The following is a 288,358-nucleotide window of genomic DNA, read 5'->3' on the forward strand; positions in this document are numbered from 1 at the left end:
TCTATGAAATGATAAATACATCCAAAGAAGATGGTCCAATAAACCAGGGTGATAGGTTGAAATAAGCATCCTAATTGGTTAGTTTTGGAATGAAGTTTGACTCAGAAACCAAATATTCATTGGCAATCAGATAATCTCATTAGATAAACTTTTTGCAGTAAAACTTATTAAAAAGTTAATAGTAAACTATCCTTTTGAACTTGGCCTATAAGAGTTTTAAAGGTCAGATTAACAGAAAGGAAAAAAAAAAGAATTTTTCGTAACTTGGTGGCATTTTTATGAATTTGTAAAACAAGTTTTTTATAATTTTACTAATCAAATTAGTAACATACATACTTAGGAATTAAACCAAGCAAGTACAAGATTACACATGAGATAATGAAGAAATGGCAGATGTTTTAAGATGGAGATTAAATGACTTGATAAGGAGTAGCAAAGAAGAAAGCTAAGAATTAAAGCTATGAGCTTTAATTTAGCTATGAGTTAAAATGCTAAAATAATAGTCACTATAATAAATTTTAATACTTCAAGGTAGCTGACATCCATCACTATAGATTTCCTATTAGTAGGACTATCAGGTTCTTGATAAAGTTACAGTACTTATTGAGAACTCCCAGGAGGTGATAAAGATTTTCTTTTTCTTGATACTTACTATGAAATGTTCTTTAGAAAATAGGACATGTTCCAAAGGCACCCAAAGATATGCGCACTGCTGGATTCACAGTCCTACTACTAGACAAGCTACCTTTCTGGGCTTCCTGAGCCCTTGTTTGTAAAGTGAAGGATTGAAGTAAGAGCACCTACATGTAGACCCCCTTTCAGCTCTAAAGTTACGGCTACACCAAACTGAAAACACTTAAGGTTTTTTTTAGTTAGGGATTTCACATCTAAACAAGTCCAAGGCAAAAAAGAAAATGAATGCAGAATTGTTAAAAAAAAAAAAATGGATAGGGAAGTTTAGGAAAATTTCTTATTTTTCAAAACAAATAAAACATTATTTAAAATGAGAAGATATAACCAGTTCCTTTTCCATCTTCATTAAGGGGTTCTCATGACAGTCAGATTCCTTAGCATTAACCATCTATCAACTTTAAGGAGGAGGTACTCCCATGAAGTAAGGGTAAACAGTCATGACTCTTTGGCTTCAAGAGCAAGCTGGGCCAGAGAGCTATGCCAGAGATCAGACCCTAAATACCACACCCAAGTTTTTTTTTTTTTTTTTTTTTTTTACTTTTTTAAAAAAACAAAAAAACAAATGCGATAAATGTATAAAAAGCACTCCAAAATCATATTTGGTTGTTGTATCCTCACTAATTCAAACAACAATTTATTGTAAGCACAGCAGTTTGTTAACAAGATGATGATAATACCAATATGGAGAAATATTTTTCAAATATTATATAAATAGCAGCAGCAAGGTTGAGATATAACATTGAGAGCACCTCTGCACATCCTTGAGTCCCTCTATCTCAATCCCAAAGAATATGTATGTTTTCAATGTAGAAAGGAAAACACCTAAAAACACTATTAAAAAATTTAAAAATTCATTGGCTTAAGATAATCAATCCTGAAGTACAGCCATAATCCTACAATTTACACACAAACAAAAAACAAATAGAATTCACAAATGCATCATGTATATTCTAAGAACAGACAGAAAATATGACTGGGCAGGTAGAGTATAATCTTTACTATGCACATCAATGTTTAATAGTTTGCTACCCTATTAGTAAACTACCAAAAGTTTAAGAACTCATTTATTTATCTTTTAGTTTTTAGAAGCACTGTAGTCTCAAGTTTTATTCTGCCAATATTACTGACAAATATTAAATAAATAGCCTCATATAGAATGGGGTGCATTTACCATCAAAATCTTCCAAACAAATCTGGTTGGTACCCAACATCTATAAGAAATAAGAGATGGAGTGTATACCTTTCACGGTAAGGTTAAGGTTAATTGCATAAAAATGACATATGTCAAGTAGGCAAAATTAATAGTTTACATACTGGTTTCCCTCCATTATTATTAATTACACAAGTGCTTGACAGTGTGTGTGTTCTCACTCCTATAAGTTACAGACACAGCAAACTTTCAAACTTTGACACTGCTACTGTCATCAGGCTATTCAAGTTTTATCACAAAGTTTTCCATAGGTTTTCCAACAGATAGCACCTCAGGTACTTTACCAAGTTGTCATAATCAGAAAACCATTCTCACACAAGTACTTTCAAATGAGATGTCTTCTTATAAAATTTGGGCAAGGCATATAAAAATGCTCCCCATATTTACCCTCCTAAACTGCTGGATGATTCATATTCTAGAAAGACTCAAGAACACTGCCATCTTCCTTTTTTCACAGGGGTAAAAAAAACCCATGTGAATAGAAATTAAGCTGCCAAGAAGGAAGGAACAATTGTAATTGCAATTAACAATGTAAACAACACCTTCCCACCATGTGATGCTGAGTTAAAAAAAAATTATTTTCTCTTGCAGTTGGTCATAAGGAAAAATATTGAATATCAAATATTTTTTTTGGGGGGGAATGTTTTTCAAGTTCATTTATATCCATCTCTATTTCTAATGAATTTCTGCTTTCATGTTCTAGATTCTAAAATAGCACTTACATTTTAGAAAAAATATAACTAATGAGTCCTTTTAGAAGCAAAAACAAGTTTTAAAAATGCAGTTTCTTAGTGAATAGTGAAACAATCACCATTTACAATACCTATGCAAAAGAAATGCAGGCTAATGTTTAAGTGACTTCTTGAGTTTTGGCTTCTACGTTTTCTTTTCTTTCTTTTTTTTTCTTTTCTTTTTCTTCTTCTTCTTTTTTCTTTTCTTTTTTTTTTTTTTTAAGAAAAAAGGTTCTTTCATATAATGGGTACAGAAAATTTATTCCTCTCAGTTCAAAGAAACTTTAAAGCATTTAAAAGAGATTATAAAAAAAAAAACCCTGTACTTCTATTATTTATCTTAGTACATTTTAGGAATATTACACTCTGAATATGAGCAAAAAAAAGCAACAGCAGAAACCTGAAGAAAGGGTCAATAGAAAAGTAGTTAAAAAGAAAAAGTGATACTAAAGCTAAGCAAATTATTCATGAGAGTAATTGGATATTAGTACTTTAGTCTGAAAGAAAGGGGATTGGAGATAATAAAGCAAAAAATATATAGATAAGACTAAAAAAAATCCAAGCAAAATTCTTTAAAAATGAAAACTATTCTTAAATAAAATCGTGAAATCTGTAAGAACTAAAAAAAAGCTATAAAGGCAAAAGTATAAATAAAATGGAACAAATAGATAGTATTTCCATTTCTAAGGAAGCCCAACTGCATTCAAGAACCCACATAATGCTGTGGGTTGGGTATAATAGGATCTGTTCAAAGAATAAGTGGCTTGTGAAAGAGAAAAAAGATATACAAATAATCTTTTTTTTTTTTAAATGGACTGATTAGTTGGTATATTAAGTTCAAAGAAGCAAATACATAAGACCTCAAAGATTTACTATTTTACCTTCTACTCTTTGATTTTTTTCTTTAAATAGAAATAAGTCAAAATCCTTCTTTCAAACTTTAGTGAGCCAATGAACATTCTAGTTATATTTAAATTTGTCAAATGTCTACAAATTGCCATTACTGACCTTCATGTACAGATTCCTTGCAAAAGTGGGCAAAACAGTATTTCTCTTACCCCACATTTCATAAAGTTGCTTGCTGCAATGCAAGCTTTTTGACAAACTTTTATCTTCAAGATGTACCCATAATTTGAAGGAATTAACAGAGAAGAAAACCAGAATTTCCAAGGTAGGAAATGTATTGTTCTAACTATAGTTGCAAAGAAAAGCTCATTGTAAGCAAAAATTTGCAAGGAAATACTTAAGAACAGCTCTTCTGGACTAGTTGATTTGGGGGCAGAAAAGGCAGTATTTTCCATTTGTTTTACTGAACTACCCTTTTTAGTGAAAAAAAAATTTTTTTTGGATATTTATTGATATTATGGTCAACTATATATATATATTGCTCATATATATATAATATATGATATTATCCTGAACATTACACTAAAAATAATTATAGTGGTTGTAGAATGAATTCTTAACCTACTTACTGTCCAGAAAAGAAGATAATTTTTTGAAATTTACTAAGTTTTATAAGAAATTTCCTAAATTATCATTATGACAAAACTGTAATATAATCTAAGAAGGCAAAATGCATTAGAACTGAAATTCTTTTAAAGGTTTTAAAAATCACTTTCAAAAGTGATCACTGATTTAAATTGCATCAAGTCACCAAAATTAAGAAACAAAAATATTCTGGAAAGTACAGTGATTAAATATTAAAAAGTAAATGGGCTTAAAAAGGATAATACCTATGCAGCTTTCTAGTTAAATGCCTCATAAGCAAATTTCATAAATAATGAATTTTGAAACACTACTGACAACTTCAAATGTAAAGTATTAACATACTGTTTCTGCTAACAATGAGACACACCTTTTCCTAGTAATATCATAAAATGTTCAAAATCTATTCTACCACAGTATAACATAATGTTTTTAATATCTGTAGAATGAGCAGAATCATAACTGTATATACCCTGACTATAACTACACAAATGCATGTATGTATACAAGTAATTCCAAATACACAAAACAAAAAACAAGAAAAACGAGGAAAGCCAAAGGTAGAATTACTTTTGACAGAGGTAGAAGGGGAGATAAAACAATTTTTTTTTTTTACTGCCTATTAATATTCATTTGGTTCTACTTTAGGAAATAATGTGGGTTTTATTTAGGGATTTATTCCTTACATGCAAGGAAACATGTTAAATTTATCATTAAAAATATACAAATATTTTCCAACTACCAACACCAACAGGTTAAGCCCAGAAAAAATTCTAATAGGATGTAGGCCTTTAAAATAATTTAAATTGATTAGGAAAGGCACACAAAGTAGGATGGCCATGTCTAAAAAGAGTTAAGTGGAAACAATACAAATTTATACAATATCTTACTGTCTTTATCTTGAGTGTTTTAATGCTTTAGTTTTATATTACTGATAACTGGGTCTGTAGGGTTTTCTAATAAAGAACATTTTCCTCCTCTGGAGGTTTGATCCCTCATAAATTAAATACTGTTGTCTTCCCCCAAGGGCTGTTCCCTTAGTCATCTACATTAAAATGAAAATTAACCTAATATGTCTGTTGCTTTGCCTTTATGGTTTTCCTTTAAACAAACCAAAGGAAAATATTCTCCCCTTATCTTTCAATTTTAAAAACTGGCTGTCTGTTTCTCAGACTGCCCAGTTCTCCATGTCACTTATTTTGGGGGTGTTCTCAAAATGCAGTCATTTCAGATCTGTTCTCTCATCTTTTCCTGTCCCATTTTAGCCTTATTCTCCTCTTATACCCAATTAATAACCACTAGGTAATTAGCTAGCAGTTGGGTTTTTTAAAAGCCAAAATAACCCCCAAAATGAGTTTTATCATTAATTCTAGCTTTTAAGTTTACTAGACTGATGACTTAAAAAATTTTAAATTTGACAATTTTGCTTTTCATTTTTTTTTCTTTAAACTAAACAATTTATATACTAGTAAGTTCATTTTTATTTTGACAAGCTTCTCTAGCACAGAAATAAAAAAGTATATTGGATTATTTGTCTTAAACGCTACATGGACCTATCTTACTATGTATTACAAATATCTCTATATTATAGATAATTTTAAAAAAGAAATTCCCAAACATCTTACTATGTGCCAATGAAATTACAGGTAAAGAAAAAGGGCCCATATAGCAATAAACTTTTGGGTAAATCAGAAGTATTAGTTACTGGTGGTATAGTGCTCCATCATCATCCAGAAAGCTAGGAGAAATGATTTTATGTTTAACTTAATACATTCTTAACTACCAAGAGTGACTCTTTCTCAGTCTCTATTCCCAAGATCCAGATTTATTCAATATGAAGGTTACAGGCTGGGATGGTAAAGGAGAGAAGGGGAGAAGAAAGCCTTACTCTTCATATATGTATAAGGTGCATTTACACATAGGAATGAAACATGTTTCTATGTGCACACATATATTTAACATATGGACATACAACATATTGTTATGTCCAAGAGTAGTTGTCTGGTCCCTAGGATTAGCCCCGTGCTCCTACTCTGACCTGGCAGTTTTGATTATCTTTTGAAGACTAAATTCTCCATGGTCCTTAGGTATTACTTTACAACAGTTCTTAAGTTCAAACCAAAACAAACAAATGGAAAATACAAGTGATTTTATCTGTTTCAAATATAGTTCATAGTTAAATAACTTTAAGAGGATTAAAACTAAGAGATAGATGAAAGGTGTTCTGAGATGTTAAAAACTCAGTGTAGACTTCTTAATAGTAAAAGAAGTCTGAGTTAAAATCCTCACATAAAATACCATGGCTAAACATACTTCTTTTAGCCTAGACTACAACTATAATAATAAAATATTCCTATTTTAGAGAACTAATTTTGAGAAATAATGAATATTTCCATAAAGACACTGTGCTCAGAATTTTTGATTTGCATAGGTATGGAAAAAAAAATTTAAACATAGGAATATCTAAAACTAGATCCTATTACCCTAATGTAAATATCTACAATTACCTCAAACAGCTAAAGATTTTTTCCTGCAATTTTCCTATGGTGTTAAAATCATTTCAGTGTGTGTTCACTCTGAATTTGGTGGCTTAGGTTTTGGGGCAGTACTGGGCTACTGGGGATTGTCAGATGGTTAAAAGCACAGATATGTTCATAGAAATACTGGTATTTATTGGTAAATATTGGTAACTTACAGCCTCCTTCACAATTAATTTAAATTAGAAGCATCAAATTGGAGGGCCCAATTTTGAATGAATCACATAATGGTAGAAATTATAAAGAAAGCTTAATTAATATTGCCAGTTTGTATCATACAACAGTCTATACTACATACTAGTCACAAGACTTTCCAAAGACTGTAGCAGAAGGGCTTTCTTGTGCAGTGTAACAACATGAATCATCATGTTAAAGAGGAGTGGGTGAAGGATAAGCCAAGAGTAGTTGCATTACTTCTCCCTCACTTCGAAATATAAGCTCACTAAACATTTTTAAAAACCTAAGTACCGTTTAAATCTAAAGAAAATTGCCAAGACCAGAGCACAGAGCAGCAAGCCTGACTATAAGTTAGCAATGCTTTTTCTCTTAGCTAGGAAGCTGAAGTTATTTTCTCTGGAAATTCTCATAGTCATTAAGCTAACATTTTAGCAGCAGCAGCAGCATTAGCTTATCTTCAGCCAAAGGTCAGCTTGTCTTCAGCCAAAGCAGATCATCTCTTGCAAAGTAAAGGTAAAATGACAAGCAAGAAATCAAAGCCATGTTTTTGGTAAAGGAAATATTATTGCTGGTGTCACCACAACTCAAAATTGTGTTTTCTTTTTGAAATTCATGTTTTTGTTCATCTGTGTCGACAATGACAAGAAAACCTTGAATTTCTCACAATACATCAATGAGATGGACTAGTTTTGTCAGCTAACCTCTTATTTGTTTTAATATTTAAATTATAACAATACAATAACTAGAAAAAGGTCAGTGCTTCAATGGCTTTAAACCATTTCAATTCCAATTTTTTTTTCAAAAATAACGATGCAATTAAATCTACACTTCTGCATCAGTAGTGCAATACAGTGTCCTTTCCTGAATAAAGGAGCTGAGGTTTATCCACAAGAGAAGCTTTAAATAAGGTAGATTGTTGCCATCTTTCTATCAATTCTGCAAGTCTGACATAAGATACAATGGGAAAGCTTAAACTGACTTATACAATCTATTCAGCTAAAGCTTCACCTAAGCAGCATTAATCATTGGAAATGAACATCAGAGGTGCACTCAATATAAAACACTTTTCAAAACTACTGCAAAGAACAAATGACAAAAATGGCTAAGAACAACAGAACATCTGTTGGGTGTCCCAGATGCAAAGAAGAATGGGCCCTGCAATTACTTGCACTGTCTGAATATGTGATGGAGACCCGACGCCTTAGTCCACTTCCATCTCTCCAGTAGAAGGTTTAGTATGTGGGGAACTTTCCTTGGCTGCATCAGGCTTACTTTCAGGCCCACTCTGTCCATTCATTGGTCCATTGTGTTCACCATTCGCTTTCGCTTGGTCTTCAGATACCTCCACTTTGGGTTTGGCCTTGTAAATGATGGGGTTACAAAAATTATCCAGCTCCTAATGGCATTAAATTAAGAGAAATGATTACATTTAATACTGAATATTTCATTAAAATGACTACATTATGTTTGATGCTCTTAAATGCACTTGCGTGCTTTCCTTTTTTTAAAACTTCTAATACTAAGTATTCACTACATGAGATGATGTGTAGGTTATTTAGTTGTATTTTTATTATGCTTCTTCCCAATCCCATTCCCTTAAAAATTTTAAGAGTTGCAATAACATAATTTTATAAGTTCTAGGGCATGGAATCAGTTTTGCTTTAAATTTTTTATTCTGAACTTAAATACCAAATAAAGCAGGAGCTTCCATATACATAGAATACAAAAAACAATTGGACATAGAACTGAGGTTCTTCATTATGTACAGCTTCATCTTTAAATATATAATGACCTCACCACATCACTTTCCTCTAGTGTGATCCCTTCTAGGCCTTCTTTCTGTTCTGCAGTTAAAAAAAAAAAGCTTCAACAATCATCCTCTCTTCATCTGTGAACATCTGATCCTTTACCACCTCCCCCCCAAGTAAAGGAAAAAACCCAAATCCTTGAGTATTATTATCTATATACTTGTGACAAAATCCAAAATTAGGAGGCAGAATGGTTTCAAATACTATCTCATATGTTCAAACAAATCACTTAATACCTCTTGGTCTTCAGCTTCCTTGATCGTAAAACGAGGAAACTGGATTAATCCTCATTTTATACTCGAGGAAGCTGAATTAGCTAGTATCCAAAGTAACTTCCAGATAGTATATTACTCCATGTTTTTTCATTCTTCACCCTATTAATAAAGCTCCTGGTTTCTTATGCTCTCTTATGTTTCTTTTCTCATTCCTCAATTTCCAAATTTCTTGCGTGTATCTCAAGCATATACTGTTTATGGGAAACATTTTTTTCTCTTCATCTACCCATAAGAATTAGCAAACTTTAAAAAATTCCTTCTATGATATTTCTCTCGGGTTTTTCAGGTCATTGTTAAAACTTTACAAGTCAAGGAGGGGATGGAATTGTCTAATCTTGAAATATGAATTTTACACTTACCTTTCCCAATGTTCTTCCACAAATATGCTCCCTATTAATTTGGAGAACTTATATGTCATTTTGAGATTTTACTTCTTGGATATGAAGTGCCATATACTTGATTAAAAAATGAGAAAATTCCAATGGGGAGGAAATGAAGGCACTTTCTCAAGAGACCAACATAGACACAGAGAGCCAATGACCAAAGGAGTTTTTTAAAAAACACTTAAAATCAGGGACAGGTAATAAAGGAAATTAAAAAGCATGGCACAATCATCTAAGAATGGCGATAGGAATGCCAAAGCTGAAATAAGTGGGAGGCTGGCAAGGAATGCTAAGGAAAGCAAAAAAAGGCTTTGCTAGATTCTTAAAACTAGATTGAGGAAAAACAGCTATATCTAAGAAGTCAAAGGAATGTCACTTTGAGCAGATGAGGGAGAAAAGGCATCGTTAGTCAATCTTGATTTTGCTTCTTTGCCAAGGAGATTCATCTTTGAGCCGGACAGAGCACAAGTGCAGGTTAGTAGTACTCTGGATCATAGGAAAAAAGCCCTTGATAACCGATGAGAAAGGAGTGCTTAGAGGCATTCTGCTGGGATGATAGTAGGGTTGTGAATGCTCTCTGACTCAAGATCCTCCAATGGACATTGCTCCCATCCCCCAACCCTGTAGACACCATGTCTACTTTCTTTGATGGTCAAGGACTGAACACCCAGTGAATATACACTGCCAAACCACTGTCTACATAAACATAATTCCTCTGCTCCAAACAAGTGAGAGAAGCATAAGGACTTGGGTACAGTAGTCTGAAACTTGAGGGCCCTACCTTACCTCCCTCCCCGCTAGGATCTTACCTTGGACTTCGCAACTATTTCTGCTACTTTCACCACAGGGTCTTGAGTGAGGCTTAATTTATTCTGTGCATTCATCTTACTATTCAACCAATTCATAGCTTCATTAATAAATTTTTCCACCTTTTCCATGTCAGCTGCATCTAAGTGATCATATTTTTCATCCTAATTTAAAAAAAAACAACTTTAAAGTATGAGGCAATCCTCAAAAATATATGTATTTTGATCATATTAACAGGCTTTGTGAGAAGACGTGACAATTTAGGTGTGGGTGCACACATTTTAAAAAACAGTACCTATAACACTGTTTACAAAATAATATATAAATAAACACAAGTTGGCAGTATCAATGTCTGTAGCAACTGAAAGAGACAAATGAACAGGATGGACAGGGGCTAATTAATTAGGAAAGGCTTCCTGAGGAAAGCATGAATTGTTCCAAGTTTCTGAAAGGCTGGAAAATGGTGGGATTCTCTCTCTACAAAGGAAAGGTCACACACAAGAAGACATGAAGATGTAGATCAGTAAGGAACAAAACTAATAAGGACATTAAAAAAATTGCATGAGAAACCAGGTAATCAAGATAGTACATATGATGCACTAAATGACATTGTCCTATGAAGTCAAAATTGGTCTCAGCATTTTTTTAAAAAAAGGCTCCACACTCTGGCATTATGATGATGCTTGGTTTGCTAGGATTTATCAGCTTTACATGTATTACGCCAGGACAAGAAACCTAGCTTTAAAATTTCAGTTTGGCTTAAACATAAGAAAGTAGGATCTTCTCTGGCAATTCTGTAACAATTTAGAGCTAATTTATTCACATTTGCCTTGAAAATTAATATGTAGGCTTACAAATAAAAATGTGATATCCCCCCTGCCCTCTCCCTTTTCTTCACAAATGTAGTACCTTATTCTTGAATGCTTCTACCACTTTCATGAGTAGTTGGATCTTCTTTCCCAAGTCATTTAAAGCTTTCGGTCTTTCTTCATGTTCTATGTACCTAATTTGAATAGGCTGGCCATATTTCTGTAATCAATAGAGAAAGAAAAAAATTAAGTACATTTGAGGCTTTAAAAATACAAAAAAATGAAGCACAATGTTGTGGCTTGGTTATCCAGGGGTAGCATTAACTTTCAAGATAAATAACAAAACCTCTTAATACAAGACAATTATTTTTTCTAGTCTTAAGAGATTCTCTCAATATTCCTTAGAACCGAGAAGGAAGACCTTGGCAAAATATTAAAACATCCCTTTCTTTAGTTTCCTAGAAGGAACATGATTAGTAACTTTTGGTTCTAAGAAATCATCCCATTAATCAAATCAGAAGGCAGAGTCCAGAAAATCAACTGCCTAGAATTTCTGTCTGTATTAATATGCCATGTGCTTTTGAACAGAAGTCTAGGAAACTTTACTGGATAAGAGCAAATGCTAAGTGTATAAACTGCTTTTAAAACAACAACAAAAATCCCAACCTAGAGAACTTAAAAGTGAATCTATCTTATTGCACTCAAGACATAAATGGATCTTGCTTCTCACTAATTATATGACAAATTGCACTAGAAAAAAAGACTAACCATGGCTCTATCCTTGGCTAAAAATTAAGCAAACAATACAATATAAAGTTAAAAAAAAACCCATGTAAAGGCCAAGAAGTCATAATTTTAAGTTCAATAGCCTGTTATTCTTATTCAAACTTTTTTTTTAACGAAAAGAATGTAAACTTAGAAGTTTAACCAAAAATATATAAAGAAAGAAAAGTTTAATAGATGGCAAAACTACTCTAGAAGATTTATCATAACAGAGTTGTGAAACACTGAACTCTTGGAACTTTTCCAATGTATTCTGCAGAACTCTTAATGACAAAAGATCTCATTATATATATATATATATATATATATATATATATAATATATATATATATATATATATATATATATATATATATATATTATATATATATATATATATATGAATGTATTCTGCAGAACTCTTAATGACAAAAGATCTCATTTTATATATATATATGTATGTATGTATGTATTTTTAAGAAAAGGCAGCTGGCTCTATTAAGACCCCAAAAGAAAGGTACCAGAAAAATACTGTCGATTAATGAAAAGATCCTGACTGGAATAAAGTGAAATATAAAGATTTTATGCTTTCTAATCAGAAATTTTTAGAGACGTGTTCTCCCTGCCTCCCTTCTATAATGCACAGAAGCTGCCAAAAAAAATTTGTCTACAATACAGGTCTGATCCATGTCCTTCTTTGGCTGGAAATTCTGCAGGAGTCTTCCCCTAGTATCACCCCCAGAAAAAATAATAGACTCTTTAATCTGACACTTAATAATCTACACAAGCTAGCTCCAACCTGTAAAGTGTTTCACAAGTGGAACACCTCATTGACACTGGATGCTAGGTCAGAGCATTGGCCTGAGAGTCAGGAAGACCCAAGTTCAAACCCAACCACACCTCATATCTTCTCATTTATCTGCCTCTCTTGTCCTAGGCACTTCCATAATTCCGATTTTGACTCAAGGCTGTGGACCTTTATCTTAGTCCAAACAGTGATTAAAAGTCAGTGTGCTATTCAATACTATTAAAAAACAAATGATCAACCCCAAACGTCAGTCAGCCAGGATGGGTCAGGGATGGAACTTGAACCCAGGCCACCCGGATCTCAAAGCTAGTGTTCTATCTACTTTGTGTCTGTCTTGTCATGACCTAATTACAAACATGATTACCTTTAATTCATGAAGTTTATCCACATAAATTTGTTTTGGTTGATCTTCTCCATCTTCATAAAGCCAATTTTCGGTATCTTCCAACACTGAAGACAGTTTATTTGAATCCTAAGTCCAAAGTTTTTAAAAAATTGATTGAAAATGTTTCCTTGGAAAATCCTTGCAATCGCACTTCCACCCATAAATGATACAGAAGGCATGCTGCCTATGTCATTTTTAAGGTTTTAAGAATGGTGCTTTAGCATATCCTACCATTAATAAAGAAAATGGTTGATAGTTGTGGGGGTCTAGCAGCAATGGGGCAGTTATGATTTATGTCACATTATGGACAGATCCTATCTGCAGAAAAGTTTGGGGAAAAGGAGGAGACATTATACTTTCTCTTAGAAGAAAAGGGTTGCTATTTCCACTCTCTCAGACTCTTAATTCTGTCTCACGCTGGACTCGCAAAGAAATCTTTGAATTTCTCCTTCTAAAGAAGTGGCCTCTATAGAAAGGGACCAAACTAGTTAGCTAGCTGATCTCACTGAGACTCCAACTCCATCTGGAGACCCTTATCTGGCCAGGCTTGTCATTCTCTGTTCTCTCTTGGGGAGGAGCTCACCTTCTCAAACTCCTTAGCTAGAAGCTTGTCACCCAGACCCTTTAAATAGCCTACCACTACCTTCAATAATTTAATTTAATTTAACTTAATTTAAATATGAAGGTAATCATAAGTTTATTAAAAGAATGGTTCGTTTACAAATATGTACTTTTTAAAAACTTAAAACAAGTAAAAGACCAAAAAAAAAAAAAAAAAAAGAGGACAAAGAAACTCAAAAAGGCTGTATTCTTACTTCTGCAGTGACAAATTTTTCATAGACATTGCACAGCTTGTCTCTGAAATCATACACATACTCTTCAACAGCATTCTTGGCATCATTTCTTTCTTTCTCTAACTTGTCCTGCATGATCATCTTTCCCTAGACAAAAAAAAAAAAAAAAAGATCCAGACTAGTTTCCAACAAAAGTTCCATTTCAGTATTTATTTAACAAAATATAAATATTTTTTAAAAATAAAAACAATCTCCTCCCAAAGTTTATCATTTCTCTCTCTAGAGAAGGGGATAACATTTTTCATCGTGAGTCCTTGGAAATTTTCTTGGATCACTGTATTATTATGTTTTAATTAATTTTTGATAGCACATTTGCTTTATGAATCATGTTGGGGAAGAAAAATCAGAACAAAAGGGAAAAACCATGGGAGAGAAAAAACAAAAACAAAAAAGAAGTGAACATAGCATGTATTGATTTACATTCAGTCTCCATAGTTCTTTTTCTGGAAGCATTTGATATTCAGCATTTTCCAACCAAAGTCTATTGGGAGTGCTTTTGGATTATTGCTGTTATTGTGTATAGTAACAGTTCTGCTTGTTTTGGTAAGCATCAGTAATATGATGTAATTATACTAATTATATTAGTATATCATCATATGATAGCATATCACACTTTATTCAGCCATTCCCAAAATGATAGGCACCTACTCATTTTTCAATTCTTTGCTATCACCAAACATTTTTACACATGTGGGTCTCTTTCCCTCCTTTATGATTTCCTTGGGATACAGGCCCAGTAGAGACTCTATTGGATATGGGTATGCACAGTTTGATAGCCCTTTGGGCATAGTTCAAAATTGCTCTCCACAATGGTTGGAATATTTCACAATTTCACCAACAATGCATTAGTGTCCTAGTTTTCCCACACTCCCTCCAACATTTGTCATTATCTTTTCTGTCATTTTAGTCAATCTGAGAGGTGTGAGGTAAAAATCATTTTATTACTGATCAAAGTAGCCAAGGTTTTCATGGTTAATCATCTCTACAAAATGGCTGTTACTATGTACAATGCTCTCCTGCTTTTGCTCACTTTAATATGTATCAGTTATTACAACCTTCCTAGATTTTTCTGAAAGCATTTAATTCATCATTTCTTATAGCACACTAGTCTTCCATCACAATCATATACCATATACCACTTGTTCAGTTTAACAGTTTTCGAATCCTTTCAAATTCTAATTCTTTGACACTACAAAATGAGTTTCTATCCATATTTTTGTGCATGTAGGTCTTTCCTTTTGGGGGATGTGGACATGATTAGCAGTGGTACTGCTAGGTCAGAGGTCCAGTTTTATAAACGTTTGGGCATAGTTCAACTATTCTGGAAAACAATTTGGAACTATTTCACATCTCCACCAACAATTCATTAATGCGCTATTTTTTCCCACAGGGATTTTCTTTCTTTTTATTGATTGTATCTCCAGTGTTCAGCAGAGTGTCTGGTAATATATTAACAGGCACTTAACAGATGCTTACTGGATTGGTTTCTTAGATATAATCACTGTAATTTTTAGGGTTTTTTTTTAAAAATTTTGCTTTATTAGAGGCAAATAATCTCTTGGAAAAATACGTACATGGTTCAAAAAACAACCCTGAAAAACAAATCCCTCAAAACATATTTACATAGTCCAGTAGAATAAATTTCCATATTAGCCATATCCAAAGTTCTAGGTCTTTCCATTTTAAGTTCCACACTTCTCTGGCAAGAGCTGAGTGAGTGGTATATAAAACATACATATGGTTAGCAGAAGTAGCAGAGAAATGACTTTGCAGTCAGGAGACCTGAGTTCAAGTGTTACCTCTGGCACATATTGATTGTATAATCCCAGGCAAGTATCTTAACTACTAGGTGGCCTGGTGACTCTTCTAGATTATAAACTGCAGATGGAACAAAATTGGAGTAGTATTGTTAAGAGAATTCCATAGATTCATACACTGATTTGAGTTGAAAGAGGCCTTAGAGGTCACTGAGCTCAACCTCTTCATTTTATAAAGGAGAAAAAGCCCAGAGAATTTTAAGTTACTTGCCCAAGGTCACACTAAGAAGTATCAGAAGCAGGGTTTGAACCTAGGTTTTCCTAACCCCTGAGCCCAGCACCTGCATCCTCTTATCTAAATGTTCTTTTTTCAAATGAAATCACAAGTCCCTGTCCCTTTCTCTGAACATTATGGTGGTCACTCCTAACTTCTCAATGGGCCATTCTATCAAAGTCCATGGTTGGGAATTCAGAATCTATAATCACCAAACTATAGGTGGTAAGTGATGCTCCTGTTTCAGTCTTTTCTACATATTGTGTATCTACAATTGCTCAATGTATTAATACTATTGAATCTAGCCACCATATAAGAAGTGCTTCTATGAGATACCACATTCAAAGGTGTCTAGCCCAGGGTACTCCACAGCCTGATTTATCCACTAGCTTTGTGACTAGCAATTCCCCTGGCTCTACACCCATAAGAGAGGAGAAGGCTATAGATAGACAGTAAGAGAGCAAGAATGGTGGCTCCAAAGTGGGGAGTACTGGAGGACACCTCACTCCCCTCCCAATATGCATGAACAAGCATTCCAAAGGCAGTTCCACATCTATCCAGCATCATTCTCTACTCCCACTACTCCCCACTCACCCAGATCCCAGAAACTGATGGTTTCTTTACTCACAATTTGTTACTGTTAACTGGGGTGATTTTTTTTCTATAGCTTGATCATGTCGTTCTACATAAAGGATTATGTCTTCCCCTATTAGATAGTCCCTGCCCTCAAGAAGTTTACAATCTTTTTTTTTTTTTTTTTTGGCGGGCAGGGGAGGAAGGAAAGGGGGGGAATATTTGTATCTTAGCACTTACTCTGCACAGTGCCCAGTGCATAGCAGACATTTAAAAAATGTTTGTTAACTTGACAACACAGTTATCAAGTCATGGAAGAATTGTTTTACTAGGAAGTCAGGGAGGTTAGAATCTAAATCCAGTGTAAATCTTGAAAATAACTAAGAAAATATTTAGTGTATGTGTGTGTGTGTGTGTGTGTGTTTATATATAAAATCTTAAATAATTATTAGTAGCTAAATTTTTTCCCTAAAAATTGAAATCTAAGGAGTTAAGCTATGCTAAATATTTTTTACATGTGGGGCAGTATAAACAAATTTCATAAAAAAATTTCCAAGTTGAAATTTCATAAAGAACACTAACAATGCTAACACTGATCTCAAGAGTACTACCTACCTCATTTTCTATGTAACTGTTGATGAGATCTTGGCCCAGCTGTCTGTACAGGGTACTCTGGATAGGCAAATCAATACTCTTGACTTTTCCTTTTTTAACACTTTGGGTTGCTCGATCTTGCTTGTCTGGATGCACTGGCTGTGAAAAGCAATGTCAGATGAAAGAATATCTACTTGAGTCATTCTGTCTAAACAAAGGAAAAGCTCTTAGGCAAAGAAAAAAGTATACAGATTTTCTTTAAACTGGAAAATACCACATTACTTAAAGTGCCCTCCACAGATACTGTAGCATCTGTTTTAAGAAATTTGTTTCTTTGTACATAGGTTACACTGAAACATACACACAAAAATACTCTTTCTCACTATATCTTTCAGTTAACTTTCTCTGTTTCCAAATTACAGACAAGATGTCAATAATCTATTTGAGTAAAAAATGTTCCTTATTGGGAGCTTCCTACATCAAAGAAATAAGATAGATGCATGAATAAACAGATGCAATTTGAGCTATGCAGCAGTACCACCCTGCCCTATCCATTGCCTTGCAATAATCCCAACATTTACTTGACATTATATTACATAAACTACAGATTACATACTATTCAAATAATAAAAACATAAACACAAAAAACATTTTGGAAATATATGCCCAAATTTTACATTGCAAAGGGGACTTCCATTTTAAGCTTTAAAATTTTACTATAAAATGTCTCAGATAAAACCAAAGACAGTACATGATCATAAAACATGATCCTATTTCCTTTTATTTTATCATCACTGAAAATTTTTGTTATTAAAACTTAAATACTAGAAAATTTTCATTATGTTGTTTCATTTCTTAATATTCTAGAAAATTTTAATTATATCATTTTTTTCTTAATTTATTTATAAAAAAAAAGGTTATCCTATCTTGTTAATTCAGTCTCAACTTAACTGAATGAAGAGTAAATTAGTGGTTCATAATTCTCTAAGTTCACTTACTGTATACAGAGAGGAGGGAGAAAATGAAATACAAACCTTTGTCTTGGCACCCGTGTGATCAATTTCCTCTTCTGGGGTATGCTCAGCATGGCCTTTTTGATGGCCTTCTTCTTGGTCAACTTGCATTTTGTCCTAGGAAGGAGGTATATAAAAATGGACAGTAATATTGCTGCAAGGATGATTTTTTTTAAAGAAACATAATTATAAGTCCTTATGACATTCAAAAAAAACTTCAAGAAGACTGACACATAGATGCTATACTTATATGTATTTTTTTAAATAACTACAGCTACAGAAAAAGCAAATTGACAAAGCCTATCTACACTGCTGCAATGACTCTATCATTTAAGAACACATTAAAAAAGAAAAAAGCTACCCCACAGTCAAATTTCCAAATCTGAATTCACCGACTAGAGTAAAAAGCTGACAGGCACCATGGCACCATCACTATTCAGGTTTTATTTTACACTTGGAAATATGCAATATGGAAAATGAATATTTTTTTTCAGCAAATTCCAACATGGTCCAAACAGAAATGAAGCACGACAAAACCTAAAACTGCTTCTCTCTAGTGAGGAGGCCAACATTGATTGATGTAATTTGCCGATGATTTGGATACCATTCTCCTTGGGGAAAAGTATAGTAATAGCAGGAAAACAATTAAAATTGTATTAAAGAGAATAATTAAAAATTTACATGAAAAGGGTGCAGTTTATGTAGCCAAACTGGCTATAAATGTATTTGTGGCTATTCTCTATACAATTAAGCAGGGGTAAAAGGAAAATTACAATGACTGCTGCCTTAAAAATCTGAGTCATACTGCCTGCCATCTAGGGGAGGGAGGACAAAAGGAGGGAGGGGAAAAGTTGGAACAGAAATGAGTGCAAGGGACAATGTTAAAAAATTACCCATGCATATGTTCTGTCAATAAAAAGCTATATTAATAATTAAAAAAAAAGAAAATGGTGGGGGTGAAAAAAAAAATCTGAGTCATAATACTATATAGCCCTTAACATTTACAACTGGTTGTGCAAAAATTTCAGTCTCAAGTGTCTCTAGTGAAGCACTTAAGTTTTAAGAACAAAAAAATTGGCTGTGTCAAAGAACTGCTTCCAACACTCTTCATTAGGAGAGATTATTTTGGAGATAATTTCACATACCAAAATGTGTGTGTGGTGTGTATGTATATATTTAAGATGACAACACAGTTATCAAAAAGTCATGGAAGACTTGTTTCACTATGAAGTCAGGGAGGTTGGAATCTAAATCTGGTGTAATCACTAACAAGCAAACCACTAACACTCACCTACAAATTAAGAAGTCCTCCATTCACTATAAATTATATCAACGCTGTAAAAATCCAGTAAAATTCAAATTTCAAGAATTCATGAATCTCACATTCAATTTGTCCTTAATATTTTTATGGTAAATTTTGGTTCCCAAATGGGTTTTTCTTTTTGTATGCATCCATTGTTTCCCTCTAGTTGTGATACCAACCAGCTCTTCCTCCACCCTAAAGTCACTCTTTTTCCTTAGTGCTATCTAGTTTGACTCTAGTTCCCTTCTTCATCCTTAGTTTTGGAGATATTATCCTCTACTCTTTTTCTCCACCTATTTCTCAAACCACACCTTTGCCTCTTTTGCTACCAAGTATTTCTTTCTATCAGCTGACCATCTTTTTCTGTGCCCTGTTGCTTTCATCATCTCATTCACTTCTCCATGCACCATTTTCCTCAATGGGATCACGATTTCTTATTTCATCTGCCCACCATTAGCATTACTATGAGATTATAATGGACTCTTCCTTGGTCCTTATTTAATACCTTCTTTGTTATTAAATTTTGTTAATTTTAATCTTGTTTTAATCTGCCAACACCCTTGTTCTTGACCACCACTGCCTCTTGCCTGTTTGAGTAATTCACAGGCCTTTCCACCTACACATTCTCTTCTAACTAATTTTCCTCACTGTTGCCAGACTAATTCCCCTTATCTTTTTGGACCATGTCATGCAGTTCTAATGCCTTTCTACTCAGGCCACTTTCTTTGCCTAGTATTTACAGCATTCCATTAACCTGGCACTAGCTGACCTTCCATATTAATTCCTGATACACTCTTGTAATTTCTGCCACACTCTATCATTTTCACTTAAAAATAACTTTTTAGCTCTCTTTAGAATTCAAATAGCCTCTAATCTCATTACTTCATGATATGAAAATCATCTGCTCTAATGAAGGAAATCCACCGGCAGATTTATGTGGTATACGGTTACTATGACTAAAATTAAAAAAAAAAAAAAGCAAAAACTGATGCATATTTGTATTTCATCTTGAATTTAAAAATGTACATAATGCTTCTTATGTTTTTAATGTCTGTATTTCTGTTTGCACTGCTGTTATCACTGAAAGGAAAACTATTCCAAAGTTGTTGCCATCCTTCCCTTGTACTATATATCTGGATGCCACCAGATATCAAATAGGACTATTTCAAATTCTATTCTTATGAAACTCCCTGACTCCAAATCCCTTTATTATGTACACATACAAGACATGCCATCATGAAGACTTGTTCAAAATATCAATAGCAAGCGCTTATATATGTGACAGGCACTATGCTAAGAAATTTACAACTGATTCCTCATCTGATTCTCACAACAGTCCCTGGAAGTGTATTACATAATATATAATAACTTTATTTATAATTGAACTGAGGCAGAGGTTAAATAATTTGCCCAGAGTCACTCAGCTAGTAAATAGTTGAGGCCCAGTTTGAACTCAGGTCTTTCTTGACTCCTGGTTAAATGAGCTATGCACTCATTGGCAATCATCTAACTGCCTTGAATCTCTTAAGCCTTTATTTTATTCATTATATAAAATTTCACTCATTTGCTTTTGCATTGGGCATTTTCTTAAGTATTTTTCATATAGGAATACTGAATTTGAGAGTAAAGGTCCTAATAAGGAGGGAGCTATTCTATTTTTTCCCTATCTCTTCACAGTGCTTCATAAAGAAAGATCATTCAACATTTCTCTAAAAGCAATGCCAGTTTAAAAAAATATATATATATATATTAAAGATCACTGAGGCAGAAATTGCCCTTACTTGATATAAAAAACCAATTTAACATTTAGCCAAATCTAGTCAAATCAAGTCAACAAGCAATTATTAAGCACCAACGATGTTCCAGACATTGTGTTAAACACTAGGAATATAAAGTAAGATTAAAAATAGATCCTATAGCTCCTGCTTTCAATTTAATGGGGAAGATAACTTGCAAATCATCATGTACAAAACAAGATGGGATAAATTAAAAAAGAAGGCATTAAGGAGAATGAAAAAGGCTTCCTACAGAAGGTGGGGCAGAATGGAGTCAAGGGAGCATTTTAGGCAGCGGGGACAGCCAGAGAAAATGCTTAAGAGAGATAGAGTATCCTACCTCCAAGCAGCAGTCAGGAAGCCAGGATCACTGGATCCAAGAATATGTATATAAGAAGGATCCTGTTTTGAAGGGTTACTCCCAATATATAACTTGTGTGAAAGGCTACTTGGCCAGAAGTCAGTTTAAGCAAACTACAATGTGGAACAGAGAGTGACTCTAAAGAAAGGAAAGAGTGCAGGTACCCTATGCACTCCTCATGAACAGTACAATCCCTCAGGCCATTCTCATTTTAGAAATCATTTGGACAAGTCTGGTTATCCTGCTTCTACATGGGGAAGCATCAGGATAGGGGAATACAAAGAAGACTGGTGTTCACACAGAAGACATCTGAGCATTAATTATAAAAGGCTAAGTTAAAAGCTATGCTCTCTGCTTAAGAGGCAAAGCAAAAAAAATGCTGAAAGAGATAAAATATCTATTATCTGAAAAAAAGTCACTTTGGAATCCTACCACCTTCATTCATCCCTTGGCAATGCTGAAAAAATGACTAATGCCTTTTAATTGTTTCATACAGTCTTGTATATCCATGTTTTCTTTTTAATGGACATTCCAGACAAACAAAAACATTTCCACATACCAAGAAAAAGAGATAGCTGTACATGGAATTCAAGTTCTCATTATTTGTAACTTCTTTTTCTAATTTCAACATGATACTTGACATGACCGTGCCAAAACAGCCCTGATGCTCTGTAAGCCTCCTTCAGGACTGACTAGCTTTCCTTTCTTTTTGCCCCAAACTACATTTTTAAGTTAGGAGACATCACAATTTGTAAAGAATGGAGATGGTCCAGAACGTAGATAGGGGAATAACTTTTAAAATGGATAGATATTGTTATCATTATATAACTATATTCTGTTGTATATCTGCATGAGAACTACTCTTTTTTCTCCAAATAAAATATGAATTTAAATCCATTCTATGGAAGGAAGAATAATAAAAAGGAATCTTCAAGAATTTAAAAACAAAAAACCCAAAACAAAAATCCTATAAAATGGACATACTACTTCTCTCTTCTGTGTATGTATATTCGAGTATCTATTATTCACAACAGTTCCAGTTGACTGAGGTTGTGCTCTTCTGATTGCCAAGAGCTCATCACAGATAAATTAGGCCCCTGACTGGCCATAATACACACACCTTAGTCACCACTCTTCCCTTTCTTGTTCATCACTTATTCTGACAACAACCACCAAATCCATTTAAGATTCTTAGAAACTCTATCTCCATCAAATTGCCTCTAATCACCATCTTTATGATTTCTCAGACAGGTAATCTGGCTGCCACCTTTCTTTCCCATATGTGTTATCTTTGCCTGTATAATTTCTAAGGTGACAGGTTGTTCCTTAGATGTTTTCTGCCCATGTATGTATTTCTCCAGTGCTTGGGACAAGGCTTGGCACATATAGAACAACCTGAAAAATGCTTTTCCATTCCTTCCAGGTCAGAGATCAATGTAACACAGATCTATGAACTTTATTACAAGGATTCTAAGTTCTAAGATTTATTTTTTGCTAAAATGTTCGTGGACAATTTTAATAGTACAAAACCATAACAATTTCCTTCTGGAAAAGATCATAGGTAGGTTTTTAAAGTGTGCTAATCAATTCTGATTTCTCATTTTTTGGTGTCTATCTCATTCTAAACCTCAAATTTTTAAAAAAGGAAACCAAGCATATCATAAGTAGTAAAAACACCAGCATTTAAACAAATCAAAGGAGTGTGATTATAATGGAGAAATGATCATAAAAGTTTCTGACTGGAAGTAGTTTTTTATAAAAAAAAAATCTAATATTATATAGGATACTTGTCAGAATGAAATCATTAAATTCAGAAAGCAATTCTTAAGTCAAAAGTAAGTTAACATAATTTGGGACCCCCTCCATGTAACACTATAATATAAGCCTACTAAGAGGATGACATACAAACAAGTTACAAGTTAAGTAAGTCACATTAAATTTAGTACTTTAGTAATGAGAAAAGCAAGAGATAGCAATATTCTGTACAACAGCTGTCTCTGAAGAGAGGCACTGCTTCTTGGGTTAGAACTCCCTTTTAATAGTTTTATATATAGTACTTTGTTATTAAGCACTTAGCAGACATTTGTTGGATTGACCACTTCTAGAAAGGTTTTATGTTAACAAAAGCAAACAAAATAAATCAAAATATAATCCTTAAAATGGATCTAAGCATTTACATTCAAGATGAAATACGAATGAACAAATCCAAAAAAACCCTAAACTTTAGTCCTAGTAATTACACATTGTGAAAAATCCCAAAGCTATTTACTCTTTGCCAAATGCCACAATAATTGCTCCAAACGAGGAATAATAAAAAAGTCATAATTTATTTAGCACAAATCTAGAAAGTATGGATAGATCAAATTCTAGTTTAAATATATGTACATATGTACTTCAGCATGTCATTTTGAATGAACTACATTTATTATGGAAGCTAAAAAGATAGCTCATTATAAACTACATTGTTTTAACTGTTGTCCTTAGAAAGAAAACTAGCTATGGTCACTATATATGGGATATGGGGTGAACAATCTAGAACTTACAAAGAAAAATACATTATCCCCTAAAAAAAGTCTTAAAATTTTGAAGAAGAGAGATTTAAATGCATTGCTTCTTTGATATTATTACCTGGTGATTCTTAAAGGCAGAGAAATTCTGCAAACTTTTAGCTCAATACTTCAAAATTCAGACTCTAAATAATGTTATCTCAAATAGATTGCTTTTAAAAGACTAAAGTATTGATACTAGAAATATTGTCTAATATAGGAGTGTTGAAAGGGCATTTTTACATACCATCTCATCTTTGCCTTCATTCTTAAATGATGATTCTGTTTCCATGGGTATATCACTGTGATCCCCTTCCAAACTTTGCTTCTCAATTACCGATGCACTAGCCACACTGAAGATACCATGGATATTAACACGTACTTTAACCTTCACTTTGGAACTGTCACCATCAGACTGGGGAAAAACATTCTGAATAGTGAAGTTCCCTTCAGGGAAAAGAAGGTTATAAAGCTTTGGTCATAATGTGTTTAAAATTCTAGCATGTCTTAGGCTGACTCTGCAATCAACACAACATAGTCTGAGTTAATATTATTCAAAAACAACGCCGTGAAGATGGTAAATTATCACAATCCTGGTATCCCACAAAAGCTTACAGATTCTAAAACTGACACTGTAAGGCATGAAAAAAAAATCAAAAGAAGCCATCCCCACGTCTTAACATCTCTACTATGTTATAGAATGGCTGGATTTCAGAAACAACCCTGTTTTCCATTTTAAAATTCATTCCTTTTCCATTCAAAATTAAAATGAGAGAAGACAACAGCCTAGTTAGCTAACTTAAGTTATAAAAAGGCTTTAGGGTGGTCTTCAGTCAGGTCCACTGTTCCAAACCCTCCTTTTAAAGAAAAAATAACATTTCTCATGTTGCTCCCTTAAAATTTTCTACCCAAAGTACTAAGAAAAACTCAAGGGTTTTTCTATATTTTGTGGCATAATTTAAGATAACATTATTTCAAAGCAGCAAGCAATGAGCACATCTTAGATATGTAATTATATTAATTCTGTAATGAGATTAAGTTTATACTAAATTCTCTCCACTGAAAATCATTATGATAGCCATTTTAAATAGTTTTTAATCCATTATCTGTATAAGTTATTTGAAATTCACTGACAGTTAACATTTTGCTTTGACCAATTATCTCCTAAATGCCAAACAAACCTCCTTAAAATGAAGATTTCTTCTCTCTATAATTTTACAGAAAGGAGGTTTATTGAGCCCTTCACCTCTACCCATATGTTTACAATAGTAGTTTGTAATTGTACAAATACAACAGTATTTGACCAGAGTTGTTTTATTTTTCCCCACTCAATTTTTTTTTTTTTGCTTTTTTCTCTGACTTTGCTTTTTCATTCAGGCATTTTCTTTATCCCACAGAAACAAACATTTCCCCCCTTTCCCCAAGTTCTCTATTTACCATTCTTTTTTTGGGGGGGGAGGGGAAGGGGTTAACAGTATTCCATGACACTCATGGATCATGATTTGAAGGCACATTTTATTTTCAGCTTTTTCCTTAAAATAATCATGCTATGAAAATGTCTGTACATTAATTTCTTCTTGTATCTATTGGGACAGTCTCAATATTGTAATATTGGCAATGAACAATTTAGCTATGGGCATGAACAACTTAGTGACTTTTGTGGAATGATCTCTAATTATTTTACAGAATTGCTGAACCATTTAATAGCTCTATCAATAATGAATTATAGTAAGAATTAGCAGCAACCTGGACAGCTTCATGGACTTGAGATGACTCAGGTTTTAAAAGTCATATTTCTATGTTTATCGACAACCTAAAACATCTTTTCAGGTAATTATAAGTTTTTGTATATTTTCTTTTGAAAACTTTTCAATTATCCTTCAGTCTAATGGAGAAATGGCTTAGTCATATATTTTGTATCAATTATTGATTTTGGAAGTCATACTTTATAAAAAATTATGAAATTCTGTTAAGTTTTTTCTCAAACCACGTTTCCTTCTAATTCTATCTGTACTGATTTTATTTGGTCAGAAACAACCTTCAATTCTCCTTTTTTACTATGACTTTTTAATATTCAGATTGTCTATATAGAATTTACCTTGTTATATGTTCTAAGATGTTGTCTTAAAAACTATTTTAAATTCAATCTGAAGTTTATATAATTAAAAAAATTAAAAGTATTACTCTTCTCAAATACTATCTGTCAAGTCATACTGGGGGAGGGGTTCCTCTGGTCACAGAAGAGCACAGCTGAAAATATGGCTATAGGCTCTCAAGCTCACTAACATGAACTACAGGTAATATTTTTATATGATTAATCAAACAGTACTTACCCCAGTTACTGCTAATCACAAAGTTGAAGTGAGGGGTAGAGGGGAAAAGTGTTAAAAATACCAAAATTATAAGAAAGCAAATTCTGCTTATATGTAAAACAGTAATATATAACTATCTGACTGTAGGACCTCAATTACTTTTTAGATGAATGGTTTCTTAAATTGAGGACATTTAAATAGAATATTCACAAAAGGGATGAAGATAGCCTAAACTCAACACATATGAGTAGATATTTTACATATGAGTATCTACTCCCTCAAAAATAGTAAAAAACAAAAATGCCCACTGAATTCTATGTAAAAAAATCAGCAGTAAGTCACTTTATTTTGTAAAAGGAGATGGTATGTGAAACCTTGCGTATACTATCACCTATCAGGTTCCACTAAAGAATTAAATTTTTTAAAAATTGTTTTTTCACCCCTTTTAACATTTTTTGTGGCAGGGTTTAGAGTTGGGCATTAAGGTAAAGGGATACACTCAAAAGTAAAAGTGATGTAAAAACAGAACTTATCATCAATATATTTTTTAAGGGACATAAAATCTTAACGGCAGAAAGGACTTAAATTAAATATTGAAGATTCACATTTTATAGTCTTGCAGCCTTGGACCAGATCAATTTCAAACTATCAGTAATGGTGTAAAAAATTTTCTTTTTATCATAAATACCATCCTCTTGAATTCTCTCTTACCAATTCGGGGATCAGGATAAGGCACTTCATGTGGATTCGTATAATATGCTTCTAGTTCAAATGGTTCCTTCTTGTGAAAGGTAATAACTTTTGAGAATGGAGCAGGATGGTTCTTACAGAACACTTCACACTCCCTAAAGAAAACAAAGTTTTTTTCCTTTATTTTAAATGACAGATGCCCACAGTGATAATTATTTACATTTTAAACTTTAAAGTGTTGAGCCATTGCAAATACCTAGTTATAATGATCAAAAACTGAAAGATTATCCTAAGTAACTGATGTCATTCAATGTATATCTGAATGTTGATGTTCTCCTAAAACAAGGCACAGAAGTGCTCATCATATATAAGATGAAGAAAAAGCCATAAACTTATTAACAGGAAATTCTTTATTACTACCAATCCCTTCTTCCTTTCTCCACTTCCACAAGCTCAGAAACAAAGTATTAGTTGTATATCTTTTAAATTTTTTTCCCTTTATTATATCATGTTATATAACTGGGAAACAATACTTCCAAATACAAAACAGATAAAGAATGCATATAAAACTGAATCACCTCTACTCTGCACATCTAATTTCTCTAAATAGCATTTATTGTATTGAGCCTTAATGTTTGAAAAGCACTTTGAAAAGCAAATGTGTTACATCTCACAAAATACCTTGCTGAAGCAGGTGCATTTTTAATTATTTCTGTCTTTTAAATAAGGAAACTGAGGTAGGCAGAATTGAAATGACAGGGTTATACAGCTAACATCTGAAGAAAGATTCAAATTCAAGTCTTCCCTTCTCCAAATCTAACACTCCACCACCTTAGGCTACCTTCAAGAATATATTAATATGTATGTATACATATATTGTATTTAACATATTCTTTAACATATTTAACATGTATTAGGTCTACCTAGCATGGGGGGAGGAAGAAGGAGAAAAATTTGGAATAAAAAGTTTTGCAAGTGTCAATGTTGAAAAATTACCCAAGCATATATCTTGTAAATAAAAAGCTATAGTAATAATAAAAAAGAATATATCAACATGGTAGTATCACGACTACCTTAGCTGACTACATCTTTTTACATTCTACATTCTCTCTATAATTTTTTTCAAATTTATCTTATTTAAAGAAACAGAATAAGAAAACAGAAAAACAAAAAAGGAATACAAAATGATACAAAAGACAACACTATCATGTGTCTAGCAGAACATTAGGGAGGATTCAAAACATGTAACAACAAATTACCAGTTCAAGAAAGTACATATAAGAAAGTACATATATTAGTAGAAGACATTATATTCACGAGTGTCCATCTTTTCTTTACTTTCTTGTAAATTGTTCTTTTGTTCTCTGTTGTATACCTTTTTTACTCTTTTTAATTTTTTCTCCTTTCATCTCCTCCCCACCCCTAAGCAGGCTATAGTTTTAAGATAGGATATATTTTTATATACATATATAGATATACACACATATTTGCTCACCTCTGGCCCCCACATATGCATATTTTTCCTAAGCCTTTTGACTCTTAATTCTGCTCCTTAACTTGCCTTTGTATTAAATTAATCTCTCCCCACCCATGAATCCCTCCCCTTTGCTTTCCCATCTGCCCACCCCTCTCCTTCATAATTTGTTTATAGATTTTGGAGTGAATTATACCCTTCATGGTATATATGTAATGTTGCCAATTTAACCCATTCCCAATGTGAGTTACCTTCTCTGTATTTTAAAAAATGTTTCATCTATAATCATTGGGGAGATTATCACTATTTGCATGATTTTAACATTTTAGTGGAAAAGATATTCAAGAGACATTCAATTATTCAATTAATCCAACATCCTCATTTTAAGGTGGGGAAAATACAAATCAAGAAAAAGGGTATGGGGATCTGGGGAAAAGTACAGTAGTAGTAAATAGTAAGTTAACTTTCACCTAACAAATGGATTTAGAAAATGCAGAATCCTGATTGGGAAATCCAAAATGGATGGAAAAATAGAGAATAATCACAGTAAGTCAATTTCCCTGCCCAAGCTGGCATCAGTAGACAGACAAAAGAGAAGTTTGTCCCCAAATATACAAAGGCCATGATCATAGGCAAGGAACTAGAGGCAGATTAGAAAGGTCTAACTCTGTGTAGTATCCAAAGGAAATTAAATAGGAAGAGGAGTGGGAAAGTAGGGGGCTGGAAGAGATCATCTGCCTAGGGGAGTAATTCTGAGGCAAGGAACAGTAACAAGAACTATGCAATATATCAAGCTGCAAGAAGCCAACAGAAGTTCCAGCTTACAGCTCAGTTGAGGGTTGCAGAAGAATAACTGGAGGAACAATCCCAGATCACAGGGGAATCTATGGTTCTTTCCTCAGAGCCAGCAGAGCTTTCCAGATAGAGAAAGAGAGGCTGAGTTTAGCAACATCTATTAGAACTCTGATCTTTGCTTAGATACAAACCCAGGCCAGGGACTTGTAGAATTCAGACAAGAGGGTAGTAATCACTTTGTCTTTGACCCAAAGCACTCTGGAATTACAGAACGCTTGCAAGTCCCTAGTCTAATCTGTCTCTGAGATATTGGAATGACATAACATCCCATATCCCAAAAGTTAGCAGGAGCAGCCAAGACTTTCCCCATAAAAATTTGGAAGCCCTAATATCAGGAAAAATGAACAGATAAAAAAAAATCCCAATTTATCATAGAAAACTATTATGATGCCAGAGAAATTCAAGACACAAACCCAGAAGAGAATGATTCCCAAATATCTTCAAGCAAAGTTTCAAAGAATAAGAGCTTGGGCACAAATTCTATTAGAATCTCTGGAAGATGTGATGGCAGGGTTTTTAAGTGTTTTTAATTAATTAAATGAAAGCTATTGAGGAAAGGAAATAACAACTTAACACAAGAAGTACAAAATCTTGTCCAAGCAAATTTGTCCTCCTGAAAATTGGAATGGATCAAATAGAAGCCAATGACTCCTAAGAGACAAGAAAAAATATGAAAACAAAGTAAAAAGAAAAAAAAACTGATACAAGTTCAAGAAAATGTAAAGTATCTCATAGTAAAAACAACTGACCTGGGAAACAAAAAAGAAGGAATTTAAGAATCTCTGTATATCTGAAAATCATGAACCTTTTTTTTTTTTTTAAAGAAATTTTATTTCAAGAAATTCTAAAAGAAAACTGCCCAGATCCACCAATCATCTTCTGAAAGAAACCTCTCAGAAACATCACAGCCAAAATCCAGAGCTCCAGGTCAAGGAAACAATGCCATAAGCAATCAGAAAAAAAAAAAAAAAAAAAAAAAAAGATTTCAAGTACCAAGGAGCCACAGTAAGGTACACAAAAGATATAGCAGCCACTTCTATAAAGTAACAGAGAGCTTGAAATATGGCATTGCAGAAGGTAAAGAATCTAGATTATTAAAATAACTTACTTAGCAAAACTGAACCTAAACTTACAGGGGAAAAGAATGGACTTTCAAAAATAGGTAAATTCTAAGCATTCCTGATGAAGACCAGAGCTATGAAAAACCTCTGCAAGGTAAACATGAAGAATCTACAGGAGGTAAACAAAGAAAAAGGACTAATATTAAGAAGAAACTGCTTACATTCTAATTTGGGGAGAGGACACATGTCATCATTGGGTCCATAGAGGGAATGTAATCACATAAGACAAAGGATTAGTTCTGTTATATCTTCAAGACCTTAAAATGTAAATATAAAGAGAATGGAAAAGGAATGGAGAAGGAAAGGGGCAGGGAAGAATGAGAGATGAATGTTGGGGGAAATTATCTTAAAATTTTCAGAATGCCCAAGATGAAGGCCATACAAACAAGAGTATGAAGTGGGTGACACTTCTTGAACTGCCCTGTCATATGAATTGGTCAAAGCAGGGAAGCGTATATACATGTTTAATATATAAATACATGTCACCCAATAGAAAAAATAAAAGAGAAAATGAAAAGGATGATAAATTAAGTGAGCGATTAGTTTTAAATAAAACAAACTCTAAGAATGCATCAAAAAAATTTAAAGTAACTCTTTTGATTGGCAAAGAACTGGAAACAAAAGGAGTGCCCATCAACTAAGAATGGATGAACAAGTAATGGATGGCTGTAAGTGTAGTAGAAGATTGCTGTGCTATAAGAGAAGATACAAGGGGGTGGTTTCAGAGAAATCAGAGACTTGTAAGGGAAACAATAAACTGGGAAAACATTTTTACTGTCAAAGGTTCTGATAAAGGCCTCATTTCCAAAATGCATAGAGAACTGACTCTAATTTATAAAAAATCAAGCCATTCTCCAATTGAGGAGTTCATATCAAAGGATATGAACAGACAATTCTCAGACGAAGAAATTAAAACTATTTACAGACACATAAAAATATGATCCAAATCATTATTAATCAGAGAAATGCAAATTAAGACAACTCTGAGATACCACTACACACCTGTCAGATTGGCTAGAATGACAGGGAAAGATAATGCGGAATGTTGGAGGGGATGTGGGAAAACGGGGACACTGATACATTGTTGGTGGAATTGTGAACACATCCAGCCATTCTGGAGAGCAATTTGGAACTATGCTCAAAAAGTTATCAAACTGTGCATACACTTTGATCCAGCAGTGTTTCTACTGGGCTTATACCCCAAAGAGATACTAAAGAAGGGAAAGGGACCTGTATATGTGCCAAAATGTTTGTGGCAGCTAGGAGCTGGAAAATGAATGGATGCCCATCAACTGGAGAATGGTTGAGTAAATTGTGGTATATGAACGTTATGGAATATTATTGTTCTGTAAAGAATGACCAGGATGAATACAGAGAGGACTGGTGAGACTTACATGAACTGATGCTAAGTGAAATGAGCAGAACCAGGAGATCATTATATACCTCAACAACGATACTGTATGAGGATGTATTCTGATGGAAGTGGATCTCTTCGATAAAGAGAGCTAATTCAGCTTTCAATTGATCAAGAATGGACAGAAGCAGCTACACCCAAAGAAAGAACACTGGGAAATGAATATAAACTGCTTGCATTTTTGTTTTTCTTCCCGGGTTATTTATACCTTCTGAACCCAATTCTCCCTGTGCAACAAGAGAACTGTTTGGTTCTGCACACATATATTTTATCTAGGTATAAATACTGTAACCTATTTAACATGTAAAGGACTGCTTGCCATCTGGGGGAGGGGGTGAAAGGAGGGAGGGGAAAAGTAGGAACAGAAGTGAGTGCAAGGGATAATGTTGTGATAAATTACCCTGGCATGGGTTCTGTCAATGAAAAGTTATTAAAAAAAAAAGTTAAAAAAAAAATCAGAGACTTGTATATGCTGATTCAGAATAAAAGGAGTAGAACTAAGATAACAATTCATAAACTGATAACAATATGTACAGACAACTAACTTCTGAAATCTGATTAGGATAATAATGATTATTATCCTAATAATCAACTATAACTCAGAGAACTCATGATAAAGCATGCTTACCAAGCTCCTGGTGAAAGGTGATGTATTCAGAGTGCAGATTGCAATATATTTTTTTGTACATGATCAATGTGGAAGTTTGTTTGGATTGACTATACATATTTTAGGTTTTGTTTTTCTTTCTTTTTCAATATGGAGAGGAAGGCAAAAAGGGCAAGGAGCAGCAGTGAGGCAAAGAAACTGGATTTTTTATTGATTGAAAAAAAGAAAATTTAGCTTAGAAGACAATGTGTGATCTGCTAGTTATTTGAACTTCATTTTTCCAATCTATCAAATGAGAGAATGGTACTAGATGTAAAAAATTTTTTGAGCATGAGCTTTTAGTATGTTCATATTTATTTATAAATCATAAATTTGTACTGCTATATTAGTAATATATTCTGTTGATTATCTCTAATTTATTCTAAATGCTTTTTTTGAACATGGTCTCCCCCATGAAAACTTCTAGAGGGAAAAAAAACTTTTTGTCTTTGCTCATATTCCCCAGTGTTTAGACAGTGGCCAACAAGAACAGGTGCTTCATAAATGCTAGTTGACTAATTGGATAAATTGGATTATCAAACTTAAAAAATTCTGAAAGTTAAAAAAAATGAAATGAAGAAGAAATAATATCTGATCCTATATTCAATGGGGAAGAGATGTTTGTTTACTTAATAGTTAAGTAACATGCTCAAACCAGAGCAGCTGGGTGGCTGAAGAATGAGACAAGAGAAAGATAAATTAAGTGGCACTTGAGACAGTCTAGGTGAGAAGTGATGAGAGTCTGAACTAGTACTGGTAGCTCTAAGAACAAAAACAGAAATGAGACATATAGAGGGGGAAAAAAATAAAACTTGGCAATGAATTGGTTATACGGGGTAAGACAATTAGGAATTGAAGACATTTAAGTTGTAACTTGGAGAAAGGAAAAACTGGAAGGATAGTATTACTTTAGATAGTAAAGTAGCCTGGAGAAGGAATAAGAGTAAAGATATGAAGATGATGTAATACATTGCTTCAATCTATCCATGCCTGCTGAAAAAATCAACTTACTCTGTACTACTCAAAACCACTACACTGCTCCAGAATTAAGAACCTGACCTCTGAGGGACATTTTCCCTCATGGGGTAATGCAGAGTATATGCTGAAGTTAGGGAACATTTTTCCCAATGGGAGCTGCCGCTGTGAATAGTATTTGAGTTGGGGTTAAATTATAATGGCCACAAGAGATCAACACTCAGCTAAGAAAGAGTAGGGTCCATAACTTGTATAAGGGAAACAGTGGACAGAGTAGAGAAGTGTTATGGAAAAGTATATTTTGTTGATATTGGTTTTGGTGAAGACAAATCCCATCTTTCCCATTTTCTGATTTGTTGATCACATAACACTTGGGAGGCCACATACTAAGATGATCTCTCTTGAGGGCTTATGACATACAGTCCTATAAAAGAAATTTGATGGGATTTTGCCAGAACTAGGACAGGTGTATTCAAGCTGTCCTTAACAAACAAATTATATTCTAAAAACTTTTATGAATGAAATTCAAAAACACTTTCCCTCAGAAACATTATATTAGCCAGTCAATAACTACTTATTAAATGTCAATTATGTGCTAGGCATTTGGGGACTAAAAGAGAAGTCACTGATCAGAAAGAAGTCATACAAAACCCAAGTGAACTGATAACATAGTTGAGAATAGAAACATTAAATAAAATACTATCCTCTCTCCAAAACAAAAAAAAAAACTTGGGTAAGGAAACTTTTTTTTTTTTTTTGGGGGGGTGTCAACCAAAGAATTAAAAGAAATAGCTCTGTAGTAGGCTTGAGAAAATTTTAAATATTAAAATTTCAACTTTTAAAATTTTTTTTTACTTTACACAGATATAACTCATTTTGCACAATAGCAAATACAATTTTTGTAAAATTTAAGTTAAAATTTAAACTATTAAAGTTTAAGTTGGAAAACTTGCTACTTAAAATTTTAAAAAACCTGGAAGAAGGCCTATTTTAATAAGAAAACAGTTTAGCCTAGCTGTACCAGATCTAAAATTATATTATAAAGCAGCAGTTACTAAAACCATCTGGTATTAGCTAAGAAATAGACTAGTTGATCAATGGAATAGGTTAGGTTCAAAGGACAAAACAGCCAATAACTTTAATAATATAGTGTTTGACAAACCCAAAGACCCCAGTTTCTGGGATAAGAATGCACTATTTGACAAAAATTGCTGGGAAAATTGGAAATTAGTATGGCAGAAACTAGGCATTACCCCCACTTAACACCGTACACCAAGATAAGGTCAAAATGGGTTCATGACCTAGGCATAAAGAATGAGATTATAAATAAATTGGAAGAGCATAGGATAGTTTACCTCTCAGACCTGTGGAAGAGGGAGGAATTTATGACCAAAGAAGAACTAGAGATCACTATTGACCACAAAATAGAAAATTTTGATTATATCAAATTGAAAAGTTTTTGTACAAACAAAACAAATGCAGACAAGATTAGAAGGGAAACAATAAACTGGGAAAACATTTTTACAATCAAAGGTTCTGATAAAGGCCTCATTTCCAAAATATATAGAGAATTGACTCTAATTTATAAGAAATCAAACCATTCTCCAATTGATAAATGGTCAAAGGATATGAACAGACAATTCTCAGATGAAGAAATTGAAACTATTTATAGACATATGAGAATATGCTCCAAATCATTATTAATCAGAGAAATGCAAATTAAGACAACTCTGAGATACCATTACACACCTGTCAGATTGGCTATCACTCTAGCCAAGGCTTCCTCTAGCCAAGGAAAGATAATGTGGAATGTTGGAGGGGATGTGGGAAAACAGGGGCACTGATACATTGTTGGTGAAAATGTGAACACATCCAGCCATTCTGGAGAGCAATTTGGAACCATGCTCAAAAAGTTATCAAACTGTGCATACCCTTTGATAAACCAGCAGTGTTTCTACTGGGCTTATACCCCAAAGAGATACTAAAGAAGGGAAAAGGACCTGTATGTGCCAAAATGTTTGTGGCAGCCCTGTTTGTAGTGGCTAGGAGATGGAAAATGAATGGATACCCATCAATTGGAGAATGGTTGAGTAAATTGTGGTATATGAACATTATGGAATATTATTGTTCTGTAAGGAATGACCAGCAGGATGAATACAGAGAGGACTGGCGAGACTTACATGAACTGATGCTAAGTGAAATGAGCAGAACCAGGAGATCATTATATATCTCAACAATGATACTGTTTGAGGATGTATTCTGATGGAAGTGGATCTCTTCGATAAAGAGAGCTAATTCAGTTTCAATTGATCAAAGATGGGCAGAAGCAGCTACACCCAAAGAAAGAACACTGGGAGATGAATATAAACTGCTTGCATTTTTATTTTTCTTCCCGGATTATTTATACCTTCTGAATTCAATTCTCCCTGTGCAACAAGAAAACTGTTTGGTTCTGCACATATATATTGTAGCCAGGATATACTGTAACCTATTCAACATGTAAAGGATTGCTTGCTATCTGGGAGAGGGGGTGGAGAGAGGGAGGGGAAAAATCGGAACAGAAGTGAATGCAAGGGATAATGCTGTAAAAAATTACCCTGGCATGAGTTCTGTCAATAAAAAGTTATTTAAAAAAAAAAGAAAGAAAAGAAAACAGTTTAAATTCAAATGTAACTTATTTAAACTGTTTGAGAAACAAAAATATAAAATTAGAGTAAGTAATTCACTTTTATGAGGTTAGAATAGGATCTGACAACCTACATTTTGCTATTTTCTTATTTAGTCCTAAAACTCAAAACTTCAAAGTTACAATATCATTATTTTTCCTTTTTCTGAATGGTCTGATTTTCTGATGTCTTAGAACTTTTTTAAGAAACTGAGGCTTAATTAATTTATCTAACTGATTTGTTAATTGCTAAACACGAGTTTTAAAACAGACTTACCCAGTTCCATCCTCAAAAGATGACTTCCATCTTAATGTTATTGAATAGGGAACAACATCTGTGATGGAAAATTCACGAACTTTAAAGGCTGGTGATAGAATTGCACACTGAAAAATAAAGCATTAATATAAGTCGCAAGGAAAAAATACTACTTATGACTGAGTTATCTACAGAAATTTGCTTCAATAAAATCTAACATGCATTTTTCTTTTTTTAAAATTTAAAATTAAAAAAAATTTAGGTGGTATACATTAATATTAATTTTTTATATATTTCCATGAGTCAGGTAGAGAAAAATCAGAAAAGGGAAAAACTATGAGGAGAAAAAAAAAAAAAAAACAAGAAAAAAGGGTGAAAATAATTTGTTTCAATCTGCATTCAGTCTTCATAGCTCGCTTTCTCTGGATGCAGATGGCATGTTCCATTTTTTATTGGAATTGCCTTGGATCATTGACTTGCTGAGAAGAGCCAAGTTACTTGATCATACAATCCTGAAGTGTATTTTTTCAAGTTACTTCTCATAAAAATTAGTCCTCTGTAAGAGGACAAGATGGTCAATTTGTCTTCTTTCAAAACCAATAAAATAAATATTTTGGAATTTCTTAAAGGGAGAACCTGGGTTTGACCAAGTTTTTGCTGTTACACTTGGAAATCTAGTAACTAAGGCTCCGAGAGATGAGTAAATTGTCAAGTAACAGTGAATTTCATGATCAGGATTCATTTGGACTCCAAGGCCAGTCCTCTGCACATTATTATCAGAAGACTTCTCAAAATGAGAATGTGACAATGGAGACTAAAACATGAAATCAGAGATCACTCCTACTGGTTTTTAAGATATGACAAAGTCTAATAGCATGAGATTTGAAGGAAACTTATAGCTGGAAAAATGATCAACTATCAATCACAGCTCTTGAATTATATTGAAATAAATCAGTGAATACGAAATCAGAGGATATAGGCTCCAAAGCCCACCTGTAACTTTTCTATAGTTAGCTAACTTTGGTCACCCTCCTAATGCTCCACTGGTATTTCCTCCTGAATGAATTATTAAATAAAATCTTCTTCTGGTATCTATAAAACTGGCCCTTCCTAACTTCTCCATTTTTAAAATTCCTTGTCCCCTCCTTCCCTCCTCCAGTACTGTCTCCTCTCTTCTTTGTCTTCCGTCTTTGCATCTTATGTGTCACCAGCCTGCTTTTGCTGGTTCTTTCCCCACTCCACCCAGTTATTAGTCTGCTCATTTTAAATTATCTTCAATCTATTTTGTACAAACTCTTTACCTGCTGAGTTAAGTATGAGAGTTTGCTCCTAATAGAGAAATGGTCCAAACTCTTGGCTATCATAATATGTGCTTGATTCTTTCTATGTAATAAACAGGCTGGAGAGGAATTGGTACCTAGCTATCTGAACACTATCTCCTCTTTTAGAATGCTTTTTATCATTCTTCCAGTGCTTAGCACAATGCCTGGCACATAGCAAATTCTTAATAAATGCTTGCTGACTGATTGGAATGTCATCTTCATCTCTTGGAATTTTGTCCCTTTCTTTGTGAAATGGGAACAATAATCCATATGTAGAAGCTGAGAAAAATATTTTGTAAACTTTAAAGTACTATATAAATTGGGGTACTGCTCAAAAGAAATTCTAGGAGAAATGGTCTGGAGGAACCATACGGATTAGTGATGAAACCAATGAAAAGTTAAGAAATGTGCCCCCAAGAAGCAATAAACTGGGAAAACATTTTTACAGTCAAAGGTTCTGATAAAGGCCTAATTTCCAAAATATATAGAGAATTGACTCTATAAGAAATCAAGCCATTCTCCAATTGATAAATGGTCAAAGGATATGAACAGACAATTCTCAGATGAATCAATTGAAACTATGAAAATATGCTCCAAATCATTATTAATTAGAGAAATGCAAATTAAGACAACTCTGAGATACCACTACACACCTGTCAGATTGGCTAGAATGACAGGGAAAGATGCGGAATGTTGGAGGGGATGTGGGAAAACAGGGACATTAATACATTGTTGGTGGAATTGTGAATACATCCAGCCATTCTGGAGAGCAATTTGGAATTATGCTCAAAAAGTTATCAAACTGTATATACCCTTTGATCCAGCAGTGTTACTACTGAGCTTATACCCCAAAGAGATCTTAAAAGAAAGGAAAGGGACCTGTATGTGCAAGAATGCTTGTGGAAGCCCTCTTTGTAGTAGCCAGAAATTGGAAAATGAGTACATGCCCATCAATTGGAGAATGGCTGAACAAATTGTGGTATATGAATGTTATGGAATATTATTGTTCAGTAAGAAATGACCAACAGGATCATTTCAGAAAGGCCTGGAGAGACTTACATGAACTGCTGCTGAGTGAAATGAGCAGGACCAGGAGATCATTATACATGGCAACAACAAAACTATATGATGATCAATTCTGATGGACCTGGCCCTCTTCAGCAATGAGATGAACCAAATCAGTTCCAATGGAGCAGTAATGAACCAAACCAGTTACACCCAGCGAAAGAACTCTGGGAGATGACTAAGAACCATTACACTGAATTCCCAATCCTTATATTTTTGCCTGCCTGCATTTTGGATTTCCTTCACAGGCTAATTGTACAATATTTCAGAGTTCTATTCTTTTTGTACAGCAAAATAAAAGTTTGGATATGTATACTTATTTTGTATTTAATTTATACTTTAATATATTTAACATGTATTGGTCATCCTGCCATCTAGGGGAGGGGGTGGGGGGAAGGAGGGGAAAAATTGGAACAAAAGGTTTGGCAATTGTCAAGGCTGTAAAATTACCCATGCATATAACTTGTAAATAAAAAGCTATTAAAAATTAAAAAAAAAAAAGGAATATGCCCCAAGTCTACCAAGATCTGGCCTGCCTAACTCAAGCCACACTTTAGTGGCCTTCTATAGTGGGATTGCTCTAGTAATATTTTGACTCTCAAAAGACTGATTATTTCTTTGACCCTTCTCCATTGAAAAGATCCATTGTCAAGATGGATCACAATGCCTGATGGCCATCATAGGGATTAGTGTTTCCAATCTAGGGTCCAGGAATGTTGTTTTAAAACAACAGCCATCACATAATATTCTGACATTCTTATTACTTTACAGTGTATAATCTTGAAAAACATAATACTCTGAGAAAGATTAGTCAAAGGCCAAAGGGGTGACACAAATAGGGAGAACTCAGCCTGTGCTGCCAACCTGGTGATCAATCAATGGCTCAATCCCCGGCATGGTTCATCCTCACAAGAGATACACAGACAGACATCCACTCACAGAGAACATCTGTCCACAGGCACGCTTCCAGGCCCAGTAGATTGGTACCTATTTGCAAACCCTGAAGTGCCCTTCAGCAAGCAGTATCCTGGGACCAATAAAAACATTCATCTCTAGGCTTTTCAAGGTTTACAAAGTACCTTATTCACATCACATCAACTCCCTGAAACAAGTCATGCAGATATTAGTCCCATTTTACAGATCAGTAAATGAAGTTCAGATAGGGTGATATGCCCATAATGGCACGGGTGAACTTGGGTCTCTAGTTTCAAGCCAAGATCTACTAAGCCAGCACTGCAGGGAGCGAGACAAGACTAATACCAATTTTACCAGAAATAATAGAAAAGGCCCCAGCTCCAAGCCCCTATACCTGCAATGCACATCCTCTTGCAACAGCTTCATCAGCATTTAAGGTGGTGCTTATATCTTTAAGAAAGAACTTGGTGATCTGCTCCTTCACTGCAGGGATTCGAGTCGCACCTCCCACAATTTCTATACTATTTATCTCGTCACGGCTCAAGTCTAGAAAAGAAAAGAAAATTTTTTTGGTTAGATTCTCATCACCTTAAAATATTTTTTCTAGCATATAAAGGCAAATAATATGTGTGTATGTATCTACATGTATGCATCAGTTGGCAACAAATTATTCTTTAAAAATACACAAATGATCTGGTAGACAAAGACCAAAGAGGAATAAAGGTGTCAAATGTCTAAACCAGAAATGTGGACACAAAGACATTGTCTGGCAGAAGCAGCTATACCCAAAGAAAGAACACTGGGAAATGAATATAAACTGCCTGCATTTTTGTTTTTCTTCCCTGGTTATTTATACCTTCTGAATCCAATTCTCCCTGTGCAACAAGAAAACTGTTCAGTTCTGCACACATATATTGTATCTAGGATATACTGTAACCTATTTATATGTAAAGGACTGCTTGCCATCTGGGGGAGGAGGTGAAGGGAGAGAGGAGAAAAATCGGAACAGAAGTGAGTGCAAGGGATAATGCTGTAAAAAATTACCCTGGCATGAGTTCTGTCAATAAAAAGTTATTTAAAAAAAAATTGTCTGGGATTTAAAAAGGATTAGAAAGAAAACAGACCTGACCCCAATAAGAAAAGTCACAATTTGCTATTATAAAACCTTGGAGAGGTCAGGTCACTTCTTGAAGACAGTTATGCTAAACCCAATCTACAGGCAACTTACTTATGTACTCACAGACAATGATGAATCAGAAGACCTGTAATATCATACAACCAAAATGCAAATAGATTTTATTTTAGTCATGACAATTAGGGGCCCTGTGACAGAAAAGCACTGTGAATAAAAGGTGGCAACAAAGGAAGAGTCATTGTTCAAATTCTGATTTGTAGTTGGACTAGAGGGGACTAGATGAGGGGAGGAGAGACCACCATTTAAAACTAATTTTTTTCTCAACTAAAAAAATGTTACATGTACATATAAACTATTTTGGATGTCTGGCTTTGAAGGGAACGATAATTTTATTTGAAAAAAAATCATAAATGTTTTAAAATAAAGATTGATGGTTAGTGACCATAGAAGTTCTTTTTAATATTATTTTCAAACAACAATTAGAAAAAACATTCGTTTTAATACACAAATGTCAAGTCTTTGTAATGCTGATTTGTTACCAAAACCATTAAAATTATTTACTATGAAATAATGCTCTCAGACATTATCATTTACTTTCATGGAATAGAAAATTGAATCACAGTCTGGCCTATCCCACTCCCCACTACTCTCCTTAGAAGGAATAGAAATCTACCAAATTTTCATCACATAGTAACATTTCTCCTACTTCTACCCACAAGTACCCACACTATAACTATAATAAGACGAATTATAACATGACAATCAGAATATTTCCAACTTACTTGCTTGTTCCATTACAGCTTTTAAAGGTGGTTCCACTCTGGCCAAGAGAGAAACAGAAAGCTGTTCAAATTGACCCCTGTAAAAAAAAAAGTATTTAGGCAAAAATAAAAGAATTTTTAAAAAAAGAGTAAGGATACGGTATTCTACAGTTTTAGAATGAAGAAATCATATGTGACCTAAACATCAAATTAGCAAATACTTTGAAAAGTACCTGTTCATTTTACTAGAAACATCAAGGTCATTCATGAAACACTCAATGTTCAGTGGAAGATCAGATGCATTAGCACTCATCAGTTTCTTTAGTTTTTCACATTCCTGGTATAAGCGCAACAAGGCTCGAGAATTATCTTTCACATTCAGTTTATACTTTGCCTTGAACTCGTCACAGAAGTAATCTACTAAAGCATCATCAAAGTTCCTGCCACCCAGATATGGATCAAAAGTAGTAGCCAAGACCTGGTTAATTTAAAAGAAAAAAATTAAATGTAAATTCAAGTAGCTTTGATTGTATTTGCCATGTAAAGAACAGTATTTATCATTTAAAAATACTTTACAAATGTTCTCAAAGCAGCTATGTATGTAGATATACACACAAAAACATACACACATATGTGTATAAATAAAAGTATATGAAAATAAGATATTAGGCTTAGATCAACATCTTACACCATATTCCATAATAAATATACAATTTGCATTAAAGATACTATAAAAAATGCTAGTAGATATCACATATATTTCACATAAAAGATGAATTTTTAACCATACAAGAAACAAAATTTATTACTGGAGAGATAATTCTGACTACATAAAATTTCTAACAAGAACAAAATTAATGCATCCCAGGATAAGGCATACAGTCCCCTGGGTAAAAAAAAAAAACATCTTTAAATCAAATTCCTCAAATAAGGATTTGGTATCTAAGAGTCACAGATCAAAAGCCATTTTTCTAATAGTGGTCAAAGGATATGAATCAAAATTTCTCATAAAAAGAGATATGCTAATCAAAATTAAATTAATCAAAATCAAAATCACCTCACTAAGCAAAGATAACAAAAGAGATGGAAATGGTCAATGTTGGATGAGCTCTGGAAAGACAGGACACTAATTCGTTGTTGGTAGAGCTGGGTATTAGTACATCTATTCTGGAAAGCAATTTATAATTATGTAAATAAATCCACTAAAATCAACACTCTTTGATCCAGAGATCCTTCTGTTACTGTGACCAACTCCTCCTTCATGACTCCATTTGAGGTGTTCTTGACAAAGATACTTGGAGCAGTGTGCCACTTCCCTTTTGAGCTCTTTTTATAGATGAGAAAACACTAAAGTAAAAAGGGTTAAGTGACTTGCTCAGGGTCACACAGTTTATAAGTGCCTGAGGTCAGGCTTGAACTCATGCCTTTTCCCTCACTCCAGGCCTAGCATTCTGTTTGCCATGTCATTTACCTGCCCTGAGAGATTCTACAGCAAAGCATATACCACAAAGAGGTCACTGACAAAAAGAATGGCTCCAAATATGTGCCAAAATATTTACAACAGCACTTTTTATTGTAGAAAAGAACAGGAAAAAAGTAGATGCCTATGGATTGAGAAGTCAAATTATGGTACATAAATAGAATGGGATATCATTATGCTATAAGAGACTTGACTTATATGAACTCTGCAGAACGAAGAAAACATGTACAATGATTACAGTAACATAACTGGAAATAACTATCACACCAAACAACCGAACAAATTCTGAAAAATTAGTAAGAAAAATTAGCTCCAAAGAACAGAACAAGAAGATACTGTTTCTTTTTTCTTTCTTTCTTTCTTTTTTTTTTTGCTGAGACAATTTGGATTAAATGACTTGCCCGGGGTCACACAGCTAGAAAGTGTTAATTGTCTGAGGTCAGATTTGAACTCAGGTCCTCCAACTTCAGGGCCGGTGCTCTATCCACCGCGCCATCTAGCGGTCCCAAGAAGAAACTTTCTTGCCCCAAATGCTTTTGCGTAAGTAGAGACCATGAATGTGGAATATGATATCTAATGATAGCATATTTTAAAATATATTAATCATTTTGCAGATTTTTTCCTCTTTATAAAAAATTGTTATAAAAGGTATTTATCTGAGTGAGCAAAAAGAAGGAATAAAGGAGAAAATTTAGTTGAGCTAAATACAAGATACTAACAAAAATTTATTTTTCTAAAAGCTTTTTGGCATAGATTAAAATATAAAAAAGCTAATCAGTGGAACAGATTAGGAACAAAACATACAGAGGAAAATTAATATAAGTAGCACAAAGACTGCTCAATAGGGTAGTAAAGACTCACCAACAAAAAACTACAGAAAATCTCTGAAAAAAAAAATTGACTCAGACAAAATTTTTATATCATATAAATTTCAAAAGAATAAACATATCATAAAAACAATTAGAGGAAGAAAGAAATTACTTCTCACAGACCAGCAGCTTTTCAATAAATGAACCAAATCAAGAAAAATGCAAATCAAAATAACTCTGGGCAAAGATGACAAATGAGAGAAATTGTTGTAGAGGCTCTGACTGGACAAGCAAGGGGCACTGCTAATGGAACTGTAAATAAGCATAAACAATCTGGAAACAGCAGAATTATCTCTCCAATATCTATGCATTATGAACCTTCAACCCCACAATACAATCAGTAGGTATATAAATCAAAGAGATCAAAAATGGAAAAGTATCCATAAGTATTTTTTATTGTAGTAAATGGAAACAAAGGGGAATGATTGTCAAATTGGGGAATGGTTTATGGTATAAAAAATGTGATACAATCTTACAGCACCATTAGAAATAAGAAAAACCTGTTAAGATTTCTATAACTAATCAAAGCAAAGAGAACACAAAATCAGGAAAACAATTTATACAGTGACTACAATAAAAGCATCAAAAGATTAAAAACAAGGCTTCAGAACTGATTAACATGGGGCAATCTAGGCTCAGTAGGTTGATGTAAAACAGGCTTCCCTACCTCTGCTCAGACATGGATTATTTTCAGACATAGCTGATGTAGATATTTGTCATTCAGGAAAGCTTTCACTTGGAAGAAGGCTAAGCCATATGAGGAAAGTGGTGATGGGGAGGAAGATATACATAGAAGAGTTCAAAGAGGATACAGACAAGTACGGGAATGGTAATATTATTCTGTTTAAGCTAAATAGATTCTTAAAAAAAAAAATCTAAGAGATACAGTTTCATATATAACTTTTTTTCCAGTTCTTTGTGCATAGAAAAGTTCGTGTTAAATAAATGTTTATTAACTTCATAATAAAAAAATGGGAGGGGAAAAATGATGACATTCTACATGTCTAGATACCAGTTTTAAATCTATTCTTTTGATTCATGAGATTCAAAAGTTCACACCACTGTCACTTTCACTACATTTTCTATACAGATCAAAACTACTCTGAGTAAAGATAACAAATGAGATAAATTGTTGTAGGGGTCTCTAGATGGACACAGACCATTTTAAAATTCATCTATTACTGATGCTAAAGAATGTATGCAAATGGTTTTTCTCATAATAAGAATTACAATTTTTAAGGAAAATTTTCTGCAAAGACTTACATGAATTGATACTGAGTTAAGTCAGCAGAACCAGGAGAACACTGTATTCAGTAACAAGATTATGTAAGGATCAACTGTGGTGGATTAGACTCTTCTCAATAATGCAGTGATTCAAGGAAATTCTAATAGACTTGGGACAGAAAATGCCATCCACATCCAGAGGGGGAACTATAAAGACTAAATGTGGATCAAAACATAGTATTTCAACTTTTTTCTTTTCTTTTCTTGGGACTTTTCCCCTTTTGGTCTTTTTTTTTTTTTTTTTCCAAACACAAGATGACAAATATAGAAATATGTTTTAAAAAACTGGACATATATATTTAACCTATATCAGATTGCTTGCTAAAATAGGGAGGGAGGAGAGAAGGACAAAAATTTGGAATAGTAAATTTTACAAAAATGAATTCTGAAAACCGTATTTTTACATATATTTGTAAAAATAAAATATTAAGGAAAAAATCTGTTTTCAAGAATACTTGAAAAAGACAAATAATTTATCTTAAGTTTTAAAAAAAGGTACAAAAACTAGGTTTCAAAAAGCAAGTCCTTATTCTCATGTCTTTTTCAATTAAATGTATAATGTAGTACACACACACAAAAAAACTACCTTTTGACAAAAGTCAAAGAAACCTTTCAAATTCAAGATAATCTTACTAAGTAAGGTTTTACTGTATTAATCTGGTATGCAACCTCCTTTCTGGCAGAATTAAATTTCTAAAAGAGCTCTGAGATGGGAATGGATGGTGATGAGAATAACACAAAAATATTTAGTGCCAGAGAAGCAACTTTCTATCTAGCAATAATGAAAACAATAGACACATGAGAATGGCAAAGGAGGAGGGAGAAAAAAGAGGAGTTTAAGCAAGAGGGAGAGAAGTTACAATTTGTTCTCCTCATCCTCCTTCTCTACTCCATCTTGCAAAAAGATAAGAGAACAGAAACCCAGAAGGGCTCATAAGCAAGAGAACTTTAAAAGTTTCATGTTGTAATGAAACATATTATCCAACTCCAGAGAATGAGCTGATGGGAATTTGAATGCAGACTGAACATTCTTTTTAAAACTTTCAAAAGTCAAAAATTTTAAAAAATGAATGTCAAAAATATATTTACATCTAACTGGAAAAAAATATTTGAAAAAGTTACATTTGAATTTGTAATACACTTAAAAAAAAAGGAGGGTCTATATAAAAGATTCAGTTTCATATACAAATTCTCTTGGCCTCTTCACCAAGTGAAAATATTCATTTTATTCAAGATTTGTTAAAACTCAGGTAAAAATAAAGTAGCCAAGTACTGAAAAGTAAAAAATACAGGTAGGGATAAAGACACAGCAGACAACAGCATGGCAACAAAGTAGAGTGAGGAGATAGCCAGGAACTTAAGCTTTTAGATTGCTCATCTAAATGGATGCAGTAAAAATTGTTTCTTCTGTTAAGAGTGAACATACTCCCAGGGCAAGAACTGTTTTGGCCTTATTTTGCATTTCCAATCCAAAGCACAGTGCAGTACCTGGCACATATTAAGTATTTGATAAATGCTGCTAGATAAATGCTTCTTGTCTGACTTGAAGTACTTTCCAAAGAAATGTTTTTGGCATGTGAGAAAGCCTAAGCCTGAGCACAGCAAAACTACATAAATTATAATGTATAAAAATGTAAGATAAAGACATCAGAAAATGGTATTCATTAACTCCTACCCAAAACGTTTCCAGAAATAAATATTAAATGTATTAAAGGAAAAGTAACAGGGCACCAGTGGATAGAGTAAACCCTGAATCTAAAAAACAAACAAACAAACAAAAAAACCCATTTGGGTTTAGGTTTCTACTTGGATCAATAGGAAATCTATATATAGCAGAGAAGACTCTAACTTGCCCTAGCAAAGAAACATCTTGACTGGTAGGAGCTCCTTATGCCAATAAAGGCCTAACGGTCTAGTTTTAAGGCAGGATATAGGAAACTCATCTTCAAATTCAAAAGAATTTGCTTCATTTCAGATTTCCAACATCTCCAGATTTTGTGAATATCATCCAGTGGTTTGACCCCTCAGTGGCCTAAGCTATTCCCTAACACCACAAGTTACAGAGGAAGTGCACACCTGCACTGGCCAAGAAGTTTCCTCCTCTAGAAATTCTCTATCAGTGAAATTACAAGTCCACTTCCTAATCTTATTACAACAAGGCACTCTATTATTTTATCCTATTAGAAAACTACTTCCTATCGCTATTGATGCCTACGTCACAGTTGGCATCAACTTTGGAGTCTGGCTCTGGAGTACTAGGTTCTGAGGGATGAATCCTCTACCTGGCATATCAGAAATCAAGTCATTCTCATCCCTACTTGACCTTCCCTAGTTTTTGTATCATCTTAATTCCCTTGTCTTTATGTGCTATGTTTCCATACTTGAATGTAAGCTCCTAGAAGGCAAGCCTGAATCACCTGCATCTGCACCCAGTATTTAACAGGTTCCACTTTGGAGTAAATGCATAAGAATTCTTTACCTATACATTACCTTTATTAAACCAATTACATGAATTTTTTTTAGTAAGAGATTAATAGTCAAATATAGAAAATTTTTTACTTACCTTAAGTTTTCCCTTGTTAAAAGCACAAACTGAGACTTGGTAGGCAGAATGCCCCATATCAATAAATACTACATTTCTTGGTTTCTCCTCTAAAGGTGGAAGATCTTGCTTATAAATTCCATATGCTAATGCAACTGTAAAAATAACAACAAAAAAATTCCTATGATTTCAGCCATTTTGGAGATCAATTACCACTAAATTATTTTATTTAAAGTTTAATGCAATAAGAAAACATTATTATTTATGAAGAGAATGAATTTATTTTATTTTTGGTTATCTGCCAACTTATTTCCCTTTCATTCTACATTTTGACCAATGCACATCTTAACATTAAAAACAAACCAAAAAAAAAAAAAAAAACTTATTGAGGCTTCCAAAAGCCTTCTGCTTAAACTAAGAGTTAACCACTTCCAAACTAAAATCCTTACAAAATGAGCACATCAGAATAAGTTTGAAGGCTAATGAAATCCATTGCATTCACTAGAAAAAAAAAATCAACAGCACATTTTTGCTAGTGAGCATTTACCTGCAGTGGTTTCGTTCATCAGCCTTAAACAATTTAAGCCAGCAACTTGTGCAGCTGCCATCACGGACCTTCTCTCAGCATCAGTGAAGAAACTAGGAATCTAGCATTTGAGAAACAGTGAGTTAAGTTAAATAGTTCTATATAACATAATTTAACTTTAAGGTTCCAATTATGAAAAGGGCAAAATTAAGTAAGGTGATTATACAAAATTTAAGGCAACATCAAGAATCCACTGAGACTCATTAAATGAGAAAAAAGAAATAATCAAATCTTGTTAAAATTGTGAAATGTACATTCTATGATTTGGATAGAACTCAAAAACAGAACATAAGTGTGATTTAATTTCCAAACAAACATAACACATCAAACAAGGTCCAAAGGAGCTAAAGAGTGAAAAATATCGCTAAGTATCTTATTTAAATTAATAATAATGATATAGTCCTTACTATATAATGCAGACATCGTACTAAAGTTCCTTAAAATTATCTCATTTGATCCTCACAATAAAGCTGGGAAGTGGGCATTATTATTCATATTTTACAAATGCAGAAACTGAGGCAAATAAGATTAAGTGACTTGCTTAGGATTAGAGTTAGCAATTGTCTGAAGGCAAATCTGAACTGAGGTCTTCTTGAGGTCTGAGTTCTATCCATTTTACCATTTAGATTTGAATATTCTAATTTTCTTAAAAATAAGTGTGTAACACAGCAATATTATAATGACAATAAAGTATAAAAATCTTTACTAAGTTCAATACAATTATCTAAGACATTTCCAAAGGACCCATGAAGAACTATGCTATCCACCTCCAGAGATAGAACAGATGAACTAAGCAAAGACAAAAGTATACTTTAAAAAAATTTTTATTTCTTGCTTTTCATGGCTAATACATAAATATGTTTTGCATAAAATAAGTGTGAAGTTTATAATTTTATTTTTAAAAATTATATTTCTTATTGCTGTTGGTTTCTAATAATACAATAAAATATTTTAAAATTTAATTTAAATGGCAAACCCTACCCTAACCCTGAAAATTAGAACTCTCTGATCTATTCAATTATCAATGAATTTTGCTAAATAATAAGCACCACTGAAAATTCAGATTTAATAAATGACATTTTACAAATACCTTCAAGGAACTAATTTATAAAAAGTAAACAGTTTAATATGTTTATATTTTATTATTATATTTTGGAAATCCACTTTTTATTTTTGTATTTACTTAAAAGTAGATCTACTCAGTATTTTGATGTGAATCTATCAGTTAATTTAAATTAATATGAGGTACATGTCCACGAATTCTCATATGAAGCTAGAACACTATGGTGTTAAAATATCTAGGGCCTGTCATTTCCAAAATATATAGAGAACTGACTCTATAAGAAATCAAGCCATTCTTCAATTGATAAATGGTCAAAGGATATGAACAGACAATTCTCAGACGAAGAAATTGAAACTATTAGTAGCCATATGAAAATATGCTCCAAGTCATTATTAATTAGAGAAATGCAAATTAAGACAATTCTGAGATACCACCACACACCTGTCAGATTGGCTAGAATGACAGGGAAAGGTAATGCGGAATGTTGGAGGGGATGTGGGAAAACTGGGACACTGATACACTGTTGGTGGAATTGTGAATACATCCAGCCATTCTGGAGAGCAATTTGGAACTATGCTCAAAAAGTTATCAAACTGTGCATACCCTTTGATCCAATAGTGTTTCTACTGGGCTTATACCCCAAAGAGATACTAAAGGGAAAGCGACCTGTATATGTCAAAATGTTTGTGGCAGCTCTGTTTGTAGTGGTTAGAAACTAGAAAATGAATGATGCCCATTAATTGGAGAATGGTTGGGTAAATTGTGATATATGAATGTTATAGAATATTATTGTTCTGTAAAAAATGACCAGCAGGATGAATACAGGGAGGCTTGGAGAGACTTACATGAACTGATGCTAAGTGAAATGAGCAGAACCAGGAGATCATTATATACCTCAACAACGATACTGTATGAGGATGTATTCTGATGGAAATGGATTTCTTCGACAAAGAGATCTAACTCAGTTTCAATTGATCAAGGATGGACAGAAGCAGCCACACCCAAAGAAAGAACACTGGGAAATGAATGTAAACTGTGCATTTTTGTTTTTCTTCCGGGTTATTTTTTACCTTCTGAATCCAATTCTTCCTGTGCAACAAGAGAACTTCAGTTCTGCACACATATATTGTATTTAGGATATACGGTGACATATTCAACATATATAAGACTGCCATCTGGGGGAGGGGGTGGAGGGAGGGGAAAAATAGGAACAGAAGTGAGTACAAGGGATAATGTTGTAAAAAAAATTACCCTGGCATGGGTTCTGTCAATAAAAAGTTATTTAAAAAAAAAAAAAAAGGAGAATAGGTGTTAGAATTTTGTGGATAAAGGTTTAATATTACATTCCAGTCTTCACTAAAGAAAATTGCTAACAGGCCCTAGATATATATATATATCTATATATAAACATATATATAAATATATATGTTTATATATAGATATATGTAAATATATTTATATATATCTATATATATATTTTAATAACTTTTTATTGACAGAACCCATGCCTGGGTAATTTTTTTACAACATTATCCCTTGCACTCGCTTCTGTTCAGATTTTTCCCCTCCCTCCCTTCACCCCCTCCCCTAGATGGCAAGCAGTCCTTTACATGTTAAATAGGTTACCGTATATCCTAGATACAATATATGTGTGCAGAACCGAACAGTTTTCTTGTTGCACAGGGAAAATTGGATTCAGAAGGTATAAATAATCCGGGAAGAAAAACAAAAATGTAAGCAGTTTATATTCATCTCCCAGTGTTCATTCTTTGGGTGTAGCTGCTTCTGTCCATCATTGATCAATTGAAACTGAATTAGCTCTGTTTATTGAAGATTTCCCACTTCCATTAGAATACATCCTCAAATAGTATCGTTGTTGAGGTATATAATGATCTCCTGGTTCTGCTTAACACCTATTCTCCTAATGAAAGAGAAAATATTTTAGTACTGCCATGATTTCTGAGCCTTAGTAGTTAAGTATTATTGCACAAGAGTAGGGACACTATTTAAGTGACAACACATCCTTTCTTTAAAAAAGTAAACATTCTTAGTAAGCCACAAAATTTGAGAAGCATTTCAATAAAATAAGAGCAAACAAAATCATAGTTATTTAGGAAAGCTCTGATTTAAAGGCACTAAAGCTAGTGACTAAACTTCTTTGAAAAGAAACTAGCTATCCTGTGAGAAAATGAAATAGCCCCTGGAGTGATTTCTCTTGTAGCCCTTTCCTCCTGAGCCTTTTCTGTCTAAAGAAAAGAAGAGGCTGAGCTGCTGGGCTGACTATTTGTTCTCATTCTCAAGTACAGTGAAGGAAAAGAAACAACATCTTTGAGAGTGTTTAGGACCGGCCTTTTATAACACAAGACCATCCCTGAACAGTTAACACCCTGCATGATCTTGGACAAAGCACTCGACCTCCCAGAGACTCTCAGTTTCATCATCATCTCCAAACAGGAAAGAGCATATTCCCATTGTGAGGGACATTCATTCATTCATTCCTTCATTTACTTATTTTATGCCAGGCAATTAAGGGTGACTTACACAGGGTCCCATAGCTAGGAAGTGTTAAGTGTCTGAGACCAGATTTGAACTCAGGTCCTCCTGACTTTAGGGCTGATGCTTTTTCACTGTGCCATCTATCTAGCTGCCTCTTGTGACAGATTTTTATTAAGTTACCAAGCTCTAGGACAGTGCTGGGAAAATACAGAAAGGTGAAGCTACTTGCTCTGCCCTGTGAGCACAAGGATGGAAGTGGGCTCTTCCTGGCATTCTCCCCTGTTCCAATCAAGGCCTCACCACCCACCCCTTTATGGATTTTGGTTCCCTCCCAAAAAATCTGGGGTACTGATGCAAGACTGATATTGGCTCCCAGCACCTCCAACTGCACACAAGTCTCTAAATCAGAAAATAGAAAACCATTTGGCAGAATGGCATAATCATGAAGATATATCTCCTATAATCTATCTGCTGTGTATATGGTACTGAACTCTTAAATTGGGCTGCAATGATAAATGGAACCAGTATCTCCCCACCCCTACTCTGAAGGACTTATCATAGAACCAGACAGAAACAGAAGGAAACTTGAAGGTCATCTAATTCCACCCATTTTATAGTAGAAACAACTGAGACTCCAAGTAAAGTGACTTCCCCAGCCAGGGCTTGAACCATAGCACCTTGCCTACATCCAACCCTCTTTTTACTGAACATATTATGATTCTTTTAGAACAAGGTTTTCCTAATGAGTCAGGTACTCTCAGGAAGGAAGTCAGGTACTTAACAGAAAAAAAAAAATACGATAGTAGAATAAGCATTCAATAAATCTGCTTCAAAAAGCACCTTGTCTCTAAAGCATAAATGAAATTTTCTGACATCTCAGATTTTCTTTAAAAGGAATTCAGCATAGGAGGCATGCCATAATGATCATGATAGCCTATATATTACAAAGTGATCCAACTTCTAAAAAGAGTACAGAATTAATGTTTCAATGGGTATATTTTATGAAAATCCCAATTTCTCTTGCATATCATCTCCCACTTTAAAAAAGAAAGATAAACTCACTTTTGCTGATAACTTCTGGGGCGAATGGTTTAGGGACACCTGGTGGTGTAAAGGTTTCAGAAAAGGGTGGTGGTTATACTGAATGTACTCTTGGGAATTCAGCCACTAAAATCACCAATATCTACTGGCTAATTGTAACCGACAAGTTGAAAAATTTTAAGCTATAACAAAAATGAATTTTTTTTTTCCTTTTCTTAACACAAGAAGGATCAGACACATAACCCAATGGAAAAAAATTTTTTTATCACCATTTTATTTTGAAATAAAAAATTTCATTGTATCTCTATTTTCTTTGCCTCATGAACAAAAAAAGAAATGTTCTACTTTAATGGACACAGCTTGTTCCTTCAAGATATTCTTACATTCCAGCTCTTCTCATGTTGAAAAAAGACGTTAATTGAATTTAGCAGAAATGAATAAAAAATGAAAACAGAAAGAAAAAAGAATCAGATCCTTACAATATAGAACATATAGGACACTAATACAATAAAAAGTAATATTAAATAAAACTAGCACTTTACATAAGTTATCTCATTGGAACCTTACAACAATCCAAGAATGGTGTTGATTTGATCAAAGTAAACTTACTGAAATCACACAATCTGCCACAGGCTTCTTCAAAGCATTTTCTGAAGTCTCTTTAAGTTTGGCCAATAGCATTCCAGTGACCTGCTCGATTGCAAAAGGCCTATCTTCTTCTAGGTACCGTACCTGAAAACAAAGGAAAATGTCAGTGAACAAAACAAATAAATATTTAATGAAGCTATCAAGTTAATTCCAGAAAATTTAAAAATAAATGAATAAGCTATCTTGAAATACAAAAACAATCTTTAAAATATTCATTTCAACAAAAATGACTTTTTAAAACGTGTTATTCATTCCTTATTTTTTCCTCCACTTTCACAAGAAGTTGCTTTTATTTTTTAACAATAAAGGCAAGAAAAATGTAAATATAAACTCTCTACTAGACTAGTTTTAGCTAAATTTACTATATCTGCATGATTTCAGAGTACTTTTCCTCATAAAATATTCATTTATAATATGAATTTCAATAAAAAATTAAGCAAAATACAAAAAACTAAATCTTAGTTTAAAAGGAGCAAAGAGAAGGTATTTTAGTCTCAAGGTTACATTCTGATAACATAAATAACTTACATGTACAATAGCTTTGAACATAAAAGTTTCTTTTTTTTCTTTTCTTTCTTTCTTTTTCTTTTTCTTTTTTTTTAGCAAAGTAAACACTTATGCTTGCTTTTAAAAAATCTTAACAGTAGTACCAGCCCTGAAGTCAGGAGGACCTGAGTTCAAATCTGACCTTAGACACTTAACACTTCCTAGCTATGTGACCCTGGAACAAGTCATTTAACCCCAATTGCCTCTGCAAAAACAGAAACAAAAACAAAACAAAACAAAAATATGTATATATGTATATATATATATATATGTAAATAGATGCCATTCAAAAATGTTTCCTTTATTTAATATCTTTAACATATCTCAAAATATTTCTGCAATAATTACAAATTTTTTTTTTCAAATACAAACCTCAAACCAGTTTGGTCCTTTCCATAATTAGCAATAGCTCGAATTCTCCCTACCCCTCTGCAATTTCTAAGAGTCAGTTTTATTATCAAATTAAGTAAAATAATCAAATATTTTTGTCTTCTCAAAAACTTGATACAAAAAAATGTTGATACACTTTTTTACCACTTGAATAGAAAGGAACTGAAATCTAGGTGAAACTATTTTAGCTGCCAAGAAAATGTGACTAAGCAAAACGACATGCTCATAGTTGGATTTTTTAATTATTGATTCTATCAAGTTATTGTATTGGATAGGTACCTTAACTCCTGTACTTCCATTTGGCATTTTCTGAAGTTCATAAGGAAGCTTAACCCTTTCAGTTTGCACAATGGGATCATCAAAAGACCGTCCATGAAGTTTTTTGAAGCCATGTAATGTATTTCTTACATTTGTAACAATCTGTTAAAAAATATATTTTTATTAATCAAAGTATATCACCAGACCTTTGCCCTTTACAAGTAAAAAACAAAACCTGTATTTCCTGCATATCTAAATTTTAAGATAAAACATACATAAAATACATACTTAATATCAATTCTCAAACAACTGAATTATCAATGGTGCAAATATTTTTTCTTCCCACAATTCTTTTAAAGCTTTTGCTCCTTACTTTGCTAAGATATAGAAAAAGTTCAAAATAAATGTATTTTTTATAAGGAAGGATAATAATCTACATATCAATACCTCTTGTCAGTTATTTCTCATCTTCTTTTATTACTTATAAAAAGCAATGTTTGGGAAAGTGAATAAAGTACCAGACCTGGAGGGACTTGGATCCTACTGACTTACCAGATCCATGACTAAATAACAATCTCAATGACCTTGGAACAATTCAGATTCTTAAATTAGACCTGTGGTCATTAAACTAAGAAATCCACAGGTTGGTTCTGTCTATTCCCACAAGCACACCTCTCCAATCTTTGCTAAATTCTATATTCCCTCAAAGCAAGATTCAACTTATGATTAAGCTTCTCATGTTCTGCACATAATTCCTAACTTCTAAGGTCCCACTAAGAGAGCATCAAATCCTACATCTATGACCCATGAGACTTTCTGGAAGTCAGATTTCTTTTAACTAAATATATTTCTTATGGGGGATGCACCAGACTTTAAAAAAAAATTGAGTAACAAATCAAAGTACAAATTGCAATAATTTTCAAAGAAAACAGCCATAACTTTCAAATCTAAAAAGGATGAACTTTGGTTTCTAAATACAATTTATCATTACATGGCTAGAATAATGTTATTTTGTCCAATGTCAAGTCAGCCTGCTATTTAGTAAAGATGACATGACTGTTTTCCTCAGAAAGTGTAAGAATTCTGTGATGTATCCAGAAATTTAGTCAAACTATCATGCCCACACGCATTAGAGTTGGGTGAGCTCATAGTCCAATTCTGAAATGGAACTGAGAGTGAGCCTAATTTTCATCCAAATTGAAGTATTTGCAGAAAACAAATTTATTGAAACTACCTCCTCCCCCCACCCTCCCAAATGGTTAGAGATACAAGGAAAGAAAGGGAGAGAAAAATATTTAAACAGAAATTACCTACAAATATAAGTAGAGCTTTAGGCTAATAAAGTTATATTGGTGATAGAGAAAGGGAAAAAAAGATTCAGGCAGGTACACATTAAAATTCAAAAGAATTCAAGAGATATCAAAACTGAAAAAAATAAAGTTGAAAGGAAAATCAGTTATAATAACTAAAATACAAAATGTTTTATTATTGGTGAACATACACAACTCAAAAATGTTAAAAAATACATTCTACATAAATTAGTGACAGCTTCAATTATTTTCATCTCTTATAAAGATTCTCTAATTTTTTTTTACTTTTTCCTAATATTCTCCCCATAGATGAGAATTTCTTGTCAGGATACTCTTTTAGGTATGCAGATATGGTCTTACATAAAATACATAAATCTTAACATTTAATTATGTTTTAACATACATTACCAGCATCACAACACAATTATTTTGGAAAAATAATTGTGAACTATTTTGACTAATGTTATAATAATATAATTATAATAATAATGTTATCAGACCATAAATCTATTTCTATAGAAATTCTATAGAAAAATTTCTAGGTTAACAGTAGCTTCAGGTTATGTTTATGCTTTATTCAAGCTCAAGGTTTTTTGGAAGGAATGTGTACAAAATACAAATAAGAATTAAAATATTATGGCCAAAAACCAAATGTAACACAAAATTATAATTATAGATTTTGTTTTATGCATACCTTTTTTCCCTCCTTTTCCTACTGAGTATGATTAATAAGGATTCCCCCTTCTTAATCTAAGATTTTTCTATAATTTGTATTATGGCATATTTAATCCAAAATTTATGATTCTAAGCAACCACCAAGATTAAATTTAATTTACCTGACTTTTGGCTGCATTCCCAATGGTTCGAGTTTTGGATCCTAAAGATATACAAGCCCTAGAAAAGAATAAATAGTCAGATTCTACTAAAAGTAATGATAACTCTGGAGGGAAAGAGGGTTAACAGGTTAAAAAAAAACCAAAATAAATTTTCTAGTATGTTTGTAATTTATTCTTATGCATGTGACTATAAAAATCAACTCTTTAAGGATTAATATACAATCATGTAATTAATGCAACTTATAAAACATTTTAAGATGGCAAATCAGTTCTTTTATTTCTAACAAACTTCATTCCTAAACAATAGATCTCAAAATATATAATAAAGATGATTTATAGGAGAATATGAATCTAAAAGATTCATTCTAAAGTACATAAGCCCTCACTATTTGTAGCATAAATCTTATTGTAAAGTACTCTGCTAGCACATATTAACTGACTGTGAAAAACCGATTAAACTCATTACATTTTACAAAAAAATCCTCCCATCTCAACCAAGAAAAAGTTTATTTAGTAACAATTCTGAATAGATTCAACATTTTACATATACTAAATACCTACAATCTACGAACCACTCAAATGAATATATGGGTGTACTAGATCAAATCCCTGATTTCAAGAAGATTATCATCTACTTGATAGGGGAAGAGATATGAGGCAGCCTACTCTAAAAGGCACAAATTAAATGCCCAGAGGAATACAGAATAAAAGTTGGACAATAATCAGTTAGACTGAAGACTGAAAGCCAAAGAAGTACTGAGGTTTTAGATTTATTTTTAACATTTTCACAAAAGTACCATAAAAAAATACATCACACAGGAATAAACTTCCATAAAACCTTAACTTTTAACAACAACACGATGATAGCTACTAACAATATAGCCTTTTACAATTATTATCACTTTTAATCCTCATGACAACTTGGGAGATTGCCATAATTATCTCCATTTTACAAATGAGGAAACTGAGGTAAACAGACTGTTAAGTGATTTGCCCAGGGTCATATACCTAGGAAACAAAGCTGAATAAAATGATTTAACAGACCAACACTCTCCCCCACCCCAACCTATCAGGATATATATTTGGTTCTTTGCCTCTATATCTATCTCTAGATTTGCTACTTTTCACTTTGTTCTTGTGAGGGTGTGTGTGGGGGGAGGGGGAGAACAGATCCCATGCACATGTAGGTATCTACATTTCTGCAAATTAGCTTTGCTTCATGTCATATATCTTTCCATGTTCTAGAGTATGTTCAATATTCACCTTTTATGACATCTTGATATCACAACTCATCTTCCTGAGTTCAAGCCTCACTTCCTAGCTGTGTGACCCTGGTCATGTCACTTAACCCTGTTTGTTTCAGTTTCCTCATCTGTAAAATGAGCTAGAGAAGGAAATGGCAAATCACTCCACTATCTTTGATAAGAAAATTCCAAATAGGGTCACAAAGAGTCAGGATGATTGATAATTGAACAAATATCACAACACTTTAATTGCTTGTTTTGACTAGTCCGTAATTTTTGGATACATAGATTGTAGTTTTTTGATATTATAAACAAGGAAATCATTAATATTTTATATTTTTGATGCTCTTCTTAGTATTCTTAAGATGTCAGTTAATCAATCAACATTTACTAAACACATACTATTTGCTAGATGCTAAATGCTAGGAACACAAAGAAAGGTCAAAAACAGTCCCTGCTCTCAGGAAGCTCATATTCACTTTACCAAGGAAATGTGATTAGTTTTGTGACTTTTTACTTTGTATTTCCAAGTTGCTCTACAAAATATTTGCACCACACTATAGTGGCAAATAAGTAAAGGAGGAGGAGGAGAAGGCATTTCAGAAAAAGGAAACTGTATGAACAAAGCTATGAGGTCAGAATGCTTGAATAATATTTGGGGAATACAAAGTAGTCATTGGAGCAAAAGTGAGATATAAGATTTGAAAGGCACGTTAAGGTCAGATTTGATGCTGGCTGCTATGAATGCAGACTAAGAATTTTGGCATTACTCAGTAAACAATTCAAGGTTTTCTAATTAAGCAGTACTCTAGAGTTTAATGTTACTTTAGGACAATTAACCTGGGAAGAACAGAAAAGCAGTTAGGAACCCAGAGGAATAGTTTAGGTATGAAACTGTTAAGAACCTGAAAGGAAGCCAAAGTTCAAATAATTTAAACAATACTGAGATATAATAAAATAAAACTGAGACAAGAAGAGGACCACCGTGACACTAGGTGCAGACAAAAAAAGTGAATAGACACTATAGGGAAAGCAGAAAATATAGTCTTATTCCTTGTCATTTTCAACTATCCTCCTTGTTCTACCAGTTATTCTAGTGAAATGGATGGAATACAACTTTCATGTATACTATAATGGTTATGTATAATTTCATGGATCTAAGAGATAAGGAAAAATTAAAGTTTCCCTTGTCCTCAAGTCTTCATTCCAGTTTTTTCCATGACAGAGAGAATGAATATTTCTTAAGTACTCCCTTTGTCTTCATATAGATTTTCTTTTAAAAAAGATTTTTGATCTTAGAAAAGTCAAAGAGTGAATCAAGAGAGATACACATCATGTCAGCCATACTAATAATTGTTTTAGATGCATGTCTACATGAGTAATTGCCTATGTGTGGGTATATGTAGCTATGTATGCATACAGTTCTATGCATGTGTGTGAGGGGTTTGTGGATGAGTGTGAATATAATATATATGTATGTTGAGTATGTTTATATGTGTCTATATAAATATATGTGTGCTTAAAACTGTAGCTTGGTTTGGGGGAGGTTGGGGATTGAAAAGGAGGGAGGAAAAAAAATAAAGTAAAAAATGTATGTAGCAGAGAACAAAAGAACAACCTATAAGAAAGCAAAAAAAAAAAAAAAAAAGATGGGACACTCATGAAATATAATTTCTTGTAATATATTTTGAATCCTCCCATATATTCTGCTGGGCATGTGAATGTTTTGCTTTTCTTTCTCTCTCTTTTCTAGTTTTGTATTTAATCCAATTTTTTAAAAGGCTAAAATCAGATTTTTGAATATAGTTATAAAAAGATATTTATCAGATGGTTAAGGGTGAAAAAAACACATAATGAAACAGGGCCTCTTGCAAAACCCTTTATTTACCTGTTAAACAAAAATTTTAAGATATACATTATCTGCTTTAATAATTCCAAAAACACTTTTGTTCATGACTATTCCCACTGGAGTACTCATAAAGTTTCTGCATCCAAAAGAAAACTGAAATGATTGGAAGACGCGCGCGCGCGCGCGCGCGCACACACACACACACACACACATCTATCTATCTAATATACAATTTCTAGCTTTTCTAAATGATGATGAGTGGCTGAATATTGAGCCCCAGGTGTTTTTTCCCCTTGGATCTTGTAACACTATCAAAACAGAAAATTTAAAAGCATGAATCCACCAGCCCTGAAATCAGGAGGATCTCAGTTCAAGTCTGGCCTCAGACACTTAACACTGCCTGGCTGTGTCCCCTGGGCAAATCAATTAACACCAATTGTCTGGGGGAGAAAAAAGGGGAACAGCATGAATTCTAAAATTTCCTTTGTCCATAACTTTTAACAGCTCACAAAAATATATAATTTCTAATGGGGAAAAATTTAGATATATCAGAGCACTTTAAGTCTGATAAGAACTGATAAGAAATCACCTAGACTGAACTTTTCATTTTGCAGATAAGGAAAATGAAACCCAGAGTAACTGGAACCAAAGTACAGATTCTAACTCAAAATCCAGATAATTTTCAGGAAAAAAAAAAAAAAAACTTAGCCAAGTTATCAAGATATAATTCATGTATAATGAGAATCAGTTCATTTAAAAAAGTTTTACTCTGAACTTTTAAATACCCCTAGCCTCATCCCCATTCCTACATAAAAGGGAACACAAAAGAAGACTCAATGCAAACATGAGTCTCCATTTCATGTACCTTGGTACTGCAAGGATTTATAATACATTCTACAGGTTACTTTAAAAACTAGCCTGCTTATCCATGCTTCCTTTGGTTCTCTTCTGTGCATTTTTCCTTCATTCATTTTTATCTTTTTAGTTCCAGATTCTCTCCTTCCTCTTCCCCACCCAATTAAGAATACAAAATCCAGTACCAACATGAAATCATGAAAACTAAATTTCTACATTCACCATTTTATGAAAGAAAAAGAAAAAAAACAAGAAAAAATGATTCCATTGATTTTATTCAGAGTCCACCTTCAGCCATCCCTGTAATTGTCTAAGAATTCTAAGGCATTCCCTGATATTCTAACTCTTTGTGTTTTTTTTTTTTTCCCTTTTACTTCTTAAAGAGTCAGATTAATAAAATTTGTTTTCCTTATAGCTATCCTATCCTTAGTATTACTTTCTCTCTGGAGGTAGGCAGCATTTCACTTCATGACTCCTTTGTAATTGTGGTGGATCATTGTGTTGATCAGAGTTACTGAGTTTCTAAATGTTGATTATTTTGAAAATATTGCTGTTATTGTATAAACTGTTCTGGTTCTCTCACTTCATTTTGAATCAGTTCATAAAAATCTTCTCAGGTTTCCCTGAAACAATTCCTCTTCATTATTTCTTTTTTTTTAATTTTTTATTTAATAATTACTTTATATTGACACTCGTTTCTGTTCCGATTTTTTTTTTCCCCTCCCTCCCTCCACCCCCTCCCCTAGATGGCAAGCAGTCCTTTATATGTTGGATATGTTGCAGTATATCCTAGATACAATATATGTTTGCAGAACCGAACAGTTCTCTTGTTGCATAGGGAGAATTGGATTCAGAAGGTATAAATAACCCGGGAAGAAAAACAAAAATGCAGATAGTTCACATTCGTTTCCCAGTGTTCTTTCTTTGGGTGTAGCTGCTTTTGTCCATCATCCTCTTCATTATTTCTTAAAGTACAATTGAGATTATATGTCATATATACATCACAATCATATATCATGACTAGCTACATCTCAATTGATGGGCATCTTCCTCTAAGTTGCTAATTCTTTGCCAACACAAAGAGAGCTGTTATATATTTTTTATACATATGAATCCCTTTCCTTTTATTTATTTGGGGGTATAAATTGCCTTCTATGCATTTTTTAAATTAATTTTTTTTAAAAAAATGAAAAACTAAATCTATTACATACTCAAGCAGAACAAATTTCCAAATTGTATTTTCAATAACCCTCCTTTCTTTTGGTGTTATGGATAACTACCCTTTGTGGTTTGACCCTTCCTCCCCCATTAATCAAGAAGGGGTCCAAGGGGTGGAGGAGAAATAGATGTAACATAACAGCCATAAACAGTCAATCTACACAGTATCTTGTCTTTTTTTTTGCACCTTGTCTCTAACACCACTCTTCGAGAAGAGATGGTAACAAGCTTCATTTTATGTCCTTTAAAGGCAAACTTAGTCATTACATTGATAAGAGTTTTCCCACTTTTCAAAATTACTTGTTACAATGTTAACTATGCCTAAATAAACTGTTACCTTGGTTCAGAGATCACTGTACTCTACATCTCTTCATCCGCTCCATTATTCTCTGCAATAGCCTTTCACCATCTCTTCCTGAGCAGGAATATTCTGTTGTTCATATATCATCATCTGTTCTACCATTCTCCCCCCCACTCCCCAGTTGTCTAAGAAATCTAAGGCATTCCCTCATATTCTACCTCTATATATTTTTTTTACCTTTTACCTTCTAAAGAGTCAGATTCATAAAGTTTGTTTTCCTTATAGCTATCCTATCCTTAGTGTTACTTTCCCTCATAATCTACCTGTTTTATATTCCCCATATTGTGTCTGATGCCTTTCCATAGGTAAAGCCTTTTTGCATATTGTGTTCAAACTTCCTTTGTTTTCATTTTAAGTGAGGTTCATCTAATGTTTACTGCTACCACTACTCCTCCTCTTCATGTCTGGTTTTCTCAAATTCCCTTGATTTATGAAAAACAGCAAACACACACACACAATTCCTCCTTTAGCCTCCATTTTTTTTTCCTTGTAAAGCTCAGAAAAGAAGCAACTCGCCCACTAGGATCCATTTTTCTTATTTAAATCTTTCAACATAATTGATATCATTTCATTTTAGTTTTGAAAAGGTACTATTTTCTTCTTCAATTAGAATGGTATCATTACATCATGATGTGGCTTCTTTCTAACACCTTAAAAAAACTTTACCTTTCTAAGTTCCTCTGGAATTTTGGGGTTTTATTTCAAAGCTCCTACTCAGATCTGATCTTTTTATTATAAATGTTTGAAAGTCCTCTTTTCCATTAATGGCACTTTTTTTTTCTCTTATGAAAAAGTTTTGCAAGTTAAGGTATTTGTGATTATAAGCTTCTCTTTAGCTTTTCTGAATACCATATTCCCAGATCTTTCATGGTAGCAAATTATCAGATCTTGTGTGATTCCGTGGTCTCAATATCTGAGTAGTTATTCATAATTTTTTCTTCGATGTGAACGCTGAATTTTTTCTAACATTCCTGGGACTTTTCCTTTCAAGAAGTGACTCCTGAATTCTATCTTTATTTTGCCCTCTGGCTCTTAATCCTTAATTTGGGTATTTTTCATTTTAACACTTCCTAGAATATAGTGTTGTCTATGCTTTTTAATTGATGACAATTATAAGAGAGTCCAATTATTCTCAAATATTCTCTTATTGGTCTGCTTTCCAGGTCTGTTTTTTCTTGTTATCTGACCTCAGATTAATATCCCCTCCTCCTGTGTACTCCCCCCTTCTCCCATTCTGATTTTGTTCTAATTTTTTATTGCAGTCTCATGTTTAATCTATTCCAATTTTCAGATAGTCTATTACTTGGGTAGGATTTACTTAGTTCTCTTTTAAAATAAAAGTTTTCTTCTAAATTCTTCTGGAATTTTGGGGTTTTATTTCAAAGCTCCTACTCAGATCTGATCTTTTTATTATAAATGTTTGAAAGTCCTCTTTTCCATTAATGGCACTTTTTTTTTCTCTTATGAAAAAGTTTTGCAAGTTAAGGTATTTGTGATTATAAGCTTCTCTTTAGCTTTTCTGAATACCATATTCCCAGATCTTTCATGGTAGCAAATTATCAGATCTTGTGTGATTCCGTGGTCTCAATATCTGAGTAGTTATTCATAATTTTTTCTTCGATGTGAACGCTGAATTTTTTCTAACATTCCTGGGACTTTTCCTTTCAAGAAGTGACTCCTGAATTCTATCTTTATTTTGCCCTCTGGCTCTTAATCCTTAATTTGGGTATTTTTCATCTTAACACTTCCTAGAATATAGTGTTGTCTATGATTTTTAATTGATGACAATTATAAGAGAGTCCAATTATTCTCAAATATTCTCTTATTGGTCTGCTTTCCAGGTCTGTTTTTTCTTGTTATCTGACCTCAGATTAATATCCCCTCCTCCTGTGTACTCCCCCCTCCTCCCATTCTGATTTTGTTCTAATTTTTTATTGCAGTCTCATGTTTAATCTATTCCAATTTTCAGATAGTCTATTACTTGGGTAGGATTTACTTAGTTCTCTTTTAAAATAAAAGTTTTCTTCTAAATTCTTCCCTTCAGAATTTATATTTTCATTTTTATCTTTTTCCTTCCTATACCTTCATCTCTTGGTTAGACTCCCCTGTATCTTGGGATTCAAGCAATGATTCTGAGCTTCCAGAACTTCCAATATTTTTCCTTTGGGTCTCTGCAGATAGCTCTCTTGCTGCCTCTGAATACAGAGCCTTAAAAATTACAAGTGTATTAAGATCTCTCTCTCATAGAGCTGGGATGTCTTCTATTAACCTGGCTGGCTGCCCTCAGGCTTCTTGTTTTCTATGAAATTCTGGAATGGAAAACTGTTGCTTATTCTAGTTTCTCGCTGTATTTCTTGATCAGCTTGCTCATGCTAATGTCAGCATTTTGACAAAGTATTTTTAAGTAGAAGCTGGTCCATTTAGCTTGTTCAGGCAAACCTCCTGGTCAAAAGAAACCAGGTTTTTCTTAAATAGCATGGAAGAAAGGACACTTTTCTTCATTGACTCCAAGTTTTGATTATATGTCAGGCCAGGTCAAGCTTTGCCTAAATAAAGCTTTCTAAGTCACGACTCTTAAGAAATATACTAAATGGAGTATTAGTGTGGCCTAAATATAGGAAATTTGGTTCTTCCAGTCTGTTAATGTACATGTATATTCATATGTATGTATGCCTATGTCCCCACAGTTACATAATATAGATTCCTAAAAATGTATGAATTACTTTTAAAGAAGTAAATAAAAGGCTACTGCCAATTTTTAAAGTATTTTAAAGCATACACTGCTAATTTTAACTACCTTCTTTATCCAAAAGTTAGGTCTTAAACAGTACTTTCCAAGTTTAAGAGTCAAAAGCATTTTTTTAAGACAAGGAGTCAATGTTCTTTGTATTATGAACTTTTGAGACACTAAAGCTTTATGAATCTCTCTTCTCAGAATGTTTAAATGAACAAACTAAAATATATAGGATTACAAAGGAAATTAATTATATTTAAAGTTATAAAAATTTTAAAACAAGTTTCTAAAGAACCTCAAATTAAGAACTCCTGTGGGTTGGGTTGTTGTTGTTTTGTTTTGTTTTTTAAGATATTAGCTAACACAAACACAAATGAGGGAAAATTTAAAGTTTAATACCAAATTGTATTCAAAACCCACTGGAAAAATCTCATCAAACCTCAATATCTACTGCACAACTACAGTACATAAGCTAGGAGAGGTTTCTAAAAACACTTCCATAAAGGATCTTAGAATTCTAATTTGTTGCTTAGAAACAAAGCTAGGAGACATAGTGGTTAAGAATGAAGGCCTTAGTTAGGCCATCAAGTTCAAATCCTACTTGAGATATTTGCTCTGCTGTGACCCTGAGCAAGTTAAAAACATTTTTTGCTGTTTTTCTCATTTGTAAAATAAGGATAGTAACAGCAGCTGCCCTATATCATTATTGTGAGGATAAACTAATATATACAAAATGATCTGCAATCCTGAAAGTACTTTATAAATGCTATCTATTATCATCATTATTGAGAATTGGATGTGAAACATTAACTGGGCAACAATATTTATTATTAATAATTAGTGCTTTCATTAGGTAATTTATAACATGTCAGGATAACAGGTGAGGAAAAATAAAGAAGATACATTAGAACTCATATACTTGAATTTAATGAAGGCAGAGACCTGGTTCTCAAGCCATCCTACTTGTGAATCCTCTGCTCAAGAGCCAGAAATGCTGCCCCATTTCCTCCAAAAGAAGAAGGAATAAAAATGTACATGTATTAAGTGCTGACTAGGTGGCTCAGCTCCTCTGCTTGGCACCTGAAGCTTGTAGCCTGTCTTTCCCTATAATATTTATTCCCCTCCATTTATTCCCTCTTAGTTTCAACACAACTGAAAAATCAGTCTCTAACATCAGAACAGGAGGTACTCAAACATTACTTTTCCTGATTCAACAAATTATTAAATGCGTACAACCTACAGGCCACTAGTGATTCAAAGAGAAACAGTTCTGGTCCCTAAGGAGATAAATTCTGCCGAACAGTCAACAAATATCAATGACACCAGGGGCCCTAGCTATCTACCTCTTATAGGATTACACACCATATCCCCAGGCTAAACACAAATTACAGGAGAGCAAAGGCTGGCTGGTTCTGGGATTTTTCATCTGTGGATTCCCATTGCCTAAATACAATTTCTTTAATAAATACAGGTTGGAATTTTTTTAAATGACAGAGACAAGACACAATCTTTGGATCATTATAATCATGATGCATTAACATTTGTGGAAAAAATGAGGTAATACAAAATAAGACATAAAAGTTTACTCCCCCTATTTTATCCCCCCCTCTAATTTTTTGGATGGTCCATCTTGACCACAATCATCAATCCATTGATCACCTCCATATCCACTTGCTCAAAACCCTTAACAATTATCTCCTTTAATTCTCACTACCAATGGGATGCAGGTGCTATTATTATGCCCATTTTACAGATGAGGAAACCGAGAGAAGTACCTTGTTCAGGATTTACATTGCTCCTAGATGGCAGAAATCTTTCTGACTCCAGGCCCCTGTCTTGGGAGTCCAGGAAACCTTATTCTGTTTTCTGACTTCATGTCCTTACCCCCCCCTCCCCCACCCCCCCAATCACCATCTGCCCTTAGCTGGAACAAAAACTGCCACTTCCCTTTTCTCCAAAATGCAGCTCACATCACTACCTCTCCTACTTTCTCTTAAACTTTAAGGCCAACAAAATATTTCCATGCACTTAAATAATTTCCTATCTTGAGCTACACTATAGCGGTGTAATTTAAAGTTCTTTTCAGGGTATTTTTCTCCTCAAACATTCTTAGCACCTAGAATACTGCTTCACATACAAGGCCCTCAATCAATGTTTGTGGCTGAAACGAATTAGGAAGAGTACAAAATTTTTTAAACAAAAGCTTAATTTAGAAATGTTCTTAAACCAGGCAATTTTGTTGTCCAGTTGTAGCTGACTCTTTAAACCATTCGTGGTTTTCATGTCAGAGACACTAAACTGGTTTTGCCACTTCCTTCTCCAGTTCATTTTACAGATGAAAAATTGAGGCAAACAAGGTTAAGTGACTTGTCCAGGGGAACACAGCTATAAAGTGGCTGAGGCCAGATTAGAATTCAAGTTTTTGTTCCTTGCTTTTATTTTTTCTAGATGTGTACTATTGATACATATGTATTCCTGAATAGTCTGTATCATACTATTGGCCACTCTCCCTTCTTGGAGTCTTCTCTTTCTATGAAGTAGTAACTTCTATTTTTATCAACTCCTTTCCCAGCAGCTTAGGGTAGCTGGATTTTGTGCAGATACATATTAAGAGGCAATGGGTTTTCAGAAAGCATTCATTGTCTTCCTGTCCAGAAAGCTGGGATAAGACTAGAAAGTTTATGGCCTTTCTTTCTGCAGGCTCCAACCATGAAATAGAGTTGGGGGGGAATTCTACATCTTTACAGGATAGAGACTGAAATGACAGAAATTCATCCATTTTCATACTCAAAATACTTCTATAGTAGATACAATACACTAGTTTCATAAAGACTGGACTTGAAGATTTGGATTATTTCATTTTAACCCTGCAAAACCAGCTTTTATTCTCTGTAGTCATGGTGCAAAGGTTACAAATGACAAACATTGGCTTTGGATCAAATTCCTTAGACTGGGAGCTCTTTGAGGGCAGCTACTATCTTTTGCTACCTCCCCCCCCCCACTTTTTTTTATTCCCAACACTTAGCACAGTGTCTGGGTACTTGAGAAATCCTTGCTGATTGACTGAAATCTTTTCAAAATTACTACTTGAGGATCTTTGAACAAGTCAAGCAAAATTCTGAGCCCCACTGTCTTCTGTGATTTGGAGGGGAATGAACTTGATGGCCTCTATGAACTGAATGAGAATTTAAAAAGAGATTTATATTTTGTGAGAAAGAGAGCCCAAATAGTAAAGAAAATTAAACTAAGAAATATGAATTAATAAACTTATATAGCATTTGAAATTACAAAGCACTATATATAATACATGATCTCAGATCCTGCACTCTATGCATTATGGCACCACCTAGCATCCCCCCAAATAAGCAAAGTGCAAAAGTTTTAATTTTCCTCTTAGTTTAGTTACAGCAGTCCAGGATACCTGGACATAGATACTGCAGGCCACAATACTTAAAAAGAACACCTTGTTTCAAAGGATTATGTGCAAGGCACTGGGTTTAGGACAAAAGGCAAAACAGTTCTAATCTCAAAGAAGATAGAGGAGGGTAGGAGCACAAAAATCCCAATTTTATTGAAACGCTAAGAAATAATTTATATTAACTTGTCCATGTTCCCACAGTAATATGTCCAAAACTAAAACCTAAGAATTCTGATAACAATTCATCTCCTAAATTTACCCTACTGGACTTCTTTATTTAATGAGAATGAATTGTCTGTATAGAACAGATGCCAAATGAGTTATGGAAGACCTCATAAAGTATAATGGATAAAATTTTAAACTTTTAGTTATGATACCTGGGGATTTAATGATGCCTCTAATACATATTACCTATATATATACACACAACTCTATCTTGTCTCCCCTATTAGAATTTAAGCTCCCTGAGAGTGACACACTTTTTTTGTTTTTTCTTTGTATTTCTGAGTTTTGCACAGCACCTGGCATTTAGTAAGTACTTATTTGTTGCAACATAATAAAGTCCTTACATATATCTTTCTTAAACAACATTTACATCTTGAAAAACTGAAATACTGTTAGATACAAATAATCAATAGATTCTTTCATTTTTACAAATTTGTTAGTTTTTTTCCCTCAGAAGACAGCTAATTCAAAATCTGTGATGAAATATCTGGATGTTTTTAGACAATAATGGGCCCCTATCAAATTTTGCCTTTCAGATAGTAAACATTCAAGGAATGTTTGTGGAAAGAATGAGTGTCCAAAGATAGAAGGATGGATAGACAGATGGTATAAATTCTGAAATAGATACTGTTTAGAAGTACAATTACAGGCAGAGATTAGTGAACAACCACAATATCCTCTCCAAACTTACAGCTTCCATTTTTGTCATGGTAGAAAGAATTAAGTTCTGGCCTGGGAGTACAAATAAAAAACCTGAGTTTGAATAATGCCTCAAATACTTGCTAGGTAAGTGGAAAATCACAACCTTTCTGAGCTATTTTTTCCATCAGTAAAATAAAAACACCTGCCTCACAGGGAAATTTTTATCAAATGAGATCATGTATTATAAAGTGCTTTGTAATTTCAAATGCTATATAAATTTATCAATTCATATTTCTTAGTTTAATTTTCTTTACTATTTGGGCTCCTTTCTCACGAAATATAAATCTTTTAAAATCCTCATTCAGTTCATAGAAGCCATCAGGTTCATCCCCCTCCAAATCACAGAGGACAATGGGGCTCAGAATTTTGCTTGACTCGTTCAAAGATCCTCAAGTAGTAATTTTGGAAAGATTTCAGTCAATCAGCAAGGATTTCTCAAGTACCCAGACACTATGCTAAGTGTTGGGAATAAAAAAAGGGGGGAGGGGCAGCAAAAGATAGTAGCTGCCCTCAAAGAGCTCCCAGTCTAAGAAATTTGATCCAAAGCCAATGCTTGTCATGTGTAACCTTTGCACCATGGCTACAGAGAATAAAAGCTGGTTTTGCAAGGTTAAAATGAAATAATCCAAATCTTCTTCAAGTCCAGTCTCTATGAGACTAGTGTCCTCTATTTACTACAAGTATTTTGAGTATGAGAATGGATGAATTTCTGTCACTTCAGCCTCTATTCTGTAAAGATTAGGTAGAATACCTCACCTCAATTTGCTATTTCAGAACTGGAGCTTGCAGAAAGAAGGGCTGTTAGCTTTTCTAGTCTAGTTAGCTTTTCTAGCAGAAAGTCCCAGCTTTCTGGACAAGAAGACAATACATGCTTTCTGAAAACCCATTGATTCCTAATATGTATCTGTACAAAGTCCAGTTATCCTGCAGTTAATGAGCTGCTAGGAAAAGAGTTGATAAAAACAGAAATTACTGCTTCATAGAAAGAGAAAACTCCAAGAAGGGAGAGTGGCCAACAGTACAATACAGACTCTTCAGGCATGCATATACATTAATAGTACACATCTAGAAAAAACACTGAAACCAAAGAACAAAAAACTTGAATTAGGTAAATTATTGTGCTTCAAACTCAAAACTAGTACAGAATTTAAGTTGAATAAAGACTTTATGACTAACATGACCAAAGAGTATCATGATCTGAATGAAATTATAACCTATAGGTAAGAACTAGTTTCTCTGGGATAAATAGCTCTTAGTAAATTGCTACATAATACAAATTTACAAATAAATGAATTATGTACCAATCTGTGGTTTTCTTTTAGGAATTTAAATGCATTATTTTTAAAACTGCACAATATTCTTTAATAATAAAGCAATCTACACCTCTATGACACATCTTTCCTCACCCACATAAACCTCTTTGTCAACAAACTTCCCAGGCAAGCAGTGAAACTTGTGGAAACACTTTCATCAATCTTTAGAGTCACTGCACAAGCATGAATATATAACAAGATGACACACATCTCCACTGCCTAGTCTACATAAAAAGCCTTATGCTTCAGTCAGTATGAGGAATAGATTTCTACTATAGCCATCACCAAAAGTTGAGAAACTAACTCTTGCCTTAATGATTCCATTAAAATGGGTGCCATCACTTTAGATTCCCAAGGTCATAGGAGATCAAACACAAAACTCCCCATTAGATCCCAATATACTTCCTTTCTGGCATAGGCTGGGACTATAGGCAGTTTTATGTGACTCCAAAACAGGAATGCTCCTTCTAGGAGGGAAGTCTGCTGCCCCAAAGGCAAAGAGAGGCTGAAGAGGTGACACCGAAGGACATGGTGCTGAAATAACATCTCGAATGGATGCCTAGCATGTTTCCCTCTGGCTCATCTCAAGTGCCACCTTTTCTTTCCCTTCGTTTCCTCATCAACTCTCCTATCCTTGTTTCCCAGTCACACAGAAGAGTCTCTCCTTGTATTGACTCAGCTATGAACCATGTGCCCTGGGTAGACTATACGCTCCTTGAGAACAGGACTGGACTCCTTTTTGTGTATTTTCTGAGCATATACGGAAATGCTCCATGAATAATTTCGGAGCGCACGATACAGGCACCAGCAGGCAGACCCAGAGACTAGAATCCTCTAGTGACACAATCTGGGTTCCATTATATCACACACCCCCTCCTCCCCCCGACACACACACACACCACACACACTCTGGCTTCATCAGGGTGGGTAGGAGATTGCAGAGGAGTGAAGACCAAGCTATGGATGCCAACCAGCTAGAGGGCAATGGGAGGAGGGGCAGTTTCCTTAAGTGCAGCTCCCCCTCACCTCCCCATCCACGGAGGCAGAGACAGTGTGTGTGTGGGGGGGGGGTAGGTAGGGGAGAAGCAGGAATTTAAGATGAGGAGTCTCTTAAGAAGGGAAAAGACTGGGGTGGGGGAAGGTCACCGGCTGAGGAGAGATGGGACATCTCGATCTGTGGAGATGGAGTGCCGGGTGAGAGCCTGGGCAACATAAGTGGGGTACATAGAAGCATCGGGCAGGCCGGGGCAAAGTCCCGGGGAACATGGGGGATGGGCAAAGGAATGTCGAGAGATCAAGGGCAGTGTCAGGGAGAAGGGACCGTACCGGAGAAGGTCCTGTTTTGACATAGACGGGACTGCACTCGAGGGAGATGGGGGGAGTGGGATTTGTAGCGGGCCAGTGCAGTATCCCAGGGATGATGAGGACGATATCCCCGCAACGGACAAACTCTGCGCAGGGAGCTGGGATGCAGTGGGGCGGAGGTCTGGGAGCACTGAAAGCCCTTTGAGGGGAGGCAGGAGCTGGGGAGGGGCGGGGGGATGTTCAGGAGCACTGAGGGAGGCCGAGGAGGGGACCCCGGAAGAAAGTGGTCACGATGGGGTGGACTGTCGGAGAGCAAGAAAGGGGGAGACTCAGAGGAGCACAAGGAAGAGGTTCCCGGCAGCACTAGGAGGGAGGCCCAGAGAAGAGCCGGGGGGGGGGGGGGGAGGGAACCCGCAGGAGCACGAGGGGGGGAGTATCGGCCCCCCGCGGCAGGGGAAGGGAGTCTGGACAGGAGTGTCCAAGCGGTACTCACGGGGTACACCGGTCGCTGTACTCATTGGCGATGGTCTCAATGCCGCCGCTTCGCGCCACGGCGATGTAGCAGTTGAGGAAGCCGAGGTCGATGCCGACCACAGACATGCTGCCGCTGCCGCTACCGCCGAGCTGGGAGGGGCGCCTGCTGCAGGTTCGCCGTCGGGGCTGCGAGGGGCAAGGAGGGGGCGGTGAGCCGGGGCCGGGGCCGGAGCTGAGGGCCGGAGCCGAGGCCGGGACCGAGCTAGGAGGGAGCAGGGGCCGGGCTTGGGTCGCCGCAGCTTGCCTCGAAGCGTCTCTCCCCCACTGCGGTTCAGCAGCCACCAACCGGCAGTTACTGGGCTCTGCGCCTGCGTGCTCAGTCACCGGGGAGGCGCGCGCGCCGCCGCTCCGAGCCCTCCCTCCCACCCCACCCCCAGCCCTACGGCCACCCGCCTCGGTTTCGGCAGCTTTCGTCAGCTCTCGGGCAACGGCGACTGCTGGGTTCGAGAAGGATCTCGAAGATGTAGGCGGCCGGGTTGGGGCGGAGCGGGGCTAGGAGAGGGGTGGGGGTGGAGGGAGGAACTGGGCTCCTCGGCTCGCTCCCTCTCCTCGGCTCAAGGTGCTGGGAGTCCGACAGGCACAGAGGCCATAAAAGAGGTGGCTTTCCGCAGCCGCAACCAGTCGGCTGTGGGTGCGTAGGCCCAACCGAGGAGGCGTCCTGAGCGGCGAACCCGGGGCTCCTGAGGTCGCCCACCTAGACCCACTCCCTTAAATCCTTCGGGGCTCAGTTCCCCTATCTGCAAAATGTGAGACTCTAAGGTTCCCTAGCTTTGGTGACCCCATGAGGGGCATCGAGGGCGCAAGACATCTTCCCCCACCCCCTCATCCCCAGGAAAATGGGCATAGGAGCGCAAAGATCAAGGGGACCTGGGATTCCAGCTCGTCCCCCTTCCCCCAGCCTAACCCACCCAGGGAAGTTCACCGGCACCCACCAGCCAAAGGGGGGTCTCCTTGTCCCCTGCGAGCCCATGCACCCCCTGATGCTGTGGCCCTCTTCCCCAGGAGGGGAATTTTCAGCCGGTGCCAAACATGGCAGTTTTTCCTAATTCCATCTCTCTCTTTTGCACTACTGGGGTCGTGTGAGCCAAGACTTGTGTGATGAGGGCCTTGTCATGGGGGCTCTGTGAGGTAATCACCCCCATTATCCCGAGCAGTGGTCAGGACTATCTAATTTGGGGTTCACCCAACTTCCTGAGCTACGGGGACCAGGAGGAAGGCCATGAAAGAAGGAAGAGGGGAGAAAAAGGAAGAAGGAACGGAGGTTATTAGGTGTAAGAAGAAGGATAAAGGGTACAGGTGGCTGTAAGCAAGCAACCATATTGTATTCCGTGAATATCAAAAAGCTATTACGAAGTTCAGCCTTTAGAGGCACTTTTCTTTTTCTGTGTCTGAAAAACTGCAACTTGAGATGGCCCCTGTAACCCACAAGATCCTCTTTCTCCCTCCCCTGGTGATAAGAACAGTGATTTAAAAGCAAATTAAGGCTTGCTAAATTTCTTCCTTCCAGAGCAGCCTTTCTGTACGTTACCAACAAAACCCAGCAGGAATAAATTGAAAGAAAAATTACAATTCAAGCTAACGATAAAATGTATAAATATTTAGGAGTCTACTCATCAAGACATACAAAGGAATAATATGAACATAACTACTGAAATAAAGACAGACTTAAATGATTAGGTGTTAATTGCTTGTGATTGGACCATGCTAATATAATAAAAATGGCAATCCCAAGTTACTCAATGCTCTGTCAATCATACTATAGAACTAGACAAAATAAGTTTATCCAGAGAATATTTCGTCAAGAATCTCAAAGAAATAATGAAAAAAGCAGTAAAATGATCTAGTAGTAACAATATCAGATCGTTTTGAAAATGTTCCTCTTAATAGGAACTCAGCTTTTAATTCTTGGTATGGTGTGATAGAATGAACATCTACCAAGGATTCCCTCTGCCCTAACTTCCCCCACATTTAGTCAGAATTTAATATTCACACAACTATTTTAAAAGTTCTTTTGAATTCTTATGTATGCTACCATCCTATTCCAAGTACCATAATTTCTTTTGTTGTTTTTAAATTTAAACTTAAATACAAAACAGGAAAAGGAAAATATTGCTATGTGCACAGTAGGACATAAAAAATTCAAAATAGAGTAATAAATTTCCATTTCAAGAAAGTTTAAATAATAAATACTACATATTATGTTGAGTGCTATCATTGCTTTCTTGTACTTTGATTTTGTTCTCTGATGTGCACTTTTTATTTTTTCCTTTCTCCCTGCAAAGAAGGCTACAATTAAGTACATATGTATATATACATGTGTGTGTTTGTGTGCATATATGTATATATGTACATATGCATGCAAAATATATACACATAATAATACTCATTTACATTCATATATGTGTAATATGTACTGTTATTCTTTGGACATTATTGACATAATTGAAATTATTCTTTGTCCTGTTTCTCTGAAGGTGGATGACATCATCCTTCATAAGTACCAAGTCTTTCCCTAGTTTTCTAATTTCACCATTTCATTTCCTACATAGCATTACTTCAACTTTATACTGTCAAATTATTGTATTTTAAAACAATATTGATCAAAGGATATGAACAGACAATTCTCAGACGAAGAAATTGAAACTATTTATAGACATATGAAAATATGCTCCAAATCATTATTAATCAGAGAAATGCAAATTAAGACAACTCTGAGCTACCACTACACACCTGTCAGATTGGCTCGAATGACAGGGAAAGATAATGGGGAATTTTGGAAGGCATGTGGGAAAACAGGGACACTGATACATTGCTGGTGGAATTGTGAACACATCCAGCCATTCTGGAGAACAATTTGGAACTATGCTCAAAAAGTTATCAAATGAACAGACAATTTTCAGAGGATGAAATTGAAACTATTACCACTCATATGAAAGAGTGTTCCAAATCATTATTGATCAGAGAAATGCAAATTAAGACAACTCTGAGATACCACTACACACCTGTCAGATTGGCTAAGATGACAGGAAAAAATAATGATGAATGTTGGAGGGGATGCGGGAAAACTGGGACACTAATGCATTGTTGGTGGAGTTGTGAACGAATCCAACCATTCTGGAGAGCAATCTGGAATTATGCCCAAAAAGTTATCAAATTGTGCATACCCTTTGACCCAGCAGTGTTTCTATTGGGCTTATATCCCAAAGAAATACTAAAGAAGGGAAAGGGACCTGTATGTGCCAAAATGTTTGTAGCAGCCCTATTTGTAGTGGCTAGAAACTGGAAAATGAATGGATGCCCATCAATTGGAGAATGGCTGGGTAAATTGTGGTATATGAATGTTATAGAATATTATTGTTCTGTAAGAAATGACCAGCAGGATGAATACAGAGAGGACTGGTGAGACTTACATGAACTGATGCTAAGTGAAATGAGCAGAACTAGGAGATCATTATACACTTCAACAACGATATTGTATGAGGACATATTTTGATGGAAGTGGATTTCTTTGACAAAGAGACCTGAGTTTCAATTGATAAATGACGGACAGAAGCAACTACACCCAAAGAAAGAACACTGGGAAACGAATGTGAACTATCTGCATTTTTGTTTTTCTTCCTGGGTTATTTATACCTTCTGAATCCAATTCTCTCTGTGCAACAAGAGAACTGTTCGGTTCTGCATCTCAAACAGTATCATTGTTGAGGTTCTGTATCTAGGATAAACTGCAACATATCCAACATATATAGGACTGCTTGCCATCTAGGGGAGGGGGTGGAGGAAGGGAGGGGAAAAATCGGAACAGAAATGAGTGCAAGGGATAATGTTGTAAAAAATTACCCTGGCATGGATTCTGTCAATATAAAGTAATTATTAAATAAAAATTTTTAAAAAAAGTTATCAAACTGTGCATACCCTTTGATCCAACAGTGTTTCTATTGGGCTTATACCCCAAAGAGATACTAAAGAAAGGAAAGGGACCTGTATGTGCCAAAATGTTTGTGCAGCCCTGTTTGTAGTGGCTAGAAGCTGGAAAATGAACGGATGTCCATCAATTGGAGAATGGTTGAGTAAATTGTAGTATATGAATGTTATGGAATATTATTGTTCTGTAAGGAATGAAAAGCAGGATGAATACAGAGAGGACTGGCGAGACTTACATGAACTGATGCTGAGTGAAATGAGCAGAACCAGGAGATCATTATATACCTCAACAACGATACTGTTTGAGGATGTATTCTGATGGAAGTGAATCTCTTCGATAAAGAGAGCCTTAATTGATCAAAGATGGACAGAAGCAGCTACACCCAGAGAAAGAACACTGGAAAATGAATATAAACTGCTTGCATTTTTGTTTTTCTTCCCGGGTTATTTATACCTTCTGAATTCAATTCTCCCTGTGCAACAAGAAAACTGTTCGGTTCTGCACACATATATTGTATCTAGGATATACTGTAACCTATTCAACATGTAAAGGACTGCTTGCCATCTGCGGGAAGGCGTGGAGGGAGGAAGGGGAAAAATCGGAACAGAAATGAATGCAAGGGATAATGCTGTAAAAAATTACCCTGGCATGTGTTCTGTCAATAAAAAGTTATTAAAAAAAACAATATTGATTATATAATTAACACATTTTTTTCTTTTGATTAAATCTATTTTAGCTTTAACTTTGAAATCATGATTACTACCCCTGCTTTTCTTAAATTATACATCCTACTCCTGATTTTTTATGTTTGTGCATATCTCTTAAAACAATATTGTAGATTTAAATGCTAGGATTATAACAAACTATACTACTAAATAGCAATCATTTCGTCAAAGATATTTGGCATTGTTTAAAAAATAGAAAAGTTGATTAGTGGTATAGATTAGGAAAATAAAACTGAGAAGCAGAAAACAAAAACATAGTAGCATTGTGTTAAAGTCAAAGACTCCAATTAATGTGATGAGGATTAATTATTTACCAAAACCACAAGGAAAACTGGAAAATAATAAAACAGAAATTAAATTCAGAGTGCTAACTCACACTCTATACTGCAATAACACTAAATGCCTCTATGACTTAGAGGTAAAAGGTATCATATACTAGAATGGAAAGGGCTGGCTACCTTTCAGAACTATAGAAAGGGGAAAACTAATTGTTCAAACAAAGAAAATAGAGGATCATAAGAGATATGATATAAAAGCTTTTTTATGGAGCTAAGATTAGATAATGCAATTGTGATATCCAAGATATACAAAATAATGATTCATATATATGAAAATTATCTCCAATAAGTGGTCAAAAGATAATGGATAGGCAGTCCTTGAAAGTTCTTTAATAACTATATGAAAATACTCTGATAATTAGAGAAATGCAAATGACAATTCTGAGGTTGGCAAAGATGACAAAATGAGAAAAAGATAATAGTATTGCATATATGTATACATATACACATAAGATTCATTTACAATATTCTTTTTTCAAATTTCCAGTTTCAGTATTGGAAATGTTCATTGTCAAGTTCAGAATTACACAATGTTTGAAAGAAGTGAGGGATCTTCAAAGGATATGAACAATTTTCGGATGAAGAAATTGAAACTATTTCCAGTCATGTGAAAAGGTGTTCCAAATCATTATTGATCAGAAAAATGCAAATTAAGACAACTCTGAGATAACCACTACACACCTGTCAGATTGGCTAAGATGACAGGAAAAGATAATGATGAATGTTGGAAGGGATGTGGGAAAAGTGGGACACTGATGTACTACTGGTGGAGTTGTGAATGGATCCAACCATTCTGGAGAGCAATTTGGAACTATCCTCAAAAAGTTATCAAACACTGCATACCTTTTGATCCAGCAGTGTTATTACTGGGCTTATATCCCAAATTGATATTGAAGAAGGAAAAAGGACCTGTATGTGCAAAAATGTTGTGGCAGCCCTTTTCATAGTGGCTAGAAACTGGAAATTGAATGGATGCCCATCAATTGGAGAATGGCTGAATAAAGTTACAGTATAAATGTTATGGAATATTATTGTTCTATAAGAAATGACCAGCAAGATGAATACAGAGAGGCTTAGAAAGACTTGCATGAACTGATGCTAAGTGAAATGAGCATGATCAGGAGATTATACATTTCAACAACAATACTATATGATGATCACTTCTGATGGACATGGCTCTTTTCAACAATGAGAGGATCTAAATCAGTTCCAATTGATCTGTAATGAACAGAACCAGCTACATCCAGAGAAAGAACACTGGGAAATGAGTATGAACCACAACATAGCATTCCCATTCTTTCTGTTATTGTTTGCTTGCATTTTTGTTTTTTCTTCTCAAGTTATTTTTACCTTCTTTCTAAATCTGATCTTTCTTGTACAGCAAGATAACTGTATAACTATGTATACATATATTGTATTTAATATATACTTTAACATATTTAACATGAATGAAACTATCTGCCATCTAGGGGAGGGGGCGGAGGGAAGGAGGGGAAAAGTCGAAATAGTTTTTGCAAGGGTCAATATTGAAAAATTACCCATGCATATGTTTTGTATATAAAAAGCTATAATAAAAAAAAAAGAAAAAAGTGAGGGACCTTACTAGTCATCTTTTGTTATTAATGTCAAAAAGAATAATGTCAAAAGAATAAAAATTAGTAATCAATAAACATTAAGTGCTTTCTATGCCAGTTACTGTATTAAGTAAAAGATAACTTCTTGGAGACAATTTTTGTGCTCTATCTCCAAACAATAGAAAAGAAACCTGAGAATTACAAGCATCCAGAGTGTAAGCATTATGCTTGTATAAGCTCTATCAATGCCTGAGATGTTCCATCCTCACCCCCATACCTCCATTCTTCTGCTTTTTGGTTTCCCTGGCTTTCTCTAAGACTCAGTTCTAATGCCATCTTCTATAGGAACCCTTTCCTAGGCCTCCCAGCTACTTGTGTCTTCCCGTCTCATATCTTTATTTACATGGTTTGTTAGAATGTGAGCTCAATACCACTATAAGATCTGTATCCCAAAGAGATCACAAAAAAGGGAAAAAGATCTACATGTACAAAAATATTTATAGTAGGTCTTTTTATGGTGGCAAAAAAATGGAAATTGAGGGAATGCCCATTAATTGGGAAATGGCTAAATAAGTCATAATATATGAATGTAATAGAATACTATTGTGCCATATGAAATGATTAGCAGTATTCTCTCAGAATAAACTTGGAAAGACATGAACTGATGCAAAGCAAAAATGAGCAGAACAAGGAAGAATATACAGTAACAGCAATGTTGTGCAATGTTTATGAATAACATCTCTTAGCAGTACAATGACCCAGTGACAATTCTTGACATCCAAAAATGTATCTTAAATTGCTGTCACTAATACACATGATGGAGATAAGAAACTAACTCCATAAACTTGCTATTTTATGAAAAAAAGGCTTGGTGTTTTTTTGGGGGGGGGTTAGGGATTGTTGTTTTTTTTTTGTTTTTTTTTTGTTTTTAGTTCCTATTCAGAACCTTTTTGAATTTTCAGAAAGGTCGCTGTTCTGCTCATTTCACAATCCATTTCTCCTCCTTCTCCAAGGAGCATAAGCTTTTTCAGGATCATACAAATAGATTTCCTGAGAAAAGTCTAGTTCTTAAGAGTCAGTTATATAAGAGTTCAGAAGCCTATGGCCAAGATGCTTCTCAGGTAATAGCTTTTAGCATAAAGCCAAGCCTCAGAGAGTCAAAGCTCATTCATGTGCTCCTGAATCCCATCCCTGAATAAAAGTTATCAGCACATTTTTCCAATGGATATTGTATATATTTGTGGGACAGTACCCACCATGTGATTGGTAAGAATGTTTTGTTACAGCTGTTTTTGCTATGCCATCTGAGTAACTGCCTTTGCTAAAAAGTAAGGGGAAAAAATGTGAGCATTTTTTATCTGCTGCCCTGATCTCAACTCTGGAACAATATTCCCCTTGGTGTGGAGAACTCCCTGACATTCCATTTTCCTTTAGATTATAAATTCTTTTGAAGGTAGGGACTGTATTTTTGTTAATTGTATCCCCGTCGATTAGCATAGTGCCTGGCATACCATTGGCACTCAATACATTTTTTTTGATTATATTAGATTGGTTGAGATTGGATTGAATAGGGTCTGTTTTTACCTTTTCTAAATCCCTAGAATTTAGTACCATTATTGACACATAGTAAGTGCTTAATAAATAAATGACTTGACGGTTGCACAATGGAAAGAAGCATTGCTAGACTTGATATTAGGGAGAATTAGTGTTCAAATACTGATTCTACCATCCATGTGATTTTGGGTGAGTTATGCTGTTTTGGGGTCTCACCTTTAAAATAAAAGGCTAGATAAGATGACTTCTTGGAATTCTTTCAGGACTAAATCTATGACATTATCATCAACAACAGAACACAATCTTAACCTCACAAATGTTGTGGGGCTTTCACAAATCAAGGGGCACATTTTGTACTTAAAACAGGGAGGTAGCCCGGTGGATAGAGTAGTAGAAGACTTGAGTTCAAATTTGATTTCAGGAACCTCCTAGCTGGGTAATTCTTGGGCAAGTCATTTTGTGACTGTACCTTAGTTTCTTTAACTGTAAAATGGGGATAATAGCATTTGTCTCACAGGATTGCTGTGAGGATCAAATGAGATAGTATTTGTAAAAAGCATTTGGCACAGGGCCTGACACATAATAGGCATTATATCAATGCTTCTTTCCTTACCTTCCCCTTTTATATCAAACTGATAGAATTTAGTGATTCTTCCTTCTGTCCACCCTTAGTTCTTATGCTTCTACTCTCAAGTCACGTGGGTTGGTAGGAACAGATGGTAGATCCTGAAAAGAAGTCAACCTTGCCAAGGCATCACAATTGGTGTCCCCGATGCTGGCATCTGTGGCCGCAGAGGCTGACTGTAATCATGCTGCTATGTCAGAGAGAACATTGAGCCATGTATGTCCTTGCACTACCCTCAACCCCCTTCTACATTCTGAGGCCCTCTCCTCAGCCCTGCTTTTCTTTTCTTTTTTCTTTTTTGCTGAGGTAATTGGGGTTAAGTGACTTGCCCAGGGGCACAGCTAGGAAGTGTTGTGTCTGAGACCAGATTTGAACTCAGGTGGTCCTGACTTCAGGACTGGTGCTCTATCCACCAGCCCTGCTTTTTTATCTCCCCAAAAGACACTAGAGCAGAGTCTTCCTATGATATATTCTCCTTACAAACAGCAGATTGAATATGTCAATTTATGTCTAAGTCATTGTGTTTCCCAAAGAGCAAAAAAACCCAGTGCCATTGGATCCCTAGATCTATGTTATTTCCATTCTGCTGCCTACAATTCAACCAGTAATTAATCATCAATCCACTTGGTCATTTATATGGCCACTCAGCAAAAGTAATCCTTCTGGATCCTCCAGCATTAAAGATATAAAAATAATAATAACAGCAATGACGATAACAAATAATAACAAATAATGAAATAGCCTCCCTCCTTAGCTAGAGAAGTGAGGGACTGTGGAATGTTGCCACTGTTCAATGTAGCCAATGATTCTACCCTAATGTTTCTCCCTCAACCCCCTCACCTCAAAAATTACTTTGTATCTGTGTTGTAGTCATTTATCTGTATGTAGATTTGTTTCTCCCTAGTAGAATCTAAGTATCTATGGATGGTTTTAAGGATTTTTTTGTCCTTCTGTCCTTAGTGGGACATATAGCATATCTTTATAAATGCTGGTTGAGTTGAAAAGATGGTTTTTATCTTATCCAATTGGCACACCCATGTTTTTCTTGGCATTCTTCTCTAGACCTGAAAGTTTCATTCACATTTGAAGTCCAAATTTAAGAAAATGAGTCAAAGTCAATGAAAAGATTTTTGTAATTCATATTCATGCCTTCTTAAGTTTAAAAATTTCTTCCTCTCTACTAACCCTTTGAGCTTAAGCAACTATCTTCTTCCTCACTTTTCTTTTTCACTGACAGATTTGTCCAAAGAGTAGTTTACCATCATTGTCAACCACGCATTCCTTCTTCAATAGTATGCAATCTAGCTGCAACCTCTATTTTAGCAGGGCTACTCTTCCAACATCACCCATCATCATCTAATCATCATGAAATCTAATGATTTTCATTAAGTCTTTATTTTTATTGACTTTTGTTAAGCCTTTGGAGCTTTTAATGAACCAAATTAAACTCTTATCCCATGGCTTCCATGACACTATATGATCATGGTTCTTCCATTTCTCAGATCACTCCTTGGTCTCTTTGGATAGTTTCTCTTGCTCTTCCTAACTCTTATACATCAATGTTTCCCAGAATATTGTCTTTGGCCTTTTTCTGTTGTTTTTTGGTCCTTTGGTATTTTTCCCCATCTGATGAAGTAAATGACTCCCAAACTCTAACCCATTCTGACCCTTCTCCCCAGGTCTAGTCCTGCTTTTCAAGATGGCTGTTCTGCAATTGCCCTTCTTGGCACATGTTCCAAATCATCAAATGTACTTATTTATTTCTCTTGTAATGATCTGTTTCTGCTGGGTCGTACTGATCTTCCAGTGAAGTAAATTCTAATCATATAATTATAAATCCTAAATCATATAACTAGAAATCCTATAAATCAGAGGTCATCTAGTTCAAACCCTTCATTTTACAGATGAAACTGAACTTGAGAGGAATGTGACTTGTGTTACACAGCAAATTATTTGTGGAGTATGGACTGAACCCCAAGCCTTCTGTGTCCAAATCTGGAACTCCTTCCATTGTACTCTGCTATCTCCTTCTCATTTTTGCTTGTCTCTACATAATCAGTTTGCCATGTCCTGTTGATTCCACTTCTGAGATGATTCTTTTATCTATTTCCTCCTTTTCATGCACATTGCTACTAATCTCTCATCCTTGACAGCAGGGACTATTTGATTGTTCTATCTGCAATCCCCAATGTTTCACACATAGTGTGAATGAAAAATATTTCATTCATTCATTTATCCCTTCAACCCATCTTATACATTATACCAAATTCATATTCTTATAACTGTTTCCATCATGTAAATTTCCTGCTCAAGACACCTCAGTGTCTCCAACTTCAGCTTAAGTGTTCTGGGAATTTCCTTGCTCTAACCCAAATCTACACATCCTTTAATCCCCTTCAAACACCTTCCCTGAAAGTCTAATTATCAGGTTTCTTTTCATTTTTGACTTGACTTATAATATTCCAGTACTCCCCCTGGAATGAACCCATCTCTTAGCAGCAGTCAAGTGGCACAATGAATAAATAGAATGTGGGTATGAAGTCAAGAAGTTCAAATTAAACCTTAAACAACTAGATATGTGAACTTGGACAAGTAGTTTAACTACTGACTACCTCAGTTTCTTCATTTGTAAAATGGGGGTAATAATGATAGCACTCAGGACAGCTAAGTCATCCAGTGGGTATAATCCCAGCCTTGGAGGGACCTGAGTTCAAACATTTATTAGCTCTGTGACTCTGGGCAAATCACTTTAATCCTATTAGCCTCAATTCCTCATCTGTAAAATGAGCTGGAGAAGCAAATGACAAACCACTCCAGTATCTTTGCCAAGAAAAACCCCCAAACAGGGTCAGGGAGCATTGGATACAACTGAAACAACTCACCATGGACAACAATAGTAGCACTCAGGGTTGTTGGGAGGACAAATGAGATCATACCTGTAAAGCACCTGGTGTTGCGCTTCCCATCTCTTTGGCAAGAGGGAAGGGGAGGGAGATCAGAGAACGCATCTGTCTCTCAGTCTCCTTGTATTGTTACCATCCTCTCACATGAAAGGATCTATTCTACTGGTCAGAATTAGATCTCCAGCAGCCTCTGCTCTAGCAGGTGGCTCCTGTAAACCCACTACGTGTTTCCCCTTAATATGCATAAAACATGTTCCCATGTTCAAAAATGGTGGAAAACTCCTCCTATGGGGTGTGTTATTTAATATTAAATTAGCCTATTAAGCAGGCAGTAGTGATTCGGTCAAGTCCTGTTACTGACCCCAGTTAGTTTGGGCTGGATTGACTATTATCTTAAGTTTGTAGTTTTCTCAAAACCACAAGACTCTTTCTTATTGGCTGAATCCACTTACCCCCCCCCCCCCCAATTCCTTGCTTGCTCACAGCTTCTATTGATCACTTAATTGTTCTGTGAATGCTAACTTACCTTAATTTCTCACTTTCTGAAAGCCTCTTGGTCAGTGTACTTCTTATCCCACACTACTTCAAAGCGTGAAACTCTGTGAAAACCCAACTCTTCAGCATTTCTCACATCAGGAGAGAATAGTATCCTGAAAACCTAGAGAGAAGAGACTCACAAAGAGAAGGTGACTGAGAGGTCAAGAAGAGGGAGGATAGAGAAAATGCCATTGGATTTGGCAACTTGGAGAAAAATGGTAACTTTGGAAAGGGGAGTTTCAGTTGAATTATGAGGTCAGAAGCCAGGTTTAGGAGAATTAAGAAAAGTGAGAGGAAAAGTGGAGGCTCCAATTATAGATGGCCTCAAGCAATTTAGCAACAAAAAGAAGAGAAAGGAGAAAAGGGTTATGGAAGATGATTGGATCAAGTGAAGGGTTTTATGGATGGTAGGGAGGAAAACAATCAGTAGATAGAGAAATAGTGAAGATCAGTGAGAGAACAGACTATAAAGGGGGTAATTTTGCCTCCTCAAGAACTGGAGAAAAAGAGATGGAATGGGATCATTTGTGCAGGAAGAAAAGTTAGCTTTAGTAAGGTGTTAAGACCATCTCTTCATGTGAGGCCTTTGAGTGATGTGAAATGGAAGAGAAAAGAGGGAGGGAAGCCATTCAGTGAATAGCTTCATTTTTTCCATAAAAGAGGAGGCATGTTTCTCAGAAGGAGAGAGGTCTGGAAGGCTTGAGGAAGAATGAACAACATGCAGACCAGTGAAGCTGAATTAAAGAATCAAGGATATGAAGAATGGAAAAATAGACAATTGTTGGCTGTTTGTGAAAGGCTTCCCTCCCACCTTTAAAAAAATTAATATTTTATTTCCTCCCAATTATATGTACAACAAATTTTAACTTTCATTTGATCATTTTTTCTTGAGTTCCTATCACCAGTCATGCCTGTGGTGTTCATACCATCTGCTTCCTTTGTTTCAACCACATGCTACTAAAAAGGCTGAAAAAAAATCATGACACTGTATAGATGGAGGTCCACTACAGATTTTACTAACTAATCTCAGCTGCATCTTCATTGCAACATAACTGATTTCCTGCTCTAGTCACTGAAGCAGCTGGTTGTTCCATACTCTCTCTTCTTTCTTGCCATTTTTCTTCCCCTTCTAGGCTTAGAACCATAATCCAGATTTCACTGAAAAAACCTGAGGCCATTCTCTGAGAATCTTCTTTTCTTCTTTCCTACTTCACTCATACACCCTTGACATTAATCTTCTCTCCTTAATGATGTGGTCTTTTCACTTATTATGGCCAATCCCTTATTGTTCTCTTGATCCCCATCCCTTAATATCCTCCCTAAATGATCACTCTCATCATTATGCCTATTTTCAAATTTTTTGTAGTCTTTCTAGACATAAGACTTGGTGGTCCCTTGAAGGATAGTTCTGTGATACTTTTTATGTATTGGGAAACATGACTCCTGATTGGCTGAGAGACTTTTGGGTGCGAGAAAAGAAGTGACAGGAGGCAAGATGCAGACTATGAATGGCTAGGAGAGTCCCTGGAATCACAGATGTGTGAGGAAAAGCTGGCTCTTCACTATATCCATCAATTCTCCATGCTTGCAATCTAGGGAACTGCTAATAGTAGATGCATACAGTGAGATTATTTTCTCCTCAGTTGAGGTGAGATTTTATCTTCCTACCAACTGGTAGACCCTGTGTGACAACAGCTTTGGAAATAGCCATAGAGATTCCCCACAGAGGCCTGCAAAACAGTCCTTTCACATACTCAGGGATTCTCAGACACAATTTAATCTAGAGAAGTTGTCCCTCTCTAAAGCAGACACAGAAGATGCCCAATCAGTCACACGTTCAAGAAATAAGCAACCCCTTCAGAGGGAGCTTCCTTCTTGACTTTAGGGTCCAGTTCGTGATGCTACTTGTCTTGATGAAGACTTAGGAGGTCTGTAAAATAGCACAAGTATCCCTGGAACACACACAAGACAGTAAATCCAGCCAGCTGTATTGAGAGGCACTTAAATTATCAAGGCCAGTCAGGGAGGACAGTGGAAACAACAGGTCAGTTCTGCTGGAGCACCCTTGAAATTGAGTACACCCTGCTGGGGCCCTGCAGGGTTAGGGCACCCTAACCAGTCAGGCAAGTCTGGTGGGTTTTTCTGAGGTTCTTGTCTAACAGGACCAGGTACTAGGGGAAGGGAACAGAATGGCCTGGACCTGGGCATTGGTGCTGATTCATGCTAGTAGGGGGAGGGAAGACTCCTGGGCATTTGGCAGCTAATTGATATTTAAACTCCCCAAGTTGGGAAAGGAGCTTTAAGGCCATTATTATTGGTTTTACTTGGATTGGGTGATTTAGGACTTTTTTGTTTTTTCAGCCCCAGGACTTCTTCATTTATGGAGCTGGGAAGTTGCTGGACTCATTACACTTGATGACTTAATCACTTCTCATGGGTGCATTAGCTTTTTTCTACAGATGATTCCCAGATGTTCATATCCAGTGCTGGTCTCTCTCTTGAACTCTAGTCCTAGACCATCATGAGGATTGAACCAGACTTCCTATAGGTATCAGAAATCCAATATGGAAGGAAGACCTGAGTTCAGATCTTTTCTCAGATGCTTATTAGCTTAGTATCTTGGGCAAACCATTTAATTTCTTTCAGGCTGATTTTCCTCATTTGTAAAATGAAGAATTTGAATCCCATGACACATAAGTCTTTTCTAATGATCTTAGGATCTCATGTCCAAAACAGAATTTATATTTCCTCCAAATTCAGCAGTCCTTCCCCAACTAAATCCATGATATTCATCATCCCAATTCATTCCACCTCAGTTCTTTTGTCCACTGCAAGTGTACCATTACTTGTCAAATATTGTCGTTTCCTTTCCTACAAGGTCTCTCAAGGCAAATATGAGTGGCTTTGCACTTGCTGTTGTTACCACTCTTAGAATGCTTTCTCTCATCACTCCCTCACAGAAGCTCTGGTTCTCTTTAAGACCCAACTCAAGATCCCTCATCTATGGGAAGCCATTCCTGCTCCTCCCAACTGTTGCCGCTTTCTCCATCAAAACTACCTGCCACATACTCTCTATAGCTCTTATACGTATTAATTGATATATATGTTATCTCCCCTATTATCATGTAAGGTCCTTGAAGGGACTCTGGCCCCCCATTTCTTTTTTTACCTTTTCTTTGTATCCTGATTTTTTTAACTGCTTAATATATACTAAAAGCTTAAGGAATGATTGCTGACTGGCTGAGTTGCATGATCTATTCTTGTAAGGAAAGTGCTTGCAGGAATGTGACTTACTTATCCTTTTAAATCCTAGCTCACTGTAGGGTATCAAAAGGTCACTCTCAGTGGAGATCTCCTTTAAATACTGTGCCTGGCACCTTGGCTGTCTTTGCTATTTTAAATTCAATAACTTCCCTAGAAAGCCCTTTTAACCACTATGCAATCAATACTCCAGCTCATTGCCTGCACTTTTGAGTTTAGCTGTGACCGACTTCCAGTGTCCTAATTCCAGGATTTTAGCCCTCCCTAATTCTTCTCCCCCCCAACTTGTACTAATGCTCACTTGACACAAGTGGAGCTGATTACCATAGGGGCTCAGTCAAGATGTATTTGCATCAATTTCCATTCAGTAAATACTGAATTGAGCATTTATAACATGCTAGAGCCCATGCTTATTTGAGGCCTTGGTGGGGGGTGGTGGTGGAGAATGAAGGTAAATAAGATTGTTTCTCTTCATAAATTATTCATATGTCCATTAGATTTGGGGTTCAGATCTCAGGTATGTCACAAATGATCTTCATGATCTTGGGCAAATCATAGCTCCTCTGGACTTTGACTTCTTCATTTACAAAATATAGAAGTTGAACCAGGTTTCTACTAATTATAAGTATGATTCCATATGCAAGGCATTGAGAAAAATAAAAATAGTCCTTGCCTTTAAAAAACTTATAGTTCTAGTAGGAGAGATGAATCACACAAATATGACTCTTTTTATTAAAATCACATAATGCACTTATTAAAATGTTTAATATGATGCATATGTAACAGAAGTGTGTTCAAAGTCCATTTGCATGTAACTTTTTCTCATTGATAGAGACTGATTTCTCAGTTCTCCCTGAAAGCTCAAGGGAAAAGAAATCCTGGTCTTATTTCTGGCTTCCAGCTTTGAGAAAGAAGACATGTGATTCCAGTCTCTCCTCAGGTCTCTGAAGGCAAAGAACGACTGAGAAGAAGCCAATGTGCATCAGAGCCAGCACTTCAAACATGGCCCTAGTTTACTGTAGATGTTCAATTAAGTGGAAACTGATACAATTGGAGAGGAAGAGTTATGGCTGAGGGCTGAGGTTTCCCCCAAACTCAGGCTGTTTTAACTCACAGCAGGACCATAGTGAGAGATGACTAATTGGCCATATGCCAAAGGTGTCTTAATCTTATTTTATGTCTAATGGATCCCTTTAGCAGTCTGGTGAATCCTAGGGACCCTTTCTTGGAATGTTTTTTAAATGTATAAGATAGAATTACAAAGAAAAACAATTATAGTGAATATCAGAATATAATTTTTAAAATTAAAATAAGTAAGTTCATAAACCCCAGGTAAAGAACTTGTACCTTATAATATAGCTAACACTCATATGTGTTTTTTAATTTGGGAAGGAGTTTGGCATACTTTTCTTTTTTTATTATTAAAGTTTTCTTTTTCCCCTAAACATATGCATGAATAATTTTCAACATTCATCCTTGAAAAACCTTATGGTCCAAATTTTTCCCTTCCTTCCCCCATCCCTTCCCTAGACAGCAAGTAATCCAATATATATTAAACATGTGCAATTCTTTTATACATATTATCACAATTATCATGTTGCACAAGAAAAATCAGATCAAAAAGGAACAAAATTAGAAAACAAAATGCAAGCAAACTAACAAAAGAGTGAGAATGCTATGTTGTGATCCACACTCAGTTCCCACAGCTCTCTCTAGGTGCAGATGGCTCTTTTCATCACAAGATCATTGGAACTGGTCTGAATCACCTCATTGTAGAAGAGAGCCACGTCCATCAGAATTGATCATCATATAATCTTGTTGCCATGTACAATGATCTCCTGGTTCTGCTCAATTCACTTAACATCAGTTCATGTCTCTCCAGGCCTCTCTGAAATCATCCTGTTGGTCGTTTTTTACAGAACAATAATATTTTATAACAGTCATATACCATAATTTATTCAGCCATTCTTCACCTGATGGGCATCCACTCAGTTTTCAGTTTCTTACCACTACAAAGAGGGCTGCCACAAACATTTTTGCACATGTGGGTCCCTTTCCCTCCTTAAGATTTCTTTGGGATATAAGCCCAGTAGTAACACTGCTGAGTCAAAGGATATGAATAGTTTGATAGCTTTTCGAGCATATTCCAAATTGTTCTCCAGAATGGTTGAAACAGTTCACACCTCCATGAACAATGCAGCAGTGTCCCAGTTTTCCCACATCTTCTCCAACATTTGTCATTATCTTTTCCTGTCATCTTAGCCTGACAGGTGTGTACTGATATCTCAGAGTTGTCTTAATTTGCATTTCTCTGATCAATTGTGATTTAGAACACCTTTTCATATGATTAGAAATGGTTTTAATTTCATCTGAAAATTGTCTGTTCATATTCTTTGACCATTTATCAATTGGAGACTGGCTTGAATTCTTATAAATTTGAGTCAATTCTCTCTATATAGAAATGAGGCCTTTATCAGAACCTTTGAATGTAAAAATTTTCCCCTGGTTTATTGCTTTCCTTCTAATCTTGCCTGCATTGGTTTTGTTTGTATAAAAATTTTTAAGTTAATATAATCAAAATCATCCATTTTGCATTCTGTAGTGTACTCAAGTTCTTCTTTGGCCACAAATTCCTTCTTTCTTCACTGATTTGAGAGGTAAACTATCCTTTGTTCTCCTAATTTGTTTATAATATCACTCATTATATCTAAATCATGAACCCATTTCGACCTTATCTTGGTATAAGGTGTTAGGTATGGATCCATGCCTAGTTTCTGCCATACTAGCTTCCACTTTTCCCAGCATTTTGTCAGATAGTGAGTTCTTATCTCAAAAGCTGGGGTCTCTGGCTTTGTCGAACACTAGATTGCTATAGTTATTGACTATTTTGTCTTGTGAACCTAACCTATTCCACTGATTACCTAGCCTTTTTCTTAGCTTTATAATATAGTTTTAGATTAGGCATTTTTTTTATTAATTCTCTTTAAATTCTTGACCTTTTGTTCTTTCAGATGAACTTTTTTTTTTTTTGGCATACTTTTATCACCCCAACCTTCTCTTCCCAAATTTTTCCAGCACCACTTTGTTGTCTCCTTTCATTAGAATGTAAGCTTATTGAGGGCAGGACTGTTTTGTTTGTATTTCTATCTCCAGCACTTGACATCCCCTGGCATGTAGTAAGTGCTTAATAAATGCATTATCTATCTAGACTCAAGGGAACTGGTACAATAACCAAGAGTCAGAAATAAAGGACTTTTTTTTTGAGAGGGGAATAGAAAGATAAATGATAAAGGTCCTGTATTCAATCATACAATTTTAATGTAATCAGAATAATTCCTTGGGCACCCTTGACCATCTAAGATAAAAGGAATTATCATAGAATCATTGACTCTTAAAGAGTTTGAGAAGACCTAAAAATTCTACAGACTATGAAAGTGAATCCTAGAGAAGTGAGCTAACTTGGTCAGAGCTCAAGCCTGGTTCTTGTTTTTGTTTTCTTTCAAAAAAATTTTTTTTATTTTCATAATAGCCTTTTATTTTGAAAACACAAGCAAAGATAGTTTTCAATATTCACCCTTGTAAAATTTTGTGTTCCAAATTTTCCTCCTTCCCTTTCCCCACCACTCCCTTAAAGGTGCAACCCAATATATATCAAACATGTGCAATTCTTCTAAACATATTTCTACATTTATCATGCTGTACAAGAAAAATCAGATCAAAAAGGAAAAATGAGAAAAAAGGCAAGCAAACAACAAAAAAGTGAAAATATTATGTTATGAAGTCTCCATAGCTTCCTCTCTCTGGATGCAGAAGGCTCTCTCCATTACCTCATTGGATTTGGCCTGAATCATCTCATTGCTGAAAAGTCATGTCCATCACAGTTGATCATCACATAATCTTGTTGCTGTGTACAAGCCTGGGTCTCTTATTAAGTTTGTGATCTTTGCTTTGTAGCTATCCTCGCAAAAATATATCTGTTCCACAAAAGCAGCAAGGCACTTTTCAGAGAGCCATGCTTGTGGAAGATCTGGATTCCTCTTGTAAATAACCATGAATTTTAAATTACTCAACATTTAGCTCATAGATTGCTGAGGTTCAAATGAGATAATGTATGAGAAATTGAAATATAAACCACATAAGCTATTGCGCAGTGTTTAGGATATCCATGAAATATAAAAAGAATTAGGAATTAGATTTTGAATTTTGCTGCAGCATTATGGATAGGACAGGCAGGGTCTTTGAAGGAGACACCTTGGCCCAGATTTGAGATGGGGTTACATAACAATTTCTTGGATGAAATGGGATTGTGAGTGTTTAAGTTTAATAAGTCCTGGTATAAAGGCTTCCTCTCTTCTGCATTCCCCCTCCCCTCTCCAACAGGTATGTAGGAACCTTTCATCACCATCCCTGTTATATCTGCTTTCTTATCACCCCATTCTTTATTTAGCCTTCCAGGGTTTATACTGAAGCTTCTACTGTGTTCCAGCTTTGGGGGCACTGACAGAAACCCTCTGCTAATTCACACTCAGGTCCCACAATCCAAACCTTCACACGAAGACCCTCTTCAGATAACTATGCAAATACCTTGGATCGAATTGATACTAAGTTATCTCCACCACAGCTCCTCCACTGGGACCTTTCACTTGTCAGCGTTCTTTTAGGACTCTAAATGGCAATTCCTATCCCTGGCCAGGATTACATAAATGACTAGGAACTACATTTCAGATCTTCAAAAAGGAGGGCGTCAAGACTGAAGCCGATGACTCAGGAAGGGCAGCTCCACTTTATTCAGAAGTTAGATCTGATATCAATTGATCAGTCAATTCTGTTACATTAGTTTTATTTGACTGAAACTGACCCAAGATTAGCTGCACAGATGAACACATTAAAAGGTAAAACTGTGAATAGAACATTGTTGTAAATAAGTCGTTGAAAATAACAAAACCGGTAAGGCTGCAATCGGGCACCCAGGACGTTCTCCAGGTGTCTCTGGGTGCCTGGGAGGCAGAGCCCAGATGTCCCCAAGCTAAGGACCACTGGGAAGATTGCCGTGAGAAGGCGTCTTCCCCAAGCTCCCCACTTCCCAGAGGCAGACCTGGGACACAGCCATGCTTCTGTCCTCCTTCCTTGGAGAGCTCTCCAGCAGACAGGCAACAAGGGAGGGGATGCTCCCAAAGCCCTAGGCTCACGCTGCCCCCCTGATCAAGGGGCTCTGTTCTCAGCCCCTTTTTGACCCTATTAGATTAGAGAGGAGATCAGAAGGGCTCTTGCAGACTCCTTCCTTGGGGATTCCTCATCCCAATGAAATCGCAGGTCCAGTCCCCAGACATGAATGTTTTCATCATGACTGTTCCTTCTGATTTCTGTCTTGGGTTGGTTTTGACCTAATTGTTTCCTGCTGTCCTCGTACTGTCCATCTGGTAGCATGACTTCCTTGGCAGCCATTATCAATCACACAAATGCTTGGTAGACATCAAGAAATTTGTATTATCATTACATGTGCAAAAACCTTAGGGGAAAAAGCGTCTGGCGCAAGTGAATTTCTTTCACCTATCTTTTAGTTTAGTTCAACAAGGTCATCTTCTGTCTTAATTCTTACCAAGTCCTCGGTCACTGAATGGTATTGCTTCAGACAAAATGAGTTTAGAATGGTACATCCTGCGCCATTGCCAGTTTTGACCTTTGTCTTGCCACTGGCCTGAAGACGCTGCTCTCAAAAACAAAGGGCCAATGACAAAAATGGTGGCTTGCTCTGGCAGTAGTCATGGCTCCCGGGAAACCCCTTTTGTCTTCCTGGGATTTGGCTTCCTGATCTGTGGCATCTATAGTGACTCCTCTCTGACCTTTATCTGGCTTTTAACTCAGAGGCTAAATGTTATTTTTCATTGTTTCTCTCTGCTCATAACTGCATTTGTTTACAATGAAACTCATTTTCTACATTTCTGTCCATCCAAAGTTTATTTTCCTGTATCTTATTACCTCTGCCTTAGCATCCCTCATACAATCTCTGAAGGATCTCATTTGTCCTTGCATTTTGTTTCTTGCTTTAAGCACTTCCCCTATAATCAAATATTTTCTCATCCTGACATGATGTAATCCAACCTCACAATTTTGGAGATGAAGAAAAGGTCTTTGGGAGGAATGGGTCCAAGGCCACAGTTCTTTGGTCTTTTGTTTTTGTGGCATGCCATGCTGCCTCATAGCTTTTTAAAAGTTAGTGAATCAAAAACTGATTTATAATTGTTTTAAACTTTACTGTCACTCAATAAATAAAGTACAGAAACTCAGTGTCCCAAGATGTATAACACAGCAACAAGACTCTTAAAGGCGACAGACTAAGAGACAAGCCTTAGAGCAGGGGTCCTCAAACTTTTTAAATAGGGGATTAGTTCACTCTCCCTTAGACTGTTGGAGGGCCAGACTATAATAAAAACAAAAACTTTGTTTTATGGGCCTTTAAATAAAGAAACTTCATAGCCCTGGGTGAGGGGGATAAACGTCCTCAGCTGCAGCATCTAGCCCGCGGGCTATAGTTTGAGGACCCCTGCCTTAGAGCTTCTGAAGCCAGAGAATTGAGAGAAGTTTGCCTTCAAAATAATTCTTGGACTTCATTAAACTCTTGATGCTTTATTTAAGGGATAAATAAAGAAAGCTTGGACAAACAGAGCTAAATGATGACATTGTTGGATGAACTTTTAAAGAAATGTTTAATCAAAGTATAAGATTTTATATGATTTTGAAGGACATGTTAAAAGAACATCAAATCTGAAAGGAAAATAATACCACTGATCAGATTCTAAACATACATTTTAATTTTTTATAATAAAAATAAAATATTTTATATCAATAGAAACAGCAATATACTACTGGTGGGGAAAATGCAAAATGTTTCATGAGAGCAAAGAAGCACATAACTATCTGACTGACAGTATTTAAATCCTTGTAAATAGTCAGAGCTTTATTACAGAATTAGCAATTTGAGAAAATACTGATATATGTAATAACAAGCTAACAATTATACAAATGATAGTTCTATAATGTATACATAACACAAGGAAAATCTGTACTTGTGCCTATTATTCTGATGAACTGCCTCCAATGTCAATATTGAACAGCTCTTTGATTTTATCATACAAAACCAGCACTAAAGCACCACCAGTGCCTCTCAGGACATTGGAGAAGGCTCCACGGAAGAAAGCCTTTGAACCTTCATGCTGATAGATCTTCATGAAACAGTCAATAGTCCCCTGGTATTGGCGCTCAATTTCACCACTCTGCAGCAAAATAAAGACTGATCAACATTTTTTTGTCAAAACTTAAAATCTAGCTCAAAACATTATCTTTGTAGTAACAAACACTGCCTATAAGAATTATTTGGTTTTCAGTAAGTCATGTTAAAAAATATAATAAGTATTTTTCTTTCTAAAATATCATTTAATTGAAGTTGTTTGTCTCACATGCAATTCAAACTTTTAAGGGGAATCAGTATCTATTCTTTGCTGTTACCAAGTTATGCCCTTCTGTAGAAAGTTTCAGACTCTGGTAACAAATGCCTATATTATCCCAGCCTTGGAAAAAGCAAGCAGAAACAAAGGAAGTTTGAACCAAGCTCCATTTGGATTCATCCTGCTGCTGTTCCTGAGTATGGAGATCTGACATTTAAATACTCTTTGCCTTCCCTCCTAAGTGAACCAAGAACCTACAGCATAAGAAGGCCAAGATGCATCTGTTTCTTCCCATTCTGAAGAGGAAACTACATGGAACTGGGGCTAGATAGTTCTGTATGAAAGTTGGTCAAGGCCTTCAGAGCTACTATTTTGGGAATGAGATGGATTTAGTTTTAGGGGTAACCATTATTGCCTCACTAAGCCTGAAGGGAGGTGAATGGATGTTGAGCTTCTAAAAGTTATTTTTGAGTATAGAATTCCAGTGGAGACCTTCAAACAAAGCCCACTCACTGGCACATTATAGATTATCATCTGATAATGATTCAAAATGTCCCCCCCCCCAAAAAAAAAAAAAAGCAGCTTGGTGGCAGTCTAGACAGATAAGTGGGGTCTGAAACCAGGAAGACTCGTTTTTATTGGTTCAAATCTGGCCTCAGACACTAATTGTGTGATCTTCGGCAAGCCACTTTACCCTTTGCCTCAGTGGAGAAGGAAATGGCAAAGCACCCTGTTATCTTGCCAAGAAAATCCCAAATGGTAGATGAAGAGTTGGAGGTGACTGAGGTTCCCGTTGCATGTTTCAGCACTTTTGGTACCATCCCAGTCACACTAATGTCCTTTCCCTCAGCCTCCTTAGTCGCTCTGTTTCTTTCTCCTGCTGCCATCTCTCCATTCCCAGGCTTTCTCCCCTGCATTAAATGAAGTCTTCTCAGTGTTCTCCCTCCTTCCTCTCTCCCCTTTGCTACAATGTACCCCTTTGAACACACAAGTCTGATCCCCTGCTCAGAATGACCAGGGGGAACTCCTGAAACTCTCATAAAACTCCTTTAAGGAGAGTCTCCTTGAATTCTGGCCTCTGTAAAAGACCCTACCTGAGGGAAACAGGACAAATAGCTTCATTCTGTTATGTAGGTGGGGCTAGTTGAGTTGGAGATTCTAATCCCATTGAATTGGAGATTAGTCCAAAAACACTCATTCAATTCCAAGATTTTCTCTGATTCCAGATCAAACTACACCCAGCCCCCATCAAGAGCTGCTAGCCAAGGCTTCTATTATAAAATGAGTCAACTTGAGGCTCAGTCCTTGCAGAGGATCTAACATGCCAAGGAACCTCGGTCTCCCTGGCATAGTAGCAACCCTCTGCCCACTGAAATGATATTCTCTTTCAGTGTTACTCTCTCTTTATCTTTCTCACCTATTTCCCTAACAAGACTTTATATATAACTCTGTGGGATTTCTTTGCTAGAAATTTTACTTCTCTGCTGGGACCTTGCCATCAAGGAATTCAGTCTTTTTATTCATGAATAGCAAAGGCTGACTTCCCAATGTCAATAATAAACTTCTTTTACCAATTTAGCTTTTCAGATTCATAAATTCTTTTACAAAGGACCTCTGCACCACCAGAAGGGGTTCCCACAACTCCCTACCCTGTGCCAAATCCTAGGGGTAATCTAGGGGAGCCAAACTTCTTCATTTGGTTCCATGAACCCCAAACCTGCCACTAATCTCATCATTTTGGTTCCCTCACTGGGAACTCTAAAATCTAGGCCCCATCAAGAAGCCCTGAGTGGCACCCCCAATTCTGTAGTCAATCAACACAAATCCCTTGGCTCCAACTTTCCCAGCCTTCTCTTCTCTTTTGTACCCCACATTCCTCTCAGCCCTTGACTGTGTCCTCCTTTTAGCTCTGAGCACCTGGACAGGCCCCATGACACCCCCTGTTCCCGGAATGAATTTACCATTAATCCAGACTTCATGAAGTCTGTGCTGATCTTTCACAGATGAATGCCATTTCCCCTTCCTCACAATGGTCCTTTTAGTTTACCTATACTGCTCTTACACATTTAATCTAAACAGTGTGGTGTCCAGAAGACCTGAATGTAAAGCAGATAAATACAAGATACTTCTTGCTTTATATAAGTGGGCTGGACCCTCCGTTGAGCCTCCCATAGAAAGTGAATTTGCCCGCAGCCGTGGGGAAGAGAGGGTGGCAGGAATAGAGAGGTGGGGAGAGGCTGAGGCAGAGAAGTAAGAACAAGAGGAGCAATGAGCAGGGGGAAGACAGGTGGGATTGCACATGTGGGAGGGAGGCTTCTCTGTGAAACTCTTAAGCCAAGTTCCCCAGTTAGCCTTGAACAGCCTTCTGTTTTCACGTGGAGGTGAAAAGTGTGGGAGGAAGCCAAACAAACAGTAAGGGGCAGGAACTAGGGGAAAAGCACAGTACTGCACACTATAGTAAAGTTAACAGAGGATTGATTTTGGGGGGCAATTTGATTTCTTTCAGAATTCTTTCCCTAAAGTTGAATTTGCATAATGTGAATTTATATAAAGTGAGAACTTTCTGTAATATAAATCAAAATCTGGCATTTAGTAGCTGGGTGACTCCTGAACCTCAGTTTTTGTTCATTTATAAAATCACCATTATAATATCCTTTGTACTATCTTACAGGATGTGTCTCCTAAGAGTAAAACTCCTTGAGGGCAGGTATTTTCATTGCTTTTGTCTTTGTAATCCCAATAGTTAATCCAGCTTGTTGAAATGAAATTGAAGATGTAGTCCAGAAGCCAAAGACCTGGAGCTTTCTCCGCTCTCCCTTAGGTAGGTTCTTCTTTTTAGCAGTAGGTCAAATCCCTGATGTTACTCTGACTTCTTTGCTTTCTTCCCTGGCTAGTACAGGATCAAGCCTGAGCCTTTTGTGTTCCTGATAAAGCTTCTTTCCCATCCAGGCAGCCATTATTCCAGCTTCTCATTACCTCATACACCCCATTTCAGGCTGCTCAGCTTGTCTCTGCCTCTGAACACTGTCCCACCTACTGCCTGTTTGTATTCTGGTCACATTGTGACTTGGGGAGTGGATATTTCCATGTAGATCACAATTCTCACCTTTTTATTCTGGGACTTTTTGTTCATTAATGTCCCAGAGAAATTTCACCAAGGCCCTCCTCACATTTTTTAATATATTAGGGGCACCAGCATAAGATCCTGCAATATTCTTCTCTAAAATATAATGTTCTCTGGGAGCAGGTTTCTTGGGGGGCTTCTGTAAGCAGCCTTAGTTTCAACTCAAAAGTAATAATCACTTCAACTGCAGCCAGGAGTTAAAGTCCAAATCCTTTATTGTCTCTTCCAAAATCTTATTTCTTTCACTTGGGGCTTGGCTAGTTTTCTGGAGGCCTTCTGGATCTTGGTTTCAGTGTTCTCCACAAGACAGCCTGCCACCACTTCTCTGTCTTCTTTCGTTCTGCCTGACTACTGTCTCTGGCTTGTGAATCGCCTCAACTGAATCCTGGCTTGTGAATCTCTCAGAGTCAATACTGATTGAGGCTCCTAGCTTATATATGCTCTCTTAATCTAGAGAACTGTTAAGCACCCTGCTAAATAACCATTGTCTCTATCAATTCCACTGACTTAGCACCTTGTAAGAATTCTAACATCTCCCGCTTTCTTTTGATTTAGAACATAAGGTGGTCATGACCTCCCTGACTTCTCAAGGAGGTGAGAACCCCAAAAAGAAGGTGATCACGCCTTCCCTGACTGCTCAAAAAGGGATGAAAACATCATAAAAAGGAGGTGATCATGCCCTCTCTGACATCTCAGGAAGGGAGATGAAAACACCAAAGGAAATGGGAAATCGAATCAGATTAGCGGGTTTCTGAAGGGCTCACTCTTAAAAGTAAGGTAAACATAAATCCATCAATATGGGAGGTATTACACATAATTACATAAGCACATAGTAACACAGGCTAGTAGTGATATGACAAATAGCATGAATCAACATGAGGAATCACACATGTCCATAAGTTCCTAGAAATAGTCTAAAAGGAATCTATTGTCCATTAGTTCATGTGCCAGGAATCCAATAATTCCTTCAAGCTTTGAAGTCCTGCAATAGTCTTATCAATAATTTTTCATTTCAAGGAATCTAATGATTCCTGCTGGTTTTCAAGTCCTGCAACAGTCTCATTATCAGCCATGCTCTTTCAGTGTCAGATGTTTCTTAGTTCTTCTCCTTTGTTTCAAGGTTTTTCTCTTGTTCTGTCTCTCTCCAGATGCTCATTGCCACCCATCTGTTTCCTTCTCCATCTGTAGGAACATAAGCAAACCCTCTCTCCCAGGCAGTTAACCTATCTAGTCCCTTCTATTTACCATTTTTGGGATTTCTCCTCATTATCTGACAATTATATTGAAGCTGTTTGCACTGGACACTGTCCTGTTGGTTTAAAAAACCTGTATTCTCCCCAGTTGTAACCCCTTTCTGCCATATGATTGCTTTTTGGCTGATTGATCACATCAGAGTCCTGAACTTAAACTCAGCTGCCATCATGCTTCATCTGTCTTTTGTATGCTATCTTGGAGCTGGGCCCTGCCTCTCATTTCCCTGGATCAATCTACATTCTGAGGCCCGGTGGAAGCCTTTGTGGCATTTTCCATGTAGGGTTTTGGGTTTTCTCTCAGCCTGTCTTCTCATTCTATCTCTATATCTACATTGGGCTCTCAGATGTCCTAGTTTTCTACACTGAAAACATCAACGATTTTCTCTAGAAGTTCCTTGCCAAGAGGGACATGTCTTCCCATGTTCATCATAGTCTGGGTATAATAAGCACTTGTGCCCACTGTGGCACAGCGTCTTATGATCTCCTCTACAGGAGCATTTTTGTGTAGTCCCCATATAATTCTTCTGCAAACCTCATTAGCATTTTTCTTAGCCAGCTGTCTTATCATAATTTTTGTAGCTGATTTTCTCCAATGGTTCTTGTGACAGCTGTCTGCAGATGTCCCACAAAATCCGCAAAGGGTTCACTGGGACCTTGCTCTATTTTGGTGAAGGCTTTGTCTCCATCTTTCTCTGGGAGAGAATCCCAAGCTTTTGTTGCAGCAGTGGCAATCTGTTCATAAGCTGTTGTGGGGTAATTAATCTGTTCTGAATTCTCTCCATACTGACCTTCACCTGCTAGTTGGTCAAAAGTGATTTATACATTAACTCCTGTTTGCCTGTTGCATCTGGCTTGAATCTTACGTAATTCATGCTACCCCAAAAGCCACAAAAAGTTTTGTCCAGGTTCTAAACATGTCCTTGCTGTGGATTTCCAATCACTGGGGGTTAGGATTTCATAAACCAAATTATCTAGTAACATCTTAACATAAACGATGTAGCCCCATAAAGAGTGCAACCTTTTTTCAAATCCTTAATTTTTTTCAAATCAAAAGGAATGTATCTTCTCCTTTGTTGACCTGAAGAGTCAAGCTCTTCAATCACAGGGTATGCATTTTATTTTTAAATCAGATATATCCTGTTCTTCTCTCTTAGCCTTGACCAATGCCTTTTTTAATCTTGTCATAGGCTGCTTAATAGGTGGTTCTGTTTGTATCACTGCTCCTTCTCCTCTTCCTTCTTCCTCCACACATGAAGGGTTAATTGAGAGAGGTAGGTTAGGATATGGGAAATGATCTAATTTCTCCTGTTGTGTAATATCACACTCAAAATTGTACTTAACTCTATTCTTATCTGATTCTTCATTCTTTTCACCTAGTTTAGTTGGATTCTCCCTCTCCTGGTCTTTCATCTTTTTCCTTATTCTAACACATATAATTTCTTAAAGCCAGTTGTATTAAATTATATGTATTAAGTGTGTCTTTGGAAATTGAGTCAGGTCCATTTTCATTGTAGAATTGACATAGTTGCTCTCTTACTAATTTCCACTCCTCTAGATCCAATTCTTTTTCCTTAGAGAACCAAGGAGGTGTGTACTGTACAGTTTCTTAAAAGATCAGATCTACTCCCATATTATAATTAAATCTTGGCTTTTCATAAATCTGACAATGCTCTCTACACATTTTCCTTGAAGAAAAACAGACTATTTTCTAAACATCTGTCCCACTTTCCTGCTCTCAATCCATCTATTATGGCTAAGTAAAACTTCTCCATTAACAGATTATACATGCCTTGTTTTGGTTCAGTTTTGGACCTAAACTACTAGGAAACTATCCTGAATCAAGCCTACCTGATTAGTATGTACTGTAGTGTGTATAACATTTAATAATGTCTCATTTGTTTAAATTCTTGACAGTCACAAAAATAAAGTCAAATACCTGCATCATCATACGCCTCCTGACTGTGTCAAAGGGATAAGACAGTATTCCAGAGCAAGTAGTCACCACTTGAGCAATAAAAAATGACACAAGGAATGGGGTTTCCTTTGGATTTGGCAATAAGCCCTAATGAAAAAAGAAGGCTATATTCAGTGATTGTATAATTTTTGAAATCTCCTAAGTTGCATATCAAAGGACAAAATATTATAAAATATATAAGTAAAAAAAGAAGACTTCACTCATATGAACTGCTGAAACTGTGAACCTTATAAATCAAGAGAGAAAACAATGGGAGCTTGGAGGCCAGGGCAATTTAGGTACACATTTGTTATGGATTAGGATCACTGTCAATAAATTGCTGAGAAGGCTGGAAGGTAACAGTAGCAGGTCACTACTAGTGTCCTTGGTGAAGAGTGGCCCCAAGTTTGCTCACAGTTTGAATGGCGCTTGGATCCAGACGTAGCAGGAGTCAATTTTCAGGGAGCCGCTGCCATCACTATCATCAAAAGCAAAGCTCTGAGATGGCACATAGTAGGCTCATGCAAACAGAGGCCAGATGCCCCTGTGCCCATAGGACAGGGAGCAGAGTCAGGAAAACCTGAGATCAAATCAAGTCTCAGACACTAACTAGTTGTGGGAGCCTGGGCAACTGACTTCATTTCTATATGCCTTGGTTTCCTCATCTGCAAAATGGGGATCATTATAGCATTTACCTCCTAAGGTTCTTGTGAGGATAAAATAAAATAATATTTATAAAGAACTTTGCAAACTTTTTTTGTCTGTACATATTAAGAAAGAAAACAATGCTAATTAATAAATAGGTTCCTGGCTTAACACAATGCATTAAAAAGCCAAAATAAACAAGTTCAAATCACATAAAAGACAAATCAATTAATTTTAACTATGCAAAGAGAGGATAGCATGGACAAAATAAACAATGAGATAAAATGGAGGGAAAAAAAATTCTTTGCTTCTACACTTGATTTATTCTGATAAATACAAGCCTTTAGAGATGAAGTTAGGAAAGGAAAACAAGAGAACAAGAACTTATGATATATTGTATTTTTCTTTTCTTTTCTTTTTTGGTTAAACATTTACAAATTACCTTCTGGTTTGGATCTCACTTAGAAACTCTGCCACCCTGATTTAGAGCAACTTGAAAATGTCAGTGAACTACTTTCACCCTCAAGTTGCTTTTGGTATACTGTTTTGTCTCACTGCACCATTTATTGTTATTCTAACCAAACAGACCCAATGAAAGTTCTTAAATTTAAGCCAATTTATAAAAACGAAATTACTTCAGGCAAAAATGAGAAAATTACCTTAATTGTGTCATAAGACCCAAAATAAGAGGCTCGATACACAATGATACCCTGCACCGAAACACCAAATCCTTGGTATAAGCCAGTGATACCATCAGATTTTGCTATCTTGATAATGCAGTCACCTAAACCTTTGAATTGTCGTTCATCAAGACCTAAAAAGAAACATATTTCCATTTTTAATCTCAATTTATGTTGTAAAAGTTTAATTTTAAAACTACAACTTAATAAGCAATTTAATGAATAAAGAAAATGAAAGGATTAACCTCAAATTTCTAACAGTACATTTAAATTATTTTTATTTAAAATATTAATATGTAATAAAATAAAATCTAAATTAAGGTGCTTTAATTTTAGATAGGAGAATTAAAAAATTAATCTATTCTCTAACAAAGTACAGTGTTATATGGTACACATTCAGAAGTCACTGAATGGGAAGTCTATTCTTGACTTCAAAGAAGTTCACCTAAGTCTATTCACAAATTAAACAAAAGTAATGGAATCACAGAACTAAAGCTGGAAGAGATCTTAGGAGTAGCAAGCTAATCTAATTTCTTTTTACAGATTAAACAAAATTTTTTTAACAGATAAGAAAAATGGGAGATGAAGGGGTGTTGTCTGGGAGGCTAAGTGACTTGTCCAAGGTCATCCAAGTCATCAAAGTCAGAAGAGGACTTTGAACCCAGATCCTCAGACTCCAGGTTCAAATACTACCACATTGTACTACAAGTGCAAATAAATACAAACAAGCAAAAGCCTCTGCTCACTATGAATCTCTTTTGTTAAATTAGAGATACCTGACATACAAATTACTCTACCAAAAACCCAAAATGGATTATTACAAAACAAACCCAGAAGTTTGTTCTTTCGGAAAGCAGGAAAACCTTCACAAAAAGGTTTCAGTAGAATTTGGGGAACTCATTTATTTATCAGTTCTAATATTTAAAGGGTAAGAAACTTTACTTCCCAAATATATATTTACCATAAAAATTGGTATAAAAGAGTCATTAATACACAAGTTAGAACTCTTCCTAAACACCTGTTAATTACAAAGGGGATTTAATTTATATGTCTTTCTTACTAAACAAAGAACATATTAAAATTAGTAAGTTCAATTCTCTTTAAGAGGCTTTAATGTTTATATTTTAAAGAATATCCTAAAATTTATCCACATAACATTTATTTGAGGTCAAAATTTAAAAATTATTGTTTACTTGGGTATTGACTTTCTGCCAAACTCACTCATTAATATAGTCATATAATATTTGCAAGTCAAAATATAGGAAACCAAATTGAAATGAGGATTTATGGCTTAATATATTGGAAATTCAGAGAACTTTTAAGATGTTTATAAAAGCACTATACTTTGATGCTAAAAATGAAAAACTTTCATAATAGGTATTTTAATTACTAAATATTAGCTTAACTGGAATATAATTTTATTCTATCTGTAATATTTTATTTTACTTTTATATTAAATGTATTTGTATGTGTATATATATTATATATGTAACATAAAAATCAACTGAATTAATGTTTTAATATAGTCTATAAGTATCTCTGGCCTCTACTGACAATTCTATTCCCTAATAAAAGGCTTGCTTTTCATATGGCTACTGGCTTCACACGACAGATTTGGAACACCAAAAGAATGTTAAGCCTAGCAAAATGGTACCTTCATTAATCTTTATTTGGTTCATAGTCAATGTATTTTTTAAAGGAAAAAAAGCCATCAAGTTATGTGGTGGTATACCAATAGCTCCTAATAGGCAAATCAGTTAAGTAAAAAGTTGAAAAATGTCAAGAAATATATGTAATTCTACTTCTATTGCAATTCCTGTTTAGCTGTAACATTCCTCTGCCTACCAACACTCCCCTCCCTTACCCAACTGCTATTTTTCAAAATATCTTACCTTTTCCAATATCAGCCCCTAATCGAGTTCGAGCAAAATCTAATGGATAGACTACACATAGGGAAGTCGCCCCAGCAGCTCCACCTGAAGCTAGGTTAGCCAAAAACCACCTCCAGAACTGAAAATATATTAATAATAAAAATTAAAACAAGCATTATGAGAAAATTATTAAAGTGTTTATGTATATGTACTTAAAGTAGACTCATAAAATAACCAATTTTAACAATCCTAATTTTTCATATAAATGATATGAAGTACTGATAATAACAACTATAATTATGATAACATTTATCCAGAGCTTTATGGTTCACAAAGTGCTGTACATGTTATCTCCTTTGGTCTTCTCAACATTTCTGTGACTCATTTACAGAGTAGTAAAAAATTGGTGCCAGAGTTTAGATTCTCCTTATTTCCAGATCTATGTTAATGACATCATAATCATAGTGCTTTTACCAGTTTGCAAAGCCTTTTTCATATATTAATTTAAATTTTACAAAGGTATTATATTTGAAGCAGAATTTGAATTCAGTTGCTTCTGACTTCAAGGTCCTATGCTCATTCTATTACCCTACCTAAATACTATTAGGTATCTTTGTATGTGTCAAAACCAAATTGTCTCCATGGAGTACTTTTCACAGGTCTATTTAAGACTCCCAAATCTGGACACTAGCAGATTTTTAATTAAAGGTGGTTGTCCACACAGAGAGATGGATATGTGCTAGAAGTGGAGTTAGAAAAAGATCTTAGCTCACAGGCTAGCTCTACCACTTACCTCTATGTGGCCTTGGACGAATGACCTGCCTAGGTAATCAACCTCATTCTAGGCTTTGGTTCCTTCTGTAAAATTGCAGGTTGGACTAGAGAAGACCTTAAAGGTTCCTCCTCTTCTGGATCTAAATCTATGAAATCAATGTTTCAAACCATGTTTCACCCTCACTGCACCAACTTCCTATTACTACTTATAATCCTACTTTTTAACTAGGTAAGTCTGAAAGAAATTAATATATTTTTTATTATAGTAATTCTCATTTGTTTTAATATTCTGATGGATAATTATGTATAATATATTTAAGTCTAGAAAGAGCAATAGAGTAATCTATAATATGAAAATTTATAAAATATATAATGCTATGTATAAAACAAAATATGACTATTTGGTTCTAATAATTTTTCTTTGAAAATTTAAAAATCCAAAGCCAGGATGGCTTTATACATCAAATTATAGTAATTTTAACTCAATCAAAGAGGCGTTCCTGCATGAAAGGAGTGCTATCTTGTTAGTTGCAACAATTGGGAAACCTCTACTCCTCGTGAAAAGAGGTTTTAAAAAAACATTTTCACAATATAAAAAACTCTTAATTTTTATTTAAACGTTTTAACTATAAAAGCATTGTATTCAGGCTTTAAAAATCCATGAAGTTATGCTGAGACTGAAGACTTTAAATACTGAATATATAAATATTGGCATAACACTAAGATATAATAATGCTAACTATTATATATAACAGAGATAGGGGCAAGAGATTGGGCCTGTGATTTCTTGATCTAGAACATATTCAGAGGAGGCGACTTTCTCTGCCAACATGGATCACTCCCTTCTTTTTACCATACAGTGGGAAGAGTGCTTGGACCATTATGAAAGAGCTGGGTGCAAATCTTTCCTCAGACACTTAAATCTCTCTTGGCCAGTTTCCTCATTTGCATATTTGCGGTGAGGATCAAATGAGATAATATATGGAAATTGCTTTGAAAACCATTAAGTGCTCTATAAAAGCTAGTGATTATTCTTATTAGAAAGGATTCAGAGGTTAAGTGACTTGTCCAGGATCACACACAGCAAGAAGATATCAGAGACTAGACTTGAACCCAGGTCTTTCTGGCTCCAATGCAGGCTATCTATTCCCTATATTACATTATAATATTCATATATATATATATCATCTATGAATAGCACATAAAAACAAAAGTAATATAGTTATATTTTGAGGTTTAAGCATTGTCTCTTAAGCTTCAAATATATGTTCTTTTGCAAGGCTAGCTAAAAAGGTCCTGAAATCTCAACATCTACCAAACACATGAAGTATTTTAAAGAATATTAGGGATAATAAAGTAGAATTACCTGTTTATCTTTGTTAACTCCTGACATGAATATCTGTTTGTATTTATCCTTAAAAGCAAAGTTTAGAGCTTGTGTTGGAAAATATCGAATAACATTTGCCAAATTGCCACGCCAATAACTGAAAAAACCTATGAAGAAAATTAATTCTAATTATAAATTTATATTATTAATCTCAAAACCTTGAAAGTATTTTACATGGAGTAGCTTAAATGTAACTGAGCAACTCTCAAACAAAAATGAAAAAGATATTACTATACTGAGAAATGTAGAACATCTATAAATATTTGTGAACAATTTAGTCATTTGAACCAAGGTTTTTTCCATACCCAATCCAAAACCATCATTTGCAGTTCCCAAATAAGTTAAAGTTCTGGAACAACTGGATCCCAGAAGTAATTTACAGACCCAATATTTCATAGAAGGGGTCTATGGCATAAAAGTATGGCCTTACATCAGTTATCAGATGTACATGATGAAAGGAACTGAACTTTTTTTTTTCTTTTCTTTTTTTTATAAAGCTTTTTATTTACAAAACATATGCATGGGTAATTTTTCAGCATTGACCCTTGCAAAATTTTCTGTTCCAATTTTTCCCTCCTTTTCCCCACTCTCTCCCCTAGATGGCAGATAATCTAATACATGTTAAATGTGTTAAAATATGTTAAATCCAATATCTCTATATACATACTTATCGTTATCTTGCTGCACAAAAAAAAATTGGGTAAAGAAGGAAAAAAAAAAAACCTGAGGAAAAAACAAAATACAAGCAAACAACAACAGGAAGAGTGAAAATGCTATGTTGTGAACCACATTCAGTTCCTATGGTTCTCTCTCTGGGTGTAGATGGCTCTCTTCATCACTGAACAACTGGAACAGGTTTGAATTATCTCACTGTTGAAAAGAACCAAGTCCATCACAATTGTTCATCATATAATCTTGTTGTTGCCATGTATAATGATCTCCTGGTCCTGCTCATTTAGCTCAGCATCAATTCATGTAGGTCTCTCCAGGCCTTTCTCCAATCATCCTGCTGGTCATTTCTTACCGAACAATAATATTCCATAATATTCATATACCATAATTTATTCAGCCATTCTCCAATTGATGGGCATCCACTCAGTTTCCAGTTTCTAGCTACTACAAAAAGGGCCACCACAAACATTTTTGCCAGTGTGGGTCTCTTTCCCTCTTTAAGATCTCTTTGGGATATAAGCCCAGTAGTAACACTGCTGGATCAAAGGATATGCACAGTTTGATAACTTTTTGAGCATAGTTCCAAACTGCTCTCCAGAATGGTTGGGTCTAAGGAATTGAAATTTCAAAGAGAGAGAACACTAAGGTAAACTGAATGTGTTGAGAATCATTTTGATCATGGATTTTAGTTTTTATCCTATTCCTCTCTTGGGGGGAGAAGGAAGTGAGAAAGGAAAAAAAAATAAAGACTTTAAAAATGGTTATTGTATTTTTTTTTTATCACCTTCATATTCCAATAAATGCCTTTCCTCTGATCCTCCTCCAAGAGGGGTCATCCCTTATGCCAAGAAAAAAAAAAGTTCAGTAATATTAATCAGGGAGTGTGCAACACCAGGAAAGCCTTTGCCCCTCTAAAAAAGCAAGGTCTATTTTTCCTCATCTCTGCTTTGGACCAACCTTAGGCATTATTATTTCATAGCATGCAGCTTGGGCTTTTCTTTTTATTGGTTTTTTTCCCTTCTGTTTTCATGAGTATAGTCACTGTGCAATGTTGTGTTCTTGGTTCTGCTTACTTTATAGTATATTAGTACATATACATAAGTCTCCTCCCTTCTTAGTATTCTTTGTATTTCATGTACCTCAATTTATTTAACCATCCTCTCATCAAGGGGCATTTAATTTGTTCCCAGTTCTTTGAAACTAAAAAAAGTGCTTGAGAGCTATTTTTATGTATACAGGATCTTTTGATAATGGGATTATCAGATGAATACTGTCTGCTGGACTCTCTTGGAATTAATCATCTGTTTCAAGCCCATCAAAAAAAAATTCCCCGTTTTTAAAATTCTGAATTTAAATACCAAATAAAATGAGCATTCCCATATATAAACTATAACAGAAAAATAGAATACAATTGTGAATCTTCATTCAGCTTGCTTTTCTTTTTCTTTTTTGATAACTCTATTGCTATATTTTCTCTCCCTCCATCCAATAAAAAAAGAAAAGAAAAATAAAATCCCTCTAATAAATATTCTTGATGCTAACAGCAACTTCTGATTAAACCTTGTGAATCAGCCAACAGATGAAAGCACTTATTAAGAACTTAGTCTATGTACGATTGCACACAGGTTATGAAGACAAACATTCCGCAGTACTGTTCTTTGGTGGGGGGGGGGGGGTGGATGCCACCTGAAGAACGCTGTCCAGAAGCCATTCTTTGGCTTGGGAAGGTCCTAGGAGAGCAGATCAACAGGACATTAGGAGGCCCTTTGCAGAGTTAGGTAATCAACAAAGTTTACTAAGCCTTCTAGGTCCCAGGCAGTGCATTAGGCGCTGGGGACCCCATTTTTTTCCTGGAAAGGCAGCCAAGAGGCAGAGCAGAGAGCATTCAACTGCCAGTGGGAAGGGCCAGCTTCCTGATGTCCTAGATAGGTATGACAGGAGTCCGGGTCGCAGACCATGCTTTTCTTCTTGGTGCATCCTTCCAGGAAGAACACTCTAAGCACACAGTAGCAGAAACAGGATTCTGTCTGGGCCAGGTCTGAGCCACTTCCTTCAGCCTTTTGGTTTCTTTTTCTGACCAAAGAGAAACCCAAGAGGGAAACTGAGAATAACAATAACTACAAGCCAAGTCTCACAGGAGAAAAAAAGGCTTAGTTCCAGTTGGAAAAAAACAAATGAAATTAAAAGTAAATTTAAGAGTTCAAGAAGAAAAATGGAAAGAACAACAAATAAATTACTTAGGAAAGAAGGTGGGATAACTTACCAATGTACAGACACCTTGAAAAAGAGAAAGGATCAAAAAGAATTTGATGACTCCATCAGATAAGAAATATTTGCACAAAATCCAAAAATTGAAGGAACCCCTATCCCCATCACCAAAACAGAATAAACTCTAATGCTCACTAACAAAAAAAAACCGACCTTAAAAAACATGTTGAGAAAAGAAAATTTAAGAATCCATCAGACTCCCTGAAACACATGACCAAACAAAATTCTGGGACACTAGAGTTTAAAAAAAACATGAAAGAAAACATCTGGATTGATTAGAGAACCAGAGGACTGTGGAGAGAAAGACTCACCAGCTGAAAAGAATCTCAAACTGAAAATACCCAGGATATCACAGGTAAGATCCAGAATTTTCAAGTCAAATTAAAAATACTTAAAGAGCATCTTACCAGTATCCACTAATACCTGAACACTAACCACCCTGTAAACACCACTCCCATAGAGGAAAAGAAACAAACTATAAGAAGCAGAAATTATTTCGCATGTATTCCTAAGGAACAGGAGATAGAAATTCTGAAATGCAAACACAGAAATCAAGAAAAACACAAATAATTTAATCTGCTATTAGGTCTATTTATAGAGATGATTAGAGAAAGAAGAAAAGAACCTATGTAACATTTACAACAGTTCTCTTTGTGGTAGCAAAGAACTGGAAATTGCAGGATACCTGTCAATTGGGGAATAGCTGAACAAGTTATGGTATATGATTGTGATGGAATACTACTGTGCTGTTAAGAAATGAGGAGCTTCAAAAAGTTATCAAACTGTGCATACCCTTTGATCCAGCAGTGTTTCTACCCCAAAGAGATACTAAAGAAGGGAAAGGGACCTGTATGTGCCAAAATGTGTGTGGCAGCCCTGTTTGTAGTGGCTAGAAACTGGAAAATGAATGGATGCCCATCAATTGGAGAATGGTTGAGTAAATTGTGGCATGTGAACGTTATGGAACATTATTGTTCTGTAAGAAATGACCAGCAGGATGAATACAGAGAGAACTGGCGAGACTTACGTGAACTGATGCTGAGTGAAATGAGCAGAACCAGGAGATCATTATATACCTCAACAATGATACTGTTTGAGGATGTATTCTGATGGAAGTGGATTTCTTTGACAAAGAGAGCTAATTCAGTTTCAATAGATCAAAGATGGACAGATACACCCAAAGAAAAGAACACTGGGAAATGAATAGAAACTGCTTGCATTTTTGTTTTTCTTCCCGGGTTATTTATACCTTCTGAATCCAATTCTCCCTGTGCAACAAGAGAACTGTTTGGTTCTGCACACATATATTGTATCTAGGATATACTGTAACCTATTTAACATGTAAAGGACTGCTTGCCATCTGGGGGAGGGGATAGAGGGAGGGAGGGGAAAAATCAGAACAGAAGTGAGTGCAAGAGATAATGTAAAAAATTACCCTGGCATGGGTTCTGTCAATAAAAAGTTATTAAAAAAAAAAAAAGAAATGAGGAGCTTCGCAATAAACTGGGAAAACATTTTTACATTCAAAGGTTCTGATAAAGGCCTCATTTATAAATAGACAGAGAGAACTGACTCAAATTTATAAGAATCCAAGCCATTCTCCAATTGATAAATGATCAAAGGATATGGAACAGATAATTTTCAGATTTTCAGATGAAGAAATTGTAACTGTAGTCATATGAAAAGATGCTCCAAATCACTATTGATCATGATATGAAGATAAAGACAATGTACATAGATAAAAACAATAAAGACAACTTTGAGATACCACTACACACCTCTCAGATTGGTTAAGATGACAGGAAAAGATAATGACAAATGTTGGAGGGGATGTAAGAAAACTGGGACATTGATACATTGTTGGTGGAACTGTGAATGGTTTCAGCCATTCTGGAGAGCCATTTGGAACTGTGCTCAAAAAGTTATCAAACTGTGCATACCCTTTGACCCAGCAGTGTTTCTACTGGACTTATACCCCAAAGAGATACTAAATAAGGGAAAGGGACCTATATGTGCCAAAATGTTTGTGGCAGCCCTTTTTGTAGTGATAAGAAACTATAAACTGAATGGATGCTCATCAATTGGAGAATGGGCAAATAAATTATGGTAAATGAATGTTATGGAATGTTATTGTTCTATAAGGAACATCAGCAGCATGATTTCAGAGAGGCCTGGAGAGACTTACATGAACTGATACTGAATGAAATGAGCAGAACTAGGAGATCATTATACACAGCAACAAGATTATATGATGATCAATTCTGATGGACGTGGCTCTCTTCAACAATGAGGTGATTCAGGCCAGTCTAATGATCTTGTGATGAAGAGAGCAATCTACATGCAGAGAGAGAACCAGGGGAATTGAGTGTGGAACACAACATGCATTATCATGCTTTCTATTGTTTGCATCCATTTTATTTTGCTTCTCTTTTTTTCTTGTGTGGCACAATAACTGTATAAATATGTGTGCATATATTGGCTTTAACATATTTCTACCATGTTTAACATATATTGGACTACTTGCCATCTAGGGGAGGGTGTGGGGAAAGGGGGTAGGGAATTGGAACACAGAGTTTTGCAAGGGCCAATGCTGAAAAATTACCCATGCATATATTTTGAAAAATAAAAAACTTTAATAAAAAAAAAGAAATGAGGAGCTTCAGAAAAATATGGATAGACTTTCATGAAATAATGAAGAGTGAAATAAGCAGAATCACAAGAAAGCTGTACACAGTATCAGCAGTATTATTTTAGGAACAACTCTGATTAAGTAATTTTGGCTATTATAAATACCTAAATTAACTACAAAGTCCAGATATCCAGAGAAAAAACTTGATAAAGACAAGTACATACATAATGATTTTACACATACATATATATTTATGTTTAATGGTAACCACTGGTCGTGAAGAGAGGAAGGAAGAAAAAAGGAAAAAAAAGTAATTTACATGATGACTTTATTATATATTTAAAAGAAATACCAAGTTCTATATAATAGATTTGCATTTTCAGTTGCAATCGTCTATTGTGTTATGGGAATGCTTTTTTTATTCCATAAATTAAAAAATAAATATAAATTTTAAAAATTGATGGATCAAAGAACAACAACAACAAAAAAAACCAGATTAGAGAAAATGACAACAATGAGACAACAGATATATTAAAACTTTTGGGAGGAAGACAGCAGCCTTTAGGGGAAAATTTATATCTTTAAATAATTTCATCACCAAAGCAGAGAAAGAACAAATCTATGAATAATGGAATTTAAAAAATTTAAAAGCAAAAGTATTTTTTAATATCTCCAACAGAAATTTTAACATTCCAAAACATAAATTTTAAAAATCAGTGATAAAACTATGAGCTATTTCTTTTAATAATAGCTAAAATTTGATTTTAAAAGAGGAAAAAATATTAACATAAAAAGGAGTCACAACAAAATAAGATAAAATAAGAAGAACTGTTAGAAACAATGTTGCCCAGTTATATGATACTAAAACTTAACTTTAATGAAATGGATGAATATTCATACTACATAACAAAATGACAAATTTATACAACTCAAATGACAATCAAAACTGAGTTGGCAAGGATCTTTCCCCCAAATTGCCAGCACCAAGATGAACTGACAAATCATTAATAATAGAGTATCAAAAGAAAAATACAGAATAATAAAGAATAATTAATTTCACTATTATATAAATTGCTTGCACACATAAGAAAAGATCCTACTAAATTCTTTTGGGATACAGATTGGATTAATAATTCCTAAACTGTTAAGACATGAAACAAAAAATCTGATGTGGTACAGCCTTTGGAATGATGTAGTAGAAATTCCAACAGCAATAGTGAACCTAATACTTTTCAAGAACCCCAGGCCATCAGGTCTTGCTAATATTGGTCACCTTAGGAATGTAGCTATGGGGAGTGAAGTGGTATAATCTTTTAGAATGAGTGTGAAACAAAGGGAATTAGGCCTGACATCTTTATTCTACGCAGCTGTCCTTCCTTCAAGAATGTCTGTGCTGCCATTGAAAACTCTGGGTTTTTTTCTTGCACCTAGGCCCAAACAATGAAAACTTTTTAGCTCAAGAAAGGAGATCCGGGTTAGCCCCCATCACCAAACTTCCCACTCATCAGCAAGGCTCCTGTGATGGAGGGGCAGATCCTTCTGAGCCTTGGTCTGCTGGCACTCTTAGTGCAGCTCCCTTGTGTTAGCACACCCTTGTTCCTGGGCTCCCATCATGCACTTGCTGACAGACACAATGCCCACACAACTTCACTTGTGACTGGGATCTCCCAGGACAATCTAAACCCTGCCAGTTTCCAAGTCATAAAGGGTGCTCCCTCACCCACACTCAGGTCCCTGTCAGGAAATGAGGTGCTCTTCTCTGCTAGGAGATGACCGCCTTTGGGAGATTTTCACACTCCAAACTGCTCTCCCAACCTACAGAATAATATCTCTAATGAGTTATCAATACAGAATTAATCAAATATTCATAAAGAGGTCACAACAACATTAAGGATCACACCCTGTGACCAGGACTGATTGGTATCTGTGATGTGCTGTGGATACCAGAGTTGACTGGTTACTGGGAAAACTATAAACAAAGAGAGCAGCAAGGTGGAAGCAGGGGCCTCGAGTCTTGAAGACTCTTCCTGAGTTCCATTACTTTTAAGACTAGCTGAGAGTGTCTCTTCTCATTTAGAAAAATTTCAGTCTTAGCCATTACCTCAAAAAATTCTAATAGAACCCCCCCCTTTCTTTCTTGTTGTGATTTGACAGGCATGCACTGTAATAAAAAAATATATTGTTGTACATCTACATGCATGGCACTATGGAGTTTCAAAACTGTGTCATTGTGATTTTAAAGTGCTGAATACAAATACATGAACTGCTGTAGCTTGAAAATAGCCACAGACAATATGTAAATGAATGGGTTTAGCTATTCCAGTAAAACTTGCAGACCACTGAAATTTTAATTTACATAATTTTCATGTCGTGAAATGATGTTCTTTTGATTTTCAAATCTTTCTTTAAAAACTATTTTATTCTAAACTTAAGAAATAAAAGAATTTCTATAACAAAATGGAAAAGAAATAAAAGTACTGTACCCGAAACTGTAAATTCATTACATACAACTAACTTCTCCTTTCAAATATGATTCTCCCTCCCAAATAAAAATTTTTTTTTAATACCTAATTAGCTTGAGGGCTATATCAAACAGGCACCAGGCCAGAATTGTCCTCCAGCTACTAGTTTACCAACCCTTGATTTCTTGTTTTTCAGTCGGATCTGAGTCTTCATAACCTCATTTGGGATTTCCTTGGCAAAGGTACTGAATTTGTTTGACATTTTCTTCTCCAGTTCATTTTACAGATGAGGAAACTGAGGGTAACAGGGGTTAAGTTGACTTTGCTAAAGGTCACCTGGTTAGTAAGTGTCTGAGGCCAGATTTGAACTTGAGTATCCCTAACGACTCCAAGCCTGGCACTATCTTCTGTACTATCTACCCACCCAACCCTAGCTACTGACCATCATTAACATCACAAAAACACTGAATAAAATATTAGCTCTTTGCTTTATTCAGTGTTTTTGTGATGTTAATGATACAGGTTTATGACCTGGTTGCATTTTTCATTAAGAATATATGGTTGCACAATGGATAGAGCACCAGCCCTGAAGTCAGGAGGACCTGAGTTTAAATATAGCCTCAGATACTTAACACCTCCTAGCTATGTGACTCTGGGCAAGTCACTTAATCCCAATTGCCTTAAAAAAAAAAAAAAAAAAAAAAAAAAAGGCAGGGTTGTTTTAATAAGGAAAACTATAACACAATGGGCCATATTTAATGATGACTCAATGCTTTTTCCAGAGTCATTAGTCTTGAATCCAAATATGGCTTCAGCACTTACAAGTTACATACTTATATGAGTAAATCACTTAACTTTTGCCTAACTGCCTAACGGAAATAATAATACCATCTATGTTTCAGGGTGCTTGTTAGTATCAAATGACATATTTGTAAGAAGTACTTTATACAAAGCCTGAAACACAGTAGATGCTTAATAACTGCATATTCCATTCTCCTGATATAATTAAACGATTTTGCCAAAACTGCAGAAAAAGCATCTGACAAAATATAAGCATTTGTTATTGTTGTTTTTTTAAGTGAGAAAAATACAACAAAAGGACTTCCTTAATCTTTCTAAAACTAAGTACCAGCACACCAATCAAATTACTAAGGGGATATTTTACAGAACTTAATTAAATGATAACGAAATTCATTTTTTGGGAGGGGGAGGATTCTGGGAAGATGATGGAATAGGTTGGTGAATTTCAAGCTCTCCAGATTTCCCCCACAAATAGAACTAATTTGCATCTCAGAGAAAACCTAGATTGCTGAAAAATCTAGAAGACTTGGGGCAGAAAATGTGGTCCTCCAAGTACAACCCAGAAAATCCAATGAAAGACACTGGGCTGGGGATTAACTATGGCCCAGCTCGTAGCGGCACTGCTAGGATGAGCTAGGTGTCGCTGGAGCGTCTGCAGGAATCCTAGGAAACAGACATCCTGTGGAGTTGAGGGTCTGAGTCTGGGAAGACTGAGTGAATCCCGACCCAGCTGTGCTGCTGAGACACAGCCCTGGGTGAGAAAGAACCAGTGCTTGTGAGTATAGGCCCAGAACAGTAGAGGCACTTGCTGGAGGGTGGGGCTCTTGATTTGGGGTTCCAGGAAAGAGGGGAAGAGTTGAAGGGAAGCCAGAAGCACCATCCTCCCCAACCAGGATTACAGGTGCTTAAACTGATATCTCTTCTCTTTTTAAAAAGAGTCCGCAAAGAAAGAACCTCATCACAGAAACTTTCTATGGGAACAATTAGACCAGGGTTCATCTTTAGAGAACGTGGAAGTAAAAAAAGCTTTTCTGCCAAAGAATAATATTAAAGGACTCCCTGCCCAGAGGGAATTTATGGAACTCAAAAAAGAATTTAAAAATCAAATGAGAGACATTGAGGAAAAACTAAAAACAAAAACAAAACCAACATCCAGAAAAACAAGATTATGAAAAAAAAGTTAAGCAACTAGAAAAGGAGATAAGAATTTTAAAGATGAAAATAACTTTTTGAAAATTAGAACTGTGTAAGGGGAAACCAGTGAAGCTATACGAGACCAGAAATAACAAAACAGGTTCTAAAGAATGAAAAAATAGAACAATGTGAAATATCTGAAAAATGACAGATCTGGACAACAGATCAAGAAAAAATATAAATTAAGACTGTGACCAAAAAAAGAACCTTGACACAATAATGCAAGAAATAATCCAAGAAAATTGTCCTGGAGTGATAGAACAGGAGGGGAAAGTAGAAATAGACAAAATCACTCATTACCACCTCAAGAAGATCTGTTGTGGAAGACACATAGAAATATTATTGCCAAATTTTGAAACCCCCAGATCAAAGAAGAAATTTTACAAGAAACAAACAAACAAAAATAATTCAAATAAGATGGAGTTACAATTAGAATTGTACAGGACTTATCAGCTGCCACAATAAAAGACTGCAGATCCTGGAATCATATATACTGGCAATCAAAAGAACTAGGCCTGTGACCAAAAATATCATATCCAGCAAAATTATAATACTGAATAGGAAAAAATGGACATTCAATGAGCTTGCAGATTTTCAGAACTTTAGATCAATCAAACCCAAACTTAATAGAAAATTTAATATGAATCAATATCAAGGATCAATTTCAAGGAATTCAACATGGAAATTTTTTTTACCTAAGATATGCATACTATATGTTTAAGATTGACATCAACAGTAGGGAAGCTCAAAAAAAAAAGAATGGTGCAGAGTGAAGGTAAAAATAGTAATCATATACAGATGAATTGCAGAGAAAGAATAGATATAGAGGCATTAGAAGGGGAAGAAGAGCTTGTAGTTCTGAAAAGTTATTCATATCAGGAATGGATTAAATAGGCAACACTACAAGGTATAACACTCTCCAAAATCTATAAAGAAATTGGGGGAGGATGGGTGGTTGGGGAAACAGGGTGAGGGAAAAAGACAAGGGAGAGATTCATTGGTGGAGGGATGTTAAAAATTGCAAGGCAAATTGAGGAACAGAATTAAGAGTCAAAAGGATTAAGAAAAATATGTCTATGTGTATGGACAGGCGGTACATGTGTGCATGTATGTGTATGTATATATTTACATATGTATACATAAATATATTTTTTCTTAACTGTAGCCTGTTTGGGGTTGGGGAGGGATGAAAAGGGGAAAAAAGAATAAAGTAAAAAAGGTGTGCAGCAGAGAACGAACAATTTACTTTTTTTTAAAAATTAAAAATGTAATTTTTAAAATTAAAGCTTTTTATATACAAAATATATGCCAGGGTATTTTTTCAACAATGACCCTTGCAAAACTTTCAGTTTAAATTTTTTCCCTTCTTCCCCCTACCTCATTCCCTAGATGGCAGGTAGTCCAATACATGTTAAATGTTATGTATAAATGTTATTCATATTTATTATGTATTCTATTTATTATGTATAATATAAATGTTATTCATTATGTATAAATATGTTACACATATTTATCTTGCTGTGCAAGAAAGATTGAATCTAGAAGGAAAAAAAAAACCTGAGAAAGAAAAAAAATGCAAGCAAACATCAATAAAAAGGATGATAATGCTATATTGTGGTCCATACTCAGCTCCCACAGTCCTCTCTCTGGGTGTAGATGACTCTCTTCATCACTGAACAATTGGAATTTGTCTGAATTGATTTATTATTGAAGAGATCCACACCTGTCAGAATTGATCATCATATAGTCTTCTTGTTGCCGTGTATAATGATCTCTTGGTCCTGCTCACTTTACTTCAGCATTAATTAGTTCATGTAAGTCTCTCCAGGCCTCTCTGTATTCATCCTGCTGGTCATTTCTTATAGAACAATAATATTCCATAACATTCATATACCATAACTTATTCAGCAAAAGAACAATTTACAAGTAAAGATAGATACTCATGATTATAATTTCTTCTAATAAACACACACACACACACACACACACACACACACACTTTCTTGAACTGGTAATTTGTTCTATATTTTGAATTCTCCCTAATGTTCTGCTGGGCACACAACAGTGTTCTCTTTTGTTTCATTTTGTTTTGCATTTTTTTTCTATTTTTCTTATTCTGTTTTTAAAATAAAATACATTTTAAAAATCCGACAAAATTCATTTGGGAAAACAAAAGAGCTAGAATGTCAGGGGTGAAAAGAAGTAAGGACAAAGGGGTGTCAATAGCACTTGTAGACCTTAAAGTATTTTACAAAATAAAAGTCATCAAAACCATCTGGTATTAGTTAAATAGAAAGATCAGTGGAACAGACTAGACAAGTAGGACTGAATAACAATAGAATTCAATAAACCAGTGTTTGGTAAAATGAAAAACACAAACTACTTAAAAAATCTTCAAGAAAAACTTCTAGGAAGACTGGAAAGCAGTGTGGCAGAAATCAGGCTCAGACCAGTATCTCATACCATATCCTACAACCCATTCTAAATGAATATATGACCTTAACATTATAGATTATATAAAAAATAAGAAGAGAAGCAGATGATACACTTATCACTATTATGGATAGGAGATTTTTTATTTTTTCCCCTGAGGCAACTGAGGTTAATTGACTTGCTCAGGGTCACACAGCTAGGAAATGTTAAGTGTCTGATTTAGGATTTGAACTCAGGTCCTCCTGACTTCAGGACTGGTGCTTTATTTACTGAGCCACCTAGTTGTCCCTAAAGCCTTTTATTTTCAAAACATCTGCATAATTTCCAACATTTACTTTTAGAAAACCTTGTGTTCCATATTCCCCCCCCTCCTCTCTTCCCTAGAGGGTATTCCAATACATGTTAAACATGTGTAATTCTTCTATACATATTTCCACGAATCTTATACTACACAAGAAAAAAATCAGATAAAAAACAAAACAAAAAAAAAAAGAGAAAGAAAATAAAATATAAGCAAACAACAGCAAAAAAGTGAAAATACTATGTTGTGATCCACATTCAGTTCCCACAGTCTCTCTCTGGGTGCAGATGGCTCTCTATCACAAGTCCATTAAAACTGTCCTGAATTACCTCACTGTTAAAAAGAGCCATGTCCATCAGAGCTGATAATCATATAATATTGTTATTGCTGTGTACAAAGATCTCCTGATTCTACTTACTTCACTCACAGCATCAGTTCATGTAAGTTTCTCCAGACCTCTATGAAATCATCCTGCTGATCATTTCCTATAGAACAATAATATTCCATAACATTCATATACCATAACTTATTTAGCCATTCTCCAACTGATGGGCATCCACTCAAGCTTCCAGTTAGGAGATGTATTCTTAACCAAACATGAGATAGAGACAATTAACAATAAAGAAAAAATTAATGTAGGCTGGATAAAAAGGGAAAAAAAATTGAATCAAATTTCTCTGATAAAGGCAAGATATTTAAGATACACAATTTCTGTACATACATACATGCATATACATACATGTATGACTAATAGTCTTTCTCCAATAGAAAAGTGGTCAAAGGATATTAATAAACAGCCCCCAAAAGGATTGAAAAGTATTCACAAACACATGAAAGAATGCTCCAAATAACTAATAAGAAAAATGCAAAATGACTCTGAAATTTTTCTTTATACTCAAAACTAGAGAAAATAACTTTAAAAAATGGCAGTAGTCAATAATGGAAGGGTTATGGAATGTCTAGTGCCCTAACATATCGTTTGTGGAACTGAGAAATATCAGTAAAATTCTTGTGGAAAGCAATTTGGAATTAAGCAAAGTGACTAAAATGGTCATACCCTTTGAACCAGTAACGATTACTGGGCTTATACCCTAAAGAACTATTGAAAGTCCCCACATACTACAAAATAGCTAATACTTTACTGGAGTAAAGTACATGCCTATCAATTAGAAATAGTTAAACTGTGGTAAAATGTTATGGAATGTTATGGAATATTATTGTGTTATAAGAATGATGTATGTATGATGAATATAAAGAAGCATGGAGAGAACTATATAAATTTATGCAGAGAAAAACAGAGCCAAGAAAATATTACATACAGTAGCCAAAACAATGTAAATGGAAAGAACTATGCACAAAAAATTAATATAACAAAATTATAAAGATCCATCAGGATTTGAATAAAGAGGTATGAGAGGATATACCAACCCCATCCCTTATTCTTAATGGAAATTGTTGATTTTAAAGCTGTTTACAATCTACATGTTTTCATACTTTCACAATGTTATTGATTAGTTGTACTGATTTATTTTTCTGTCTAGAAATACTATTTGTTATATGAGATGGCTTTGTTGGAAGGATTGGAAAAAGGATAATAGGGATTATGATGATGACGTAAGAAACAGAAAACATAATAAAAATTTACCTTTACCCCCAAATCTAAGTACTAACATTATGTGTAAAGGGGATAAATTAGAGATCTTTCCAATAATATCAAAGCTGTATACAAGGATGTCCATTTTTACCATTATTGTAAATAATCAACCTTTTGGTATATTATCAACAAAACTCAGCAAGAAGTGATAGAAAAAGAAATTCCATTTACAATAACTATCAAATATACACAATATTTGAGAATTTAAATCATAGGCTCTTTATGTAGCAGTTTTAATTATCCATTCTAGAACAGTGTCTATCATGCAGAAAGAAAATGTGTTATGAACAGCTAACACAGATGACAGAAAATGCATAGGTTATGCCTTTTGCTCAAAGCAATCACTCAGGTTCTCTATCTCAGAACCATTTATTTCTGTTTTACACAAAGTACAAACTTGTGCAGTTACTTAAAAGCAAATGCAGTAGCGAATCAACACGTGAGGAGAGGCTACTAGAAAAGCACATTTATAGTAACAAGGGAAAGCAGAGATATAGTAAGCATGGGATATAATATTCTTAAGAATGTCTCTTAATCACCCAGAAAAGGTGTTCCTTTTGTTTGTTCCACAAACTGATTAAAGAAGCATATCACATTTTAGTAAGTTTTCACTGAAAATAATAATAATAAGCTATAAGACAATTTTTCAAACATTAAGAAAATTCATCCAGCTACTTACATCAGATGAATGCACAATCTCTAACTTAACTGGGAGGGAAAAGACCTAAGTAACAAGGTGCAGGCCATGAATTGTCTCAATAAGCATTCAACTAGTTCCCTAACCAACCTGTGGCTGACCTTGGACTAATGCTTCCTGGGTCTTTCACTTTAGACCCCAGGGACCTGGCAAATCATGCCCAAGGCAACTTTCTCCAGGTTGGGGGCTAGAACTAAGACTTGGCCCTGCTGGAGATCAGCAGTAGTTAATACTGTGATTGGAGTACTGTGGTACAACCAACAGCAGTGGAAAGATGCTGTCATTTCCTCTTCAAAGGGGAGCTGAGTAACATGTACATAGCTTGGTGAAAAAAGGGATTAGTGCAGTTTTACTTTTTTTAGATTTAGACTAATTTAACTAAAAGAGAAACAGGAAAGGTATTGAGGACTTCAAAGAACTTTTATTTTCAAAGGAGAGCCTAGATCTACAGTAATTACTGAATGTAAATAAAAAGAATACCTATTCCTTAACTGTTACCAAATCTTTCCGTGGGAGGGCATAAAAATCTCATAAACAAACACAGAAAAACAGAAATATTAAATGCATCTTCTAACCATGATGTAATAAAATGACATTCAACAAAAGGCCTTTGAAGCATAGATGAAAAACTAATTAGAAACTAAACAACCTTAAATAATGGATCAGTCTGAAAATAAATCATAAAAATAATCAATAATTTCATTAAAGATAATGACAACTATGAGACAACCTATCAAAATTTGTGGAATACAAGCAAAGCAGTACTTCATATGAGGATATTTTATTTCTCTAAATGCTTATATCAGACAGAAGAGGCAAATAGAAGATCAATGAATTGGATAGGCAACTTAGGGGTTAGCTTTTTTAACTAACCTTCCAGCCCAACAAGTCAAATACTACTAATTAAACATTAAAATAGAAATACGGAAAAATTACAGATCAATAACATTCAAAATTAAAAAGCAAGCAAACAAATCGCTAAACTAAAAAATAAAACTAGGAGTAGTTTGAAAAGAAACAAACCATTGGCTATTTGACTCTAAAAAAAGAAAATCAAGTTAGCAGTATCAAAAATGAAAAAAGAGTGAATTCACAATGGATGAAAATAAAATAAAAGTAACTATTAAGAACCATTTTGCACAACTACATGCAAACATCTCAGATTCAATATCATCAAGTAGGCATATAACAACATATAAGAAAAATTATATGCTATGACTAGAATTGAGGTATACCAGGAATATAGAATAAGTTGAACATAATGATGATTACAATACATAAACCATGTTAAGATAAGTAATAAAAACCATATGATATAAATAGATGCTGAAAAGTATCCTGATGAAATCCAATATTCATTTTTATTAAAAATTCTAGAAATTATAGGAATGGATCTTTCCTTTATATAGTGAAAAGTATTTATCGGAATCTAATCACATACATTCTATGTAATTTTGACAACACAAAGAAAGTCCTCTTATTAAGATTAGGGGAAAGCAAGTGTGCTCATTACAGCAATAAGACAACAAAAAGAAATGGAGTAAATAAACATAGGTAAGGATGAAATAGAATGATCACTTTTTGCAGATGATATATATGATAATATGTTTAAGAGAATTCTAGAGTCAATTAAAATTAGTTGAAATAATTAATAACTTGAGCAAAGTTGCAGAGATGAATCCATATAAATTATCAGCAGCAAAAAATCAGCAAAACTATTGAAGTTATAAAATACTTGGGAGTGTATATACCAAGATTACCCAGAAACTATATGAATCTAACTACAAAATTTTCTTTGCAGAAATGAAAATGGAACTAAATAATTAGAGAAACATTAATTTCCCATGAGTAGCTGTTATAATAAAAACAACAATAATACAAAATGAATTTACTCAGTGCTGTGCCAAATCAAACTCTCAGATCAATATTTTATAGATGTAAAAAACACAATTATCAAATTTATATGAAGGAGCAAAATGTCTAGAATCTCAAAGAAATTTTTTTTTAAATGGGGAGGAAGCAGGTCTCTGACAGTACCAAACCTCAAATCACATTAAAAAGCAGTTTTCATTAAAATAATTTTGTGCTAATAAAGCAAACAAACAATATGCCAGGTCAATCATTCTAACAGTTTGGGTACACAACCTTAATAGGCACACAAACACAGTAGCATGATGTTAATAAATTCAAAGATCCCAATCAAAGAAGGATAGGACTTTATCTTTGACCAAAACTGCTGGAAAAACACCTCTCATCCCAAAAAGTTACCAGATCTTGTGATCAAGCTGTACCACTACTAGGCCCATACTCTAAAGCAATCAGAAAAGAAAATGGTGTGTGTGTGCGTAGTAAAAAAGTAAAGCAGCTCTTTTTGTAGCAACCCAAAATGGGACTAAGAAATGTTCTTCTGTTGGGGAAGAGCTAACCTGACTGTGGTATGGGAACATAATGAAATGTACAAATCATAGGAAACTGAGGAAACCTTTATAAACTGATTAAGAGCAAAGTGAGCACAAGTAAGAGAAATATTTGGGTAAGAACGTTAGAAAAAAAAATAACTGACTTTATAACTGATCGGTAAAATGATAAAACAAAAGTCAAAAAGAACAAAAATGAAATGTCACTTCCTGACAGATGAGTTTTAAAACATAATAAATCATATATTTTTGGACATGGCAAGAGAATGTTTTGCCAGACTATGCTGATAAGTATAGAGGGTTTTATTTTTTCATTTATTGAATAGTGGCTGGAGAAAACAAAAGTAATCAACAGAAAAAAACTTTTAACAAATTAAATGCATATAGTACAAAGGAGAGAAAATATACTGAAATATTAATACAGTATCTTAATGTTTATATCAATAAAAAACAGAAAGCAGACCAATTAACTGGGTATGAAATGAAAAAAATTTAAAAAGGAACAAAATAAATAAATCCCCAATTAAGCACTAAATTGAATATCCTAAAAAATTAAAGGTGAAATTAATAAAATTGAAGGTAAGAAAATCATTGAAATAAAACTATTATGAAAAAGTCAATAAAATAGCTCAATCGTTGGTTAATATGATTTATATGAAAAAGTCAATAAAACTGCTCAACCATTGATTAATATGATTCTTAAAAAAGAGTGAAGAAAACCAAATTACTAGCATCAAAAATGAAAAGAGTGAATATATCACTGAAGAAAATGAAATAACAATTATAAGGAATTATTTTGCCCAATTATATGCCAATAACAACTTAAGTGAAATAGAAGAATATTTACAAAAATATAAACTGTCAGTTTAGTAGAAGAAATAGAGTATCTAAACAGATCCATTTTAGAAAAAGAAATTGAGCAGGTCATAAATGAATTTCCTAAGAAAAAAGCACCAGGACCAGATGGATTTACAAGTGAATTTTAGCAAACATTTAAAAACAGACTAATAGGCAAAGAAGAGGTCCTATCAAACTCCTTTTATGAAACAAATGTGATACTGAATACCTAACAAGGAAAAGAGAAAGAAAATATAGATGCAAAAATCCTAAATAAAATATTAGCTAAAAGATTATAACAACATATTACAAAGATTATACATTATAACCAAGTGGGTTCATTTATACCAGGAATTTAAGGATGGTTTAATATAAGGAAAACTATTAAAGTAATTGATTACATCAATCATAAAAATAACAAAAGGTGTATTATATAGGTTTTTTAAAAAATATAAATTTATTGTTTTAAATTGAATCATCTTAGAGTCTGTTGTGTATATGCTATTTTCCCTTTTCTCATTCTGTATTTAAGTGTAAAATTAAAAAAAAAACTTACAAAAATAAATGTCAAAAATCCTATTTAGAAAAAAGAAATGTTAATACAATTTAAAAGAACAAGTTTACTGGCTCCAGAATAAGAACCATGGCCTTATACACTACTTAATTTAACCCAATAAAATTAACTCTCTCTAGACTACACAAATGAATAAGCAGTGCAAGTCAGATCTCCTAATACCAAATCAGGTTGTTTTTTCAATACACCATACTACTTATTTTTTTTGTCTTTATCTCTGTAAAAATGAAGGGATTTTTTAAAAGGGGCAGTTAGTTGGTATAGTGGACAGAGAAGAAGAGATTGGTCTAGATGGCCTTGAAGAGACCCCTTTAAGAAAAAAAGAGTGCTTGGTTTGGAATATGAGGATTTGAGTTTGAATCCTAGCTTTGTCACAGTGAGATCCTGGGCAAGTCACCATTTCCCCTGCTCCCTCTAGTTCTGGGCCATTACCTACAAAAGAAGGGAGCTGGACGAAATGATGTGAAAGGTCCCTTCCAGCTTCCTCTTTGGAAGACCTGGGTTGGAAAACAGTACCTACTACTTAGCACAAACCTCCTCTTTTCCCTTCAAACTTCCTATGCAACAGCCTTGCACCCACCTTCTTAGCTGAGAACTTTACTTAATATTATACTTTACTGAGAAAATTAAGGCCATTCCCCAAGAACTTTTCTCCCTCTTTTCTTTAAAAAAAGCACTCCTCCTGCACCCCCCCTTCATTACTTCCTCCTTCACTCCAGTGTGATGATGAGGTAGCCCTTCTGATTGACAAACCCCACCCTTAAACATGTACTATTGATCCCAGGCCCTCCAGCAGACTGCCCCATCATCCCCTCTATTTCTGCAATTTTCATTCTCTCCCTATCTATCTGCTCGTTCCTTCCCTGCTGCCCACAAACACATCACTCAAAAAACTTGCTAGGATCCCATCAAACCCATGAGCTATTTTTCTCTATCTTCCTCTTCTCAGGTAAACTCTTTGCTAGTCATCCACAATCAGTCTGTCTCTCTGCTTCCTTTCGTACTGTAAAGCCTTCCAACCTCTTCATTCGACTGAAACTGCTCTCCTTGAAAGTCACCAGTCGGCTGATTCAACAGACAAGGGGAAGGCTGCTTCCCCCGCCTGGTCCTTCGCACTCCTCACCCCCTTTCTGGAACAAAGGCAGCTCTTGGTTTTTTCTGAGCACTTCTCCCTCTTCCTTCATGTCACGCCCAGTGGCATGAAGTACCCTCTGGGCTCTCCTTACTTCTCCTGTAGAGTCAATTACTGTTTCTAATCACATGAGTCTTGATCACCATTCTGAGCTCCCATCCCACACTTTCAAACACTTAGGACAATGGATATTGTACTGTCCTGCAGTCATCTGAAATTCAGTATGTCCAAAGCAGAACTCATCTGTCCTCCAAGCAACCTCTCTTCCAAACACTGTCCAGAGCCACATCTTGCTCCTAGTCACTGTCTCTACCAGGCAGTTAGGTAGCAAAGTAAACAATGCAGAACTTTCAGTCCTTTCAGGGCACTCTCTTCAGAGTTGAGCTAGATAACTTTGAAGGTCCATTACTGCTCTAAAAGTCGTTTTTTTTCAATCACGTAGGACCCTATGATCCTATTTTAGGGTTTTCTTGGCAATACTTGGAATGGTTTGCCATTTCCTTACCTAGGTCACAGGACAGATGAAGGAACTGAGTTAAAGAGTTGTGACTTGTCCAGGATCACCAAGTGCCCTCTTAAAGACTGACTTGAAGATCCCAATTTGCTCCTCCCTTGCCCCACTTTGGTGAAGGGCTTAAGCTAGAGGATTCAAAAGATCCGGTTCAGTTCTAACTATGATCTGCTACTGTTCTTTCTCCCAAATTGCCTTGTATTTAACTACTTTGCACCTATTTCACTTACTTTTGTGATTAACTTCATACTCTTTGCCTAAAAGATCACACAACTGGGTCCCTGTATCCCATTAAGGCCAGAGACAGAAAAAAAAAAAAAAAAGACTCCATAAACACCAAAATATGGATAGTGATATGTGCCCATATACGTGCATATGGATTTGGGCCGGGTAAAAACGGAGAAGAGCGGTAGCTGCTACCATCTAGGGAAACTGGACCTGAATGTTTTGGATTATTATTGCAATACAAGAAAGGACAAATATGAGAAACTTGGAGAATCATGAAAACACTCGAATGAGCCAAGGCAGTGATATAAGCAGAACCAATGGAAAAAACACAGGCACACCAACTCCACAACAAAAATAAAAACGACAATAATGTATTAATAAAGGGTGTGTGTGTGCAGCACCACCTTCAGTAATTTTGCAGTGACTTCCCACTCCAAATCTAGAACCTTAGCATGCTGGCTCTGTGACCCTTTCCCCATTAAAGCACGAGGCAAGAAGCTCTCTTCTTTGGTCTGCAACTGCCAAAAGGGGACTAGCCCCCAAACTCCGAATGTCCAGCTCTACCTCTGGAGGACTTCTATGATCTTGGCTTTGTGCCTCATTACCTAAAAGTGATCAAGTCCCTGCCCTGCTTCCTCCTCTATAAGATAAGCAGCTGAGCTCCAAGACCACCACGATCTTCTGACTGTAGGTCGCCCGCATTGCCCGAGGCTCGGGAACCCGCCCGGCTGCCCTTCCCCCAGCCCTCCCTCTCCATCCGCCCGTACCCTGCTCGCGTGGGATGCGCAAGAAGCAGTCCACGATGCCCTTGTACTGCGCCTCGGGGCTGATCTGCTTGGACGACGCCTGCACCTGCAGCAACAGCTTCACGCGCTCGATGGGCGCCACCGCTGTCTTGGACACGGCGGCCGCGATGCCGCCCGCTAGGAGGTCCTTGCCGAAGGATGCTAAGTCCAGCAGCTGCTGCTTCTCGGGATTGTTCTTGCTCTTGGTCACCATGGCTCGAAGGGGTTACGGGGTTCTGCGGGTCGGGACGGGTGGCGGAGGGCTGGCGGAGTGGGCCGGAAGGCGGAGTCGCGGAAGAAAACGGCCTCTACTCTCGCTTCGCACTGGCGGGAAGGAGGTGCGCGCTGCGGCGGGAGAGAGCCGCGCAGGCGCATAGGATAGCTTGGCTGCGCCGCGCAAGCGCTTCCAACCGCCTGCCTAGCCTGGGCGTCGTGGGGGCCACGTGGTCCTCAGTTCTTCATGCACGCAGATGCGCGAGTCTGGAGGCGCTGGCGTGAAGAGGGCCTCCGCGGTACCCTTACTTGGAGCGGAGCGCGCTTGCAAACGAACTCCGCACGCTTGTCAGTGGTGGGAGGTGCAATTTTTTTTTTTTTTTTGGTGGGGCAAATTGCCACTTTCTAGGAATAAAGACGCAGGCCTAGCCCCTCTATTTTACAGAGATCCGAAGTTAGCAGTAAGGGCCGCCTAAAGGGCCTGTTTGTAATCCCAGGTCATGCGAGTAAAATGTACAAGGCCTGGAAGCTGGCCTGGGCACCCTTGCTGGGGTTTGCTTCTATATTGCGGGATTGAGGTGCGGGAGGAGAGGGGCTACAGCTCCTAGAGCAATCCTCCAGCCTGCTTCACCTAATTTTGGAAGAGTTTAGCCTCAGGCTGTATCCGGGACCTTGGTAAAATTTAACAATCTCCTCTTTCCCCTCCCCCCTCCCGTACACCAGACACACACAGTGCTACACTTTCTTCCTAGGGGTTCTAAAACTACGGTCCACGGTCCAGATGTGGCAGCCGAGTACGATTGTCTCCCTCACCCAGGGCTATGAAGTTTCTTTATTTAAAGGCCCACAAAACAAAGGTTTTGTTTTTACTATAGTCCGGCCTGTAACAGTCTGAGGGACAGTGAACTGGCCCCCTATTTAAAAAGTTTGAGGACCCTGGATTCAAAGCCTGTAGCAATGGTCCATTTCTGAGGCGTCATTATGCCTATTAAAATTTTTACAGTAATCCCAGGCTAGAATTAGAGCAGCCTCCTAAGCCCAAAACCCATTTCCTGCACCCGAGAAATCACAGATGTGAACCCCAGAATGTAGGGGGAAACGGGGAGAAAAATGACAGACAATCCCCTGCATGCAAAGAGCTGGCCCAAGGGGCTAATTAAGCTGCGGACTATGAGACACATTGGTGTAGCTTTCTGGTCATCTAGGGTCAAATGGCCACTAAACTCTGCCCCATTCCCCCTCCCCCCAATTTGGTGGATAAATGAGGGAGCCAGGTCAAGTGCTGTGGAGTGTGCTTTCCATGCTTTGCTTAAGCAGACTTTTTCTTAACTGTTGAAGGATTTGATGTAAGGGAATTCCAATGGACTTGTGATGGAAAGTGCCATCCACATCCGGACAGAGAATTGTAGAGATTGAATGTGGAGATTCTCCAATTGATGGGCATCCACTCAGTTTCCAGTTTCTGGCCACTACAAATAGGGCTGCCACAAACATTCGTGCACATACAAGTCCCTTTCCCTTCTTTAAAATCTCTTTGGGATATAAGCTCAGTAGAAACACTGTTGGATCAAAGGGTGTGCACAGTTTGATAACTTTTTGAGCATAGTTCCAAATTGCTCTCCAGAATGGTTGGATTTGTTCATTCCATCAACAATGTATCAGTGTCCCAGTTTTCCCACATCCCCTCCAACATTCGTCATTATCTTCTCCTGCCATCTTAGCCCATCTGAGAGATATGTAGTGGTACCTCAGAGTTGTCTTAATTTGCATTTCTGATAAATAGTGACTTGGAGCATCTTTTCATATGGCTAGGAATAGTTTCAATTTGGAAGAATACTATTAAAAAAATAGAGAATAAGCTAGCTTACTGCTTATATAATAAAATAAAACAAACAATAAACAAACACAAACCGAAAAATCAAAACAAAACTTGTTAAATGATGGTATTCCAGTATGGAATCTGAACTACTACAAAACTGTATTGAGGAATCAGTTCTTTTCTTCATTCCAGCTTCCTTCTAGGCATCTGGGATACAGCTAGCTCTCCCTGGAACTTTCATGAAAGGTGGGGCAGGGAAGTGGAGGAGAAGAGGATTTCCCTCCCTTCTCACTCTCTGTAATACATTGAAGGTGCTATAGGACAATTATCTCTTTTTTGAGTTCCTTCATTTACTGCTGCTTAACTAAAACTACCACAATGCAGAGATTGCACAGCTGGGTTTTTATGCTTTAGCACAGATTCAGAGACTAGAAAAATAAACCTGAACAAAGATTAGGATTTTTCAAGGGTTTTTATAGACAAAATTCTGTCAGAGAAAGAAATAATTCTTTCTTTTGTTGCAATTTCAACATGCTCTTAGGCCACAAAAGTTAAAATATGTCCCTTAAGGAAACAAATTTAAACAGACTCTATAGGAAAGTAAATCAGATTCAATTATATTTAGAGGATTCACAATGGGATGATTGAGAAGAGAGATTTATGTGCCTACTGAGCCTAAATCAAGAGAATCCTTTGGAAACTCAAATTCCCCATTGGCTTACCATCTCAGGAATGTCAAAAAGTCTTCCATTAATTCTATCATTCCATGAGTCAGGTTTTAGCCAAATAAGGATAAAATGAACAGAACTCAGTCCACCAAATATCTATAGAAAATGTCATACTAAGGTGTAATAAAAGAAAAATAAAAGATTTCCATCACAACAGGGATACATGACAGCAAGGACATAGGCTTGTCTAAGTGAATCTGAGGCTTGGACCACAACTGCCTGGTTGCCAGTTTATGTGTATTTTCCCTGAGCCTGGGTCATTGAACAGTTATCCTAAGACAAAGAGATTACCTCTTTTTATTATTAATTTTTTATTGATGCTTTTTATTTTTAAAACATATATAAAGATAATTTTTCAACAATGACTTGCAAAATATTATATTCCAACCTCTTCCCTCCCACTCCCTCCTCTAGATGGCAAGTAATCCAATATATGCTAAACATGATAAAATATATGTAAATCCAATATATGCATGCATATTTATACAATTATCTTGCTGCACAAGAAAAATCAGATCAAAAAGGAGAAAAAATGAGAAAGAAAATAAAATTCAAGCAAACAACAAAAAGAGTGAAAATACTTTGTTGTGATCCATACTTAGTTGCCACAGTCCTTTCTCTGGTTGTAGATGGCTCTCTTCATCACAAGGTCATGGGAACTAGTCTAAATCAATTCATTGTTCAAAAGAGCCACATCCACCAGAATTGATCATTATATAATCTTGTTATTGTCGTGTATAATGATCTCCTGGTTCTGCTCATTTCACACAGCATCAGTTCATGTAGGTCTCTCCACGCCTCTCTGAAATCACCCTGGTCATTTCTTATAGAACAATAATATTCCATAGCATTCATATACCATAACTTAATTCAGCCATTCTCCAATTGATGGGTTTCCACTCAGTTTCCAGTTCCTTGCCACTACAAAAAGGGCTACCACAAACATTTTTGCACATGTGGATCCCTTTCCCTCCTTTAAGATCTTTTTGGGATATAAGCCCAGTAGAAACAATGCTGGGTCAAAGGATATGCACAGTTTGATCATTTTTTGATCCTAGTTCCAAATTGCTCTTCAGAATGTTTGGATCCAGTCACAATTCTACCAACAATGTATTAGTGCCCAAGTTTTTCCCGCATCCCCTCCAACATTCATCATTATATTTTCCTGTCATCTTAGCCAATCTGAGAGGTGTGTAGTGGTATCTGAGAATTGTATTTCTCTGATCAATAATGATTTAGAGCACTATTTTCATATAACTAGAGATGGTTTCAATTTCTTCATCTGAAAATTGCCTTTCATATCTTTTGACCATTTATCAATTGGAGAATGGCTTGCGTTCTTATAAATTTGAGTCAATTCTCTCTATATTTATCAAAGCCCTTGAATGTAAAAAATGTTTTCCCAATTTATCACTTTCCTTCCAATCTCGTCCGCATTAGTTTTGTTTGTACAAAAACTTTTTAACTTAATATAATCAAAATTATCTATTTTGTGTTCAATAATGAGCTTCAGTTCTTCTTTGGTCACAAATTCCTTCCCCACATTTTTGAGAGGTAAACTATCCTATGTTTTTCTAATTTAGTTATAATATCACTCTTCAAGGACATCTCTTAAAAATATATTTTATTGATTTTTTTAAATCACCAAAATTTCTCTTAGTATTCTTTTCCTCTTTTTTCCTAAGGAGCTGTCCCATATGATATTTTTTTAAAATAAAAGAGGAAAAGCCAGAAAAACTGATTAATATATCAAAAAAGTCTGAAAATATGTATAATATACCACAGCTGTGGACCTCTTATCTCTAAAGGGTAGCAAGATAGAGATGTCTTCTTTTCATATCTTCTTTGGAGATATTCTAGTTCTTCACAATTTTTTAGAATTCACTTTTGATTTTTTTTGTTTTTTTCTCATTTACATTGTAGTAATTTTTTTTTAAATTTTTAAAAATAGCTTTTTATTTACAAGTTATATGTATGGGTAATTTTACAGCATTGACAATTACCAAATCTTTTGTTCCAATTTTTCCCCTCCTTCCCCCCACTCCCTCCCCTAGATGGAGGATGACCAGTAGATGTTAAATATATTAAAGTATAAATTAGATACACAATAAGTATACATGACCAAACCATTATTTTGCTGTACAAAGAGAATCGGACTCTGAAATATTGTACAATTAGCCTGTGAAGGAAATCCAAAATGCAGTCAGGCAAAAATATAGGGATTGGGAATTCAATGTAATGATTCTTAGTCATCTCCCAGAGTTCTTTTGCTGGGTGTAGCTGGTTCAGTTCATTGTAGTAATTTTTTTGTGCTGTTTTCTTGACTGCTTACTTCACTTTATATTAGATTATGTAAATCTTTTCATTCTCTTTATTATATTCATAGATTTTTTAGTGTGGCAATATTCTATTACATTCATGTGCCACATTCTTTTTACTCATTCCCCAAACAATGGGCATTTACTTTGTTTTACAATCACAAAAAATGTTATTATATATATATATATATATATATATTCTTTTTCATCAATTGTAATGGGCTGAGGCTCAAGTTGATGCACTGAGGTCCCAAGCACATGAGGCTAAATAGTAATTGGACCATACTCTATTAATATATAAGCTTGGAGAAAGAATGGCCCCCGTCCACTCTTTGTGCAAGTCTTGATGTGTTGTATAGGAAATGATGATTTTGGTGGGTGGAGGCAGGGGAGTGGAAAAGGAAGGGGAAGGAGAGACTGCTCACATTGCCATTGCAACGGCTTTTCAGCTCAGGTCTCTCTCCGCTAGCTGGCTTCCTGTCGCAGCTGCCCATATTGCTATTGCAATCTTTCTTGCCCATATTGCTATTGCAATCCTTATTCATCTCTTCCCTTCAATAAAGATTGAAGATTTTTTCCCCTTAACCTGAATTCCTGATTCCGGCTGATTTTAAATACGTGGTCATCACAATCAATGACCTCTTTGGATTATAATCTAATAATGGAATCTCTGGATCAAACATTATATATATTTTAGTGATTTTATTTGCGTAATTCTAAATTGTTTTCCAAAATAGTTGTATTAATTTACAGCTCCACCAACGAGTCACTAGTGTTCCTATCTCCCCACAATCCTTCAACATTATCTTCATTTTTTTTGTCCTTTTTGCCAATGAGGAAGGTGTAAGGTAGAAATTCATGGTTGTTTTTGATGTACATTTCTCTTATCATTAAAGGTATGGAGCATATTTCATATGGTTGTGTATTAGTGCATCTATAAATGAGTATACCAACTACCTGGACTTGCTTGAGTTCCCCAGTTATCTGGGTAATTGGGAAGAGCTGTATGACGACTGGCTATTTTAAGCATAATTGCTTGACATACCAACAATCCTTTGCAGGGGCCAAGAGCAAGTCTTGCTAAACATGTAGAAAACCAGCAACTCTGAAGCCAATTAAGGTCAAACCCATTTTGAAGCAGATCCTAAGCCATTATTTTGTTAGTTTATGGACCTTCTCCTAACTGTGGGTTATGAGATGATGGATGAGGTGACCCTTCTAAGTAATGACCAACTAGGATTCCATAGGACTAATGATAAAATATCCTGCCTGTCTCCTTTTGATAGAAAGGTCACTCAATGCAGCATGAGACAAAATTTTTTTTGGCATGCCTAGTATGGAAAATTGTTTTGATTGACTATATATGTTTGTAATTGTAATGGATTTAGTTTTTTGGTTTGTTTTTTTTTGTATTCTCAAGTGGGTATAGGATTAGAATGAGAGGAAGAAGAGGATTTTGCCTGATTAAAACAAAATATATTTTAAATAAATTTTAAAAATCAATAATAACTAAAATATATAAGGAAAATATAGATAATAATAAACTATGAATAGATTATTCATTATAGCTCTATTATTTAATTACATTCAGCTTAATTCAACAAGCATTTATTAAGTGGCTATTATTTGCTAGGCACATTACCAGGTGCTGGGGATAAGGTACAATAAAAGAAACAGTACATTCTCTTCATGATGGTAGAATTCAGAGAGTACACATGTATCTTCTCTCTATATATGAATATAAGAAGTTTATTCTTGTTTATTCCTTTCATCATTGCTCATTTAAATGTATCTTTTTATGTTTCTCTTCACTCCTGTGTTTGAACTTTAAAGATTTCTATTCAGTTCTGGTCTTTCCATTAGTGCTCAGAATTTCCCTGCTTCATTAAAGATCCATTTTTCCCCCCTGTAAGAATATATTCAGTTTTGCTGAGCAGGCTATTTTTGGCTGTAACTTGAGTTTATAGTCTATTGTAATATTATATCTCATCTCTCTGTGACTTAGTTTCTGCATGAAGGTGTTGGACTAGAAGGCCTTTAAAGTTCTTTTGAACCTCAATCCTATTATGCATCTATAGTCCTAAATAAATATAAAATATATTAAAAAAAATACAAACTAATTTTGATGGGAAGGGTACTATCCTTTGGGGTAATCTGGAAAGGTTTTATATAGAAGGTAGCATTGAAGGACTATAGGGATTCTTTTTTATTATTTTATTTTTTATTTTTTTATTTATCTTTTTTAAAAAAATAACTTTTTATTGACCCATGCCACGGTAATTTTTTACAACATTATCCTTGCACTCACTTCTGTTCCGATTTTTTCCCCTCCCTCCCTCCCTCCACCCCCTCCCCAAGATGGCAAGCAGTCCTATACATGTTAAATAGGTTTATGTATCTTTTTTTAATAAAGCTTTTTATTTTCAAAATATATGCAAGAATAATTTGACAACATTGATCCTTGCATAGCCTTGTGTGATTTTCTCCTCCTTTCCCCCACATATTTATACAATTCTCTTGCTGCACAAGAAAAATCAGATCAAAAAAAGAAAGTAAATGAGTAAGAAAACAAAATGCAAGCCAACAACAACAAAAAGAGTGAGATTACTATGTCCACACCATAGTTCTCTCTCTCTCTGGATATAGCCGATTCTCTTCATTATTAAACAATTGGAACTGGTTTGAATCATCTCAATGGTGAAGAGAGCCACCTTCATCAGAATAGATCATCATATAGTCTTGTTGTTGCTGTGTATAATGATCTCTTGGTTCTGCTCATTTTATTCAATATCAATTCATATAAGTCTCTCTAGGCCTCTCTGAAATCATCCTGCTGGTCATTTTTTAAGAACAACATTATTCCATAACATTCATATACCACCATTTATTCAGTCATTCTCCAACGGATGGGCAATCACTCAGTTACCAGTTTCTTGCCACTACACAAAGGGCTGCCACAAACATTTTTGAACATGTGGGTCTCTTTCTTTCCTTTAGGATCTCTTTGGGATATAAGCCCAGTAGAAATGTTGCTGGATCAAAGAGTATACATAGTTTGATAACCCTTTGGGCATAGTTCCAGATTGCTCTCCAGAATGGTTAGATCGGTTCACAGTTCCACCAACAATGTATCAGTGTCCCAGTTTTCCCACATCCCCTACAACATTCATCATTATATTTTCCAGTCTTTCTAGCCAATCTGAGAGGTGTGTAGTACCTCAGATTTGTCTTAATTTGCATTTCTCTGATCAATAGTGATTTGGAGCACCTTTTCATATGACGAGAAATGGTTTTAATTTCTTCATCTGAAAATTGCCTGTTCATATCCTTTGACCACTTTTCAATTGGAGAATGGTTTGAATTCTTATAAATTTGAGTCAATTCTCTATTTTAGAAACGAAGCCTTTATCAGAACCTTTAACTGTAAAAATGATTTCCCAATTTATTGCTCCCCTTCTAATCTTATCTGCATTCTTTTTGTTTGTACAAAAACTTTTAAACTTAATATAATCAAAATTATCTATCTGGTGTTTAATTATGAATTCCAGTTCTTCTTTAGACACCAATTCCTTCCTTCTCCACATATCTGAGAGGTAAACTAGTCTGGCAAACTATCCTATGTTCTTCTAATTCTAATAAAATATCACTCTTTATGTCTAAATCATGAACCCATTTAGATTCTATCTTGATATGTGGTGTTAAATGTAGGTCGAGTCCTAATTTCTTCCATACTAGTTTCCAATTTTCCCAGCAATTTTTGTCAAATAAATGAGTTTGTCAAACACTAGATTGCTATAGTCCTTGATTATTTTGTTCTGTGAACCTAACTTATTCCACTGATCAACTAATCTATCTTAGCCAGTACCAAATAGTTTTGGTGACCACTGCTTTACAATATAGTTTTAGGTCTGGCACAAGGAGGCCAGCTTCATTAGCATTTTTTTCATTGAAATTTTTGACTTTTTGTTCTTCCAGATACATTTTGTTACTATTTTTTATAGACCTGTAAAATGATTTCTTGGGAGTTTGATTGGTATGGCACTAAATAAGCAGATTAGTTTAGGTAGTATTGTCCTTTTTATTTATATTCACTTGGCCTATCCAAGAATACTTGATATTTTTCCAATTGATTAGATCTGACTTTATTTGTGTAGAAAGTGTTTTGTAGTTGTGTGTTCATATAGTTTCTGACTTTCCCTTGGCAGATAGAGTCCCAAATATTTTATACTATTTACAGTTATTTTGAATGGAATTTTTATATCTCTTGCTGCTGGACATTGTTGGAAATATATAAAAATGCTGATGATTTATGTGGATTTATTTTGTATCCTGCAACTTTGCTAAAGTTGTGAATTGTTTCTAGTAGTCTTTTAGTTGATTCTCTAGGATTCTCTAAGTATACCATCATGTCATCTGCAAAGAGTGATAATTTGGTTTCTTCATGACCTACTCTAATTCCTTTAATATCTTTTTCTTCTTTTATTGCCAAAGCTAACATTTCTAATGCAATGTTGAATAGTAATGGTGATAGGGGCAGACTTGTTTCACTTTTGATCTTATTGGGAATGGTTCTAGTTTGTCCCCATTATATATGAAGCTTGCTGATGGTTTTAAATAGATGCTACTCAGCTACACCCAAAGAAAGAATACTGGGAAATGAATATAAACTGCTTGCATTTTTGTTTTTCTTCCCGGGTTATTTATACCTTCTGAATTCAATTCTCCTTGTGCAACAAGAAAACTGTTCGGTTCTGCACACATATATTGTATCTAGGATATACTGTAACCTATTCAACATGTAAAGGACTGCTTGCCATCTGGGGGAGGGGGTGGAGGGAGGGAGGGGAAAAATCGGAAAAGAAGTGAATGCAAGGGATAATGCTGTAAAAAATTACCCTGGCATGCGTTCTGTCAATAAAAAGTTATTAAAAAAGAAAAAAAGAAAAAAAATAGATGCTACTGATCATTTTAAGGAAAAGTCCATTTATTACTTTACTCTCTAGTGTTTTTAATAGGAATGGGTATTGGAGAGAACTGTTTGGTTCTGCACACATATATTGTATCTAGGATATACTATTGAGATAATTATATGATTTTTGTTAGTTTGGTTATTGGTATAGTTGATTATACTGATAGTTTTCCTAATATTGAAGCAGCCCTGTATTCCTGGTATATATCCTATTTGGTCATAGTATATTATATGACTTTCTGTAATCTCACTGCTAATATTTTATTTAAGATTTTTGGATCAATATTCATTAGGGAAATTGGACTATAATTTTCTTTCTCTGTTTTCCCTCTGCTTGTTTTAGGTATCAGTACCGTATCTGTGTCATAAAAAGAATTTGGTAGGACTCCTTTCCCTATTTTTTCAAATAGTTTATATAGTATTGGAATTAATTGTTCTTTGAATGTTTGGTAGAATTCATATGTAATTCCATCTGGCCCTGGAGATTTTTTTTCTTAGGGAATTAATAGCTTGTTCTATTTTTCTAAAACAGGACTATTTACATTTACTTTCTCTTCTATTAACCTGAGCAATCTATATTTTTGTAGATATTCCTCCATTTCATTTAGATTATCAAATTTATTGGCATATAGTTGGGTAAAATAACTTCTAATTATTGCTCTAATTTCCTCTTCCTTGGGAGAAAGTTCTCCCTTTTCATTTTTGAGACTAATAATTTGATTATCTTTTTCTTTTTCTAATCAAATTAACTAAAGATTTATCTATTTTGTTGGTTTTTTCATAAAACTCCATTTTATTTATTAATTCAATAGTTTTTTACTTTCAATTTTATTAATTTCTCCTTTTTATTTTCAGAATTTCAAATTTGCTATTTGGGGGCTTTTGATTTATTCTTTTTGTAGCTTTTTTAGTTGTAAGCCCAATCAATTGATCTTCTCTTTCTCTATTTTATGCAAGTAAGCATCTAGAGATATAAAATTTCCCCTTATAACTGTTTTGGCTGTATCCCATAAATTTTGGTATGTTGTCTCATATTTGTCATTCCCTTGGATGAAATTATTGTGTCTATGATTTCCTGTTTTATCCATTCATTCTTTTGGATTAGATTATTTAATTTCCAATTAACTTTTGGTCTATTTTCTCTTGGCCTTATATTGCATGTGATTTTTATTGCATCATGATCTGAAAAAAAAAATGCATTTACTACTTCTGCCTTTCTGCCTTTCATTTTGAGGTTTTTATGCCCTAAGACATGGTCAATTTTTGTATAAGTTCCATGAGATGGTAAGGATTCTAAAATACAGAGATGAGAAGAAAGTATATTCCAGACATGGGGGATTATTTATACAAAAGTACTTAGACATATAGTGTCTATGAGGAATTATAAGGAAGCCAATTTGGCTAAGACATAGATGGCAAGAAGGATAGTTCCAGGGAACAGTGGATAGAGTGCTGGGCCAGAAGTCAAGAAGACTCATTCTCTTGAGTTCAAATCCAGCTTCAGACACTTATTAGTTGTGTGACCTTGGACAAGTTACTTAACTCTGTTTACCTTCGTTTCCTCACCTATAAAATGTGTTGGAGAACTTTGCTAAGAAAATCTGAAATGGGATCACAAAATATCAAGCATAATTGAAAAACGACTCAACAACATCAGAGTACAAGAAGGGGAAAAAATACAACAGAACTTAGACAATGTTAATATAAGGTGTTCTAAATCAATATGTCACCATAGGGATCCCACAATAATGTTTAGTGGCCCTCTCAATTTTTATATGCATTTGAAATCACTGGCCTAGGACTTTCTCTACTAATGCCTCATTTGTATGTAAACACACATCATCAGGTAAATTATGAACCCAGAATAGGCACTACAACTAGGAGACATATCTTATTTTAGCAGACAGTGTACACTAAAAACATGGAGGGCAGTGGAAAGAATAAAAAGAGTGAAAGTCTATATTTTATTTAGAAATACAGAAAGTTAACTACTTATCATGTACTAAGGTTTACAAAATGGTTTCACAAATAGAATCTCATTTGTACCCCTGGGATTTAAGAACAATACTATCCTCATTTTACAATTGAAGAAACTAAGGCAGCCAGAGATAAAGTAACTTGCCCAGAGTTCCACTGCTACCACAGGTCTGAGGCTACACTGGAATTCAGATCTTCCTTTTTCCAGGAGCACCTGTCTGTTTCCTGATAGCTTCAGATCAGTTAGTTTTTATTATTTGTAAAAATGTGTTTAAACTCTTGCCTTGCAAACTGTAAAAAACTGTAATAAAGAAAACTGAATATACCATTTTGATTAAGAAGACATAAAATGAAATTCAAACAAGCATATTTTTTTGGGTGAACAAATCTCCAACTTATCTTTATTAAAACATTTGAGAAAATATAAAAATAGCTTTTCATACAGTTTAGAGAAATAGAACTATGCAAAATTAAATTATTTCACACACAAAGACATATTTTAGAGGCAACAATTTATAACAGCATCTTCAAAATGCCACTTTTCTATTAAATATACATGAAAATATCAAAACTGACATTTTTTATTTTTTAAAAAGTTTACCTGATGGTCAAATTCCATGTCATTTGTACATTCTAAGGTAAAAGAGAAACAGTCTTTCACTAGTTCACATCTTTTGGTGTGAAATCCAAGAATTAGTCAGTTTGATTCCTTGAATTTTAACCAGAGTACCTGGAGCTAGAGACCCTTAAATCAGTGACAAACAAACAAGTGATAAAACACAAGTGTCTTTTCTGTAACTGCCAAAGAAATAGAACCAATAAGTAAGCACAGCCTTGTTCCCCTTCTATGCTGTTTTAGGAGGGAAAAATATTAATGCTGGGCTCATTTCTGGGCTCCTACATATTTATCAGTCTTCCCAAAGCCTAAATATAACACAAGGACCCCCACGGTTCAGGGCTGATCACTTTACAGAGAGCAGTTCAGAGACATAGGATAAAGATGTAAATTAACTGCAGTTCTTAGATGGAAAAATCCTAATCTATGCTCTGAAGTACCTGATACAGAAAGCTGTGGGTTAAAAAAAGAATGCTGTACAATGCCTTGGAGGTCCAAGGACTTGCTGGGATATCTAGTATCTCAGTCTGAGAATGTTTTCACATTGCCCAAAGGAACTAGGAGACTCTTTTCTCAGCTAGAATGTCCACTGCCAAACTGACCCTGAATAAAGTGCCAGACCAGCCTGCGCTGCAGCCTGGCTGTGACTGTCAGAGTTCTTGGTTTCAAAGGTAAATACAGGCAGCCATCTTCAGTGCAGGGATCCTCGGGGAGTACTCCTTTCATTGGCCATTTGGGAATCAAAAACCAAGATGCTGCTGCTTGTGTTTTTCAAAGCTGCCCTCCCGTACTAGGCTGTACCTGGATACAAATGGGAATACTGTTTTTTTTTTTTTTTTCTTTTTGTTTCCCAACTCCATTGTAAAAAACAAAATTTTGTTAAATATTTTTTATAAAGTATTCTCACAGATAAAATTAGAATGATTATAATTGCTGACCTTTATTTAGATCTCTACAGTTATAAAACCCTTTACAAATATTTCATTTGATGCTTATGATTACCCAGAGAGATCATTATCCCTTTTTTAGAGAAGAGGAAACGAGTTCAAAGTAAAATTGCCCACAGTCATATGCAGCTTATGGATGTGTGTAATTCAAACATATCTTCTGCCTCCAAGCCCAGGGTTCTCCCTCTAAGTAACGCCTTTCCCTGGTCCAAATGCTGTGGTGAGTCTGATAAGCCCAGTGAAGCTCTCAGCACTGGGGAAAGAGGACCGGCTCCAATATGTCTCCATGGCACACATCGTGACGCAGATTCATCTGAACCCTGGCCCGGACACTTACCAGTGGCCTGAGACAACTTGTTTAAACCCCTATGGGAGTCGACCTTTTTCAGTCAGTCCACTGACAAGTACGTATAAGCTTGTGCCAGGCACGGAGCCTACAAATACAATACATGAAATGATCTGGATACATGAATAACTGGATAATCTCTAGGCTTTACTTCCAGCACGACCTGAGGTTCCAGAAGTGGAGCAGGGGAAGCTGGGGCTGCTAGAGACAGCGTCCAGCCTGGTGGTCTTGGTGGTCCTTCTGTCCTGGGCTGGGAGGAAGTCCCTGCAGGGCCTCCTGAAGGCTACACCCGGGTCACATGGCCATGCAAGGCTGACAACCTTGTCAGGCCTCCTTGGCTCCATATAAGGCTTTCTCATTTTGGGGGAATTTTCCTAGCATCAAGATTTCTTGCTAAGAGGAATCCTAAAATAATCTTAAGAATGCAAATTTGCCAGCAAATTAATCAAAAGGGCTAATGATTTTTATCATCATGGTTAACTTTACCAATGAAATTCAATAAAGGGTTTCTATAAATGGGAATCATACTTCTGAAATAAAGAATTTGGTTTTCAAGAAGCTAATTTATATGTAGCATTTAAAGACCCTGTTTATTGTGTAAAAACAGGATATATCTATGTTAGATCTCAGGAAATAGAAACTATCTTGCTTCTGAGTAGCTGGATGTTTAAGACCAATGCTTAAAGAAGTGAGTGCCATATGGCTATATATGCAGCTATATGTTGCAGTGAGAAGGAGATTTGAATTGGTGAGGTTTTAATACTTGCATTATAAAGAATATTGGAGAGAAATGACCAATATTCAAAATGATAGGAAAAAGAGGTATAGAACACTAAAGCTGGAAGGCACATTAGAATCCACTTAAGACAATACTGTGATTTATTCTCTTGAGTAATGGTGTCTCAGAGTCTCCTGCAGGACCTACTATTGTTGGTGGCAAAGCCAGGACCAGAGCACAGGGCACCCTTCTTACCAATATTAGCCACAAAGTAAATATGATTTTGGATGTTTTCCATGAAATGCTGTTCCTGAAGGCAATCTGATATTAACTTTTATATGTTATTTCATAAAATACAACAAACCTACACATATGCCATACAATATAATGATAATAAATTACAATTCCATCTTCCTGTACACATAAAGTATCTTTTTAAGAGTCCTGCCAGACCAAGAAGGGTATGATGAATTTAATGAGAGAGGGACCATTTAAAGCTGTTTCCAGGATGCATTAAAGAGACCTGTAATCTCAGGATGGGTTTCAGCGTTTCTGATGATGGATGCTCCATGGTATCCCAGGATGACAAGAAAAGTGCCTCATGTGGCCAAGCCAAAGGAAAGCTTAAATGCTAGTTCAATGGCAATTTCAGTGACCGAGTCATGAAAACACACATAGAGTTCTTGTGGCTTGGGCTTCAAGAAGAGTCTTCTGTGAAGAAAAAAGCCTACATTAAATTCAGAAGGACATTTTGATTTCCTTTTCACTCTACTCAGTTTGTATTTGGAAGGATTTATCACGGCTCAAAAAGACACTATAAAATGAGAGGAAGGGGCCAAAACCAGGATACATTTTTGGGACTATTTACTTCTATGCCAGCTCAATTCTCTTCATCATTTTAGAGGGCAAAAGGACCATCTTTATTGACATTCCTTACTAAGCAATTTGATTTTCCTTAAAGTATTGAGCCTACAGCATGGTTTCACTTGTGATAAAAGTGACCTTTGAGATGTTAATTAGGGAAGAAGCTTGATGCTCCCTTGCTTAGTGAGGGCTGTGTTCCTGACCTTAACTGTACAATATCTGCCAAGCTCAATAATGAGATCAGTTTGTTCTCAGTTTTATGGTAGAAGGTCAAAATTTTATTTGGATTTCTTTAAAGACTGCCAATTAGAATCAGGTCTTTAATTATTCCTGGTATAACAAAAAGTTCAATTTTTTATACACACACACACACACATAAATATAAAACAAAAAGTCCCATTTTCTTTATATCTATCTATCTATCTATCTGAGGAGGCTGAGGTCCTAGAGCCTAAGAATATCACCTAAAGCCACCAAGGCCAGGTTTGGATTTAAAACTATCAGACATCCTTGTCTCCATTTGGGAGCCTCCATTTCAAAGAGGTGTAGGGGACAGATGACTGGGTGACTGATGCAGAAAGCCTCTCCTGCCTGTTCCAATTACTTTCCTTCTAGGTTATCCTGCCTCCAGCTTCTCTCCTTCCCCAGCTCTCTCACAGAGGCCCTTCACATTCATCACACAGAATCTTTCTGTGTTAGGTCCTTGCTCAAAAATCTTTACTGGTTCCCCAATGCCGACAGGAGGATGTTAGGACCAAGGGATCTGCAGAGGAGAATCTCTTTCCACCAAAGTTTGGCAGCACAAACTTCTGAATAGTCTAGGTCTTGTTTCTACTTACCCTACAACCCAGTAAGCCATTACTGGAGGTGGTTTTTTCTGATCTGTCCAGTTTTCAGGGGAACATTCAAATAACACACCATGTTCTTTCACAGGACTAAGGGAGGATGCAGCATGAGGCGACTCTGAATTACCTTCAAAATTAAGGGCTTTCTTCTTCTGTAAGTTAATGGAAGAAGCATTTATTCATAAAAAGCAAATTTTCCACCCACATATAGATATGTTTAATGAATGAATAGGACACAAGGAGGCCAAGTATCTTGTAGAAACAATTTCAATGACTGATTCTATAACACATCTGAAGTCCTAGCACTTTTTCTCTTCTGGATACTATTTCCAAATTTCACTTTTTAGAGCCTATTTGAAATAACACATCATTCCAACCTTGCAATGAATGCAGTTTTAAATCTAACTTTCCTCTAAAGTATACAGCAAAAATGGAAATTAGGAAAGGGAGAGGATGAGAGAATCAGTTATTTAATTGTGTATAGTCAAGCAACAAAATGGATAAATCTGGTGAATTACCATGAAACCAGGGATGAGCCAAGGACATGTATATCCTTCAAGGATGTCTCGAAGCAGTGAGAGTGGAGGGGAAAGCTTGAAGATTGTCAGAAAGTCCCAGAAATAAAAAAGGAAAGCTGCCCATGACACTCAAAAGCAGAACTGAGGACAGAGGGTATGCTGGCCCTAAAACAAATCCTCAATTTGGAGGAGAGAAGGAAGAAGAAGGGAACTAGCATTTATTAAATACCAACTCCATGCTAAGTTCTATGCTATGTGCTTTATAAATATTATTTCATTTGATTCTCACAACAACCTTGCAAGAAGATGCTTTTGTTATCCTCATGTTACAGTTGAGGAAACCAAAGCAGACAGAAAGTAATTTGCTAGGAATCACACAGATACTCACCATCTGAGACTGGGTTTGAACTTAAGATTTTTCTGACTCAGAGCCCAGTGCGCTATCCGTAGTGTCCCCTAGCTGCTTTAAATGTTAAATAAATCAAAGAAACTACTAACCAGTATCAAAAATTTTTGCAAATAAAGAGTTTCCTCAACAATACTTCTTTAATAAATGTAAGATTTATTTACCACAAAGACTACCTAGGAATGAATACCTAGGATAAATGAAGACATAAAAATGAAATAAAAGTATTGGAAGGAGAATAAAAATCAGAGAAGAAAGGGATAAATCTTGCTCAAGAAATGGACTCTGACAATTAGACTAGACCGAACAAAAATCAAAGCTTTCACAAAACAATAGAAGCTATTTGAATAAAATAAAAAAATATTATGGCTGACATAAAAAACTTATCTACACACAAAACATGAGAGAGAGATGATTTATGAATGAATGGATTCTTTTGAAAGCATCATTTTAAAGAAGCCTATCCCCTATATTTCAAGAAATCATAAAGAAACCTAAATCTTTTGGAATCAGAGAGCATCTACTGATCATCTCCTGCATAGAAACCCCAAAAGAAAAAGTACTAGGAATACTGTAACTAAAATCTAGAGCTGCTGTGTTTTTAAAAAATACTATAAGCATTCTGAAACAAGCAGTTTTAATACCTAGGAAATATAATCAGGGTCACAAAAAATTTAGAAGCTTCTAGTAAAAACCAAAAGAGAGCTTGGAAAGGTAAAAGTGATAGAATTATTTTTCCCTTACTTTAAAAAAAATTTTTTTAACTTAGTTCCAGATTCTCTCCCTTCCTCCCTTCCCACCCCATCATTGAGAAAGTAAGCAATTTGATATATTATACATGTATTGTCATGCAATTTCATTTCCATATTTCCCCTGCTTTTTTTTGCTTTTCTTGTTACAATATGGCTATTCTGAAAATGTCTTGCATAACTTCATTTGTATAATGGGTATTATATTTCTCGCCTTTTTAGTGGGATGAGGGAGGGGGTAGAGGAAGAGAAAGAATTTGGAACCGAAAATAAAAAGAAAAAAGATGATAAGCTTAGAAAGAATACTAACTTAACTGGCAAAGCTAAACAAAATCTTACAGTGAGAAAAGTGGATTTTAAATGTAATAGAGTTCAATTTCAAACCTTCCTGATGAAAATGCTAGCTCTGAATAAGAACTTTCAAATCCAAATACAAGAGTCAATGGAAACTGAGAAGGATGAATTTATTTGAGTACCTGGAAAGAGATGTGTGATGATGTGGTGCTAACATTGTAATGGGGAGAGAAGAAACAAGTATCCTATCATAACCTTCATGTCTTCAAGGATATTGAGGGAGTTAAATAAGATAAAAGGACTGGGGGGAAGATTAGTTCGGAGAGTTTGAAAATGGGAAAAAGAAGGGAGAGTAAAAGAAATATACTAATGTAGATAGAAGAAGGGGGTAGAACTTGACTATTTCTCATAATTGTGATGGAGAAGGAAGAGGGGATTGGAAATTTGATCACTCTTATTTGAAGTGATCAAACAGACACACAAGCACCCACACACGAAGTTTAGTGTAGAAATATACAAAACTCAGCAGGGAGACAAGCAGGAGATATGGAAGAGGGGGTGATGATTAAAGGGGAAGATAAAATTGGGGAGGGAACAGTCACAATCAGAACATATTTCTTTCTTTCTTTTTTTTTTTTTTGTGAACAATTCAAGCATTTTATTTAACATTTTTTTGGTGTGTGTGAAAATACCAGAGAAGGTTATGTGCTAACCAACAGTAGTTTTATTATAGACCTCCCTCTTCAAAGGCTTTCTTAATACTTCTAGTAAGCTGATTATCTTTTTTCCCTTGCCTTATGGGAATTTTTAATGCACGAGGAACATTGGAATCTAAATTGATCTTTCTCCCTTTACAAAACATATACAGCAGAAATGTACATCCCTAAAGACACTTTACATGTACAAAAATAAATTTACTAATTCCAAACTCATCAGTTGTTGAGAATCAACCACTAAATGAATGGACATACATTTTTACAAACTACATGAAAGAAATAAGACCTAACTTTCAGATCAAGAATTTGCAGAAACACCTCCCCACCAATTATGCTTAATAACAATAAACTTCTCATTTACTCTAAATTCCTTTTTTCTGAACCCAAACAAGTCCTTGTATTCGTTAAATACTATTATAAACTTAATGATTTTCAATAACCAGTATATTTGTTTCCATGAGAAACTAGCTTCTATTTAATTTCTTTTATACTGTACAATTTTTTGACATGTGCTGGACCCTCAATCTTACTGTAAAAATGATGTAAAAGACCCTTCCAGCCACAGATTTAATGTTTTTTCATTAAGTTTTCTACTGTAGTTACTGATCACATGCAGAACCCAACAACCTCTTGAAGTGCTAGATATAACTGGCAGTGGCCTTGACAAAGTGAATTTCAGACCTCTGGCTCTTTGAGCAATGAGTTGTACCCAGTGCTTAGCAAAAGCGTGACTTTTCAGGGCATCCTGTGCTAATAATGGTGGCACTTGTCCAGGGTTGGTACACAGAACATATTTTTTGATCCTGAAAGAATCTTTTTCTGGAAAAGAGCCATGATCTAAGGGAGGTACTTTAGATTATCTTATCAAGACCTGGGAACAGCTGAGAAAAATTTTACAAATGGAATATTATTATTTAGTAAGAAAGGATGAAGGAGGCAATTTTAGGCAATCATGGATGAAAGGAATTGATGCATAACAAAGTGAGTAGAACAAGGAGAACAATTAATAAAAGGAAAACAACAAAGTAAATAAAATCATTTTGACTATCTTGGAATCTCTGACCAAAGCAATGACCAACCCTTTTCTTCAGAGCACCTATGGTGAAACATGTGATCTACCTCTTGGTAGAGAGGGGATGGACACAAGGTGCAGGAAGAGATACTTTGTGGATTGTTTTTGCTTGACTATGGTCATATGTTACATGGGTTTTTTATTTGTTTTCCTTTCTCTTGGTTTATAATTGAGAAGGAGTCAGGGATGGGGTTTGTATCAATAGTGATGTCAAAAAAAGGAGGCTCAATGATTGAAAGCATAAAATAGAAGGAAATTCAGAAGGAAGTACCAATAAGCAGCGCAGATTTGAAGCTAACATGTGGAATTAATTATCTATTAAAATAGCAAGAGGCAGGAAATGGAGATTTATAGTATTACATGGAGTCCTCTTTTGTATTCAGTCTGTATAATCTGTCTGAGGTATTTATGTTCAGAATTTAAAACATTAAAGAATACTAAAACCCAACAAAGTGTTTCTGTAATAAACAGTGAAATTCTATGTACTGAACCTTAGAATATTTGTTTAAAATGTTTATTATATTCTTGCTAAATAGAAGCAGTGCATGTGAATAACAATGGGAATAATGTAATTTTAGAATTGTAAAGGAGGTTAGAGATGAGGATGTTGAAGCCCAGAGACATTAATTGCCTTGCCCAAAGTCACACAATGTTAGGGACAAAAACCAAGTCCAGTGCCAAAAGCCTCCTTAATTCTCAGGATCCAGGAATTAGGACCAGGCAGCCTTATCAAAAGGGAAGTATTTCAGGTGAGTCAATGAACTCACCAGCACAGCACTGCTTGCACACACACATATATGCACACAGGTGCAGACAGGTTTAATTTTTCTTCTTCGGAGACCAGATTTATTGTTTGAACACGTCCAGTCAGAAAAGGACCTTTGGCTATTATTCTTTGGAAGCAACAGACATCTTTTCTTGGCCTGTTCTCTGTTATTTAATAGTACTGTAAACAGCATTACAATTACAATAGCCTAGAAACTGCTCACACCCAGAGATGCCAGAGACTTGAGCTTCAATGTGAATTTGTATTTAGAATTTTCTTTGAATTTTGTGACTGTAGGTGCATTTTCTAAACTCTTTCCTTTTTTGACTGTGTTGTAAAATGAGGGGGTCGACTTAGATGACCCCTGAGATCTAAAGCCTCTGATGATCCTATGAAAAGCCAGCTTAAAAAAAAAATCATATCCTCCTGCCAAACAAGCTGCAACTCTTTCCAGCTGGCTGTGGCCCCTCTCTTGGGCCTCTCTTGGTCAGGGGCTCTCCTCTCCTGTGGATCAGACAGTGTGTTTATTTAATATAACTTATCTTATGCACGTTGTGCATAACATGCTGCAGTCTGTTAGTGCCCAGCACGCACAGGCCTTTCTATCAAACTTTGGGTTATCTGTCATTTTTCCAGGAAGGTGCCCAGGATGTTTCTTTTATTGATTGCCCTGGAAGCATCCTTCCAGCCTGTCACTGGCATTGCTATTTAGAAGTCAAGTGTGTAGGGACAATCTGTCCACAAGTCCTAGTGAAGTGATTCCAAAGGGAGCATGTGGAATTATCCACAAAGATAGTACATAAGAGATGAAGTTTTTTGGTTTTGTTTTATTTTTGCAGGGACTAATCCAGGATCCCTAGAGGGATTATGCCATTTTTCAGATGCCATCTTGCTTATCTCTTTCTCAGGAGTAGCTGGAGCCAGCTTGAATGATTGTGAAATTTTTAGCACGAGCATTCACACCTTGGAAATCATTGGAAAATTATGGCAGCTAGGCGACATAATGGATGGAGCGCTGGGCTTGGAGTCCAAAGACTCACCTTCCTGAGTTCAAATCCAACCTCAGACACTTACTGGCTGTGTGAACCCGGGTAAGACACTTAACTCTATCTGCCCAGTTTCCTCATCTGTAAAATGAGCTGGAGGAGGAAATGGCAAACTGTTCCAGTATCCTTGCCAAGAAAACCCCAAATGGGGTCACAAAGAATAGGACATAACTGAGCAACAGCAAAACAAATTAGAGCTTGGTTTTTTGTTAATTGATTGTCTAGACTTAAGAAAGTGATGAGAAATATGTAAATGATGCTGATTATACTTAAAAGTGTATTGCGTATATATTTTCTTATCTGAAAAACTAGTTGTTAAACATTTGCCAACACAACACTACTCCTTTTTCTATTTATTTCTGGACCCAGTTTATTACCCAGACACCATGACTGTCTAAGACATAGACCGTTGCGTTAATGTGATAGACTACTGTCTCATACTTGGTGACATGTCTTTTTAAATTTCCTTTATTCTTAGTACATCTTGGATGGTTAAACCAATCTTTTTGGCACTGTCGTAGAAAAAGTTTTGTAGCATCTAAGGTCAGTACAATTTATACAAAATAATCTGAGAAAAAAAAGAATTCATACTTTTGTTTGTATAGTGGATTCCTTTTGTAGTCTAGGGAACGCTAGGGACCTCTTCTCAAGAATTTTTTTTAATGAATAAAAATATAGAATTCCAAAGGAAATTAATTATATTGGAATAAAGATGTGAATTTTTTTTTTGTCCAACTTCACAGGAATTTGTGGACTTAGGGTTAAAAATTCCTGGAACAAAGACATTTTCACCATTAATAAGGAATCCTTTTGTTTATTTGGATATTAACTTGGATACCTCAGCAACAGTGGTAAATATTTATGGCCATAGCCATACTGAACAAAGTGATCTGTAGTCCTATCTATCACTGGAGTCTTATATATATCCATACATTTATATATATATACACATATGTATACACATACACACATATATAAAAAATAGGTATGGGAGTCTAATGTTATTCTAAAATCAGTGCTTGAACCTGCCTGACTTATACTCTCTACATATTTCTTCCTCAGGCACTGGCAGATACATCTCAGTCACTTCTATGAGTAGAAAGATAGAATTGACTAGGAAATCACCTATGGAAGTCTGCCTGCCTCATATTTCTTTAAGATTTTACAGAAATAAGGGGGGAAAAAGGCAAATTCAATGGAGATTGCTGAATTCTTCTCCACTATGTTTTTGGGTAAAATGATCAATTATGATCTTTTTCATTCTTCTGACATCTTTTTTGTACCATCTTGAGAACGGATCCCTCATTGCCTTTAAGATTGTGTTGCCCCTAGCAGGGCTTACTTCAGCATATGGGTGGACTTAGGGTCTAGTTCTCTTCAAAGCTTCATTTTAAATGTTACTTTCTGGTGCCTCCCCTAATTATCCTGGACTTTCTTGAACATGCCTTCATGCAGGGCACCCTCATCTCTTCCCCTCCCCTACTTGCAGCTTTTTTTAATGTGTTGTTTTTCTCCCAGAGAATATAAGCTCCTTGAGGGAAGGGCTGCCTTTCTATCTACAGGTATTTATACTTTTAGCACCTAGCACAGTGCCTGACTCAAAGTAAATGACTAATAAATGCTTGTACTGTTGACCTTCCTCAGGTACTTAAGATGATAGGTCCATATATGGAGGTTGTAGCATTCCTACAAATGATGAAAGATCACTAACAAAATTTCAGCAGATCGGTTCCATTTCAGGTCTGTTTGATGTCCACTTTTTGTTTTAGCTACGAATATTCTTGGTTTAATTGTCTTGGTTTAGCCCATTTGCAGGCTCATTTTCTCCTCAATTGCCTTTCACTATTTAGTAATATGATTTTATTTCTAGCCTTTTTTTATACAGAAGGATGATACAGAAGGATGATAGAGACATTTGTAATTGAGGGATCACTGATCATCTCAAGAGAGTGTTTTCTGTGCAGTGATGAAGATAAGACTCCAGACTGTAAAGCCAGATTGTATCTATATCACTTTTTCAAAGAATTTGGTAGTAAGAGTGGGATTGAAGGAAGGGGGAATGAAAGGGGGGTGAGGAAATGGGGAGTGAAGCTTGCTCTTAGAACATTTTGACGAGAGAAAATTTTGTGAACTGAGAATTAAAGGTTTGGTCACAAACAAATATTAACATACCTCATACATCAAGGACTGCTGGAAGATCGCACGAATAGAAAGGCAGCAACGATGGAAATTCTTTATCAGTTGAGGATGGATAGAACCATTGAGCTGTGCTACCTCTTCATGAGTTGGAGTAATGAAGATTCCTTGTACCTTTTCTAAGGCAACATAGTGAAAAAGTGTGTTCTCAGTGCCAGATGTCAATCTTGAAAAACAAAAAGAGGAAACAAGTAAGTTTCTTTCAATTAGACAGTTAATTTTCTTTTCCCTTTTAATCAACATTGTTCAAATTATCAGACTGTTTTAATCATGCAAGAGATTAAATTTTAGTCTATACTGAAGGAAAACATATTGGTGTCATTTCAACTCATTTAACAACGAATGATTTAATCTCTCAATCAAACAATATATGATGATTAAATACATTTTTTCTACCAAGTTTTTAAATTAGAGACTCATTTGAGCCATTTGCCTTTATGACATATGAGACTACAGTGACTAAAACAAGAAAAAAAATCAATAAGCATATGAAAATACCAAATATATGCCATGTACTATATTGGTATCTGAAATACTAGACAAAAACAAAAGACTTTACTTTTAAGCTATTTAAATTCTATTGGAAAAAATAATAAGTAAGCATATATATATATATATATATATAAATATATGCATATCTATATATATATGTGGGAAAAACAGGAGGTAAGTATAAGTGCAATATATATAAATATGTGCATGTTCTAAATATATACACAAAGAGTGTGATCCTTACCGTGCTTTTTTGGTACTTGGGCTCTTTTTATTTAAGGCCACTTCCAGCATTTTCTCTTTGACCTAGAAGTTCTGAATTTTAGTTATGATGTTTCCTAAATATTTTCAGTTTGTGATTTCTTCCTGGATTTTTTTCTTCTATTTTTCATTTTGCCTTCTGATACTAATAACTTTGAGGTAGTTTTATTTTTTAATTTCCTGAAATATGATATCTAGGTTTCTTGTTTAGTCTATGATTTGCAGGAAGTCTGATTATTCTTAAATTATGTTTCCTTGACCTGTTTTTCAGGTGAGTTTTTGATAATAAAAAGCTTTTTTTTTCTGAAATCATGAGTCATTAAACTCAGTCAGCTCCATTCTAATTTTCAGAAAGTTCATTGCTTGCATTTACATATTTTATTCTAAGTTCTTTATTACTTTCCATCTTTTTTTTTCTAGAATTCTTATTTCCCTTTCATCACTGAGCTCCTGTTTTATTTTTTTCTGGCCTTTTTTTTAGTCATTGAGGCTAAGCCATGTTTTTCCTCTGAAATTACTGTCTTTGTCTGACCTCTTGTGCTTTTTTCAGCTCGTATTTTTCCTTCATGGACTTTCCTAGTGTGTGTAGGCCGTTTACTGAGGTCTCAACTAGCTTCCCTTGTGTACCCTATTTCCCAATCCCCTTTTGCTTCAGCCCATCTTTTAGACAATTCTGGTCTTGATGGGAGGAGTGTGTGTGTGTGTGTGTGTGTGTGTGTGTGAGACAGCTGGTCTGCTCCAGAGCTTTTTGATCATCATCTTTTTTTGGAACGATGAGAATAGTTATTGTTAACATTCTACACAGTGAGTGCATCAGGGTAAAAGGCAATGCATGTGAACTTTGGTCATCTGATTGAACCTCTAGGCATGTTTGGAATAGAGAAGGTGATGGATCGGGAGGAGGGTCCACAGAGCTGGTTCCTGTGGGCTGGGTGTTGGGTCAGAGTGGGGAAGGATGAGTGCCTGCCACTGATCCTTCCTCGGGCTCAGCCACAACGTCTCCTAAGAAAAATGAAATTATGTAGTCTTGCTACCCTCAGCACACAACAAAGCACTAAGTTATCTCTCTAGGGCTTATCTTCCTTAAGTCTTACCCTGTTTCTATGCCTTCACATTGATTTTTTTTAAAAAAAAAGGTCCTGAAGGCCTGTTGTTTAATGCCAAACTTGATGTGGACACCTGATCAGTATATCCCTGCACTGTAGCAACTCAGAACTCCCAAGATCTAAAAACTCTCCAGCCTCAGCCTCCCCTACAGACTATGTGACCCCTGCCCGGTTAAAGTGATCTCTCCAAGCACTTATTTTGGCTCTGTCCCTTCAGTGGCTCCCTATTGCCTCTCTGAAAAAATATACACTGTTCTCTTGGGATTTTTAACTCCATAATTCCCAGTCTTCCATAAAGATTTAGGTCTCATGATCTTGTATTCTGTCTACTGGATTATTTGTTATTCCCTGTCCATGACATTCCCTCTCCAGATGTCTGGACAAAATCTTCTGTGTCTGGAGTCCTCTTCCCTCTTCCTTTCTGATTCAAAGATTCCCTGGCTTTAGCTCAAGGGCTACCTATTATAGGAAGTCCATCCTGATTCTCTCAACTGGCAGTGCCTTCTCCTCACAAATATGTTGCATCTACTTTGTATACATTATGGATGTGCTTTTCTTTTTACAACCCAATAGATTGTAAACTTCTTGAAGGTAAGAATCATTTTGTTTTTTATTTTGTATTCAAAGCACCTCATAAAGGAGTACATACTTGTCAAGTACTTAACAGACTTAATAGATGCTTGTTGAAGGAATGAATGAATAAGTATTATTGATAAGACAATATGCTTAGTGATGGGAAACAAAAATTTTTTCTTAAAAATTATATTACTTGCTATTTTCAGTCATAACAAATTTAAATTCTGAAAAAGTTAGATATCCTTCTCAATTCTGCTTTCTCAGGAAATATTTCAATCAAAAGAAAGCTAAAAGTTTAATGAAAATGAATATTAAACATGTTTCTTACTTTGTGGCCTCAAATAGTTCCATTTCTTTTTCTGAAAGTTCCTTTTTTTGTCTTCCTAAATGAAAAGGATTTGGAAGAGTAGCTTTCTTTTTAGTGACCTGGAAAACAAACAATATTCTCAAATCTAATTATTTCTTCTCTTGAACAACATCAAATAGCATTAAACATCACAAAGACAACACATCATGGTTAGAAACACTAGCTAATTTTCAATAAGTATTTGAAACTGAAAAGGTTTTTTTTTTAGACCACAATTTAAAAATTAAGAGCCTTACTAATGAGCTAAGCTAAAATAACTAGAGAAGACTTTATAGAGAGAAAGAAATAGGAGGTCAATTAAATCCACGGTATATCAGCTCAGTATTTGATTGCCAAGAAAGAAACTATGGAATAGGTTTAAGTACCAAGCTATGGCAAATCAACCCTAAAGATTAGCTGTAGCTTTTCTTACTTTGTTAACTCTGGATTTGTCCAAATCTTTTCTGAATGCATTAAATTTCCTTCCATGTAATTTTTGTAATGAGTTCCACAAGTTTGTTATTTATTATGTGAACGAGTTTACCAAATCTGGATGAGAATGGGAGTGGTAGGAGGGGAGGAGAATGATGATACTGAGACTCAAAATCCCCAAATTCTAGAAATAAATGTATCCTTACTTATGCTTTAGAAAAATGGTAAAGGAATCCACTGGCCTTAGGACTGGATGATCTTTCAAAGTCAAAAAACTGGACTTTTAAAGATACCTCCTTATTCTAGTCTTCTGAGATTTGATGAAGAAGTTCATATTCACTTTATGTCTACAATGTGTGGTTTTCTGATGCTACTCCTATGTCCTAACTAAAACATTTCTGACTCTGGGGGCCCCAGGAGGCCCTTAGTTTTGGACTTTCCCCAATGCCTGAGGCATCATCTTTGCCATCCCTTTTTTCATCCTTTCATTAACCTCTCCCACAGTGTGGAGGAGACTGAATTCTATAAGGTTAAGTCGAACTTTGGACTTTGGAGTCCAATTTGGAAAATTAGGAAATTTGGAAAAAGTGATTCCAAAATGGAAAGATTTCAGGAGGGGCACAGGTGATAAAAGACCTCTTATCCCTGGACAATGCACATGGGAATCAAATTCTGTCTGGACTCTTTTTGTGGTGAGAAACTGGAAATTTTACCTACTCCGTCAATCCTTCAGAACTTCAATGTTGACAAAGCACCCATGGCTGGGTCAAGTGTGAGTGCGTGGAAGAGTTCCAGACCCCAAGCTGGCTTAAGTTTGAAGGACTGGCTCTGTTCTGAATTTTTCTGTGCAGACCACCTAACCCAGTCCTTTCCTTACCTGTTTCACAATGCAGAGCTGCCAGCAAAGACTGAATACATCAAGGAACAAGTTCACCAAGTATCACTATTCCTGGACCACCCAGACAAGGGCTCTCTGACTTGCTAACCTTTTTAGGTAAAAATACATTACAAATCTCTAGTCTGTTAACTATGGTGAAAAAGCTCAGCTTAAATAAGGTGTGCTCTACTTTAAAATCCTCTGGTATCAATGGAAAGGTAAGCTCAGGAGGGAATGGAGAGCCTTGAATGAAGAGACATACCTTTAGCAAGGTGCTACTGGCTTGTGGACCTCCAGGACTCTGAGCTTCCTTCACTCCCTGCTTGGGCAGTGGATCTGGGGTTGTGTGTGGGCTAGAGCCACCCCCTTCCCCACCTTCAATGCCATTCTCGAAGCCCCCGTTGCTTCTGGAAGGACTGAGCTTACGTGTCTTTAGAGAGTAGTCACTAAACAGTTTTCTTCTGCTGGAAGGAGAGGTGATGGCCCTAGAGGTGTACTGGAGCTTGGTGAGGAGAGGGGAGGAGGTCAGACTTTCGAGTTTATCTCGGGATGAGGGAAGGAACCAGTCTGCACAAGACAAACAGGGGTTTGAAGGAGACGCCAGCCTCTCATCGAGGCTGGCCTCTACTCCCTCCAGCTGAAGGAGAGTGGCTTTGACCTGGTCCACATAAATGCAGTCTGGTCCTGGATGCCCAACAGCTTTGGATGCACATCCTCCAGCCTCTAGCAGCACACACAACAAGTAATGTTTCTGTAAGAAAACAATTATTGAGGCAGGTTATACTAAAGTGTGAGGGATTACTGGAAAAACATCTTTAATAGAGTAGTTTTATTTTATACAGGGCTTCTTAAACTTTTTCCACTCCCTTTTTACCTGAGAAATTTTTATATGACCCTGAGCATAAAGATGTATAAATAGATAAACAAATCAAATGTTTACTGATAACAAATCATAATTTTGCAATCTCCCACATTTAGCTATGAGACCCCATAAGATGTTGCAAGTCACAGTTTAAAAAACTTGGATCTAAAATCAAATAATCTTGAGACGTCGTCTCAGCCATCATCTAGTCTATCAGCTATTGTGCTACTCCCAGTTTTTTCATTTCCAGGCTAATATTCCTTAATTTCTTCAAACAGTACTCCCAGGGAATCATCTCCAGGCCTTCCTCCTGCCATCTTGGAGACACTTTCCATACATGCTGCAGCCTGTCTTCAATCTTCCTAAAATGGGATCACCCTTAAGCTTAGCAAACACCCATATTCCTGTTTTAGATATAATTCCTCTCAAGGCAGGACTGCTTTCTTCTAGCTGCCTTGTCATGCTGTTAGCTCATGCTGTTTGCAGATTATTGTCTAGTCACACACACACAAATCCCCCATTCTATCCTCGGGAAGCTGATGCTTTGGATTTGAGTGTAGGATTTTATATTCTTTTCCAGTAAATTTCATTTTCTTAGATTTCATTCCTCTAGACTGGGTTTCTGAAACATTTTTTACAGAATGAGAAAATTTTAGGACTGGAAGGGTCCTTAATGGCCATTTAATCCACCTCATATCCCACCCTGTTTCTCCGCCTCCCACTCCCCCCATCCTTAATCTAACAGACCTGATATGTGGTTATCCAACCTCCCTTTGAAGGCCATCTATGAGGTTCTGAAAGTAACAATACCTTCCATTCTGGGATAGGAACCTTGTTAGAACAGTTTCCCTGACTAATATTGAACCTAAATTTTCCATTGTGAAATTTTTAGTTCTGTTCTCTAGGGTTAAGAAAATTAAGGTCAGTTCCTATTCCCATGCCAGTCTTTCAAATACTTGAGGCCAGATTTCCTCCTATCTTCCCTGAGTATTTACTTTTCCAGCTTAAATGTCTGTAGTTCCTTCAATTGCTCCTTTTATGGAATAAACTTAAGGTCTTTCCTCTTCCTAGTTGGCTTCTTCTGGATACTCTTAAGAGGTTATGGATGAATGAATAAATTTATTAAGACGATACATACAAAGCACTGTCCCTGAAAGTGGAGAGTTCCTGCTTTCAAGGAGTTCTATTTTAATTTCTTCAACCAGAGTACTTGGGACTGAACACAAGGATCCAGAAAAGGCCTTCCCAGTTCTGGAAGATGAGCCTTTCTTACTGTAGCCTGAGCTTGCATTAACTTTTTGGTGACTGAGAGCTGACCCTCTGCTAAAACCCCAGACGCTCCGGCTATCCTTGTCTCTTGTACTGAAGCTCAAGTTGATTTCTCTGTACACAAGGGAACACTTTGCATGTGTTTTTACTGAATTTTATCATACCAGGTCTAATGCTTAACACAAGGCACAGCACAGAGAAGGTGTTTAATAAATGCTTAATGATCGGTGGATTGATTCTGCCCACTGCTCTACCCCAGGAATGTCGAACTCAAAAAAAACAAAAAAAGGGGGCCAGTACCCAATAGATGAGGTCCTTGCTGGCTGCATACTGATTTATAAAACCACATATATTTACACGATTTCTTTTTTATGAATACACCCGATACATTAAAATCAGAGAAGGCTGCACTCAGGAGTATTGTAGGTCTTGTGTTTGACCCCTCTAATCTAACCTACTGAGGTCTGCTTGTATCTTGACTTTGTCATCAAGCATGTTGCCCATGCCCCCTAGCTTGGGTCATTTGCAAGCTAGCTGAGGGGACATCCATTATCCATGTCACTGATGAAAACATCAAAATCCCCTGGAGACCTCTTGCCATGTAGCATCCAGCCATTAATGACGACTCTTCACCGTCTAGTTCACATCTCTCCATGTTCTCCATAAGTACAGGAGGAGCAACTTATCCAAAGCTTTGCTAAAACAAATTCTAGCCTCATTCTATCCATAGCATTCTCCTCAACTACTACTTTAATAATCCTGACAAAAAGGATCCCATCTCAGTGTTTGTCAATCATCTCATCTCTCTTATAATCCATTCCAGAACTTGCACATGTACAGAAGTCAAGTTCACTGACCTCTACTTTTCTGATTCAATTTTCTTCCTGTTTTTGCACATAAAGAAAATAAAGACTTTTCTAATCCTGTGCTGATAAACTATTTTCTGCCATATTTTAACTATCCAGTCTTAGTAACTGAATCATAGTTTTAGTATCTGAAAATAGAGATCACTGGGGCTTATTTATCTCTAGCATCAAATATAAAATCCTTTTAGGATAGTTATAAGTTTTTCTATAACCAATCTTCTTCCATGGTACTGGTTTCCAAATATTTTACAAAGCAGCCACATAGGCCCATCTGGTGTTCCACATTCATGATACGCCATCTCCAGTCTCCATCCCTTTGTACTGACAACTCGTCTCTCCTCACTTTTGCCCTACAGAATCCATGACTTCCATCAAGACTCAGCTTAAATGTCATGTCTCACAGGATGCCTTTCCTAGTCATCCCTTGTATAAGCTACATTTTGATATTCCAAGTACACTTTGCATGTTATGTTGTAGAATTATTATTATTAGTACTGTATTGAGGAGGAGGATGGGCAATGTGTACGTGCCCTATTGCCAATTTCAATTAAGCTTTCTATTCTCAATTTATGACTAAATCCTTCTTTAATGTCTTTGTTTCATGAGATGCTCCATCATTTTCTAGTTTAGAAAATGTAGTCCATTATTTTCCCCTTCACATTCTACACCTTGATGTAATGTTTTCATGGTTTGTGATTCTGCTTATTTTGAGTCCCTGTTGGGGTGAGCTGACAATGACAATATATAGGTTGTACTGGCAAGAAGGGGTGAGGTAAATTGGGATTTTTCCATTATAGAACAGACTTCTCTAGTGGGGTTTAAGACACTACCAAGTCCTTTGGGTTTTAAGCACTTACTAGTAGTTCTCTGATGGGCAATCTTGTTAATTACTTAAATTTATAGGTAAGCACAATGGGGTATCTAATCCCAGGTTGTGCCAGATATTGTGCTAGAGCCTTCTCCTATGAAGTTATTTTCTACTTATTCTGTATGCACTTTGTATTTACCAATTCTTTATTGTGTGAGCACAATGTTCCCCCCATTGGAGTTTAAGTTCCTTGAGGGTAAGAACTGTTTTGACCTACGTCTGCCTCTCTATCACTTAGCACAGTTCTTGGCAGTGTACCCTGTGTTTCATAATAAATGCTTATTGACTGATCCGACTGGGGCAAGGGATTTAAATCCACCCAGACCAACCAGGTCTCTCTTACTACCACCTCTCTTATTTTGAGTACCAAATTCTACCTAGTCATTTGGGATATAAAGGTCATAGGTTTGGCAGAGAAAACAAATAAGGAGTCAAGGAGCCCTGTGTTTTCCCACTGTCCATTATTGCTGTCTTGCTCACACCAAGCACTGGTCCTACCCCTTTTTTCATATTCTTTTCTATGCCCATAGAACTGATAATCTTTTCCTATCTTCCTGATGCTTTAGTGCCACTCTGACACTATTTTTATGGTGCTGACATGCTCTTGAACTCTGTTTCTGTCTTATTTGTGGCTCTTGTGCCTTCTTTTTGAAAACTTGAGTAAGATGGTTAGTTTCTTGTGCATCCCCCTGGTCTTTTCAGGCAAATCTCATTCCTCCTCCTCTATTTCCCTTCACAGATTGAGAAATTTAATCCGTGGAATCCTATTCCAGCTCTAAAGTCTTTGAAATCTGCTTTCCCAAGGGTGCAAGTAGGTCTGACTACATCCAGCTTTTCTCCTGTTCCGTCACAAACTCTAGAATGGAATAGTCATTTTTCTCCAAGGTGACCATCATTTCTTCCCCAGATACTAACTCCTCCCTGGGAGTGAGAATTGAATCCAGAACTAGAATTTCTTCTTGTTGGCTCCTTCCCTTTTTTAAGGATAAAATAGTTGAATTACATTTATTTAGTTTTAAATGTTTTTTTATTTAGTTATTACCTAAAAAAAAAAAAAAAGTTATTTGCTACATCTTTGTTTCCCAAACTCATCCATTTTCCTTCTCTGGCAAAGTGGGCAGGCTAGGTACTTTAAAGATATCACTTCTGTCTGACTTTCAGTAATGCCCTCCTCTATGCTAACTTCCCATCTCTAGCCCCAGGATTTATTCACATCATCCTGCTTTCTGAATAGGTGGTAGTACCCCTTGTGGCCAGTTTTATCTTTTAAACACAGGACATAGTCCAATTATGGGTTTCATTCCACCCCACAGATTGAAAAAGATAGTCTATTTTCAAAAATAGACTTGTGTTTCGCCCTCCTGCCTCAACTTTGGACATTTGCGCACAGGTATTTTACTTATTTTTTAAATTTATAATTAATGATATTTTATTTTTTCTAATTATGTGTAAAGATAGTTTTCAACATTCACTTTTATAAGATTTTGGGTACCAAATTTTTTCTTCCTTCTTCTCTTCCTTCCCTTCTCCCCAAGATAGCAAACAATCTGAATCAAGTTATAGATATACAATCAAATTAAATATATTTCTATATTATTCATGTCAGATATTTTAGAACAGGGATTTATTCTTGGTTCTTTTCTTATCTTTTGTCTCCTGAATTTCTTCTTTTTTTTTTTTGAGTAGGTAAAAGAAGCCCTTTTTTTTGCCTTATTTCTTACTTAGTCTTTTTTTTTTTTTTTTTTTTAATTATAGCTTTTTACTGACAAAACCCATGCATGGGTGATTTTTTACAACACTGTCCCTTGCACTCACTTCTGTTCCGACTTTTCCCTTCCCTCCCTCCAACCCCTTCCCTAGATGGCAGACAGTCTTATACATGTTAAACATATTACAGTCTTACTTAGTCTTACTCACTGAGTATTGCCCTTAGAGAAACTGAGATTTGGGAAAGAGCTTAGGTTAAGAAGGCCAAGGTCTCCCATTGCACTGGAGCCATTTCTGGGCCTCCTGATCTATAGCTTGCCACTGGACCCAGGATGACTTCAGAGGATAGAGTGAGGCTGGTGACTGTGCACAGTTCTCTCTCACTTCAACCCAATTCACTTGCAAGTCAAGACATCAGCTTCTTGATGTCACTGGTCATATTTGAGAACAAAGGACAAAAACAACTTCCTAGGAACTTTTAAGTGTCTTCACTACTATATGTCTTTTTTACATTGTGCCTGTGATATCTAATTTGGTAGTGAGAGGTAAATAAGCAGTTTTCTCCTTCCCCTCATCCTTTTTAGAGCAAAAACCTTTATATTACATTTCCAAGACTCATAGGCAAAGACAGTCTTGACCACCTTTGTAAGGGGCACTCTATAATCAGGTCAGTAATAATTTGTAATCTCTCCTTTATGATCAGGTTAGGAATAAGCTATTATCCCCATTTTATGGTCAGGTTAGGAATAAGCTATTACTCCTATTGTATGAGTACTCATATTTAGATCAGGGAATAACTTGTAATCCCTATTTTATAAGTCTCATACCTGAAGTCCAAATCCCATTCTCTCATATTAATTTATCTGACTTTTGGATCTTGATTATTATGATGATGTATCATCTGAAAAATCTACAAGCATCTTCTTTAGTTTTGTCCAACTCATTGATAGAAATGCCAAAAAACCCTAGGGTCAAGGACAGGTCTGTGAGATACATCACTAAAAAATTCCATCCATTTGGAATTACTCTTTGGGACTGATCATTTATTCAGTTCCAAATCTGTTTAGAGGTATGATACTTTACTCACTTTTCTCTCCATGTTGTCCAGGACAATTAACAGTTTTGTTTTGTTAACTATTTTGCTGAAATCTGGGAATGTCTATAGCATCTCTTAATCCACCAGTCTAGAAACTGTAAGAAAAATAGATGGATACAGACTGGCATAATTGATCTTGACCTGGTCATGCTTGCTTTTAGAAGTCACTTTTTAAATGTTTTGAATCCATCTATTTAATGAGTTCTATGATTTTAATAACTTCAAATCCCTGTGTCCAGAGGCTTCAAGAATAGAGGGTTCCCTTGAAGAAATCCCAGAATGGTAAGAAAGCCCCATTTTGGGAACTTTGGAAGTGATAACGAATGGTGGTAATGATCTGATCATGATCAGACTGGGACATCTCAGGCTCAGATGTTTCTTGACATCTCAGTCCTGAGAGTCCAGCACAATTTGAAGGTCCAGGGTGGCTAAGTTTGGAAAGTGGAGGTCAATGAAAAAGTCCAGGTATCTTCAGGAAATATGAAGCAGTGCCAACCATCCACATCTATAAGTGCAGCAGGGGAAGAGATTGGCCTTAGAAGTAAGCCCCAATTCAGGGCTTACTGAAATGAATGAATCAGAAAATAAATGAACAAAATCAAAGAAAACTTCAACTGCGTCAAAAAATTATGGCATACAAGATCTCCTAAAGGAAGGAAAGAACCATAACTGCAAGGAGAGACTTAAAAGGAGAAAAAAGTGAGTTTTTCACAAGACCACAAAAATACCCATAAGTGAAGCAAAAGGTAAAGAAGGAAATTGAAGTTCTGGAGAAAAGAATTGGAAGGAGAATAAATGGCTTAGAGGAGAAAGTGGTAAATCTTACCCCAGAAATGAACTTCCTGAATATTAGAAAAGGCTAAAGAAAAATCAAAGAGTCCATGAGACATTAAGAATTATTAGAACAGAATCAAAAGATTGAAAAAAAGAAGAAAATGTAAGATATCTGTGACTAAAATGTGGCCTAGACAAGAGATCAAGGATAGAGAAATTAAAAATTGCTAGACTTCTTGAAAAGTATTATTATTATTTTTTAAAAGCTTGGACATTATATTTTAAGAAATCACAAATGAAAATTACTCAGATCTATTAGAACCCAGAGGAAAAGTGAAGATATAAAGGTCTACTGATTATATCCTGAAAGAAATCTCCAAAAGAAAAGTGCCCAGAAAATGTTAGCTTAAACTCAGAGCTTCCATGTCAAAGAAAAAATATTGCAAGCATCCAGAAAGAAGTATCTCACCAGTGAGAGTCACACACACAGTACTCTAGTTCTCAGGGGCAGCTTTTGGCCCTGAACCACGAGCGGCCCTTCCTCAAGATCCTTTCCCTGCCTTCTCTGGGTCCCATCTTCCTCCTCCAGCTTTGTGTTCCAAGGCACAATGCCCATTTAGCTTCTTCCTTTTCTCCTTGGTCTTGCTCCTTTTTTTGAAGGAACACTTCACGCTCCCTGATCAGCTCAGAGAGGGCTCTGAGTCTTGGTACCGTCCCTACCATCTCCTTCCAGGCCATAGCATGGACTTGGTTCACACACAGGTACTGGGCACTCACAGAAACACAAAGGCAGTGCGCTCTTGTTACAATGCTCCTTGCCTTCCATATTTGAAAGAAGACTCTCTGCTCATGGTCTCCTTTTAGGAAGCTGCTGAGCTCCAGGGGAAGGATGGATACAGTCACCAGACAGCTTCTTGCCATTGTTTTTCCTTGCTCTGATGTTTATAGTGGGCAGAAAACACGCCTCTCTAATACTGGAGGGCAGAAGGAAGCAAGGAGGAACATTTCACAGGCAGAAAAGGTGGAAAACCTATCCTCTAACCTCTAACCTTCTATTGGTGGTAGCTGGAGATGCTGTGAATGGTTCTGAGCTTTCTAGGGGGACCCTGAGCAAATCACTTAACTTCAGTTTTCTCATCTGTAAAATGGAGATAAGAACAGTGCTTACATCCCAGGGTTGTCATAAGGTTCTGATGCGGTAACAAATACAAAATTCTTTGTAACCATTAAGGTACTGCATAAATAACAACAATTACACTGCTATTATTATTGATTATCATTACTGTCACTTGATATGGCTGAGCTATGGATATAGCTCCCTGAATTTCTTTTCCCAGCCAGTTTTAAAAGTGTCCTACCTATGTGCCTAATAATCACTTTTCTTCCCTATCCCCTCAAAACCACATCTTAGGTTCTTACTAGAAACCGGTTCCACATAACCCTGCCCTGATGGTGCTGTTGGTTACCCAGCAAGATAACATGGCACACTGACAAAAGCCTTTGGTTTGTGATCCAATGATGTGGCTCTGGGATTTGCCACCTGGTTGATCCTGAGAAAGTTCCATAACTCCAGAGCATTTTAATCAGTAGAATGAGGAGATTGGAAAAGATGAATCTAAGATCTATGGTCATTCTAGGACCCTCGAAGCCAAGATTCTTGTGGCAGTCTGGTGAAAGAAGGCCTATGGACCCTTTCTCAATCGAATGTCTAAGAAAAGTAATTGAAGGAAATATTAAATTTTAATAATAAGTTAGTGAATGTAATTTTTTATTCTTAAAAAACTCTATACAAATCTATCCAGAATTCTGAACTCCTTCAACCATTTTCTAAATTTCTTACTTTTTTGGTGGTAGCCCCCTTTTTCTGCTCTCTTGTGATTCCCCACTTGCCATATCTTTCTTACTGCCCAGTAAGAAAATAGAGCCTGAACCTGGCATAATTAGGGGGAAGACTCCTAAATGGAACCCTGAAGTGTTTGTCTCTTAATTTCACCAGAGCTCCCATTAGGGAACTTTAAGGAAGGAGTTCAGCCACTATGGTTTCCAATATTGAAAATATTCCTTTGGTTTGATAAATGTTTTGCATTTCCCTTTTTGCTTAAAAATCTATTCAGAAAATCAGATATGGGGAGGGGTAAGGAAGGTGATTCTAAGAATGATTGGAAGGATAACTTACCAAACCAACAATTAATAAAAAATATCTTCCCTCAGGCTCCTGAAAGACTTGAGCATCTGGTTCAGAAGCAGGTTGAAGATGGTGTCGTGGGAACACTTCTCTCCATATGACTAAGTGACCGATCCTTTGTTCAGAAACTAACGGGAGCAGGCAATAATGTCGACAATACAAGGCGATGTCAATCAGGTCATCCTTTGGCAAGTGGCTGCAAATCAAATAGCCCTTGAAAGGGAAGCAAAGAGGGAGAAAGTTACATCCAATGGTATCTCTTGGACTTTTCCCTAGGTTATAAGCAATACAATTCAATCTTAAAAAAATAATTGAGCTACAACTTATGTTAAATGCCTAACACTGCAGGATGCCATAGAGAGTAAATTTGATTGCTGTCCTTGAGGAGCTCTAATGGAGAAGGGAAGATGAAACATACACAGATAATCAATAACTAGGATGAACGTACACAATGGACTATAGGAAGGATGACTTCTGACTGGGCAGGGGAGAAGGAAGGTATCAAGATGTTTTGTGGAAAAGCAATAGTTGTATTTTGTCTGGAATGGAGGAAGATCAAAGGCAAGGCATTTGGATAGGTAGTTTGTGCCCAGCTTGTGGAGGGTCTTAAATGTTGCGCTAAGGATTTTAGATTTCATTTGGGGGTGAATAGTACAATGGATAGAGAACTAAGCCTGAAGTCAAAAGGACCTGAGTTCAAATCTGATCTCGGACACCGACTAGCTGTGTGACCCTGGGCAAGTCACTTACTCCTGTTTACCTCAGTTCCCTCATCTATAAAATGAGTTGGAGAAGGAAATAGCAAACCATTCTAATGTCTTTGCTAAGAAAATCCCAACTGGGGCCATGGGGAGTGAAATGCCACTGAAAATTACTGAACCATCATAAAAAGGGGTTGGTAGCCTTTGAAGACCAGCAGGAACATATAAGGCTATGTGAAAGTCTAGCTTAAGGAGTTTGAACCTGAGCACTAGTGTTAGGAATGAAAAGAAAAAGATACATGCTAGGAAAGTGGAAATGACTATATATGGGATCTGAAGAAGGAAGAAAAATGACCCTGAGATTTTAAGGCTAGAAGATGAGAAGGGAGGAGAGAAAGGACACTATTAACAAACATTTTTTAAAAAAAGAACCTTACAACATTTCATTTATTAGATTAATAAAGGGGAGCCAATGTGGCAAAGTGGATAGGACACTGAGGCTATCATGGACACTACCTGGCTGTGTTTCTATCAAAGAAACAAGTCTCATGTTATATTCAGAACAGGAACTACCATGGGAACCTTTTATTTATTAATTAGAAACAGGACGCAAGGAGAGTTCCAACCTTGGCATCCTTAGGAACTCTGGGACAGAGCAGACTGTTATATAATCAGACTTCTCTAGGGGATTACACTAGGTTGAACAGCTACATAAAGTAAGTTAATAGAATAGGAGTTAAGTTTTCTCAGAGTTTCTTAGGCTATTTTGTGGGGAAAACCCCACTTGCTGGAGGTTTGCTAGCTGTACAATTTTCCAACAGTGACCTAAGAACAGAAAGAGCTTGAGATCTTGGGGCAGTGAGCTGCAACCTCTCCCATTTTTATTGTACAAACTTCAGGGAGTTTAGAGACTTGTTTAATCTTGCTTCCTATGGTGACTCAGGCGAAATCATTTAATTTGCCCTACCCTCAGTTTCCTCATCTGCAAGATGAGACCAGTAAAATCTGTATGCTTACCTCACAAGATTGTTGTTTGGTTCAGAACCTTAAAGGGTAATATAAATGGTGATTATTATGATAATTAATATTACATTAAAAAGATATGTTATTTCTTTAGAATCAAACACAAGGTCAGGTACATGCCTGAAGGCCCCCACCTGGCAGAGATTAAAAAAAAAAAACCCTCACATATTGTTTTGTGAATCAAGAAGCAGTTTCCTCACAATTTTTTGAGACAGATAGTTTACCATTACAGATGAGGAACTGAGGCTTCCAGGGATGGAACAGATTGACCACAAATACACAATTATTAAGTGTGGGAGGCTCTTTTGACAGATTGGCTAAAACTAAGATGCCTTTAGGCAAACAGTTTATTAAGAGAAGCTAATGAAGTTACAAACTAAACATATTGTTGTTCAGTTGTTTCCAATTCTCTGTGACCCTATTTGGGGTTCTCTCAGTAAAGACACTGAAGTGGTCTGCCATTTCCTTCTTCAGCTCTTTTTATAGATGAGGAAACTGAGGCAAAGAGGGTTAAGTGACTTGTCCAGAATCACACAGCCAGGACATATGTAGGGCTGGTTTTGAACTTAGGTCTTCCTAATCCAGGACTGAGCTCTGCATACTGGGCCACTAAATATATCTTAATTATTCCTTAATTTGCTTTCTTTAGAATATCATTACTTTATCCTAATTTAATTAATTTTTTCAATTTAAAAAGACAATAATGAATAACAGCACTGTATCCTATCATGCTAGGCATGCTTCTGCAAAAAATGAGAAATTTTGCATATAATCAACTCTTTCAAATCATATACCTTTTCCTTTTTCTACTTATTACCGATTTTTCAGTGTAAGAAAAAATAAACCATTGATTAATGTTTACATGTATTAAGCTACAGTACTTTTTTACTGAAATTGTATCTAAAATTAAAAGACTACAGTTTTACAATTATGACTAATTTTGATAAAAGTTATTTTTAGACTCGTCTTAAGACAAATATACGACACAGTTACAAATATTTCAGGTTTGAATCCATCAGTTTTCTCACCTTAAAAAACAGAGAACACCCCAATATTGTGTACAGACGCCTCATGTTGTAGTAATCTTCAGACTGAAAAAAGACAGCATACCATTATAGTCAGTTTAAAATTCTTAGTATTTCTTTGTCTCTTCATTGATGCCTCAACATGGTGCAGAGATAGCTCTGACCTTTAAATGTCTATTATGTGCTAAGCCCAGGGGTAACCTTATTGAGGCTAAAATAAATGAGACTAAATAAGGAGGGGTAACAGAGGAGGTGGTTGGAAGGTGTAATCCAGAGCTGGGGTTTAGCAAGGGATGCATGGTATTAAGAGAAGGGGGTATGAGATTTCAGGTGAGAGGAAGCCTGATGGGTGGAGAGGCTGAGCACACTCACAATCGGGGGGAAAATTACATTCAGAAGAAATGAGCCTGGAGACCTGGGATGATAGGAAGCGATGGCCCGACAAAGGAATATGAGTGGGATCCACGGCATAGCAAATAGATGAATGTGGAATGGAGTGGTGTGGAGTCTGATGTACTGGGAGGGGACATCAGCATGCCCCCATGCAAGTCCCTGGAGCAAGGGCAGGAGACGGGATGAGGGGAAGAGAAGTGGCCGGATGCTGGATGAGCCTGCCTGACTGTAGAGGCACTGGCATTTCTCCAAAGCCCTCACATATCCTAATTCACACTGGCTCGTACGTGGCTTCTCCTCTTAGAGTCCAAAGGCTTGGAAGGAGAAGCGTGTTTTATCTATCTGGACCCCACGTGTTAGCAACAAATGGTTATTTCCTGAATCAGTCTTAGCAGGCTGCCCAGAACAGAGGTTAGATGATGTGCATGTCAGAAATGGGATTTGAAACCTGTCTTCCTGATGCTGAGATCACTTTTATATCCAATCTCTCATTCTGTCCAGCTGACTTTCATCCAGAATATTTGTGGTTGTTAAGTCGATTCGTCAGGTTTGACTGTTTGTGAGCCCATTTAGGGGTTTTCTCAGTAGAGATAATAGAGCACTTTGCCATTTCCTTTTCTGGCTCATTTTACAGATGAGAAAACTGAGGCAAACATGGTAAAGTGCCTTCCCTAGGGCCTCACAGCTAGGAAGTGTCTGAGGCTGTATTTGAATTCAGGTTCTCCTATTTCCAGGCCTACCACTTTAGCACTATGACAACTATGCTAGATACTTAAGCAAAGTGAGAGGGAAAGGGGAGGATCCCTATGTGACACAGCTAATTAAGAAAGTCATCCTAAATTCATGGAAGTGACTCAATGTGCACCTCAGGCTGAACTGCCCCATGCGGTGCCCACCCAACCGCTCCAGAGTTCCTCTATGCAGTTGGAGAGAGCTGGCTGCTTTTAGAGACCTGGGTTCAAATCCTGTTACATCTGAGATGAGCTCAGCTTCACTGGGGCTCCCATTTTCCTTATCCATAACAAAGAGATAATGAGAAAATGGCTTCTCCACCTCACAGGCTGTTAGGAGGATTCAGCGAGGCAAACACAAGCAGTGCTGGATTGCTGTTTTGCCAGGACAAGGAAAACCTTCATGAATCCTGAAGAGGTCTGGTTCTCATTGCCACTAAGCACGTCTGCCCTGCCAGGCTTCATGCCTGGGCAAGAGAGCTTGGGCCTGGGCCCTCCCGCCCCACTGCAGAGACTCCACCCAAACTCCATTCACCCCCTGAAAGGCTGGGGCCCTGGCTGTCCAGGCCTGCCCAGGAGGAGGAAGCCGTTTATCATCACAGTGGGGAAAAAGTCTTTGGAGAATCTTTCTTATAAAGGTCTAAGTTCTAAAGCCAAAAGTCATTCTCTAGTTGATGAATGGTGAGGGATCAGGCCTGGAGTCAGGAAGAGACTCACCTTCCTTTCTTTGAATATATCAGGGATGGCTTTGGAGAAACCTGGGAAGACTTGTACAAACTGAGGGGAAGGAAGGAAGCAGAACCAGGAGAACAACTTGTATAATAACTGCACTAAGATTAATGCAGTGACCAACCATGATTCTGGAAAACTCGGGATTGAAACATGAGTCCCACCTCTTAGCAGAGAGGAGAGAAATTCAGGGTGCACACACATACATGCACACAATGCATACTCATATACGTATGTATAGGTAAGCATACATACACATATATGATATGGTCAATGTGGAAGTTTGTTTTGCTTGAAAATATACATTTTCATGCACATACATTCACATATATGTTTTTTTCTTTTTCAATGGGGATAGGAAAGGAAGGAGGGAGAAGAGGTAGGTTTTAATGAATTGGAAAAAATATAATAAAAATTTTAAAATCCCATCAAATCAGTCATCAGCATTAAAACTTTCTTCTCTTACCAGTTCTGCAAAATCTGCTGCCTCCAAATCATTTAATACCATGTCTATTTCCATCTAAAAAAAGAACATAATACAAACAGAATCCAAAATTATTAAGAACCATTCACTGGCAAATTGCTGAAGAGGCAGCTAATTTATATGTATTAATCAGAATGAATTGGTAGTTCTTCTTATTACTTGTTAAGAAATATTACACCCTTTTTCTTTTTGCAATTACAAAACAATTACTGGATAGTTTTTAAAATACAGGCACCATCAATAACACTAATTAGGAGAAGTAAGTTTCAACTTGTATTTAATGAAAAGCTCATGGAGCAATTCTGTTGCTTCTGGAGTTCTAAATAAACCCAATTTAAAAAAAAAACATTTAAACAATGTTCTTAAAAGCAAACAACCATTCAACCTGAATATCCTCAAAGGCCATACAAAACTTCTTTAAATTTCCTTATAGTTCTCTGTAGTTGAGGTTTTTTAAAAAGGTGCAATATCAATGTTCTCCTGGCTTGCCCCTTTAGCACAGAGTTTTTGTACAAAAACCATGCTAATCTTATGCTTGAATGGATGAAGAAGAGAATGGGACCCCAGTCTGGGATCTGGCATAAGATGACTAACCAAGTGAGCCACTGGGAACTCTGCTGTTATGTAGGATTTAGATTTTGTTGCTATAGAAATATCTCAGAGTGTCTGACTCATTCTCAGAGGTGTCCAAACTGTAAGAACTCAGGAGGAGTTTTATTTTTGTAATATAAATTTAAACTGACCAAGAGGCTGGGAGTGAGACTGGTTGATAAATGTGCTGCTCCTTGGGAGGCAACACTTTTTAAAAAGCAAAGATGTTCCCTACAGGGCTGAAGGAAACATAACATTGGCCAAGATTATGGAACTTTCTGAAACATTAGTCATGTCTCTTGACATGTCCATACTCATTTAATGACCCATATTTTTCACCATATAATGTATATTCTTAGTTTCTTTTATGTTTGTGTGTGTGTTTGTGTTATGAAAGAGATACCCATTGGCTAGTGGGTGCCTCCATTATTGAATTATGGCATTTTATGCCCTAATATTTCTCTGGTTGGTCCCATATCCTTTAAGAAAAAATGTACTCACTCCAATACATACCAAAAAAAGTAAAATCAAAGTAAAACCTCTAAATGTTTGGTCAAAAGTGCCCATGCCCCATTCTTACTGTGAGAATAACAGGTCTAAAGGTAAGACCCCAAGGGCCAGACACACACAAATATAAGCATTTATCCAGAATTACTTGTTTGTTAATAGGGAGAAACTGAGCCAGCAGACCCCTACTATCTAGAACACAATCAAAGGGAGAAAATGGAAAACATAAAATTATTGAATAAAATAAATAAGAGTCATATCAGAAGATAAATAAGAGTCATTCTTTAAAAAAGAAATTGCTATATTTGCTTATTCCTTTCCTTTTTGTACTCTATCACACAACTGAAGACTTTGCCTCCTTTATTTTTTGCCATAAGCTCAATTTAATCCAATACATTTATTAAGCACCAGATAATATTGTGCTGATCACTGAGGCTACAACTAGTAAAAAAGTCAGAGGTGGAAGAGTTCATAGAGACCTTTGAGTCTTAGAAATGAAGAAACTGGGCCCATTGGAGTTATGCAGATTGTAAATCTAAGGCCTCCTTGAGGCCCAAGTCCAGGATTCCATCTACTGCACTACCTAGCTACCATGTTTTTTCCTGATGCATTTATCTTGTCTCCTTAACTAGACTTGGAACCTTCTAGCAAGCAAGCTCATTCCTTATATTTCTGTCCCCGCCTCAAGTCTGATATAGTCCTGAACATATGTCATAGTCAGTAATTTTTCTATATAGCCAGATCAAACAGGCCCATGATAAATTAGCAAGATGGGCAGTTGAAATTAAGCAATTTCCAATGTGTGGGCCTGTTGATGCCTATCTCTCAAACTATGAAAACTTATATCTTCTTATAGGGAAAGATCAGTAAAATGTTATAATCATGAAACTTGTTAAATCCAATAAAATTTATCATGAATTAGCTTGGTACTGAGTGCCAATTGGCAGAACTAAACTAAAATGTGTGGGAGCATTCACCCAGACACAGGGTCATGGAATGGTGACTGTCTTTAGGAGGAACAGACTTTTGGCAAAGTGTCAGGACTGCTATTACTGGTCCTGCCACACTCTGGTCATCTGGGGATGGAAGGACAAGGTTTGAGTCACACAAGGTGTCTGATGCTTAGGCAGATACGAGTAAACCTCCCTCTTCAAGAGAAGGACCACTAAATCAACCTCACAGTGTGGTGTTAAACAGTGTGATGGCAAAAGCTTTTACTGAACATCTTCAATCAAGTAAAGCATGGCCTGTTTTCATTTCCTTCTTCTTAGCAAAGTTTGTACTTTAAGTAAGGACCTTCCTTCTTGAGTCATCTTCTTTTTCCTATGTAAGCCTAATCTAACAGCCCAAATCTCATAAAACCCAAAACTCTTGGGTGCTTTACTCCCCAATAATGTGTTCTGCATGAATAGAAATACCACCCTATTTTAAAAAGTCTATATGACAATCTAGAATGATAAAGCCGAGTTATTTTTTCTTTATAAAAAGAGTATTTCTATCTTTGTTCAATGGATGACTTTTTTATTCATTCTTCTTCCCTGACAGAATGGTAGCTTCCTTTTAAAAAATTGCTTTTTTCCTTAAACTAATATTTCCTAGTTCCCAGCTCAGTGGCTTGTACAGAGAAGGAGCTTAAGAAATGCTTCCTGATCAAATGATCTCACCCCCAAGAATAGAGCACAAGTCAGGAGAGTAGTAAACATACCCCTCCTTAGATCATTCCATTTTGGAAGAACTGAAAACTTGTAAGTCCCTAGGAAGGATTTCTGATCCCACCCCAAACCCATAACCAACTGAGGAGAAAAGGTGGACTTGTCAAGAAAGCCATTCTTGGCTATTTGGGGAGCCCAAGGTTACCTGGGTCTCTTGTGGTAGTGTGAGCCATTGAACACCAGGCAGAGTGTCGGTGAATAGTGAGCTGGAAGCATCATAGGACTGAATACAGGTCCTGGAGTAAAGCTTTTCAGGCTGAATTGCTCTTTGGAAGAACAAGTTGAAAAAATGATCCAATCGAGCAACATTCTCTGCCTCACAGAATGCACTGCAAAAATGTGAATGGGAAGTCAGAACAACATCATCTGTTTGACACGGAAGTTTTTAACCATAATATCTTATCTGAATTTCCTCTATGATACACATGACTTTTGGACTTTCCAGAGTAGTGGAGGCAAAACATATGTGCTTGCCACTGTCCCCTGTTTAAAATGCCAGTATAAAATTCAATTGGAAGGAGACTCATGATAAGTAGGCTACCATAATGAGGTGGGAATAGAAATCATTCAATCTTGGGAAGAAACAAAGAAGGATGGCAAGTGTAGTCATATAATTCCAGTGTTGTCTCCAATGTACCTTGTTGCCTCTCAAGGGCATTGAATGATTTAGTAAAAATGTCATAAAATTAATACATATACAATATTTACCTGTTTAAAGAACCATACATAAATTTTAAGGTTTGGGCAACATCTTCTATCAAACTCCTTAGCTGAGGAAGAGGAACTCTAAAAAAGCAAACAGTGTCTATTAATTCACAACCACATTGGCAAAACAGCAAAATTTTGACATCAAAAGGAAGCAAAACCGATTTAAATTTTAGATAAAGGACCTGCATATTTTTATCTAGAATTAGTATTACAGCCATAGATGGTGCCTATTTTAAATTTTCTTTTAATATTGTTTTACTAAGTAATACCTTATTACCTAATTCTAGGAATAAATGAACAATCTGGGTTCCTGTGTAGTACCTGGACTGGAAATGAAGTTTTAGTGCCACTAGGATAGGCATAGGGAAAGATGGCAAAGGAAGCTCAAAACTAAAGTATAAATCCTGTGTACTAGGTCTCACCTGACTTGAAATCTGTGATGGAATGGGGAACCCCCCTAAAAAGAAGTCCTTCCTTCTCTATCAGGTTCTTAATCAGCAGTTGGCTAATTAGGATTTGCTACAGGTATGGGGTTCAGGGGTATATAAGTAAAAGGCATGTATAATATCCTTCTGGATATCCAAATCAGTAAATCTGGGGGAGAGGTAGAAAGGAGGAGCATAAGACAGAGACATCATTTAGTAATAAAGCTCATTTATCTAACTAGCTGGAACAGGAATTAGCAAACTGTGGTCCATGGGCCAAATTAGGTCCCCCTTCTATTTTTGGATAACCAGGGAACTAAGAATATTTTTTACTTTATTAAAAAAGTTCTTGTTGGGACGTAGTGGTGTAAACATACTTTTGTACTATGTACCATGTACCATGATTACTTTTGTATTAAAATGGCAAAAGAGACACTTCCATCATTTGCCACAGCTGCTTAGGGCCCTACAAATTGCAGTAAGGCAATTACAAACTCAAGAGCACTGTGAGTGCCATAGTGTACCTGACATTTTATTTTTTCTTACTACCAGTGCATACCCATCATGTTAAAATAACAACAAGAAAAAAAGACTTCCATTCCATTACAATTTTTTGAACTCAGGGCTTGACTTGAATTTTTCTGAACAAGTAGAAACACCCTCAACTACTATTCTCCAACAGTGAATGGATTTGGAAATTAGCCTTTGCTGCAGACCTAATGTTTCTTAATGAATTCAACCTAAAATTACAAGGCAAATCATTGTTTAAGTTTTGTAATTGTAAAATTCCAAGTTTTACATACCGATGTAAAGTCAATTTAGTGACAATAATCTTGTTTAAATTATGAGTAATGTCAAGCTGCTTTATATATTTCTTGTAGTGTTAAAATGGGAAGTGAGACCTCCATTACAACAGAAATTTATAGTGCATCTATTTTCTGAGCTTAAAGTCCAGCTCCAGTAGCAATTTTCAATGTAATTCTTTTCAGAATTCGATGCAAGTGCAATGGCTCACGCTTCCACAAGAGACCCAGATAACCTTGGGCTCCCCAAATAGGTAAGAATGGGCTTTCTTGATGAGTGCACCTTCTTTCCTCAGTTGGTTATGGGTTTGGGGGTGAGATCAGAAATACTTCCTAGAAACCTGCAAGTTTTCAATTCTTCCAAGGTAGTATGATCTAAGGAGGGGTGTGTTTACTACTCTCCTGACTTGCATGTTGCAAAATTCATTTATTTAACTGTGCAGTTTGGGGATTTCTACCTATGGAAAACATCAAGAGAAGAATCTAACAGAATTTTCTAAATGCCTTTTCTAAGTGATGAATACATTCAATGAAAATCACATGTTTTGAGATTGATATAAGTATTTGTCCACCTATCTGTATGAAAAGTCATTTTCAAGGATGAAATGCACAAAATCTCATGACAAATCAGTATTAACAGAAGGATGTTTGCAATCTATTTTGATGATAGGTAACGTGAATTATGAACCCCAATTAATCAAAATGTCACCAAGAAATGCCCTCTTCTCATCAATAAACCTATTATAAAATTAGCACTCAATTATTATTATTAATTTTAATTTTACCAGTAAAATATAGAAAATTTCTCTCTTGTATATATAGCTACCCAACACAATCAATTTTGCCTCTGGTTCATAAAGCTTACAATATTTATTTTCTGGCTCCTTCCAGAAAGTTTCTTGACCCTGGGATAAAATTTTTTTGATGCTGTGTTGTAAGAGGGGTACAGGGAATATGAAACACTCCCGTATTCCCCTTCTTTGTTTGTTGAACCTGTCCTTAGAGTCTGTTTTCGCTGATCTCCCAGAGGTGTATGCCCAATTTTTTCTTTAAGTCCTTGAGATTCCTGAGGGAACAGGATCTTTACTTGTATACACTGGAGGACTTTTGCTCTTTCCTCTGGTTATTTATATTTGACATGATTGTGAGCTCTGTGAGGGCCAGTCTATATCTGATGTAATCTTTGTTATCTCCCCCAAGACACAGACTTCTGCACAAAACCTATGCTTAATTAGTCTGGGCTGCAGCCAGCTGACCATCAGCTTAGCTTTTGCTTAGTACACATAAATCCTTTAGAATCTTCTACTCAGTTTTTGAGTAGAGTCCCTCTTCTAAAATCTGCTCTTGCAATATTTCCTTCCTTTAGACTCTGCTTTATTTCCTCTTATTTCCTTTGCTCTTTCTCAGCGGGCTATTTACCATAGTTCATTCACTGTGGACCATTTTATTTTGGGTTTTATTCACTTCTCTCTGAATCCACAATCTCACTAAAAAGCACTTTGTTTTTTCAGTTTCACCAAGTGAAACCCACCTGGGATGGCCAGGGAGGTGGCAAGGCCTGACCAAATCCCTGTGTTTGCTCCTCCAGCCTCTGCCCTTGTCCAAGGTGCTGAACTGCCCCAGTGCTTGGATGAGATGGGAGTTTTGGGGGGAATGGAGATCCACCAAGCCCACCAGCTGTCTTGACTCTATTCCCTCCAGAACCCTCAGCACCATCATCTGACCAACAAATGTAATTTAAGCACTGCTGGGCCTTGCCATTCACCCTAAAGTTAAACCTGAAGGACTCTCAGATTTGAACTTTCTTTTATGTGTTATATCCACAACTTAAGCGTGTAAGCTCTTGGAAAGCAGGGGCCATCTTGATTTTTCTATTTGTATCTCCAGCACTCAGCATAGTGTTTGGCAAAAAGTAAATGTTTAATAAATGTTTTTCTTTATTTTAGCCATTTCATTAATTCATTCATTTCTCCAATGAGGAGGCCAAACTTGAGGTTGCCACACTCTCCAGAAGAGGTCACCATATTCTCCCTTCATGTAAGGAAAACTAGGAAATCAGTAACAGGAAAAAGGAAGGAAACATTTATTATTTATTAAATGCCAGGCCCTGTACTTAGAGCTTTTTACAAATATTATCTCATTTGATCCTCAAAAACTACTATTTCCCCCAGTGGAAGAATGAGGCAGACAAGTGAAATGGCTTCCCTAGAGTTATATACAGGATCTGACTGAGACTGGATTTGAACTCAGGCCTTTCTGACATCAGACTTCACTGGCATTGACATAAGCATGACAGAGTAAGTCACCAACTTTTCTTTCAGCAAGACCTTTCCTCAAAAATATTTGAAATATTTATTCCCTCCCCCCACACATTTATATTTCATCACATCTATTTTTTGCTTTTCCTCTCTGGGATTACTTCTTGATCACTTTTATCCAGAAGGGGTGCTTTCCTCAAAGCCTCCTTTGAAAATCCTGCTATGTAATGAAAGCTTTGTGATCAACAAGGTGTTTATCATCATAAAAAAAAACCTGCTCTTGCCTGCATTATTAAACTTAGGCTAAAAAATACAGCAATCACCAGTTTGTCCCTGGATATTTGGTAGAGTCCATAGTAGAATATGTACCTGTTGATTGGGTTCTCTAAAACTCCATTACTTTTATAATGTCCTCACTTCCATGTGTCTTTGATCTTCTTTGGAAGATAAGAGGTAATAAGATTTCTAAGGCTGGGCTACTAGAGGGAACTTGAGATCAACATAAGCAGGGGTGGCTAAATCCACTTCTCTGGGATTATTCTCAACATCTCAACTAATCTGGCTTCCTACTTTCAATGCTGTTGTAAATTATATTACAGAAATACAAAATAGGTTAATTAAGCACAAAAAGGGCACATCCCCAAATATTAAGGAATATTTTTGATTTGTAAGGAAGGGAAGAGATGATGTGAAGATACACAATGTTGTTGCTGTTGATACACATTTGGACAAGTCAGTCTAATCAAAAAAAGTTCTTATACTTCTAAGATGTTGAAGGCTAATATAACACGATATGGCCTTTGCACTTTACTCCTAAATATGGAAGAGAATTTAAAGAGGAAAGAGTTAGGGAAGAATACAGTAGAATTAGGACTTGTCAAGATACTGAATTCACCAAGCAAATAATATTTGGCAAAAGTAGGGATCTGGGTTACTGCTGGACAAGTCTCTGAAATAGGGTTATCTCTGAAGAAACAAATCTTGACAGACTTAATAATTAATAACTAAAACATGGATTTGTTTACTAGGGGTATACCTAATATATTCTAACAAATCCAAACATAATCTCATGCCCTCTCTCTTAGTTTTGGACATCAGGCAATTTATATTTAGATTAAAAAGTGAATATTTGAAATGAAATATACCTTATGAAAAGTATAATTTATGACTGATTTCAAAGCATGAAAGAAAAAAAAAACATTCAACTTACTCTTCAGCAGGAAGTCCTATTAATAACAATTTGTCATCTTCTTTCCAGTAAGCCACATGTACTAGTTTTTCATTTAAAGAAAGTGATGAGCTAGAAAAGTAAAGTCAGAAGATCAGTATATTCATAAAGATTATGAAATGACAAATAAGTGGTCTTATTCATATAATATTACATATTCCCTGAAATATAACTGTGACACAGGGGAGGTAAGACATTATATGACAATAAAAGATGTATGTAAATACATTATAAATTTTTCAGAAATATATTTTAATAATAGTCAATGACCAACACCACATAGATATCAAATAAAATTGTACCATGGAAGTTTTCTATTAAGAATTTATGCAAAACATTTCTATACAGAGAACTTTCAGACCAGTTAACAATATTAAAATGTTTTAAAGCTCCTGTTCATACATAAATAATACATTTATATGGCATAATTAACCTTAAAAATCAATAGGAAAATCAGATCATATTTACTGAGCTTCGCCTGGGTACAGCGTATTGGATAGAATTGGTCCATAGAATTTCCAGCTAGCAGGGATTAAATTAACTCCCTCATTTTACGTTTTTGGAAACCGAAGCCCAGAGAAGTCAATGATTGCAGACAGATGGGTGTGTGTTTTAGTGTAATCTGGAATTAATTAATAACACGGCATATCTGTAACGTCTGTTTGTTGGATACTCGAACTCTATAATAATGGTCATCCTTTGATACTAATGGCATTACTATTGCTCTAATTCTCCAAGTTCAATGTCTGGGAGTTCTCCTTGGCTCTTCCCCCTAATGCCCATCAGCTACAAGCGGACGTAGCTCCCTAACATCTCTCACATCTGTTCCCTTTGCTCAGCTCACACACAGCTTTTCATCTTGTTCAGACCTCTTAGCGGGACAAACACAACAGCTTTGTACCTGTTGTCTCCCCACTTCTGGTCTCTCCTTTATTCTCTCCTTCACACAGCTGCCAAACTGAAATGTTGAATACACAGAGTTGAATACTTCTTCCCCCCTACATGAAAATTTGGTGGCTCTGTGAAATACAAAATCTTAAGACTGGCATGTAAATCCTATTGCAATCTAGCCTCAGTTGTCCTTTTCAGTCTCACTTCATGATTTCCCTTTTTATACTCTCAGTCCTAGTCAAATTGGCCTGTTAAATGTGTGTTATAGGCTAAGAGCCAAGCCAAAATGTAGTAGTTGGAGACTCTCCCCCCACCTCATTCTTTCCATTGCTCCCTTCCCTTTGACATGTCACCATGCTGGCAAGTTGGGGCTTTTCTAGAGGGAAATACTTTCAAGATCCTAGAGTTAAACTTTATGAATAACTTCCTACTAATACAGTACTTTATGAGTCCTTATCTATTTAGTTCCTACAAACAGAGCTCTCACTAAATTTAATAAACAACCAAAAAATTAACCAAAACCAGCAACCAAACAACACATAATATTTATAAAACATTCTGCCTATAAACCTGAATCACATCCTCTTTCCAATGTTGTCTATATTGAGAGTGGTCATTATACTTAAAAGTCCTAGAGTAATAAGTCATACATGTGGCCAAGATAACTCACAACTTCTGAATTGTAGCCTTCAATAACATCCATAAGCAACTGCCCATAAAAGTTTCTTGATGAAAGTAGCTTCTCATTTATGGAAAAAATGCTTTTATTATAAGCTGAATTCAACTGATCAATTATCAAGTATTTATTAAGTACTTCCTATTGCCAGAGCACTATTAATACAAGTACAAAGAATGAAATAATATCTACTTGTAATGAACTTTCATTCTAACGTGGGGAGATTTGGGCAAAGATGACTTGTGTTGTGGATTAGGACACTTTGTCACACATGGCATTTTAACTGATGCACTCTCTGCTGGTCTGAGCCTTCTCTGATGTTCTGATTTTATGCTATTCTGCTTCTCAGCTGGGCTTGCTCCTAGACAGCAATTCTATGACCATCACTGCTAGTTTCATACTTAGATGGTGCCTTTAGCTGAAACAGCATTACAAACTTTTAAGGAAAGGCTGCCTGTATCATATTGATACTGGCAAAGACCTCTCTAATTCTATTTCTATGGCAGGGTTCTCTTCCTCCACTTCTCAGCCACAACAGGCACAATGGAGAAAAGTATCTTCTGTCTTTCCTTTTTCTCTCTTTCTCTCAGCAGCCAATTGGCAACAGAAAACAAAGCATATTTTCTGAACGTTCTTGGCAAGTAATACCAGGGAGCAAAGGGTAGACTCCAGAATGTTACAGGCAAATAAGCCACCATTCTGTCAGAATGCTCAACAACTGCTTTTTCACAACACTGAAGAAGACTAAGGCTCCAGAAAGATGAGCTTCAAAGGTCACCACAACATCCCTCTCCCCAACTTCCATATAAGTGATCCCCTGTCTCCTACATACAGAACACTGAATGAGGCTTACCACCTGTCTGGGATGCTTATCTCTCTCCCCTCTGCCTCAAGAACCCTCACGCTTCCCTCGAAGCTTCCTTCATGAGCCTTTTCCTGAGTCCTTCCAGTTTTAAGATTTTGTCATTGATGCTGACATTACTCTGGGTAAATAAATTGCTTCTTCTCTTAAGTTCTTGGAGGGCAGAGATTGTTTAACTTTTGTCTTGCATCTTAAGTGCAACTTGCACTTAGGTGTTTACATGTTTTTCCACTTAGAAGATTTAACTCAATTGAGTGTTTACTAAGTACCAGTCCAATACCAAAAATAAACACATCATTTGTAACCTAAGCTCAGAGTGAACCATTTCAGTGAGATATGAAGTCAAAAGGAAGGCTTCACGAGGTTACTAAGTTAGTGTGAAATGAGAGAACAGAGATTATCTACGTGGAAAGCTTTAAGGGAGGAGAGATTAGTTTGAAGGGGTGGTAGTTAGAAATAAAAAGCATTTCTTAAGAGAAGGCACTGTGCTGAGCACTAGAGATATAAATACAAACAAAACAGACAATTTCTGCCCTCTAGGAACTTATAATTGAATGTGGTAAGACAACACACAAAGGGACTACAAAGGGGAGAAGGGAATGTACCCTCATAGTAACATGGAACAGTTCCCTAGGAAGTGACAGGGAGGTCTGGTTCTAGGAGGAAAAGTCAAAATTCGACCTATTGGAACCTGTTTTCCAGGAGCAAAGCCAAGTTCTGGGGGGCAAGGGGGTATGAGGATGATGGCATGAATATGGGTAGCATGGTTTAGGGATGGTCAAATCATGAACTTAAGACTAATGTCAACACTTTCTCTAAATTTTTTTCTAGATTCTAAAGAATGACACAGATAATTTAAAAAATGGTTTCTATTCTTAATGAGAGCAAGGGATAGTGGCTCACTATAGAGATGAGGAGTCACATAAACAGAATAATACTCAAACTATGCCTCCCTACAATGACCTCATATTCCTATGATAATTTAAAGACATGAAGTCAATATAATTTTATTAAAAATTAAATTTTCTTTTTTATTGTAAACCTGATAATCATCAAGTATAAACATTTTCTTATTTAAGAAAATAATGGAAAAAGTGGCTTTTATATGAAATAATGTACCTTTACTATGTACAACTTTTTTTTAAATAACTTTTTATTGACAGAACCCATGCCAGGGTAATTTTTTACAGCATTATCCCTTGCACTCACTTCTGTTCCGATTTTTCCCCTCCCTCCCTCTACCCCCTCCCCCAGATGGCAAGCAGTCCTTTACATGTTAAATAGGTTACAGTATATCCTAGATACAATATACGTGTGCAGAACCGAACAGTTCTCTTGTTGCACAGGGAGAATTGGATTCAGAAGGTATAAATAACCCGGGAAGAAAAACAAAAATGCAAGCAGTTTATATTCATTTCCCAGTGTTCTTTCTTTGAGTGTAGCTGCTTCTGTCCATCCTTGATCAAAGAAACTGAATTAGATCTCTTTATCGAAGAGATCCACTTCCATCAGAATACATCCTCAAACAGTATCGTTGTTGAGGTATATAATGATCTCCTGGTTCTGCTCATTTTACTTAGCCTCAGTTCATGTAAGTCTCGCCAGTCCTCTCTGTATTCATCCTGTTGGTCATTCCTTACAGAACAATAATATTCCCTAACTTTCATATACCACAATTTACTCAACCATTCTCCAATTGATGGGCATCCATTCATTTTCCAGTTTCTAGCCACTACAAACAAGGCTGCCACAAACATTTTGGCACATTATGTACAACTTTTTAATAATAATGGCAGCTAACATTTATATTGCACTTACTTTGTGATAAGTGCTTTACAATTATTATCTCATTTGATCCTTACAACAATCCTGAGGAAGGTGCTATTATTGTTTTTTTTTTAACAGATGAGGAGATTGAAGCAAACAAAGGTTAAGTGACTTGCCCCATGTCACAAAGCTAATAACTGTCCAGATTTGAACTCACATTTTCCTGATTCTAGACCCAACATTCTTTCAACGGTGCCACCCTGTGCCTCTTGAAAATTATGTATTAAATTTAACTTGGCAATAACAACACTACACTGCTTGTTTGTCATTGTTCCCTTCTTGACGTCCTACTATTCTCTTTGGTGTTTTAAAATGTTCCAATGTTATTTTCTTTCTTTTTTTTGGCATTACCATCTTTATTCTCTTGCTTCCTCAGTCATTACTGCCTTCCCACCTTCTGTCCCGAGATGCCTTCCCTTGTAAAAAAAAAAAAAAGTATAATAAAGGAATACAAATAGATACATTGGTCATGCTTGAAAATATATGACTCATTCTGCCACCCATAGGCCATTATCTCTCTCTAAGAAGGGGTGAAAAGTATGATTTAATCAGCAGTCTTCTGAGGTGATTTGGTAAATAATCTGACTTCATGAGATCTTTCAAGGTTGTTTTTCTTCCTGGTCAGAAACATGTACCTTCTCAATAGTAAATGCCAAGAGGTGGGCTTCTAGACCCCTCTTAAGATCCAGTAGAGGAATTTATTTGTTATCTTATCCTAAAGGCAATAGGAGTCACAGGAGCTTTTAGTCATTCAGAGAGGTGATGGATTCAATATGCAAAATGAAACAGTTTTGAATACAGACAATGTGGGAATTTGTTTTACTAAGCAGAGGTTACAAGGATTTTGTTTTTCTTTTAAATTGGGGGAGTAGGAAAGAGAGAAAGAAAAGCTTCTTAATAAAAAATAAAATGAAAACTTATAATATTGTATTCAATGTATAAACTGCTGATCTGGTTTGATTTACTTCATTGCCTCAGTTCATTTAAGTCTTTCTGGTTTTCTCTGAATCTTCCCCCTTTCATCATTTCTTATGAGGCAATAATATTTCATTGCATTCTACACTAATATCAAGCTTATTTCCAATTCAGATCTGTGATACAGCAGAATCCTAGCCAGGAACATAAACCTTCTCAATAGCGAATGCCAGGAGGTGGGTTTCCAGACTCCTCCTAAGATCCAGCAGAGGAGTTTATATATTATCTTAGAGGAAACAGGAGTCACAGGAGTTTCTGAAGAAGGATGGCAGACCTGTGTATTAGGAATAACAATATGGCAGCTGTCTAGAAAAAGCATTGGTGACGAGGCTAGTTCAGAATAGTTTGTTGGGTATGCTGGCACTCAGGAGATGTGAGGAGTCAGTGTCTGTAGTAAATAGAAAGTCCTAGATCTGAGGGCTCAGGTTTGAATCTCATCTTTGAAGTTTACTAACGAAGTGAACTTTGTCAAATCACTTAAATTCTTTAGGTCTGAAATGAGGAACTTGCAAAAGGTAACCTTAGAGATCCAGATAAATGCTACACCCTATGATCCTAAGGTGATGAATCTAAAAAATCTTGGATTTAAATGAACTGGAAATAGTGGAGAAAACACTAGACCTGAGTTTAAATTGGACAAATCATCTTCAGTTTTTTTCTCTACAAAATGAAGACAGCTTCTGAAGTTCCTTTTGGCTATAAATCACATAACCCTAGTTAATCTTTAAAAGGTCTTAACAATGAAAACTTCTTTCATGAAAAGATATTTGCGGGTATTTTTGTTAATGTGATTTTTGTTTATTGGCACTTTTTTCCTCTGATCAACACTAAGACAGACAATTTGCAAAGCAGAAAAAAATTTACATGAAATACAAATTGATATTACCTGGTAACAAGTGTTCCAGCTACATTTTCCAGCATGTCACAGAGGGTTAGAAATATTCCTCTTACACTTTTAAGTTTCTGAGATGCTTCAGACATTGGATAATGGTAAAGAATTTCCTGCTGTATAATTAACAAGAATTAATGACATAATCAGTAAGATTCAAAACTGGTAAGTCAGTATTTCTAAATAATTTTAATAGTCCTATATAAAACAGCTAAATGGTTACTTAATGCCAGCGACTATTTTTATTCACATTAAACTGAAATTTCAGACTTGGAAATTCAATCTTTGTTTTCTAGTGTGTTTCACTTAACACTTGGGTTCTCAAAAGGTAGGACAGGTATCTAACCTGGAACGGATGACCTGGTAGTGTGAGGTGTGTGTGTGTGTGTGTGTGTGTGTGTGTGTATGTGTGTCTGAGAACTAGCTTGGTTTCTTTAGGAGAATGTCATTAACAGGTTGGCTGAAGGGTAATAATGTTTAGGACCACATCTACTCTTCATGAACTATTACTGAGCAGTAGAAGGCTTGGAATGAGGACTGGTGGAGGGAATATCCACACAATGAAATCATATATATTTTAAGTATTTCAAACATACAAAAAAAAATTGACTTGCAAATTAAGTTAAAGGCAACAAAACTGTATTATAATGAAAATGTGTATACTAATTAGTGATAAATATAAGGAAAGAATTCAAATTGAATTTTCAACTCTTTTTCAAGTTTAGAAAACATTCCTGATAAAAATTTTATTTTTGTTTCTATATACATGCATGCTCATGGAGTTCGAACTAACCTAGGGCAATAGGGGATTTGTCCCAGAAGCAGAAGGACCCAGGGGCATGATTTCCTACTTACAAAGCTGAATGGCTCATTTCTTAACAAGGTCATGAAGTTGCCATAGACCAGAGTCCTGTGTACATCTTCTGAACATGACAGTGTTATACACTCTTCTCACCTCTCAATCCCCATTCAGAGATGAATATTAAAGGTGATATGACTACTATTTGCTGGCCTTCCTCCCTCCCTCTTATAGTAAACAGCCTTAGTCTTCTCCTATCATTATCCTCCCCTACTCTGTCTTTCTATTGTACTCTGTGAAGAACTTCCTTCAGTTGTAGTATGAAAATCTGGAAAAATTGTCAGATTTCTTGTAAAAAGACCTAATATTTGCCTTGTCAATTCTCTGACCTGTGCAATCTTTCCAGGCCTTAGGCTCTCCACCTGTGATTGGCTAGATGCCTTTTGGGGTTCATTCCAGGTTCAATCCATAACTTTAGGATTTTATTCCTTCTACCTTCTGGGGCTCATGGAAATCCAGCTCTTCTTCTAAAGACCCCACATCTCTTGGCGCTCTTTCAAAGGCTGTGATATCCTTAGCATTTAAGTGCTCCCCAATGCCAACTGCAGATGCTTCTACTGCTACCTGCACTCAGCTACTACCTTTCTTTTAAGTTCACCAGATCCCTACTGTATTCATCTGAGGAGTTATAGGTCACACTTTCTCCCCCTTCTTCCCTAATAAGGATCTGGCAAGCTCACAGTCTTCTCTTCTTCCCTCACACCTCTACACCCCCTAACTAGCCTTGCCTTCTAGATCTTCATCCTTAGCTCTCACCTCCTCAATCTCTAACATGCCAGAATCATAGATGGGAACAGTCCTACCTTGGATACCATACAATTTTGTCCCAGACGCTAGAATTCCTGCTAACATCTTGGACGTTCATATGTGACTCTTTGAGATCTTTCTGAGGCTGAATCAAAACTCAGGGCTTCCTCATTCCAGGCCCAGTGCTCTAATCATTGCCCAGCTAGTTGCTAAATGTGAGAAGTATAGGCACATCACAAATATGATGCCAAATCTAAACACCTAGAGTCTGGAAAATTAGGTTCAAAATCCCTTCTTAAACACTTAACTGGTTATGTGACAATGGACAAGTCATTAAACCTTTGAGAGATGCAGTTTTTTTTGTCTGTAAAATGGGGATAATCCAATTCAGTAAGCACTGATTCAAAGTCTACTGTATGCCAAATAGTACACAAGGGGATACAAAGGAAAAAACAAGTGAATCACTTTCATGGAGTCCACATCCTGCACCATCATTGTGGGAAAGTGGTTTGCCCACCTGGGAGTGGAACAGAATCTAAGTCTTCCTGATACTCATCACTTGTAGAAGTGATGATACTGTGTAGGGATACAGCACTTTATGTGTTTCAAAAGAAAAGGATTTTTTATGGAATCGAGGGACAACAAACCACAAATTTATTGATTCAGTTACATCCTGGTTGAGTGAGCAGGGATACCTAGAGAATACCTTTCTTTTATCACGACAATAATAAAAATAAAAATAAAATAAAATAAAACCTTTCAGACACCCACAGAAAATTCATTCTGCAACATAACTTTTCCTTTCATGTTTAGACTTGATCTGAGATTTTCTAGTTTTAAGGAACTCCTAGATGAGGAAATTTCCTCTACCCAGACAGGTTGGTTCCTTCTCTGCAACTCCCAGTCTTAGAGAGTTGCTTAGAATACTGAGAAAAGAAGTCATTTGCCCAGGATTCCCCAGCCAGTGTGCATCCAAGGAAGATCTGAACCCAGGTCTTCTCGGCTCAGAAGCCTATTCCCTAACCACTCCATCACACTGCCTTTCATTTCTATGTGAAGCTTAAATAACCTTATTAAATACAGAAAGTTATCGTGCTCTTCATAAAGAACAAAATAACCTTTTATAGGTCACAATTTCCTTCAGTTTCCTTCAAGTTTCACTGGCTTTCTATTTCTTGGTTTGGTCTCTATGCACTGCAAATAACTAGATGTCATTGTGAGCACAGTATGCCAGCTCTTACATATTTATAAAGATAATAATGTATTTGAAACAGATTTGTTTTAACATGTATTAAGTATTCTCACAATGTGCTATATTCTGGATGCACATAACCAAGTTCTGTTTAATAAATGATTTCTTGGAATGCTTCTAAACCAGAATTATAAATCATCTTAAATAAGATGCTGTTTTTTTTTTTTAACAGATGAATGCCACACATCTAATGCTTGACTGAGAAAGAAGGATTTGTCACCATTATCCAAAATGCTGAAAACTGATAAAACAGGAAAGCTACTATCTCCTCAATTTATTGATAGGGAACACCAGCTGCAGACTAGTGGCCAAAGAATCTCATGTTAAAAAGGCAAAAATATTATGAAAAATTTAGTTAGTAACTAAAATGACCCTCCTATATTCTTTAGTAAATAAGCCATGCCAAAACTTAGCAAAGGTAACAAAGACTTCTAGAGTAATTCCTTCTTTCAAATGGATTAAAAGTCTACTCATTAAAAGACTTGGCAAGTTCCATAGCCTTTAGCTCTTAGCCAATTTAATTAGCTGGGTTTTGAATTGCTTGTTAGTAGGGTGACAATTAGCAGATTTTCCACATTTGCCAATCTCAACAATGAAAATGCACCTCTACTAAACTTTACTGTTGTGCCAGAGCCAAGAAGAATCTTTTCTTGATCTACAAATAAAATCTTCATGCTGTTCCTCTGAGAAACATCTATAGACTTTCCCATGGAAAGACATTCAAAGATGACAAAAGATCCTGATCACATTTTACCTACCAATGAGTTAGAAAGCTTAAGGCTGTGCTTGCCAACCCCAGCTGGAAAATGTCTATCTGCCTTGTATGTCTTACCATTATAGAACCTGAGAACTTTAGGTTCTGAGGCCCTCTCATTTCCAGAACACAAAAAAAAACCTAGTGAAAAGCAAGCATGAACAAATCCCTTCTTTATCATTTCAGTGATTAACTTCATCAGGATACAAAAAACAGACAAAATGAAGAAACCTTTCCTTCTGACCAACCTAATACTTCTGGCAAAGAAACATTAGTTACTCTCTCAGTCTTTCAATCTGGCAAGAGCAAAGAGGTGCCGCTGAACTCAAATTAGACCATTCCAGTGGTTTGCTAAATAGCCTTTTGACAAAAAAATAAAATCTGTGATATTTGTAGAATAGTTATAAGATTATTATTTAATAAACAATAAGCAAATCAATTACTTGAAAGGATGAAATTTATTTTTATTAGTTAATTCTTCAAGCAGATAGGACTGACATTTTTTATGTCTTTGTTATGCCATATTGATATAGTAAGACCTAGAGTCCCCTTTGATGATTTACTCTTACTGGAAGGGACCCTGGGTTTTCTAAGGCTATGCAAATGGAGCACCCATTTGGATGGCAGGTCAGGAATAGACTGTCATTCTAGGATGACATAACTTCCCTAGTTCAGAGATTTATTACTAAGGTTGGTAATCAGGGAATGGATATTTTTGGTCACAGTATCTCATGCAACTATCTCCTAAGACACAAGAAAGCTGTGATATGAACTGGTAAGGACCCCTCCACCAAGAAATTGTGGTTTCTTTGAGTAATGACTTGAGATGTGATGTGCTAAAAGGCTGCCTAGGCAACTAAATACAGAGTAAAAAAATACAGGAAAATTCATGTCACCCTAAAGATAATTACAACCCAGAACTATCTAATTATTCACCAAGGACTGAAGATAAATGAAAACACCTTAGAATCTAAGCACTTAAATTTTATTATTGTTCTTAGGAATTAAGAACTCTGCTATACTTTAGGCTTTCTAAATTATCTATTTATACTATCTTTGACCTTTTGTATGAAGGAGTCACTAAAAGAGAGATGAATAATCATCCTATTATTCATTAAGAAGAAGAAGAGCAGATCATTGACATTAAAGTAACCAATTTAAATTCCAAAGGTCATGTGGACCCTAGTTCTCAGTTATTATATACTCCTATCTGGGTACATTTTCTAGGCTTACAGGCTGGGTGCTATTTTTCACCTTATATGTTACTGGCTAGGAAAAAAAAATTCAACTATTCTCTCCAAGTGTATATAAAGGCAGAATTCTGATTTATTCCTTTCTGAAAAGAATTCATCTTTGGGTCTTAGGGCTCAGGGCTCAATGCTGACCAGGCCTTGCCTCCTCCTGCAGCAGTTTCCTAAAGCCAGGCTTCCAATGAGACACCCAGTGGACAAAGAAAGTATATATGCAATTAAGAAAATAGAGTTCTGATAAAATTTGTTCTCTGTCTCCTCCTCTAGGTCTGTTACTGAAAGGGATAAAAAAGTGAATTTATTTCCAATGATTACTAACATACATTCTAGAAAGTGCCTCTTGGCTAACTAATTCTTTTGTCCCTAGTACTTGGTCCAGAACACTTACCTCATCCTTCAGTGTCTCAGAGTCCAGCTGGAGAGTGAGATACATGATGATGTGAGGGATGCTTTGGAGGTTCTGCTGAAGTTCCTGGACCTCTTCACCCCAAAGGAGTCTGACTAAGTCATTAGAAGTAGTTTGGGCCTTCTTCTCTTTGGGCTGACTGGCTTCTTTTTGCCTGGCGTTTGCTATTTCAAATGTCAGTTTCACCTATTAATCAAAATAACATTTTGATTTTTCAGCAGTTGTAGTTTCTATGAACATATAGTATATAATACAGATATGCAAGACATGAATGCTGTTTATATAATACACACAGCATACATATAACTGATCATCCAGGAGCAGAAATTTTCTACTCTTAAAAGGATGCATGGATCCATATTTCCCTACTATTAAGTATACTTTGCCTACAAAGTGAAAAATGTCTACTCAGAGTTGGAAAATCTGCTTGTCCAAGTACAAGGCCTAATAAAGATTAACACTGGATTTGCATTTGAATCCAGTTTTTTGGGGCCTTGCTATGCCTTTGTTTCCTCAAATCTGGAGATTAGACCAAAAGATTTTTAGGCTCCCATCTAGCTTTTTTATTCTAGTTTTATTTAATTTCATTCAAAAAATAAACAAAATAATCAGGGATCAAAACTAATAATGAACACTTTTCAGCTCTCCAGGTATCTTTCTAAAACTTATCGTTGATAAAAGGGAGGAGAGTAAGAGGGAGTTTTCTTACCTGAGAATTATGTCAGCGAAATCAAGAATCCAGTCCCTATCCCTAATAAATTATTTGTGATTCAGTAGTTTTATAACCACAAAAACAAACAATCAAAAACAAAAACAATTTCTACTAAAATAAAATATCTGGGAATAATGAGAGATTACAATGCTTTCATTAAAACTTTGAATGACTTAACAACTATGATCAATATAATGACCCACCACAATTCTAAAAGACTCATGATGAAATACTCATGATGAACTCTGATCAGTGCAATGACCAAACCCTCGAGGAACAATGCTAGCCATTTTCTGACAAGAGGTAGTAACAGACTCAAGATGCAGAAAGAGACATACATTCTTGGACTTCACCAAAGTAGAAATTTATTTTGTTTGACAATTCATATTTGTTATAAGGATTTTGTTTTGTTTTGTTTTTTAATTGGTAGGGAAGTGGGAAAGAAAGAGGGTTAGGGATATAGCTTTCTCTCTGCCCTTCTAACCCCCCAAAATGAGTAGGGAACAGAAGGAAGGTCAGAAGGAATCCCAAGCAAGCAGAACAGCTTACAAGTTATATGCTGAATTTATTATGTATATAAGAAGACAAAAAAGACCACCGTAACAGAAGATATGCAATTTCATGTACAATCCCTTCCTTCTGTTGCACAGTGTATTTGAAACACTTGTTTTATTTGGTGTTTGTTAAGTCCAGAATGAATAAATTAAAGTAAAATAAAAAAAAAAAAGGCAATACCTTACATAGAGTAAGGCGGGGGTGTGGGGGCAAGGAGATTTTCTTAGAGTTCAGGATTAGGATGGTTACAGTAAAAGGAAGAAGGGAAAAAGCCAACTAGAGCAATAGCTTAATTCTACTTCAGTGGTTAAAAAGGTGTCAGAATGCAACTTGGTAATTTCTGATTTCTGAACTTGGGATTCCCAGGTCTGTCCCAGTTTCTCTGCTCAGTTTTTCAGGTTCAAACTTAGATTGAAGGCACACAGGGATGTTGGTGATAAAGTAGGGTGATAAAGTTGAAACAGGGAATTGGCAAAAGAAGGAAAGCTTTCCAATTCTGGTGTCAAAAATTCAGATGAGGAAAAACAATATATATATGCTAGGTACTGGTAATACCTCTGAGAACAAAAGACAAGAGGCTGTGGGCAGATCTGTGACTACATTGATTACAGAAATCTCCTAAAAATCCTCAAGAAAAATAAAGTAGTTTTTTTCATTTAAAATTTTTTTTATTTTATTGAAATATTTTTATTTCATTAAATATTTTGAACAATTTAAAATTCATTATTTTTTCTCTCTTTTTTAAATTAAAGCTTTTTATTTATAAAACATATGAATGGTTAAATTTTCAACATTGACCCCTACAAAACCTTCTGTTCCAAATTTTCCCCTCTGCCCCCTCCCCCCCAGATAGCAGGTAATTCAATACATTAAAGATGTTAAAATATATTTAAATCCAATATATGTATACATAATTATACAATTATCTTGCTGTACAAGAAAAATCAGGTCAACTGTATGTGCAAGAATGTTTGTGGCAGCCCTCTTTGTAGTGGCCAGAAATTGAGTAGATGCCCATCAAATGGAGAATGGCTGAACAAATTGTGGTATGTGAATATTATGGAATATTATTGTTCTGTAAGAAATGACCAGCAGGATGATTTCAGGAAGGCCTGGAGAGACTTACACGAACTGATGCTGAGTGAAATGAGCAGGACCAGGAGATCATTATACACTTCAGCAACAATACTATATGATGACCAATTCTGATGGATGTGGCCCTCTTCAACAATGAGATGAACCAAATCAGTTCCAATAGAACAGTAATGAATTGAACCAGCTACACTCAGCGAAAGAACTCTGGGAGATGACTATGAATCACTACATAGATGAATCACTACATAGAATTCCCAATCCCTATATTTTTGTCCGCCTGCATTTTTGATTTCCTTCACAGGTTAATTGTACACTATTTCAAAGTCTGATTCTTCTTGTGCAGCAAAATAACTGTTTGGACATGTATACATATATTGTATTTAATTTATACTTTAACATATTTAACATGTATTGGTCAACCTGCCATCTGAGGGAGGGGGTGGGGGGGAAGAGGGGAAAAATTGGAACAAAAGGTTTGCAATTGTCAGTGCTGAAAAATTATCCATGCATATATATAACTTATAAATAAAAAGCTATAATTAAAAAAAAAAAGAAAAATCAGGTCAAGAAAGAAGGGGAAAAAAGTCTGCGAAAGAAAACAAAATGCAAGCAAACAACAAGAGAAAGAGTGAAAATACTATGTTGTGGTCCACACTCAGTTCCCATGGTTCTCTCTCTGGATGTGGTTGACTCTCTTCATCACTGAACAACTGGAACTGGTTTGAATCATCTCATTGTTGGAAAGAGCCACATCCAGGAGAATTGATCATTGTATAGTTTTGTTGTTGCCATGTATCTTCTGGTTTTGCTCATTTCACTCAGCATCACTTGGTGTAAGTCTCTCCAGGCCTCTTCTTACAGAGCAAAAATATTCTATAACATTCATATACCACAATTTATTCAGCCATTCTCCAATTGATGGGCATCCACTCAGTTTCCAGTTGTTAGCTACTACAAAGAGACCTGCCACAAACATTTTGGCACATACAGGTCCCTTTCCCTTCTTTAGTATCTCTTTGGGGTATAAGCCCAGTAATAGCACTGCTGGATCAAAGTGTATGCAGTTTGATAACTTTTTTAGCATAGTTCCAAATTGCTCTCCAGAATGGTTGGATCCGTCCACAACTCCACCAACAATACAGCAATGTCCCAGTTTTCCCACATCTTCTCCAACATTCATCATTATCTTTTCCTGTCATCTTAGTCAATCTGAGAGGTGTCTAATGTTATCTCAGCTACTCATCATTTCTTATAACACAACAGTATTCTATCATAATCACATACCACAATTTGTTTAGGCATCCCCCACTTGGTAGGAATCCCCTCAATTCCAAATTCTTTGCCTTCCAGAAAAGAGGTGCTATCGATATTTTTGTACACATAGGCCCCTTCCTTTTTTGGGAACTGTCTTGGTATTGCTACATCAAAGGGAATGCATGGTTTTAAAGCCCCTTGGGTGTAGTTCCAAATTGCTCTATAGAATGACTGAATCAGTTCATAACTTCACCAACAGTGTATTAATGTCTCATTTTCCTCACATCCCCTCCACCATTTGTAAAATTTCTTCATTCTGTCCTATAAACCAATCTAACAGTGTGAGGTAGTACTTCAGAATTGTTTTAATTTTCATTTCTCTAATCAATAGTGAATTAGAACATTTTTTCATATCACTTTGATTACTTCATCTGAAAACCATTCTTATCTTTTGATCACTTAACAGTTGGGGAATGACTCTTATTTTTATAAATTTGACTCAGTTTTCTACATAGTTGAAAAAAAAAGCCTTTATCAAAGAAACATGCTTCAAATTTTTTTCAAGTTACTTTTGCTAATTGTATTTTCTTCCATGCTATTTCTCCACCTAATCATTTACTCTATTCTTTTCTTTCACCCTGTCCCTCTCAAAAATATTTTGCTTCTGATTACCTTAAATTCTGAAATTAGAGGGCAGATTGAAGGACGGATATTTCAGTTCTTCCAAGGTAATATGATCTAAGGAAAAGTGTTTACTACTCTCTTGGTCTGTGCTCTGGTCTGTTTGGAAATCACTACTGCTGCCAGTAATTCAGTTGCCTTGAGGTATACTTCTGGCTTGCTGGGACCCATGCTGGGTGGAGCCACAGGCTCCACTCTCACCCTGGTGCAGCAGACTTTTCCTGCTGATCTACTAAGTTGTTTTGGGTGGAAAGTTGTTTCACTTTGCCTTTTTGTGGGTTCTGCCACTCTAGAATGACTATTTATTCATTATTTAAAGATATTTGGTGAAGTTTAGGGGAAAGCTCAGGTAGGGTCCTTTTCTTTATTCTGCTATCTTAGCAAAGTTGTCTTTCTGGTAGGGTTTTTGGGCGAGGGATTTATATAGGGAAGGGTTTACTAAATGGGGACAGAAACAAAGAATCTAGATTTGCAGATTAATGACAAAAACAAAAACAAAATAATAATTTCTTAAAGTGAATCTATTCCATGTGGAATAGATTGGCTTCTACAATCTTAAAAATGAATAACAACCTTCTAGTTAGCTGTAAATTAACTTTAACTACAGCCTTCACAAACCACTCAACTTCCTTTCTACTGCAAAAACCACTTTTTTTCTTAGCTGAATGGTGGGGTACAAAATGCCCTGATTTAGATTTGGGGAATCTAGGTTCAGAGACTTACTCCATTATTAGCCTCCCATGTGACCATGAGCTGGTCTTCCTCTAAGGGTCTCAGTTTCTTCCTCTGAAAAATCAGGAGACTGGACCAGAAGATCTCTAAAGGTCTTTCCGAGCTCTGAATCTATGATTTCTCCTCATCCATCCAATATCATGAGCCCAAAACACAACAGAACCTCAATTAAGAGTCTTCAAAGAATCATTCAAATGGAACTCTCTTTCTGGCTTGGGCAAAGTGGGTTCAGCGACCCAAGAATGTCGAAGTTTTGGGTGGTTGGTTTTACATAAACAGAAATGAACTGATTTCAAGTACAATTAAAACTATTTTTAAAAACCAGTTGACAATGTGGCAGATGTGTGTATATTATGTGAAATTTACATATACCTCTATGTGTACATATATGTATATATAAATATACCTACACATACACATACACACACACACACACACACACATACACGGATATATTAAAAAAAAGCTAGGTATGGAGTCAGGGGATTTATATTTAAGACCCAAGTCTATCCTTTCTACTTGTATGACCTCAGTGCATCACAAGATCTCTCTGGATCTCAGTTTCCTCAATAACTCAGATTGTAATAATCTTTTCATTTGCAGTGTAAAGTCACTCTAAATGCTGTTCTGTTCTGTCAGTTTTTGCAATGGCTCTTATAAATCTCTCCATGCTTCTCTGAATTCCTCATATTAAGGGTTCTAACTGTGATAAGACCATGAGGGATTCATTACACCACTTCCTTCCTCTTTCCTTTCTTAGGTTTAGAGAAGCCCCAAGAGTCACAACAGAGTCAGCTGAAGCAGGAACTTAGGGAACCATAGAAAATTAATTAAATTAATTGAATTAACTTCAGCTAAGTAGCAGGATATAAAATGAACTCACACAAATCATCAATCTTCCTATACACTATCAATAAAACATAGCCAGAAAAAACAGCAAGCTACAGAAATGTATAAACATACAGGTGGAAGTCCAGCTATCAAAGGCACATAAGAATATGAATGAATATAATTATAAAACATTCTTTAAAGAAAAAAATAGGCGCGAGTAATTGGAAAGATTTTAATTGTCATCGTTGGGTTGGGCTAACATTTTAAAAATGACAATATTGCCCAAGTTACTTTGCTTATCCAGAACTGTTTAATATCTAACACAACTATGGCTGGAGGAAGAGTTCACGACTACACAAGGGATAGAGAGGCTCTTAGAAGGATAAAACGGATAATTTGATTATATAAAATTGAAAAGCTTTTACCCAAACAAAATTAATACAAATAAAATTAGAAGGGATGCAATTATCTGGAGAAAAAATCATTTCAGCAAGTTTCTCTGAAAAAGGTCTAATCTCCAAAGTTACATAAAAACCTGATTCAGTTATATAAAAACAAGAGCTTATCCTTCATTTGAAAAATGCTCCAGATCACTAGTACTTAGAAAAAGGCAAATAAAAATAACTCTGAGGGCGTACCTTATGCATAGCAAATTGACCTAAAAGCCCCATAAAAAAGAAAGGAAGGAAGGAAGGAGGGAGGAAGGGAGGGAAAAAAAGAAGGAGAAAGAAAGGAAGGAAGGAGGGAAAGAAGGAGGAAGAAAGGAAGGAAGGAGGGAAAGAAGGAGGAAGAAAAGAGGGAGGGAGAGAGGTAGAAAAAGGAGAAAGAAAGTAAGGAAGGAGGGAAAGAAGGAGGAAGAAAGAAAGGAAGGAAGTAGGGAAGGAGGGAGGGAAAAAGGTTATGGAAAAATAGGCACCCTAATAATGTAGTGGAACTCTGAAGTGGTCCAAGCCTTCTAAAAAACAATCTGAATCTATACCCCTAAAGTCACTGAACTCTGCACAGAGATCACTGCAAGGACTAACCTAAGAAGATTTAAAAAAGAGGAAAAGGATGTATTGTGTACCAAAACATTTATACCTAGGTTGTTGGGTGATTTTGTTTTTTCTGTTTTTGTTTTTTTGGAGTGACAAGGAACAGAGTGGGTCCCATGCCCTCTGTCCCACTTTTTTGCTAGGCTTCTGGGATAGAGTATTTTTCCTTTCTCCCTTGGTTCCCGGAGTGGTCAGGAACACTCTTGCCTGCCTATCCACTTGGATTCCAGATGTCCTAAAAACAACAAGGCCATCAATCGGCAGAAGCACGTCATCTTTGGTTTTCTGAGGCTCATGGGCCATAACCTCCCCAAACTCTGCTCATGACTGGTAACAGGGGGGTAGGGGCCAGAACATACCCTGCCTCCTGTTTTAGGCAACCTTTCCTGCTTCCTCATTAAGTTCTACCCTGAGCCTCCACCACCACGAGGTTTATTTTAAGCCTGTCTTGGGTAATAGCACCTCCTTGCTTATATATGTCACAAAATGGAATGCTAGATACCTCCTCTGACACAGCAATGCAGAAAGCTGGGCAGGTGAAGCCTGTGCTGAAAACTCTCTGGTGGACTTCAGAGTTATTCGGCCTAGTTTTATACCTTAAGGATCAGCATACTTCCACCTCAGTTACTCTAATTACCCTTGTGATCTCCATGTCCCTCCTTCACTTCTATCCATTTACTACACTGGTGTCAGTGATTTGTTCTTTCTTGTATTAATGAAAGTGTTTAGAGATAAACATTTTCCCCTAAGGACTACTTTGACTGTATCCTGAAAGTTTCTATGTGTTGTCTTATTGTCATTTTCTTTTTCTTTAAATAGATTAATTTATTATTTATTTCAAATACTCTTTTCTTTTTAAATTTTGAGTTCCAAATTCTCTTCCTCCTTCCCATACCTTCCAATATCCACTGAGAAAGCAAGTAATATGATATCGATTATCCATATGAAATATATTCCCCTAGTAGCCATACTTTTTTTTTTAAAGAAAAAAAAAAAAAAGAAAGTTAAGGAAGTCATACTTCAATTTGCATCCAGAGTTCATTTGTTCTCTTTTTTTAGAGGAGAGAATTTTTTTCATCATGAAACCTTTGGAATTGTCTTGAATCACTATATTAATCAGAGTAGCCAAGTCTTTCACTTGATCATCATGTCAACATTATTTTTACTGTGTATAATGATCTTTCATTGTTTTTACTGTGAATAATGATTTTCAATTCTTCTTACTCATATAAGTCTTGTCAGGTTTTTTTGAAACTCCTCTTGTCATTTCTCATAGCATAATAGTATTCTATAATAATCATATGCTACAACTTATTCAGCCATTTCCCAACTGATGAGCATCCCCTCAATTTCCAATTTTTTGCTACCAGAAAAAGCTGCTATAAATGTTTTTGTTCATATAGTTCCTTTTCTTTTTTCTTTGATCTCTTTGGGATACAGATCTCTAATGCTATTGCTGAGTCAAAGGGTATGCTTAGTTTCACAGCCCTTTGGGTATAGTCCCAAATTGTTCTCCAGAATGTTTGGACCAATTAACTTCTTCACCAAGGATTAATGTACTTATTTTTCTCCTATTCTCTCCAGCATTTGTCATTCTGAAAGCATTTACCTCAAAATTATTTTAATTTTTAATTTCTCTGGTCAATAGTAATTTGGAGCATTTTCCCCCATATGGTTAGTTAATTTTGATTTCTTCTGAAAACTGCCTGTTTATATCCTTTGACCATTTACAATTGGAGAATGATTCTCATTTTTAGAAATTTGACTTAGTTCTGCACTCAGCATATATTTAAAAGATGAGGCCTTTAGGAGAAACTTGTAAAAAATTTTAATATTACTTCATAGTCTATGGTAACTTTTAGCATAATGTAGTTTCCCTAATCTTTTAATTAGATATATCTTTGCTTTGTTTGAGATTATTATTGTTACCCCTGCCTTTTTCATTTCAGCTGTAGCATATCAGATTTACTCTAATTCTTTATTTTTAACTCTTTGTGTTTTTCAGTTTCAAGTATGTCTCTTGTAAACAACACATTGAATTCAAATTCTGGTTTCTAATCCAGTCTATCTGCTTCTATTTTATGAATGACCTCAATCCATTCATATTCACAGTTATGATTTCTATGTATTTCCCTTCTTATTATTTTCTTCTCTTTCTTCTTTCCTCTCTTTTTTTTACTCCTATCCCTCCTTAAAAGTCTATTTTGCTTCTGAACACTGCCTCTCTTAACCTCACTCCTCCTTCTTGTCATCCCAACTTGTTTTTATTTTCTTCTCTCCTATTTTCCAACTGGGTAAATTACATTTCTTTATACAGCTGAGTGTGTATATAGTTTTCCCTCTTTGAACCAATTCTAATGAGAGTAGGTTCAATCGTTGCCCCACCCCAAATTTCCCCCATTACTGTGAAAGCTCTTCTTTGTGTGCTGTTTTTTTTTTTTTTTTTTTTTTATGTGAGAAAAGTTTCCTCATTCTATTTCTCCTTTCTCTTTTCTTATCCTTTCATTTTTTGGGGAAAGAATTCTAACATAATCGATTCATACCTATGCCCTCTATCAGTGTAAACTCCTTCTAATTGCCCTAATAATGATAAAGTTCTTAGAAATTATACACACACACACACACAATTTAACTTTATTAAACTTAATAAAGTTAAACTGTATATATACATAGTCCCTTATGATTACTCTCTCATGTTATTTTTATCTTCTTTGAGTTTTGTCTTTGAATGTCAAATTTCCTATTCAGCTCTGGCCTTTTCATCAGAAAAGCTTGAAAGTCCTCTATTTCATTAAAGACATGTTCTTTTCCCTTGGAGGATTATACTCAATTTTTTTAGATAAATTATTCTTGGTTTTAATCCTGGTTCCTTTGCTTTTTAAAGTATCATATTCTAAGTTCTCAGCTCTTTTAATTTGAAAGTCACTAAATCTTGTGTAATCTGGATAATGGCTTCATAAAATTTGATGTGTCTCTTTCTGACTGTTTAAAATATTATCAACTCTGGAATTTGTTTATATTTCTGGGAGTTTTCATTTTGGGATATCTTTTAATTTCTATTTTATTCTTTGGATCTAAGATACCAGAACAGTTTTCCTTGATAATTTTTTTGACATATGATATCTAGGATCTTTCTTTTATCATAGCTTTTAGATAGTCCAATATCCTTAAAAATATTTTTCCTAGATCTATTTTCCAGGTCAAAATTTTTTTTTCCCCAATGAGATGTCACATGTTTTTTATTTTTTTCAACCTTTTGACTTTTTTATTAGTTTTTTTTTTCTTTTTTTGATATATCATGAAATCATTAGCCTCTACTTGTTTTAGCTGCTAACTTTTAAGGAATTATTTTCTTCAGTGAGATTTTGTACTTCAATTCTCCTTTTTAAGTAGTTTTTCTCTTTGGTGGATTTTTGTACCTTATTTATCGTTTATCAATTCTATTTTTAAGGTGTTATTTTCATTTTTTACCTTGTTTATTACCATGACATTAATTCTCTTTTCATAATTTTTTTTTTGCATCACTCCCATTTCTTTCTCTAATTTTTCTTTTATCACATTATCTTTTTCTTTAACTTTTCCAAGAATTCTTATTGGATTTGGATCCAAATAGCATTTTTCTATGAGGTTTTTTTGGTATCTGTTCTCATATGGCTATGAGTTTATATCTTGGTCTTCCCTGCTACCATATTATCTTTTTATGGTTAAATTCTTTTATTTATGGTTGTTTGCACATTTTTATTTCGTGATTTTGAACTTTAGGTTAAAGCTGAGCTCTGTTTGCCTGAGTGGACATCGTGCCAAGCTTTAGGCTTTTTCTTGCTGCTGTTTTCAAAGCTATTTCTGAGGATCTGCAGGTTTCTGGTGCTTCCAAGTCGGCGTGATCCTGGGACAGGTATAGTCACTAGTCTCTTAGTCTCTGCTCTGGTCTTTATTGAAGTCACAGAGACTAGCACTTCTCTCTGCTTTGGAACTGTGACCAGGGTCTCTGCTCACGGATTACCCCCCAGTGCTCCTCTCTGTCCTGGTATTGTTGTGACGAGAACTGCACATAGGCAACTGAGTTGCCAATCAGTAGCAGCTATATCCAGTGGCAGCACAGCAATCTCTTTATGACCAACTGTCCCCCCTCCTCACCATCTCTGGCCTGAGAGACCCCTATTGCTGCTGTGGTCACCGCTGCTGCCATCATATGTATAGGCTCCAAATAGGCCTCCACGCTGGTGCCACAGATTTCTCCTGCCAATCTCTTAAGTTCTTAAATGGAAAAATGTCTCATCCTTTTTGTTGGGTTGGCCACTCCAAAATTTGATTTGAGATTAGTTATTTTAAAGTTCTTTGAAAGGAATGTTTGGAGAATTCAGCTGGATGGCTGCCCCTAATCTGCCATCTTGGATTTCTTATTGTCATTTTTAAAAATAAAATTATTTATTGTTTTTTCCCCCCACTAATTCTTTAGGATTAAAGTATTTAGTCTCCATTTAAGTTTAAATCCATTCTTTAAATGTGTTTTATTGATAATAATTTTCTTGAATGCAAACTGCATTCTTCCCGGGTTTTTTTTTTTAACCTTCTAAACCCAATTCCTCCTGTGCAACAAGAGAACTGTTCGGTTCTGCACACATATATTGTATCTAGGATACACTGTGACATATTTAACATGTATAGGACTGCTTGTCAGTGGGGGAGAGGATAGAGGGAGGGAGGGAGGGGAAAAGTAGGAACAGAAGTGAGTGCAAGGGATAATGTTGTAAAAAAATTACCCAGGCATGGGTTTTGTCAATAAAAAGTTACAATTATTTTTAAAAAAAGATAATAATTTTCTTTGTGTTGTGGTAAATAAAAGATATGTTGAATATTTGGGGTTTTTTGCATCTGCTTATAAGATTTTTCTGCCGTAGCATGTGGTCATCTTTTTTGTAAGGATGCCATGCAGAAATGGAAAAGATATATGGTCTTTCTGATTCCCATTCAGTGTTGCTAAGGTAAATCATAATTAACTTTTCACAAATTCTTAATTTCTTTGTATCTTTTTATTAGACTTACCTAAGTCTGAAAGGTACACAATGAAGTCCCCAACTATCGGCTGTCTATTTTCCCTACAATTCAATCAAAATTTCTTTTAAATACATGCTGTCAATTAATGCATATGTATTAAATACTGATATTATTTCATTGTCTTTGGTATCTTTAAGTATATTGTAGTTTGCCTGTTTATTTCTTTTAACCCTATTTGTACTGTTGTCATGTCACGATCATGATATCTACCTGTATTTTTCTGAGTTCACCCAAAGTATAATACATTTTCTTACTTTAACTGTGAATCTTTATGTTTCAAGTGTGTTTCTTGTTGGGTTCTGGTTTCTAGTCCATTTTGCTATCCTTTTCTATTTTATGGATGAATTCATCCCATTATTAATCGTGTATTTTTTTGCTCTACTATCACTCATGCATTTTTCTTTCTTTGTTTCTCACCTCTCATCACAAAGAAGATATTGATTAAAGAGGAATGATTTGTTTCTGTTCCACTGTTTCTTTGACCAGATTCTGATCCTTAACTTTTAAAAAATTTTAAAAAATTATTTTTATTCTTTTTTCTTATACATTAATTTTTTAATACACTTTTTATGAATCATGTTAGAAGAGAAAAATCAAAACAAAAGGGAAAAATCACAAGAGGAAAAAATGAGAAGAAAAGAAAAAAAGTGAACATAGCATATGTTGATTTACATTCAGTCTCCAGAATTCTCTTTCCGGATGAAGATGGTGCTTTCTATTCAAAGTTTACTGGAATTATCTTGGATCACTGAACTGCTGAGAAAAACCAAGTTTTTCATGGTTGATTATCATACAATCCTACTGTTACTATGTATAATGTATTTCTGGTTCTGCTTTTTTTTTTTTTTTTTTGATCAGCTTCAGTTCATGTAAATCTTTCTTTCCAGGCCTTTATAAAGTCAGCTTGTTCATCATTTTTTAAATAGAATAATAATATTCCATTATCTTCATATACCATAACTTAGTCAACCATTCCTCCCTATTGCAACCAAATATGGGCAACTATGTACTTATTGGTCAATTTCAATTTCCTGGGTAGTTCCCGCATTTAGAATGTAAGATCCTCAGCCAATAAGGATGAGGGTCAATGGTGGGAGGGGAATTTGTGTTAGGAATTAAAAGCGGTGACCCTGCCCCCTACAGTGCTTCCTCCCTTCCATTGTCTGCTTGATGGTTGGGACCCCAGATTCTCAGGAGAATGTATAATAAACATATAATAAACTAGAAGCTTTGCTTCTAGAGATCTCTCCAGTCTTTTTTATTAAATGGTTTCTGACTCACACAGTCTATTATTGTGACATAAAAATGATCAGAATGATGGTTTCAGGACAAAAAAAATTGTATAGCGAAGTGAACAAAACCAGGAGAACAATTTGTATAATGACAGCAAAAATGAAATAAAAAACTCTGAAAGACTTAAGCATTTTGATCAATGCAATGTGCGAACCAGAAATCCAACCAGGATTGATGATGAAGTATGTTGTGAAAAGAGATCACAATTCAAGATGCAGAATGAAGGTATAGTTGAGACACAGCAAATATATTTATCTGTTTTACTTGATTATATTTATTTGCTATAAGGATTATGTTTTTCATGTATTATTGGGGGGAGATACAAGCTAACATTAGTGTTGTCCCTATCCCCCCAAAAATGCAAGGAATAAAAGAGGGACCTTGGAAAATTTTGGGGGAGAAGGAGGCAAGAAGGGTTAAGTGACTTTTCTAAGGATTAAACAACTACTAAGTATCAAGTGTTTGAGGCTGGATTTGAACTCAGGTCCTTCTGACTCCAGGGCCTATGTTCTATCCACTGTATCACCTAAGAGAACAGAAAGAAGCCTGGAGGGAAAGTGACATAGAGAATCTAGAAGAATTCTAACAATGTCCCATTTCTTTTTCTACTACCTCCAACAAAAAGGGAATCATGTTATTCAAAGAGCAAATTTAATTAAATTAAAATTTAAAACTTCATCAGTATGTAAAGGGAATAAATAAATCAGCTTTTTTGGTATCTATGTATCTTTAAAGTAAAAATCCAAATATAGAATGTATTACATGTTAAACATTCAGAATAAGATAATGGACAGAAGGATGGTACCTGCATAGGGCCTGGAATGCAAGATAAAACTCTCTCTATGTTCTCTGAGGTCACATCCACATCGTTTACAGCAGCAAGTATATCACCTAAAATAAGAATGTGAAAGAAAGTGAGGAACTGTGATTTTTAAATCTAGAAACCACTCTGGAAATAATTTAGTTTAATTCTCTTCATTTTACATATAACAGAGAAGTTCAGTGACTCACGAGTCCCTCACCTCCTAGGTCAGTGTCATTTTATCATTTCCCATGACCTCTTCTTCCACCCTACTTTAGCTATACAATGGTCAGATCCATGATCTTGCCATCACCCACAAATGCACCAATTCTAAGTTTACAATCCCTGAAATTCTCTTATTTGATGACATCTCCTCTTCCCTCTCCAAAACCTGCTTCTTATCCTCACCAGGACCTCCACTGCCTTCCAGCCTTCAGTTCTTTCCCAGGTCATCACAGTGGCTGTCCTCTCCTTATTTCATTTTGGCCCCTTGGTGAACTAAAACTCCTTATTGTCCCCTTCTCTTGAGCTCTTTGTTCCCTTATTGGATCACCAAGTTTGCCCAGCCTTGGATCACTCCATCATACACATGTACTGTTGAAGGAAGCTGGAGAAAATCAGAAAATCGTGCACTTGGATCCACTACAAATGTGTTACACAGTTTCCATGGGGTTCTCACTACTGCTTGGCAATTCTAAGCACTTTCCCACTTTCCACAGCAGCTGTTCCAAATCATTTGTCATTGTTGTTTTTGGGTTGTGAATGACTCTTCATGACTCCATTTGGGGTTTTCTTGGGTGGTTTGTCATTTCCTTCTCCATTTCATTTTACACATGAGAAAACTGAGGCAAAGAAATAAGTGACTTGCCCAGGGTCACACAACTTGTAAGTATTGGGGCCAGATTTGAATCTATGAGTCTTTCTGACCCAGCTTCACTGGGCCATCTAGCCATCAAACCCCCTACCAAAATCCTCATAGCAGAGAACCTTACCTCATATTTCACTTAAAAATGGAGGCCACTGGCCTGGAGCTCCCTTCTCTTTCGTCTCCTCCATCTCCCATCACTCAGATGCCTCTGCCACTTTTTTTCTTCCCCTGTCTTGTATGATGAACTGGCCCATCTCTCTGCCAAGGCAAACCCTTCTGTGTGAGAGTGATCCCATTCCATCCTGTCTTTCACAGCAGATTGTCCCTTGTTATTCCTATTGTCACCTACCTTCAATCTCTACTTGTCTAGGGATGCTTCCTTGGAACCTACAAATATGTCTGTGTCTCCTTCATCCTGAGTAAAACAAGGCTTGATCCATCCATCCCCACTATCAGCTCATGTCTCTCTTGTGGCTAAACTTCATGAGAAAGCTAACTACCATGGTTATTTCTACTTCACTTCTAAACTTTCTTCAGTGGCTTTTGACCTTTTCATTCCATTGCAACCACTTTTTCCAAAGTTAACAATCTCTCTAATTGCCAAACCTTTTCTTTCTTGACCTCTCTATGGCTTTTGACACTTCAATCACCATCTTCTCCTTGATATCTCTTCCTCTAAGTTTCTGGGACATCCCTCTTTCTCTCCTCCCTTTTTCTCTTCTCTATTGCTTCTCTGCCTCTTTTGCTGGATCCTGCTCCAGATCACCCCTCATGGCTCCAAACTGGGCTCCCTTCTCTTTTCCCTCTATTCTAAGTTACTTGGTCATTTCATCAACTCCCATGCATTTAGCTATTAATTCTTTACTGATGATGCTCTCATTTATTTATCTGCTGTCTCTCCAACTTCACATATGGAATCCCACGCTCTGACAGTGAAAGATCTGGGAAATTTCCTTCTTGTATGTGTGGCCATGTGTATAAAGACTAAAAGGAAGACTTTCCTCAGGTATTTTCTATCGTATAAGGCACTCAACAACAGAAGAGTTGCTGATCCACATTGGAGGGGATTTCCACATTGTCAATCCCCTACATTAATGAAACCACAGATATAAGCATTTTTAAAAACAAGAACATGAAATAAATTTTAAATCACTTTTGTACATAAGTACTATATATATGTACTTATATTCTAAGATAACTTTTTTCTTGTAGAAATTCTTTAGACTTTTCAAAAAAAAAAATCCTTCCTCACTGTTATTTCTACATTCACCCCCATTGAATGTCTTCAAAGAACATCAAAAAAGCTGAACAAAAATTGGCTGATGAAGCAAGTTGGCAGGTTTTCAGATCACTTTTAAGAGGCTGCTGGCTCCTTGTTCAACAACTTTCTTCATAAATATAAGCAGAATCACATCCCAGTCTACCTCATGGAGTGAGAGACCTGACTGTACAGAAACAGAAAGAATCTAAGGGTTGCTGACAAGGTGGGAGAGCTATTGGCAAGAATAACCAGGAGTTCTATTTAAAGCATTAACTATTAAAGCATTATTAGATGGCTTTGTGCCATCATTAAACTAAATAATGTGTCAATTTAGACACTGTTTCAAAACTTTTATATTTCTAAAGTTTCAGTAGGATAGTGCTTAATATAGATTCTAAAAACAAATTCTTATATTCACTCAATTGACAAATATTTATTTTCTTCTATGTCCTAATTCTTGCAATAGGTATCAAACTTCCTCTTTTTCCATTCTCTTCATCTCAGAATCATTTGACATCATCTCTTATTCATGCAATTTTCTCTGCCAAGGCTAATAATACCTAACACTTGTACATGGGCCTGTGATCCCATTTTTTCTTGTCTTTTCTAGACTATCCCTTTGGTCACCCCCCATCCCTAATCTTTTATCTTTCTCTGTTGACTGGTTCTTCCCCTAATGCCTTTAAATATATTCATTTCCATTATGCTCCCCTAAAACCTTTATGAACCCCTCCAATCTGTTCAAGCTATCTTTTCTCCCTTTCTCAGAAAAGTCCCTCGTAAAAGCTATGTACTTTTGTAGCCTCTTTCTCCTTTTTTTTCCCTCCTCTCTCCTCCCTTTCCCTTTACTTTTCTTGCTACATTCTTTCCTGCAAACCTCATCAATTCTCCTAAATTTAATATAATTTCTATTAATATAATAATAATAATAAATATAACTAATATTTATAAAGTACTTATATAACGGACACTGTGTTAAATTAACACTTTACAGTTTTCTCATTCAATCCTTCCAAAATGCTGAGAGATAGGTACTATTATTATCCTCATATTACAGATCACATACACACAGAGAGGTGTTTTATATGTCCATTTGTATGTGTGTGTGCTCTTTTCTCCTGTGAATTTCAGTCCTGTGCCATCATTACCACCTATGCCTTATAGACATCTTAAATTCAGCATGACCAGCTGTCCCAAAGAGAACGCAGGGTCTTCCCCACCAAGATCCCCCTCTTCCCGACCACACTGTTTTTGTTGAAGGCCCCATCATCCTTCAAGTATCTTAAGTTCATCCCCTTGACATCATCCTGGATACTTCATACTCTTCTCACTCTACCTATACAATCAATTACCACTTATTTTGTTGTTTTTGCTTTTAAGACATCTCTGATGTCTTCTGTCTTCTCTCCACTCACATACATAGCCACCATTTTATTTTTTTTTGGGTGAGTATAATTTGTTTATTGATAACATAATCAACTATATAGCAATGAGGTGAGAATAAAATTCTGATCTCATACTTGAATACTATCCTTCCAATGAATTTTTTTTTATTAAAGCTTTTTATTTTCAAAACACATACATGGATAATTTTTCAACATTGATCCTTGCAGAACTTTGTGTTACAAATTTCCTCCTCTTCCCCCATCACTTCCTCTAGATGGTAATCTAATATATGTTAAAAATATGTTAAATCCAATATATGTATAGGTATTTATAAAATTAATTTATACAATATATGTATATATAAATATGTATACATATTTATACAAGAAAAAACAGATCAAAAAGGAAAAAAATGAGAAAGAAAACAAAATGTAAGCAACCAACAACAAAAAGGGTGAAAATGTTATGTTGTGATCCACATTCAGTTCCCACAGTCTGGGTATAGATGGCTCTCTTCATCACAAGATCATTGGAACTGACAGCTGTCATTTTAGCTCAAAGCTTCATTACCTGTCAACTACATGACGATAGCAGCTTCTTAACCAGTCTTCTATATTAAGTTTCCTACCATCCACTGACAAAATAACTCATACCCTGCTGACAAAATAATCTTCCTGTCTTCCATGTGCTAATCCTTGGTTTAGGCATCAAACTCCCTCCTTCTTCCCCAAATCAATCCACTATTTATTATCTCTAGGATAAATATCAAAGCATCATGCTAAGCCTTCCATTATATTCTCAGAGCTTAATATGGCACTTGGTACATAGTAGTGCTTAATAAGTGCGCATTGATTAAAAACAGTTAAACTCTTCAGTTTAGTTTTTAAAGCCCAACACAACTTGTTCCTAATTTATCTTTCTAACCTCCAAGGGCACGACTTCCCCTCCTGTGCTCTGGGAATCTAGACAAAATGGTGTTTTCCTTTTCTATTTCTCACAGAGAACATTTCCCATCTTTGTGTCTTTGTACTGGTAATCCCAAATTCCTTAAATGCCTCCCTCTTTACCTTCAAGTTATCAAGTTCAGGATATAGTTCAAGTATCACCTCTGTTAGTCCAGAATGGGAATGTGACCTACGATTCCACGGAAAAACGGATATACTATAAATAAAAGCAAAGAGCAAAAGAAGCTCCAACTATCCCAAAGGAAACTTCCCTATGAGCCCATGCCTTCTTTGTTCTGTTTCTATATGATAACTGATGTGGCCTGGGGTTGGTGTGATGATCCATGAGGTTACTTTGTCCTGCTGCCACCCAGGACAACTGACCACTTCTGAGTAAAATCCCAATTTACCCTAATAAAATCTATCAGTGACTAAGCTTTCTTTGATGTTTCAGTATTCTCTGGAGGAGGTGACTCCTTACGACTGGCATAATCAGGGCAGGGCAGTCTGCTCCTTACAACTTTCTATGTGAATCACTCCAACTCTAGGGTCTTTCCTTGCAGATGAATTTGTATTTCCTAACTCCTAACTCCAGGTATCTGTTTACCTTATACTGAACCTGCTACATGTAAGCATTATTTCCCTGTTACATTCAGGGACTCCTTCTTCATACTGGTATTCCCAGTGCCTAGCACGGTGCCTGATGCACTTAGTAAAGGCTTACTAATTGATTGAGAGAGAATCATAATAGGGTTTCTGTCCTCAGGGACCTCACATAATAGTACAGGGAGTAGATAAATGTGTCCCCTGATCAATATAATACAAATTAAAGAGTATGATTGTGACTACACAAATAAAAGTAGAAGTGGTTTCAGATTAAGTGGTTTCTCAGAAGGAGAAATCAGATTAAGAGGATTATAAACTTCTGGAGGCCAACAGGATGGGAGCACCCAAAAGAATCAGGTGACGTTTTAAAATAATACCTCTCACTTGTCACTGTTCTCCTGGCACTTTGTGGTTCTGAAGAACTTCACAGTCACTCTTTAAATTTAGCTTTTAATTTAATCTTCACCTCTCTAAGAAGAAGGAAAGGACAGAAAGGACTAAAGCTCAGTTTTGCAGAGAAGACAGGAATCATAATAAATGGACTGCCCAAGGTTACACAAGTACAGTCTTACACTACAAAAATGTTCCTCACATTGTTCATCCTTCTGGGACAGGTGGTGGCCCAGTGGATAGAGCAGTAGGTCTAGAGTAAGGAGGACCTGAGTTCAACTATGATCATAGATACTAGCTGAGTGACCCTGGACAAGTCACTTAACCCTTTGCCTCAGTTTCCTTACCTGTAAAATAAGCTGGAGAAGGAAATGGCCAACTACTCCTATAACTTTGCCAAGAAAACCCCAAATGGGCTCAGGAGGAATCAGACATAACTGAAAAATCACTGAATAACAGATTCATTCATTCAGAGCACATTTCTTAAGCCTGGAGAAGGTGTAAAACCTTTTCCTGGAGTTCTACCCAAGACAAATCTGCAGTTGTGTTACCTAGACCAAAACCAGGATCTGGATCCTGGAAACAAAATGAGGACAATGGTCATTCTGCTTCTAACATAAGACTACTTAGTGCCCACTGAACATTTGTAGCAGCACCCCTCTGATACTTGAAGAAGGACCCAATAGCCACAGAACTTAGCAGCAGAATCCAACACAACACAGACCCGAACAATCTAAGACTGTGAAGTTCTCTCTAAAATTGCAGAGTTCCTAGTCCAACAACCAAGTTGTAAGGGTAGAAGGAGGAAATAAGAAAAGATTTCCATGAAAAGGAACTAAGAGGTTACCAGGGATAAATAAGACATAAATCCCCAAAATGAAAATTATAAAACTCCTGTAAATTATATCTCAAGGAAAAAGAGCCTGGCCAAAGGTCAATAAGAAGGCCCAGAGGAAACAAAGAAGACCCATTCTTACAACTGACATGAGGGTAATAGAGAAAAGAATCAGAAAAGAAATGAAAGCATTAAAAACATTTGAAAAATGAGTAGATTAATGAATATGCTGCTAGGTGAAAGAGTGGAGAATTACTTAGAAAATTTACTCAGAAAGCCTGTCTATGGCAGAATTCTAACTTCATACAGAAGGCCAAAATACAAATATGGTAAAGACAGTTCCTCTTCTCCACTGATGGTGATACTGGTCAGAAGCAACTTCACATGCACATAGAAAAGAAACAAAAGCCAGAAACCACTGCAGACACACTGTCTTAAGTACTTTTAAATGTCAGGTTTTCCTCCCACTGTCCATCTCTGAGGCTGAATCAATCTGCAAAATTCTTTGCCTTCTTCCTTCTACCATCTAGAAAAGGCCTCCTTCCTTACATGAATTGATGCTGAGTGAAATGAACAGAACCCAAGAGAACATTGTATACAGTAACAACAAAATTATATTATGATCAACTCTGATGGACTTGGCTCTTTTCAACAATGTGGTGATTCAAGGTAATTCCAATAGACTTGGGATGGAGAGAGCCATCGGCATCCAAGAGAGAACTATGGAGATTAAATATTGATCAAAGCATAGTATTTTCACCTTTTTATTATTTGCTTTTTTTTCTTGTATTTTTTTCCTTTTGATCTGATTTTTCTTGCACAGCTTAATGAATATGGAAATATGTTTAGAAGAATTGTGCATGTTTAACCTATATTAGATTGTTTGCTGTCTTGGGAATAGGGGAGGGGGTAGAGAAGGAGAAAATTTTGGAACACAAGGTTTTATAAAGGTGAATGTTGATAACTATCTTTGCATGTATTGGGAAAAATAAAATACTATTTGATAAAAGAAAAGAAAAGGCCTCCTTCAACTTCAGGTAAGCAATGTGGCTTCTGCTGGATGTAGAAGCATCCAGGAGGCACTTGTGATTCTCAATTCATCAAACAAGACAAAGACAACCATCACATGTATTCAAAAAAAAATGTGGATTTTTTCTTTGACTTTGTGATTGGCAGGCTTTTTCCCTCCAGGATGAGCATCCTAAAAGCTAACCTGTGGATAATACTGCTGCTATGTAGGTTGTATAAAACCACTCTGAAATCTCACAGTTTATTCTTTCAAGGATAGACGTCTAATTTAGAATATTTCTATTCACAAATTATATATTTTCTATTATCTGGTTTTGGGCAAACCTTAAACTTTTCCTGGCTATTAGTGGGCTTGGCTTGTTGTGGTGTTAGCTTTAGCCAGGCTAAGATTAAGGCATCTCCGGACTTGGAGAAATGCATTCCTAGTTAAACGATTCCTGGTATGACAAATCACATGGAGATATGCCCACGTGAACCTCACATGTCACAGATACACAGCAAATATACACATGTGTACACACAAATAGGTGTATATATGTACACATAGACACAATGCATGTATACACATATACACAGACACACACACGTGTGTGCACAGGTAGGGTTCCGAATGCTCAGTATTGTGGCTCACCACAGTGTGGTGGGGGGTCTGGATTCTTAAAACCTTTACCAGAAAAGCTTGACCCCTGGTTCCCTGCAGAGTAACACCTCTTTTGCAGTCTCTGTGTCCAGCCTAGTTGAGTTCAGAGAGGTATTACCTCAGATGACAAAAATGTTGGCTAAACACGGCTTCTCAAAAACCATGTATTAAGATATAGAAGAGTTTGGGCTCTACCTGGCAGAAGCATGAGTGAAAGCCCACATCTTCTGAATTACTGAAGCATGGAGCTATGTAGCTCATTTGCACCCATATACTCTCTCTGCCACACTTGCCAGTTGCTTATTTCTATGTTTTTTATTTCAGAAACTAGAGCTTGGAAACATTCATGCATGTTGTCCAGGGAGTCTAGGATCACCATTTTGCTTAACATCTGCAGAGAGGGATACTTACCAATTAACACTTGTCCACTCTTCATGGCTGGGCCTCCTGGGAGTAAGCCGTGTACTACTAGTTTGGTGCCTTCCATTCTTTTCTTCCATTTAGTCTGGTGAATAATACCCAGCAACACTTCCAGAAGCTTGAGATGCTCTTTTGCTTTCAGGACCATTGCATTTTTGGGGTTTACAAAGACAGACACATCTTTGTACCGTTGCTGAAGGATGATGCCCATTTTCTGAGTAGGCTGATGCTTTAGGATTGATACTGGTCCATTGCTGTTCTTTTTCTTGTAACGTTTTGGCAAAAGTCTTCGACTTTTCAAAATTTTGGAAAACTTTTTGAGTCTGGGTTCATATTTTCTTCCTTCTCGGAGATAATCCTCATCAAAAATGATTTCATTTTCACTGAATCTGACATGGTTCACAACTGGTATTTCTGAAAGGAGACTTTCTTCTTCGTTGTCACTCAGCTCTAGATAAAAAAGTTCCCCATATTTCTGCACACTGTCTGACCATTCTGCCTCAAGGTCACTGTAAAAAAGAAGAAAAAAAGTATGCTTGGAGAATAGCCACAAACAAGGGAAACAACTTTTCCAAGTTTTGTCTCAGAATCTTTAAGATTCCACTATCCCCCAGGATTCTAATTTATTGTGAACATATCTAGAATCCCCTTAGAAAGTTTTGTATGGAACCAGGTGGAAAGTTTAAGTGGGGGAAGAAAACACCCTTGTCTAGGATGTCAAATGGCCTTTTTCCATGTCTTAGTATTCACCATTTTATTGAACCAGAGATGAGTAAGGATCTCTATCTGTCCATCCAGAGATAGCTGCTGTCACAATATACAGATCACGGTCTAGAGGAAAGAGAACTTGAGTTTAAATCCTGTCTCAGACACTTACAGGCTGTGTTTCACTGGGCAAGTCCCTTAATCTGATTGCCTCAGGTTCCTCAACTGCAAAATGGGGATAATTAATAGGAGAGAGTTGTTGGGAGAATCAAATGAAATAATATTTGTAAAGCTTTTAGCATAGTGGCTGGCACATAGTAGGTGCTATTTAAATAGCTATATTAAATTATATACAATGCAATTTTCTTATTTTCTCCTTCCCTCCTTCCCCTTATAGAAGTAAGAAGGTCTCTTTTTTTGGACATCAAAAATGCATTTGGATACATGTCTCCCTTATACTATTCAGCAATACTGCCAATTTGATTTGATGTTTGTTTCAGACACACAAAACAATGACGGTTTAGTTGAACCCTATGTGTATTAAGAAATGGCTTTTATTGATGAGGTGACAAGATGACGTAGTGGACCTGTGAATGGATACGATCTCAATCTCAGTTCCCTCATCTACCTCACCAGGTTGTTTGTGAGGATCAAATGGGATAGTACATGTTAAGGTGCTTTACAAACCTTAAAAAAAAAATGACATTATGCAAATCCTCTCTGAACCCCAGTTTCCTCATCCATAAAATGTAGTGGTTGAACTAATGACTTCTAATGTTCCTTCCAACATTAAATCTATGGTTCTATGAGCCAATTTGCATTTACAAGCACAAGACCTATAATTTGTTAGACAATTCTCATAGATGATGGTAGGAGGACAGTAAACCACACATTTCATAATTTATCATGTGAATCAAAATATCTTTCTGAGAAGTAAGGCAATGAAAAAACCTAAATTCTAAAAATGCAGGAAAAAATACTGATTTTATAGCATGAGTTTAACATGAAATCAATCTACCCAAAGCAAAATTTATAAACCGTTTTCCTTTTAATAAAAACTGAAGTATAATCATCCAGGCAGAGTCCTTTCAGAAATGCAGGCATAAAATGGTATAATTTGTATTCTGATCATTCAACCAGACAGAAAATATAGCTACTTTCTTCATTAGCAATTCTATTCAAGCCCAAAGAGAAATCAGAAATTAAAGGGAAAAAAAAACCTATTAAAGAAATCTGAGAAAGTGGTAGTTCAGCCATATTTGCCAGTCACATACCAGTTCAGTGCAGAATAGTTTTGTTTTGATGCAGCAAAAATGCTAAGTTCTAACCTTCCAAGGCCAAAGAGTCCTTGCCATTTCCCCTTTTCATCACCAACAAATCTTCAGCCATAGAATCTCAGTAGCAGGAGGGAAGGCTCAGTGATCATCAACCTAGACCATACCTAATCTCAATTCCCTCAACAACACCTGGATAAGAATTCCTCCTGCTTCTGTTGGGACTCCTACAGGATGGTAACTCTAATCTCTGCAAGGCGAGCTTATCCAGCATTGGAAGAACTCAAATTATTCATAACTTTTTAAAAAAATATATACTAAGCTTAAATTTGCTACTCTGTGGCTTCTTTTCATTTCTATAGTTCTGCCCTGTTAGGCCAGGCAAAACAAATCTAATCCTTCTTCTCCATAACAATTTGAAGACCAATATCCTATCTTCCCAACACTTTCCTTTCCCAGGTTGGCTCAATAAATCCTTATATGGCACAATTTTGAGGCCATTCACCACCCTGCTTGCTATTCTTGGGCAGGGTTCAGTTTATTAATATCCTCCCTAAAATGTAGAGCAAAGCATTAAATACAATATTCTAAGCAACTACCACTTATATAAGTGGGTTGAGGTTTGTGAAATGTTTTTACTAATATCTCTTTCATTCTTTCTTTCTTTCTTTCTTTTTTTTTTTTTTGCTAAGGCAATTGGGGTTAAGTGACTTGCTCAGGTAACATAGCTAGCAAGTGTTAAGTGTCTGCTGAGATCACATTTGAACTCAGATCTTCTTGACTTCAGGGCTGGGGCTCTATCCACTGCATCACTGCACCATCTAGCTACCCCTACAAATATTATCTCATTAAGGAAGAATTTTTGAACAAGAAATAGAAAAAAATTATGAAATGCAAAATGGATAATTTTTATTACATTAAATTAAAAAGGGTTTGCACAAACTAAAACAATGCAACCAAGATTAGAAGGAAAGCAGAAAGATGGGAAATATTTTGATAAAGGTCTTATTTTTAGAATATATAGAGAACTGAATCAAATTTATAAGAACACAAATCATTCCCCAATTAATACAGAGTCAAAGAACATGAATAGGCAGTTTTCAGATAAAGAAATTAAAGCTATCTATAGTCACATTAAAAATGTTCTAAATCACTATCGATTAGAGAAATGCAAATTATAACAATTCTGAGGGATCAGCTAACCCTTATCAGATTGGCTAATATTAGCAAAGAGATTACAACAATCTATCACCAGAATAATACACTGTGACCAAGTGGGATTTGTACCAGGAATGCAGGGTTGGTTCAATATTAGGAAAACTATTGGCATAACTGACTACATCAATAACAAAACTAACAGTAATCATATGATTATCTCAGCAGACGCAGAAAAAGCTTTGGACAAAATACAACATCAATTCTTATTAAAAACAATAGAGAACAAAGGAATAAATGGAGTTTTCCTTAAAATGATGATGTCCATCTAAAACTATCAGCAAGCATTATATGTAATAAGGTTAAGCTAGACTTGTGATGGAAAATGCCATTCACATCTAGAGAAAGGACTAGGGAGCAAAGTATTTTCATTTTTTATGTTTTTTTCTTTCCATAGTATTTCCCTTTTGTTCTGATTCTTCTTTCATAGTAAGATTAATATGGAAATATGTTTAACATATGTACATGTATAGCCAATATATAATCTATATCAGATTGCTTGCTGTTTTGGGAAGAGGGGGAAGAAAGGGAGGGAGGGAGAAAAATTTGGAACTAAAAATCTTACAAAAATGAATGTTGATTCAACAACAATACTATATGATGATCAAATTCTGATGGATCTGGCCATCTTCAGCAATGAGATGAACTAAATCACTTCCAATGGAGCAGGAATGAATTGAACCAGCTACACCCAATGAAAGAACTCTGGGAGATGACTAAGAACTATTACATAAAATTCCCAATCCCTCTATTTTTGTCCACCTGCATTTTTGATTTCTTTCACAGGCTAATTGTACACTATTTCAAAGTCCAATTCTTTTTGTACAGCAAAATAACTGTTTAGACATGTATATTTATTTTGTATTTAATTTATACTTTAACATATTTAACATGTATCGGTCAACCTGCCTTCTGGGGGAGGGGGTGGGGAGAAGGAGGGGAAAAATTGGAACAAAAGGTTTGGCAATTATCAATGCTATAAAATTACCCATGCATATAATTTCTAAATAAAAAAATGAATGTTGAAAACTATCTACATATAATTGGAAGAAATAAAAACACTATTAAATGAAACAAATATTCTCTTATTGGGTCTTTGAAACAACCCCAGGAAGAAGGTGGTGTTATTATCCCCGTTTTATAGATGATGAAATTGAGGCTGATCGCAATTAATTGATTAACTTTAGGTCATATAGCTAGTAAGTGTGTTAAGGCTGGTTTTGAACTCAGGTATTTTTGATTCCAAGTCTGCTGTTCTATTATCCACTGAGCCAGCTAGATATGATTTGATCATGACAGAATAAAACAGGTCAAGCTCCTCTTTGGTCTAAAACACTTACGCATAATAAGCATTTTGCTTTTTCTTGTTTTCTTACTATAGAAAAAAAGTAGGTGGGAGAGAAAGAAGGATCTTTGAATGTAAAATAAGATCTAACTTAAAAAATAATAGAAAATTAAAGAGCCACAGGAAGATGACAGTAACAAAGAGACTTTTCTGAATGCTCATAATGTACTTGAAGTCATTCCTCAAAAGATAAGAATCTCCTTCCCCCTAACATTCCTGTTTCAGTGACTCAACTCCTTCTCCCCATCTCAGTGACTCAACTCCTTATCTCAGCAATTACCCCCCCCCCCCATAATCATTCAAATCCTATTCTCTGTTCCTGTCCTCATTTATCTATTCCTTATTCCTATCCTTAACCCAATTGGCGGGCACCTCCTCGGTTTCTTGGTCTTTGCACCACAAATTATTTTTTCTATAAATATTTTTGTACACCCTTGGTTAGAGTTTGTTTTACTTAAGACTAATCTCTTCCTTACTCTATTCTCCTTTTTATTCTCCCCTCTCTCTCCTCTTTTCCTTTTCAGTGAAATGTATTTTTAGTATCCAACTCTACCTATTTTCCCTTCTTGCCTAGTTTGGAGGAGAAAGAGGTTCAAATGTCAGCTGCTTGCCCCACTCTCCCCTTATATTGAGACAATTCTTGTATATTCGGATCACATGAGATAATTTCTCCTATCCTCCTCCCCTTTCTTCTCTTCTTTCACTATCATCAAAATGAAACAACCACTCTCCTCAGCCATCTGTCTAATGAGATTTCCTCCATGACCCCTGATGACAACCGAGTTCCAAGAGGACACATGAATCAGCCCTTCACATTAGTACATAAACAATTATTCTTGGGCAGTCCCTTAAGTGTAGGCTTATTTTTGTTCCGGGATTCCTGCCCAAGTTGTTCCACTGTAAGCTCTAGATTGAGTGGAGACTGAAACTGAAGATTCTTGGGGTCAGAACCACTTAACTGTTGCTTGGTTGTTCATTTTCTTCTTTCTCCTTGCACAGGCTAAAAGATAACTGCCCTGAAACACAAGTCTTCTGCTTGGTCTACTCTAGATTTGAGACCTGAAACTGCATAGTGAGCCATAGACAGGTTGGTCTACATTTCCACTTTTTGCTCTGATGCCAGACTTTCCCTGATCTGTGAAGCCTGTCTTGGCTCAACCCCAGTCCCCAGGGTCTGCAGACCTCTTCATCTGTTTCCCTATGCTGATCTGAGATGGAAACATGACTCTCTGTGATTTTCCTTTTTTTTTTTTTTTTTTTTTTTGACAAAGAGGTGACCCTTCTAACCAAGTTCAACATCTCTAAATGGGCCTTCAATTCTGTCCTCCTGTCTTCTTCAGCAGATTCGCTCCTCAATCATATCTCTCATCCATCTTCAATTTCCCTCCTATTTGTTCCTTCTCTATTGCTCTCAACCATTCCTAAGTCAACTGCATCCTTAAAAAAAAACCTTTCACTAAAGTCAACCATATCTTCACGTCATTGTCCTTCATTGTTTCCCAATCTCAGTCAAAATCCTAGCTGTTTACACTTGTTTCCTCTAATTTTCCTTTCACTCACTACAAAATCTTTGAATTGTGGTTTCCAATTCTTTTGAAACTGCTCTCTCCAGAGTTAATCTCTAATAGTTGTAAGAATCTCATTTTTAAAATTTATGGAATAAAACAAGTATTTCCATTACACAGTATAATTTTAAAAAGATTATTGCATATGGAACTGCAAATCTATTATGTACAACTTGCTATTCCTTTTAAATGTATAAAAAAGTTTTCAAGTAAATTTCTTTCTCCCCTTTTTTTTCCTTCCCTTTTGCTCTGCCTCAAAGATGGTTAACATTAGACACAAATATATATATACATATATATGTAAAATTATTCTGTATATACTTCTATTTATCAGTTCTTTCTCTGGATGCAAACATCATCTTTCTTCCTATGTCCTTTATAGTTAATTGGGGTATTTATGATAGTCAAAATAGCTTAGTCTCTCAAAGTTGTTTTTAAAACAATACTGCTGTTACTATATACAATATTCTCTTGGTTATGCTCATTTTACTCTCATGCTCATTTCACTCTTTACCATTTCATGGTACATTTCATAAGTCTTCCCATGCTTTTCTAAGATCACTGAGATCAATAATAATTTTTTATTGACATCCAACATTTTTTTCTCAGTCCCCATTCTTTTTGAACTTTCTGCTGACCTGTCTTCTCCTGGATATTCTCGCTTCTTTTGATTTTGATGGCACTTTTCTCTCCTGGATCTCCTCTCTTTCACCACTTTCACCATTTCTGTTTCCTTGGCTGGCTTACCATGCATAGTATGAGATTGCCATATTCTTGCTGCATCACTAAAACTCAAAAAGACACAGAGAGCAGACCATAAGTGGGCCAAGAAGATTCTACAGCTGTCTGAGAACTGCTTAACCAACACATTTTTTATCAAGCTAGCAGTTTTGTATAGCTATTTTTAACCTGTAGTTTTCTACCACTCATGCTTCTACTTTTTTCTTTTTACATAAAAAAGCCTTTTTCTTCTTAACCAGAGAGACTCAGTCTACTGGCTTTCTATACACAAAGACACAAACACACACACACACACACATATCTTTCTAATAATTTGTGCTGTCTAACAGTTCTTCACTTTGTGGCACAGTTCCAAAAAACTTCCCTAATTGTGGATTTTATCCAAAACTTTGTCCTAGGCCCACTTTTCTTTCATTGATTCCATCAGTTTCCCAGAATTTAATTAGTATGCAGATAACTCATGGATTCATACATCCATTTTAGTCCACTTCATCAATTGCCTACAGGATATTTCCAAATGGATCTCCCATAAGTATCTCAAACTCAGCATAGACAATACAGAACTTCTTTGCTTTCCTTTTGCCTCTATTTTTGTGGGAACCACACCACTTTTCTAGGCTCTGAGACCTACAACTTCAGGGTTACTTCAACTTCTCACTTTCCCTCAGCCCAATCAGCTGCCAAAACTTGCTATCTCTACTTTCCCAATACCTTTGCCAATAGACCCTTGCTCTCTTCTCACATAGCCAATGTCTTAGTTCAGGCACTCAATGACTCTCACCTGGACAACTGCAATAATCTTCCTGCCTACAGTCTCTTCCCCCTCCAATCTATCCTTCACAGTTGGCAAATTTATTTAAATGGAAATCTCACCAAGATAGTCCCCTATTCAAAAAATTCTAGTAGTTCACCATTGCCTTTAACATAAAATATAAATTCCTGTTAGTTTTTAACCCCTGTAAAACTTGATCTCAATTTGTTTTTCCAGCCTCATTATACACTATTTCCCTTAATTGATAATCCAAGCCCACTTGACTTCTTTGTGTTATTTACATAGAACAGTCCATCTCTCATCTCCAGGCCTTTGTACTAGTTGTCCCTGATGTCCTCCTCATCTCCCACCTCCCGGTATGTCCCATTTTCTTTATGACAAGGCCTTTTTTCATTTCCCTTCTACAGTTGTCCTCCATTTTTATTTTATGTATTTTATGTATTTTTTTTTTTTTGCACATACTTATAACTTTACATGTTGTCTTCTTTGATGGATTAGAACTGTTTCATTTTTTTGTCTTTGTATCCCTTAGTACCTGGCCTAGTACTGACATACAGCAGATACTTAATTGCTTGCTAATCAATTGCCTGCCTAACACATTCTCTTTTCTACTTATGTATTCCTCTGCTGAGATTTCTCTTTCAGTATGTTAAAATCCACTTATGTCCTTCAAATTACAAAATACTATGAACTACAAAACTTCTACCCATGTCCTTAACTTTGATGTTGACCACTTTCACTTTCTGGGTACTAGGTAGAATACTGCATGTGAAATTAAAAAAAAAACAAGTTTGAATCCTGTCTCAGATACATAACTCTGTGGCCATAGGCAAGATGCATAACCCTTTTCAGCTTTGGTTTCTTCATTTGTAAAATGGAGCTAATTATAGCTATTTTCTCAAAAGGTTGTCCTAAGGATCAAATATGATGCTTATTTTGCAAAACTTAAAACATAGAAACATCAGGATTTATTGTTACTGCTATTACACGCTGGGTTAGTTTGTTAGTCTATAAATCTAGGATGGATGTTTAATGATCTTGTCATCATATGCCTGTTTACCTATCAATTGCTCTGAGAACTGATCCCATTATCAAGACACTTAGTCCTCTGAACTTTAATCCAGATGTCACTAAAGACACTTTGAAAACAAGAAGAAAGGCATTCTGAGCTCATCTTAAAATAATTTAAAATGTTTTATGCTTGTTTCTGTAGGGAGTACCCAAAAGGATATAAAGACATAGTCTGTGTTTTTAAACACAGTGGAAAACCAAAATATCAACTCTTCCACTTAGTTTGCAAAATAGAAACAAAAACATGGCTTGATTTGAACCTGCAAGAAGTGAAAAAGTCCAATGATATTATCGAGAAGTTGTCATCCACATTTCATGTGCTTGATTAAAATGCAGAATAGCCTAGACTAGATAAGGCAGAAACAGAATCCATTAGAATGGTCATCCAATGCCTTGGCAAATGAAAAAGCCTCAATTCCTAGAGGTGGAACTCCTTTGTTGAGAGGAACTATTGGGGAAAAACCAGAAAGCAGGTGGGCAGAGATAAGGCTTGGCCACATACCTTTCACTTTTATCCAAACAAAGATGAAGGAAATCAAAAAAGATAAAAAAAAAAAAAAAAAAAAGTACAGAAAACTGGAAATCATTTGCATGATAAAAATAAAAGACTAAGTTAGAATTGAAATGTTAGATGGGAGAAAATATGGTTATCAGTTAATACCACGAAAAGTTTAATGTCCAAAATAATGGAAATTCATACAAATTTAGGATATTAAGAGCCATTCAAAGGAAATGCACAGTCAAAAAATGAGTTTCAAACTATAAACGACTTTGTGAGAACTTATTTTAAATCACTGACAGGAACACTGAAAGGAACAGCTAGAACATTGATGGGAAAAGAAATGCACAATTAAAACTCAGATTTCATGTTGTGTATCCTGCCAACTGACAATGATGAAAAAAGATGGCGGCAATCAATGATAGATAGACAATAATAAAAAAAATCCAAGAGAAAAAAAGGCACTCTAAGAAATTCTATAGATATACCTATTTCCTGGATCTCAGACAGTTCTGGTGTCCTGAGAAATCTGGGCAAGGTATTAGAATTAGACTCCTTTTGTCCAAAAAAACCAGTAAGCCACAATGTAAGGCCATTTGGTTGAGGTTGCAAATTACAGTAATTGGAATTTCTGGGCTTTAGTAACAGCTGGCACAATGATAAAAATGAGGGTGGAGCAAGCTTAAAGGTCAGGTTAACACCTATACTCCTTATACAGATTTTTCTATAGGTGAGAGTAGAGTCAGAGAACCTGAATTCAAATATTGCTTTTGCTAGTTATGCTCCTATATAGATCACTGGCAAGTGCCCTGGCCTCCATAGGCCTCAGACTCCTCATCATAAAATGAGAACTTTAGACAAGAGGAAGATGCTTTGTTGACCCTTGCTAGCTCTAACTCTATGATCTCTGATTCTAAAAGCATTAGAAGATGTGGAGCCAGAAACCATTACTACAAATTTCAGTTATTAACACAATTAAAATGATTGTAAAATAGACTACCATAAAATTTAAAACAATATTCAAGTCAACACAATAAGCATTTGGTAAATGCCTTCCTTATGTAAGCACTCTGAAGACAAAAGCTCCACTGATTAGTGCATAAAAAAGCCACTAAAAATGTTTTAAAAGATCTTGTGATTTCACTGATAAAAGGATTCTATAAGGACACTCACAGTGCCAATACAGACTTGCAATTTACTAAGTTAGAGAAATGTCTGGGATAGTTCTAGGGTAAGGGACTTGATCTAGGTCACTGTGGACCTGTATATTGGAGGCAGCATTTGAATCCAGGCCTTTCTGACCCTGGGGCCACTGTACTAATATGAAACTTGCATGTCTATCTAGTTCCCATGGTACTTGAGATTTATAAAGTGATTTACAAATATCTTTTCATTTGGTCTTTACAACAATTCTGTAATATGTACACGATCATGATCCTCATTTTATGAATGAGGAAACTGAGACAAACAGGATTAAGTGGCTTGCTCAGGGTCCTATACCTAATAAGTATCCAAGGCTGGATCTGAACTTGGATAGTCCTGATTCCAGACTCTACCCAGTACTCAGTGAGCTGTTCCACCAGCTGTCTAATGATGATGGAATTTCCTGACTATGCAATCATCTGTGGCTAAAAAAAGTCTTTCTGTGACTTGAAATATCTTCTTGCAATTAACTTTGGTCACCCACAAAGGCTGTCATTTCAGTGCCACAGTATCACCCTCAAATGGTTAATTCAGGACGCAACCAAAGCACCAATGATCAGTTTATTACTACTTAAAATATAAGGAAGATTCTTAAACCACTTAAGACTAGACCAGCCTACAAAATGTGCATGCAGTCAATGCAGGGCTTAGAAGTATCTTTCTTCATCAATTCATTCTTTAGTGTCCATTGATTCAACTTCAGTTCGGGATCACTCCCAGAATTCTCTGCTTTTGCTCCTATATGCACTTGACTGGGTCCCATGCTGACTGAGTCTGAGACAAATTTCTCTTACATAGCTTTGGCTGGACCCTCACTGAAACAAGGAAATCCTCTTACCCATTTTACAATTTTATGCCATTCTACTCATCAAAGCAGATTTTTTCATTTCTTTCTCCCAAACTCCCATGGTTCCCCTTTGAATACTCTCTTAGAGAACCTATTTTACTGAACAAATGGAGGCCATTCACATAAAGGAAACCTCCTTCTCTCACCTCATCAAGATGTCTTTTGCCTCTATCTCCTTCCTATGTCACAGAATGAAGTGTTTCTCCCAGGCAAGGCAACCTCCCCGCCCCCCCTCTATATATGAGTGATCTCATCCCATCTTATACTCTCCAGCAGATTATCCCCCCATCATGTTCATTCTCACTAATCTTCAATCTTTTGCTTGTCTATGGCTGCTTCCCCACTGCTTACAAACACACCCCAAACTCCCCGATCTTCAAAAAACCATCACTTGATTTATCCATTGCTGCAGCTCTCTCCACCCTTCCATGGCTAAACTCCTTGAGAAGGCTGTCTACAATGGGGTCCCCACTTCCCTTCCCATCACTCTCTTAAGGCTCTACAGTTTGGCTTCCAACCTCATCATTTAACTGAAACTACTCTCTTCAAAGTTATTAATAACTCTTAATTGTGAAATCCAATGGCCTTTTTTCAATCCTCCTCCTTCTTGACTTCTCTCTGACATGTCAATCACTTTTTTCTCCCCAGGTTTTCAAGTCATCCCTCTCTCTCTTGATTCTTCCTGTGACTACTTTTTTCTCAGTCTACTTTGTTAGTTCTTTATCCAGGTCATGTCCACTAACAGTAGGTGTCCCTTAAAGGATGTCCTGGGCCCTTTTCTCTTCTCCATACAATATATACTATTGTATATCCTATCTATGTCTATGGTTATCCTATCAGTTCCCATGCATTCAATTATTTCTTTACTTATGATCCACTGATCTACTTATTCGGCTATAATCTCTCTGCTGATCTCTAGTCTTACATTTCCAATTGCCTTTTGGATGTCTCAAACTGGAAGTCCTGTAGATAAATTAAACACATCCCAGATTGAGCTCATTATCTATCCACCACTCCTTCCCTGTTTCCTAATTTCTTTATTACTGATGACACCACCATCCTTCTAGGCTCACAACCCAAGTGTCATCCTTAACTCCTGACTCATCCCCCATAGTCAATCTATTACCAAGATCTGTGGACTTTTCCTTTGCAAGATTTCTTGCCTTTGCCCACTTCTCTGGGCACTGCTCTGGTGCAGACTCTCATATCCTGGACAATCACAATAGCTAAGCATGGGTCTCTCTACCTCAAGTCTCTACTATCCTCCATTCAGCCATCAAAGTGATTTTTTCTTTAGTGTAGGTCTGATCATGTCAGCCCTTTGCTTAATAAACTCTACTAGCTCCCTATGGCTTCCAGGATCAAATATAAAATTCTGTTTGGCCCCTTCTATCACTCCCAGTCTTATGCCTTATACCACCCTATACATTCGTGATCTAATGACACTGGTATCTATTCCTGGAATAAGACTACTTCGGAAACAGAATTGAATTTCAGAGTTGGCAGGAACTTCAGCTATAATCTAGTCCAATGTACTCAGGAGGGGAATCCCCATCCCTTACAAGGGACCATCCACCAGCTGCTTGGAGACATCCACGCAAGGGGAGCCCACTACTTTGCTAGGCAGTCCATTCCACTCTAATTTTTAGGAAGCTTTCTTTGACATCAGGCCTCTATGGAACGTCATCTCTTGCTCATGGTACTGTCCTCTGGGACCCAAATAAGTGTGTCTAATTTCTTCTCCACAACAGGGCAGTCCTTCAAATAATTGAAAACAGCTAGCATGCCCTCTCTAGTATTCTCTTCAATAGGCTGACTCTTTCCAGTTCCCTCAATTCCCATTAAGGCCCACAGGCCCTTCCTCTTCCTGGTGGCTCTATTCTGGACACACTTCAGTTTATCAATGCCCTCCCTAAATCATGCCCCCAGCAATGAAGAGGAAGCTCTGACCAGGATAGAGAACAGTGGAACTATCACCTCCCCATTCCTGGAAGCTTTGCCCCAATTAACACAGCCCAAATTTGCATTTGATGCTTTGGATGATACATCACTCTACAATTTATTGAGCATATACCGTGAACCCTACCCCCAAATCTCTTTCAGAACAACTGTTGTCTCGATCCATCCCTCCCCTGTTTTGTATCCATGAAGTGATCTTTCCGTAGTTTTCAGCAAGATTTCAAGTTTACGTATTGAATTTATCTAGAAAATTAAGGGTAGGGTGACAAGCTATGGAGGCTGGGTTGTAAGGAGCTTCCCTGCTCAGTACGGCCTGCACTAGATTCTCTTAAGGTTTCTTTCAAAGATGAGATCCTGAACTTCCTTTTTCTGTGAGCTTCAAAAAAAGCATTTTATCTTGTGCTCTTCCAAATTACTCAGCATATAATAATGTTTGCAATGTTTTCCAGAATAGCTTATTTTGCCCCCCTACAAGATTGTGAGTATCCTGAACACCAGGAACCAATCTTATCTCAACTTTTCTTGCGCTCCTCAGGCACCTGGCTTCGTGCTCTACACACCGTAGGTCTAAGTAAATCAGTAAATGTTGCAAATTACCGCAGACGTTACACTGACACTCTACTTATGCCTGTGACCCAGGATGCCTCCCACTGGGTGGAGCTCCAGAGGGCGGGGACTTCATTCCAAACCTTTGATCCTGTGCTGGAAACTTTGTGTCTTACTAGCACTAGGGAGCCGCAAACGCGCTCCACAATACATCCTTGACAGCAATCACGGATTAAGAAATTGCTGACATTTAAGTCCTTGTCCTAAGAAGTTTACTGGGGAGGGGGCGGCTGGAGGAATCTGGAAGGAGGCATATAAAGCGGCAGGGCGCGGGCTTGGGAGGTGCACGACCGCAGTTCGAATCCAGCCCGAACCCTCTGAGTGTGACCTTGGGGACTTATCTAACTATGGACTTCCGTTTGCTCAGATGGAAAATGGGCTGGATGGCTGCTGCCAGCTCCGAGCTCCTCCAGGGCCTCTGTGTCACCCTCTCCCAGACCACCCACAGCCGAGGTTGAACAAACAGCCACCCAAGAAGGACCAGGAAGGTCCCGCTCCCTCACGCCCCGCCCCCATCACGTGGTCCTATTTAGGGCGCTCAGTAGATACACAAAAATGTCCCTCTTCGCGACTCTTACTCATTGTCGCTGCCGGAGAAATACGACGGGCTGCGGCTTCTGTTGTCGCCGCTCTCCCCGCTCTCGGCCGTCTCCTCCTCCTCCTTCGAGGCGGGGGCGTCACTCAGCCGGGCCGTGGCCGCCACATCCGCCTCCGTCTTCCCTGCGGGCAATGGAGGGGTCTGCCTGTGCAGCCTTTCCCGCCAGGCCCGGGAGGTGTTCTCGCCCGACATGTCTGGGAACCGAGGCCAAGAATCAGGGTTGGAGGCGGGGCACTGGGCCACGTGATCACTGTCTGCTATTTTTATTGGCTGCTGTTGAGGTCACCTAGGCGACGGTGAAGCTTCTTGGCTCGGGAGGGAAAGAAAGGAAAAGAGGAAGGAGGGGAAAGAAAGGAAGGAAATAGAAGCCAAGGGAAGGAGGAAAGGAAGAAAGAGGGATGGCGAAGGGAGGAAAAAGAGTAAGAGGGAGGGAACAAGAAGCTGAAGTGAGAAGGTTAAAAAGGAGGGGCAAAGGAGGAGAGGAAGAAAGGGGGAAAGGAGGAGAGGAAAGAAAAAGGGAGGAAAGAGAAGTGATGAAAGAGGAGAGCAGAGTCGAGAAATTAAGGAGGATGAGTGCAAAAAGTAAGAAGGGAGAGGGAAAGGGGAAGGGGAAAAAAGCCAGGGAAAGAAAAAGGTAGAGGGTAGAGAACAAAAAGGAGGGGGAAAAGGAGAGAGAAGAAAAGAGGGGAGGAAGGTGAAGGAGAAGAGAGATAAAAAGGGGAAAAAGGGGGAGAGGAAGAGGAGGAGGAAAAGGGCAGAGAAAAGAATAGAGGAAGAAGGGAATGGATGATGTAATGCAACATGATGCCATTGAAGAGGCACAATTGGAAGTCTAGATTCATTTTCTGCCTGCCTGCTATTTACAACTTCTAAGACTGTGGGCAAATCTCTTTATCCGGCAGTGCCTCAGTTTCCTCATCTGTAAAATGAGGGGATTAGATGAGAAGGGGAAAAACAAAAACGAGTAGTCCTTTCTGAAGAACCTTTTGGATACTGCTCATTTCTCCTGAGAAAGAATAGGATTTATGTCAAGAGGTTAGCCTGTTTTTGGCTTGAAAGGGCCCTCCAAGCTGCTGTCTCCCTGGATTCCTGAGCTGCAGAGAGTGGATGTAGAATAGTGGAGAAAAACACTGGACAAATCCATCATCATCATCAAGAATAATTACTCACATTTCTCTAACACTTAATGATTTACAAAGTGCTAGCTCTCCTTACAACTACTTTGTGACATAGAATCCATTTTCACATCCTGGGGCTTGCCTTTTACATTCAGCAACTATTTACTGTGTGCTATGCACTTTGCTAGGTGATAGATATATAAAGACACACAGAATAATAGCCTTCAGCAAAGTAACATGGACACACATAAATAGAAAACATATATATATGTATACATATATGTATGTGTACATATAAATATATATATATTAAGTAAATAGAAATTCTCAAGTTTTAGGTCCCCTTTAGCTATTTGAGCACAGGCAGTCCACAGCCTAAGATCATAGGATTTAGGCCTTAGGGGGTGCTTATTAGTACGGATATTATGAAAAGGTTGCAATGTCTCCTGTGAGCACAGGCAGTTTATAGCCTAAGATCATAGGATTTAGGCCTTAGGAGGTGTTTGTTAGTATGGGTATTATGGAAAGGTTGCAATGTCTCCCGTGGAGATTGTTATGTTTTCAATGTTCTCTTGACATTTCCCTCCTAAACCCAAGAGTAGGATCATAGTGGGGTACCCTGCAGAGTCCCTCTCCCCTGATTGGCACTCTGATGAATCAGGCTCCTTAGAAGATGACTGACTGCTCCAGGCTCAGATATACCTTAAAATTATAATTCACAATATCTCACCAAATGGGGTTTATGTTTCAATAATCAGAGGATAAAATTAGGATGAAACAAAGGCATTTACTGGAATAGTAAAGTAAGATTTTTAATAGAACATGCCTCCGAATTTAGGGCATCTTTTCCCTCAAGTATACACATTGTTATGTCCTAGGTAGAGTAAGCAAGTACTTATGGCAAAAAGGAGCACACAGAAGGGAATGCTTGTTAACTCTCTTGACACTGTGGGGCCCCTGTTATCTCTCTTGCTATCCCTATCCTGCTTCTCCACTGAATGACTTGATCTGCTGGCCATGTGGCTTCAATGGTATGCATTGTCTCCAGCTTCTGGCTCAGCAGAAGTCCTTTTCTCAGACACTGCTGTGGTCTTTCAGAATCCCTATTGAAGGACGAGGAAGAATCTCTGCTCTGTTGGAGTCTCAGCTCTGAGGTCTGTCATCTCTTGATCTACTGCTTCTGGGGTTTAGAAAGGTGGAGTCCAGGAAAAGTTCCATTCTCAAGCTATATTTAAGTTCATGTCTCCTATGGCCATCTATGGCAAGATGGGAGGAGAAGGGAAGTAGGAGGGATAGAAAGAATGATCTCTCCCTCACCCCATATAATTGTGGTACTCTGTAAGAAGTACAAGAGAGACCCCAAGACTGACTCCAGAAGAACTGATTGACTTTTCAATGGCCTCAAGGGTTGATTTCTCAGTTTTAAAAATCTCAGTCTCTCTTATTCACCCAAGTCAATGAATAGACAAAAGCAAATAATTAAAGTCAACTACAACCAGTACCAAGTCTGTTGTCTCTGATAAGATAAAACTTTAGATTTTGAAGTGGACTGGGGTTCAAGGATAATCTAGCCCAATCTTTACCGCTGTCCCAGAGAGGTTGTGACAAGATGACACAAGTAGTGACAATCACATAATTTGAACAAAGGTTCCTTAACTCCAAAGTCACTGGTCCTAGTGGAAGACTTTTTCACAATGATTCTATTCAAAAGGGAATTTTTTCCCCCATCCTGAGTTATGTTAATTAAATTAACTCTTACACATGAATATCTCCTCAGATTCAATAAACTCAAAAGAATTTCTCTCCAGTGTCCTCTGTCATACAATAAGGTGACATTTATCACAAAACTTTCCTGCATTCATCTCATTCAAAGGATTCCTTTCCAGTGTGAAATAAGTGATACTCTCATACTGAAAGTTCCCCACATTCATTAAACTCAAAGGGTTTTTCTACGGAGTGAACGATGTATATTAAGTTTACCTCTCCACCAAAAGGCTTTGCCTCATTCACTGCACTTAAATCCTCAGCCTCATTTTCTGATTTTTTCACATGCAAATGACTATTTAAAGGCTAATATCCTATAATTTCATAAAGCAATTGTGGGGATTATTTTGATGGGGAACTGATAAATTAACAGGATCATATATTTATAACTACTTTAGTGGTTCTCATACATAATCCCCTAATTTTACAGAGGAGGAAATTGATGTAGAGAGGTGAGGACACAAAAATATTCCAGTAGAGCTGGAATTCAAAGGCAGGTCTTCTGCCTTTTTATTTAAATCTCTTTCTTCACAACCTCATAAGATTATTGTGAGAACCAAATAAGAAAATTAAAATAAGCTATTTTTTTCATTTATTTTTCAGTTGTACATGACTTTTCATGATCCCTATTGGAGTTTTCTTGGCAAAAATACCAGAATGGTTTGCTATTACCTTGTCTAGCTCATTTGTCAGATGAGGAAACTGAAGCAAATACAGTTAAGTGACTTGCTCAGGTTCACACAGTGAGTGAGGTTGGATTTGACCTCAAGTCCAGGCCTAGCACTCTATCCACTGTTCCCTAGCTATCCAGAGTGTTTTATATTAAATTTAAAACTTAGTTAACTCTTTGATGATGATAATGATGATGATGATGATGATGATGATTACTTAATATTTTGTTTTGTATGCATGTATGCAGCCAGTACAGTTAAACAGCTTACTAGTTTAGTTGGTAACAGACAATTCTACCTGCAGACATATGTGCAGGTACTTGCAAAGATCAGTCCAGTTTAATGTGTACTTTGCTTCTAAGAAAGATACTTTAAAAGTGTTGGTTAATGATAAATGTGGAAATATGTTTAGAAGAATTGCTCATGTATAACCTATATTGGATTACTTGCTGTCTAGAGGAGGGGGAATGTGAGGAATAAGGGAGAAAAATTTGGAACACAAGGTTTTCCAAGTGTGAATGTTGAAAACTATTTTTGCATGGATTTGGAAAAATAAAGAGCAATTATTATTTTTTAAAATTCTAAAAAAAAAAAACCAACAAAAACAAAAACTGTTTGCTGAGAACAGACTGATCTTTCCCAGAAGAAATTTAATGTCATAATATATAAAATAGAGAGGAAATAACCTTTTACTTCCCCAGTCAATCAGGCACCTACTTTATGTCAAGTACTGTGCTAGTTACTGGGGACAGAAACATAAATGAATAACAATAGCTAATATTTATACAGTGCTTATTATGTGAGACACACTATGCTCAGTGATTTACAACCTTGGGAATGGTTACTGCTACTATTAATGGAGGAGGTATGAACAGTCGTCTGGGTGCAAGAAAGACCTCAATGCAGGAAGAGCTGACTTTTAAAGAAAACTAATTCTAAGAGTCAGAGATGAGGAAAGAGTGCACCCAGGTAAGATGGGATGGCTTGGGTGAAATCCCATTGACAGGGATTCCTGTCAAATTCATTGACAGGAATATCATATGAGGGAGAATTTATAGAGCTGAGTGACTAGTTTGTAGTTATGTGTTATCAGACTTGTGAAGGGGTTTAACGTCTAACAATGGAGTCTGCATTTGATCATTGAAACAAATATATGTAGCTTCTTGTCCTCCAAGTCCTGGAGATTTTAGCCTTTCCTTTTGGCCAGTCTTCCCGAATTAAGGGCTGGATCTTTTCAATAAGAAAATATCCTTAGCTTATCATGACTATCTGCTAATTTCATATCTAGGCAAGGCCCTACCTGGGCAATGGTCATTTGTCCAATAATTACCAAACAAATTTTGGGGTTCAGAGTTCTCTAATTTTTTTAAACTCTAAGGTTTTCCTCCCAATTTTTGCAAATAAGTTTAGAAAGAAAGTTTAGAGAGACAATCTGTGCTCTGAAAGTAAGTTTATTGTCTCTACTAGCTTTTACATATGCTTTGCCCTATTTTTCATTAAACTTAACCCTTTTCCAGGTGAGAACACTATCCCAGGAACCAACCTTGAACTTTAATAGACCCAGGGCATTAAAGTTCAATCTACTGCTACAGCTTCCTGATGGTCTCAGTACAAGGACAGGAAGAAAACTCAAGAGCTACTACTCAAGCTTTTGACTGTCAGACCAGTATGGCCAACACAGAGGCAACAAAAGTGCTCTTGACTGCATCAATGCTGTGTTTTTGCTGGTTATTCTTTCCATGCTCTAATTACCTTTTTTTGTTAAGCATTAGATAATCTGTGAGTCTATTTCATCCCAACTTAGACTTGAAGGACAGATGGGTTTAAATCAAGGCCTGTCCTATAATACATGTCCTTGATCTCATCCCCTCTTGTATCCTCCATGTTCTGGCTCTAGTAGTCATCCCTTCCCCCCTACGGATTTTTATTCGGTATTTCCCTTTCTACTGATTCCTTTCCATCTGCTTAAAAACCTGTCCTTTTCATTTGCTGTCTTCCTTCTTTACTTTCCTTTTGTTATCCATTCACTCATGTTCATACTTTTTAAGCCATTTGTTCACTCATTCCCAGTTCTAAAAAGGCTTGCCCTTTCCTTTTCTGAGACCATTAAAGCACTGTTTCATCTTTCTGGTTCCCTTTTTTGAACAATTTGTCTATACCCACGACTCTGCTTATTAACTGTTCATAATCTTCTCAATCCTTTGTAAACTGATTTTAGCTCTCATTCATTGTTTTACTGAAATTGACCTCTAAGGTATTATAAGTATAAAAATGGAGGATAGCTTAAGAGACCTGGACTAAGGGATTGCTGAACACATCAGTGACTCAGGTGGTTGGCTTTTGGCACAGGTGAGGAAACTGACTTCCATTCTTTAAAGATCAACTCATAAAGGATTCCTCCTACCCTAAGTCTTTCCTGATTATTTCTGGTCAATAACAATCTTCCCCAAATAGTTGTCTGCACATAGCACTGTGTTTTACAGTTCTTTAATGTTCTGAAATGCAATACTAAATAAATAATCTCTGTATTTGTATTTTATCCTTCTGCTAATCTTGTAAATTCTATAAGGATAGAGTCTATTTAATTTATAAACTTTTTATGTCCCACAGTAATCTATATAAAATAGATGCTTAATAAATATTTGGTGAATGAATGCATGAAGGAGCATAAAGTACAAAAGAAGGGATGAAGAGGTAAAATAGAATTCTGCATTGGTCCACTGCTAAACTCTGGTTTGATGTTAGTCTTTGATGACTTGGAAGATCTTTCATAGTTATTGTCATAGTTAGCTGAAGTAAGATTATTACTGGGAAGCTAATGTCTTTTCTTTTATTCATTCTTTCCCACTCTCATTCCCTATCTCTTTCTCTTCTTTCCTGTCTTCTTTTTCATTTTTCTTTTCATTAATTTATCCATTCATCCTCATATTTATTTACTTAGCTTTTTAACCATTTGTTCATTCATTCACTCATTAACCAATAATCCATTCATTCACTCATTTATTAAATCAGTTCTCTTCCAGTGCTTCCTGGTGGTACTAAGGTGTCCTTGGATGCACAAAAAAGGATGTCAGTTTTGGCTCTTATCAAGCTGGAAGGACTTCAAGTATGAGCTTATTTTTGGACTTTATATCTCTTGTTTCCAAAAGCACTGCCAACAAAAGAGATAAAAAGACTGAGGATAGAAGAACTCACTTCTTGCAAGTTTGGAGGGCAAGGGAAATTTTGTAGTCATTTACAGAGAATGTACAATGTTTGTAATTTTTCCATGGCTTGTAGTGTAGAAAGCCTTGACTTCGAAGATTAGGTAAACAGGAGTTTTTTTCCCCTCTTCAGTTTATCAGGAGGGTTTAAGTGTTTCTTTAACAATGGAGGGATGGCTTCAAGGCTTCAAGATATTAGGGGTACAATATAACAAGAAACAAAAAAGAAGAAAAGACATTGAACAGAGGAAATTATATCATGTATCTTCTGGTACAGGAGAATTCTGGGTATTCTGAAAAAGATAAAGTTGCTTATGTTCCAAGGAAGGAAGATCTGAACCCCAGAGGAGAGGAGAGGAATAGTGTCGGTTGCTATCTGCCAACTGTCAATCTACTATTCATATTAGAGAGATCTACCGTCTTGCTAGTGTATGAATCCAGGTAAGCTGGAGAAACTTTTATACTATGTACTTCTGGGGATTCATTTGGGCTCAAATGACATGTCAAAAAGATCTCTGCAAGGTACTGATGTCATCCATAGGAATATAGCTGAAAAAATTATATGAGAATGTAATAGGATATTATTATACTATAAGAAATGATAAAGACAATTTCAGAGAAACCTCAGAAGACTTGCAGAATGAAGTGAGCAGAATCAAGACAACGAAGTATATTATAACATCACCACTATAAGAGACAAACATCTTTAGAAGACATAAGAACTGACTGATATAAGTGATCAACTGTGATTTTAGAATATAAATGATGAAACATACCCTCTATCTCCAGACAGAGAAATGATGGATGCAAGATGAAAAGTAAGCCATATGTTTTTAGACATTGCAAACGAGGGAATTCATTTTGCTAGACTGTGTATATTTTTTAAAAGATTTTGTTTTTTCATTTTTTATCATCTGGGGAGAGGGAATTTGGAAGGGAGAGAAAATACATACTTGTTAATTGGGAAAAAAAATTGGTCAAGAGCCCTGAATTTGGAATCAGAGGCCTGAGTTCAAATCCTATCTCTGACATTCCCTGTTTGTCTGAATCTGGTTGTTTCTTAAAGACAGTGGCAGTGTCTCCTTCACATTATCATTAGAAGCAAAGACATTTTTGGTTACCTTCCTGTGAATGTACTCTCACTCATCAACATCCTTCTGAAATGTGTAACAGTAGACAAGTAACCTATATTGTCTGGGTCTCAATTTCCACATCTATAAAATAGAGGAGCTGAAAAAGAAAGCCATAACTACATACTACAATACTTATAACCCATTATAGCTAAGTAATTCAAGACTTCTTTTGCAACAGTAAATGTTTTAATTATTTCTTCCTCTGCTAAAACTTTGGAGGAAATTTTTTAAAAATTACAAATTTAATAAAGATACATAACAAAGATATTACCGTTTGTATATCATTTTCATATTTGTTTTCCTTAAGGCAAGGGATAATACATGGAAAAATTTCTCACATGACTTAGTCCTTTATATCAGATATTTCCATCTATTATGTCAAATTTCCTGGAGTTTAAATATAAGTACAGGTTAACTATTTCCACTGACTAGTTTGTTAAGTGATACAAGAGGCCTTATTTGACCTCCTAACATACATGCATCATGAAAGGAAAAAAAAAAAAGAATTGTTAAGACTTGATTATTCTGTTTTTAATTTTTTTATGATAATACTTCCTACTATATGTATAATGCTTGAACTAACTATATCTTAATATTTATAAGTCCTTAAAAGAAGCAAAAATATTTAAATACTTTAAATAAATAATACATTTTTTCTTTTTGTTTTTCTTCAAAGATTATTCACTTCTGTATAATTAGCTAGTAGAAAAAGGCCTAAAAGATTTATACTGAGCAAGGCTCATCTTCCATTTTCCACTACGTAAGAAGTATCTGCCTCATCTTCAGAGGCCCAGTGGTGTGCTGAGTGGAACTGAATGAAACATAAGTTCCTTACTTCCATGGATTACAATCTAAATTAGGCAAACAATACAATTCTGACATAAAATACATTAGATAAACATAATTAAATATTTATTATCTTTAGCAAGTCCAAAGAATCCTTCTTCCATGGTAAGAGAAACTAGCAATAAATGAGACTTAGATCCACAGAGGTAATTTTCATTTTATAATTTTAAAAAGGGATATAAAATGCATGTTATGTATTAGGTTCTTCAGGAACTAATAAGACCTTAGATATTTGCTAGCTCTGTGATTCTGGGCAAGTCACTTAATCTTGTTTGCCTCAGTTTCTTCTTCAATAAAATGAGCTAGAGAAGGAGATAGCAAACACTCCAGTATCCTTGTCAAGAAAACCCCAAACGTGATTATGAAGAGTTGCATATGATTGAAAAACAACTGAACAAATGTGTGTCAGTATAGCAGATATGATTTTTAAAAAGGATTGGGGTCTTACCCCATGGAATTTAAAAGAAAAATCAGGATTAAGAAGAACAAATATAGCAATCATTTCCTTGGCATTCTTCTAGTTTGCAGAATGACCTTACTATGTAATCATCTACTTAAAAAAAGGTCTGTAATGAATGCCTCACTTATTTAGCAGTTTTAACTATCTGAAATATAGCAGACAGACTAGAATTATGCAAAAGGCTTTTGAACAGCCAAAAATATGGATAGGACAACCAAGCTAAAATATGATATTCAGATCAGATCTTCTCAGGTCCTCATTAGGCAGAATCTAATTTACTCTTAAATACACAGTCCTAAAATCTTCCTTGTCTTGTTAACCAGTCCATAATCATTTAGAAACAGCAAATTAAAAAAGGAAAACTTTTAAAAATCTCTTTCAAAAGAGATTATTTATATGCAAATATATTTTTTACATTTCCTAAATTTTTCCCTGTAACATTATAATAAAAACTTTTTTTGCTTGTTAGTTAATAAATTTTTTGTTAACTAATTAGGTAAGTTGCCTAATTTCTATAACTTTAATTTCCTCATCTATGAAATAGGGGTAATGATATTTAATTTACAAAATTTCCCCATACACATAAAATGGGGAATTGATCAATAATGCAACAATGTGCTATTTAGCCTGCTTATTTGCTGCATTTTTCTCAGTTCAAGAAGCTAGCAAACCTGCTTCCAGATATTGATGAAAGTTTCTTAGAAAGGATTTGGAGTAGGTATCAACATTCTGTAACTGATTCCATTTTGCTAACCACACAGTGAATGAAAACCTCTTTTATTGACTATAGTTGAAGAAGTGAGATTAATCTGTAAAGTTCAGGAGAAGAAAGTGTTCAAGAGCCTGGGGAATCCAGGCGAGTGAGTTTAGTCTTGCGTTTTTCAGCCAGTGCAGCAGCCATTCCCTAAGGAGCATCTTCCAGGTATAGTCTAGTAGTAGTTGTGAATCATTTTGTAATCATGTTGCATTTGGAAGTGAACTTGGTGGGATCAAAGCTATAGAGAAACTAAGCTAACTAAGTTACTTTAGGACTTTAGGGGGAAATATTTATACTTCTGATCTTGCTATATCTTCAAGGTTATTCCTTCATAAAAGCAGACTGCTTGTTATTACTGGGCTTATATCCTAAAAAGATTTTAAAGAAGGGAAAGGGACCAGTATGTGCAAAAATGTTTGTGGCAGCCCTGTTTGTAGTGGCTAGAAGCTGGAAAATGAAAGGATGCCCATCAATTGGAGAATGGTTGAGTAAACTGTGGTATATGAACGTTATGGAATATTATTGTTCTGTAAGAAATGACCAACAGGATAATTTCAGAAAGGCCTGGAGAGACACGAACTGATGCTGAATGAAATGAGCAGGACCAGGAGATCATTATATACATCAACAACAGTCTTATATGAGGATCAATTCTGATGGACGTGGCCCTCTTCAATAATGAGCTGAACCAAATCAGTTCCAATAGAGCAGTAATGAATTGAACCAGCTTCACCCAGGGAAAGAACTCTGGGAGAGGACTATGAACCACTACATAGAATTCCCAATCCATCTATTTTTGTCCATCTGCATTTTTGATTTCCTTCGCAGGCTAATTGTACACTATTTCAAAGTCTGACCCTTTTTATACAGCAAAATAACTGTTTGGGCATGTATACATCTATTGTATTTAACTTATACTTTAACATATTTAACATGTATTGATCAACCTGCCATCTGGGGAAGGGGATGGGGGGAAAGAGGGGAAAAGTTGGAACTAAAGGATTTGTAACTGTCAATGCTAAAAAATTACCTATGCATGTATCTTGTAAATAAAAAGGTATAATAATAAAAAAAAGAAACTGAAAAAAAACAGACTGATTTTTAATTGATAGAATTGGTTAATTAATTGAATAGAAACGAGATACTAGTCACTAATGGCTAATAATGGTGGGAAAGTATCTGGAAAGATGGCTTGAGCCAAAGGTATTAGATTACCCCCCCCCCCATATCTCTAGTTCCTCAGCATAGTCCCTGGTTTATTTATAATAAATACTTAATAAAGGGTTATTAACTAAATACAATGAGAATCCTGAATCATCAAGAAAAAATTATACTTTTCCCCATATATTCCAATAAGAAAAAATTTCCCCAAAGCTGTTAAAACTACTTTTTTTTTTTTTTTTTTTAAAGTATGAGAGCCTTAAATGGGGTGGGGAGGTGAGCTTCAGTTTTCTGGAAAATATACTTTTTTAAATGACCAAATTCTCAAATAATGCCCCCTAAATGTGGGATTACATGCATTTCAGTTGGTATACATTTATGATTTGGGCCAACAAAGGAAATCTTGCAGGGGGGCCTTTTCTGCAAGTCTGCTCACATTGGATTCAGAGCACCTTTCTTTTCCTGGACTTTAAACACTGCAGGAACAGTTCAGGAATTATTTTTGCACAAACTTTCCCTATTAGGAAGTTCTGAGGACTAACTTACATTTATATGATAGCCTTAAAGATAAAAGCACATAGAGTTTTTAAAACAGCAACAGAAAAGATTAATTATTGTTATGGCAGGTTATTCAACAAACACTCCGTCCTTGACTCTCCCCTTTCTTTCATTCCCAGTCTTTAACCAGTTGCTAAATCTTCTGCCTCTAAATTTATTTTATCCATTTGCCCTCATTCCATTTACTTGAGCGCCATCCTACCTCAGGTCCTCATTGTCCTTTACCAGTTAAAAACTCTTAATTAGTCACCCAACCTTCAGTTTCTTGTCTCTTAAGTTGCTGATGAATTCATTTTTCCTAAGGCCCATTGATCTAATTGTGATCATTCTTGATTCAGACAACTGTAGGGACTTTTTATTACTTCTAGGAAAAAAGACAAATTCGCTGATGTGACACTTAATCCAAAAAACAAAGCTAAGGACAGATTTTTTTCTTCACAGTTTGGATCCTGCCTGTCCAGCTATCCTTAATTCATTTTATTTCTTTTTACCTATTCTCTGTTCAGAACAGGTTTCTTGAACTTAATCTGCTATCTCCAGTCTTTTCACATTCACATAAGTCATTCCTATGTTGTTTTAAAAGTTCAAGAGACAGTTTCTGGGTAATTAGTCATTTTATTAACAATGCTAGCATTTTATTAATAAAATAGCTCACTGGTGTTCTTGAATGCTAAAGATCTCTCATGGATCCCACTCAATACTATATGCCCTTGGAATGGTGGATATTCCTGAGCATGGCAATTTTGGATTGGTTAATAATAAGAAAATGAATATTATGAGATGTGGGCTCATTCTAATGAAAGTCCTGGAGATCCATGACTTGGGTTATCCAAAAGAAACATCAATTTTCATATCACCATTTGACAAAAGGGGGAGTCCACATTTTCCCAGACCTTAGTAAACACAATGAGCAGTAATCCATCCATTCACCTAAACTTAGAATTTTTTTTTTAACTATCTTTGATTAAATCTTAGCTTGAGTAAGTCTTTGCCCAAGATTTCCCATGCTGGTTGGTTTCTGGATGAGCAAGTAGAAAAGAGGGAAAAACCTTGGTTCTGATTCAATACTTAATTACTAAATATAAGAGAGACATAATCATTTTTCTCCTTGCTGTGTCTGGGGTGAGTTTCCTTCTCATATTTATCATACATTATCAGCTCAGCCTTCCCTAACCACACTGCTATTGCTCTTCTAACCTGAAAGTTCTCTTTTTCTTCTCAAATACTTCTAGAGCTTTTTCTTGGATTTTCCCATTTGCCTCCATAACTCACAGATCTTATTGATATACATGTCATAGCTTACCCTCCCCATCCATAAAATGTGAGCTCCCTGAGGACAGGACCAAAGATATTTTTATCTGTCATTAGCATCTAGCATTTGGCTTTGCCCAGAATGTAAACAGGGAAAAGGGATGGATTTAGGATTTCATTTATAAAGGGAACTCTTACTCGGGGAAATGCCTTTTTAGCAACCTCTGCAACTCATGTTTTTAGAAAATTGTCTAGAAAACTGGGAAATTTAGTGACTTATCCAGAATCATACAGAGATGCACTTGAATCCAGGTTTCTCATCTTTCAGACCAGTTCTCTACCTACTATGCCATGGTACTCACAGAGTAGGAACTTTTAACAAATATTGGTTGAATTTGAATTTGACTTTAATAAGTAGCTGTTAAATACTGAGTAGTAGATGTATATAGAGCATTGCCCCTGAAGGCAAATACAATTAAGTCTGGACCTCAGATACTTACTAGCTGTGTGAACCTAGATAAGTCACCTAATCTCTTAGTCTCATTTACAAAATATACTTATTCTTTCCACATTGTAGGGGTTAGCAGTGTGAAAAATCCATCTCTTTGTACCAGAGAAGTCTGATTTTTAATTTTTTAATGGGGTCTTTATAGCATTGAAAGATAAAATATGTTGGTATTATACAAAAGCAAACATACTTTTTATACATTTCTGAATTTCTAAATTTTTTCTGTGTTGCCTACTGACCTTTGTGTCTTGTCTGCAGTTTTCACAAAATTCCCATTTAATTTCTTATATTGACCTGATGTATCATGCCTCTTTGTGGAAGGGATAATTGTATTCATTTGTAAAATGGGGAAAATAGCATCTCCCTCCCAGGGTTGCTGTGAGAATCAAATGAGGTTCATTTACAGTACTTTGTAAACCTTAAGGAGCTTTATAAATGCTAGTTAATATTGGCAATTGTTATTATGTATGCTGGGGGGAAAAGAATGAAAAATAATACAGTCCTTGTGCAAAAAGTATATAGAAGATGTCAAAAAAGGTATGAGATATTGTAAAGGAGGAGTCTCCTCTGGTCAGAAGAATCAGGAAAAGACCTCAGGAAGATGAAAGCATCCAACCTTGAAGGAAGGGAAAGATTTCAACAGGAAGATTCCTCAAGAGTCTTTTCAAGGTGAAACAGAAGTCTCATGAAGAGTGCTTGGGACTGTTCTTCCTGGTTTTGGAGAGCTTTGGGGCCTATTTGGGGACTCACCCTTTCGGCATGATGGAGAAGTCTTGAATGGTCTCATTCATCCTCCGTATCACTCCTGGGATGCTGGACCAGTTAAAAGGAGAGAGAGCTTGTGGCTTGCTTTTTTGCCTTAACTGTCTTTCTCTTGTGGTTCTGGGTTCAATGAGTAGGGATGACTGGTGTAGAAGGAAATCTTCTACATTAGGAAAGTCAGCCAGTGACAAGAAAAGGAGCCAAAATCAAGCTGATCATGTTAGGTCAGCCTGGATTGCCAGGAAGCAGAGGCAGACAATCTAGCACCAAGTAGTTTTTACTGCAAAATGCTGCACGTTAATACAGTTTTAAGGATCAGCTTCCAGATGATAACCTGAAGTTATTGCTGTCATTTGGTCTGTCTTCCAATCAAATACACACTTATGGATCTTTTGTATTTTAGCATTTCTCTTGTGTGGAGCAAATAAATAACTGTCCTATACCTAATTACATTGAATACATTTCTACTCTCTCTCCTCTTTTGGAAAAACCCTGTTTTATAAATAATTTCTTTTATATTTAACATATATTGGACTACTTGCCATCTGGGGGAGGTAATGGGGAAAGGAGGGAAAAAGATGGAACAGAAGGTTTTGCAAGGATCAATGTTGGAAAAATTACTCATGCATATGTTGTGTAAATAAAAACATATAATAATAAAAAATAAATAGTTTGTTTTCAATGATATCAGGGCAAGGGATTTAACAAGCTGAAGCATGTGAATAAAGAGAGTCTAGTCTTCCTATCCTTAAGGTTTCTGTGGGATTGAATCTAGTATGCAACTGGTGCCTGGATCCAGAACAGAGGGGCTCCTTGTGGAAAGGGTATGGGCTCGTGCCCCAGCCTTCTTGGTCCAGCAATGGTTTCTTCATTATTAGGTAGGATAATAACCACAAGTAAACAGAAGAGGGAAAAGAGAAAAAAAAGAAAGAAAAAGTAGCTTATGATTCAATTTGATTGTAAAACAAGATGAGTAGCATGAAAAGGAAAGAGCCAACTGGAGCATCTTGGATGCCAGAATAAGGAGTCTGTGTTTTATATCACAGGAAATGGAGAACCATTCAAGATGTGATCAGACTTGGTATTAGGAAGATTACTTTTAAAAAGGAGACAAAAAGATTATTTTGGAAGCAAGACATTCACTTGGAGATGTCCATCAGGCGGTTGGAGAGGAAGGACTGGAATCCCAGAGAGAAATTAGGGCTGGATAAAAGATTTGGAAGTCATCTCCCCTCTGTGACTGAAGATTTTTTAAGATTAGGAAGTCTGGCTTTGACTTTCTCTTTCTCTCTCTTTTCTCTCATTCTATCTCTCCCCGTTTCTTTGTCTCTGCCTCTCAATTTTTCCCAGTCTGTCTATCTTTCCCAATATGCTAGTACAGTGAATATATAATAGACATTTAATAAATGCTTTATCCATTTATCTGCAAAAATGTAAGGCCACAAAAAGGAATGATGTATAGAGAGAAGGAAAGAGAATCTGGGACAGATCCTTAGGTGGTTGTGTCCAGTGTGACCCCATAGATCATAATGTCCATGGGGTTTTCTTGGCAAACATACTGGAGTGGTTTGCCAATTCCTTCTCCTTCCAGGCCAGCAGGGACTAAGTGACTTGTCCAAGATCACACACCAAGTAAGTATCTGAGATTGGATTTGAATTTAGGGCTTTTTGACTCAGTGCATTCTTCACTGAGCCACCTAGTTGCCAGAGCTGAAGTGATTTGTCCAGTCACACAGCTAATAAATATCTGAGACCAAATTTGAACACCGGTCTTCCTAAATCCAGACTTAGAGCTCTATTCATTGAGCCACCTAATTGGTGGAAACTCATGAATGATGTGGAATTAGTGGGGAAGAGAAAATGGATGATGAAATTGCAAAGGAAAAAGGTGTGATAATACAGGAAAGAAATTTGAAATAGCCATTATGGAGACTGAGATGGAGACTCAATTAGAGATTAATAAAAGGACTGCAGGCAATAATAGTGAGACTCTATTTGAGGTTAGAGAATATGAATTTTTAGAAATTACTTTATTGAAAAAAATAAAGAGCAAGATCCTATTTTTAAAATAGCATTTTAAGCTTGAACTTGCCACGAAGGAAAGTGTTAAGTATCGGAGTACAAAGAGAAAAAGGCAAAAACACAAGGAGCTCCCAGTTTAGTGTGTGTGTGGGGAGACATCATGGAAATATCTATACACAAACAAGATGCACACAGACTAAGTAGAAGCCATTCTGTTGCAATAGCAACGATAGCAGTGGAGAGATTGAGACAGAAACTAAGAAAGGCCTCTTAAAGAAGGTGGGACATGAGCTATTTTGAAGGAAGCAATAGGTAGAATTGAAACTTTATTTTTGAAGTTTTGGATTTTTATTTATTTATTTATTAAAGCTTTTTATTTTCAAAACATATGCATGGATAATGTTTCAACACTGACCCTTGCATAACCTTGTATTCCAAATTTTCCTCTCTTTCCTCCCACCCCCTCCCCTAGATGGCAAGCAATCTAATATATGTTAAACATGCTAAAATATATTGGACACTTACTTATAAAGATCTGGTTGTGTACCAGGACAAATATTTATTCTGTGATTTTTCTTTTGTTTCAATTCATGTATAGCATGTAAGGCAATATATGTATGTATATATATTTTTACAAAATAGAGAAAATGAGGTTCCAATTAAAGATCTCCTAAGGTTACATAATTAGTAAAGGAAAGGATGAGACTTCGAATTTCAATATGTGGGTTTCTATTACAATATGCTACAAATCTTTAATAAGATTTTTCTCTCTCAATAACTTTTCCCCAATATTTAAAAGAATCCTTTCGATGTCTTGAGAAATCCTAATGCAATTTGCTTAATCACCTAAGTTAAGATGATGGGATATTAAAGACTATCTCAAATTAAAATAGGTAAGCAAATTTTCCCAATATCTTTCTCAATAATACATGCCCAGGAAATAGACCAACATTTTTCCAAAGCATTTTAGTTGAGTTTTCTGCTTTGCCATTGTTATGTTAAAAGAGACATATTTTTGAAGTTAAAACTTCATGCAGAAAAGAGCTTACAACTTTGGTTCAATTATGGTTTGGCTCAACTAGTTTTCTACAAAGTTCAGCAACTTACTGCTTTGCATTTTGAAATCTATACTAACAAAATATACAAGTAATTAAAAAAATAAATACCCAGAAGTTTTAGGCTTGGAAATTAAGAGATAAAATAAAATAGGATTTTATTCTATTTTCTAATGCCTGTCATTTCCCTTTGCTTGAGGCTGTTGGTCTTTTTTAACACAGTTGCCAAAAAGTCTGTGGAGGGCTGATGAGGGCCTTTTCAAAGAGAAACATAACAAAATGTTGGAAAAGTTATATAAAAAAATAGACCAGGCACTTTGACTCTCAAGAAAATGGGTTTGTTTAGATTAGCTTTTGGGCCTTCTAATCTTAAAAAAAAGATTCAGGATTTATCTTTGTAAAGTTATTGGTTCGGTAAATGGCAGAGAAATCTGAAGAAATGGCATTTACCACATCCCCAATTTTCAAAAAGAAGGGAAGAAACTCCACGAAATATGTTCAAATTTATTCTCCTCTCCTCCCAAATCCCCACAGTATGAGAGTATTGGTTTTTTAAATGTAATGGTAACTCTTCAACAAAATACATTTCAGTTTCTCAGGTTCCCAGGGACCCTTTAGCATCTGAGAGCATTTATTTATAACTCAGATAAAGAAGGTTTGCAAGCCTGATACTGGGGAGATTTGCTCCAGAAATATTCTGCTGCCTTATGATGCCATCGAAATCACCATTACAGCCTAAATTTGCTCCTGGAGTTAAAGTCCACTCCCTTCTATCTCATGGCTTTAGTAGGAGGTATTCTTTGGATAAAATCCTCTCTATGCCAATCACCAGAGTGGATGCTTCTGGCGATTGACACTTATTCCATGAAGAATTTCTGTTAAGAAGTGTGTGTATCTGGGAAATGAATATAAACTGCTTGCATTTTTGTTTTTCTTCTTGGATTATTTATACCTTCTGAATCCAATTCTCCCTGTGCAACAAGAAAACTGTTTGGTTCTGCACACGGATATTGTATCTAGGATATACTGTAACTTATTCAACATGTAAAGGACTGCTTGCCATCTGGGGGAGGGGATGGAGGGAGGGAGGGGAAAAATCGGAACAGAAGTGAGTGCAAGGGATAATGCTGTAAAAAATTACCCTGGCATGGGTTCTGTCAATAAAAGGTTATTAAAAAAAAAGAAGTGTGTGTATGTGTGTGAATAGCAAATACTGGAATTAACACAGCTCTTACTTTACAGAGTATGTTTTGCTCCGAGTTTGTGTCAAATGTTTTAGTGTTCACATCCATACTTTAAGAGGGGGTCCTTCTGAATAAAGGCCAAGGAAATTCCAGAGCCCCCTTCGGTGGCTCATCTGACAGCATTTTATAGGGCACAGCAGGCCCCCTTCTTCGGAAGAAAACTGCCAAATTGCATGTTTCACAGGGATGCTGGAAAAAAAGAGATTGTTTCTGTTTTGCACACTATCTTTGTCACACATCTAAGGCAAGAGAACTGTGCTTTCCGTGTGTTTTTGCACAAAGACTTAAAAAGGGTCACTTGAAATATTTACAGATGAGAGAATTCCCATAAAGTTCTCAAAAGACCTTTTGGGCACATACTCTCCCTCTCTACAAACTACTCAACCCCTTAGGACAGATCCCCAAGGGAGCTCCTGCCCCTTCCTCCGCCAGATAGCAACGCTTCTGAGCTCTAAAGAACCCAGCGGGAGGACTTCGGGGTCAGACTCTCTCATTGGGTTCCAAGATGAAGAAGCAGGCTCTGTTCAGCCCAGTTCTATGGCGCTACATTCTTTATTCACCAGGAGACGTTCCCTGATTCCTGGCAACTCCAGGTCCCTAAATTTGCTCTTAGCAGGGATGGGCAAATGCCCCAGTGCAGCTAACACTGAGACACCAGGCTCGCCCCAGGGGCCTGTAAATGTGTGCTCTCCTCCTATGTAATGAACCTCTAAATGTGGTTCTTTGAAGGTAGATTAAGAGCAAGTGTAAATTTTTTAAAAGTTACTTTATTGAATCGCTACCACAATCCTTTTTTTTTTTTTTTGGTGGGGGATTGAAGGGATTGCTTTTCTTTTTGAAGGGAAATTAAAGTTAGTGGGTAGCTTCCTTCTAGATTGCTGAATTATCAAGATGAGTGTTGGGAAGCAGGGTTACACTACTTGTTGGGGTCTTGTTCTCAGGGGAGACAAATCCTAGAGCCCCCATCCGGTACGCAGAACCAGGAACACGGGTCCCCTGCGGGTTGGGCAGAGGGGACCACTCCATCCCCCTTCGCCTCCTTCCCAGCGCACCCCGCCACTAACCTGTGCATCAGGACGCTCTGCACTGAGTCCAGGTCCTCCAGGTTGCGTGGAGCAGGTTTGGGGATGATACTGGACCTCCCTATTTGGAACATAATGTCGACAGGGCGAAGGAGGAACAGTCCAGGGCGGCTGGCCCTTTTTCTCTGCAAACTTTTCTCAGGAGAGGAAAAAGAATGAGGAAAGGGGGCGGCAGAGTCGGCCCCAGCTTTCTCAGTCTTCCTTGCCCCCCGGGATGCTGCGGGGAAGGGGCGCTTTAGAACCGGCTCCCAGGTCCTTTTCCCGCGCTGGCTTTTCCAGAGGGAGCGCTGCCCACTCTCCTAATCGGCCCGCGGCAATACTTGCGAGTGGGTGAGTGGGGAGAGGGGCTGCAGGTGGAAGCGGTGGCGGCGTCACATCACTCCGTGGGCGAGCTCGCCCCCGCGGCTCCCAGGGCCTCGGCTACGTTTGCCCGGGGCGCTGCAGGTCCGCTGCGCCAAGGGGCATCGCCCGCTGCCTGGCAGCCCCGGGCCGCGGGTGGTGGGTGGCCCTTTTCCGCCGCCTAGTGCAAGTCCATCTCCCAACACCATCTCTCTGCCAAGGGGGAGGAGGCTGCCTGCCTAGGACCCGAGAGCCCGAGTTCCAGCTCCGTGCCAGGGAAGGTGCCTCTCACCTGAGGGCTTCTGGACTGTCCCAGGGGTCCTCATACTACGGCCCGTGGGCCAGATGCGGCAGCTGAGGATGTTCATCCCCTCACCCAGGGCTATGAAGTTTCTTTATTTAAAGGCCCACAAAACAAAGTTTTTGTTTTTCCTATAGTCCGGCCCTCCAACAGTCAGAGACAATGAACTGGCCCCCTGTTTAAAAAGTTTGAGGACCCCTGAAATTTAAAGAGAAAGTACCCAATGAGATGTGCCGTACCAACAAAGAACTGACTCTGGGGGACCTTTCTGCGCCTCGGTTTCCTTTTTTGTAAAATGAACAGAGTGCGAATGAACCTATGGGAAGGCTCTTTTTATGGATGTTAAAAGAAAATAAAAAGAAATGCAGGGAGGGTAGATGAGAACTTTTCTAAAGAATCTTACAATTTTTTGTTTGTTTGTTTGTTTTTTGGAGTTCTGATAGAAGTTCAAAGACCTGTTTGTGCCTCAGAATCTTAACGTCCCAACTTGCAGCAAACTCAGTTTAAACACCCATCTCCTTCTTAGATGGAGAACTTTTAAATTTCTCTTCCTCCACCAGAAGACTCTTACTGCTCTTACTGCTTCCTCCACAACCTTGTTTTTACTTTATACATGGAAATTTCAAGAGAAACTCCAAAATGAATATAACAAATAGCAAGACAGCTGAAGATACAAAATTATTTTGGATTATTTGGACCTGATTTGGATAACTGACTCCTAAGCATGATGATATTTCTGTTACATTTTTTAAAAAAATCAATGTTTTTTCAAAAGGGGGAATAATTTATATCTTTTCAAAATTCTGCCTTAAATCAAACTATTTGGAAAAGTAATGCAGTACAGTGGAAAACATACAGATTGATTCTTCTTTTTTTTCATTTTTTAAAAAAAATTATAGCTTTTTATTTACAAGATATATGCATGGGCATTTTTCAGCATTGACAATTGCAAAACCTTTTGTTCCATCTTTTCCCTTCCTTTCCCCTATCCCTTCCCCCAGATGGCAGGTTGATTAATACATGTTAATATGTTAAAGTATAAGTTAAATACAATATATGGAATACTGATTGATTCTTGCCTCAGAGGATCTGGATTCAAAAATTTCCCATATATTACTTAACCTCTCTGTATTTTCTATTCTTCACCTTCAAAATGGGGTGGTTGTGGGAGGGGTGGGCAATTCTTCACCTTCAAAATGGGATGGTAGTGGGAGGGGTGGGCAGTGGGTAGTGGGCAGGGGAGGGGGATTATTGGGCCAGCAGGTCTCTATGGTCCAGTTCTAAATACATAATCTTAAGACTGGTTTTTAAGTCCTATTCAATTGATGCCAAAATTTACAGTGATTAAAAAGCTGTATTCCTTTAGCCACCTTTCCTTAGACCCATCATTGCTCTGAAACAGGTACTGTATCAGACTGGGCATAGAGCCTTGTGTGTATCAGTAACATATGAGTACAACAAAAAGAGAAAATTCTTTCTGGTCCTTGGAGACTTATTGCTTATCTCATATTAAAATTCTGTAACCTGACTCTGAGCATGATTTGGCTCAGTTCTGGCACTCCGTTCTTGATCTTGATCCCACTTTTGATTCTAGACACTGCTTTTCATGTCTGGCTTTCATGTTCCATGTCCCTTATCTTGGATTCTGGCTAATTGTATGAACACTTGTGACTCTGAACTGTGCAGAAATTTTCTAGCCATGACTTTCACTTTTTTCCCAGATAAAAGGACTTTAACTTCTATCATGGACAGATTCATAACTAGAAATATCAATGTCCAGGGAAAATAGCATGAAACTGACCCTTTCTCCTCTTATTAATTTATACTCCATGATGTGAACATAAAATAATTAATGAAGACAATTTAAGTTGAATGAGAGGGATAATTAGTAAATATGGAGGCTTAGGGGTCAGGATTAAAAGGGACTTTGGAGTTCCCATGTGCTGTAGTGTTCCATGCTCTTTCTTCTCTACAAAAAAATTGGCAAGGAAACTTCCCAAGACAGCATTTCAGTGGCACAGTGAATAGAGCAGATGGTGGATGTGAAGTCAGAAAGACCTGATTTCAAATCCTACTTAAGAAACTTACAAGTTATGTGATGTCTCTATGCCTCAGTTTTCTCACCTGTAAAATGGGGAAATGCAGGGAATCAGTCTGTAGATAGAGGGAGAAGTAGGATTATAAAGGGGGAAATATGCTGAAAAAAGCAGAATAGAATCAAAGGTGCACATAGAGAGGTTTGCCTTGATAAGAAGGGCCATTTCTTCATGTGAGACTTTACATAGTAGGGAAAGACATTTGGGTGAAGAGAGCTGAGGAGGGAGAAGAGAGTTTTCAGTGAACAGCTTCATTTTTTCAGGTTAAGTATGAAGTAAGACCTTCAGCTGGGGGGATGAGGGGATGGATTTCCATGGGAAACTTGAGGGAGGGATAAAAAGCTGTGGTGAATAGGGTAGTGAGTCAGTTAAGGAGATCCAAGGAGGATTGCCTTGCTTCCAATAGAAATTATATAACATAAATTTGTAGTGGATCCAGTCACCAAGATTTTGGGATTTCCTCTACCTCTATTCAGTAGTAGCACAGGAAGAGAAGTGAAGATAGTGAATGGATAGCAGGTCAACACAGGGGAGGTGGAAAGTAGTAGTCAGAGCAAAGTTGATAGCTTGAGAAAAAATTAAGAGATGAAGGTCACAGTGTTGTTGAAGAATCATGTTATGCTATCCTTATACAGATGAACACTGTCACTTCATTACCTGATACCAACCTAACTTTTGAGGCTTTTTATACATCATTTTCCTTTACACATTTTATGATCTGGCCAAAAAAGTTTTCTTGCTGTTCCTTATACATTCCATTCTAACATCTGTTTCCTTATTTTTGTACATGAGGGTCCCCTGATATTTTGGGGTACATCAGCAAAAACAAAAGTGGAGTCTAGATTACTTATATCAATGATTTTAGGAAACATTAAATCTGAAAAAGCATTAGGCTCTTTTTGTAAAATTTTTTCTTTTCTTTTGAGGCAATTGGTGTTGAATGACTTGTTCAGGATCATACAGCTAGTATCTGAGGTTGAATTTGAACTCAGTTCCTCCTAACTCTAGGGGCAGGGCTCTATCCACTGTACCACTTGGCTGTCCTTCTTTTATTTTCAAGTGAAAATCCATCCTCTCTTTCTCACATCTCCTTCCACAGTTGAGAAAGTAAGAAAAGCAAAATCCCTGTAACAAATGAATAATCAAGGAAAACAAATTCGTGTGTTGTCCATGTTCAACTGCAATGGTGCTTTAGGCAAGAAGGGACAAAATTGGTCTTCCTCTTCTTTCATCCATTAGTATTTTTTATTATAGCTTTTTATTTACAAGATATATGCATGGGTAATTTTTCAGCATTGACCCTTGTAAAACTTTTTGTTCCAATTTTTCCCCTTCTTCCCCTTCCCCCCTCCCCCAGATGGCAGGTAGACCAATACATGTTGTTATATGTTAAAGTATATGTTAAATACAATATATGTATACATGTCCATACAGTTATTTTGCTGCACAGGAAGAATCAGACTTTGAAATAATGTACAATTAACTTGCGAAGGAAATCAAAAATGCAGGCAGACAAAAACAGGGATTAGAAATGCTATGTAGTGGTTCACACTCATTTCCCAGAGATCTTTCGCTGAGTGTAGCTGGTTCTCTTTATTATTGAACAAACGGAACTGATTTGGTTCATTTCATTGTTGAAGAGAGTCACGTCCATCAGAATTGATCATCATATAGTATTGTTATTGAAGTATATAATGATTTCCTGCTCCTGCTCATTTCACTTAGCATCAGTTCATGTAAGTCTCTCCAGTCCTCTCTGTATTCATCCTGCTGGTCATTTTTTACAGAATAATAATATTCCATAATATTCATTTATCACAATTTATTCAGCCATTCCCCAAATGATGGGCATCCACTCAGTTTCCAGTTTCTGGCCACTACAAACAGGGCTGCCACAAACATTTTGGCACATACAGATCCCTTTCCCTTCTTTAAGATCTCTTTGGGATATAAGCCCAGTAGAAACACTGCTGGATCACAGGGTATGCACAGTTTGATAATTTTTTGAGCATAGTTCCAAATTGCTCTCCAGAATTGCTGGATTTGTTCATTCCACCAACAATGTATCAGTGTCCCAGTTTTCCCACATCCCCTCCAACATTCCTCATTACTTTTCTAGCCAATCTGACAGGTATGTAGTAGTATTTCAGAGTTGTCTTAATTTACATTTCTCTGATTAATAATGACTTGGAACATCTTTTCATATGGCTAGAAATAGCTTCAATTTCTTCATCTGAAAATTGTCTGTTCATATCCTTTGACCATTTATCAATTTCATCCATTAAGATTGGAAAAAGCAACAGGAATTAGTTATTTGATCAGTTTGGAGGGTAATTTCCTTGCAACAGAAGCAGAGGGGGAGAGAGAAAGGTGCTAGGGAACAGCTCAATACATTGTCATTGGCTCTCCACAAATCTGCTGGCTCTGGGCTTCCCTTCTCTGTTTTGTTCTCAGTTCTTTTCTGTACTGAACTCCACATTTTTTTTAACCTTTGTCTATTATCTGGTAAAGTTCTTTGGCTAGTATTTAATTTCCTGCTTGAGTAGTCTAGAATGGAGACCCAGCTGAGGTTCTGTCCAAACTTCCAGTCTCTTGAACATAGGCGCTCTCCACTTCTCAAAACTTTAATCAAGGTTGGAAACAGCCACAAATCTTGGGAAACATTGATTAATATCTGCCCAGACACCTTTGCTCACCAAATCTCCATGGTAATGACTGAGGAAAGAGTGGATCTAAGATTATGCAAGATTTTAGAAAGCTAGATTACAAAACATTTGAAATCTATTCATTCAAAGCATGTTTACTCTGTAGCAGATCATAAAACTTTTCCCATTTGCCTCTGAATCTACCCATTTCAATATTTCCTATAAACAATATTCCATTGTATTCATATGCCATAATTTGCTTGGCTATTCTCCAATAAGTGTGACTCCAGTTTGGAGCTACTTAGTTTTCAGTTTGGAGCTATTACAAAAAGAGCTTCTATGTATATTTTGGGACATATAGGTCTCTTTCCTCTTTCTTTGATATCTTACACAAATGAAGTCTACTTTAGGTACAACATGAAACTCTCAAAAAGAAATTCTGAAGACAGAAAGAGAAACATGGTTTTACTGGAGACTAATGTCATTCATAGGAAAATTACTGACAAACTTAGATTTCTAAAATATTTTTGAGGATGCGGCATAATGTGTCGCAGGAATATAGAGAGACAGTATGGTATAGTGAGTAGAGAGCTTGTCTTGAAATAAGAAAGACATGTATTAAAATTTTATCTCTGTTATTCGCTGGCTGTGAAACTCTGGACAATGTAAAAACTTCTCAATGTCTTAGACAACTCTGTAAGACTAGTAAGTTACAAAGAAGATGCCTACCTCCACTTGTAAGAAATATTGTGGGAGCAAGAGAAGTACTGTCAAATTGTGGAAGGACAAATCTCTTTATTATTAGACTTGTGATTTTTGCTGCAATTTAAAGTCAAACTGACCTGGCTGTCGTTTCCAGATTTCTCTCTTTCCTGTTTTGAATAAGTATATGTTTGCCCTTTTCTAGTTCTGTAGAAATGTATATATGGATGAAAAAAAGCATTTATTAAGGGTTTATATGTGCCAAACACTAAGAATACCATTTTGGTCCTCAAAGAGTAATTATGTTTTGTTTTTGTATTTTTTTTTGAAAATATAATGGTTAAATGATTTGTCCAGGTCTGCATTTGAACTTAGGTCTTCCTGACTCTAGAACTGGTGTTCTATGTGACACCTAACTAATCCCCAAAAGTCTTCCTTAATGAAGGAAGACAACCCTCCGATAAAGGGGAGCTAGAACTAGGGGAAGGTAGTATGCTGGTAAGTGGTCTATTGACATGGTAGCCTGACTCCAGCCACTCTTTTTTTTTATATTATTATTAAAGCTTTTTATTTTCACAACATATGCATGGTTAATTTTTCAACATTAATCCTTGCAAAACCTTGTGTTCCAATTTCCCCTCTTCCTCCACTCCCTCCCCTAGATGGCAAGTAATTTAATATATGTTAAACATGGTAGAAATATATATTAAATCCAATATATGCATACATATTTATACAATTATTGTGCCACACAAGAAAAATCAAATCAAACAGGAAAAAAAGGGAAATAAAATAAAATGCAAGCAAACAACAACAAAAAGGGTAAAAATGCTATGTTGTGATCCACACTCAGTTCCCACAGTCTTGTCTCTGGGTGTAGATGGCTCTCTTCATTACAAGATCATTGAAACTGGCCTGAATCATTTTGTTGTTGAGATGAGTCACATCCATCAGAATTGATCATCATATAGTCTTGTTGCCCTGTGATCTCCTGGTCCTGCTCATTTCACTCAGCATCAGTTCATAGTCCCTCCAGGCCTCTCTGAAATCATCCTGCTGGCCATTTCTTACAGAACAATAATATTCTATAACATTCATATACCACAATTTACCCAACCATTCTCCCATTCATTTTCCAGTTTCTTGCCACTACAAACAGGGCTGCCACAAACATTCTTGCACATACAGGTCCCTTTCCCTCCTTTAAGATCTCTTTGCAATATAAGTCCAGTAATAATACTGCTGGATTAAAGGGTATGAACATTTTGATAACTCTTTGAACATAGTTCCAAATTGCTCTCCAAAATGGCTGGATGTATTCACAATTCCATCAACAATGTATCAGTGTCCCAGTTTTCCCATATCCCCTCCAACATTCGATTTGACCATTTATCAATTGGACTCTAGCCAATCTTTGGAGAAAAACTCACTTGTGAGAGCTGGGGTCCCAGGGACAGAGCCTGAATTCTTGTGCCAGGGGGATGAGGATGGTTAGAATACAGGCTGCATGATTTAGAAATAGTTGGAAAGTATTTTGGTGGTTTGGTTCTGAGTAAGATAAAGTGAGGTTACCTCGCCTGTTCTCATTAAAAAAATTATGTCAGTATCCTGTGAAATAGTTTTCCTAGACTAAATTTTCCTTTATTGTATCTATGCTCATCTTGAGTTTCAACTCATTAATAATTTTTGCTTGGTTCTTTCCATTTTTCTTGGCAGAAAAAAAGGAAGCAAAATCAAGGTCGAGTGGTTCACTTTTTCCCAATTATATACATATTTTAAAAGCCCTTCTTTTTTGTGTGTGCTATACTTAGCATTCCTTGCCAGTCTCTGTCCATTCTCAGATTTAACATCTCCTGACATTATTCTTACTGGACTGTGCCAAGCTTTTGTATTTATCCCAATTTATTTGCCCTTGTATTTATCCTCTGTAGAAGTTTTCAAAAACTAGCTGGGTTGACAAGTTTCTTGTTCATTCTCATTAATCTCTTCAGATAATTCACTTTTTACCTCTGTTAGGAATTTTTTGTTCGTTTGTTTTGACATTTATCCTTCAGAACTTCCCACCCCTCCCCAATTGATTTCCCTTGTTTAAGGCTATGGGAATCTGCCCTGTGTGATCCTTTTGAAATCACATTTTTCCCAGGTAGTTTAGCAATTTCATTGGTTAGAATTGGGTCCAGAATGACAGTTCCTCTTATGACTTTTCACAGTTTTTGAAGGATAAAGACTTGCCCAGGGTCACATAGCTAAGAAATATTAAGTGTCTTAAATCAGATTTGAACTCAGGTCCTCCTGACTTAAAAGCTGGTGCTCTATCCTCTGCGCCACCTTAGCTGCCCCAGAAGGATGAAATTAGTAAGACAAGTCAGGCATTTATTAATTGCTTTGCTTTTGGCAAGGAGAACCCTTCAGTAAATGCCCAGATAATTGAAGTCTCCCAATACTATTATATCATAATTCCACACTGGGCTGATTATATGTTTCCTGAAACTTTTATCTCTTTCTTCCTTCTGTCTAGATTGTCTGTAGTTTACTCCCACAATGATGTTTCTGCTTTTTTTCTTGTGTTTATCTTCCTATAAATGCTCTACACAAAGGGAAACGGACTTTCCCTTTGTAGATTGTAAATTTCTTCAGTCAAACCCCCCCCCCTTTTTTTTTTTTACTAGTCCTCTTTCTTTTTAACAAGATAGACACTTCCAGAACCATATTTCTAATCATGAGTTCCCACCCCACCAGATCTCAGGGGTATTGTTTTTAGTTTGATGTTTATTAACAACACTGTGCTTTGCAATCTGTGTGTGAAGACAGCTGAAGCAATGGTGGTTTTTCTTTTTAAATTGCTAATGGCCTTATTTTCTTTTCTATTGCTGCCCTCAGTCCTCAGAGTACCCTTATATATTCTTTGAACATTGCAGTTTGTCTCTGTGATGACTGGCTTAGCTAATGTCCTCCCACTTTTTTCTTTTTAATTTAAGGTCCTTTTGGTTAGATTTGCAAGGCTCCAGGGAAGTTATTTTATAAGCCCTCATTACATGCATTTGCATTGTGTAGACCAACTGTACTTTTCAGACCACCTGAACAAGAATTTCCTGAGAAATTATGGTTTAAATACCTGGTACAGGTGCATGAAGGCAGACTTCAATTACCAGACATCTGCTGGGGGTTTCACTTACTGCCTAATGAATTGGAATCAGTCATTATCAGATCCTTGTGGAAAAGTGACTTTTCAATTATAGAATTTTTGGCTGAAAAGTAAAGACATAGTTTGAAGTATATCCTGTGTTAATGAAAAATAGATTTCAAGGGGGTTCAGAGAATGAATAAGGGTCTGATATTTTATAGAGAGTGAAGAATAAATGTAAAATTTGCACTTGGATTGAAAAAATTTCTCAAATATCTGTGTTAATGAAAAATAGATTTCAAAGGGGTTCAGAGAATGAATAAGGGTCTAATATTTTATAGAGGGTGAAGAATAAATGTAAAATTTGCACTTGGATTGAAAAAATTTCTCAAATATCTAATATGAAAATCAGGGTTGGACTAAGGTCCTTATGATTCTTTTTTTTTTCTTTATAACTTTTTATTGACAGAACCCATGCCAGGGTAATTTTTTTACAACATTATCCCTTGCACTCACTTCTGTTCCGATTTTTCCCCTCCCTCCTTCCACCCCCTCCCCCAGATGGCAAGCAGTCCTTTACTTGTTAAATAGGTTACAGTATATCCTAGATACAATATATGTGTGCAGAACCGAACAGTTCTCTTGTTGCACAGGGAGAATTGGATTCCAAAGGTAGAAATAACTCAGGAAGAAAAACAAAAATGCAGCAGTTTATATTCATTTCCCAGTGTTCTTTCTTTGGGTGTAGCTGCTTCTGTCCATCCTTGATCAATTGAAACTGAATTAGCTCTCTTTATCGAAGAGATCCACTTCCATCAGAATACATCCTCAAACAGTATCGTTGTTGAGGTATATAAGACTAAGGTCTTTGTGAAAAAACACCCAGAGATTTTAGTTTATAAGATACATCAGATCGTAGATTTAGAGCTGGAAGAGACATGTGATGCCATCAGGTACAAGCCCCCTTATTTTATAGCTAAGGAAACAAGCGGGGATAATAACATTCTCAGGGTCACCTAGCTAATAAGTGCCTGAGGCTGAATTTGAACTGAGGTTTTCTAGCTTTCTAAACTCCACAGAACTCTATCCATTGGTCACTTAGCTTCATGTAGGAGCTGACACCGGGATGTATAGCATCCAAAAAGGTAACGCTGGCCTCAGGTACATGAAGAGAGTCATGTACAATAATAGAGGTGATAAATCTGGAAGTCTGATCTCTCACCTGGCTGTAGCTAGAGTATTGGGTTCAGGACTGGAGTCACATTTAGGAAAGACAAAGAAAAGCTGGTATCTAAGAAGCAAGTAGAATGTCAAAGAACATGGTCATAGGGAGGATTGGTTAAAGGAGAAGGCAAGGTTAGTTGGGAGAAGAGAAAACTTATAGGGAACATGATAGCTATATTTAAATATAGGGGATAAAACTTGTTCTATTTGCACCTGGAAAGAAGAGCTAGGAAAAACTGGAGGAAGTCACAGATGTTGTCAATTTAGGGGTGATATAAGTTTGTTTGTGTTGGGAATGGACAGGATATACTTGATCAATTAAGTTCCCCCAGGAAATGAAGGTAATAAAGAGTTAAGTTTCTGCCCCCTTAGACTTTGAGCATTGTTATTCTGAGCTTGTTTAGGGTCAGACTCTAAACATCAGTGTGTTGGACTTTTAAGGAGGCTTGACAATAACTGTCTGAAGCCATACTCCTGGTGGCCTTAATTAAATCAGGTAGTTAGCTCTAAATTCAAAACAATCTGTAAGGATCCAGTTGAGAACAGAGGAACTATGACAAAGAGGGAGAGAGAGTTATCTCTGACAATTGAAAAGGAGCTAGTCTCCTATGGAGAAAGAAGGAAGAAAGGAAGGAAGAAATAAAGATGAAATAATAGATGGAAGGAAAGGGAGAGTAAAGGAAGTAATGAAAGATAGAAGGAAGGAAAAAGAATGGAAGAAAGGAATGAGGAAACTAAAGGAAGGAAGAAAGGGGATAAGTATTTATTATGTGCTCACTATGTGCAAAGCACGATGCTTCACAAATATTTTCTCATTTGATACTCACAATAAGCATAAGAGGTTCCTTGATCAATTATCTTTCCCTCCCACATCCCTTACCACATAAGGAAAAACTTCCTCCTGGTATCTAATCAAAAGTGACACAGTCTACCTTGGAAGATGCTTTTCATTATTTCCCTTGAAATTTTATACCTCATAATCTTGCAAATAAATTTCATTTAATTTTGCCTAAAATAGGGGGCAGCTAAGTGGTGCAGAGGATAGAGCACTAGCCCTGAAGTCAGGAGGACCTGAGTTCAAATCTAGTCTCAGACTCTTTAACACTTCCTGGCTGTGTGACCTTGGACAAGACATTTAACCCTAATTGCCTCAGCAAAAAAAAAAAAAAATGCCTAAAATATATAAACTTTAGACACATATGATAGATATTTTTGGCATATAAAGTACTTTTATTAGCTTAATTAGCATAGTCACTAAATCTATATATCAATTTAGTTAATACCTTCATTTTATTATATTGTCATGGCTCAGTTATGAGCAAATGACTGTCCATATAATTTAAATTATTCTTTCTTACTTTAAAGAATTTTTGTAACTGAATTTTTGTGTTTTGAGAGTGCCTTGGTAAATAGACTCAGGTATTTTATTCATTTTGTAATTATTTTAATTGGGGATTTCCCTTTCTTCTTGGGGTTTGCTACTGCTCTGTAGAAATTTATTTTGTTTCTCATTGCTTCATAGAAGCAATTATCTAAATTAGCTTCATTGCTAATTTTCTGAAGTTTTCTAAGTAGACTCTTGTGTCATCAAACAAGGGTAGCTTTGACCATCTTTGCCTACATTTAGCCTGTCAGTAATATTTTTAAACATTCTGCTTGTGCTTTTTAATTTCTTTTCAAAATATTGTTTTACTTATTTAATTTGATCCTTACATTAACTCAATGAAGGAGACATTATTATCCTCATTTTACACGCAAGGAACTGAGTTGAGGAAAAGTTAAATATGTCAGAGTAAAAAAGGAATTTAAGTCTAGGAAAAATCAGGGAAACATTTTAGAGCAGTGAAAAGAACAGTGGATTTTAAATCATAACATCTGAGTTCATATTTTACCTCTACTTACAGAAAGTCTGTGTAGCCTTTCTAGACAACTGAAAAAAAAATTGATCAATATTCAAACTGAATAGAAATCTTTGGGGGCAGGTCACTGGACTGTATCCTTTGTTTGGTTCTATTTAACATTTTCATCAATGACTTAAGGAAAGACAGAAATCAAACTTAAATTTGTAGGTGATCAGGAACTGAAAAAAAAAAGCATTAGTTTATTGTGAAGATTCAGAAAAATCTCAACAAGCTAGAATAACAATAAAAGCACCAACAACACACAGGCGACATTGCAAGTTTGATTCCAGATCATTGCAATAAGAGAAATCACATGAATTTTTTAGTTTCTCAGTGCATGTAAAGGTTATATTTATACTATATTGTAGTCTATTGAAAGTATAATAGTATTATGTCTAAAAAAACTCTCAATGTATATTACTTAATTAAAAATACTTTATTGCTTAAAAAATGCTAACCATCATCTGAGCCTTTGGCAAATGTTAATCTTTTTGTGGGCAGAAGATTTTGCCTTAATATTGATGGCTGCTGACTGATAAGGGTGGTGGTTGCTAAAGTTTGGGGTAGCTGTCACAATTTCTTAAAATAAGACAATAATGAATTTTTCTGCATTGATCGACCTTTTCTTTTATAAAGATTTCTCTGTTGCATTTTACTCACAGTAGAATTTCCCTCAAAATTGTGTCAAACCTCTCAAATCCTGCTGCTGCTGTATCAAGTGATTTTATATAATATTCTTCAATTTTTTTGTGTGTTCAGGGAATAGGGAAACTTCAAGGAATAGGCAGAGAGAAGAAAGGAGCAATCAGAAAACAGACATTTATCAATTAAATTTGCCGTCTTATATGAATGTGGTTTTAAATAAAATTAATAACATCAAAGATCACTGATTATAGATCACTATAACAGATATAATAATAATGAAGAAGCTTGAAATATTATAAGAATTACCCAACTGTGATACAGACACAAGATGTGAGCACATGCTGTTGGAAAAATGACACTGATAGATTTAACACAAGATTGCCACAACCTTCAATTAAAAAAAAATTAGCATCTATGAAGTGCAGTAAAATGAAGTAGGCCTTTATAGAACTTACTATATTAGACATGAGGAAACTGAGGTAAATGGAGATTAAGTGACTTACCCAGGATAATATAGGTAATATGTGTCTGAGGCTGCATTTGAATTTAGGTCCTCCTAATTCTAGGCTACCCACTTTGCCACAGCTAATAAAATAAAAATCTAACAAAGCTGTTTGAAACCTCTTTAGTTATCTAAATTATAGCTTTGATTTATGGCCTCTTGCTATTAGACTCATTGTTACATATCTTGTAAATAAAAAGCTATAATTAAAAAAAAGATTTTATAGAAGTTTTAAAGAAAACATTTTTAATGATTTTCCTGCATTTTGATAATTTGTTGTTGTTGTTATAAAGTTTTCTTCAGTTGTTTCCGACTCTTTGTGACCCCATTTGGGACTTTCCTGGCAAAAATACTGGAGTGGTTTGCCATTTCCTTCTCCAGCTCATTTTACAGATGAGGAAACTGAGGCAAATAAAGTTAAATGACTTTGCAACTAATCTTTTATAGCATCATGTAGAAAAAGATGAGATTTTTATGTTGTATCTCACGTGGCAGGAAGATACATCATTGAAATTTACTAAAAGTAACAAAAACTATGAAATAACTAGTCTGAAATGGGGTCAGAGAAGATATTTTTTCTGTCTAATCTTTAGACCTTTTTTATGAAGCAAAAGATCGCCACCTGGTGTTAAATATGATGCACAATTTTGATTCAACTGTTTGGAATTGTTGATGCTTTCATTCTGATTCAGCTTTTTTCTTTCTTATTCCAGCTATTCCAAAACAGGACCATTAATAATCTTCAAAAGAAATAGAGCTTTAAACCAAATCTCTATCCTTTATATTTATCTAAAGTTTTTGTTCCCTAGATTATTTTTCTTAAACATGTACATTCTTATATGTAATGTATGCTTTGAATATAAGTAGAGGGATTGGCAATTTATTTGTAAATTATAGTCTTAGAGATTTATCTGGGGCCCTGAGAGGCAAAATTGTTTCCCAGGGTCACACAGCTGGTATGTGTTAAAGGAAATTTGTGAATCTAGGTCTTTCTGACTTTCTGCAATGCAGTATATAGTTTAATGTGTAGAAAGCAAGACGAAGTCAAGAAAGTCTTGGGTTCAATTCTTTATAAATATATAAAATATATGGTCGAATGGATATTATGATGGACTTTAAGTTAGGAAGAGTGTGCCTTAAAGCAAGTCATATAATTACCAGTAGTTTATAGGATTAAACTACTAGATCCTAGATGGGATTGTAATCTGCATTAGTGGAGGGAGTTCCCATCATAAGGGTTTCTTACAGTCAAGAAATCCCAGTTTCTTTACATATTTATCTATTCATCTATCAATCATCTTTTTTCTCACTATCGCTACCTGCCCACATGTTTATATAATTTATCTATCCATATAGCTAGCATCTCTATGTATACTGAGTATGTATACGAATTGATAAAATAGTTTTATAAGAAAATAAACAGAAACAATATCATGGAAACAAAACAAATCAATTTGGTTTTGTTTTTATAATATTCAGATTGTTCCTGATTATAAACAAAATTATAAACTTTTTGAATGTGCAGATTTTCTTCTCTGAATCTTCTTATATCTCTCCTTTGGGGCCAAATTTTGTCACTTGTCCTTGGCCTTGAACTCTTTGACCACCTTGGTCTCTATTGCCTAATGGCATATTTGTGATATATGTTATATTTGTGAAATATTTTATATTTGACACATTTTCTAGAGTTCTGTGATCTAGACTCTTTGCTCTTGGTTCCAGTGGCTTTTGATGGTATTCCTTCAATTTTAAAGGATCCTCTACATCCAATTCTATTTGACCATTTATCTTTTTCAAAGAAATATTTACTTCAAAGGAAAGACAATAAACAAATAATCCTCTCCCAACCTTGGTGGTAGATGGGGACATAATCTCTCCCTCATCTTCTGGAGAGAAGAAGAGATTAGACTTGTTCACAGTTTGGTTCAGTTTCTAAATAGTACAATCCCTTCAAGTTCAAAGTCCAAAGTCCTTTCCCCATTTTCCCTTGGGCTTTAGTCTTAGTTCTCTAGAGAATTGTGCTTATATCTATAGTCTCCCTAAAAGGGACAATAGAAAAGTACTTAATGAACAAAATACGCCTAGGCTCTGGATTAGCCAGTTACATTTCTAGACTGGAATCCTGCCCCTAAAGTAGCCATGGCTTGAGCATCCACGTCTAGTGGGGATGGAACTATTTTTACCCCAAATTTAAAATGACAAATAAAATAGGACAAATAAAAAAAAATCCTCGAATTTCAACCTGATGAGATAAAAGCATGGGAGAAGAGGAAGATATTCCTTCCCCAATCTATTCAATTCTTGGTACCAGAGCTGTGGTGGAACATGACCTTTCTGGACAAATGAAAAGTAGGAGAAAGAGCTATCACTAGGCAGTTTTTGTATATGAACAACATATTCATGTAATTTAGCATCCTATGTTGATATTAATTGAAAATGCTGATGCACGTGTACTCCTCAAATAATTATTCCCTCTATCAGAGCAGATTGCCGTTCTATACCACTTGAGTGCCTTGACTACCTCAAGATACTTGATCAGCTCCCCAGAACTGGATCCATTGGTCTTGGGCTTTATATTCACACAGTGCACAACTAAGGTGAAATGTTGACTCGGAACTCTCACAAAACATCTCAGGTTTTAATGTTTTTAAGTATTCTTGAAAGAATATAATAGTAGTTATAAATTACAGTTTCATGTTTGTCAATATGTGCTTGTATAACTTTTGTGTTTTAGATAGTTTTTTGTATGTGGAAGAAATAAATAGCTATCTTAAGCCTGATGTATTTTGTTCATTGAGTACTTATCTATTGTCCCTTTTAAACCTAATTTAAGCTTTAAATGATTCTTCCATAACTTACTCTATAATGGGGGGAAAAAGGCAGACTCGATAGAACTAATTCAAGTGAGCTATAGGTCCTTTAAAGGAAGAGGATTAACACTCTAGCTCCTCAGGGTCCAGTAGTGATTCTGTGTTGTTAAATCAGATTATTTTGTATCTAATTTTGTTTATTATTTCTTTCCTTAGCACTTGAAGAAATCTGATATTTATGTTGAACTTTCTTATAGAAACCTTCATTAAAAATTAGCTGAAAATGTTATTAGCATAATAAAATATAGTACACATATGGTTGTATACAATAAAAATATGACTTTTATACCATTGAACTTTATGTTTCGAGTTTTTATAATGTTATTGTGATAAGATTTTAATAATATGAAGTAATTTAAGCAATTAACTTCCAGAGCTTATATATATAAAAGCATGTATATGTATCTATGTGCTTATTATATATGTAAGCATGTATGTGCATATATTTACATAGGTATATAACCAAAATATAATCAGAAAACAATTGAATTATTCACTGCATATATGCACACATATAAGGAAAAGAGAATAATTCTACTGTTTTCTGTTAAACACAAGTATATGTGGTTACATATTTTATTATTTTTTTTGCTGAGACAATTGGTGTTAAGTGACTTGCCCAGGGTCACACAGCTAGAAAGTGTTAATTGTCTGAGATCAGATTTGAACTCAGACCCTCCTGATTTCAGTACTGGTACTCTATTCACTGCACCTCCTAGCTGTTCCATGGTTATATATTTTAAAGAAAAGTGGGAATAATGCTAGTATTTTCTGGTCTCTAAGAAGTATCTCAAGAGTAAGAAGGGAAATCTAGAGATTACCTAGGCCAATGATTCTTAGTTTTTTCTGCCCTTGTAAATCTTTACTGAAGTCCCTGGACCTCCTCTCAGAATAATGTTTTTAAATGCATAAAATAAAATGTATAAAATTACAGAGAAATCAGAGGTTATGAAGGTTAGTGAAAATAAAGGGGTAATTTTTTTCCCATCCAAGTTTTCATATCCCCTGAAATCCATCAGTGGACCCCAGGTTATGAACCGTTGATTTAGTTCCAACTTTAATGCTTGCAGATGAGGGAAAGTAGACTTTTAGGAGTGAAGTGATTTGCCTGAAGTTTTATAGACAGTACATGCTAGAATGGGAATCGGACAAAGAATCTCTACCTTCAGAAACTGAACTTTTCCCACAGAATGCTGCTGTTTTAAAATCTGTTCTGTAAGACTGTACATGTCTTACATATGTTTCTTTCACTTTGCTCACAATGATTTTATCTTTAAAATACATAGAATGAATTAATGAATGACTAAGGCATTTAATAAGCATTTACTTTGTGTAAAACACAAAAGGACTCATATTCTACTGGGGAAGACAAAACATATGGAAACACAATTCTAAAGACAAAACCATGAAAAGGATTATTTTTGTTTCCTTTAATTTCTGGTTTAAAACACTGGAGGGCAGTCATTGTTTTGCTCAAATATATTTTTTGTTCTTCATGATGATACTTCTTATCTTTGAGGAAAAAAATAGAAAATTCCCACTTTCATTTTCTGCAGGGCTGAAATTCATGGAGGTTATCCAGTAATCAAAGTCACTAGACTGATTAGTAAAATATCATAGAGTAAAGAAAATTCTATTTTTCTTTTTAGTGTCTTTTCTGACTCTTATAGTTCTCTAAGTTCACTGAATAGGTTCATTTATGACTATATCTATTACAAGCAAATATGTAAAAATATCATTCATATGTTTGTATTCCTTTGATATTTGTCTTAAGCATTAATTTTCAAAAATTAAATTTCAAACAATGCAGAGGGCCTGGGTCTTTCCATCTTAAGCCGCTGTTTATTTATTTATTGTTAAATAGAATAGTGATAGGGACTGGGTCTATGATTTCTTTGATCCCAAACAAACAAATTCTCTGCCAATGCAGTTCAGTACCTTTTCTGCAACTTAGATTTTTAAAGAGCTTCCTCTGAGAGGAATACTGAGAGATTAAGAGATGTAAGTGATACTTGGGGGTCATATTGTGGGGAAGCAAGATCCAGATTTTTCTGGTTTCCAGACTTGATTTGCTGGCCATTCCACTATTATTTTTCACTTTGTTAAATCTTGTCTTTTTCAACGGATTTCTTTCTCCATTATCCCTTCCCACTCTAATCTCTAATCTTATCTTATATGTTTTTCCTCCTGCATCATTGCCTTCAAACATTTCCTAGTCTGTTCCATAGTAAAAAAAAAAAAAAAAACAAAAAAAAAAACTCCATTAAACTCTACCACCATATTCTCCAGTCAATCCAGTATATCTCTCCTCTCTTAGACAAATTCCTAGGGGGAAAAAACCTGTCTATACTCGTTCCCTCTCTTTTTACCTCTCAACTCTTTACAATTTGACTTCCAGTATCATCAATCAATGGATTCTGTTCCTTCCATAGTTAGTAGTCAATCAAATTGCCAAATTAAATGTTCTTTTCTCAGTCCTCATACTTCTTGCCCTTTCTACTGCATTTGGCACTATTGACCACCATTTTGGGTGCCCTATTTATAGCAGTGATGTAGCATAGGAATGATGTAAACTTTAACTAGTCCATCTGGTTTCCATTGTCAGGAATAATGTGAACTTTAAACGAGCCCATCCTGTTTCTATATAACCGTATAACACACATAAAGGGAGGCCAGATTTCTTATTATCATATCTAAGGCATACTTAACTGTCACATCATGTAGTTGCTCACTTAGACATAACATGTGTGTGTTTGTTTTCCAGTAGGACCCAACTCTTCCCTAATTCTCAGGATCTTGCCCTTACTTCCCCTTCTCTCTGATCTTTAGAAAGTCCCCTTCATTAACAGCTGGTTGCTAAATAAATCACTTTTGATATTGGCTGTGAACTTTGTATATCAATAAAGGGCACCTTTTAACTATGATGACACTTGTTGGGAATTTTTCACATTTTGAACTGCTCTCCCATAACCTGCTACTTCTCCAGGAGTAAGTGTATGCCTTCATTAAGCTCAGTTTAAGGAATACAGACTCATACCATCCTATCATCTCCCCATACCATCAACCATCTCAGATACAGGTGTAGAAAGCTCAATGGACAACAAAAGAGCTACATTTATCTCATCTATCACCAGCTGAGGTAGGATGCTGCAGAGAAAATAGAAGAAGTAGTTGTGAAGGTAGGGGATGGCAACATCTCTGCTCACTTGGACAATGAATGTCTCATGTCATGTTGATAATGATATCAACATACATTGACATATATTGAAGCACATATTAATTACTGAGTGTTTCTATTTTATTATTTTTGTGGAAGTGAAATATTGGCAACCTAAATTTACAAATGAAGTTAAGGAATGTATAATGTTTAACATGAAACTTACCAGACCTCTAAGTTTTAAATGCAGCTTGCTGGTAATCAAAACAAAATAGCCTGAATGCAGATGATATCAGAAGATGTTAACGTTTTTATGTATGAGAAAAAGTAGGAGTTAGTTTATTCTCATAAAAGTACTATTATTTGAAATCTTTGTGATTTGTTATATCTTTATTTCCACTTAGAAGTCCTTGAAGCTATAATTCTGTTAAGATTTGAAATCATAAAATATAACTTTGACTTATTTCCCTTTTTTGTTTGATCAACACTCTCTCTCCCTAAGTCATAAGTTTAATGTAAAACACTCCAAAATGAAATAATTTTTAGAATAGTGCTTTTCAAACTTTTTGGTCTCAGGATTCTTTTATATTCTTAAAAATTATTGAATACTCCCAAGAGTGATGTGGGTGATATATATTCTATCTATCTATCTATCCATCGTTCATCTATATATCTAGTGTGTTTGGCTATCTACTATATCTGTTTACACACACACACACACACACACACACACACACATATATACGCACACCCATACAGGTACAAATAAAAAATCCCTTAGGATTATTATAAAAATAGTTTTGATTTCACAGACATCCTGAAATGATCTCAGGAACTCCCAGAGATTCTGTCATACTTTCCCCCCATTACGTAATTTTTTTTATTCAATTACATGTTAAGTTTTGAGTTCCAAATTCTATCTTTCTTTTCTCCATCATACTTTGAGAACCTTGGTTTTAGAGATTTCTAGAAATTTTCATGAGGATTTTTATAAGAGTATATAAGACAAAAACTTCATATATCAAATGAGGCACTTGGTTGATATAAAATATACTGTGCAAAGCATCCTCTAAAAAGTTGTTTGATAAAACTAATAAAATATTATTTTTAATAGTTCCAATGATCATTACAATGAGTGACTTTAATTTACTTGCTTTGAGATTTTTGTACTGCTTTGTGCACGTAAATGTAATTATTTCTGTTAGTAATACATTGTTTTGCTGTTTGCATGAATAATGATTATACATGCTTGCTAGAATATAGTCCAATAGTTTTCATTCTTCCTAGATTTGCATTTTTTCTTGTTCTTTGTAATTATTTGCTTGTGTCCTATGTATCTGCACTATTCTAAAATGAGACTAATATTGCCTAGCACCTTCCTCATGGGGTTGTTATGAGACTCAGGTGAGGGACTCCATGCATAATACTTGGCAAATATTAAAATATTATATAGATACCAGCTGCTCTGCTCTAGCTTCCTCATTTTTTGTGTTAAAAACAGTTAAGATTTCTGTGTTAAAGAGGAAAAATGCAATCCTAAGAGACTTAGAGAACCACCTTATAGAATACATCGGATCTCTGGTGAGGAAATTGTGACCCAAAATTGAGGTGACTTATCTAAGATGGCACTGTTAGTGAGTGGAAGAGATTGGGTTGACTTCATTCATCTTCAAGATGAACCATACAGCTGTGATTTCATCAGTCTGAGGACTCCCTCCATTGTCTTGGATCACATGTCCACTATCAAATAGTCGTTGATTTTCGTGACTGAAAATTCACCAATTTGTGATCCCTGGAGAAGAGCCTCCCTTGCAAACTTAGCTGAGTTGTTTCTTGGGAAGCTGACTTAGATAGGAGGAATGTCCCTGGGCTTGCACTTAATTTGTTTGAGCCTTGGGGACCCCTTATCCCCTAAGCTTGTGCTTTTCTGGCACAATTTTAAGGAGCCTAACATCATCTCCATACCAACAAGATGAAATGCTGGAGATGTTTGTACCCTTGCTCAGATGTCCTTAATTACATTGAAATAAGATTGCTTCCAAATTGGACTACTGAGAGATTAAGGAGAGTATTTCTATCAGTGAAAGACATCCACTTAAAAATTATTAGTCAGTGTAGATCTCAGAGAAAGGACAGATGACAGCTAATTATGCACGTTGCCTTGTTCTGCTAGGAATTCTCCCTAGCTTTACATTCCTCCCTTTTTTCCAGATGTGACATTTGAAAGCTAATTCTGAAGAAGGACTTCAAGGGATAAATTCTTTGGGGAGAAAAAAAATCTATGCAAAATAATCTGGGCTATTAATACTTAACATAATATGTAACCTACAGTCCTAAAATACAATAATATACACGTATGGCATTTCATAGTTTTCTTGGAAAATTTTGTACTTTGTTTTAATTTTCATTAGGTAAAAGGCCATTTTGTGTATTTGTTTATAATGAAAAACACTCACTACCCATAACAGGTCACTACCAAAAATACTTACTATTGTGGACAGATTATTTCATCCCTCACAGGCTCAGTTTTCTCATTTGTAAAACTGGAAGGAAGAGAGGCTGAACTAGATGATTCCTAAAGAACCTTTTAATTTAAATCCTATGGTCTTTCCTCCCAAGCATTAAGAGGGTAGTGCCTGAATGTAGTTACTGGAAAGGGCAAAGTGCTACCCTTCCATCATTAAACATAATTCCAGGAAGATTTTTATGACCTTGGTGCCAGCTGCTGGGAGAATGATGGAGACTGAAAGATATCAAACTTTTTAATTGAAATATCAGGTGGGTTCCAGAGGTGTTCTTACAAAGGGGAAGCCAGGTTAGTAAAAGAAAAAAAGGAAGAAAGAATAAGTGAATTAAAGAAAAATAAATAAAGAAAAAGGGAAGGAAGGAAGGAAAAAAAAGAAAGAAGAAAAGAAGAAAGATTTTGATCTAAAGGTGTTTTTCTATAATTGGATACTGATATGGACCTGATTAATGAAATTGCTGGAATGGCAAAGTTGGGATAGAGTGCTAGGTTTGAATTTTTTCTTTCTGTGTCTCAGTGTTTTCATCTGTAAAATGGGAATAATAGCACCTACCTGACAGGATTATTGTGAAGGGTCAAAACAAAGAATATATAAAATGATTTGTAAACCTCCAAACCTTGCTTTAGAATTGGTGAACTCTCAATGGACTGATAATAATCCCTTTGAGAAAGAGCTCCAGCAGGTGAGAAAGTCTTCCAGCAGATGGCAGCAGCAGCTCAGCAGACAATTAGCTCAGCTCAAAGTGATGGATTTGGAGGCATGGCCGACAAGCAGCGAGACACGATGTGTTGCTGGGAGATGAGCTGATGGACCTGTTGTGACAGATTACCTAGCTGGGATGCATTCTCTGGAGTGTTAGTTTGTAAACCTTAAAATACTATAGAAAAGCAAGCTATTTTTCCCTATAAGGGAAAGATTTCCTCTCCCACTATTACTGAGGAACCCATTGAAGATTGTGCTCCTTTTGTCAATTTTCTTGTTATTTACTATTCTTTTTAATTAAAAGGAGAAAGACAAGTTATTAATAACCATATTAAAATGCTACAAATGACTAAGACAAATTTTAATTTACTTTACAATTCTTTTTAATTAAATTATTATTTTTGAAGACGTGTCATTTGGCTTGATCCCATGAAATTCATTGGAAATGGGAGCTTGAGAAATTAGATTTAGAGCAACATTTCATACCATGTACTATAATAAGCTCCAAATTAACTCTTTTATGTTATAGAAGGTTATATCATCCAAAGATCAGGGAAGCAAGGAAGAAGAAGACACCTTGGATTGAGGGAAGAATTCCTGATCCAATAAGAAATAGAGGATTGAAGGAGATAACATGGATATTTTTGATTACATAAAAATAAGTTTTTGAATAAACAACATCAATGTAGTTTAGGCTCAGAAGGGAAAAAGTCAGTGGGGAGGAATCTTTGCAGTGAATTTCTTTGATAAAGATCTGATATCCCAGATATACAGAAAACTGATAAAAAAAATCTCATTCCTCAATAAATAAGTGATTGAAAAATAGGAGCAGGCAGTTCTTATAAGATATACATGCATGTGTATACATACTACATATATGTACATGCATCTATTTGAAATTTAACTTGAAGGTTTCAATGGTTATCTTATTATTTGTGTCCCCTTTATTAGTTTTAATGACTCATTTATTCTCCTTTCTTTCTAAGCATCTCTATACATTCATACATATATGTATATAGTCATGCAAAACAAGTTTCAAAATTGGTCATGTCAAAACAAAGAAAGAAAAGAAGAAAAATATGCTTCTATATGTTCTCTGATCCATCAGTTTTCTATCTGCAAGTAAATCACATCTTTCATTATGGATCTCTTGGTATTATGGTTGGGAATGGTGTTAATCACAGTTATTAAGTCTTTCAAATATTGCTATTATTTAATATTGACAATATTACTATTCTTACATAGATTGTTCTCCTAGTTCTACGCCCTTTACTCTGTAGCAATTTATTTGTCTTCCCAGATTTTTTAAAAAACCATCCTCTTCATAATTTCTTACAGCATAATAATATTCCATTATATCCATATGCTTTGACTTGTTCAGCTATCCCCCAATTGATGGAAAACTCCTCAGTTTCTAATTCTTTGCTCCCACAAAAAGAGTTACTATAAATATTTTTGTACATATGGATCCTTTTCATTATTCTTTGATTTTTTGGCATATGGCCCTAGTTGTGTTGAGTTAAAGGTATGCACAATATTATAGCTATTTGATTGATTTCCAGAATGGTTGCACCAATTCACAACTCCACTAATCGTATATTCATGTACTTGTTTTTCTACAACTCCTCCTGCATCTGTCTTTTTCCTTTTTTTGTCATCTTAGCTAATCTGATAGATGCACTTCAGTTGTTTTAATTGACATTTATTTAATTATTAGTGATTTAGAGCAATGGTGTCAAACTCAAATAGAAACAGGAGCCATTAAACCACACAGAGAGATCCCTGTGAGCTGCATAGTGCTTTAGAAAATCACATTTTGTGTGTATGTATGTATGTGTGTGTGTGCATGCACATGCATGTATAATTAAAACATCAAAATCAGGTAGGAACCACATTTTTAATACGGTTTGGGTTTCCCTCAAGGTTGCTGTGTATTTTATTCCTCTGATTTAGAGAATTTTTTTCACATAGCCATTGATAGCCTGGAATTCTTTGAAAACTTCCTGTTCATAGCCTTTGACCATTTATCAAGTGGGGAAGGACTTTTTTTCTTGTATATTTGACTTAGTTCACTAAATATATTAAAATTATCTTTATCAGAATGACTTATTGTAAATATCCATCTCTCCACCATTCAGCTGATTTAGTTTTGTTTGTGTAAAAGCTTTTAAATTTTATGTAATCAAAATTATTTATCTCTTGTGAATCTCTATATCTCTTATTTAGCCATTAATTTTTTCCCTATCCATAGACATGACAATTAATTTCTTCCATGTTCCATTAATTTGCTTGTTATTACCCTTTATAGATAAATCCTTTACTCATTTTGAGCTTATCTTAATATAAGATGATGATAAACATGAAGGTTTATTTTGTGTGACTATATTATTAATTATAAAGCAGAACTTTTACTTCTGATGGAGAGAGATAGCTAGGAGGAATGGGTATAGTGATAGAAATGCTTAGAAAGAAAGGAGCATCAATAAGTCGTTAAAATAATAAAGGGGACACAAATAATAGGGTAATATTGGAACCAACAAGTTAAATTTCAAATAGACCAACTCTTGCCCCCCCCCCAAACAACAATAAAAAACAACCCCAAACCAATAGCCAACTATATGTAGTGAAGATTCAAAGCTACATATGCAATCCTCTTTTTCTGTTCTTTGTACAGAAAAATGTTCACATTTGTTGGATTTAACCTAGGAGGCTTTAAAGTGTGTAATACATTTTCTACCTGGTACCATTCTACAAGGAGACTTGGCAAGTTTGCTTCCAACACTGTATGATGAAAGAAAATGTATCATCTCCACTTATAAACAAGGAAGGACCCTGTACTGTAGGAGTGATGACAAGTCTCAATTGTTTTCTTAGCTGGAACTGAGTATTCATGAAAAAGCCTGGAGTGTCTCTGTCTGTCTGTCTGTCTGTCTGTATGTCTTTGTCTCTTTCTTTCTCTGTCTCCTGATGGTGAGTGAGGCAAAAATTACTGTGGGTCTCTGAATAGCCTCTGAAATAGTCTCTCACTAGCCTCTGAAAAGTCTTTTCTCACTTGGCTGCCATGTTCTTTGATTTTATTCTTTCCATGTCATGGGTGAATGACTATCAGAGAAAGAATAGACTGGGTTTTGATTTTGTGAGTTTCACAAGGTCAGATGAGCCATTAAAAATCTTCTTAGCAACCCAAACTGGTGATAACAGTGGCTGAGTTTGGTCAGAAACCAACCTGAGGAAGCATCTGAAGTAAATGAACACATCTGTACCCTGTCAGCTGAGATATGTTATTTATCAGCCATTTCATATCCAGAAGTGAGAGAAGAGAGACTTTAGTAGGGTATTCTTTAAGAAAGAAAAGAATTCTCAGAGGCAAGAATGATTTCCCCCTCATTCCACTGTTCCCAGGGACTAAGTGTTTGCCTTTCAGCTTTTGCTATCTCTTTATAGCAAAAATATCTCTTTGTAACAGCTAATTGATATTAATTGGTTAATTGATACTGGCAATATGGTAACTATTGGATTCATAGCAGGAGAAACACACTAAGGGACCTCCAACCCCTTAGGATTACTTCTATAATTCTGAGGAAATCAATATCTAGTTTCTTGCTGGAGCCCAATCTTGCTGTTCGAGCATGTGTTGGGTTAGTGAGCCCAGAGCCTGCATCATAATAATAAAACAGGAAAAAAAAATTAGAAAGGGAATGGGGCTTGAAGCTATCTATAGATGATGGATCCTAACCAATTCAAGATTGTAAGTGGAGTTTCCATGAGCCCCACGTGGAAGGGAATCTAACCTACAAACAAAATACTAAATAAGTATCCTTGTTGGTTCTTTCTCTGCTCAGATGTGGTTGGTGACATTATAAGGCTTAGAAAATGTTTAGAGTCTGTGACTATGACAAAAAGAGGTAATCTACCCTCTGGTGCAGGGAGTCCAGGTGCCCAGAACATTTTAAAGAGTCACTGACAAATGGAGGTGGTGTTGAAAGCTATGTATGTTTTAAAAAATTGGTTCCCATTGGGAAGGGATTTTTCAATTGGCCCCTTTTGGCTAAGCTAAGATGTTTTTATTGTGAAGATATTGCATGTTTTAGATATGTGCTTTTGTACTTAAGACAAGTGTTCTGTAAGAGGCTTTATTAGTGTAAAGTAATAATAATTCACTTTTATATGGTGCATAAAGTTTTTACATTTGCCCAGAAGCAGTCATTTTATGAAAAGTGTATATTGTTAAAAAACTGAAGGTGGGATTAACATATTCCAAAGGTGTTTGACGGATTGATGCCCTGATTAAAATAAACCCCCAAACTCAAGTTCTGGGAAATTGAAAAACTATCCATTTTTACAATGTCTTAGAATTTGATTTTGTGAGACGTACATTCATTTCACTCAGAGCTCAACTGCCAAAGGAGTGATAAAATTTTCATTAGAAATGGCTGTTCTGAATCACCGTAATTAGAAAACTCATGGCTGAATCTGCAAATGTGGTGAATCATTGACCCTTCTGATGGTTATGTCTTGCTTAAACTAATCTAAAAGCTGAAACTAATTACTCTGGGTAATTTTGTTAGCTTCCTCTATTTGCCCTGGTGCCCTCATGATTGTGACTTCTTAGGTACAGAGCACCTTGGACACTTTATTATATAGATTTTGCTGCAGTTTTATTCACCACTTGGTGAGAAAGCATGCTATATACCCGGTGCAGAGTTGTTGATTACGTTTGAACACCATACTTGGACATTTTCATTTATTGTTTTCATTTGTATTCATCTCATTATAATAATAATAATAAATCCCAACATTTACATAGTTGCATATGATCATCTGATGTACATAACACATAACTTGAGAGACATCTGTGTAATGATTAGGACACTGGACTTGGAATCAGAAAGATATGGATTTGAAATCTGCCTCAGTCACCTGTATGGCTCTGGCCAAACCACTTTTTATGCCTCAGTTTCCCTATATGTCAAATGAGGGGTATTAGACTCCCGTGGTCTCTAAGATCCTTTCCAGCTTTCAGTCAATGATCTTACTTATTTCCTGGTTTATATATCCAGTCCTGATCTCTCTCCCGAGCTCCAGTCCAACTGTCTAATGGACATTTCCAACTACATGTCCTATAATAATTCCAAACTCAACATATCTAAAACAGAATTCATTATGTTCACTCTTTTACTACAGCTCTTCTCCATATTTCCCTCCTTCTGGGGAGGGCACCATCATTTTTTCAGTCACCAACGTTTGTTGTCTCATAATTATCTTTGACTCCACTCATTAATTCCTGTTTTCCTGGAGCTTTCCCAGTCAGGTACTTAGGCAATCGATCAATAAGTAGTCACCCACTCTCCATTCCAGACAAACCATCCAGCTTGTTTCCCTGCTTCTGATGTCCATCTCCTGGCTCCATGCCTTTGGACACTATCCCACATAAGTGGACTATTCTCTCTCTCCTCCTTTCCATCCTGTAGAATCCCCAGGTTCCTTCCAGCCTCTTATAAGAGGTCCTTCTACAACTCTTCAGATAGTGATGCTTCCTCTCTCAAAGTACATCATATTTAATTACAGGTATGGAAGCTGTTTGCATTCATGGAATTAAAATCCCTTGACATTACATTTTTGACTTTGCATCCCTAGCACCTAGCATACCAGCATACATAGTGGATGTTTAATAAACTCTTACTAATTGATTGATTAATAGTGATTTCAAATTTGCCAAATACTTAATTAATATAGATTAAATGAGTGGTTTTCAAAGTGTGTTCTGGAGACTTAAGCCCTACTTTCTTATAAAAGAGATGTTTTACTTAATTTATTTACTTCTTATTTATTTAATTCATTATATTAACACATATAGTTATATTATATATATGTGTATATATATATATATATATATAAATTATAGTTAGCATTTTACTATCCTAGTTTTGCAGATGTGGAAACTGAGGCACAGAGCAGTTAGGTGAGGAAGGGAAGAAGATAGGAATATGTGCTAGGCACTCTGCTATGCACTTGCTTAAGTCACCTGTCTAGAATTTTCCAACCAGGGAGTATCTGAGGCAGAATTAGAATCCAGATTTTCCTGATTATAAGAGCTGCACTTTATCCACTGTTTCAGAGAACTTTATCTGGGTACTGAAATGAAGGTGTGTGCTTGGGGTGCCTGACAGAGGAAGGAGTTAGTCTGGAGGGCTGATACACCTAGAAAGCACAGCTGAGAATGCCAGATGCATGGGGTCCTGAGATAAGCCGGAACTTCCTAAAGCAAAATAGAGAGAAATTTGGATATGAATATCACTCTGGGATTTGGCCTAGGAGGGGCCTTTGGGACAAGTCCTTGACTAAGTATTAGGGAATCAAATTGAGAGTGTGTCAATTAGAAAGTTGCTTCAAAATCACAATGGTACTAAAAAAATGAAACCTGTACATGAATAACTGGGTATTTTCTATTGTGTTTTAGATAGAATCTCCACCAGTTTCCAGAGCCCCCATTTGTGCCTCCCAAAGAGAAATCTTTTGCCTGCACAGAGATGTTCCAGGAGAGTGGGGATTGTTAAATGTTGCAGGTGAAGAAGGAGTGAACTTCAGACATGGAGGAGGACAGCTTAGGAAAGGGCCAGGATGGCGCAGGAAAGGGATGATGATATGGGAAGGCTGTATGTGATGAATATCAGGAAAATTAGTTGGCTGGATTTTGTAATGAATGAAAAAGAATAACACATAATAAGCTTGGAAAGAGAGCCTGCAGCCAGGTTGTAAAAGACTTTAAATGTCAGAGAAGCTTCAATTTTGATCCTAGAGGAGAAGGACAGTTCTATAAGCAGGGCAGTCAGTGGCCAGACCTATGCATTAGGAAACCCACTTTGGCAAATGGATGGGAGATGGATTGGAGAGAATTGGGGATGGCAGGTTCATTAGGAGCTATTTCAATGGTTTAGGTGAAGGTTATGAGGAGCTGAACTAGGGTGGTAGGATGTAGGTGGAGAGAGGTGGAGGGAAGAGAGAGACATTTCTAAACTTAGCCATTTTTAGATTTGTGGGTCGAGGGACCATGAGATGTTGGTGACTCTGAGGTTGGGAATGATAATGGTGTCCACAACAGAAATAGGGAACTTTAGGTTGAGCTTTGGAGGAAAGAGAAAGGAATTGTTTTTATTTTTTTCCTGAGACATTGGGGTTAAGTGACTTGCCCAGGATCACACAGCTAGGAGTATTAAGTGTCTGAGACCACATTTGAATTTAGGCCTCTTAACGCCAGGGCTGGAGCTCTATCCACTGCACCACCTAGCTGCCCCCAAAATGAATCCTTTTTAGACAGATTGAGTTTAAGATGCTTGTAAGACACCTGGATGGAGATCCCCAGGAGATGATGTAGGATTGAAGGTAAGGAGAGAGACTGGGGCTGCATGTATAGATTTGGGAATTATCTGCATAAAGATAAACATTGAACTTGTGATAAGGAATTCTAAGCAGGGCAAATGCTCACAATCAGAACCTTCTACCCTTCCTCAAGGCTTTCATCCTCCAATTCATCCTCCTCACAGTGATTTTCCTAAAGTGTAGATCTGACCATGTCATATTCATTACTCAATAAATTCAATAAACTCCCTGTTACCTCCAAAATTAAAAATAAAAAATAAAAAGAACCAGTCACTTCTTACCATTCCAGGTTCCTTAACTGTTAGTCTTCTCCATATCCCTTATGATCCAGGCATATAGATTTACTTGTTGTCCCTTGTCCACAAGGTTATTTCCCATCTATATGCCTTTATACTGACCTGTTCATCATGCCTAGAATACTCTCCTTGGCTTTCTTCTAGATTCAGTTCAAATATCACCATCTGCAGGAGACTTTCTAGGCTTCCCCTTCCTCTTATTTTCTTTCTTTTCTCTGTGTACCTTTTTTACATGTTATTTACCCCATTAATATGTATGTTCTTTAAGAGCAGGGATTGTTAATTGCCTTTTAAAAAATATTCCTAACAGTCTCATATAAGTAGTCCTTAATAAATTCTCTTTGATTAATTGATCACTATATAAAGTTTTACTCCACTGGTGACGGGGAAAGCACAAAAGCATTGTCAGAATACAGTCAAGCATGCAGTCCTGAAATTGACTTATACTATTGATTAAACTTCTCTGGACAACAACATTTTGACATGATTTTCCATAAGTCCCTGTGACTGACAGTACTAAAGGCTTCTTTTCTGCTTCTGGCATTTCTCCTGCAGTTGTCCAACAGCACACACACTATTGACCATTCCGTGGCCTTTCCTGAAGCTGCACTGGCTGTCAGGTAGATGATCACCTTCCAGATGAAGGTCTGCTACTACACTAATGGTAAGTTCTTCAACTTGGAAAGACCTCAAGCCAAAACTAAAGTGGAGAGAGGCTTGGAGGATGATTTTTTTGTTTGCAGATGATTGTGCACTCCATGCAGTCCCCAGAGTTGAGATTTAACAAAATATGGATCAATTCTCTGCTATTTGTGCTAATTTTGGCTTAACAATTAACATCAAGAAAACACAGGTGCTCCATCAACCAGTACTATACTATTCATATGAGGAATCACCAATTATAACGAATGGAGAAGCTTTGAATGCTGTGAATAAATTCATTTATCTTGGCAATATATTTTTCAGGGATGTACACATTGATACACACATTGCCAGAGCTAATTTAGTGTTTGGGAGGCTCCAAAGGAAAGTGTGGGAGGGAAGAGTTATTAGACTGGCTATCAAGCTGAAAGTCTACAGAACTGTTATGCTGACTTGATTCCTATATGCCTGTGAAACTTGGACAGTATACCAGTGCCATGCCAGAAAATTGAATTGTTTCCATTTGAATTGTCTCAGAAAGATTCTGAAGATCACCTGACAGGGTAAGGTATTTGACACTGGGTCCTTTCTCAAATTAACTGACAAACATTCAAATTCTTCTGTAGAGATACAACTCTGATGGGTTAGTCACATTGTTTGAATGTCAAATGTACGCTTGCCAAAAAGATTATTTTATGAAAAACACTCACATTGTGGTCAGAAAAACCATACAAGGACACTTTCAAGGTCTCTTTTAACTTTTAATTGGGTGATATGAAGACCACTCATCTCAGAATGTCCTTATCAGAGAAGGTGTTCTGCTCTATGAGTAAAACAGAATTGAACTAGCTCAAAAGGAATGTGAGATGTGCAAATTTAAAGAATCCTCACGCATGTTACTTAGATTGGCCACAGTATTTTAACTCTAATATAATGATGTCATTTTGGTCCACTTTGAAAAAAAGGACAACAACCAAATATATAAGCCAGCCTAACCCATTAATTTTACAGATGGAGAAACTGAGGCTCAGGGAGATGCAATGATTTGCCCAAGACACCAGCTTCACCAGTCCCCTTTCTGATGAAAGTTCTACTTAATGGAGAAGGCAAGTTTTACAAAGGTGTTATTGGAGGTCACTGGATTCCATATTGCCATACTAGTGTTGTTATTGGTGAATTACTCTGTTCTGTCTGATTCTTCATGATCTCAAGGACCACAGCACACCTGGCCCTTCTGTCTTTCAGTATCTCTTTAAATCTGTCTAAGTTCATATTCATTGTTTTCATGATACTATTTATCAGTCTTGTCTTCTGCTGTCCCCTTTTCTTTTTGTCTTTAATCTTTCAGTATTTTCCAATGAGTTTTTATCTTCTCATTATGTGGCCAAAGTATTTAAACTTTAGCTTCTGTATTTGACCTTCCAGTGAATTGCCTGAATTAATTTCTTTAAGGATTGACTAATTTGATCTCCTTGCTATCCAAGGGACTCTCAAAAGTCTTCTCCAGCATCACAATTCAAAAGCATTGATTCTGTGACACTCGGTTTTCCTTATAGTTCAATTCTCACAGTGAAATATTACTACTGATGCCTATTTAGTGAGACTAACCTCTAAATTTAGGAAAGTTACATTTTCTGAAGGTCAATGACAAGCTTATTAAGGCTTAATTCTTTAGCATGGGAAAGCAAAAAAGAGAGTCTATTATTTGTCTCCTTTTTCTTCTCTCACTAGGATTGAAAACTTCTCAATTGAGCAAAGAATTGAAGATGTATTTTTCCCTCATGGGATAAGGAGACCCTTCAGACCATCTTTCATTGGGGTCTACACACTTTTATATCTTACACTCACTATTTCCCCATAGATTCATAAGAATTCTCAAATCATAGAGTCATGAGGTCATAGGTTTTGACTTCCCATTTTGGCTGCAAGGATACTTAAAAAAAAGTAAGTGTGTGTGTGTGTGTGTGTGTGTGTGTGTGTGTGTGTGTGTGTGTGTGTGTAAAGCAAGTTTTCATCAAACTGAACTCATAAATATTCATGTCTCCTTGCCCACAGCCCAGTGCTTCAAAGACCGGTTTGATTTGGCAGGTCTTCAAGCAGAATGGATATTTAGCCACTCTGGGACAATAGAGCCTCTGGCTGACCTGACTTTCCTAGCTCTGTCCTGATCCATATAGAGGAAAAGACAGAAGAAATTAGGGCAGAAGGCAGGAGACAAAGAAAGGACACAGGGGAGGGGATGCTTACTATGCTCATCATTGGGGTTGAGGTCAGACCTCATCTCTGACCGAGGAGTGTGAACATACTGGAGTAGATTTTTTTTTTTAAATTGGGACTTTCCTTTTCTGGAGAAATGATTGAGAATAAGTCTTCCTCACCCTCACCCCACAAAACCCAACTATAAACATCATAAATCAGAGGAAAATGAAGGAAGCAGAAGTAGAAGCATAACTAGGGTTAAACAATTTGAACTTTGTCCCAGGCTGCTGAATTTAGAAGTATCTAGTTTTGCAGAACGTCTCATTCAGGTGATATAGGCTAATATAGCTCTCATGAGATTGTTTGCAAGTTTAACCAATGCAGCAAAAGCATAACTAAGGCAGGGCAGTCAGGCTTTGCCCAGAAAGTAGAAATTTAATTGCTTTGACATCACTTCCAGTTTTTTGGTATTGATGTTGGTGATGATGTTCTTTTTTGGTTATTTCAGTTGTCTTGGATACTTTCTGATCCCCATTTGGGGTTTTCTTGGCACAGCTACTGAAGTGGTCTGCCATTTCCTTCTCCAGCTAATTTTACAAATGAGGAAACCGATGGATTTTTCCTCCTTTAATAAGTTTTCAAGTGTGAAATATTCTTCTATGATCATCCTCCTCCAATACTCAAGGCTCTGCTGAGCTAGAAGGCTCATAGCTTCTTCAAAATGCTTCTCCAAATTTCTCTGCATGTTCTGGAGCTGTTGTCTGTACCTGAGAGCAGCCTCTCCTACAGGAGAGATCCCATGAGCCCCGGGTTCTGCAGTTTCACAGCATCCCACACACAGTGGATTCTGGTCCTGTTCACAAAAGAGCTTGAAGACTTTCCCATGAAGAGTGCACTGGCTCTGTTCTTCAGTGCTCTGCAGAACCTGGAAACCCAACAGGTCAGTCAGCTGTGCTAGGCGCTCATTGACTGGGGGTAATGCTTCGCTCTGGGGCACTTGCCTGCATTCAGGACAAGAGAGAGCCTGGGTTGCTGCCCTCCAGCAGGAGGAGAGACATTCTCTGCAAAAGCTGTGTCCACAATGGAGGGTGACCGGCTCAGTGGGTGACCACTCAGAAGTGACCGTTAAGTGTCACACAGCTAGTGAATATTTGAGGCTAGATTTGAATGCAAGAAGATAAATTTTCCTGACTCCTGAGTATCCAGGTTGGATACTCTATCAATTATGTCATCTTGTTACCTCCTAACATTTAAATAATACTCTATAAATATTATCTCATTTCAATGTCACAATAAGCCAAGAGAAAAACTATTGTTCTCCCTCTTTTCCTTTATTACTGAGGCTCAAACAGATAACTTGCTCAAAATGACACAACTAAGTATCTGAAGCAAGATTCAAATTCAGGTCTTCCAGTCTCAAACCCCAGCATCCCCTCCACTGTGCTGTCTAGTTGCCCTGTTGAAATGAATTGGAAGTGAAAAAATCTCACCCTCTATCTAATGGTCTTTGCTATAGACCAGATTGTCTTTTGAATTCTCCTTCAGTGTTGCTTCCGACTTTGTCTCCAGGTGCTTCCCCAAGAGCATCTGAACATCTTTGGGAAGAGATGAAGGGCTGTCTAGAGGTGGTGATTTTTAGTTACTCAAAAAACATTTATTAAGTGTCTACTATGTATCAGGTATTATGCTAAGTTCTTGGGACATAAAGACAAGACAGTCCTTTTTCTCAAGGAGTACATTATCTAATGGAGGAGACAATATGTAAGCAACTAGCTATGAACAAAATATATGCAAGATAAATTGGAAATATTCAACAGAAGAAAGGCAATAGAATTAGGGAGGATCAGGAAAAATTAAATTAAATAGAATTAAGGAAGACCTGTCTTATTGAAGAAGATAGGACTATTGCCAAAGGCAGTCAGGGAGGTTTAATAATGTTAGTAGTTGGGGGGAAAGGAGAGCATTCCAGGCAAGAGACATAGCCAGAGAAAATGCTCAAGAGCTGAGAAATGGAGGGTTTTGTTCATGGAACAGTCAGGAGCTCAAAGAGTATCTGGTGGTGAGTAAATTGTAAGAAGACTAGAAGAGGGTAGGATATGAAGCTTTTCCAGAAAGATTGGATCATTTTACAACTCCAGCAGCAATGCATTAGGGTCCCAGTTTTCCCTTATCCTCTCCAACATTTATTAGTATTTTTTCCTGTCATCTTAGACAATCTGAGAGGTGGAAAATGTAAAACAAAACTTTTAAAATTGTGGGTTGGTTGCATAACTGAATGTGGGGATTGAGAAAAATTTGGCAACACTAAAAGGTATCAAATATTCTGCCAAGATTTAATTCTTTATTTAAAAATTAAACAAAGCAGGGCAGCTACATATCTCAGTGTATCCAGCATTGGCCTTGAATTCAGGAGGACTTGAGTTCAAATGTAGCTTTAGACACTTAACACTTCCTATCTGTGTGACTCTAGGCAAGTCATTTAACCCCAATTGCCTAAAAAAAAAAAACCAAACAAAACAAAAATTAAACAAGCACATCCATCTTATTAGTGTACAAATTTGCTTTTGTTTTTAACAAATGGTAAAATAATATATATGCCAAAATTGTTTTAAAATAATTTTTATGATTTGTTATCAGTAAACATTTGAATTGGATATTTGTGTTAAATATCTATATATCTGGAGTCACAAAAATTTCTCAATTGAAAAGGGGTCAAGACTGGAAAATGTTTAAGAAGTCCTGTTCTAAAAGATAAGAAGTTATGCTCGCAAAGGGCTAAGTGACTTGCCAATAGTGGAGGAAGGGGAAAGTAATGTGTACTTATATAGCACTTACTATATGCCAGATCTTATACTAAGTGCTTTAATATAATCACAAAGCTAATATTAGAAGTATAGTTCAAACTCTTTTTTTCTCACTTCTTAATTAATTATCTTTCTAATATAGCATGCTATTTTTTAAACTAGTTTGCTTAGTATCATGTGTTTTCTGGGTTTTGTCTATTTTTCCTTTATAAATTTTTAATTATTAGTTTTTGTTTTCTTATTACCTTTGTTTCCAAATATATACTTTCTCTTCCCAGAAAGCTATCCCTCATAACAATTAATTTTTTGAAGGTGAATTTTTTAATTTACTCACATTATAAGAAATATTTTTCCCCATGAGTAGCGGTCTGTAAAACTAAGTATAATTGATATTATCATAAATACAATTTTTAAAATATCATATTACTCACATATAAGATATAGTATGATCATTGGCTTATAACAATGAATTTTTAAAAGTGAGGAAAAACAATTTAGCAAGATTAAATGAGATATCATTTGAGTCTGACAACACAATATTCCACATATATAAGACTTTACTTCTATGAAAAAGGGAGAAAGGCAAATTTAAAAAATCTCTCTTCTAGAGCTGAGCTTTGTTATTATAATTCAACTTTTTGGGGGAGTCATTCTAGTTACATAGCTGTAATTATTGTATCCTTTTTCTGCTGATGCTTTTCTTACTGAATGAAAAAAAAAGGCATTTATTACATGAAAGCATTAGGCTAAGGGATGGAGCTACAAATACAAAAGCAAGAGTCCCTCCTCTTGAGGAGCTCACAAATTAGAAAGAGACAATAAATCAGTAACAGATCAAAGGCAAAGATCCTATGACCCTTGGAGGGCAGCAGCAAAGTAGAAGGGACCGCATCTTTTCCAATGTTATTTCCATCAGTATATCCATTTCTGAATGATTACACAATGATAAGGACTTTAGGGCTGACTTTCTTTTCTGTTTTCATCAACTATGATTATTACTGAGGAGGCAGGGGCAGTCACATTTCCACAGATGGACTGTGTTGGGGCTACAAGCTCAGTGACCTGGGGGATCACTGCTATTGCCTGGGCTCTTGGATTCAGGATCCTGGGCTGTTCCCAACAGGATGTTAAGGGAATTGGTGGGCAAGGAAGTCGTCTGAGTTGTCTGGCTTGTACTAAGTGCTTTAATATAATCCCAAAGCTAATATTAGAAGTGTAATTCAAATTCTTCCTCCCCCCCACTTCTTAATTAATTACTTTTCTAATAAACCATGCTATCTTTTAAATTAGTTTGATAGCATCATGTATCCACTTCCCATCTCTTTCCACGGTCCCATCTTTTTCACAGTATATTTATTATTATAATTAATTTGTTACATAACATAATTAATTATGTAATTGAGTAATTAATTGTTACAAGGTCTATTTGATTTAGTGGACTCCACATCGATTTAATTTAAATATAGCATTTTAAATGATTGGTAGGATTTTTTCTCTTCTCAACGGAGCAGATTGGAAAAATTGGCTATATCCCAATGAAAGGACAGATCTTAGTGAGCTCAATAGGAACTGTCAAAGCAAATAAACTGAATGATTTCAATGTTGTTTAGTGATCACATCTGATAGTAACAATATTTATTAGTTGCATCGATTATCTGTGATTGCTGGACACACAAATCTCTTTCTATTAACCAAGAGTCCCAGAATGTCACAAGAAATCTGGGGTTTAGTTACATTTCAAAGGACCTCCAAAGAATTCTAAATAATTACCTTAGACCACAAATTTTCATTTAAGTTGCAAATCAGAAACAGAGGGTGTAGCTGAGAGAAATGGAAAACAAATCCAAGATAGAGTTGTGATATTAGATCATGATAGCCACATACAATTTCAAGGACTGCAGGATGAGATAAGAATATAGCACACTGCAAAGATTTCAATAAAAGTAAGTTATGGGAGCAAGTCTTAACAGATCTGGCCATATAACAAAAATCGCTTGTAGCTTCTTATATCGTGTAGTGTCTGCTGTTTTTAGCATGCAAGCTGTTCGCTTTGAACAACAACCAGAAATATAGCATTAAAGGCCCATTAAATTTAACTCAGCATTAGTTCTTTCTTAAATTTTAATTTACCTATAAATTTGAGACCCTTATTCTGTTTCTACAAAGATGCAGGAAAAATTATGAGAGTCGAAGAATATAAATGCATGTGAGTGGGTGTTGTAGGTATATCTTCATGTGCTAATCTCTGAAAGGACACCTCTGTAGGTAAAAGGAAATAGAGTTTTGAGGCAATTATTTAAATAAGTTGACTCAAAATTATTTTTATCTAAGTAATTGCCCTATTTTGGAGGGAAGGGTTAATTTGTAGTTCAATTTTTTCCAATTGACTCTTCCTGACCTTCTTTAGGATTTTCTTGGCAGAGATATTAGAAAGGTTTGCCATTACAGATGAGGAAATGGAGGCAAATAAGGTTAAATGACTTGGCCAGCTTCACACAGGTGGTAAATACCTGTGGCCAGATTTGAATTTAGAAAGTTGAATCTTTTTGACTTCAGGCTCAGTGATCCATCCACTGAGCCACCTAGCTATCCACCTAGGTGGAGGAGGTTGTACATATTCTTTGCAAAATCCTAACCAGATGACAGAGATGACACTGGCTTCTTTCTATGCTAAGAGAGTTCAAACTCTCCCAGGTATGACCATACTGGAAAGGTCTCCAGTGTGGTCCTGTCAACAGTGATGTCTGCTTTTCAAGCAAGGGAAGTTTTCTAAATAGAGAGTGGGTTGCTTGGTGATTAATTTTTCTAGCAATGGCAATATGTCAGCCAAAGAAGTGGAGATAATTCTTGGCTTTATTTATTTATTTTGCCAGAGTAGGTATACTCTGTGTTCATGATGAAAGAATCCTTTTGCCAAAGAAATAAAGATTGTTGGGGGAAAAAGGGAAAATTTGGACGGAAAACTTTACTGGTGTTCTATGTAGCTATAGAACTGAAATTGGCATGGTTTAGCAAACCAATCAGAAAACACCTCAAATAAAGGTTCCATTCATAAATGGTTTATTGATATTTGTTAAATGACCCCCAGATGTGGTCACATTTTTTCATAACGTATTACAACCCATGTTATAATAGGCATAAATAATATAGAAAATTCTTAAGAGATGAGGCTATATCATGAGTTGATCTAGACCAGATGGCCTTAGGGAACAAGCTGCTGGAGTAAAAGTACTGCAAATGCCTGTTTTGTTTAGGGTTTCAAATAATTCTCAAGCATTTCATAAAACCCGTGGTTCCCACAATGAGGAACAACAACATCATTTCTAAATGAAAGTATGCCGTAAAGTTTTAATTAAATTCTTTTATTCTCCATATGAGTCAGACTTTTGTGGTTGCAGTCAGGAAATGCTACTGTAATTGTGACCTTACTGTTTACTAATAGGTTCAATAATTTAAGATCCATTTCAACAAACATTTATTAACCATATACTACATTATGTGCAAGGGACTGGGGGGAAAAAGACAAGAACCAAGCCTAAAGAGTTCTAAAGAGTCCTAAAGAGTTCACATTCTATTTGTGGCTTGGGGAATGCCATATAAATACAGTTAAGTAAATAAAAGGCATATAATGGGAGGGAATGTGCCCTACTAACTGGAGGTATTAGGGAAGACCTGGTGCAGAACATAATACTTTAGTTGTTTTTTGAAGGAAGCTCAAAAGCTTCTGAGAAGATTCTGGGAAGATTCTGAAAAGCAGAAGTTGGATGGAATGCATTTTGGACTTTATAAAAGGGACAAGGATACCAGGAGGTCACAAGTTCACAAAGTTTCTTTTCCTAATCGTCTAGACTAAATGTTCATCAGAATAAAAGGATGGAGGGACTTCTAGTAAATATGGCTTTTGTGAAAGATATCAGCCGAATCCATTGAGGAACAGCCTAGTAAATGGGTAGCAAATGAAGTAAATATTAATTAAAACAAAAGAGAAACACCAGCAAGCTCCTCCATTCAGTACACAACTGAACAAGAGAATATCTAGAAGTCTCTGGTATTCTGGGGGAGAGACATGAAATAAGGGCCAGAAGCCAATGGGCTTTCAGAGATGTAATAAGGGACAGTAGGTGTTTGGTAGAGGAACTGAAACTGCAGACATAAGCCAACAGAAGGGAATCGCAAACATGGAAAAGCACTTGGGTGAAAAAAACCCAAGTGGTGAATCTAGAAGATGAGAGTAACTTCACTATAAGTACAAATAGAATCTCAAGGGAAAGAATAATAACTTGACTATAAGAACCCCAAGAGTGAATGGAAAGGGTGAAATAAAAGAGAAACATATTAAGCCCTTAAAATGACTGAAAGACAATTGGTGATTTGGGTCTGGAACTCGGGGGAGAGATGTATACACCTGAGAGTCAACTGAGTAAAGATGATAGTTAAATTAATGGAGCTAGATGAGATTAAGGAGAGAGAGAAAAAGAGAGAGAAAGAGAGAGAGAGAGAGAGAGAGAGAGAGAGAGAGAGAGAGAGAGAG

General features: G+C 36.2%; 3 protein-coding genes across 3 annotated transcripts; all 3 read right to left on the bottom strand.

Moving 5' to 3' along the window:
* Positions 1-1,291: 1,291 nt before the first annotated feature.
* HSPA4L (heat shock protein family A (Hsp70) member 4 like) lies at positions 1,292-74,280 on the bottom strand. The gene is made up of 20 exons (XM_051966505.1): positions 73,569-74,280; positions 72,596-72,762; positions 56,879-56,936; positions 54,754-54,894; positions 53,500-53,622; positions 48,252-48,351; positions 47,726-47,859; positions 41,763-42,007; positions 41,551-41,627; positions 40,028-40,179; positions 36,353-36,459; positions 26,947-27,080; positions 24,171-24,370; positions 17,960-18,055; positions 16,947-17,084; positions 13,689-13,814; positions 12,853-12,960; positions 11,019-11,138; positions 10,112-10,273; positions 1,292-8,232 (listed from the first exon to the last, which is right to left on the bottom strand). The coding sequence occupies exons 2-20, from the start codon at positions 72,700-72,702 to the stop codon at positions 8,038-8,040; spliced, it is 2,523 nt and encodes an 840-aa protein (XP_051822465.1). The 5' UTR covers positions 72,703-72,762; positions 73,569-74,280; the 3' UTR covers positions 1,292-8,037.
* Positions 74,281-94,766: 20,486 nt separating this feature from the next.
* Positions 94,767-129,214, bottom strand: SLC25A31 (solute carrier family 25 member 31). The gene is made up of 6 exons (XM_051964438.1): positions 128,789-129,214; positions 107,191-107,318; positions 105,072-105,189; positions 103,159-103,313; positions 101,837-101,962; positions 94,767-95,352 (listed from the first exon to the last, which is right to left on the bottom strand). The coding sequence occupies exons 1-6, from the start codon at positions 129,018-129,020 to the stop codon at positions 95,155-95,157; spliced, it is 957 nt and encodes a 318-aa protein (XP_051820398.1). The 5' UTR covers positions 129,021-129,214; the 3' UTR covers positions 94,767-95,154.
* A 14,700-nt stretch (positions 129,215-143,914) lies between these two features.
* On the bottom strand, positions 143,915-228,736 carry INTU (inturned planar cell polarity protein). The gene is made up of 16 exons (XM_051964096.1): positions 228,159-228,736; positions 213,770-214,287; positions 205,403-205,488; positions 191,335-191,538; positions 186,082-186,200; positions 179,947-180,036; positions 175,251-175,328; positions 174,688-174,871; positions 171,715-171,768; positions 169,399-169,461; positions 166,638-166,859; positions 157,282-157,770; positions 155,693-155,790; positions 152,906-153,095; positions 145,161-145,318; positions 143,915-144,168 (listed from the first exon to the last, which is right to left on the bottom strand). Exons 1-16 carry the CDS (start codon positions 228,368-228,370, stop codon positions 144,057-144,059), a joined length of 2,877 nt encoding a protein of 958 aa, XP_051820056.1. The 5' UTR covers positions 228,371-228,736; the 3' UTR covers positions 143,915-144,056.
* Between the last annotated feature and the right edge of the window lie 59,622 nt (positions 228,737-288,358).

The sequence above is a fragment of the Antechinus flavipes genome, chromosome 6 (genome assembly GCF_016432865.1).
Source record: "Antechinus flavipes isolate AdamAnt ecotype Samford, QLD, Australia chromosome 6, AdamAnt_v2, whole genome shotgun sequence".
Taxonomy (NCBI): domain Eukaryota; kingdom Metazoa; phylum Chordata; class Mammalia; order Dasyuromorphia; family Dasyuridae; genus Antechinus; species Antechinus flavipes.

What these genes read in the sequence shown, in the direction of transcription:
- SLC25A31 (XM_051964438.1), bottom strand. Translation starts at nt 129,020, where the DNA reads ATGGTGACCAAGAGCAAGAACAATCCCGAGAAGCAGCAGCTGCTGGAC. An exon ending in GCGCATCCCACGCGAGCAGG is followed by an intron (nt 107,319 to 128,788) that starts GTACGGGCGGAT and finishes TTTTCTTCATAG; the next exon opens with GTTTTTTCAGTTATTGGCGT. An exon ending in GAGTTAACAAAGATAAACAG is followed by an intron (nt 105,190 to 107,190) that starts GTAATTCTACTT and finishes ATATATTTTCAG; the next exon opens with TTCTGGAGGTGGTTTTTGGC.
- HSPA4L (XM_051966505.1), bottom strand. Translation starts at nt 72,702, where the DNA reads ATGTCTGTGGTCGGCATCGACCTCGGCTTCCTCAACTGCTACATCGCC. An exon ending in GTTTCTAGTAAAATGAACAG is followed by an intron (nt 41,628 to 41,762) that starts GTACTTTTCAAA and finishes TTTTTTTTACAG; the next exon opens with GGGTCAATTTGAACAGCTTT. An exon ending in AGCTGTAATGGAACAAGCAA is followed by an intron (nt 40,180 to 41,550) that starts GTAAGTTGGAAA and finishes TTTCTTTTCTAG; the next exon opens with ACTTGAGCCGTGACGAGATA.
- INTU (XM_051964096.1), bottom strand. Translation starts at nt 228,370, where the DNA reads ATGTCGGGCGAGAACACCTCCCGGGCCTGGCGGGAAAGGCTGCACAGG. An exon ending in GAGTGGACAAGTGTTAATTG is followed by an intron (nt 205,489 to 213,769) that starts GTAAGTATCCCT and finishes TTCTTATTTTAG; the next exon opens with GTGATATACTTGCTGCTGTA. An exon ending in AGCAGTCCTTGATGTATGAG is followed by an intron (nt 145,319 to 152,905) that starts GTATGTTAATAT and finishes ATTAACTTACAG; the next exon opens with AAGAAGAAAGCCCTTAATTT.